The sequence below is a fragment of the Molothrus ater genome, chromosome 5, assembly GCF_012460135.2.
Source record: "Molothrus ater isolate BHLD 08-10-18 breed brown headed cowbird chromosome 5, BPBGC_Mater_1.1, whole genome shotgun sequence".
Lineage (NCBI taxonomy): Eukaryota > Metazoa > Chordata > Aves > Passeriformes > Icteridae > Molothrus > Molothrus ater.
The window spans coordinates 55,761,706-56,047,028 of record NC_050482.2 but is presented as its reverse complement, the minus strand read 5'-3'; the positions used below and the strand labels follow the sequence as shown (position 1 = coordinate 56,047,028).

General features: G+C 43.7%; 14 protein-coding genes across 17 annotated transcripts; 13 read left to right on the top strand and 1 right to left on the bottom strand.

Annotated features, from left to right (window-relative positions):
- Positions 1 to 55,798: 55,798 nt before the first annotated feature.
- Positions 55,799 to 81,873, bottom strand: SULT4A1 (sulfotransferase family 4A member 1). The gene is made up of 7 exons (XM_036404927.2): positions 81,594 to 81,873; positions 65,654 to 65,784; positions 64,178 to 64,258; positions 63,947 to 64,073; positions 62,304 to 62,398; positions 60,759 to 60,897; positions 55,799 to 57,459 (listed from the first exon to the last, which is right to left on the bottom strand). The coding sequence occupies exons 1-7, from the start codon at positions 81,760 to 81,762 to the stop codon at positions 57,347 to 57,349; spliced, it is 855 nt and encodes a 284-aa protein (XP_036260820.1). The 5' UTR covers positions 81,763 to 81,873; the 3' UTR covers positions 55,799 to 57,346.
- Positions 81,874 to 102,758: 20,885 nt separating this feature from the next.
- LOC118700469 (patatin-like phospholipase domain-containing protein 2) lies at positions 102,759 to 119,768 on the top strand. Its single transcript, XM_036404957.2, has 9 exons — positions 102,759 to 103,035; positions 107,722 to 107,954; positions 108,304 to 108,369; positions 111,050 to 111,259; positions 112,336 to 112,396; positions 114,524 to 114,742; positions 115,059 to 115,191; positions 116,367 to 116,483; positions 117,546 to 119,768. Exons 1-9 carry the CDS (start codon positions 102,849 to 102,851, stop codon positions 117,835 to 117,837), a joined length of 1,518 nt encoding a protein of 505 aa, XP_036260850.1. The 5' UTR covers positions 102,759 to 102,848; the 3' UTR covers positions 117,838 to 119,768.
- Positions 119,769 to 121,377: 1,609 nt separating this feature from the next.
- On the top strand, positions 121,378 to 140,401 carry SAMM50 (SAMM50 sorting and assembly machinery component). Of its 2 annotated transcripts, none has more exons than XM_036404986.2 (15): positions 121,378 to 121,482; positions 123,192 to 123,302; positions 124,329 to 124,430; positions 124,902 to 124,989; positions 125,542 to 125,648; positions 127,603 to 127,733; positions 127,941 to 128,028; positions 128,619 to 128,747; positions 129,408 to 129,479; positions 130,563 to 130,649; positions 131,967 to 132,037; positions 132,446 to 132,513; positions 133,317 to 133,463; positions 134,551 to 134,692; positions 136,064 to 140,401. In XM_036404986.2, exons 1-15 carry the CDS (start codon positions 121,462 to 121,464, stop codon positions 136,107 to 136,109), a joined length of 1,410 nt encoding a protein of 469 aa, XP_036260879.1. In that variant the 5' UTR covers positions 121,378 to 121,461; the 3' UTR covers positions 136,110 to 140,401. The 2 variants fall into 2 exon arrangements, with proteins under 2 accessions (XP_036260879.1, XP_036260881.1); XM_036404988.2 differs by lacking the exon at positions 121,378 to 121,482 and adding an exon at positions 122,069 to 122,386.
- A 2,418-nt stretch (positions 140,402 to 142,819) lies between these two features.
- PARVB (parvin beta) lies at positions 142,820 to 197,636 on the top strand. 3 transcript variants are annotated; one of them, XM_036404983.2, is made up of 13 exons: positions 142,820 to 143,059; positions 162,278 to 162,367; positions 164,221 to 164,291; positions 174,274 to 174,376; positions 177,701 to 177,841; positions 178,171 to 178,286; positions 183,494 to 183,552; positions 185,134 to 185,153; positions 186,336 to 186,397; positions 187,610 to 187,678; positions 188,574 to 188,675; positions 190,298 to 190,370; positions 194,592 to 197,636. In XM_036404983.2, the coding sequence occupies exons 1-13, from the start codon at positions 142,945 to 142,947 to the stop codon at positions 194,666 to 194,668; spliced, it is 1,098 nt and encodes a 365-aa protein (XP_036260876.1). In that variant the 5' UTR covers positions 142,820 to 142,944; the 3' UTR covers positions 194,669 to 197,636. The 3 variants fall into 3 exon arrangements, with proteins under 3 accessions (XP_036260876.1, XP_036260878.1, XP_036260877.1); XM_036404985.2 differs by lacking the exon at positions 142,820 to 143,059 and adding an exon at positions 143,182 to 143,322; XM_036404984.1 differs by lacking the exon at positions 142,820 to 143,059 and adding an exon at positions 159,826 to 159,931.
- Positions 197,637 to 198,890: 1,254 nt separating this feature from the next.
- PARVG (parvin gamma) lies at positions 198,891 to 219,578 on the top strand. The gene is made up of 13 exons (XM_036404886.2): positions 198,891 to 199,004; positions 203,820 to 203,921; positions 204,421 to 204,485; positions 207,283 to 207,385; positions 208,333 to 208,473; positions 208,868 to 208,983; positions 209,858 to 209,913; positions 210,808 to 210,830; positions 212,771 to 212,832; positions 212,944 to 213,012; positions 213,862 to 213,963; positions 217,450 to 217,522; positions 219,485 to 219,578. Exons 2-13 carry the CDS (start codon positions 203,843 to 203,845, stop codon positions 219,562 to 219,564), a joined length of 969 nt encoding a protein of 322 aa, XP_036260779.1. The 5' UTR covers positions 198,891 to 199,004; positions 203,820 to 203,842; the 3' UTR covers positions 219,565 to 219,578.
- A 15,002-nt stretch (positions 219,579 to 234,580) lies between these two features.
- On the top strand, positions 234,581 to 236,245 carry LOC118700440 (inositol 1,4,5-trisphosphate receptor-interacting protein-like 1). The gene has a single exon (XM_036404907.2). It carries the CDS (start codon positions 234,647 to 234,649, stop codon positions 236,243 to 236,245), a length of 1,599 nt encoding a protein of 532 aa, XP_036260800.2. The 5' UTR covers positions 234,581 to 234,646.
- A 3,597-nt stretch (positions 236,246 to 239,842) lies between these two features.
- Positions 239,843 to 241,507, top strand: LOC118700439 (inositol 1,4,5-trisphosphate receptor-interacting protein-like 1). The gene has a single exon (XM_036404906.2). The coding sequence runs from the start codon at positions 239,909 to 239,911 to the stop codon at positions 241,505 to 241,507; it is 1,599 nt and encodes a 532-aa protein (XP_036260799.2). The 5' UTR covers positions 239,843 to 239,908.
- A 3,597-nt stretch (positions 241,508 to 245,104) lies between these two features.
- On the top strand, positions 245,105 to 246,769 carry LOC118700438 (inositol 1,4,5-trisphosphate receptor-interacting protein-like 1). Its single transcript, XM_036404905.2, has one exon. The coding sequence runs from the start codon at positions 245,171 to 245,173 to the stop codon at positions 246,767 to 246,769; it is 1,599 nt and encodes a 532-aa protein (XP_036260798.2). The 5' UTR covers positions 245,105 to 245,170.
- A 3,600-nt stretch (positions 246,770 to 250,369) lies between these two features.
- On the top strand, positions 250,370 to 252,034 carry LOC118700436 (inositol 1,4,5-trisphosphate receptor-interacting protein-like 1). The gene has a single exon (XM_036404904.2). The coding sequence runs from the start codon at positions 250,436 to 250,438 to the stop codon at positions 252,032 to 252,034; it is 1,599 nt and encodes a 532-aa protein (XP_036260797.2). The 5' UTR covers positions 250,370 to 250,435.
- A 3,600-nt stretch (positions 252,035 to 255,634) lies between these two features.
- Positions 255,635 to 257,299, top strand: LOC118700435 (inositol 1,4,5-trisphosphate receptor-interacting protein-like 1). Its single transcript, XM_036404903.2, has one exon. It carries the CDS (start codon positions 255,701 to 255,703, stop codon positions 257,297 to 257,299), a length of 1,599 nt encoding a protein of 532 aa, XP_036260796.2. The 5' UTR covers positions 255,635 to 255,700.
- A 3,603-nt stretch (positions 257,300 to 260,902) lies between these two features.
- On the top strand, positions 260,903 to 262,564 carry LOC118700434 (inositol 1,4,5-trisphosphate receptor-interacting protein-like 1). Its single transcript, XM_054514919.1, has one exon. It carries the CDS (start codon positions 260,966 to 260,968, stop codon positions 262,562 to 262,564), a length of 1,599 nt encoding a protein of 532 aa, XP_054370894.1. The 5' UTR covers positions 260,903 to 260,965.
- A 2,149-nt stretch (positions 262,565 to 264,713) lies between these two features.
- LOC118700433 (inositol 1,4,5-trisphosphate receptor-interacting protein-like 1) lies at positions 264,714 to 266,378 on the top strand. The gene has a single exon (XM_036404901.2). It carries the CDS (start codon positions 264,780 to 264,782, stop codon positions 266,376 to 266,378), a length of 1,599 nt encoding a protein of 532 aa, XP_036260794.2. The 5' UTR covers positions 264,714 to 264,779.
- A 3,597-nt stretch (positions 266,379 to 269,975) lies between these two features.
- Positions 269,976 to 271,640, top strand: LOC118700432 (inositol 1,4,5-trisphosphate receptor-interacting protein-like 1). Its single transcript, XM_036404900.2, has one exon. It carries the CDS (start codon positions 270,042 to 270,044, stop codon positions 271,638 to 271,640), a length of 1,599 nt encoding a protein of 532 aa, XP_036260793.2. The 5' UTR covers positions 269,976 to 270,041.
- A 3,600-nt stretch (positions 271,641 to 275,240) lies between these two features.
- Positions 275,241 to 276,902, top strand: LOC118700431 (inositol 1,4,5-trisphosphate receptor-interacting protein-like 1). Its single transcript, XM_054514917.1, has one exon. The coding sequence runs from the start codon at positions 275,304 to 275,306 to the stop codon at positions 276,900 to 276,902; it is 1,599 nt and encodes a 532-aa protein (XP_054370892.1). The 5' UTR covers positions 275,241 to 275,303.
- The last annotated feature ends 8,421 nt before the right edge of the window (positions 276,903 to 285,323 follow it).

The following is a 285,323-nucleotide window of genomic DNA, read 5'->3' as shown; positions in this document are numbered from 1 at the left end:
GTATGGCAAGCAGCTGAGATTTAAAATAATGTGATCCCAAACTATGAATACACTCTTATTCACTCTTTAGCAACTGTAAATCAGTGAAGACCAGATCCTCATTATACAGGTGGACAACATATCTGTACCTACACCAACAGCAAACCTTGCCCTCTTACTGGGATTCTTGATACCCATATAAAATCATCAATTGCATTATAGGCAACAGCATTTCAGCATTCTCTAGTAGCAACATTCCTTAACAGCTTAAAAATCCAAAAGCAGTATTTTAAATTAAACCCAGGCCACACCACAGATTTCTCACTGTATGTACTGCCCATAGAACTGGGCATAAATGTCTTTCTTTCCTTAAAGGACTGGTTACTGTCCTCTGGCTTTTTACACAGAGTAGAAAAAGCTTCCGAACAACATTACCATGAACCATTGACTATAATTTAGGATATAATATCATTTCGCAACTGTGAGTAAGAGTTTCAAAATGCTGAGAATGAGGATCTGCTCAAGACAGAGCAATCAGTCATTTACTTTTTGCAATCTGTTAGTGGTGACAACTCCATAGCAACTACCTGTGGATCTTCATTCACATCCCACAGGTTTCAGCCTCCCTCTTGGCCTGATCAGCAGCTTAGCTGGATCAGGAGCCAAAGAATACAGGCAGTGTGCTAAAAATCGTACCACTGATCTCTTCCTAATTTCACCAATAGCCTTCACCTGAAATACAAAGCTTCTAGATCTCTCAGGAAAGGTTTGTTTCATGCTTTAGTACTGTTAACTTTTTTTTAAAACTTCCAGTATTGCCACAAAATCCAGATAACTCAACCTTCCATCTGGTAACCCTAAATTCAATTAACTAACAGTAGATTAAATTGACTGTGATCCATTGGCATGCCATGATCTTCCAACACATGTTAGATGAGAAATAAAGTAATTCCTATAATGACTCTTTTTTCTTCCAAATATGCTGTTTTGAGTAATAAATATCTGTGTGTTTTATCCTCTGGCTCAATTTTAAATTACACTGAAAATGATCTCTCTTCCTTGCATTGACAGTAGGCTATTTAAATAGAGTACTATTGTGTACAACTTCAAATCTGTCCAGGAAGAGTCAGAGAGCAAATTTAACTATATTTCTGAGACTGGTACTTCATCAAAAGCACTGAGTGCAAGCTAAGATAAAACTGGAAAGCAACAAGTGCCAGAAGAAATCACATTAATTCATTTAGTAAACTTGAAGAGAAGTGACATTTGTAGAATTTGCTGCTGCCCCTGTTCCTCGTGAGCCATAATTAACTCCTAGACAAGAAATGCTGCTGAATGGATTCAGATCCCAGAACCACACAGATCTGCAGGGAGGTGGCTAGCATGATTCCTTCAAAGCATATTTAGGAATCCATTTGAGGCAATCTGTTATGGCAAGGGACTTTTGCATCTTCCTCCCATGCGTCCTTCTCTTTCTTTTTTCTGCGTTTCTGCAACTAAGAGGAGCAGCAGTCTTGAGTGGCAGCAGTCTCCCATTGTGCCCCTCTTAGTGTTACCTATCCCTGTTTTCCTTGCACTCCTCCCACCTCCTGTTTCCCTGAAAAGCTGTAGTTGCAGCCCCTCCTGATGCTGAGGGTTTTCTCCAAATTTTTATGTTTCTTTCAGCTGCTTGGGAACTCCTGATTTGGATGTATATTTTGTAACTATCCTGCACAGCTCTGTCCTAACTTCCCAACTGTTCCTACAGTGATTATTCTTGCCATTATATTTTACTTAATTATACAGATTAAAAGAAAAAAAATCATTAAATAGCTGAACAGCATAAGGAGTGCTAAAAATTTGAGAATAATTAGCAAATTATCATTCCTTTCTATGAATGTAAAGCTTCTGGATAAGCAAGCACATTTTATGTTCAGTTGAACAAGTATTTACCATCAGATCAAATGCTTAATAGCAGTGATAAAGAAATCTGGCTGCACAAATCCAATCAAAGCTGGGGAGAATCAGCCACAACAGTAATGTTGGTGACGACAGTCTCAACTATGAGCACTTTCATCTGGAGAAAAAACAAAATTGATAAAACTCTGCTGAAATTGCATGCAAGATTAATTCATATTCAATTGTGGGACTGGGTCATTGTTCTGTGCTCACAAAAGGCAAAGTGTCTGCTTATTTAAAAGAAAGGGATTGATGATGACCTTACAGGGAAGAGGTATTGAAAACCTTTACCAGAGTGAAGTCACACATATAAATGGTGCTTAACACAGCTGCAGCTACCATCTTTCTGATTTTGAACCACATTAAATGTTAGACAAGTCAAGGGTGCAAAGGAGGGTCTGCACCTGCTTGCCCAGTTCCTAGAAAAGCCAGGTCAGCCATGCCAGAGATACTAAGGTGGTCTTTGGAAAAGGAGCTGAATTTGGCATCCTCCTTCCCTAACATGCCTCACACAGAAGCCCAGAATGGCCCAGGCTGGGAGGGACCACAGTTCCTCCTCTGCTCCAGCCCTCTTGTTCCAGCAGGATGGGGCTGTCTGTTCCAGGCAGCAGGACTGCCCTCTCAGGGCAGTCTGTTCCAGTGCTCAGGAAAGAATTTCTTCCTCATGTTCAGGTGGAACTTCCTGGGCATCAGTTCCTGTCTGTTCCTCTTGTGCCATTGCTGGACCCCCATGGAGCAGAACCTGGGCCCTTCTTGGACAACCTCCCTAAAAAAAAAAAAAAAACCAAACAAAAAACAGGAAGAACCAATAGTATAACCCTGCAAAGGATAACTGGTGATGTTATGTCTGCATTTCTGGGTTGTTCAGGTATGCCAAGATAATTACCCCTCAGAGGGTGCATTCTGCTCACTCCTGCAATGCCACTGTAGCATAGTGTTATTCAGATTAACAAAGCTTACCCAGTTCCATGCTGGGGACAGTTTTTGCCCACTTTTGTGGCTTGGTCTGGAATAACAAATCAGAAAACAGGTATGGTTTTGTGTTTAGCATTGTCACACCAGGCTATCACTGTTGGAGTGACCTCTGTCACCTCTGAGGAAAAGCAGCCCTGCCCAGCCATGCAGCAGCTGCCTGGCTGCTCCAGAGAAAGCTGTGGATGAGAGCAGCAGTGGCAAACATGCCACCAAGGTGGGCAATGGCCTTGGCTCACCTGCTCAGCTATGGAGCCAGCATGAGAAGCAGCTGTGCTGCCAGGGCAGAGATTGATGAACCTCTTGTTGGAAGTGTCAGGGAAATCAAAGCAGGAAGAATGTGAAAACTCCCAGCTGGAATACTCCCTAGACTATGAAGTGGAAACCCCCCTTCTTTTACAAAAGTTGCAGCGATCCTTAAAGACCACACTGATGGAGAATCAGCTTCAGACTGCATTTCCCTGAAAACATATGTGCCCAGGCAGTTACCAGGGACATAAGGTAGTCTGCCACTTCAGTTCTGACAATGAAACCCATTTAACCAGTTTATTCACACAGAGCTCTCATCCCTATTCATTCCAGGCTTGTTTCACTCAGCACAAGCAGGGCAGAACAGGACTTTTGCAGGGAAGCATGTCCCATTTGAATGATCATAAACAGCAGCAGGAAGACAGAGTTTCTGGGCAGTCTTAGAATCATAGAATGAATTGGGTTGGAAGGAGCTTTAAAGATCAGTGCACTCCAACCCATTTGGCACAGACAGGGACACCTTCCACTAGACCACAGTATTCAGAGCCCCATCCAACCTGGTCTGGAACACTTCCAGCTGCTCTGGGCTACCTGTGCCAGGGCCTCATCACCCTCACAGTGAACAATTTGTTCCACATATCCAATCTGAACCTGCTCTCTGTCAGTGTGAAGCCATTACCCCCTGTCCTGTCACTCCTGACCCTTGTAGATTGTTTCTCTCCATCCCTTCAGGCACTGCAAGGCCACAGTGAGGTCACCCCAAGGCCTTCTCTTCTCCAGGCTGAACAATCCCAATTCCCTCAGCCTTTCCTCCCAGCAGAGCTGCTCCATCCCTCTGATCCCCTTGGTGTCCCTGCTCTGGCCTGGCTCCAGCAGCTCCCTGTGCTTCCTGGGCTGGGCCCAGGGCTGGATGCAGCCCTGCAGGGGGGGCTCAGCAGAGAGGGACAGAGGGGCAGAATCCCCCCTGCCCTGCTGCCCTGGGGCTCTGGGTGCAGCCCAGCACAGGGGGGCTCTGGGTTGGGGCAGGGTCAGCTCTCACCCACAGCAGCCCCAAGTCCTTCTGCCAGGGCTGCTCCCTCTGCTCATCCCCTGCCTGGATTGATCCCAGGGGTTGCCCTGACACAGATCTTACCAAACCTTATGAGTTTTCCATGGAACTGGAATATGTTGATCTTGCACAAGCCAAGAACATCACAAAATAGTGATGCATATCCCTGACTGCATGTACATGGTGATGTTTTATCCTTTGTGCATTGCCAAAACTTGAGAAATGCATCATCCCCCGTGTAATAAAAGAACAATGAAATCACAAATCCTCACTGTTCAGTAGCTTCTGGTGCTACTGTCTTTAAAAGTTGCTGCCTGTTGTATCTCTCTGTCCTTCAGCCTTTTAATTACTTCATCAACAGTTGTGTTCTGGGCATATTTGTTGGTTTGGTCTTCAAGCTGTTTGACTACAAAATTGAAAGATCATGCATGAAGACAAGTCACTTATTTTGTAGTTTCAAAAATTTGATTCTGTAATAATGAGCAGGAACTGCTGTACTGACAAACAAGACATAGCCATGGAAGAAACAAAATGATAGGTTCATCAAATTAGAATGCACATTGATTCCAAGGCCTGTGTTGTGCAAACATTTCCTTTACAGAAAAAAATTAAAGAATGACTGATACTGTTCTGAATTAATTCCTTTGCTAATGGAGATGCTCAACCCCCATATCACAGACTTAGTTTCTAATGAGCCCAAGTTTCTCCATCAGCTAAGGAGCCACCTTGATCCCTTAATACCTCCTCAGTTAGCATGAGATGGCTAAGCTAACATGAAAGAAGTTAATGAAAGCATTTCCATTGAATTTAAAAGGAAAAAAAATATCCTTTGACATTTTATGTCCTTTAGGATCCCAAGTAAATCACTTCCATGCTTTTTCCCTTTGGAGGAATGTTCATAATACTTTTCCTTCTTGGACCCTATAAGAAAGTGCATAGATATTAACTATATACCCTTCTTGCTGAAATACCACAAGCTTCATCCCTGAGCCATTAAAATATATAACAATTAAATATTTAATAATTTTTAAAGACAGAATGAAATTAAATTAAAGTGTATGCAATGTGTCCCACTTGCATCTATTTTACATCCATTATGGATTTACTATAACCCATGAAAAGGAAAGTTAGAACAATTATTTTTGTTAAATTTTAGAGCATGTATTTCCATATAAGCAAAATGCAGAAATATTCAGCAGTCTCATTTTATAGATTTATTAAGTGTGTTTTATAGTATTCCCTAAACTTGAAGATAATCTTAACATTTTAACACTTGTTCTAAAAATATGCTAATGAAAAGAATTTTGCTTTGATCTGAGCAGCACATAGCAGATTAACTCTAAGCCTCCAAAACAGGGATCAAAAGATGACAGTGACTGGTGACTCCCTCATGAGGATCTCAGATGGACTCATGTGCTGGAGGCCCCTGGACTTCTGAAATATCTGCTACCCTGACTGAATGGGAGACGTGGCCAAAACATCACCAGCTGTTCTGTGATGCTCCTGCCTGTCAACATGGGCCTAGCCACTGATATCCCTGAGAAAAATGAACAGGTAATTAAAGCACAGGTGATGAAGACAAACTCAGATCTCCTTTATACCCTTTCTCCCTGCTGAAGTTCAAACCTGAGCCTTGTGTTCTGGAAGTGAGTGAGTGACCCTTGCAGGGTGTCATTTAAAATGCATCTTCCCTGTCAGGATCTTGTTCACAGAGGAGCCCTCTTTGTCCATCAGCTTTATAACCTAGGAGGCAAGCCTTAGACCAGACTGAAGAAAGGAACTTCCAGAAAAGCTCACAAAAAGGGATTAATCACAGCCACTTAGCAGAGGACCTAAAATTACTTGGACTTGGGTTATGCATCACAGGGTCATATAGGAGACAAAACCAGACACCACAGATCAAGCATGCTGGTTGTCAGCACATGAATATATGAAATGTGGTATAAAGAGCAGGACCTGGAAATCTTTATGGACAATAGTGTTTAGATTTGAAGCTCTTGGAGATTTGGAGATTTTTTTATCCCCTAAGAGTAAAAGAGCTGTTTTTAATTGGTTGAATAATGATTACAGCAGAACAGGGATTGTCCAAAAGATCATTAGAATGTGTCAGTGACATCCTGTTGATGCCACAAAATCCAGTGAAGGGAAAGTCTTTCTATATTTTATCCTGGTTAATGCAGAGAAACTACTTGAAATGGTTAAATACACCTTAGGCAGGAATGATGATGGAATGAAAAAGTTATGACATTTACAAAAGGAAGGCAGGAGAAGAGGGGGAAAAAATGTAGATTTCTACTTTCTTGAGGAACTGTAGTCTCATGGGAAATGAGTCTAAAAGGAAAATAACTTGAGGATAGCTGGAGGTGCAGCAGTGAAGCATACCAGCACAGTATATAGGGCCAGAATATGAAAGCCCAGAACACAATGTGAGATTCAGTATTAAAAAAAAAATCAAGAATAATAAGAATTCGTATTAGTGAAGCATTTGTAGAATGAGAGGGATCAGGAAAAAATCTGGCTTTATATTCAACAAAGAAAGAGCATTACCAACAGATTGCATTAAGGGTATGAAACACTTAGAGCCTCTTTTGTATCCAGCTTTGATAAAAGTCAAATATCAGCAGGTTTCTTGAACAACGAATATCAATAACAAATAGGGAAAGAACAAATTACAGAATATTGCTATGTATTCATATTAGCTCTTAAAGAACTAACTAAAATTGTCTCCTAAATCTATGCAGAAATGCAAAGACACTACCTAGCTTTAAAGAAAGGGAAGAAGAAAAACTGGAGACTTACTGACATATTTCTAAGAAATCTATTCCTGCTTTCAGGCAGTAATTACAAAGTCACAAAGAGTTCAAAGCCTGTTAAGAGACACAAGAGTCACTGGGGATCCTTGAGATCTATCCTGAGTTCGGGCAAGCTTATATTTTAAATTATATTCCCCTCCTACATGCAACATTTTCACCCTGCTTTCCTAGGAAAACAAGAACAACACAATCAGCTTTTTCTTCCACATCTGTCAGCTTTTCCCCTGAATTTGGTGTCCATTTAGCAATTTCAGTCAAACTGAAGAGTGCTCTGTGCTTCAGACAGTTATTACAAGTCTTGTGAAATTGACAGTCACAAAAGGGAGAGAGACTCTTCATGCTTCTAGCTGGGAAGGCAGATCCATTATTTTTTCCATGCATTAGCATCTAGCCAAGCAGCCAGCATATGTGCTCCTCTGGGCTACCACAGACTGTGTCTTGCCCAGCTGCTTGAAGTGTGCAGTGAGAGGAATGTTGTTTTTCCACCTTGAAGGAATAAGCCACAAGCTCATTTCCCAGCTGTGTGAGGCACCAAACTCACTCCCTGCACATTCCCATCTCACTGGGGCTGGCTCACAGCGTTCTTCTCTCAGGCCTAACCAACCCAGCCCAACCCTCTGCTCTCACACACCAGTTTTGGGTGCCAGGAAACTTGTTGAAGGTGTGGATAAAGCTCCAGATGGTGGCTGAGCAGAAGATGGGGATGGAGATATTTATTAGTGAGGTGGCTGGTTTATGTTGAATTTAGTGTACTGTGTCCTAGTGACAGAGCTGTATTCCATGTTGGTGAGTCATCTGCATTTTTTGTATCTTGCCAGCTCTCTGCTTTGACAGTCTTCAGTAAGAATGCTGTTGGACCTCTGTAAAAATAACTTTGAAGAATTTCTGAAAGCTCTTTTGACCTCAAGAACAGGAAGGACAAACTCAGCTTGCAGAAAAAAACACCAGGTTTGATTTCTTGACTGATGTACAACTCATATTGGAGCCAATCTTGGAAGGCATCTGTGGGAACACTCGGTACTCAAAAAATATTACATAGAAGGAGCCAACCATAAGGTCTTAGATATATCCTAGTGTCTTGCAAAAACAAATTTAGAAATTTCAGAGCCAGAAGCAGCCTGCTAGAAGTTTTGAGGAATAATGAAGGTCATGTGGAACAGGCTCTTTCACCTTAACCACTCCAATCTGTTAAAGAACTTACAGATGGAAAGTTGTGGAAATATCTTGATTCCACCCATTACAGACCATTGGTCCAACATCACCACTGTAGTAGAAGAGGCCAGATTTGGTTTCCTAGAGACTTCAAGTAATATTAATTTCCATTACTGGTCACAAGTTCTCACTAAAGAGAAGAGCTAGGGGACTTAAGAAACACAAAAAGGTCACATCATTTAGGAGGAAAGGAGGAAGGCTGAGGAGAATTGAATCTTGCCCCCTGTCTGAGCCAAGACAGGACATACTCCTGTCTTGAGACCTATTGACAGAAAAGTGAGCATTGCATAGGGTTCTGTTTTATGGAATTCTGTTTATGGAATGCCAAAACTCAAGGAAATATAGGGAGTGCCTCCAAGGACATATCAGAGTAAAGAATTATCTGGGTCAAGGGAAAGGAAATGCTTGTGTCCTAGCTCTAACCCCACATGGAGGTTAGCATGCAACTGCAAAAGAAATACTTTTAGGAGAAGCTCACCCCATAAAAAGGGACAATGTGTTGGTGTCTGCTGTGTTCCCCGTTCCCCTATGATCAGGCAGGCATTTGCATATATTCAAATTAAAAAGAGAGGCAAGTCAATAGGTGGTACCTGTGTGTAGCCTGGGCACCACTATTGGTGCCCCAGGTGCCGTGGGGGTGTGGCTGTGCACATGGGGTGTGACAGCAGTCACAGCCATCAGATGTGTAACAGCTCCTGATCTTCTGAGAACATTCAAATCCAGGTCCTGAACCATGAGCTGTGCTGATTCTGCTGAAGATCACAAGCTTTCTCTTCAGCTGTCATCGCTGGCAAAACCACAATTTTTGAGTGAGGCACTGAGAGATAATCCTTGTGGGCCCTGTAAAGTGAGCTCAACATTTGTATCTGAATCCCAGAGTCTTTGGTGAATGATCTATGTGTGTTTGCTCTCCTGTTGCAATGCTTTGAGAGTTGTAAAATTTTGAATACATCTGTGAAATGAGAGATCAGCCCAGGACAGTACTTACCATTAGAAAAACAACATATATCCTCAGTCTATCTGAAAGTCTAATTTCTACACATAATTTTTCCTTATATTAAACAGAAAATTGTCTATAATAACAGTAACTTTTGAAAGCTCTGTTTGCCTTTTTTCTTCTCTTCAGTTCATTTCTTTTGATATATGTGAACTGCTACCACTTAAATTCTCCGGGAAGAACAGCAATTTTTAAGTTATCCAAAATCATCTTATAAAATATTCTATCAGAAGAGTTATCCTTCTATTTATTGTATAACCTGGAAAAAATAAGAATATAAACTAATTGGGGAGGTTAAGAACAGTATATAATACAAATGTCTTAAGGCAAAGATGATCAAGGCAGTAAATTTCCTTTCAATACACAGCTAAGGGCATTACTAAGAAAGCCATCCTTGGGAGCTCGCCTTTCCAGGCTCCTTCTGTTAACTACAGAGAAAACAGGAACCTAATTTAAGCACTGTATCATTACCTGGAAGAGCTCTATTACCTCTAGAAGGAGCCTAAGGATACAAACCTTTGTGAATACCCTACATAATTAAAGCTTAAATTGGATGGTGGAAACTGGAAAGAAGCTCAGCTCACCTGACACTGACCTGTCAAATCAGCTGCATTGGTGGCAGAGGGAGCTAAGATCACAGGCACTGCACTAATAAATCAGTTGGAAATCATGAATGAAAGCCCTTGTTTGCCTTCATTCAATGCCGGGTGTATGAATATAACCTGAAATCCCTGGCAGGCAAAGTCAGTGCTCCTGGGTTTAACCAGGCATGCTGTTTGCTCAGCCCCTCATGTTATTCTGAGGGAACTTCCAATGGAGAGGTGGAGCTAGTATTCCCTGTTAAGTGATCCTCTGAAATCACTTCTGTATAATTTAGCAGCACTCAAGGATCAGAGCCCTTGTTATCACTGTGTCGCTGCTTTCCTGAGCTGTTTCACCTTCCAGGATTTCATTCATGTTCATGAAGCTTTGGAGCAGTCTTGGAAGAAAGCAGAAGGCTCCTGTGGACACATGGCACTCTCTACACTTCACTTACTCTATTTCTATCTAGAAGACACTAAAAAAAAATACCTGTGGTAAAAAACCCCACTTGTAGCTGAACATATCAAGTACCTCCTTCCTATGCATTCCTTCAGGGGAAAAATAAGAAGAGAAAAGAAATTAAATCTTTCATTTCTCTTCAGAAATCCAATCCACACCATATATACTGCAGGAGAGGAAGTGTCGGGGGGTGACAAGGAGAGGAAAGAGTCACCATTTTCCAGCAGTTGTGAAGCTCTGTTTAGCTAAAACAAGTGTAGCCTTTACACAGAAAATGGCTGTGAACACTACACAGCAACACCTGCTTTGTGATTCTAATCCATAAAAGGCTTCCAAACGCCCTTAAAAATTGTTCCCTCTTTTCCCCTGTCTGAGTGCCATCTCCCAGGAAGCCATCTGGGACAAGCATGCCAGTTATTCTGCTTAGCGATGGCAATATTGTCCTCAAGTGCCTCCGGATGAGTCACATCAATGCAAAAGTCCAATTATAGCAGGAGCCCCCCAAAGCAGAAGTATCATTTCAAATAAATAAGACTGATGTAGCTGAACCACTGGAACTCAGAATGTAATTCAGTCACTTCATCACCTTTTGCTCAAAACCCCTGCATCCCTTAAAGCACCCGTGCTAAATCCCCAATCTGGTTACAACATTCCCAGCACAGATGTGATAGTCTTAAGCCAGTGTGTATGCATTTAGAGGAGTCAATTACTTTCCTATTTTTTCTTTCCTCCTTATTATTTTAAAATACAGCCTTTTTAAAACTGGTATTTCTTACCATATTAGAGTAGCGAATGAACAGTGCCATCCACTGTTTCTCTACATAATCCACAACATTTTCCTAGGATGTCTTAAATAAGATTTAACATAAAAGTTAATGCCACATTTGGAACTAAGAAATATAGATTGATAAAAAGGTATGAGACAAAATGCATGTTTAAGGGGTCAGGCTAAATATAGAGTGAGAACTCTACAAGGAGATTACAACAAAGGGGATTTTATGAAATATTTCCTCACCCATGGGTGAGCCATTCTAATCTAATTAGCTATACCAAATACTACTCCAATCAAGTAGGTAATTTTTATCTTGCTGAGGGTAAATTCTCTTTTCGTCTTATTCTAAGAACTACATCTCTTCTCCAGAGCAGTAATCAGCTGCCTAGACCATGACCCTGATGAACAATATGGCTAAGAATGGGTGCCTTAAGACATGTTTACTACAGAATAATTAATGATATGGTGTGAAGGAGACCCTGTTTTCTAAACATGGCCAGTGCAAGACTGGATGTGTCCCTGAATGCCCCTGGCAACAAGGCACAAGCCTTGTCTTTCAGATGTGTAGTTCAGAGGCTTTTCCTATAGGAGGATTCCAAACTCATCCCATCCATGGCGTTGCACATCTCACTTAGCAGAATACCTGCACTTTTCAGCAATGCCACAGCTTAATAATGCAAATATGCAAATGTGCTCCATGTTCACCCCCACAGAATCAGCAAGTGTCATTCCCACATCTCCCTGCACTTTACTGGAGCACAGTCTCCATGCCCAGCATTTTCTTAGACTGATCTCACAAGGCTTCTCGTTCATCCTGTTAAAACACAAGCAGAACAGCCATTGACCACAGTGATGAATGAATTAAGCCATAACAGTTTGCCTTTCAGTACCTTACTCTATATTATTTTCTTAGAGGTAATGTTTTGAATTTCAAGGAAGGGCTGCTTTCCAATTCAAAGTCGCTACAATTCCTGACTTTTCTTACGGTACAGATCTCTCATTGACACAAATAATGGTAGAAACATTATTTAGAAAATTGTATAACTGTCGAGTCTCAGGTAATTCAAAGGATAATTACTTGTTCATGATCAATGACTAATTATATACTACACAACACAGAGCCATAAAACTGACAAATGGTGAAAGCACATAGTTATTGCACACTGTGCTGGGAACATGACTTTCATGAACCCAGTGCATTACACCCAAAGTTTTCTCTTAAGATATTTATAGAAAGGAAAATGTGTGTGGCAGAATTGGTTGCACTGAGCACACTCAGGCTCATTCATATTTCAGGATAAAAGATTGTTTTCCAAAAATCATTTCCTATTGATGTTGTTGTGTTTGGTCCTCACTCCAAATGATCAGCAGGACACTAGGCTGTGAGGGTCAGACTGGAAATGATTTCTTTGATTTTTCTATTATGTTTTCAAAGGTAAGAGAGAGTTCTACATCCTTCTGAAAGTCACTGGCTGTAAGCAGGGAAAACCCAAGCTCCTGAGAGTGTAGATTAGACCTGATTATAAACTGACCTGATTATGCAACTGAAATGTAATTGCAATAAAATGCTTAATATAATTTTCTGGTTTGGGGGCATGGATATTTTGACCCCATGCTACTCATGCTTGTAGCTCTTTGGACTCCTCAGGGTCTCCTTTGGGGACCCTGTTTAGAATGAAAATTACATTTTATGTTGAGAATAGTAAATTTCCATTTCTTGTTCTTAACAACAACAGTCTACTGACGAAAGGCAATAATTTTGATTTCTTTGTGTTTGTTAATGCTAAATAATATTAGATAATGTCATGGATCTGCAGCATGGATTTGCTTTGTTGAGAAAAGGCTTTTCTCACCTCTGAAATGCTGACATCATGTCAAACTCACTAGTGTTTCCAACATTCAGAGCCTAAATAATTTACAAGCTTATCACGTGAGGAATGGGGAATCTCTTCCACCAATCTTCTCTTTCTGATATGCTTAAGGCAAACCAAAAGACTCAAAATCTCCAGCTATAGCTGCCTTATCAAAGGACAGAAAGAAAGTTATGGTGAAAAAAGAACTTACCTTAAACCTGTTACAACTCACACACCATCAACTTGCCTCCCAAATTATTGATCTGGCAAAGAGGGACAGCACAGCTGTAGGACTTCTATTAATCGTGCCTGTACACTCAGGATCACAGGACTGCAAAACCTTCTGAAAACCTTTCCAGTCTTCCACAAATTTATCTGAAAGGATCTCCTCCACCTAAAAGATGAATGAATTTGTAATGCTGGTAAGAAAAAAAAGTGTTCCTGTAGTTTTGATAGCATTATCACGTGGAAAAATGAACTAAAATGACAAATTTTACACTTAAAATAACCTGGGTTATCACTTACAGTATTACAAGCTGGAACAAGAAAGGCAGGTTTCTTATTTCATATCTTCCATTGAGATATTTGTAAACCATCTAAGCTAAACCAAAATTATGTTCCCCTTAAAAAAATTAGCTTACTAATTTCAAGGCATTGTGCAACATCAGGCCCAGAACTCACCCATGAAAATACTTCTTCTGAAAACAGACTGGAAAGGCTGCAGGAAATCATCCCCTCATCTCCCTTCATAGATGTGCTTCTGTAAGTGACTGAAGAAGCAGGTCTGTGTCTGCTGAGGACACTGAGCTTTTGCTGTCTGCTCCTCCTCTCAGTCCTGTAAAACAAAACCCCCTAGGACTGAGTGCATTGCAAATGGCACTCAAGCCACTCAGGGCATAATTTGAAGACAATGGCTTTTATCAAGGGAAAATGATGATGAAATTTGGCCTACTGAACCTGCTTTAGAATCTGTCTGTAGCTATAGCACTTAGATTAAAAATGTTTTTCATGCAAAAATTTGGTGTGTTAAAAACAGAAGATTCTAAGAAGAAACAAAACCGGGATCCTGTTTGGATAAAAAATGTCTCCGCATAACTGCAGATCTGACCAAACATTGTAGTATGCAAAATTTCAGGTGACCTTGAAGGAGGTCAAGAAACCCCTTCGGTTGTCTTAGCTGGCTGGGGACCTAGATTGGTTCCAGGTTCTGGTTCTACCAAAAACCAGCTGGAATGGACTTGAGCAGCTGCATCAAATGGTGCTGTTATTGGAGCCACCAGAGTAGAAAATCAGCCTGTTTCAGCTCCTTATATACAAATATTTCAAAGCAATGCACACCATTCAGGGCTGTTCAATGGAACAGCATTTAGTATCTCTCTTGTGCATTTAGTATCTCTCTTGATACCTGTGTACTCCTTTGGTGTCTGTTATCTCTCTGGACACTGCTTTCTCTCAACAGCACTCTCCAGAGTACCTAAGACAAAGCTAAATATGGAGTCTGTTACACACTAATGCAAACCTAAAAGGGAGTTGATATTGAAAATTATGAACAGCTTCTTTACACTAGGTAGTAGATTTGCAACCTGCAGCTTAGGTTATTTCTTGGAATAATTCAGTGAGCAAAAGAGTGTTTATTTCTGTCAAGGAAAGCAGGCTAAGTGTTGCCTGTGGGTTTCAGCAAATAACCTGTCTGTACCTTGGGTGAAGGGTTCCAAAGGAAAACACTGTAAGGCAGCTGCAAATTCAGAAGTGTCAAAGCTGTGCCCAGGGAAATATGCAATGTCTGTGTAGTACACAGAATATATTTTCATGGAATCATAGAATATCCTGAGCTGGAAGGGACTCACAAGGACCATCAACCCCTGGTGCTGCCCAGGCACCCAACAATCCCACCCTGTGCATCCCTGAGAGCATTGTCCAAATGCTACTGGGGCTCTGGCAGCCTTGGGGCTGTGACCATTCCCTGGGGAGCCTGTTCAGTGCCCCAGCATCCTCTGGGGGAAGAACCTTTTCTGATATGCACCCTAACTCTCCCCTGACACAGCTCCATGATGTTCTCTTGGATCCATTTGAATCTATGTACATTATAAAGAATTATAGATATAATAAGAAATAGCAAAATATCAGAAAAACAAATCTGACAACACAAAGCTAAGAAATACTACTATGGTTTCTCTGCTTCATTCACATAAGTCAGCCAGAGATTCTGCTAGGGTTTCCAAAAACTTCTACCAACCACGAGATTGCTTTGCAACTGATGCTTCAGAAACAGAGTCTAGAAGGGATGATTAGTATTTTTGATTGCTAGAATTAATGTGAACTACTAACTTAGCTAAAAACTGTACACAGAGCATAACATTTTACAAAACCACAGTCCAGCATTTTGCCACAGTCATTATAAAAGAGACTAAGATTACAGAATTAAAAAGAAACACTTACTTCTGGTTCTTTTTCTTCAAACAAGTCTTTAAATTTATGATAGCCAAACTATCCAGTCTGCTTTGGATCAATTAATTAACTCCTGGAAGGCTCTATTTTTAATTTGAAATACCAGGTTCTCTAAAAGCTGATGAAGGTAACTACTTGTGGCCTTTTCCCCACAAGCATAAAAAAGAATAAACATTGAACAAAGCAATGCTGATTCCAGCATGTCACTCTACACTGCCAGATCATCCTGACCTACAATAACTGAGAGGTTGCACATGTTTCAGTAGCCTGCATATTTTTTCAGATTGTTTTTTTATTTTCTCTAAAGAAACCTGAGGAGACATAATGGGCAGAAAGAAGAAAAAGATGAATAAAGGATTTGGAACAATAACAGAAAAATTAGGAGTAAATAGTTCCTTCAGTGATTCGGTTTTCTTGGCTAAGCACTAGACAAATAGCTTTCTGTTTATAAAATTCACCCTAAGAAAATTCTGTTTCCCTTTAGTCCTCCACAGAGATCCAGGGTGGCAGTAATAATATAGAGGATGAGCAATTATTTACTTCATCAGTTGGTCTGGGAAATACTTTAAAGTTTGGCAATCAAAAGATAATGGTCTTGTGAAACTACTATCGGGTATTTGAATTTTCTTTAGAGACCCTTGTCACTGCATTAAATCATATGGAAGCAAAACCTGATAATGCACCTACCTCCCCCAGTAAATAACTTGGGGAATCTGGTACTGAAGATACAAAGACAGCTTGTACTTCACAAGAAACAATTGTACAGACTGGCTAGATCTTACCCATGAAAGTGAAATATGATAAAAGGAAATTGCATTTTGTTCAAAAATTACATAATATGGGAATCTTAAGACATACTACTTCAGGATTTATTAAATATTTTCTTAGTTGGCCACTTTGAAAGCTCAACTTTATTTAGTCAAAAGGACTTAATTCTGTTGCCCAGATCATTTTCTAAGTCAGTCCAACATCAGTGATGTGACTGGAGATAGATGGACTGATCTATTCCAACAAAAAAAAAAAAATCATAACATTATGTATAAATATAAACTATTTTACTTGTCTTTCTTTCACGGTGGGAGCCTCCAGATGCTGGGGATTAAATAGTTCTTTCTTCTGCCTGTCTTTCCACCATCTCCAAAACCTCTGCCTTTGTTAACAACCGCATTCAGAAATGTTCCTGTTCAGTAAATGAATAAAAATCATAGTAGTAAAGTGCTTTACTGAATCATTGCCTGAATGTTGTAAGCATTATTATTATTATCTACTGCAATGTATGAAACTGATTTTCTTTTCCTATAAATTGCTAAATGAATTCTTTCCCTCTGAGGTCACACATGTATATGTATATGGATGAAATACTGCAGAGCTAAAGTGAACAGTTTTTATGTAATTATATTAGAAAGGCACTGTGATCTATCATCTATATAAAACCATCTAATAAAAAATGCCAAGAGTGCTTCTGAAGATATGCCCAGTGCTTCCTTTGCTTGTGTCAACCAGACTGAGAGCTTTAATTTTTTCAGACTATTATTTGCTCACTCAATTTAGAAATACAGAGCCTACAAGTTAAGGAGTGCAATATGTAGCAAATCAAAGTAATAAAAAAATACAGCTTGTCCACCAAAGGGATGATCACCCAAGCCAGTGTGGGACACATATCATGGCACTCCATCATCACAGACAGAAAGGCATCCCAGCACAGCTCTGTGCAGCATGAGGGCTGTGGAACTGGCAAAGACAGGCAGCTCTTACCAGAGCTCATCTTCCAAACTAAATACAAAAAAGAATCCAGACTCTAGGAGATGCTAGATGAAGGTACTGCTGAAAATGGAGGGAGCTGTGGGACAGCAGGTTCAGCACTGCCAGTGTCACACATGGTGTTACAGTCCAGCTGTCAGATGGGAAACTGCAAACACAAACCTTTAACAAACATGAGAGCACTCTGTTTGTGTTCCATAATATTATCTTACAATAATTGCTACATGGTTCTGACTCTCATTAGCTTTGTCTGTCATGCTGATTTTTTCTCTTCATATGAAGAGATTTGCCTGTCTGTGATTCCTCCCCTGTTCTCAGGGACCAAAGGGGTGTACATCCATTCCTAAGTGCTATATCTGGGTGTACACACCCATGACACCTGGCATCCTTCTCCAAAATGCTCTATCTCAGGCCAAGGTGCAGCTTTATCCTGCACATTTTAATGCCTGCCCTTAACTGAAATGTCACTCACAACCCATTGGTCTCCTTCAGCATGTGATGCTTAATAGGTGTTCATGCACTGTAGTTCTAAGAGATAATATTAAACCCACTGTGAAACTTTTTAGAACTCTCTGAACACTAAAGTTTACCTCATGCCATGTTTCAGAACTGGAGACAAACCACATTTTTTTCTCTGGTGAACCTGATGCATTTAAGAGCAAGAGTAAGGAAACTTTCCAATACCACCTGAATTCCTTGCCCTGAAATGAACAATCTCCTCTTAGAAGAGACTGAGAGAAAAAAAAAAAGAATAATAATGCAGGTGAAAGGTTATCACTTGATACTGCAATTCTAAATTTCCAAATTTTCAGGAGATGCAACAATATGACTCTAAAAGTAATTTAAAAAATAATGTCTCATCTTCAAATGACACAAGTGGCAATGTTTTAGGTGACTGAGTGACCACATATTATCAACACAAGAACTAAAAAATCATTCATTTCATATAATGAAATGTATAAAAATAATAGATACAGCAAAAATATTTTTAGTTAAAAAAGCACAACTAATTTATATCAAATATTGCCCACTCAATTTATTTTCATACCTTTTGGTTTCTGTGTCTCCATAAACATAAGAAACTCTCTGAAAAGATTATAGGAGGCTAGAGAAGTTGTTTATTGCTATTTCTTTGGTGTTGAAATACTTGCCTCACAATTTTTTCTAGGATCTGAGGTTTTAAGTAAATCACAAAATATTACAAGACTCACAATAGAATATCAAAGGGTGCTTCACTCATCCTTTTATAAAACATCAATTGCATTCAACATTATAAATTCAAATTTGTAGTACAGCTAGAGGGAATATTATATTTCTAGCTTGCACATTAGAAAGCCCCTGTACTAGGCTGGGGTTTTGCTTTCAGGATATGGATTAAAAAGGTAGGGACCAGTAGCATTTTAGACTCCAACGCACAGAGAACATTTTGGAAAGAGCATCAGCTGGAAGAAAAGGGATCAGGCCATTACCTGTGAATTGGGCAGTGATGTGATGGAAAATTAGAAGGTTGCTGCATGGGCCTTTTGAAATTTTTTAGATAAGAACATGAATAGATGTAAGTCCTGGAGCAGAAGACATTCAAGATCATACCTACTTCTATCTCCTGAAAAAAAAAAGGAGCAGGAAACTTCCTTTTGTTGTCTCTAAAACAGGAAGAAATATCTTTATTTGGTTTATATGATTTTTTCACAATACCTGAAAATCTACTCAAATTTACATAAATTTTAAGAATAATACAGCAGCTGAGCAGGAGAACAGTATTTGTTAAATGTTACTGTGCAGATCTTAGTGTGAACAGAAAATATAATGTCCAAGAGGACTTTTCTTGTGTTGATCATGTGTGTCAGAATATTTTTCATAGAACTCCTTCTCCATTAAATGCCAAAGCCAGTCAGTATTTTATTTCCTTTCACCCACAAGGGAGTCAGCTTTTCTGGGAGCTATCACACTTTATGGTACAACACAGATAATAATGGTGGATGCAACAAAGGGACCCCAACAGCTGCAAATTTACACATCCCTCTATTGGAAGTAGCAGATACCACAGCGTGGTGAGTAACAGAACCAGGTAACAGAAACCTTCAAATAGATTTGTGGACAATAACCCATTCTCAGCTAGGTCTGTTTCTAATGAGGTTTTGCAGGGGCTGATTTTTAGCCCTGTTCTATCCATACATTTTAGGCACACACATCCATGTATATGTGTCTCTGTGTGTGTGAGGATGTATAAACTGAGCAAACATATCCCTCTCCATAGATATCTATCTAAATATATACATACACACATCCACAAATAATCTGAAAAAAAAACCCCTCTCCAAAACCCTCTCCAAAAGACTGGGTGACCATAGATAACTGAAAAATAAGTGGAATGGTAAGATTATAAAAAGAAAATTTCATTAACACAGCATGAGTGGGAAGAAGAAGGAAAGAACAAGGTTTCTAATGCAGTCCTGCAATGAGAAACAGAGAAAATAGGCCAGAATAAAAGGGGAGGCTTGATTATGAGATTTACAGTTCATAACATATAATCAAAGCATAAATTAATTGCCAGTATGATGCTAGGCACAAGGGACTCAGGCAGTCCTTGGCTGTAGAAACAGAGGAACACATAACAGCACCTGAGAAGTTATATTACTTATTTTTCTCATACCAATGTAACTTCTGTGAAAGCACCAACTCATTTCTGCCATATTTCATGAAATGTACAGAAAAACTAGCAGGAATACAAAGGCAGCCACAGGGAGGATTAAACTACTGGCCAACATGACTTAAAGTGAAATTGTAGGAGGTCAAAAATTTTTGGTCTTCAAGGAAGTTGTTACAGATTATTTGGTCCCCAACTGCACATATCTATATTAAAGAAACTTGAAAAACAGACTCTGGGTGTTGCTCTAACAGGAAACAAACGCTGGCAACCACCAGATGACTTTGAAGAAGATAGGAGAAAAATACTTAGCTGTAATAGTAATTAACAGAGGCGGCACATAAAAATAATTGATCCTACCTCATCAAGCGTAAAGAAAACCTGCTTTAAAGAGGGATAAACATCTTGGATGTATCTGCACAGCTTCTGAAGAACAGTGTCACTAGAGAAATGTTCATCTCCTTTAGCTGGGTCTATTTTGCTAGAGGAAAAAAGAGTTTGCAATGCTTTCATGTCTCACCCTCTTTCACTCACTATATTCTTCTCAGAGCAGGAAAAATAAATGACCTCATTAAGACTTTAGGTTTGATAGGATTCGAAATAAGAATGCACTTGGAGGAAGCATTGCCAAGAGATTTTTTAACTGAATTTAATCAAGGGTGATCTCTGTGTGGATACACGTCTCTTTTTCAATAAATATGTAGCCACAGGTGACTCACATAACAAATAGGAGTTTACAACTTACTTATGTTTGCTTTTTCTCAAAGAAATTGTCTGCTTTTCAAAGGTGGTCCCAGGATCCTGGAGTTTTTCCTCAAAATTGTTGCCACGCAATTTTACCTGTGGCTTTCAGGCTTTGTGTCCAAATCTGTTTTTTTTTTAAAAAAGAAAAATGCTTTTTAGAGATTTCCTTATAAAAATACCCTACGTTCCAATAAAAATTTTGAACTAGAAAATCACATCATCACTATGATGCCAATGTGTGCAACTCTCATCATTAGAGTAAGCTTGCATAGCTTTTCTTTCTTGCTAAATATGTAAACGGAGCCAACTTATTTTCTCCATTCCAAGTGCCTGACTGTGGAATTCATCTAACCAAATGTACATGCCTGCACCTGAGCGAGCCACTCTCAGGTCCCTTTATAGTCATTGGGGAGGAACAAGCCCTTTCTGGACAGGATTCATCTCATCCTAAAGCAGACATCTCTAACTGATTAGATGAATCCTGCCCATTGTTCCTCTCCAGTGACTATAAAACAGAGTCTAGGAGGGGCAGTTCAGGCATAGACATTCACATTAGAGATGTCTACAATGAGATAGTAGTTAATGTATCTCTTCTCATTATTTACACATAACAGTAGAGAAACTAACTAGGGGGAATAGGATATTGAGCTGTTTTAATGTTATGATGTACATTGTACCCAAATTTGAAAGCATCCAAAGTACTGGAAATGTTAAACTGCATTAAAAATTCTGGGAACTTAATTAGTATCATATTTCATAGGTAATTACTTTAAAATCAATAAGGACCTGTCCACACAACACTCCAAACCCTATCTCCTATTCAGTTTCAATGGTACTGCAGAAAGTTTCAAAGGCTAAATGCACTCCTGCTTCAGATGATTTTGTAGGCAGCTACATCCCCCAGGTATTTTTAGAAATGTGCTGAGTTCATACTATTGGCACCTCAGAAAAGCTTTTAAAACTCCTAATGCTCCTCAAAATGGTGGCAGGTGGTATTAAGAACATTTGCTAATCCAGGATGCAAAGGCCAAAACTAAAAAACTACCAGAGGTATGCCAAGTTTCCAGGATCTTTTACTAAAAATCTCCTGGTTTTGGACTGTCCAGTAGTTTGCTAAGCTCAGCCTAAACAGCCAGCAAAACTTCAACACAAGTTAGAAGAATCACACAGTTTATTGGTCAACTGCAACCTGACAGCATGGAGTGTGGAGGGAACCTGACTTTTTCCAGTGGTGCTGCCTGTGAGCAGTAGACGCCCCATGGCTCAGGGGCTGAGCATCTTCCACTGCCCAGAGCCCAAAACAGGGGCTGGGAAGGGCCAAGCACGAAAGACTCAAGATAAATGAAGACAGAGGCAGTGCTGGCATTCAAATTTCACCAGGGAGTAATTTCATTCCCTGCAGGGAAGGGCTTTGCCAACAATGCTGTTGAGGAATGAGTTATTAAAAAAAAAGCTGTGGGAAGGATAGATATTTCATGTCTGATTATTGTCTTGGATAAATGAATATGAAACAAACAGTATGAAATAACAGATTATTTTTAAAATTAAGGCCAAGATAATAACAGTTATTTTGAGCCCCCAGCTGAGATCTCTTCACACTCAAAAGTCTATGGGCTGCTAAATCCCTCAAATCACACTGTAGAGAGCAATTCTCCACTGAAAATGAGCAACCAGGCAAAGCTGTGTCAGTCAGAGCAGCAGACCTCTCCATTTCCACCTCCTTGTTCAGTAATCCCACAGCTGCTTTTCAGATTCAGCAGTGACAGCTGCCAAAATCCTGGGAGAGCTGGAGGGAGCTCAGGAAGAAACACCAGTGAGGACGTGTGAAGCTCTGGCATTCCTCACTCCAGTTTGTGATGCCGTTGATCAGTCCACCAGATGCAGTGGTTTTGCCTCATATTGCAGATTGAGGAGTGGATTGTGGAGCTCTTTCAGTACTGCCTGTGTCTGGCCAACACAGCACATTTCTCTTGCTGCTTTTATCGCAGAAAGGGATGAATTTGGTCCTTCCAGGAGCTGGGGTGGGGAGCTTAGGGAGGAACTCACCAGCATAAAGCTTTGGTTTTAGATAAAGCGAATCAATTGGAATAAAAAGTGAGAAGGAATTTCAGAGCATTTGTTTTTTTAATTTCAAAACATTTCCTCTTTATACTTATAAAACTGGCCTTCAGATTTCAGGCTGTGCTAGAAAGGCAATAAATAGAGTATTTAGATGCCATAGGTAGAAATACAGAGAAACAGAAATATTGCTCCACTGTAGGGTCAGATAAAAATGTGCATCTTTTTGAGGGATAATCCAGCATTTTATCTACTGTAGGAGGCCAGCTAAATTACAAAAGTAATAAGAATAATTCTGCATGGTATGGCTTTTTTGGAAGTATGCTTATGGATGTGTCCAAGTTCAGAAGAATATATTTCCAAGAGAATTGACTGATTAGAGCCATAACAGCATGGATAGCTGGCAAAACCATGTGATATATCATCCCATACTGGTCGTTGACAAAGTACTAGGAATTTAGGCATTTTTAATCATTGGTGCCTTAGCATCTGATACTTTTATACAAATCATAAATCAAAGAAATGAAGCATGAGGGTAACACAAAAACTACTTCTGCTGCTGAAACATGTCTTTGTGTTTTTAACTGATACTATGTTCATCCGAGTCCTGACTCACTGAGAATAATGATTTACCTAATATCACAAATAAAAGTCACCAATTAAAAATCCTGGCAGCCATGAGAAAAGAGTCTTAGAAGTGAGGTCCTCTGCTGGCAAAGCCTTCACATTGGTCATGTATGATTTGCTCCCAGCCACTGACAAGAGCACTCTTTACTCACACCTCTCACTCATCAAGGGGCAAAATCCACAGCAAAGCTCAAAGACACAATCTCAACGTTTCCCACATGGGAATGCTGAAAGATTTTGTGAATTTTATTCCTTCAGTTTATGCGGCTCTTTACACAGCCTCAGGTGATGATGTTTTGTTTCTAAATGAAGGAAATTTGGAGAGTAGAAGGGATGGAATTCAGGACTCAGATGAGTGATGCTCTCTGAGTGAAGAACACCTCAATGGTACCTTGGATGTGCTTGATTATGCTGCAGAGGGGACATAGACAGAGAAAAATGTGTGGGTGATCTGATGCTAAACCAGGGAAGGATAAAATTGTAGCTGAAGTCTCCAGGCAAAATTGAATCCACTTCTACAGGCCCTGAATTTTGTATCAGGAGCCCATAAGATGTAAATACCTCAAACAACTATCAAATGCTGTCATGCATTATTTCTTACAAGCAGGTCCCTGGTACAACAAATGTCATATTATATAAATAAAATTTTAAAACCATGAAATCATGTCCTTAGCCCATTAATTCCTTTTACAATTATTATCAAGTACTATTAAGTTACTTCATTATTAAATTTAGATGATGAGGAAAAGCTTTTGCTGTTGTTCCGTTCACCTGGTGGAGCTTTTGAATTGTATTATCTCAGAAATATCACCTAAGAGATACAGCATGCATAGGCTTGAACGTTTCTGTTTACAGCATCATTAAAATGTCACTATATTTTTCAGTGCTAGAATAAAGCTCCAGTGGAAGAATACATGCAGAAATCTTTCTATTATACAACTGCCCTTAGGATTAAGATTTACTTAAAGATTTAAACTAACAAGTGACATTAATTGAAAAAACCCCAAACCTCCATATTAGCAATTTTTTGACAAAGTAATATTCAATCATTGTTATATCCCACTGTGAATGATTAGAAGCAAATCAGATTTATGTGCTGAATGCACAAAGCAATATGGTTACTGCAGATGACACTCTCATACAGCACCTGCTGTTGCAAAATGTATATCTGCACTGAGCTCTGTGCAGCTAACCAGTGCATAGACAGAAAAAATTTCTCAACTTGTTACGTACATGGGCAATTCCATTCTTTCAACAGGTTAAATGGATAAAATGTGAGTTGTGGAATCATTAGCCAGTAATTCCTGATCTGGTTACTGACCTTCTTACACTGCTTGATTTGGGTGCCTGGGTAAGCTTAAAGAAATATTTTGGAGTAAAAATGCTGGGTAAGAGTTAAGTTGTTCTCCCTTTCTCCTTGACTGGCCATATGCCCTCGGCACTGTTGCCAACAAGTATAAAGTCTTTTCTGTCAGTTTTCTTCTCACAGCTTTTGGTTTCTGAGTACAAGAGATTAATCATGAGAGATACTGGACTAGATTTAACCAAAAGCCACAAAAAATTTCATTCCTATGGTATTTTGGCTTTGAAAAGGAAAATATGAATTTAGGAAGCTAGTCAGTGTATGACAGTGATCCCATTCAGGAAATCACATTTTGGGAAATGTCTTGTGGCCTAAAATCTGTCTGCTGTGATCCTTGAAGCTGGGCTGTAAAGTGTTTTCTCTCCATTTATATTCTGTACACTATTCTGCTCATAAAGAGATTTGGGTTTTGGTCACAGTACTATGCCTGGCTGAAGTAAAATAGTACATTGACTTGGATTCGGTAGTTGGCATGATTTCCCAGTCCTCAAAGAAACCTCAATAAAAATATTTACAATTTCAGAACCTAAGTTCAAAAGATTTTTGCCTCTTTTTGGTTTAAATTTGAATTCCCAGGTATGAAGTTGCTTTGTTATGCAGCACAGAAGTGCCCCTTCAGTTGTCTTTTCCAGTGGCTGACAGTGAGCATTACAGAATGAAAGCTTTCACCATAAGTTCATTTATTCACTTTAGTGTAGTTTTTTTCTTTCTTTCCCTTGCCGCACCCCCTTATTTAAAATGGAGAGACTTGTAGAAACACACTGTCACCATGCAAGTATGGTGCAAACAGTTGTGAAGCTGCTATTCCAGGAAATTTACATCATCCCACACCACCAGTCACTTGAATGCAAGAAAGTAATGCTTCCTTTAGGAAATTAAATACAAATTAATGAGCAAATGGAATTAGAAAGCAGTAATTTAAAGCTTCTACTCCATTAAACCTATGTATCTCACTGTAAGGGGAAAAAAAGGTTGTTTTTTTTTACCCTGCTGTATCAGCTTTTGCATACTGTGCCATATATACTGCAACACAGGCACAAGTAAGATGAATTAATGATGGTAGTCACAGGAAGCAATAATAAAGTTATAAGACAGCAGTGCTAAAAAATGTCCCCTAAGAAAATAATATGATTCTTACCTATTCATTAGCTCTTGAAAAATTTCATTTGGCAAAGGAAATATAAAGCCATTTATGACTGACTTCAAGTAATCCAAAGACACAAATCCACTCTGACTGACATCAATTTCTTTGAAGGCTTTTTCAATGTCCTGATAGGCTGAACACAGCTGTAATGAATACAATTTATAGTGTTTTGTTTAGAAAAACCAAGTTCATGAAGCTTTTAAAACAGTGGTGCATTTTTTACAAGACCTTTTCAAATATTCTTCGTTGTGAACTGATCAAATAGGTTACCCTGGCATGCTCTGACGGTCAGATGTTTAATTAATAAGCTCACTACACAACTGTATTCCCAATCACATGCTCTCAAATGACAAGTCAGACAAGTTTCTCAAATAATAACTCTGCTTCAAAATTCAGAGTTAAAAATACTTTCTGGATCAGCCTGCTTGATAGCACCTATCTTAATTTAACCATAAAGCCAGCCATGGCATAACCTAGTATCAAAGTTCTCATTATTAAAATGGGTCATTAGCACAATTAATACTCGACAATGTTAAAAGATGTGGAATAGTTAAAAGAGATGTTGTTCAAACATATCACACATTTCTTTGGTTGGTTTTTATTTTAATTCATGTGTTGTTGCAGAGGAGATATGTGGATGTGGGGTTTTTTTTGCTTATGGGACTTGTAAAATGCCTGAAAGTTGACTTACTGCAGATTTTAAAAAGGTTAATGAAACAATAGGAAGACTGGCCTGTTTTTCTGAAATGTTAGTTCACATTGGGCTGTTGAATAGTGAGAGCATCCTTTAGGCTTTTTTCCCCCCACTATTTTTTGACGAGTTCTCACCTGCTTGTAAGATTATTGTTCATTCCAGACTGCTGAAATTGCAGGGTGAAGATACAGGATAGAGAGAAAGCCCAAAATAAACATCCAGCACTGGGAGGGCTTGTAAGGTGAAGTGCACTGTGCTTCCAGTCCAGGCCTTCACCTCCCTATCAAAGATCTCACAGAATATTCTGAGCTGGAAGGGCCCCACAAGGAACATTGAGCTCAACTCTTACATGAACACAGGCCCATACAGGGATCAAACCCTCACCTTGGCATCATTACCACCCTGCTCCAACAGAGATGTACAAGAAGAAAGAGGGTCAAGATGTTGAAAGTCCCTGTAGCCTTGTTTTCCCTACTCTCCTGAATTTTCAAGGTTGAGAAAACCCATTTACAGTGCTGTATAACTGAGCCTGTAGCAGAATATTCCTGATTCCGCTTCTCTTCTCTTAGAGAGTCAGGATTTTTATGACATAAAGGCAAAGTGTTGTATATTGGAAAACTTTGTTTCTATGCACCTTCCCATGAAGGAGGTAGAACACAGTTATGTTCCACCATCACACTTCACAATCACCTACTGTTAAATTCAGACCTAAGGGCATGTGGAGACGTCATTTGCCATATCTATTCCAGCTCCACTCTCTCTATTCTAAGCTTGACACCAAATTTTAAAAACGTGTTTCTGCAACAGCACCTATCTGCTAATAATTTATTTCAGAAAATAATTGTCAGACTGGCACTGGTTGTTACTCAAAGTCATCAATCTGACAGAGTGATCTAGCAATTCACATCTTGAAACACAGTTTTGATGCCCTCCCATTTGGTGTTAGCCCAAGGAATCTGGAATTCCAATACACGTTTCAGTGCTGTGAATTGGAGCAAGACTGAAACACACAAAATGAAACAGAACTGCTGCTTTTGCTAATCAGCTGTAAACTCAAACAAGGAACCCTCTGCACGGAATTGCTTAATAAAAGAAGTGGGTATAATCAGCAGGCCTCAAAACTTGGCAAATTTCTTTTCTTGTGATGCCTGGCTCAGCTTTGCTGTCTGTCAAAATATTGCAAAGTATTAATGGTACTCCCATGCTCTGTGGGTGCCCTCTGAGTGTAACCAGAGTACACTCTGGCATGCAACACTCAGCTGGTGGGGACTGGAGGAAAGGTTTTGCTGGTGAAGACAAGGAAATCCTTTTCTGCTTCTGGTCCTACCCTTTTATTTTTCTGGAAGATTAGTGCTGTCAAGGAAACTGTCTTAGCAAATTCCAGAGCTCTGTCAGCTTCAAAGAAATAAAGCCATCTAAAACTTTTCAAGACAGCATTCATTAACTGGATATATCTTTGTTTAAAAACAGGCTAAACTAAATCTGAAACATAACTTTCTTATATTTCAAACTTGATCAGTAGTTCAAAATTCTTCTAATTAATCTGAGCACTTGTTGTGTTTTAAAACTTAATACAGTTAGCTTACAATCTTAACAGGCAACTTTATTAATTTTAATATCAGAAGGTACCACTAGAAAATAACTCCCTTTCCTTGTCTGTATGTTTCCAGAATGATCCATCTCTAAATGTATAATTTGAGAAAATGGAAGACAGAATCCTGAATGGCCTTTGATAATAAATGTGTCTGTTGACTTTCCCTTGGTCGGTTTAGGGAACATCCAGGCAAATTTGACAGCTACAAGTCCGTGGGCCCTGATAGGATGCATCCACAAATGCTGAGGGAGCTGCTGGACACCACAGCAAAGCCACTCACAATCCTGGCAGTCAGGAGAGGTGTCTGAGGACTGGAAGAGAGCAGATGACACCCCAGTCTTCAAAAGGGCAAGAAAAAGGACCCAGGGAACTGCTGGCAAGTCAGCCTCCCTCAAATCCCTGCCAGGAGAGGGAATGCCTTATTCTAGAGGCCATCTGTGTGCACAGGGAGGACAAGGTGATCAGGAGTATTCAGCAAGGATTCACTGAAGAGAAGTCATGTTTGACCAACCTGATCGTCTTCCGTGATGAAACTACCTGGCCAGATGAGGGGAGGAACAGTAGATGGTGTCTGCCTTGACTTCAGCAGGGCTTTTGAGACTATCTCATAATATCCTCCTAGGCAAACTCAGGAACTGGGGACTGGATGAGTGGACAGTGAGGTGGACTGAGAATTGGCTGAACATTAAATCCCAGAGGAGCATAAACACTGGCACAGGGTCTGTTTGGAGGCCTTCACCAGTGGTGTCCCCCAGGATTAATTATTTAATATATTCATCGGTGCCTTGGATGAAGGGCTTGGTGGTGGCCCAGAGCTGGGAGGAGCAGCCAGTCCCCCTGGGGCTGCACAGCCCTTCCCAAGGACCTCAGCAGGGTGGAGAGATGGGCAGAGGAGCTGTCTGAAATCCAGAAAAGGAAATGCAGGGTCCTGCAGCTGGGGAAGGACAGTGGAAAATGAGCTGTCTCCAAGCCAGCACTGTGTCCTGAGGGCAAGGAGGCCAATGCGGTCCTGAGAACATTCAAATCCTACATAAGGTGCCACTTTCTTGGCCATTAACATGAAGATGAATTTTAATAGATCTGCACATTTCCCTTCCAATAATGTTAGAATATGATGATATCTAAATTCCAGTGTAACTTATGGCAGGTCATACCTATACTCTGTAGCAGTTGTCTGGATCTCATAGCAGGCTGGAAAATTTGCAGCAGCTTCATCTGGATTAAATGGAAACCTCACTTTGCAGCTAGAACTCATTTCCACATGATGTTAACTTTACAGCTTGATTGCAGCATTTACTTTTTAGATATTTCCCTTGACTGACAGTGAAGTTGCTGCACACAGCTTTTAGAATGGAAAGTTATTCAGAAAACACTGCTGTGACTCAAGCTCATTATTTATGTTACTAAGCAAGGAACTTACAAAGATGTAGTTTTAAAAATGAAAATCAGAATTCTGTCACATAAAGAGGATCCATAAATTCTACAGTTAAAATGGCACCATTAGCACATCTTGTGTATCACAGGCAACTAACTTTCTCTTGATTTTTTGCATTTAGCCCCATAATTAGTCTATAAATACAATAAATCTTGTGTTTGATTAAACATGTCTTACAAAAACGTGTCTAGTTAGTCCTGATGAATTTGTTCTGAGAAGAACTGTGCCTTACTTTTTAATTTGAATTTATCTACTGAAGATGCTACACCATATGATGCAGACAACTCTTAAATTCCCTTCTCAAAGGTTAAACAGATTGTCTGCTAACTTCAAGCTCTAAAGGATTCACACCACCCCTTGAATCACAATTATGGTGCTTTGGGGTTTTTTTTGCACAGTTTTCCAACGTCCTGGGAATGAGAGCAGCTGATGTGAAGCTGTGTTCTGGTTTTGACTTTCAACAATAGATGAAAGCAAAAGTTCTATTCCTTTCAGACTTTTTCTGGACATCGTTGGGACATTAACCCTTTAGAAGTCCCTCAGAGCAGAGGCCAAGATCTCAGGGAAAAAAAACAAACCAATACCACCCATATATAACCCTCTAATTGCATCAACATGGGGGACAGAAGAGTCAGGGGAATTCTACTTGTAGTTTTTGGGACTATTTAAGTGATTATGAGAAGAGAACCTGGTTAACCAATTGTCAAATTCCATTTGGGACAGGAAAAGGGAGCTGCGCTGACATACCCTGTTTTCCTCTCTATTCTTTGGATTGTTTGCTAAAGCACAAAAGTATATTTAGCTGCTAAGATCATCATAATTCCATTGCTTTTGTGGGGTACTGAAAGACAGGAATACACCTTTACAACCTTAAATTTACTTAATAAACTAGTAACTTAAGTTAATTTACTTTAAGTTATTTACTCGCCTCTTGCTTCAGTTTCCCATTTGTAACAATCAACTGTAAACAATTAAAATTTCTAATGATTAATTGAAATGAATTAATTTAATAAAAATATAATCCTGGCCAACCCACAGGGCTCTTCTGTTTGTGACAGTAAACCACACACCTGTTTCTGATGCAGATAAAATATGGGTCTTTGCATAATTCATAGAGGAATTTAATGCTTTTCCCCTGAAATTCCCCCCACATCCTATTTCCCCTCAAGACTTTTCTTCATGTCTTGCTAGAGAGTGAGAACTATCTGAGAATTAATTTTCAAGGAAATTTTAAAGGGATTCAAATTGTATTAGCTGGGAGTTGTACCTATGGAAATACAGAATGAACGTAAGGGCAGTACTCTGACATATGTGAAACATGGTGGAAACATAAAATAAAATGGAGAGATTCAGTTCCACTTCGAACAAAGTTTTCATGCCTACAGTCAAAATTAAAGGCACTTCAAAACTTTACTTCAAAAACATTTGTGATTGGATTATTTGGGGATGGACACTTCGGTTTTACCATGAGAATGCCATGAGAAAGATCAGGTAAACAGTAAATCTCAGCATCAGGAATGATACTCTTGCATTTTTTTGGGGTGTCTGAAACTCTCTCCTAATCACAGTTTACTTTTTTGATCTACCAAAATAACCCCAAACTACAACACAAAGTAATACATCCACAAATTATCATGGCCTTACTACAAAATAGGAACGCTCTTCAGTCAAGATCCTCCATTTGTGACCCTTCCCATAGGGATTGCCCCATGAAAACAGTACCATTCCTTCCCCCAGGAACTTTCCACTGGATCATTTCTTCAATTCCTGCTGCTTTGAACCAAATGGCTTATTATGCACCCATAAATATCTTGGCTGGAAAGAGAATCCCATTTGATTTACGAATAGAAATGCAGAAGGAACGACTGGTTTAAAATTGTACTTTTGCCCTCTGTTCTTCATGCTCCTGTTTCTTACACAGGATCCCATGGCTAGGCCAGGATCACCACCATACTTTGCACACCATGAAACAAATCCCTGCAGAAGGGTATGGTACAATTTGGACGTTTAATGAATGAAGATTAAGGTGGCTTTGGCAGCAGCCATTAAAACTGGGCCAGAGCCTGTTTTCATTATAAAAATCAACAGAATTTTTATTGCCTTCACCTGGGAGTATGAAGAGAGGATAATTAAATCCCCAAATTCTTACTTCTAATCATGACAATGATTGGCTTGCTTTCATAGATTTACTGACCAAGAAAAGTATTACCAAAGGTTGGCTTTGGACACAGCAATCTCTTCCATCCTTCTCCACAGTGAGAAGGAAGAAAACAAGAAACTCTAAATTATTGTTCTCATCTACTTGCTCTCTGGATATGCTATTAACTTTTCACTTACTAGGAAGGGCAACAAACCCTGGGTACTTCAAATTAGCTTTTGGATGGCCTTGCTCTTCCTTTCATGAGATTATTTCCCTGTTTATTTCTATGACTTCTCTACTTATATAACCTAAACCATTTCACAGGTTATAATCTGAAAAAAACCACAACATTCCAGTACCTGTTTTTGTTCTATACCTGCTTGAATTTGGACACTGTCTCTGCATCTTTGCACAAGTTTTCCCTAAAAGCAACTTCAGTGCTGGTAAGACTTAAACAGGTATTGTTCCACATATTTTAAAGTCTGGGTTTACTTTTAACTTCAGTGTATATTCCATAAGCAACGCTTCATCTGAAATTATTTTTTTAGGTAGTAATTTTCAAAAACATTGAAGCTGACAATGCACATTTCATAAGCATAGAAATGGCTTCTGGTTTCCTAAGTATCAAAATATGCTGATTATAAGTACTACTATTCATTATTTTCTACTTCCTATTTTTACACCCATACGGATACTCCTAATTGATAAAATTGAAAAACAAACAAATATACCCATTATTTTTTTTATGAATCCAACCCATTGTTCAAGGAAAAGAAATCATTCTTTGCACAAAGATTTGCTCTGAAATTGCTGCCAAAGAAAATAACCTTGAGTTATTTGCCGCATAACTGCCACATGAGAACATTAAAGATGCCTAGGGACAGCTTCATCTTGAGCATGTGACTTTTAAGAAAAAGCTTTTAAGTTCAATATTTAAAAATTGCTGCTGTATCCTTTTTCTTCCTCTGATTGTTAAATTGAACCCAGTAATCACATATAGGAAGAATTTGGGTGTTTTTTGTTTCTGTAGTTCTGGCCATTTATCTAATAATGAATGATACATAATGATACACATCTAATATGTATCATCTCACCATAAATTCAAGATATCACTGGAATGTTAAGGAAATAGGCAAGTGTATATATATATAGATAGATAGATATAGATAGATATATAGATATGGATATTTCATGGTGGCTTTTCCCCAAAAAACTGGAGAATGAGGCGAGGCCCTGATGTGAAACCTGAATAACTTTCCTGACCATTAAGAGTAATTGACCAAGCCTAACTCTGACCCCTCAAAGTTGATTTGGTCTTAGGGAGAGTTATATTTTCCATAGAAGCAAATAAATCTTTAGATGGGAAGTCCATTCAAAAAGGGTTCACTGCTTCTTAGACAAATCAGGGTTTCAGAACTGTCAGACTTCTGGGGTTTTCCAGAAATTTTTTCATAACCTTCTGGTAAGGTACAACAATTCCTCCATCTCTCTGGCATTGGTCTAACTGATCTAAAAGAAATGCTATGCATGCAAACATGGATATATGGCTGAGTTTGTGGATCCAAAACACATCTCTAAAAAGAATATTTCCCCTATACTACGTAGTATATTTCCTCAGCCCAAAAGATACGTATGAGCCGTGCCTCAGGTCAGGATCCTGACAGAAAAACCCTCTTAATAATTACAGGACTGGTCCAAAGTCCATTATAGTTAATTGAGAGACTCGGCACCACAGCCCAGAGCAACCATAACAGGATTATGGGAAAAAAACATTTGTTAATTGATCCAAGGCAAATATTTGGCAGGCTCTGGCTTGAATCAGAAACAGCTGCAGAGTCCAAAAAGCAGAAATCAGTTCAGAAGACCACACTGTGAAGGGACAGCGGGAAGAAAGTTGGTGGCAGAATTTGGGCCAAAGAACAGGACTGGGTTTGGTTTTGTCTTTTTGGGTTTTTTATAACAAATCAACGCAGAAGTAAGAAAATTAAGAAAAGGTTACATTTTATCTCTGTATTGTGTCTGGCATCCTGTTGTTTCATATAAAAGTGACTCAGGACCATTATTATCATCTGTTAAGCTTCAGAAGTTTTTCTGATAAAACTTCATTTTAGAGCTTGAAGTCCCCAACATGAAAATTTGTGTTGCAACATTTTTATAAATTTATTACCTTTCAGATTGCAATGGCAAACATAAGGTTTATTGCCAAATAAAGCATCATTTTTGTTTTTTGATTGCCTGCTTTAGAAGAGTATTGCTTCTGCTCTATAATTGCCTCCACCAAATTATTTAACTGGTTTTGTTGATAACTAATTATGGAAAGTATCCCAACCAGAAAAAAATACACAAAGTGAAATAGTGTAGCCAGGAAATATGAAATCAGAAAAAAATATTTTGGCAGTCTCTCACAATGAAATTAATATACAAATTAAAAAAAAAACCTGAACAAACCCTCAAACAATAAAACACCATCCTAGTTTGCTTCATTTTATTTTAGGTCCCTATCCACCAAAGAATATCTCAGGTAGTATTTCCTGATGGATATCACAGACTCCAAAACCCACAGAAAGACTTTTGAAATCATAAGACACTAAACATTATTTGGAAAGAAAGCATGTGGAATCATGCAGTCATAGAATAGTTTGGGTTGGACAGGACTTTCAAAGCTCATCTAGTCCAACACCCCTGAAATGAACAGGGACATCTTTGACTAAAGTAAGTTGCCCAGAGCCCCAGCCAACCTGACATTGAATGTTTCCAAGGATGGGCATCCACCACTGCTCTGGGCAACCTGTGCCAGTGTTTCACCACCCTCACCACAAAAAATTTCTTCCTTAAATCAATTCTGATTCTCCTCTCTTTTAGTTTAAAACCACTACCTTTTGTGCTATCGCAACTGATCCTGCAAAAGAGTCTATTCCCATCTTTCCTATAGGACCTTCTAAGTACTGAAATACTACAAGAAGGACCTAGAATCTTCTCTTCTCCAGGCTGACCAACTCCAATTCTCTCAGCCTGTCTCCGTGGCAGAAGTGCCCCAACTCCACTTGGTGCCTCCTCTGGACTCACTCCAAGAGATCAAAGAATCATGGAAAGGCTTGGGTTGGAAGGGGACCTTGAAGCCCATCCAGTCCCATCTCCTGCCATTGGCAGGGACACCTTCCACTATCCCAGGTTGCTCAGAGACCCACCAGCCTGACCTGGAACCCTTCCAGGGATGGGGCAGCCACAGCTGCTCTGGCCAACGTGTGCCAGGGCCTCACCACCCTCACAGTGAACAATTTTTCCTCATATCCAATCTAAACCTGCTCTCTGTCAGTGTGAAGCCATTACCCCGTCTTGTCACTCCTGACCCTTGTAGGTTGTTTCTCTCCATCCCTCCAGGCACTGCAAGGCCACAGTGAGGTCACTCCAAAGCCTTCTCTTCTCCAGGCTGAACAATCCCAATTCCCTCAGCCTTTCCTCCCAGCAGAGCTGCTCCATCCCTCTGATCCCCTTGGTGTCCCTGCTCTGGCCTGGCTCCAGCAGCTCCCTGGGCTGGGCCCAGGGCTGGATGCAGCCCTGCAGGGAGGGCTCAGCAGAGAGGGACAGAGGGGCAGAATCCCCCCTGCCCTGCTGCCCTGGGGCTCTGGGTGCAGCCCAGCACAGGGGGGCTCTGGGTTGGGGCAGGGTCAGCTCTCACCCACAGCAGCCCCAAGTCCTTCTGCCAGGGCTGCTCCCTCTGCTCATCCCCTGCCTGGATCCATCACACACAGGGATGTGCCCAAGACAGGGTCAGCACCAGCACTTGGTCTGGTTAAACCTCATGAGTTTCAATGATTCAAAACTCTGTGAGTTTTCTTTTCACCAGACTGCTTCACAGGAGAACTGCGCTAAAGTGAGAGGAAGAACAACATCCCAGTGTCTGTGATATGACATTTTCCTGTTCACTGCCTAAGCTGCACAGGATGTGAAGATGTGCAATGGTACCACAATGTTTAAATAACAGCATTCCTCCACCCTAAGGGGAAAACCCAGTCATATTCAAGCTTCTTGCAGGAATTCAGCAAAGGCATGAAACACAGCTGATAAGAGATGTTTCCTTTCCCAAAGGCAGGGTTTCACTTGTCACCTGGTTATCAGGATCTTTTTCCCTGTGAGGGGCAGTAGCTCTTGGCTCTCTCCACTCACTGATATCAGCAGGAGGGGGAGCCAATTTCTCATTCAGAGATCACCAGCTTCAAATCAGCTGCAAAAGGGATGGCATCTTGGCTCCTGTAGGTATGTCCTGCACGCACACTCTTTCCTCTGGATGTATTGATTCTGCTGAAAATTATAAAAAAAAAAATAAATTCATATATCCTGTGTCAGACCAAGAAACTGAAGGGATGCAGCAGAAGGCTGTCCTAACCCCTCTTATAAGCAGAGTAAGGAAAATTCTTCTTTTCACTACTTCTTCCTCTGGAAGAGCCTCTGGGGTTCTCACTATCTCTTCTATGTAGCTTTCAGAGTGGAGTAGGCACACACATTGCCATGCAGACTCCCCAACCTCGTCCTGAATTTGAGGCCAGGAACATCCCCCACCAAAGCCACTCAGTGGGACTGCAGGCAAGGGCAGTCACACATCATCTCTCCAGTATCTTAACCTCCATCCTGAAACTCAAGGTGATTGGGATGAATTCAGATGCCGGGACTCATGCCTTTGGAATGAATTACCAACACATTTATCCTTGCATACCATTGCATCCATTAGTCAGAGGAAGGCTGAAGGCTGCAACTTGCATGCAGAAGATAAACTGTCAAATTACCCTGCTGCTGCAGCCTGCAGCCACTGTCACTCAGAAGATCACAAAGGCTCATCAGTTATTGTTATTTTTACTCTCACAGAAAAATCACGGCTGTTTCTTTACTTACTTTCAAATTCCTGGCCCTTCATCTTAAACCAGGTCATGCTGAGCTATGTTCCTCTCTGTCCATCCTGCCTGACTGCAGCCAAAAGGTCTGCAGCACCTGATAATGTTTTCCACATTCTCTGCAGTCTACAAATTACAGGTGATTCCAATGAACAGGAATAGAGTACAACCTTCCCTGGCACAGCAGGAAATGTTGCAATAACACTCCATGAGAAATGAGTGTTTTTCATTTACTCAGTGTTCTAAGGCAAATTTCTCTTCAAATGGCACTAGTAAACTTCAAGACTATTTTAGGCAAAGAAATGAATTTCTTAAATGGTAGGCAGAGGATGTTTTTCCTTCAATACTAAAACCTGGAGGTTTGCTAGAAACAAAAGATCAAGGCAGGTATACATTTCCAAATTATCAATGAACTCCAGAACATCAGTGAATTATTTTCCAAATATACCAAAACTTTTTTTTTTTCAATTCTGCAAAAATTCCCCAAATCAAGAAGAGGTTGAAAGAAAATGGATACATGGGATAAAACAACAAATATGTTAACATTCTAGCAACTGTAAGTGCCTATTCCAGGTCTGTTAAACACCTCAGCAGCCCGGACCTTAGAGTAAACTTAAAAACTGAGAACTGACAATAAGAGTAGTATTGGAAGTCTTCCACACTTACTCCGTTCTGTGTTGAATTGTTCAGCTTGCAAGAACAAAGCCTTGTATAAAAACATCACTTGTTTTTTTTTTTCTGCAGAAGCAACTGGGGAATTGAGCCAGGCTGTGTTCTCTCTGGCTCACATAACAGCAGCAATAGTAAAGATCCTGCCACTGCTCCTTACTCACTCATTTGAGGGTGACTGCCTGACACAATTAAACTCAGCTGTATCTGCTCTGCAGTGCTACTATTAGGAGTAAGGAGGAGAGTCTTTGTAGGGAGTCCTGATCATAGAAAAGTGATTTCAGTGCACCCAAGATTCTGTATTTTTGGGTTTTTCTCACCAAAAGAGTTAACAATCTGAGTCCAGTCAACATTTCAAGCCCAGTCCTCCCACTCTACACATTTTAGGCCTCTTTGTGGCTATAACTAGCCCCTGAGATAAGCAAAGGTTGCCCAAAGTAAGAAGCAGTGAGTCAGGCAGATTTGACTCCTTGGCAACTCTGCCTGTCAAAGTAGGGTGGAAGAAGACAAAGCTTATCTGGCTAAAGACATGAAGACAGAAAAATAGATTTTATTCATTAAAAAAAGTATTTTCTTTTAATTCTATAGGAATTTATATCTAAAGTTCCTATAGATAAAAACAAGAAAGGAATTTGAAATTCAAAGATAGGATTAGACTTCACCAGAGTATGGATTTCTCTTCTATGCCATGATTGGCAAAATATTTCCACCACAAATCCTAGCTGCTCATGGGGAAAGAAACACAGAAATCACGACTCCTTTCTCCCTGCAATCAGATTTAAGTAAAATGTATTATTTAATGAGTGAAGCACAGGTTTGGATGCTGTGGTGCCTGGCACCAGGGGCATGTTTTTCTGCCAGCTTGATGTGACCATTTGTCCTTACAGGTTAGAAAGGCCATGAACCCACCAGCTAATGGTATCAGAACGTTCCAGCAGAGCCACTGGAAGCACTGCTCCTGTTTGTTCTCTGGAGTGTTGCTGATATCACACAATTTCACCAACCACAAGGCCTTGCCACAGTGTCTTTGGCATAGCATGCTCTGTTGTCACTGACACGTGCCAGCTGGCTGCTGCTCCCCACCCCAGCAGTGACTGCATCTCAGCAGCATTTATCATGTAAAACACTCAGGCTTCCCTTGGGAAGAGGGAAGACAATTAATATTTTAAATATTGTCCTATTCTTCAGGAGCATGTAGGATATCCAGTGAAAACAGGTCCCCTGCAGGCATCACAAGGGGGGAGCTTGCAGGCACTCTCTTCTGCACACTGTGGCTGACTGTGAGATGATTTCCTGCCACAAATTCATTTTGTCACCCACACAGGTATTGCCAACCACTGTATCACCTGGCATTTTCCTCAGCAACTGAGTCTGCCCCACGGATCTCACCTTGGAAGGTGCACAGAGGAGGCTGGGAGAGACCCAGTGGTTCTTCTGAAGGAAACACAGTTCACCTCGCCCTTGACACAAGGATCAGAAGCAAAATCTGTGTTCAAACTTGTGGCTGCTGCCCCTCATTAGAACCATACAGCCGCCCTAATAAACAACATATGGGAAATCTGGGGTTCTTATCTGCCAAGAAAGCAAAAATAGCAAAAATTTTAATGGCAGCATCAAGAAATATGCTGCAAAGAATAAGCTGGGGATAGAGTGGTAAAACATGCTGTGTTCTTCCATTTTTGTGAGAATGTGTCAAAAATGCATAAATGAGTAAAGAAAAACTCATACTGTAACACCTGGTACTCTCTCTAGCAAAAGAACTGGAGCTCAGATGTGCCTTCAAGGCAAACCCTGTGACACAGCACAGCTTGGGATCTCACTGGCCCACAAAATGTCCCTGGAGGGTCTCCAAAACACCCTTCCTGAGAGTGTAGGAGGAGGAGGACCCTCAGTCACCCTGATTTCAGTCTGTCTCAGGACAGTCCAGAGCATTTTGCAGCAGCCTCTGTGTCTGACTGTCCCTCTCACTTCAGCCAGCACATCCACACAGGGATGAACACTCAGATTTCCTGCCCTCAATGGCAGCCTGCTCTACCACATAATGCAGGAGGAAAGGGGATGATGGGGAAGATTTTAGAGGTCCTTATCACCAAATGGGAGATTTCAATCTGCAAAGATCTATCAATCCAGCATATTACATGCAGGGAGATACAGCCATCAGATTTTGTTTGTTTTGTTAAAAAGAAAGAAAGGAAATAAATGCCTGAAAAATATTCTTCTCTGTGCTATAAACACATCAGTGCTCATTTTCTCTATATTCTACTTTGGGCCATTCTGTGTAAAATCTTTAATTAAAGTTTTTCTTTGAAATTGTCATCATCAAACCAGAAGAAAGAAAGTAAAAAATGGAAGGACACAGCTGTGCATATATGAAGTGCTATTCAGTACCAAATGAATTGGAACAAAATAAGTATCGTGACTGTTATGCTCTTAGTTTTGGCTCTGTATTCTCAGTAGCACAGTCTAACTTGTCACTTTATATTGATTCCATCTGTTTACACTCTGCAGAGTATTGGCTTCCTACAGTGAACATTTCCTATTTACCAGCTGGTAAAGATAGGCCCAAACCAGATAGAAAAGAATTAGACTATTTTCAGAGCCTCATAAACATAAAATCAAAAATTAATGGGGGAGGGGAGATAAAAGTAGAGGGAGGGAGTAGAATATATGGGTATGATGCTTGTTTCATATTGATAGTCCTCTACAATCCATTAACAATTTTTAGAGACCTTGAAATTTGTGCAATGAGCACGCCAAATAAATCAATTTTCACTCCTCTTTACTTTTTTCTTTACATGAACAGCCTGATTGTAAATGTGAATCAATCACAGTACTTCAGTAATCTTTAAATAGAAACAGTTGGGGTCTGAATTGGCTAATATAATATTTTCAGTCCCACTAGACAGCTCTGAGTGAAGGACTTCCACAGAAAATGGATGTGCACATGCAATACAGAGTCATCTTTGCATTCTGACAAACTTTCACAGTGGTTGGATTCTTTTCTTAGGAGACTATAGTTTATAGGGACTGACTCACTTCCAGAGTCTTATTGCTGCCATTAAAAAAACCAAAAAACTGTTGCAAGTTGCAAGCTCTTGAACAAAGTTGGGAGATTTTTAATATTCAGGAACACTGTGTCATGAAAATAGAGGCTCCCTCCAATGCCAGCACATCCTTTTGCAAGTGGGAAACAAATCCTGTCCCTGCTTTTGGAGTCTTGACCGCTGGGGCAGTGAATCATAGAATCATTAAGGTTGAAAAATACTTTCAAGATCCTCAACTCCAGCCTTCAACTGACCACAAACCGTGCTGCAAAGCACCACATCCACTCGTTTTCTGAACCCTCCCAGGGATGGTGACTCCACCACTTCCCTGGGCAGCCTGTTCCAATGCTTAACCACATCTTCAGGGCAGAAATTGTTCCTAATATCTAACCTGAGCCTTCCGGTGCAGCTTTGAGGCATTTTCCCCTTGTCCTGTCACTGGTTGTCTGGGAGAAAAGGCTGATCCCCACCTGGCTACACCCTCGTGTCGGGGAGTTGGAGAGAGTGAGGAGGTGACCCCTGAGCCTCTTTTGCTCCAGGCTGAGCAACTCCAGCTCCCTCAGCTTCTCATTGGACTCCTCATGTTCCAAAGCCTCCACCAGCTCTGTTTCCCTTCTCTGGACACACTCCAACACGGGAGCAGGAGAATGTCCAAAGAATGCTCCAACCCCATGGGAAGCCCAGGCTGGGGCAGATTTCCTGGCAGGAAAGGGTTGTGTTATGGGGAGTATGTTCATTTGCTTGTTTGTTTGCTTATCACACACGTGCCAATTAAAAACTCAGAGTTATGAATATAAATGTATCCTTGATAGATTATGTTCATCCAAACAGAAGCAGAATAAGGTTTGGCTTTAGACTAACCACTGTGATAGGTCACAAATAAATATTTCAGAGTAAATGAACTCTTTAGTGTATTTGAATGACTGTCTATGTACATCATGCATCTATACATCTTGCATTTATATTTACTTTAACTGAATTGTTCTTGGGACACATGGGTAGCAGTAACCTTGCCTTAAGATAATAATTATTTCTGTTAATATACTAAAATACATGTAACAGCTCTACTTCACAATGCTGTTGAAAAAAATACCACAGAACCTTGTAAAATAAATATAGCTCTAATTAGAACTTTGGAGGATATTTTCAATTCATAAATTCTGTAACAAAAAAGCATTTCAGCAGTTTCTTTTGTGATAGGAAACACTTAACATGAAAACGTAAACTTTGCTCTTCAGTTAGGTGCATATAGCCAAAATGAGTAAAAGCTATGGCATTAATAACAACTATACCAAGTTATGATTGATAGGCTTTTCTAGAGCGAGAAAAGATTGTCTTGGATACAATCTGTCCTAACAGCCTTGCGATATGTTAATATTTTATTCAGGCTAGAGTGAGGATATATTCAGATGTCCTACTTGGTGGAAGAGACGCAAATGGGTTGCAAATACAACTGCAACCCTGAGGTGCAATAACAGCTGTGAAATCAGAAAGATTTTATTTCCTTCTCCCAAATTACAGGCCAAGTCCATGCCAAGCACAGCAGGAGGTTGGATTTTCCTAGGAATTTACATCAGGTTATGTTTAATGTATTTCTTCTTCTATGAGCAGTTTTAGGGTAGAGCCAACAGACTGTCACACAGTGCTGTGAAAGGCATGGAATACTCTTCTGTGTTCTGGTAAATAATAACTATTATTTAGTTGCTAATGATAGTGATATGTGACATTAGGTAAAGTTGCAAATGCCCAAACCTACTAAAATACCATGGTGTTTATAAACAAATTTTCATGGCTCCATTTGTGCAAAAATAAAATAATAAAAATACAGATTTACCACAGTCACATGACCACTTTCTCCTTGGTTTGTAAGAGAGGGTTTGTGCTGTTCAAATTTGTGTTGAGATTTAAGTATCTGGATACATCCATGTAAAAAGAGAGCAAAATGCCTAAAATACCATTCTTGTGATGTGACAGTATATTTTACACAAGCTTTGCAAAGGGCTGGGCAATTACAGAAGTTGTGCTGCCATGGAGAATCTAGTCTCTTGAAAAAGTCAAATGTCTTTGCTCAAGACACAAGCACATAATGAAATAAAATTGTGGGACTATGTCACTCCTACACCAGAGATTTGTATCAAGACTGCTTGAAAGAGGAGTTCTTAGGGTTTTGATGCTAAAAAGGGATTCACAGTGGGGATATAAGAGGCTTTTTAAATATTCATTGAGCTGAATAAAAAATGCCCAAACAACAACAAACCCCTTAATCATACAAGTATGAATAGATCTTCATGAGACAACAACAGGGCAACAACCTTCAAAACTTGTTACTAAATTGATATCAGTACATCAAGAATATAATCTGCTTATCTGAAATGAATTACTACCCCTGCATGGGGTTTCTGTTATTACCCTGGTCAACATACTTTCTCCTTGAGTAGCGATTCCAGCTGACTTACTGTCATTGTTAGGCAGCTGTGGCTGCTCAACCTGAAAATAAATACAATGAAAAAGGACTAGGTGAACATAAACCACAAGTTATCGGCAGACAAAAACCACAAGTGCTCCACAGTACCCTTGACCAGTGTAAGAACATGAGTGGCCAAGTTTTGTTTTATCGTGTAGACAACTACAAATGGAAGAAAGTGGCTTGATCCTGCCTTTTTTTGTGGCTGCTCTTTGCAGCTCTGCTCTGCTCTTGGAGAAAATCACCACAAATCTGAATCCCTGAGAAATGTGGCTCCTCGACCACAGGTGTGGTACTGTTAGTGTAAAATACCTTCTCTTGAAGGATTTTTTTTGGCTGCCATACAGAGCACAAAGAACCATCTGAAGCTTGATCTGACCTTTGGAATGACAGCGTACTCATGAGTCCCAAGATCAAGAAATTATAGCACAAGTTCTCCCTTCTGCCCTGCTCAAGTGTTTTTCAGACTGCAATCATGTTTTCTCCTCCTCTTCTCCCCAGCATACACCTCCAATCCATTTGTCACCAGTTACTTTTAAAAGGTGAAAATACATCACCTTACTTTTGCTTTTGCTTTGTGCTTCCTCACCCTATTGATTTGCATCAAGCACCCTCACAGGTCATTTTCAGAGTCAACTACCAGCCAGGTTTACTTTTGCAAGTAGGTTCTACTGGTGCCAAACTGCACCCTCTGCACATCCTCTGCTCTCAGTCTCAACTAACTGTTTCTGAAATCCTTGTGCAATTTGAGTTGGATCTCTTTTTTGGGGGATGAAGCCCTAGAAGCCAAGCACTGCTGTCTACTCAGCCTCTGAATTCTGAGCTTTAGACAGAGAGCATCTCTGAAAATTCCTGCTGTCCCCACTCCTGGAAAACAGCACCTGCACTGCCCTCCCGTGGAAAACTCACCAATCTGTGCCTGGTAGCCCAAGCAAACCCCTGTGCTGGCATTTCAGCCTCTGTACAGAGCAGACAGCACCAGAGAAGTTCCCTAACAAACCAGAGGGCCAAAGGACAAGATTGCCTAAGCATGATCCTTACTCTCCACGGTTTAATGAGTTTAAGAGGAAGTCAAGAGAAACATATATTCTCCTTGAACACTGGAAGAAAATCCAACCCCAAGCATACAAAAAGCTTTACATTTTATTATATTGCATGTAATAAAGAAAAGATTAACCTTTTATTCCAGGAAAGTTCTGTCATTTGTTATTTAATTAGTTTTCACTAATTAATTAGAATTTTTAAGCTCCTCTGTCTCTCTGGGAGAAAGTGGCTTAGGTGCCTCCCTTTTTCTTCTTTTCTTTTGCTGCTCCTCTTCTTCCTCCTGCTTCCTTTCAGAGTCCTAATCCCATTTTTGTATCCTCAGTATTACACTCCCTCATTCTCTCTTTGTCCGAGAGTTTTCTTACTTTGCACTTGCTGGGAACAAAGTTGGACCAGAATTTACAGAATATTTTTTGAGGTGACCCCTTACTGAAGGCCAGATCATATAAACCCAGAAGATAAAATATAGGAAAAGGAATTTCCCTGCAGATCCTCTTGCAGAATTTCACCCTTTATATTTCACTGGAGGAGTAAGAACTATTTAGTGCTCCATTGAGAAAGCTACTGTGACAGCACAGATTTGCTCAGGGTTTTTACTTTCATGCAGAGTACAACTTTACTTTCCATTTTACTTCAGTGAAGGAAGAATCCATATTTAATGCCAGTTCGCACACAGCTGGTGTCTTCACAACTTTGTTAATGAAAAATTACTTTAAACAAAATGAAGATGAATGAGAATTATTTATTACAAAAATATTGAATCCTGAAACATTATAACTTTTCCATCAGTGGGTCCCTTGGCTTAACTTCCCTTTTTCACTTAAAGATATGCCAAGCTGAGTGGCATGTTTTCAAATCACAATTAAAATAAATCAGTTACAATTTCTTCCACATGCCACAACTTTCCACTGTTACTTTAGAGAACAGACTGATTACTCTCAAAGGCTCATATTTTTCCAGGACCAGATCAGTGGCTTAGCAGACCATTCCTTTCATCAACCTGGTAACATTCCTATAGGAACTACGCCACTTGCACATACAGAAAAAGCAATTTTTGGAAAAAGTGTAGCATATGTCTGTATCACTAGAAGCTCATGTTGCAGCTACATTATGGACTGAGAGCTCCACAACCCACAAGTGATTCACAATTACAGCTTAGGAGAAATTTGCAAACTACAGAACTCTTGCCTACCTTTTGAACATGCTGGTACTTCTGGCAATTTGAGGGAAGTTTGACAGGAAATCAATATATGGCATGGTAACTTGGAAAATATTTGGGATCTGTATTTTAGTATACATGGATAAGACCTAAAGACCTAAATTGATGCCAGATTTTTTAAATGCTTCATTTGGACTACTAGTTCCTCAAACTGAGCAAAAATAAATTTCTTTTATAGTTTTGGTTTTATTTTGCACATTATACATTGTTACTTCTCAATGATTTGTCCAGAATTAGGCAGGACATTAATTTAATATTGGTAAATCCCTCTCAAAAAACTAACAACTTACAAGACTTTCCATCATATAAGATAAATTTTTTTCAAAGCTTTAACTCTATGAACTTTCATACGTTTATATGAAAACATGTTCATTCTCATCAATTTCAATGATACATCCCTCTCTTCTACCAAAACACTCTTGAAGTGTTTCAGGAGGATAGGTGTCCTCCTAATGATAATTTAGTATTAGCAAAGAAATCAACACCATTAACCCATTACAGACTGATTCGTTTAAAATGCAAATGTAACAGAGCAGTTCACCTAAACAAACAAACAAAGGACAGTCAAGTACTTCAGGAAAAAAACAAACAAACAAACAACTTTTTCACCTCCACATTCAGGACAGAAATTGAAGCATACAGTGATGCTGGTGCAGACTGTGCATCAGAATCCTCCTCTGTTTTTGATAGGCCTCAGTTCTGATATCATATAAACACCCAGTGCTCCTTCAAGTCCAATCTGATGGTGGTTTATAAGGTGACAAATTCCGAAAGTGAGCAGGGAAGCTCTCTGTGCAGACAAAAACCAGCTGGTCTCTGACTCAGAGTTCACAGCCTAATCTATGCATATTCATAACACCGCATGTATATGAATTTAAGCTGTGAGATCTTCTCTTAAATCAAAAAAATCTGCTGGCAAACTGCAGCTCTTTCACATAAAGAGACACATTGCACAAACAAAATCTCATGCAAACATTCCAGTTGTCCAATTTAGGTCACATTACTTTTGCAAGTTTTCCAAAACTTTCACTTGAATAGGTTTTGACCATGTCTTGCACTTTTTGATGTTATTGGTCTGGAAACCTGCTCCCACTTGCAGTTTTGCTCTTGACATAAACAGGGACAGCCTGTAAACAATTACCAACAGCAATGACACGATGTGGCCCTTCGAGCACAGCATCACATTTCACATCTGCTACATAGAAGAGAAAGGTTTCAACAACTCCTGAACTCACCCTCTGAGACTGTCAAAGTCTGACCAACATCAAGCATCTGAAATGCTTTCTTTTTCCACTTCATCTCCTTTGTCAACTATATTTTGAAGGTCTGTCCAATGTCCCAGGAGAAAAATTTGGGATCTGGGACAGAGGTCACAGATGTAGCTGTAAAATGTATTAGGCAGTCATCCAGATACTCCTAAGTTTGGCAAAATCGCTTTTTTTTTTTCTGAGAACTCAATATTAATCAGTGAATTTCTATAAATTTATTAATGTATAATGTAATTTCCTAAAAATGTGTATGCAAATCAGTTATTGATAGGTCCACATCTTTGAAACCAATAAATAGCCAAACACAACTGTAAGTTAATTAAAGGTTCTAGGGTTTCTCTTCTGATACTTCTGACTAAACAGTAAGTTGGAATACACACTTAAGTTTTAAAAGTTAAAATAATTTTGAGTGCCCAACTGTGCTCCATGAAAGCAGCACTCACACTTCAAACAACAGAGAGAAAATCATTGCCCTGTACAATTTAGAGACTTTATTCAGTTATTGAGCTTTGGGTAGGGATGCCATGTAGCAGGGGGGTAAAAATTCATTGTCTGCATCAGGGGTCTGTGCCTGGTACGTATCTCAGCTACTTTCCCACTAAAAGCACAACCAGCCATGGAGAGTGAGTACCTGGAAGTGCAATAGAGTGTACAGGGATGATTTATTTTACTTAAGACATCTCTGGCTCTCATGGATTTGGCCTGATGTTTCTGTCGGATTCATGATGAGCCAAATTCAGCCATAGCAATGAGCATTTGTTTACCTTCTACTTGGATCAAAGGAGGTTTTGAACACAAATTTGAACTCCAGGGCTAGTTCATAGATATTTATGTTTTTTTCAAGCTTAGGATCTGCTCTTAAACAAAACATAACTACCTTCAGGAGAAGTTTTGTTTACAAAAAGCAAGATGGCAAAATGCAGCTTTTTGTTATTTACAGCTGCAGCTTTGCTGCAGTTTTAGAAGAGCCAATTTTTTTGTTATGCTCACCCCTTCCTTACAATGAAGGTACACAATCACAGATGCCTTGCACATTTCATTTCAACTTCAAGGCATTCTGACAAAAGAAAGCATTCAAATTCACAGCTGGATACAGATCCAGTGAAATCAATAGAGCTGTCACAGCTTACTCCTACAATGAATCTGACCCTGCATGGCAAGGAGAGGAGGAAAAGTGACACAAACTGTGATGGAGGAAGCCTCACATGATAATAATTAAAATTACTTGCAAGAGAAATGTCCAGATTGGGATTACCAGCAAATTCATACTTGATTGGAATAAACTGTAACTCTTGTTCAGAAGATGAGCTTTCTTTGGTAAGTATATTGTCATTCCAAAGGAGTTGTCAAAGGATAAGATGTGTATAAAATCCATTATAATCGCAATCAGTGGTCCTGTAGTGACTTCAGAACAGAAATTAATCCAAAGGACACACCTCTCAAGTTTCAGTGGACTCAAGAGCAGGGAAGGAAATAAAGACCCTGTTTCCTCACATACAAGCAGGAGGAACAAGAGCTATGTGAGCAGGGCCATGGCTCCCTCTTCCACACTCTTCCCATCTGCAGAATTAGATGGGTTTAGTTCATTCCACAGGATCCAGCAAACACGATGTGCCTCACAGATCACTTACCCCCAGGCAGTGGAGAACGTGTGTCCCACACTCTAAACAGGAATTTTGACCTAAAGTTCTAAGACTGTGGACACAACCTGCAGATGACTTAATTGAATGTCACCTGCTGCCACACAACTATTTTGTGTTGTGAGTAAAATGAGGTCGAAGTGTGATGTCTTGGCAGGCACTGAGTTCTATGGTCTGCAACCTGGCCATGGGTTCCCCTGGGTTATGAGACTACAACAAAGTACAGGACACCAAAAGAAGCACAGCAACAAGAGAGACACAACTGAATTCTTGACATGGAATCTAATTTGCTAAAAAAAGAATAGACTGAGATACATCTTGCTGACAGTAGTGACCAAATACCAAATGAGAGGAGCTCACAATTTCTGTGGTTGTGCTGGGTGCTATCTCCTATGTCAGCACTTTTGGATATGCAGTTTAGAATAGGAGGCTGGAGTTTTACACTAACTCCTTTGCCACAGAATTTTACCTGGAAATGTTTTCTGCATTATCTTGAAGCCTGTGTACATTAAAGTACTCTAAATATAATTAAACCCACCACCTTTTAGTTGAGAAAGCCTGCTGTTTTATTAAGCAGCACAGCTGCTTTAAATGTTGATATTGAGTTCCAGGGTTTTGGGGAGAAAAATGCATATACTAGACACAAGCTCATTACAATAATTACTCTGTTTCATTAAGAGATAGTATTAATTTTCCAGGAAATCTGCAGCAAACTGCACTGCAAGTACAAACAGAAGAGTGAAGTGGGAAACAGCAATCAGACATGGCATTTCGAGAGTAGTGTCAGAGTGGCTCCACGAGGGCAAAGCTGAGGGATCTGCATCTGCTCTGTGCAGCCACCCAAATCCAATGGCTCCTGCAAGCAATGCTCCCAGCTCCAGGGAAGAATCCAAGAGAGATGGGAAATCTAGGGACCAAAACCTTGGCAGAGGCCTGGTGCCTAGAATTTCTCTTCTGATTTTAGACAACAGGCTGCTCCAAAGCTTATTCAGGTATGATGAGGCATCTGTTTTTCCCCCTGTGTAAAGGGTTTTAAGTGCTGACAAAACCAGGGTGACCCAGGTGATGGTGCTATTATCCAATCTTTTCCATACTGTTTTATAGTCATTAGTCACGTAACATTTTTGAATATGGACATTCTTATGCACTCAATCACAGTGTAGTTCTAGTGATACTTACAAGGTTAACCCAATCAGACTTCAAAGGAAATATTTAAAGACCTTGTTTTCTCTATTACAAATGTAATTCAAAATCAGAAATTTAGTTTCTCTCCAAGCTGAGTGACAGTCAGAGACTACAACACATTTCCTCCTCTCTCTGATTTGTGCCAATCAACTGCACTGTGCTCCTGCCATTCAATTATCACAGTACAGAAAGCAAATGTTAACACAGGGAATTCTGTGAGCTCTGAAGCCTTTTGAGTTGTTTTCTATCCTTTGTCTCCCCTGTCCAGCTGAGAAGGGGGAGTGATAGAAAGGGTTGGTGGCATCCAGTCAAGGTCAACTCACCACTCTGTCAACTACAACTCAGTAAAGGGAGATATGAAAAAAAAAAACCAGATACTGCACAGCCAGGTGAAAAACAGCAGGACAAGAGCAAGACTTCCTGGTCAGCCAGTGAAAGTGCAGCACTGTGCGGCATTTTGCATAGGTAGAAAAGCTCTTCTGCCTCCCACCCTGAAAAAATTCACCCAAAATGAATGAACAAACCACAGTGGCTGATACACGGCACTGCGACCTGTGCAGGTTTGGCTCCTTAGAAACCATGAACAGGGAGGGTCCATTTCTAAGAGACCAAAACCACCAACGCCTGCAAGACCTACCCCATCATAAATATGGTCAGTAACCCATGTTTCAGACAACAAAAATGTTTCAGATTAACACACACATGATGGTTCTGCTATTGCCTCCTCAGATACTTGTACCAACCCAGGGAAATTCAGAGACCTTTCAATACTACTCATTTCCTTTTACTGCATCATTTTTTAATCTATTTGTTAGCAAAAAGACAGTCCATAAAGCAGATGCAGCAGCAGCTCTGTGGCTCTGTGACTACAACAGGAATATGGTAAGTAGTATCTGTAAGTAAGTAACATCCTAATGCTGCTGAAGTCATTAGCAAAGATTTCTTTGACTCCAGAAAATCAGGATGAAGCTCTTAAACACTCCTGTGAAGTCAGCTGGCATTTTTCTGGACTCTAAAACATTTTCTGGTTGGAGTATATGTGCAGCAGGTCTAAGCTTGTCTTTCTCAAAGACCCTTCAGAAACAGCACGTGATCCATAAGAAGTCAAAGTTACTGATACAAAGCAAACAGATTTCAAGTTTCATCAAATACTTAGCCTGGTTCTCTCTCACTTACATTGCCTTTATACTTGCAAAATATCAGTGCATGAATCAAGAATAACTTACCTGCACTGAATAACTCCTGATTTATGTGTTACTTGGAATTCACAGCAGTGCATAAAAAGTCATAAATCAGACCCCACTGCTTATATTTTTAAGTACATTCCTACTCGTGTGAGAGCAAGATCCTCAGTTATCATAAATCAGAACAGCTCTGCTTGCTTTCCTATCTTAAGAAGAATTACAGCATTTATAGCCACTAAGAGATTTGGCTCTCATTTCAATAATTTAAATGATAGGAGCTTCCCAAGTGTCTGTATGCATAGTTCTGCAGCCGTGCCATGTTTCACCATAGCTACAAGATGGATGAATCTTGCAAATGTTGTATTTCTGGTCAGCTTAGACATAAATGTAGACGGTCTCTCTGCTACTCCTTCCCCCTCACACTTTTCCCCTGCTCCAGTGTGTGTCCTTCCCACTGGCTAGAGTCCTTTACAGAGAGCTCCTTCATGGGCTCCTCTCCAAGGGCCACAGCTCCTGTCAGGAATCTTCTCCAGCACAGTGCAGCTTCCTTCAGGCCTCTGCACATGCTGCAGCTTCCTTCAGGCCGTGGCTACCTGGAGGTTAGCAAAATGTGGGTCCAGAGTGGTGTCAGCCCCAGCACGGTCCTCTCCATGGCTGCAGTGAAATCCCTGCTTCCCCATGGGTCTGCAGGGGAATCACTGCTTCAACGCCCAGGGCACCACCACCACCACCACCACCACCTTCTCCTCCTCCTCTGTGACTTTGGGATCTGCAGGGTGGTTTTCACATTGTTTCTTTCCCGTCACTCCTTTCTCTCTCTCAGCACAGCTTTGCACACCTACTTGTACTATAGACACACAGGGCAAGTCACCCTGAAATCCAAATACTGGGTGAAGCAGGAGTTTCCTGCAAAATTATTCCCTCCTCCCAACTCTTCCTGGAGCTGTGTATTGGAAGCAGGCAGCATCTTTGCCAGCCAGAGGAAAAATCCTGTTCACCAGCCAGAGGAAAAATCCTGACATATAAATCAGACTATCCACAGTATAGATGGTGTCTCCTCGCTGCCTTCCTTTCAGCACCTTGCTAACTCCAGTTATAAAATCCTTAATCAAAGTGTTCTCAGTCTGCAGTTGCTTCTTTTCCCTGTTTCCATGGCTTGAGAGGAAAAGGATAATTCTAGAAGTATCAACTTCTTACAGCCAGCCTTTGCCCTACTCAGAGGAGGACCAAACAACTTTCCTCCTTTCTTCATACAATGCAGGGAAAACAGCAGCAGCACTTGCTTTATGGAACATACAAAATGGAAGAAAATAAACATGACAGCACTCTCTATAAAGAATGAGCAATCCTACAGATACCATGTTCTCTCTCACATGTCATCTGTCCCTGTGTGACAGTTTTCTGGATTCCAGCACATGCCATTTGTTTGGACAAACCACCTCCAAGAGACCTGCCCAGTAATGCAGCAGACTGAAATCACCTAGAGGAGGAGCTATTCGTGTTAAAGAAAAAGAGAATTTTGTATGTAGTGACTAAGTAATTTTGTGTCCCAAAGGCAGAAATACTCACAAAGTGAAAGCCAACCTGCAACACATCACATAATGAGGTTCAGTAGCACACAGGCAGCCTCCTGGTCTGCCCTGCTACCTCTGGCACCTCTTCCATGTTGTGTGGCAGCTCATTCTGATTATCAGGACATGCTGGGCTGCAGAGACAGACTACTGGCCTATAAAGGTCCTAGCTATAAAACATCTCTGTTTCAGGTACTTCGGTGGAAAGCTGAAAGAACTCCTGTCAAGCAGAACTGTGGATCAAACTACAGATAAAGCAGATTCCTCTTCACTGGGGGCAGTTAGGGATGATCTCCTGGACATTCTAAAGGACTACTTAAATCACTGCAGTCCAACATGAAAAAAGACTAAAAGGCCTTATTCTATGTCTGTCCCTCAGGTTTGGTATATTTTTTTTAATAGGTTGAGAGAGATTACTTGAAAATGTGGCTGTAATATACTATACTGTATAAATACTATACTATAGACACATTCTGGAAAAAAATGCAGTGCCTTGCAGGATCCAGACACACTGGCCCTGCATCAGCAACCAAATAATAATGCTGTTTTCCAACATCCATTAACAGATTCAGTATTTCAGTAGTTCTTGATACAGATTAATGCCCTACATGGCACATTAAAACTTTGTTTCCCCCAAATATTGGTGTATGTAGCCTACCTTCAATGTAGTCCCTTTGAATTCAGTGATAGTTCTCATTTAGAGACAATAACTTGAGCAGAAGGGTGTAGGATCACAGAAATGTAATAGCTGTACATAGCAACATAGTTACTGCTAGATAAAAGAATAGTTTTGAAATTACTTCTTTATTTCAAAGACTTCATGTAAATTGCTGCAGATTACTCAGTAAAAGAGTGATCAAATGATCCATGCTTGTATGGTTAAAACCTAAATGTTTACAACTTGAATTGAGCCATGCCATATTTTTGTTTATATTCCTTTTTCATCCTGTTTAGAGTACACAGGCTTATACAGATCTTTAACACTAAAAACAAATCAGAACTATTTTAGCATCTATTCTCTCTGATATTTACTGAGGAGGGAATAAGGAATGTGTCTGAAAGGGTCTGGCTGCTAAGAGACCAACCCCTCAGCATGTATGGCTGAAGCAGTGTGGTTAAAAACCTGAAACTGGAGAGCCACTGGGGGTCTTTCTTTGTGAGTTTAAATCCTACCATCTATGGAATGGTAGCAATCCCAGCTACTGAAAGTCTCCTGCAGCATTTCCAGGACTATCTGTTTCTGTAGGGTTAGAACTGCCTTTGGGGGGAGGGGGGTGCAGAATAAGATGCAGAGGAAAACAAGAGTGGTACCTGGGAAAAATAATATTTGTTTTTTTCCTTTTGAAACAAAAGAGCAGTTTTCCCAGTGGAGCTTGAAATCTAAACATTTTCCTTAGTTCTTGTTTTTTTCCATTTGGTTCTCTTTTTCTGAGTCCTTAGAACTCTCCCATATTTAATGGGTGACTCTCCTCCAAAGCCAAAAGGAAGCAGATGTAAAGCCTGCAAGGGCTGCAGTCTTAACACACTGTAACACCAGCTGCGAGGATTAAATTGTCATCTTATGTTCAGTGCTGGCAAAAGCTGAGTATGTGACAGAGATGGTGACAGTGGATTGAATGTCTGCATGGCAGTTACTTTGAATATCACTCGTACCACACACATCAAGCCAGTCGGCACATTAGTGCCTGTGACTGGGATCAGACTGAGCAGTCATTACATTGCCTTTCTTCCTTCATCTTGTGTGCTGTCACACATTGCAGCACTCCCTCCTACAAAACAGCATGCCTCCCAAAAGCAGGTTTTAGTTCCACACGCCATGTGGCAGAGGGGATCTGTCTCTCCTTCTTGCTCAAGGACACAGTGCTAGCTTCACAGACAATATTTCGCAGGTGAGACTCAGCCTGGGTGTGAAGCAGGCTGCTCCCAGGCAGAGACCTCTGGCCAATGGCAGGGCTGGTGCAGAGGAGCTCAGACAAGGACCTGGGAGGACACCTCCAAGCCAGGGCAGCACCTGGGGACGTGCTTTGGCTCTTGGCACAGCCCATTATCTGCCAGCACCATCCACGTCAGTTCCAGTTACCGTCAGCCTGTAAATCCCAGCAGCTGAGGAACCAGCACACATTTACTTCTGCTGTCTCTCCTCCGTGGTGGCCATTCCTGGCAGAGAGGCAGCATGGACAGCTGGAGGTGGCAGCTTCTCAAACTACTCTAGCTTGCACTGCCAGGGCTTATCATCTGTGCACAGAGAGAACTCCAGCAAAAGTTGTTGCGTGGCTTTACAATTTTGCCTGTGGATGAAGTAGCAAAATCCAGAAAAATTGTGCTGGCATGGTACAGCTCACCAAAAGAACCTAATGTTCCTGCATTAGCTCTTCACCCTTTTTAAAACCAAATTATGCTAAGGAGTCCTTAGCTGCTAATAGTTATTCTGACAAGTCAGGGCTCTAAAGCACACAGACTTTCCCTGCATTTTTGCAAACTTTTCTCACATTCATTTTTAAAGACCACACAGCTCAGATGCTGTCAGAAGGACATTGGATGTTACATGCACCCAAGTGTGATTCAAGCTTGACAGCTGTAAGGGGTAGTTGTTCCAGTCTGCCTCTAGAATTTGCCATCACTCTCCCATCTTTAAGAGGGGTGGTTTTTAACTGATAGACCAGAGATCAGTGGCATCAGTTTTCTTGATTTCCTTTCCACTTTCTGAAGCTAAACCAGCAGTTGGTACTGGAGTCTTGGCACTCGAGGTCTGAACTTCATTAAGCTGAAATTCGGGTTATTTTTTTTTTAAATGCTCATTTTTGCTGATTCTCTCTCCATTGCCAGAATGAAGCTGATTATTAGTTGCATTTCCATTCTGCATGACACACACTATGACAGGTAGCAGAAAATACTCATCTGCACATGTTTTATGATTCAAAAACTAGAGGACACCAGTCTGCAGATCCTGCAGCAAAGAAATCAAATGGATTATGTTGTGAGATTATACATCATCATTTCTGTACTGTGCCCTTCTCACAGGTGTGCTCACTGGGTTTGGGATTTTTTAATATTATTTGATTCAGTTGATTTTCTGTTTAACCTTTTTATTTTTTGACTGAAGCAGCAGAAGCGGTTCCTTAATCCTCTCTTTAAACCTTTGCTGGTAGCTACTAAGTGGTGTTATTTATAGCCCAGGCAAGACTGGATGGTTTATTATAATGATGACTCAAGCCTATGCATCTTTATAATTATTTCCAGAACTACTGGTGCCATGTTGTGAGGCTTATACAAAAGTGCTGAGAACCTTTACTGGTTGTTCCTCAGCTTTCTTGTCTTTCCTCTGTCCTGCCCAACTTCAAAGCAATAAACACTTGAACCTTCAGGACTCTGACAAATCTGGACGGGGCACAAACTTTGCAGCAGTTCCCTCAGCAGAAGCAGTTCACCAAACTGGAATGTTGAGGGGACAAAAAAAGAAACTCTCTTGGTTTTCTGGTATTTTTGTTCTTCTTTTGCAATGCTTTGGTAGCAATGAGGCATTCTCTCCACAGACAATTTGGGCCAAGGGGTGTCTGTGTTTGTGCAGAGTCTTGGTAACATTGGCCTGAGTCCTGAAAGTTCAAGGAAGCAGTTTAATGTCCCTGGATTTTGATAGAAAAACTCAAATGCTTTTAAGTACCAAAGATCCAACAGCAGAATTTCAGCACAGGTAACGTGGCCTGGCAGCTGGTGGCCCTCTGCACAGGCAATGTGGATGGTCCATGTGGATGGACCTGGCTGTCAGAAATGTGGTTGTGGGACATTCCTGGCTTTTGGGCATCAGCTGCAGCAAAGGAAAGCAGCTCTGAGAACCAGAGCAGGATTCCCTGGTGCCTTCAGAAATGTTAGGTTGTATTGTTCATACATCCTCGGGATTAAGTGATTTAAGTAGATTTTTTGTGCTAATGAAATTTTCTTCTGACTCTAATCTGCAGAAACTGTGGGGGAATTTTTTCTTTCTCTGTAGCAAGAGGAAATTCTCCTTCTCCTATGTTCCTGCAGTTTGTTGTAGTTTGTCTGCAAAGACCACCTGGCCTGAGTGGGAGGTCTAGAAAATGAGCAGCCACAATGCACAGAACACATCTTTTATTCAGTAAGCAAGCAAGCACAGAAGTATAATGTGTAGTGCTTAATATTCATACAGTACTAAAAATATAAAAATAGAAATAAAATTTCACTGAAAGCATTTTCACTCACAAATATACAAGGAAAAGTGCTGTCAAGCCACATCATGCTACACCACTTGCCAGTGCTGAACTGACAGTTTCCCAACAGAACTGAAACACTAAAAACTAGTCCTTCCTCATAGTTTTTGGTGAGCCTGAACATTTGACTAGCAAAAAATGGGCCTCCTGCAGCTGAGAACCTAAAAAGCATAGATGTCATTACATAATAGAACAATAAAATAATTTGGGAGAGTACTGTAATGATAGTAGCCTCCTTCAGGCTGTTTGTGTAGAGACCAAAAAAAGATAAGAGAAATAAACTTGAATCCTGATTATAATCCAGATCAGTCATGGCTAACAATTCCTGGAACCTATTGTGCATGGATATTTGCGCAATACTCCCACCTGCTGGCATATCCATCAACTCTCTTCCTCGGATGCTGCAGTTCCCTTTGCCTGCTTTACACTGGCACAGATCTTCCCCTTAGGTCTGGTGGAGTCCAGGAGAACAACCCATAAGCAGTGCTAAGTGCCCTCAACATTTAGTGAAACTCGAGCTTTTTCAGCACCTTAACTTTTGGGGCTGCCCTTAAAGGGAGAAATTCACACAGCAAAGTGACATGGGTTGGAGACTGATTTTTCGGCAAAGTCCCTGCACCAGATTCCTGGCTTTTAAGCCCCATTTTGAGGGAGTGACCTAGAGCTGAGGGCTTAAGAATCTTCTATCTGCTGTCCCTGGGCATGGATCTGAACTGCCTCCATCAGCTGCCTCCACAGCTCTGAGCTGTGTCCATAAAGGCATGGATGGGATTTGGGATCAGGCTGACAATCACAGCTGTAAACCAGAACAAGCCCTGTCTCCCAGAGTGTGCCAGTGCACAGAACCTGCTCAAATCACACAGATAAGGGTGTGCAGAACCTAATGTGAACCCCACTTGGATTAGCTCCTATTTTGGAATGGGATTTATTTATACTTGGCTATACCTGCTATAAAAATAAATGTGACAATTAACCCCTGAGATCATTCTAGCATACTGTTTTGGCCTGTTACTTGTTTCCCTCAGAAATAAATTTTTATTTGGTTTACGGATGTTCATTTCGGTTCTAGTGACAAGCTTTTATAAAACACATTAAATAATCAATGTGGGGCTGAAAAGGTGTACATTCTAGTTGCATATATGATACATACCTTATACGTATATAATACATTCCATAACAGCTGAATGTTCTAGTATTGTCTGAGAAGTTCTTCCATGTGGACAGAGGACTTAAATACTAGAAGATAAACAGCTGTTCAGGATCAAAGATAATTGCATCTGATGTGGTTTACTTAGATTGTTTTTCTTTCTTTAAATCTTATTACACATAATAGCTACAGTAGTTTGTCCAGCAGGTAATAAATGAATGCATAAAGCACTTCTAGCTATATCTGGATATCATATGCATGCATTTTTTATAAATAAAAATCGAAAGTGAGGTCACATTTTCCCATCTTCTGTTTATAAACTAAATCAAATTTCTCATTCATTGAAACAGTGAAGATGTCTTTCCATAGCCCAACTCGTCCTGAAACACAGAGAAAGAATACAGGTCAGAGAGTGGAAGTAACAGGACACCAAATACCTACAATTTAGTTGTGCTGGGCACCAAGTATCAGCTGTGAGATTCTGATCAGTCTGGGCTTTCTCTGAAAGCTTAATGAGACCTAAAGCTGTTCATTGTCTCACCCAGTTACTCTGGCACTACACTTGCAAAGCCTTCAAATAAAACACATCTTCAGCTGTACCAGCCCAGTGTCACACAGGAAGAATTCATATTTCTCTGAGACATTACTCTGGCCTTAATCAGAAATGAACAGAGATTTTGGGTTGGGTGCTCACTTAAATGTGGATTTCTTCTTTCAGTGCAAGCTATGGCTGTTTAATAATTCCAACAGCTAAGAACACATTTCAAAATCACCATGCCTCTGGCACCTACTGCTTAGAGAACTATCCAAAAGGTAGAGAGAATGTGGGGTATAAAACTGACAACTGGAGTATAATATTTTCATTGCTAATTTCTATTATTTTGTGTCTAGAGATAAGTCCAACAGATGAATTTCCATTTCTCAACATGGAGATATTTGTTTGCTAAATACAAATTTCCATCTATGAAAGAGAACAAGTGCCATGTACTCAAGTTGAGCCACTGACACTTTAATTTTTTAACAGGAGCAATAGGAAGCTTTTGGGAGATGCAATATGGACACTGAGCACCTTCCTCATATGAATTAACCTATGGAACCCAACCAATGACATAACATAACCTGGTGACCCTGCTGAACCTACCAGCCAAAGGCAGGAGCCCCCTTAACAACTGTTTCAATGCAGCCCAAGATATATTTAACTCAAAGTCAGCCAGGGTTACTTGTGGTTGAATAAGCCTCATGGAATAACCAGACTGAGAGCCCCAATTCTCTTCTCATTTATGTTGGAGATAAAGACAAAATCCAGACTTGTTCAACTGGAATAAATGAAAGGAAAATTGGGACTGTGCTACCAGAGTTTCATCATAACAGCAAGAACAAAGCTACATGCAGGGAACTTAATTATGCATTTGATGCATAAGAAGAATACCCATTTAATTCAATTACCATTGCTTTTATGCAGAAACTATATAATTGAGACCAAAGACAAAACTGTCTGAAACATCTACATATTACTTATTAATCTGATGGTATAGCATGTGTGGCAAGGGCCATTTTATGAAAGCAGGGCTTTTGTAAAAATCCTGAAGGTATGAAAGGGTCCTGATTTCTTTTCGGGATCCAAAGACCAGAATAATCTGACACTGAAAATGCCATTTATTGTTTTCAACAATTTTCTCACATACTTTTAAAAGAATAAATTAAGAAAACACAATCATAAATATCTGATACTAACTTAAATCTTGCTCTGGCAACTATAACAGCACAAAGTACAGCATGAAACACAAAACCCTGTATTTCCCATTCAATAATGATAATAAAGTATTTTATTCCTTTGCTTGGTAAAAAAAAATCCTTTAATTTCTGAGTCTCCCTAAAAACATGTACGGACAAATGACAAGTTCTACAAATGACATACATACACAGTGGATTGTTTTTAATAATTCTTTTCTTTTTTTACCATATCAATTGATAGCTTGTCAAAAAGTCACCCACCTGGTTTATGATTTGAATCATGCAACTGCGTAAATTATGATGTGATAAGAGTCAAATACAAGTAACATATCTAATCATTGTTCTGCTTTCACAGCAGTTCAGGGTTATCTTCAGAGTAAAGATCAATGTGCTAAAAGAAAAAAAATATGAAGAACTAAAATAAAGCAAAATAATAAAGTAAATGTAACTAATGACAAATTAAAATATTTGAAACAAATTACAATCAGCTGTCATGTCATTGCCACCATTCTTTGTCACAGAAACGAACAGAGAAGGAACAAAGCACTGCTAATGAAGCTACATTCTGAGTAACAAAATATTGTAAAAGCCAAAGACAGCAAAGAAAAGAAATTCAAAATAAGGATATTTATACTAAAAAGCACACAGCAAACAAATGACGAAGTATCACATTAAGTGCTGCAGCTCCCTTCCTTCTCTATTACAACATGAGGGCCTTTTTCTGAAACATACGTAGACAGTAGAATTAAGAGGGTACATGTGGGCCAACAAGTAGAACACAACCCTGCTGTTTGTAAAGCCTTGCATCCACATGAGCACCTTAACCAAGGACTTGGGGATGTCCCAACCAAATGTGTGATAACTGAATAAATAACCAGCTAACACAGAATCAGTAGTCAAGAGGAACGGTAGTATTCGGCATTTTCATCAGAGATTTGAAAATAATTATAAAAATTGCAGCTGGTATAATTTGCCGATCACATGAAGGATGGCTGAAAGTGGTAGTATGGAAAGGGCTCCTATACACAGAAGAAGACCAAAGTATTCCTGTCATAACCGCTGAGTAAGGGACAATAACCTGCAAATTGCTTCCTCTGAGAAACTTTGTGGTGACGATAAACATGTGCTTCATGTGTGATGCTGTATCATAAAGTGCTGCTATGGGTGGAAAACAAGGGAAAGGTCCAAATAGAACTGGATTAAATTAGTGTATGAAGTGATTTTAGGTTAGGGTAAGGCATATGTAGGGGTAACATAGGAACTGACCATCTTGACTTGGTTGCCTCGTTTTTAAAAGTGATGTAGAGCAGCCCACAGAAAATAATCTGAGGGAGCCTAAATTCACTCTTATGTTTTTCAAAGGCAACTGAAAGGACTTGATTTCTTATCAAAGGACAGATGTATCAACAGATCACATGGCACCTGCAGGTTCTTAGAGAAAGAGTCTCATCAGAATAAACATCTGGAAGACAAACACATTTTAAACAGCTGAGTTAAGAAATTAAAATAAAAAGCTTATAAGGGACGCTGTGGTTCCTTGTAATTTTATGCCTTCCAAATAAGAAATATCTGCTATTCTTGAAAATCCTGATCTAATTAAACCCTAGGGCTCAGGTCAGGATGAACTGTGTAAGATGGTGTGGGCTTTGGCATGCCAGAGGTCAGAAGGAGCAGAGCAGAGTTCTCAGCACAAGGAGCTGAATCCATCAAAGTGAGACAAACTCTCTGATGGAGTGGTGTGACATTACCCTGTTCATCTTGGATTCTTCCATCCTTTCCAGTCACTTCTACCTAACCTGATTTCAAAACAACCCAGCCCCCCAATTGCACCAACAATCAGCTCCCTCCCATCCTTTACATGGCAATATTTTGCCAGCATCTAACACACCCTGGGGATTGCTTACAACTTCTCCAAGAAGAGTTTTGCTGTGGGTTTTAAACATACCCCTGCCAACAGGAAGAGCCTCTGCATTACAGCACTGATCAATGAGTTGATGGCAGTGTTCCACCATGGATTCCAACTGTGCTTTGTCATAAGAAACTCCTAAGAACCTCACCAGCTGCTCAACCATTGTCGCTAGGTCCTGCAAGAGACCATTTAAAACCTGGGTTACTTCACAATAATTAAAATCACATTTTTCATGAGTTTAAATATTGCAAAGTAAGTTATATCCTGGTGAGTGTGAAAAATAGAAGTGCAGAAGTTGCAGAAACACCACTGCATTGAAGTTTTGCCACCTTCCAATTTGCTGAAAAGAAACACATTCTGAACAATTAGAGTAAGACAGGCTGGCCGAAAGCATGGCCATGTAACCTTCAGATGCTGGAACAGGGAACAATTGAAAAGTAATTGTGATGCTTCCCACTTCAGGGAACACCCCACCCTGATCCCTTTGGAATACCAGTGCATTTCAGAGGATTTAAAAGTTACTTTGATTTTCACCTTAGTCAAATAACTGACTAAAAATGTTAGGAGAGCCCTTCTTCCTTTGTCAGCTTCTGGGACTGCATTCATGTAGATGGGAAGGATCTGGGGAGGTGGCCTCTGAGAATAACCATTAATTTACATCTCCAGAATTCCAGGGTTCTTCAGTATGAGTTGCAAGGACAAAATAGTAATACTTATCAGGAAGCAGAAGGATGCTGTGATGCCACCATCTGGTGAGCACAGTTAGGAATCCATTAATTATTCAAAACCATGGAATTGAAATGATTTTGACTAAACTTTATTTACTCTGATTGTATTACACCTTCTTTTAGAATCCCACTCCATCAGAAGGCTCAGTAAAGCTGGAATTATAATTTACCCAGCTTTATTGAGTCTTGTCCTGATTTCTTCTTCTTACAGGTTTAGAAACAGGAGCTGGGTTTTTCCTATGTTTGCATTAGTTGTCCAGTCAAATAAACATTCTGAAGTATTTTCATTAGCTGTCAAAAAGTTATTACTGCAACAAGAAATACATAGTATTTCCACTAGATTTCTGATTTGAGTGGATTTATTAGCCAGCATACTGTAAGGACTCAATAATTCTATCTACCTTATGCTACATGATCATACCCTCATTGTTTTCAGATTTGTTTTACAGAAATCAGTAAGAACAACCAAATAATTCCAATAAATGCCAAATACAGAGGACAAAATAGTGATTATATATTTTTCCCTCATTGATATGGCACATAGAGCAAGACATTTATTTTAAAAGAATGCCCAGGGCTGAGTGTAGCAAGTACTGAACAGTTTCACATCACTGCCTGCCCTGAAAGTAGTTCAGTGCCTATACATACAGGCAGACTCCCCAGTAAATTAATATGGATATGAAAATGTCTAAAGTCCATAGAAGCTACTGAAATTTTAAAGCCAGTGCTTTAAAAATGGTATCAGGCATTAGGGAGCCTAAATATGGACATAAGAATGTAATTTTGTGCTTTATGTATTAAAAACTAGGATACTAAATGTGATAAAAACACCATTTTGCTACATCTAACCTACCTTATGCATATCTTCATACTTGAGAAAAAGTACATTGGCATCCATGTGGTGTTCCCAAAACTCTTGCACATGCTCAAACCAGGAACCATACCCTACTGCAAAAACATTATGATTGGCATGAGGAAAATGAACACTTTGGTTATTAAGCTGTTTTCAGAAAGGAAAAAAAAAAAAAAAAAAAAAGAAATAACTGGAGTGGTTCATAGCCCCAGGAGAGCATCATCTCATTTTGACCCATGTAATGGGGGACCTAACCCTCCCCCCAAAGCTTTACTCATTTGTTTTCCAGTTCTCTGATTAAGTCCACATTTGCACTGATTTCAGTCAATTTATGTGTCTCTACCAGAGGTTCAGCCACTGGTACTTGGCATTTACAACCTCAAGAATCTCTTTTGTTGCCAGTATTACAAGACAACCCCTCAAGAAATGCATTCTACATTTTTCTCTGCTACCAGTGACTAAATTTCCTGTGCATTACAAACCTCCCATTTGTACAGTTATGGCCATGGAACATGCTGCGATGTTTTATTGGCTCTGGGAGGTCGTGATAAAGTCAGATGGCTGCTACAAGATAAAGAGACAAATAACTCTTGGGATACTTACAGAGAAAAGAGTACCCAACCTTTCTATCTTAGAAGACCTTCTAACGTGTCTTTTTTATGTCTCTGGTCTTGAAGTTCCTGATCAGGGGCTACAGGCAAACATTGCATTCCCAGGGAATGCAAATGGAAAACTGAAGGTGGGCTGGAGTGGGAGGAGAGCATTAATCCTGCTCAAGCTTGCAGGATAAGGAGCAGCAAAGGGGTTTTTAGGCCTGTTAAATAACCTCCCATTGGTAGGCTTTCCTTTTTTCTTCCCTTTGGTATTACACAGCTCCTTCAGCATCAACTCTCCTAAATTCCAGGTTTGCTGCTCTGGATCTACAGGAGATCCTGCTCTCAGAGTTCAAGGTACCTGGTGAATTCTCAGTGTCACATTAAGGTATCAGAGGAGATATTGCAGAAAAATAAAAGGCAGCAGGATTTTTTTTCTCTTCCTTTGCTAGAGTGTGGCAGTCTCTTGGTTATTATTCTCCTCACAGAGCTGCATTTTTCAGGCAGCAGCAGCCTGCAGCTGCCTTCTCATGGGGTCTCACTTGAGCTCACTGGTGCAGGCCGAGATAAGGCCCATGCAAACTAGAGAATTTTGTGTTAACTTCCAATGTATGAACCTTGAATTTTTGGCTGAAATTTAAATATTAAAGGAATTACCAGGAAAATAACCCCAAACCTGAGGACCAGAAACACTTGTGAGAAGTAGCTGATAGTGAGGCATAACTGAAATCAAATGATGCTGGGAGTATTCACCCCTTTTTACGAGGTACCTGGCAGCCTGAATACTGAATTTCAGAAGAGTACACCAGAGTTTTGCTCCGGTTTGGGGGGCAAAGTGCTGAATCCAGGGGGCCAAATACTGTAAGGCAAATATTTACAAAAAGCACGGCTCATAGTTTGCATGGACAAATCTCAATCCCCGCAGCGCTATCTGTAGCAACCTCCTTGCTGTATATGCAAAACAAATGCACCTTTATCCAGTTCACTTCTGTACTTGCAGAAGGAATGCAGAGATGAAAATAAATGTGTGCAGAGAGAACAGCTCCTTACACTTGTCATTCATAAACCTTCTGCAGAACTCCTGAAACGTTCCTCTGTAGCTCATGGTCCTTAGGGAGCGGTGGAACTGGTAATAAGACACCACCAGGTCTTTGGGATTTCGAGCCATGTATATTACCTGTGATGGGGGGAAAATCATCTTGTTGAAAGCTTTTTCCTCATCCCAAAGCACTGACACAACTGCTGCTAGCAGAGTCAAAACAAACATGAGCTCATTTTCACCTTTGAGTTGCCGTTGTGGAGGTCCGAAGGCAAAAACCGATAGGGCAGGTGGCTTTTGATGAGGCGAGGGGATGTCAGCTCCTAAAATAAAGCAGAGAGAATTGTTTCCCATTGACCACTGCTTCAGGGAACATCCTGAGCTGGCCTGAGCTGGCACACTTGAGGCCCTCTACTACACTGACTTCCATTCACAAATTCACTTCCTAAAATTAACAGGAGTTAGGGACTCAAAATCAGGTCAGGGAATTACATCTGGTTTTTAAATATCAAAAGGTTAGATAATGTGTTAGGGGTTTTGTCATATTGGGGTTTTATCCCTTTTGTTTCAAAGCATGTCCATTTGCAGGACCTTCTCAGAAAGAGAATATAACTGCTGAAGATTCTCAATATCAAAGTCACTTTATTTCCAGTGATGCCTCCACTAAAATCCTTGAAAAAATACTAGAAGTTCTGAAAACATGACCCCTGACTTCTTCCAAATTTTACCCTTGCATTTTATTTTATCCTCAGAATTAGACCCAAATCTGAATGTGTGAACATCTTTCAAACAATATTTTTTTTTGTAATTTGATACAAAATTGTCTCATGACAGAAATCATGCTCTGCTATAAAAAATGGAATAAATCCATATTGAATCAAGCTGCTAGCACATGGCATAGATAAGAATGTGTAATCTCAAACTAAACCTCTTACTATTGCCACCACTGTTTTGCAGCAGGGTAGCACTGAAGTCTTGCTGGATTAGGCATCACAGATGAATAGGAAGAGCAATCTCTGACCTCTAAATACTCTCAGCCTAAAGTAGGTGGAAGCATGCCGTTGTCATTGACCACAAGCAGCTTAATTCTATCCCTGCCAGCCTCAGCTTGCTCAGTCCAAGCAGCACTGCAGCTGTTACCAGGATGGCCCTGTAGAGTTATCCTAATAATTCCAAGACATGCCTCTGTCAGAAGTGGCTGCAGCAAGGACAAGATCACACTTATGTGCCATACATCAAGGGATTCTTAATACTGCATGGAATTTCATGCAGGATATTCCAGACCCCTCAAGCTACACCCTACAGTGTCTGTAGAGAGCCAGGATCTGTGGATTTAAAGACTGAGATGTGTAAAGTCAGAGCAATGGGAATACAGATGCATGGATAGCTGCATTTTTAGTTACTCTTTTACAAATTCAGGGAAGGAATCAAAGCAAATTTGCCTCATTTGGCCAGCTCCCGTTTACATAAGCAGGAGAGGCCTGGAACTTTGATTCCCACTGGCAAGATATTTAGGACATGGAGACACATTTAAAGTATTAAACAGAACACAATGAAGCTTAATAAAAGCAATTTAAAATGACCTATTAGCACTTTGAATCATTGCAACATTCTAAACAAGTCCAGTGACGAGGACACAGGATGAAATGAAGTGAAAAACATGGAACTGAGGAAAAAGACACCCAAATGCTGAAGACTTTCTTTGCAATAAATTGTACCTTGATGATGTCCAGACCGGGCTGAGGATACTCTAGGACTGGAAGCTGCTCATCTATATTCATTAGTCCAATCTCATCTGGATCAGCTCCCTGACTCACTAGATACACCACTTCCTGCAGCAAGCCTGTGCCTGCACAAACCAAACAATGAGAGAGAACAGATTGTATTACAGTTCTTATCTAAACACAGCCATATGAAGGGAGACTAAACAGAGAAATAATGGCAACTTTTGTCCTCAACAGTCTGCTGTGAGCTAAGTCTATTACTACAGTTTTATTGTAGTATGTCAGCTCTCTTGGTTTTTTAAATACATGTAGATCTTCCATGCAAAAGACCTGAGATTTTTTTTTCTTCAGTAACAATTTAAATACACTTCTGTTTCCAAATCACTTAAGCTGTGAATTGCAAAGCATTTAACAAAAGGTTTTACCTCTGTAAATGTTACTTTGGCAAAACACTACTATTTCCATTTTAGGAACTAAAAATGAGGTGAACAGAGGTCATCCAAGTTCACAAAATGCATTAGTGGCTGTGCTGAGAGACCTTTATTCTAAATTGAAGGCAAGGCCCCTGTTATGCAATGATTTGAGAGTCTATTTATGCCTCCAGGTTATGGAGTGGATAAAGCCCCAAATACACCCATACATCAGTCACAAGCTTGAGAAACCTCAATTATGCATCTCTCCCCACTCTGAGGACATTTACAAAGCACCCATTAGATATCATGGCCAGTGATTGCACTTTGGAAAATTAATAGGTGCTTCAATTAGGGCTTTGGACAGGGAAACTATTCAAAATGACTTTACCTTCAGGCAGGTAGGGAACCCTCAAAACAGAGATATTTGACAGAGGGTTATGAAGAGAAAGGCTCTTGGTGAGATGGAGGAACAGAATGGGGAGAGACCACAATGAGCCAAGGGAGAGACCCCACAGTTAAGATGAAAAGATCCCAAGAGTGTGGGACACCCTGGAAACTGCAAAAGACAGACCCATTATTTAACCCATTATTAATTATTTACTGTGAGCAGTAAGGGAAATGAGACCAGGATTTATCCACTCTCTCGTGTTGCCTAAAGGAACAAGTAATGGTTCCAGAACTGGTTACAAAGCCCAAGCCTGCTCCTCCATCCCAGCCTGTGGAATGGTGAGCTGTAAACTCTGAGATCAATGACCATTTGAAAATAATTTGTGAGTTGCAAGTCACTTTCAACAGTCACTAGTTAATTCATGTTAACTAACAAGACTGTACACACAAACAGGCACCTTTGTGTATGTATGTTATACCAATCCTGTATGTTGTTCCAATAAAAAAAACAAAAATCAAAAAACCACCACCAAAATATAAGATCTAAAACACTACTGCATCATTATTCTGTTTATTTTTTAATCTGAGACAGAAACAATTAAGTGAGGCCAATGGTTGGAGTGAACACAGCCTGGATACAATGTGAAAGAACACACACCTCCAAGAATTGTCTTGGATAGCAAGCACTTCAAGATTCCACTGTTCCCTTACTGATTGATGGGTAAATTCAAAAGGACTGGGACATGAAAAAAAAAAAAAAAGACACTTTTATATTACCATCACCCACAGAGACAGTTGTCACACACTTAATACATGGCCCCCAAGGCCGTTCACTCCGCATTTTTAAGTTCAAGCATATATTTTATGCATTCAAATCAACATTCATACAGTACTTTAGTATCAGTCCTTGTGACTCTGAATGACCACAACCCTTGTTCTCATTAAATATTTATTCTGACCAGAAACACCCTGGTTCTCCATAATTTATTTCAGTATTTCCTATTCCACCTGCAAAGAGAAATGCTATCACAGCAGCCCTATTTTCATGAAATGAAAAGAATTAACTCTGTGGGGATACACAATAAACTATTTTTTCATTGCTCAGCTGCTCTCTAGGCAGAAAGCTGCCATGTCTATTGTGCCTCAATACAGAAAGGCTGCAGGGTTGAGGCAGAACCACACTGAACCTTCGGGAGGGCAGCACCAGCTCTCCACAAAGTCGACCAGAAAAGTTAAAAGTCAGGACAGGGAGCACAGCCCCCATGGGGAGCACCCCTTTACCTGGTTATGCCCAGAGACCTGTGACTGTGCACCAGACTTGGCTTGATTGCTGTCAAATCCATGGAGAACTGCAGAGGTGGGAAATTACCTATTTCCCATCCAAAGTGGGGGTTTTGGAAGCTCAAAAGTCTCCATCTAAAAGTGTTCCCACCAAAACCAGGGACACGCTGAAAGAGACATGCTGGGACTATCCAGTAGGCTGGAATTTCTCCTCCCTACACCTGCAGCAGGATTACTCATCTCGGTTTCCCTCAGCCATGATCTCTGTGCTAGTTTTCTCTTTTGTTAGTCACTGTATTTTTTCCCTGATTTTTTTAGCCTGATTTTTTCCCACATTAGCACTCAAGTTACTATGCTTCAGAATTTCAGGGTCTCAATGCAAATGAAAACTAGGGAATTAACTTTTGAGGGAACAGTGATTTTTTTTAACTTGTCACCCTTAATCAATTATTATTTACCACACACACAAATTCCAAAACCTCCAGGTAAAAAATTTATCATTGACCTGGTTTCCTGTTTAAAAGAACAAATTAAAATATCACATGCCTAATTTTTTAAAAAGAAAAAAAATCTAAAAACTTTTATATGTATAATTAGATAGATATGACCTCTTCACATCTCTGCTAGGACTAAAACCCACTCAAATTAAATGTATCAGAGCTAAATGTTCTTTTGGTTTAGGAAGGATGACTTAACCTAGCAACAGGCAGTCCAAATTCCAGACCTGGCTGCTAGGGCAACATCTTCAACCCTGGGAACATCAGCTGGCTGAAAAGCCAAATAAGGTGGGATACTGTACCTATACAAAAAATGAAGAGCCCAAGCCTAGACCTGGGGTAGCAGAATTTATTAAAATGCCATAGTGTGATGGGATCTGAGTCTTCTGCTGCATCCCCACCTGTATGTAACACATACAGAAATTTGCCATTTGACTCAGCTGACTTAGTGATCTCTATGGAATTTTGCAAGAACCATCATTTTTAGGGATGGAAAGTAGGGTAAATTTCTGAAACTGAGATTATCAAAGGAGATTATGTGAATAATGCCAGCAATCCCAGTCTATCACAAAACATGGCCATATTTGAATGTCACAGAGCCTTTCTAACAAAAAGGAAAATTATGATACCTGTTGGACAGAAGAAAAAGGTGAGGCAAGCGAGAAGAGAAGAGAAGAGAAGAGAAGAGAAGAGAAGAGAAGAAAAGAAAAGAAAAGAAAAGAAAAGAAAAGAAAAGAAAAGAAAAGAAAAGAAAAGAAAAGAAAAGAAAAGAAAAGAAAAGAAAAGAAAAGAAAAGAAAAGAAAAGCGTGCCTTTACATTTCTGGCCCTGCCAAGGCAATGGATGTTGTGCATCTCCAGTATCTTCACTGCTTCCTCCCTGTGCTGTTGAACACCTGCACATGTACATGCACATCTCACTTGGGATGGTACAGAAGGATAAACACAGTAGGATAATCATTGAAAAACAGGATTAACTGCCAGCCTTTGGATAGGAGAAACCGAATGCCACATTAATAAGTTCCCAGCAATTCTACCCTTTCTTTTTCTATCTGCAACATTTCATTCAGGAGGAAGACTGCTTACCCTGCTACCTCTAAGGTCATATTGCCAAAACAGACATGGAATTCATGAACACTTATCCAATTACAGCTAAAATGGAGGCAGTCTGCATCTGAGGAACTTCAGTGCAAAGTACCTGAGAAATGCTCTTCCTGACAAGCTCCTCTGCTATGTCAATAAAACGCCTCAGGAGAACAGAGTGTTCCAGTTTATCACACAATATCTGGAAAGAGAGGGGGTGGGAAACCGCTGTGAGAAGCTACTACCTGCCAGAATCTGCAGGTGTCTTTAGGAGACCTTTTAAAATTATCTGTGAGCCAGTATTTCTATACCCTGCATAACAGGAGTCTGCTGGTGAGGATGCACTGTTCTTTCCTGGGCTACTTAATGATGCACAGGAACCAGGACTCATTACAAATCCCACCACACCCCAGCAGTCCTTGTGACTGGGAACTCTTCCTTTGTGCCCTTTCCATGGCCAGTGCCTCAGCAGCAAGAGCTAAGTCAGACCAGGGCCACTCTGCCTCTGCTCCTCAGGAGCTGCTGCAGCAGCAGCCAGGCAGCACAGGGAAACAGACACGACTCGAAAACACCACAGCTACTCCTCCTACCTTCTGTGTGTTAGATGTTTTCAATGTCAAATTTAGTCACTGTGGAAGGGAGAAATGTTCTCTAGTGCAGATGTTCTCAGGCTTCTCTCAACTCTTTCTGGCCACTGGCACTCCTATGAAGTCACCAGATATCATAGATGTGTTCAAAGTGAAGTGGCAGATATAAAACCGTAAGATTTCCAGTGAAATTTCACTTCTCTAGGTGGTTTTTAAGGTAGTTTCTTTCAGTTTCTCCTTCTTATCAGCTAAGACAGGACAAAGCTGCAGCCTAAGGATGCAAAGGCCCTGGTATATTCCCTTTATTTGTTCCTTGTATGGAACCACATGGAAAATTAAAATAAAGAAATACTAATGCTAGTAATCTTACAACCCCAATTATCTGTACTTTGTTTGATCTGCCAGAGCTTGACCAAATTTTGGCTAATCCAGTGCAGCAGATCCATTATGACTCATAAGTTTTTTATAGCATTGGTAGATGCAAGTGCTCATTAAAAGTGAGGGCTGCCAAAGCTGCCAGACTGGTCTGCAAGTGCTATACAGCAGAGGCTCACACTGTTGTTCTAATTGCCTGCAAGCTCATTCCTCCTTGGCCAGTTGCAGTGTAAATCTTCAGGTCAGTATGACAGATTCATCCTCACCCTACAATACTGGAAGGAAAATTAGATTTTCCATTAGAAGAAAAAAAAAACATTTCCAAAACATTAAAGTATCTCCTCTTGAGGTCTATATGCTGAAGTTCTCCTACAAATTCGAATTCCACCTGGCTTACGAATAGAGGTTTTCATTAATGACTAGCGTTTTAAAAATAAAAATAATGTATATACCTTGATACCATATTTTCCAATTCTTCTGTTTTCCTAAATGAGACTGGGGATTCAGAATAAAGACTGAAATGGTGATGTTATATTGCCACACTATTTCTTTTGACTGACCAATTAAATATTTATCAGAGGGCCCAATTTTGAGAAAGGACTGATTACTCATCCTTTAAAACTAATGTCCCTCTTATATGGCCTAAATGCTGCACAGTCAATAGGTAACTGTCAAGGGAGTCTGTGGGACACAACAAGCCTGAATTCAGACCTTCTGAAAGGGGACAATTTAGGTAAGACTGGATTTAAAAGAAGTGCTAAATACACAACTTCCAGCAACATTCAGTAAGCACAGTATTAGATTTTTAGACTTCATAATCCATTTATTTTTCTTCTTGCAGCTACCAGCTTTTGAACCAAAATCAACAGGCTAAATTCTGCAGACATGGGTCCATTAATTCTGAGTTGTGTTTTGAGTATGTTTTGCCAGAGGCTATAAACAGCACACTATGAAACCCCATTCTATTTAGGAGGAAAACCTACTTTCTGTTTGCTAAAAATGCTGTCACCAAACTGTTTACACACACATATTATCCACAGAATTATTGCTATTATGTCCAATACAGTATCCTAAAGCACTGCTTTAATGAACTGGTTACAAAGCAGAGCTATTTTTGGCTAATGCATTAGTACTATTTTTTTTAAAGTGGCCTGAGTCGTGATTCTCCCTTACATTAGCACACTAACTACTCAACAGAGGACGGGATGAGAAGTGCACATCAACCACAGAGTGTCTGGGACTTGGCACTGACAGCTGGGGCAGCCTCACTCACACAGCCAGGCAGGCGGCCACTATTGCCCACACCAAACACCAGCCTGGAGCAAAACACCTCCTTTGGAGCATGCTGGGTCCTAAAACTGGAGCAACACTAGTAAATAAAACACACCAGGACCTGTTCTCTGGGAGATCTGTGGAACAGCCAAACCCACACCCACAGAGATCGATTCCCTGAAGAAGAGAGGCTCATCTGGCTCTTGCTGGCAGAGGTCTTTTGCTGAGGAGAGCTGGGGCAAAAAGCATTTATTTTCTATCCTTGTTAATAATCCACAACATCCTGACATGCTCTGCAGCAAGGGCTGAGTAAGTAGCATCCTAACAGCTCTAAGAACTGTGAGTCAGGTCTACAGATCTACTGTTAAAAACATCAACAGGCCAAAAATTTGCCTTCATTTTGCCTTCTGATTGAAGAGTCCTGATTTGTGTCTTCAAGTTTGTCCCTACATCCATGACTTCATCATATCCAGCTGTCCTGGATTTTGTCACAGGTCCTTCACAGACAGCTGCTACTGGCTGGTTACAGAAATCTCTTGGTATCAGATATTCAAAGGGAAAATGGTTTTACTCTTCTATGGAAGCTTTAGCTGGGCTGTCCATATCTGTGGATGTTCACCCTGTCTTGTACCAGGTGTCAACACTAATGGAGTAACTTCACACAAACTGCTCCAATCCACTTAAAATTAGATCTGCCAAATTAGCTGAAGGAGTTTCTACTTTTGGCATCAACTCATGTAGCAAATTTTGTGTGGGACAAATCGGAATGCGTCCACCCAAAATACTCTGCACATTGTTGTTCTACCAGGAATGATGGACAGCAGGCTAAGGGTACTAACAACCCTGCACTAGCACAGGCACCTTTAAAAGCAGATATCCTTGGGTTAATTTTTCTTCCAGTTTCTACTCACCAATCAAACATACTTCCATGGTAAAAGAGAGCACAACATCCGATAGACCAAAAAAACATAACATACAACATGCAGTAACGTAGAAATAACCAATAAGCCTGCTTGCTCTGACAGAATGACATTTCTCTTCCCCCTTTCCACATCCATTTAAGGCTGACCAGGTCTAAAGCCAACCCAGCACAGTAAGTTGTTAGCTCAGTTGTAGCCTGCCCTCTTGTATCCTCTGGCAGTTCCATTCTCCCATCTTTTTAGAACCCATATCAAGAAACATGCCTAAATTGCATAATACATTACCCCAGCAGGAGCTCATAATCTCCAGCTGAAATTCTTCCCACTGTGCCTTTGTTTTCACACACTGTACCAAGGACAACAATGCAGGAAAGAACTTTGCTGTGATGACAAGTCATTGGGTTTTAAAATCACACTCAAGGACTTCATTGCATCGAAAAGAACTGCAGAGTTACCCCTAGCTCCACTGATTTCTGGGACACTGTGTTCTCTTCTACAGTCATATTATGGTCTGTGAGTAAATACAGAGCTTCACAGCAAGCTCTGCTGACTGAGATAGGATCAGAAATCAGGGAACAACAGGGCACTTCTATTAGGCACTTGTGTTGAGGTAGATCTCATACCCTTGGCTGTGAACATACTCCTCTCCCCACATAATAATGTCAGATGTCTGTCATTACTCAAAAGGCAATTCTCTGCCTCAGCTTCAACCCCTTCCAGGAAAATTGTTAGGCAAAACCTGCCTACACATAATGTGCATTTGCACATATTAGGTGGTCAAGTTTCAAGAGAGCAGCACAGCAATAATATAATGTGAAACAGCTGCAGGTACAGGTTATACATTAAAAAAAACACAACCTGTCCAGTCAGCTATTGCTTCTCTAAGGTCAAGGAGTAATGCATTTTGTCCCACACAGAACCCCACTCAAGTTATAGCTGCACTAAGCAAAACCATTCTTCTCAAGGTACCTATGTCCCCCCCACTAGCTGGACTGCAGCTTTAAGCCAGCAACAACCCTTTCCATTGCTGCTCTTCAGAATCAGAAATGGAAAGAGATCTGTTTGGGAGTATAAAAGGGGATCAGCCAACCGATATATCATGGGGTGGATGCCTAAAGATTTTAGCTTTTTTATACATTTTTCATATATTCATAGCTTTGCGGACTGATAATACATGGTTATATAGCTCCTGGTATTTTTCCTACCCTTTATCTTAGATTTTAGAGTAATAAGGTGATCTTCTAAAACATTCCTGAAAGACTGATTTTCAATAAGGGAACCTTCAAGGACATTTTGTTTTCCAAATGTCAGCCCTAAACCAATTCTAATGGGACAGAACCTGGGGGAAAACTACCTAACCAACTGCTCTTCTAATTGGATAGTATTTGTTAGATATCATCATTTGTGAAACTTATAAAAATTATGGAAATCTGATGCAGGGTGTGCCCATAACCATGGGGAAACCTGTAAGCTTCCAATAAAGACCTGCTTTTTTATTTTATCATTTTAATACTTTTACAAGGTTTTTCCCTTTCAGGCAACAGATTTACAGTGCTGCAGCAAAATGGTTGAAGAGAAGATACTTTTTCTGACAGAAAGCACTGGTGATCCCATATAAGCAGTGACATTGATCATTATTAATGTGCATTTCAGCTCTGCATGCAGAGAGCAATCCAGCTTCAGCAATGCCTGTAGCTGTTCTGTGTTACTTTGGCAATCCTGACCAGCAGTAAACAGGCTTTGGACTGCATGATTAAGCTGTGTTTCTCATGGCCTTGTGTCAACAGGTGGCCAAGGGGCCAATGGCACCTGGGCTGTGCCAGCCATGGTGTGGCAGCAGAGCCAGGGCAGTGACTGTCCCCTGGGCTGGCACTGCTGGGGCCACACCTCAAATCCTGGGGCACTTCTGGGAACCTCAGGACAGGAAATGGACATTGAGGGGCTGGAGTGTGTCCAGAGAAGGGAACGGAGCTGGGGAAGGGGCTGGAGCAGCAGGAGGGGCTGAGGGAGCTGGGGGGGCTCAGCCTGGAGAAAAGGAGGCTCAGGGGGGTCCTTCTGGCTCTGCACAACTCCCTGACAGGAAAAAAATATATATGGTAGGTGACATCTGTTTGCCAATGAGAACTGTTTACCATTATATATGAAAAATTATAAGAAACACACCCAGTGGAAAACACAGACAAAAAGATAATATGATTTATCCCTGGTCACAGAATCTGCAGCCACGAAGTCACATTGCATGCCCAGTGTCCCAATGCTTGTATCACTTCTAAAGCAGCATTTTTGAGACAAAACAGGGTCGTTCCTTTCCCTCAGCATGGGGTATTTGAGAGGTTCCGTGTGTACAGTTCATGCCTCCACTGCACCCAACAAAAGAAAAACCTTCATTTAATTAGACTGCCTAATAAGAATTAAAAAATTAAGCACTTTGCTTCCTTTCATTAATATCTTTACTGTGACAAATGAACATTAACATGAAATGAGAATGACTGGCAGGTGGGTCTGGCTGATCTACATAATTTTCTAATTCTTTAGTTTTTGAGGTCATTATCATTTAATACAATCAAAAATGATTTCACATGTTCAGAATACACTTTTTACCCACTTTACACTTTTCTTTTTTTTTTCCTATGCTTGTTTACAAAAAAAAAGGTTGAGTTTTGCACTACTTAAGAGCAGGGAAGCAATTATGCAGCATTTGCAAAAGACCCAGCAAAACCTATTAAATAACTGGAGAATTCTTCGTCTTCTGAACCATTTGTTCTGCCTCTAGTAACATCTCTTCACTGGTTTGATAAAAGGGTCATGAGAGAAACACTGCTATCTGGATAATAAAAGGAGTTTCCCTTAACCACAGATATTTTTTTTCTGCTTTTATTTCAAGTTTGAGACATAAAAGGACCTATCCAATTCTACTCACATTGAAATCAAGTCAAATGCATCAGTGGCAAACTAGACATTGTCTTCAATTACTTATTTTTTGATAGTTTTATTTATAATTTGTTAACCTAGCAGCATTTAAGAGTGAGTCAATACCTGAAGGTATTTTGAGCTATATATAAATAAAAAGATAGACCCATTTCAGAAGGACTTTCAAAGCACAGGAACCCAGAGGCTCTAACCCCCAAAAATATTAATCTACCAGAGTCACTTTCTGCACCTGAATGGAGTGAGTTTAGGCAGTGGAATATTTACTCTTAGTGGTGGAGGGAACACAATTTCAGTCATCAAGAACATGAAATCAGATTCAAATGTAGATCCTGTCCATCAGTTCCTAAAGAGACAGCTCACAAAGCATATCTCTACACACAATGCAGTTTGCTCTTTCCTTCCTGTTTGAAAAAGAATTCCATTCATTCTAGCCAGCTAGTATGGGAATTGATGCACATTCATCTGTCATTAAAACAGAACAACATCTGAGCTTTATATATTGCTTAAAGAAACCAAATAACTGCGATGTTACTGTCAGAGAGAAAAAGTTACATGCTCTATTCTGGTTTTAAAGGTATCAACTCGCTCATCCAGATTCATGAAACGAACAGAGGTTTCTCATCATTCCATGTCACAGAGCATAATATTGCTTCAAAAACCAGAGGTGAAAGAAAAAAATCCCAAATGTATTTTGTGTAAAAAATTGATTTTAAGCCACCCTCATGATTTCTCAAGGCATGCCTCTGGGCCAGCAACATTTGCATTAATTCTCTAAATGAAAATGGTTTAAGCCCAAAGCAACAAAATTCTGCAGAGGCTATAGCACTATAAATCCAGCACTGCAGAATCTGGCTCTTTTGCAACTGCAAAGCTGTTGTTTAAAATAATGCCAACAAAACTGCTGGGAGAAGTTCCATATGAGAACACTTGAAATTAAGGCAAGTCAATTAATTTAACACATGCGGATGGATGCTTGCGTCCCCTGAGGAGCCTTTGCTACAAAGGCCACTCAGACCTGCCATTAGGAGGGAAACCTCTGCAATCCACCGCAGCTGCCACACGTCCCTCTGACAGCTCCCAGCCGAGCCTCCCACAGCTCAGGAACATCCTTGGGCAACCCTTCAGCCTGATTCTCCTCTCAGTTATGACTGTGCAAATCAGGACTGACTGTCAGCAGTGTTTGACCTGTGCCCATCTGGGTATCTGCAGCCACAGGAACTTAGTCAAGCAATAATACTCTGTATATTGAATAATAAGACTGTTACTGTGAAATACAGTAATACCAATCTCACCTGGAAATATAGCCTCATTTCCAGGAGATTTTTACAGTCTGTGGAAAATATGAAAAGTAAGATTGAACAAGATAAACAAAGAAAGATTTTGGCATACTTACTTGGTACATTTTCTTTGTAATGTATTTCTTTATTCAAGATTTTGCCAATCTGTTTTATAACATGGTCCCACAGACAGCTAAGGCTCATTGGAAGGGGAAGAAACAAGAGGCCAAAGATAAGGAATTCTTAAACCAACTTCATATCCAAAGAAAAAGCATGTATGTCTACATCTCAAATGGTTCAAGCCTCTCTGCCTTAAGTGCAGCAACTTTTGAGTGCTGAGTCTAATCAAACAATATTTTAGATGTTGATAAGCTGAAGTCTATCACTTTTACTGGGGAATCAGACAAAGAGGAAAACTGCTGATTATATTGTGCCCACTGTATCCCACAGTTTAACAGTTGTCCCTGCCATAGCTGTAATGGTCAATGCATCAAACGACTCTTTCCCTGTAACAGAAGAAAACCTCAGGGCACACAGAGTCCCCGCATGGGAAGAACATAACAAGGACTATGAGCTGAGGGAAATGGGCCATGGAAGAATGCAGAGAGACTGTAAGGGAGGGGAAGGACAGAGCTCCTCCATGAGCCAAGGAAGGGACTGGCACATCCTGGTGACCCAGCAAGAGGGAGTGTTGGATTCAGGAGTGCTAGAAATAGGAGAATAAAAGAGATGTGCACACAGTGGGAGAGGCACACAGAACAGGAGGAGAACTGAGAACCTCTCCATGCACACAATGCACTGCCAGAGGCATGACCTGTACACACAGAACCTCTCAAACACATTACAAAATGGACAACTCAAACTGACTTTCCCCGATTCATTTCACGTAACACCAGAGTGAGTGTGAAAGAATTCCAAAGAGGAGAACTCAGTAAATACACACACATAAAAGCTGTCCTTGGAATGACCCACAAAATCACTGCTGGCAATTCATTAAGGCAAAGGTCTAGAGCCATCATATTCCCTAGCAGCCAAAGGGTAGTTACAAAAATCCAGTGCTACAAGGGAAATTGAGAATCTATAGAAAGACACCCCCAGATAGGTAAGGCCATAGGCAACATTTGCTCTTTTCACCTGTTGTCTGGCACCAAATGCAAGTTCTCATGAACTGGCTGGACTTGAAGCTGATATTTGCTCAATAATTGACATTTTTCCACACAGAACTCCAAAAACTTATTTGGCAAAATAATCACCATGGGAGAGAGTGCTTCATTATTAATGTAAACAGCTCACTTTCTCAAATTACCAGTTTTGCAAAAGGCATGAACTTGTGGGTTTTGACCTGAGAAGACCGAGTACACATCCATTTAGAACACACACAAGATGGTATGAAGGGAGCTGCTGTGCACCACTTCTGAGCAAGGACATGGACAGATCATGTCCAGCCAGGGGGACACTCTAAGATACAATAAAACACTGAGTGAACCTGAACCAAACACTACACTTTAGGGACTGATTTAATTCCACTGAAATCACTGATGTTAGCAAACAGCTAACCTGGCTCTCAGCATGGTGACAAAGGGAATACCATGGAAAAGTTTGCTTCTCCATAAATTCTGTAGCTTAAGCTCACAGATGAGAATTTTAATTTTCAAGTAGGGCACAGGAAATCCACAGGATGAGAGGGTTCAGCTCAAGTTGTGGCAGAGGCACAGCGCTCCCTATAAACAGTGCCTCTGTATCTTATCTGTGGTGTGAGCTCCAGTTATTTCACACTATAGAGAACAGCATTCTGGTTTACATTTCTCCTGCAAATCTGTGTGTCCCACTCAGCCTGCCCACTCTAGACAACAAAGTTATGTGGAAGATGAAACTTTTGACTTCATTTCTTCAGTAGCACACCCGATTTTAAATTATGCATCATGATAAAAAAGGTTTTCTATAATTACAGTACTCCCATATACACAAACATAGACACACATTCATATATCTGAGTCTCTGGGTTTTAGGCATAAAGTTTCTCATAGTCCAGAAGCTCCCAAAAGCTGTTACCATTGATTGGGCACAGGTGTTAAGAATAATTAAAGATATAAGAGATATCATTATTCAGCCATCCCTCAGTGGAAATCACATTAAAGCAGAGTCACTTTCCATTAGGCTTATTACATTACTGCCAGTAAGGCCACTGGTACATTTGATTTTCAACCATTATTGGAACAGCTTCTTCCTGGGTCACTCCCAATTTACCAATAACTGTAACTATTTCCAAGCACCGCCTCCATTTCACATGTTTGGAGCTGCACTATTCCTGCAGTGTACAGTGTCTTCCAAATGGCTTCCAGACCACTCCACCAGTCCCTGGGACAGCTGAAGCAGTCCTGGCCACTTGTGGATTTTCATTGCCAAATAAGCCACCATATGGTCAATAGCTACTGCTGAAGCCTTCTGCTTGCAGCCACAGGCTCTGGCCTCTCACACATCCAGCAAACAGACTTTTTTGGGTATTTTCCACAGTTTGAGCAGATGGAGAGCTGCTGCTACACTGAACAAAGCTGATTTCCTTAGGAACAAGAAAAAAGTTTTCTGTTGGACCTATTTGACATTGGTGCATTTTTCTTTCTTGAACTATTATTCAAACACAATTTATTCACAGAAACTAGTAAAGTGGTCCCAGCCATGTTCTACCTCTGAATGTTACCAGAACAAGCGGAAGAGAGGCAGCAAGATGAAGTTGGAGTTTAGATAATGGGCTTCTGGATTTATTTCCTGGCTTTGCTGTAGACTTTCTGCATGACCTTGGCTTAATCAGTGGGAACCATCCTAGGGAAGCCCAGTTTCTGCTGCTATGCCTGTCCCTAGCCAGCAGCCCCTCTGAAGCCCTAAATAAGCTGTAAGCCACACAGGAGCAGCTGACAAAACAAACTTCCAAGGGTCTTGGTAGACTTTGGGCTACAAGAAGGTGGAGCTTGAAGATGCTATTATTGTCCAGAGCCTATTCCCTCAACAATGACATCAGATTACTCGCCACCCAAGCATTCTCTTTCCTGGCAAATAAAATCCTATTTTGATCTCAAGGCTGCTCCTCCAGCTCATCCACACAATACTGCACCTTCTCCATATCTCACCCATCTCCTCCTTCTCCCAGTGACTGCCAGTAAATCCTCTTGCAGCATGTCCATTTTCTAAGTGGGCAGCTCCCTGTTACTGGGGCCCCAAAAGATCAAATATTATGTTGCTATATGCACAAACCAGCAAATTAAATATGATTATGCAAGCTGGCTTTCCACAGCCAACTGTCTAGCCATCAAAACTAAGTTACTGCCAGCTATTAATGATATTGTGGCTGGCTGAGATTGGTTGAAGATATTTAACAAGATGCCACTATGAAATTGGGGTGCAAATCTAACACAGGAACACTGTAGCCTCAGATTCTCAAAACTGAAATCCTAAACCACAAAGAATTTAACAGAGTTGGTGCTGCATGCAACATATAAATCTTGAAGAAGACAATTTAAAAGAACAGTTTGAAAGTTGCTGTCTATTCCTAATCCTAGTATTTTGAGGGCCATCCATCTTCACATTTTCCCTTATCTAATGGATTATCTATAAAGGTCTTGCCAGTTTTTAAGAGCATAGTTAGCAACAAGATATAAAAAAATGTAAAGACAAATGTTTGAAACTGCTTGAGAAATTATAAAAGCATAATAGATGCTACTTTGTAGAAATGTGCATGCTTGAAGCAGCACACCAGGAAATTGAAAAGCATTAGCCATTCACACAACAAACAATGAAGTAAGTGAGAAACCTACAATACTGAAACATCGTATTACAAGGACATTTACAGAGCTGACATCTGTTTTCTCCAGTGGACTTCGGATTTCCTAGAAAGAGATCATCTCATTGTCAGGAAAAAAGTCACTCGAGAATGCACTCACAAAACAGTTTATCTGATTTTATCAGGTGGGGTACAAAGCTCCCATATTGTCTGTCTCTTTGGAGACAGCACTACATCCATGATAAATATCTTTAAATATTTTTGCTTGGAAACGGAGAGAATAAAAAAATCAAGAAATACAGCGTTACAAGCAGACACCCAAACGGTGTGCAACAGCCAAAGGAAGCATTTACTGGACAAAACATTCACTTGTACTGTGACCAGGGGGCCTTTCTGGTGATTCAGACAGTGCAGGAAGAACGTACTTGGAGCACATGTTCTCCCAGAAGGATCAGGGCAGCCGACTCGGGAGCGCAGCACGGAGGGAAGGCTGTGGAGCAGACAGCGAACCTGTGCACCACGCAGATATTTGCAGTGATGCCATAGCCCTTCCCCGTTCGACATCTTTGCTGAGCGAGATTTCCCTCGCCCGGAGCGGCACCGCGGCACTCCAGCGGTTCGGGACCAGCCCGGCGGGGTCCCGGGGCAGCGCTGGGCCCGCGTGTACCCACCCCCCGTGAGTCCCCACAGGGCCCCGACCCCTCTCCGTGCCCGGGACAGGCTCTCAACTCTGCAGAGCTGCGGGGGCTGCCGGGCGCAGAGCACCACACCTGGCCACAGGGCACCATCCCCGGACACCGGACACCATCCCCGGATCCAGGACAGAGTCTCTGGATCCAGGACACCATCCCAAGGGTACCATCCTTGGACACAGGGCACTGCATCATCCCCGGCCCCAGGGCTCCATCCCCGGATACAGGGTACCATCCTTGGATACAGGGCACCGTCCCCGGGCACACCCGCGGTGGAGAACAGGCTCAGGCCTCGCTCCCACATCCCGCGGGGGCGGCCGGGGCACCTCCAGCCCCCGCTCCCGGCCCCGGCGGCCCGGCCAGCGGGGAGAGGAGGAGGAGCTGCCCCCACCAGCCGCGGCAGCCCCGGCCCGCCCGCCTGCCCGCCCGCCTGCCCGCCCGCCTACCTGATTTGGGATAGGTGACGATCCAGACGTCGCTGTCCCTCACCGGGAAATTGGCGATCTCCTCCATCTTCCCGCGGCAGAACGGCGGCAGCCGCACCCCATTGTACTCGAAGTACTTGCTCTCGAACTCGCAGGGCGTGCTGGGGGTCTCGGCCTCGCTCTCCGCCATCCTCTTCCCTGCGGGCCGCGGGGGAGGCCGAGGGGCGCGGGCCGCGGGCGCTCCGGCGGCAGGGAGGGAGGGAGGGACGGATGGAGGGACGGAGGTGGGGAGGGAGGAAGGGAAGAGGAGGGAGAGGAGGGGAGGGAAGGGGCGGGCGAGCGGCGGGCGCGGCAGCCCCGGCCCCCGGCACAGCCCCGCGCACGGCGGGCGGGGGCTCCGCGCACGGTGATGTCATTGCGGGGCAGCCGCAGCCGCGGTCGGACCGGCAGGGGAGGGGATGGATGGATGGATGGATGGATGGATGGATGGATGGATGGATGGATGGATGGATGGATGGATGGATGGATGGATGGATGGATGGATGGATGGATGGATGCCGACCCCGTTTCCACCCAGCCCGCGGCGGTGCGGGCGCTGTGGCAGTGCCAAGGCCTCGGAGGGCAGGTGGGATGCTGGGGAGTGCAGGGGAGAGGGATGAGCCACAGCCGCCAAGTGAACCGGGGGCTCATACCCGCCCTTGCACCGAGATTAGACATGATCCATGGTGGGGGTAGGTAAGACGGTGACAAAGGGGAGCCCACCTGCTTTTTCAACAACACATTATTTGCTCCTCACACTACTCCCGTTTAAACCGGCACCTGCTTTCCACACAGGATACTCTTCATCCTGGCTCCCTCATCCCAATCTCTTGGATGCCACCTCTGTGTATTCACGGGGGAAACAGCTTTCATTACAGCCTGGGGCATCTTTCAGGTGGGGCTCAGGCCTCAGCACTCAGCAGTACCCAACACACCTAACCTCCCTTAAAATATATTTGTGCTACCAAAAGAAAAGCCACTGTGGCTACCTGGTCTGGCATGAATGAAAAGCCAGCAGTATTTCAACAGAATTAAGACTTCCCTTTGTTTTGGAAGCATCAATGAAGAACTTTGGTTTAGTTTACTCTTGCTTGTCTTATAACAGCTGCTTTATTTTTAAATTATGTATCTTTCTGTGATGGCACTAAAACACAACAGAAATTCTTTAAAAGCTTCAAACCATCTGTAGCAGATTCATACATTTGAAAGAAATAGAATAAGCATATAAAGAAGAAGCAAAGTAAGGGAAGAAGGTACAGCTGCTTGGAAAATACATGTCTAAGTACTAGGGAGTAAATTACAACAGCTAGTTTCAATTGAGTTTTCTAAATTGTGGAGTTTGTGTGTCCTGTCAAATTCTCTCTTCTACAGAAGCAACCTCAGGAAAAGTAGCAGCTCAAATGGCTGAGCAGTAACTGCTTTCAGGCTTTGTAGACCTACGCACCAGCATGCATAAATCCATGCTTTTACTGTACTTATGTCTGTTCATACTAAAAATAAACTGCAGATATTAAAGCTATGGTTAGGGCAGGTAGGAAAAGTATGTCAAAATCTAACCTCAAAAATATTATTTCATTGACTGGAAATGCTTTACAGGGATGCACTAGGGAAAAAATTAACAACAGCAGTAGCAACAACAACAACAACACAAAAAAACCCACCCTCAAAACCCAACAATATAATGTTTTAAATGAAAGAGCAGTTGGAATGTGGCTGGGAAACAAGTCCCCTGGACTAACTACACTTGGGATGACTGTCTCTGTGTTGCAGGTGCAGTAAGTGAGGATGTGGGATCTGTAGTGCACAAACTGCAGAGCTGATGCATGTTATGTGGATATTAAACATCAGGGTTTAATGCCTGTGTGCAGATCACTGGCCCAGTGCTTACTCAGATCTGACATACCTGAGTCACATCAGATCTGCTGGGTATTTCAAGACAACTGAACCACAAAATGCATGGAAACTGTTTAGGAATTCCCTGTTAAAACAGACTGCAGTCAGTAGATTCATCATTCACAAAGAGGGTGAGGCTGTCAGACTCTCATTCAGGTACCCAAGAGTTTATGCAAATGACCGGAGGATGATCCAGTGTTAAAGCTAAATAAAAATCAAATGTGCTGTAGCAGATGAACCATCCTGGAGTGTTTCACTTACCCTCAAACTAGACAGGACTCATGGAGTGAATCAGAATATGTAGCTTGCAAAGTGATGGAGGTGAAAAAACTTCAGATTCTCTCACAGGGATGTAAACTGGGACAAACCTCATTAGACTCATCTCTGTATAAAACTTGGCTAAGAGGAAACTAAGGAGTAGATCTTAGAAGAAGAAGCAGGACTTAAATCTGGCAAAAAGTCTGTCTGTTCCTCTGCAGCTTTGTTATGTCTGTATTTCTGTGGTCTGTCACTGCACAGAGTGCTCCTACACCTTCGTACTCCTGAAGAGTCAGGAGGTGTCTCCTTGCTGCTGCTGCTGCCAGATGTGCCTAAAGCTGAAGATACTGTAAAGAATGTCCCTGTCTTGAGGTGTGTGCACACTGATGCTCATACCAAAATGGAGTTTCAGCTTTTGAAATGCATCTGATGAACAAAGCTAAACCTGGCAATATTTTGCTTTACCTTTGTATTAAAACACAGTAATAGAAACTTGCATCAGGGCTGGAGGGGCATGTTCACAGAAAGATGGACTGCACAGGAAGATAAAGGCTAACTGAAAATAGTCTTTAGACATGACATTTCATGAAGGCTCCTGTAGGTATTACACTACACTGGTGTGGTGTTACCCTAATAACAGCATGTGATGTTGTATTAATGCACCAGCTTGGTGTTTACAAAACACTGCTGCCTGCTGGCCACTGGCATTTGTTCAGTGAGGACACATGAACTTGCAGGAATGTTTCTCACTGACTCACACCAAATGTGAGCTACAACCATGGGAGGTTTGAGCACAGGATTCTAACACAGCATTTGATTCTCCTGCTGCCTATGAGGCTGAGGATCAAGCTGTTAGTCAGCACTCGCCCATCTTTTTTCTGTTTCTTGTACCTGTAACCAGGAATGAGTGCTCTGGCCTTATAGCCAGGATGTTAAGGAATATGATTTCTTTTCTGCTCTCTTTCTGATTTCTGTGTAACCTTAAATAACTCAGTCTCCCTTTGCTTTAATTTCCAACTGTCAAAACAGTTGCAAGGATTGTGTTCCACCTCAGGAGGCAGTCTGAAGATAAATCTCTTGCCTCCCATTACCTAATCAAAAGATACGTGGTCTTTCTAGGAGAGAGGATTGATGCCAATCATGATTTCTTTGATGTGATCCTGATCAATGTGATGGGGATGCAAGGGTTTGTATTTCTCTCTGAAATTTTCTTAGCTGGTACTTGACAAAACCAGCTGCTGAGTGCCCCAGGCTGTAGGAGACACTCAGTGTTACATTCAGGAGCAATGCAAATCACTCGCTGTGCCAGCTCTGAGACAGGTCCTTACCAGAGAATATCTTTCACAAATTTACAGCATTCCTAAAATTATATCCTAGATCATTTCACATTCAGCAGACTTGGATCATGACTACATGTAGACATCACATATCATCTTTACTCTTAACACCACCCTTCCGAACAGGTCAGATAGAGACATCCAGACAAGATGAGCTTGCTGTATCACTAGCTTCAACGGAATTAAAAAATCATGTGATCCCTTTGCATCATGTACATTGTACAAGAAATGAGGGCAGGAACACAAAGAGATGAGTAATGAAAATACACAGCAAGCTGATTTCTTCAAGGGAAAAACACTGGGGATGCATCGATATTTTCAGTGCCTCAAAGCAAAGATCATGTGAGGGGAAGAGGAGCAGTGAATAAGTCAGTTCTGCTTTGCTTTCCTGAAAGTTCAAATCTGCTGGTTTTGTAGACCCCCAGCACAAATTGTACAATGGTAATTCCACTAGACAAGATGGTATTGGATACCTTGCATAGTTTAATATGGCATAGCTGTAAATATTTTCCCCAGTGGGCTTTAGCTACCTGCACATTTCTGTCTCCATTCCGTACTCATGTGGTGCTGAATTTGTGGCTATTTTTAAGAGCAATTTTATTCAGAAAATAGGCAAATTTTTATTTTTAATTTTTAGTTTCCTTCCCAGGGGCTAGAATGGGGCTGTGGTTTGGATCTGTGCTGCACACAGGGCTGATAACACAGAGGTGTTGTTGTTATTGCTGAGCAGGGATTGCACAGGGCCAAGGCCTTTCCTGCCCCTCAAAGGCCATGCTGGGGTGGGGCTGGGGTGCCTGGGAGTTTGGGAGGAGACACAGCCAGGACGGGTGACCCTGACTGACCCAAGGGATGCTCCAGACCCCACGACATCATGCTCAGTATGTAAAGGGGGAAGAAGGAGGAAGAAAGAGGAAGGGCAGGGATATTTGGGTAATGGTGTTTGTCTTCCCAAGTCACTATTCCATGGGACAGGGCCCTGCTTTCCTGGAGGTACTGAACACCTGCCTGCCCATGGGAAGCAGAGAATTAACAACTTGTTTTGCTTTGCTTGTGTGTGCAGCCTTTGCTTCTCCTATTAAGATGTCTTTATCTCAACCCATGGATTTTCCAGCTTTTACCCTTCTGATTCTCTCCACAATCCCACTGGTGGGGGAGCGAGTGAGCAGCTGCCAGGGGCTTGGGTCTGGCTGGGGTCAAACCATGACATCATCACAAAAAGTCTGTTCAGTAGGGGCAGGAAGAGATGTGAGCAATGCCTACAGCATCACCTGCTTAAGGATTGCATAAGACATGGAGGGAACAGTCACCCAGGAGTGGCCGCTAAAAGAACCTCACTGAACCTTCTCTGTGTGTAAGGCACAACCGGTTCTGTGAGAGCAGCAGTGTTACTTCACTGTGTCCTCACTGTGCCCAGGAGTCTGTAAGAGGTTAAGAAACCACATTCTACTACACATTTCTGCATGCCAGGCTTCAACCCCACTCTGCTCTGCAAGTTCTGAAGTGATGCACAAGTGGAAGAGAAGTCTTTTTAACTTGCACTTGCTATGTTTGGAATTCAGGCAGTTCATCCTTCAGCTGCCAAATCCAGAAGCTGACAATTGCAAAGTTAAGAGATTCTTGGTTCCAGACCACCTCCAACTCCACCCTGATCCTAATAGTTATAGGTAAGAATATAGTTCTTCAGACAATCAGTCACAAGGACTGTGGCACAGTATCTGCTGGCATGTGGTAGTATCATGATTATTCTGGATACATCATCAGCTGAAAGCACCCAAAAATAGTTCAGATGTAACGTGTCTTCTGCTAAAGACTGCAGTCATCTCCTGTGGGTGGACCCATAATAAGGAGAGAGGTCACAGGCTTTCAAGAGGATGTCATATGTTCAGGTGTAATATGACTTATCTCTACCCAGACTCATTAATTAGGCTGACAAATTATGTGTGTTTTTCTTACACCATGCATTATAACTTCAGTTTGCCAAATATAATTTGGAGCCTTTGGAATATAGGTACCTGTGATTATTTCTAATTACTTTTATAATCACAGTTTAAGTACTGAGTGATAAGAGAGCACAGGTGCTGGGTTAACAAAAAAAAGGGCTACAAAATATTAAGACTGCAACTTAAATGCTCAGTCCTGAGCCTTTTCTCATTCATTTCCATGGACTGATCATGGGAATTAGGGATGGAAGGTTAATCTCTAAAAAGAGGGCCAACACGAAGCAGAGGTACTCCAGGAGAGAGAGTATTGTTCTGAAGTTTAAGTTTGGCAATGGGAAACAGAAGTCTTAGTTTCCAATCCCAGTTTTGCTCTAACTTACTCGATGTTTCCACTCAAGTTCTTAAACCTTCTCTTTCTGTACTTATGAAATGTAGTGAATAGTAGTCTTAGTGTCTTGGAATCTTTTGAAAAACCATGTAGATCTGCTTATGAAAGTGGCTTAGTGGTGGGCTTGGATGAGAATGAAGGCCCCCCATGCTTCCTGTGGAACCTGTGTGCTAGAAAATTTTGGGGCCTGGAGTAGGGAAATTCAGAAGTGCACCTCAAGAGTCTTTGTCTTCTTCTCCCTGGTGCTGCACAGAGTGCTGGGGTCATTGGCTGGCTTAGTGGTATGGTTGTGATCATCCTGGGATTTAGTGTCCAGCTCTAGGACCCTGCAGGTAATGCTTTTTTAATTAAATTTGTGGTTTTCACTCTCCTATTTGTTCTTTAGAAAAACCATGGTAGAGAGTTACTCAAACTGTCTTGAATTGCACTGACTACTCATAACAAATACAGCTCAGGCTGTAACTGAAGGTCTGCTACACATAATTGAAGGTGTTTTATTAAGCAAAATATCAAATAGATAGAAATCATGAAAGATTCAGCTCTCACTGAATCTTTGCCAGTACTTTGAGATGGGTAGTAACAGAGATTTCTTTGAATGCCTTTGAGAAATCAACACGAAGTAAACCAGAAGCCAGTCTTCTAGGTGCTGCATGATCCCACTTTTGTAACTCTTGCTTAAACCATCCTTTAGTTAGACTGTTGCATTTACAAAAGCCAGGCACATGCCAAATGGGGTTGTGGGGAACAACCCCAGAAATTCAGCCTGCCAGATTTTGAAAATTTGACCTGAAAGGGAGTGTTCCTTCTTGCCCAACAAACTAAGTCCATTCCTAGTTCTCTTACACCTGGCGGTGATTTCACTTAATTTATACCAGCATTACATTCCATGCTATTACATGTAAATGAAGCTGGAAAAAGATTTATAAGCTAGGGCAATTTGGTTTCATAGGTCTGGCTTTGGAATTGAGAAACCAGCACCCACATTACCTGTGTACATGCCTTCCAGCTACTGAGAATATAAATTTTCTGTTGGGAATAGAACTGCATTAACCTGTGCTAAACCTCCTTTCCAGATTGCTCCTGCTGTTGGCATTGCAAAGGAAAAGACAGTAGGGAAAAGCAAAACAATATTTACTGGACTACTTGTCACATTTTAATTGTAAATACTGCAACACCATCCACTTTTTGCTCTATAATAATTTATGTCAGCTAAATACTTGAGCAGCATGCTTTTCCTCCTGTAAATGCCTAGTGACATATTGCCCATTAGGTCATGACAAAACTTAGTTTTAAGTGCAAAGCCTCAAGCAAAAAAGATCTATTTGTGTAATTTCTTGTGGTTTGCACAAACTGGGGGAGCAGTTATGTCTTAGTCTACTTTTTGCTCCTCCTCTGTAAAGGAAGGCAAAAGAGAATAAGAAAAATATAAGCTATATTTTGATGTTGCACTAATAATAATGAATACAAAGACAGCATTCTGTGGTCCTTTGAATCTGCTGTTACATAGAAAAATCAAAATATTGAAATGCAGAAAATGGACTATGAGTCAAACAATGTTCTGAGATTTTATCTGGATCTTATGAGCTGCAGCAGGGATTTTTTAATTAGTATGTAGATTGTACTTGCAGATTCAAATATCCTTGAGATACATACCTCAAAGAACTCCTGAAAATTACATTTAATGCAATGTTCTGCTCTATAGACTGTTTTTTGGTATTTTTAAGAGTTGTTTCAAGATTTAAAGGTCATTTTATACAGTCTTTCTCTATATTGTACCTTTTTCTAATTGTGAAATGTACATTGGGCAGGCTTGGTTGCACTGGTTGCTGCTTTGCAGCATTCCTTTGTCATTCCAGGAAACTACAAATTAATCAAACTTACTTGACATCAGGAATGCTTTTTGAAAAAAAAATACAACAGAATTAGGAGTGTCTCAATCTCAATTAAAACAGATATTTTGTGTACAATAAGTTATAACTAAGTTTTAGCTTCTGTTCTGAAGCAGCGGTGACAGCACATATCCCAGATCCCACAAAAAGCTGAAGAACAGTTGCAGATGGCTGTTCCACCATACTTGCTCTTCGTCAGTTGTCTCCCCATGTCCTTCTTTGTCCCAGCCTCAATTGTTCATTCTTGCTAAGTTGTTTCCATGCCAGCTTCTCAGTTGTGTTGTTTTGGCTGCTTCTGTGGCTCCGCATCCATGTCACAAAACAGACCACGAGGATAGAGGATAAGCTGTAGTCTCCTGTCAGCTCAGGGCTTATATTGTGAGGAGGAAACAGTGTTGAAAGGAAGGGCTCAGATGAGAATGATTTTTGGTTAGGGAGTCAGGCTTCTGATAGGCAGAATATCAGTGGATGTAATATAGAATTCATAGAGACCGAGGCTTAAGAAAAGCAGAAAAATATTTGTATTAGGAACATTCTCTCATAGAACTGGTCCCTGTTGGAACTGCAGGGCACTGTTTCTTTGACCTAGACTCTGCGCACTACTGATGGCCACAGCACAGAGAAACCCACAGAAATCTAGTTTTCTTGGAGACAATTTCATGTCCATTCTATTCAGGGAAAGTAAAAGGATTTTATAATGTAATACTTAATCAGTAGTATTAAGTATTACATGATGACCAGGATGAGAATACTGCACAAAATCCCTAGGTTCATTAGGGAGCAGCATGTTGTGGATTCCGTCAAGAGATCAGGTAAATTTTAAGGACAGCTTTGATCTGGTTTGATTTCTCAGGAAGGGAAAACGAATTATGTTGTGGATTTAAGCAGAAGACTGAGACTGAAGCTCTGGATTCACTAAAGCCATCAATACAATACATAGCAATGAAGGGAATGGATTCATCCCCTCAGCAGGGGACATCACAGCCAATTCATAGGACTGGGAGTTGAAAGAATTTTTTATAAGTTTTAGTTGCATTTTGAAAGGGTTTTTGAGGTCTTGGGCTGTGACAGGGAATTGAGGTCTCTAAAACTCAGGATGAATAAAGCGTTTGTGAGCTGTCTGGGATGTGTGGTAGGAAGGGTTTGTACAATAGGCCAACATCTGACATCAGACCTCTTATACTTCTAGGATTCATCAGTGAGTATTAATGCTGGACCTTTCCATAAAACTATGGGGAAAAATTCCCACATGCTCTTTCTGTGGGACATTGGATTTGAATGTAGATTATATTAAATCATATTTTACAAAGTAAAATATAATTATAATTTACTGGTAACTTGAGACTTGTCTAAAGACTCCTTCAAACTAATTACATCCCTACCCCACCAATTTAGAAACTGATCCAGGAGGAGTGATTTGCCTTTACATATTCCTTAAAAGAATTTTTCTGGATTTTTAATTTTCCACGGATCAGACAGCCCTTGGGGTATTGTTACTTTCACAATTTACCCATTGTTAAGAGATATTTTCTGTGAAGATAACAGATTGCTTGCGCCTGACAACAGGAGAAAGTCCCATGATTATAAGTGTTTCTACTTTGAAAGCCTTTTGGCCAGATTAATGGGGTCAGGGCTGCAACATGTGCTGGAGGAAGGCTGGAGGGCTGCCTGGTGTTGAAGCAACAGGGCAAGGAGTCTGCTGCCTACAGAGGCTAAGAGCAAAGAAAAAGGGCAGGACTTGCATGGAAAGGCGAGGAAAAGGGGGGCATTCAAAGACTTCACAGCACACAGCTGTCAAGGACCTCCTCAAGAAATAGCCCCTCCTCATGTCTGGTTAGCAAATAGAAACTAAAATAATTAGTTCATTTGTTCCCTATTGTAATTTCCATTATGTTACTAAACATACTTCAACCTCTGTAACCATGAGAAGTGAAATGCAACCATGAGCATATATATATATATAAAAACTAACAATATAAGCACCAAAATACAGTTTTAGGTCTGTCACTGGATCATAAGTGTTTATAAACTGAGGTTCTATTTTATCACAAACTTAGCATCAATGATTTCACTGAAAACACAACAAAGCAGTTGTGTTTCTTCTGAACTGGTATAAATTATCTCCTTTCTTCCACAGAGCATCCAGAGATGACAGAACATTTCAGCTGTGCTAGGAAAATGCCTATTTCTTGGGTTTGAAGAATAGAAGCTAAGAACTTGCTACAGGAGAGTGAATCCTCTGCCTGCACGTACTGCAGTCTTCATGAGCTTCCTGTGATGTTGCTGTGAATCCTGGGAGTAATCAGTATTAGCCTGGTCTCTTGTGCAGCAGGATGCAAATTATCCTTTCTGAGGTGGCAAAGAAGGGGTTGATCCACTGGCAGTCAGAACATTATCTTTTGCTGAAAGCAGAAGCACAGTTCAGTTAATTAACAGGGACTGCCCTTTCTCTGGGTGTGTGCACATTTTGGAGGGTTCAGTGGAAATCAGTGGGCAGCAGTGATGGTGTTCTCTGGAAAAGGAGTGAATCAAATTATGGAGTTTTCTTTTTCAGAACTTGTTCAGCGAGATCAAACTTCATGCTTTGCTTTTGAAATGGACTGAAGGAAATAATCCTTGTTTCTTTGGTTGACCAAAGTCAGACCAAATACTTTGACCAAAGTATTTATTTAGGGAAAGGACATTGTATTTACTCCTATTTTTGGAGTATTATTCATTCCACAGGACAAGTCAGGACAGATCACTGAGGGTAAAGTTGAAGTTATGAGTTTCTCTGCCTTTACCAGCCAGGAATTAAGATCAGAGTCTGGCTGTTTCACAATATAACTTACATCATGCCACAGCCAAATTCCCTACAGCAAGCCAACATTCAGCAGCTGGGAAAGAAGTGGGGGGAATGGGGAGTAAAGGGAAATGGTGTGACATGGTGGCCTAGATTCCTAAATTAGAATGGGCTGGGAAGGAGACAAAATTATTTTGTGCCTTTTCAGTGCACAGACAAGAACTTGAGGCCTGAGAAGATGACAATTACTGTTTTCTGCACAATTTAAGATGGTTAAAAATGTAACCAGAATGGTCCTCAGCAGCATTTCTTAGAAGGCACATGAACAGACATCAGGAGCACATCAGGGACATCTGCTGGGATATACACAGGGCAGACTGGGTCGATGAGAATGGACAGGCCAAAAAGGCCCCACCCCTTGGTCACTCTTGTTACAGCACAGACAGAAACTGCAAAAGGCTCTGGACTTCTGAAAGAACAGGCACAGCAGCAGCCTGGTTCCCATGATGTGTTTTTTGGTGAATGGCAGAGGGCAGAGGTGAAGATCAGTCCCTCCCCATGCCAGAGCCAGCTCCCTGACCCACTAACCAGCTTTAGCTGGCACACCACTGTGCCCTCTCCCTTGCACACCCAGCAGAGGGGAGCAGGGGCTGCCCACAAGTCACAAAATGTTTGGAAATGTGCCTCAGCCTGCACTGACCCTGCTGTAAGGCCACAGACAGAGCCAAGCCACCAGCTGGCTATGCCAAGGAGGCAGAGCCTCCCTCTGGTACCTGCTTACCCTCTCCAATTCAGCATTCTAACCTAGCTAACTGTTCACTTTTGTCTTTCTGAACTTAGCTAATAGTGTTGGCTAAGCCTAAAATCAGAGAAGTGGCAGGAGAAGGAAGACAAGGAGTATACAAACATGGAAGCAGAGGAGGAAGGAGCAGAGCAATTGAGAGCAGAACAAACAAAGGACAAAAGGGATGAAATACAAAGTAAGAGGAAGTGAAAAGTCCTTCATCTTCCAGCAGAGCAGAGCTGGGAAAGATGTCAGGACTCCTGTACAATTTCTGGTGTGAATTTTATACTGTTTTTCTCACTAGAAAACATCACTGAAGTAAAAGGGAACTGCTCCATATAAAAGTATTATTCAAGCAGAACAGTTTACTGGTTTCAAAAACCAATTCACCAGCGCATTTGAAAAGAGAATACAATGATTTGCAGCAGTTGAAGATCTGGACCTGGCAGTTCTTTTTAAATGCTAATACCAGTAGACAGGGACTGTGACCAATTCCCACCTTGTCACCCAGACCAGAGCACTGAGTGGCACGTCCAGTCTTTCCTTGGATGAGGACTCAACCACCTCCCTGGGCAGCCCCTTCCAGTGCCTGAGAACCCTTTCCATGACAAAATTCCTCCTGATGTCCAACCTGAACCTCCCCTGGCACAGCTTGAGACAATTTCCTCTCATCCTGTTCCTTGTTCCCTGGGAGCAGAGCCCAATCCCCCCCAGCTGTCCCCTCCTCTCAGGGAGTTGTGCAGAGCCAGAAGAGCCCCCCTGAGCCTCCTTTTCTCCAGGCTGAGCCCCCCCAGCTCCCTCAGCCCCTCCTGCTGCTCCAGCCCCTTCCCCAGCTCTGTTCCCTTCTCTGGACACACTCCAGCCCCTCAATGTCCATTTCCTGTCCTGAGGTTCCCAGAAGTGCCCCAGGATCTGAGGAGTGGCCCCAGCAGTGCCAGCCCAGGGGACAGTCACCGCCCTGGCCCTGCTGCCACACCATGGCTGGCACAGCCCAGGTGCCATTGGCCTCCTGCCCCCCTGGGCACACCTGGCTCCTGTCCAGCCGCTGTCCCCAGCACCCCCAGGGCCTTTCCCAGCTTTCCAGCCCCTCTGCCCCAGCCTGGAGCTGCAGGGGGTTGGTGTGACCCAAGGCAGGACCGGGCCCTTGGCCTTGTGGAATCTCAGAGCACTGGCCTGGGCCCATGGATCCAGCCTGTCCAGATCCCTCTGCAGAGCCCTCATATCCTCCTTAAACTTGTCAGGATTCCTGGTTAAGTGGGGAGTCGGGCAGGTTCTTGGTTTCTGCTGTACTGATCATTTGCCTACTAAAAAAATTGGATAATTTCTACTTAAAAATGAAACCAATCAATCTAGGTGAAAGACCAGCCAAAGGAGTTGGGTATTGTTGCCTTTACCATTTCATCAGCTCTCTTGAAACACTTCATCCTTTGGCATAAAGTTTACATAGTGTTAAAGGTGTGTCTAAATTTCCTGTGCAACATTTGGGAAGAATGGTGAATTCTTCAAAATGGGATTTACAGCAGCCAGGGCCTTGCACAGGTGGCTGCCTAACATAATTCACAGGAGCATGAGGAGAACAGATGTTTACTTTGACCCAATGAGAGATGCACAGCTTACATATCTTCCTCTCTGGACTTAAATAACATCCTTCCTCTACAAAGAAAGAGAAAAAGCTCTCTATTCCTCTTAAAGCAGAGCTACAGGACAAGAACCTTCTCCAAATCCTCCTTATTGTGCTATCATTTAATGATTAAAACAGGTCCAGGCTGAGAGAGGTCACTCAGGAAAACTCCTGGTACACAGTGGTGAAACTGTAGCCAGCTCTAATGACTTCAGCCACTCTCCTCAAGCTGTATTCTAGAATAGCTGCTCCAAACTTCCAGCTCCACAAACAGGAACTTTGGAGACTTTTAGGGAAAAGGCAGGCTTCCTAAAATCTCTCTTCTTTCTTTTCTCATAATTTTTTGGAAGCTGGGTGGCTACAGAATGAATCTGGTGTAATGGGCCACAATGGGCAGTGGTGGGTTGTCCAACACCTTCATAACACAAGGATACCTTTCAGGAAGTCCCTCAAACCTTCAGTACAGCTGAGTGAGCAGAAAGGTCCCCAAATGCTGTGCAGCATGCAGGGACATCCTTCCTGCTGAGGCTGCCTCCCCTCTTACCTCAGGTCCCCTTTGCTACGTGCCAGGGAATGACTTTCCCCAGGTCACCTGGCTTACGTAAACCTTAAGGAAGCTTTTCCATGCTGAGGCCGTGGGTGGTTTGCTGTTCAGCAGCTTTAAGTAGGCAAACACAGAGGGAAACAGAAGGGAAATAATTATTTCCTGGCACTGTAACTCCCCCACTCAGTCCACTGTGCACTCATCTAGAATATGAGCACAGCCAAAGGTGCAGAGGGCTGGCACTGACTGCCTAGGTTGGTATTGTTGCCCAAAAGCTCACTAGAATTTTTTGCTTTTCAAGGCAAACTGCATGAGGTCCTTTGGGCAGATTTCTGTGGCACTTGTTAAGTCCCTGTACCCTTTGTGCTGGCATTGTGTGGTTCTGTCAACCAGCTTGTGGTTTGGTTTAGCCATCTGCAAGGTGCAATGTGCTCCATATAACATCCTTCGCTTCTCCAACTGGAAGGAAAAAAACCTAGGAACCTCAAATCCCTGGTATTTAAAGAATCAAGAGAACCAAGACTGCTCTACCAAAGGCCTATATTTATGCACAGCATGTATGTTTACATCCCACCCACACACTCTGTTGACAACATCTTCACCTATGTTCAGCTCCATAATCTCCTCTCTAGAATTTCTTAACGCATTTTCAAATGTTAAGAAGGTGTTAATGCATGCTAAGCAGCTTACTGGTCTCTGTGTACACAAACAATCACTTCCTTTTATTACAAATGTTAGTTTCATACTTTTCTCACGAGCTTCCACCTCTCAGGGGTGGTGAATGAAGGACCAGCTGTTTCTCTGCAGAATGAGAACCCCCGTAAAGAGGTGAATATAAAATAATCATGTACATTTCCTGGCTAATGGATCACTGTGTGCAAGACAAGATTCAAATGCATCACAACTCTTGGGAAAAATTCTGCCAGAGAAAGTGTACATATGTACATATCTATATCTAGAATAATTCCCTAAATAGTATTGGTCTTAGATTTGGGAAGACAAACACCTAGTCTTTATGGCAATTATAGGTTTGAAGTCTTTTCTTAGGTCAAGGCCAAAAGTAATTGATAAAAAACAAGGTTGCAAGTCAGCACTGGGCATGGTCATTGCTGTATCTCATTAGTATGATGTATAGAACTGCATGGGATCTTTTGCAAGAAACTGTTGCAACATGCATACCAGGCCACAAAGTTATGAAACAAAAATAAAGTAATAAATATATTTTTTTTAAATGGGCCTTGTTCCTGTGAAACAGTATTTGGACCACGTTCATGTGAAATAGTTCTAGGCTATTTGCTCCATGCAAGAGTTTTGAAATTATGAAGAGTAAAGGCAACGGTTTTTGATATCAGATCTGAGAAGCAATTTTAACTCTCAGGATTTTTCTGTTTGGCTTTCAGAAGGAAAAACACAGCTCACACCAAGGAATTCAAGATATGAAAATTCTTTGCTTCTCCTACCTGAACCAGTTACACTGGTTTCCAGCCACCCTCGGATATAAAAATGTGCTGAGTGCACATTTGTTTTTCCAATAAATTGACAAAGCAAGCCTCTGGCACCAGCACTCAGTCACTGTTGTCATTCCTTTAGCACGAGGTGGAAAGCTCTTGATGATGAGTGAGGGTGTTACATGCACTGTAATTAAGCAGACCCTGGCCAGTGGTTCTTCTCTGCCTGCTGTCACAGCCTGTTCTTGAGAGACACCTATTTGCAAACAAGCTGGCCAAAGGCAAACATGCTCTGTGTGGTTTTTTTTAGTTAACACATTCTTTGGATTATCTTTTCTAAATTTGTTTTATCATATTTCTCCCTCCCACATCACCCAGAGGAAGAAAGGGCTGGCAGCAGAATTTGCATTTCAACAGCCAGAATTTTTAGGCAGGCACCTAGGTCTGAGAACCTCCCCTATATTTTAAGGTTCAGCCACAGTCACAAAATTGTTTGCACAAGTAAACTACAAGCCAAGTAGTAGCACACCAAGTACTAAAGACAAAGCAACCAGAGAAAGTAGTTCCAATGCAGCTTCCAAAATGAAAATCCCTGTTTTGTAAGAGCATACACCTTGAAACAGGACCTATAAAGAGATTTTTAAAAAAGCTAGACCTACAACCCTCATGCTTCAGCCACCGAGAGCACAGGGCTCTGTCTCTACAGAACGACTTAGTGTTGGATTGTAGCAAAAGGTATGTGAAATGGATGCTTGATTTTTGATTTTCTTTTCCTTTGGAAAAGATCATGGCAGAAATCTCTGAAAAACACCAGAGGTTGCTTTGTCTGTCTGGTTTTAGGTTTTGTATTGCCCTTTTGATACAGATCTTCACAGCTGATTTCCCTTTGCCCAGACTGGAGTCTGTTAGTCCACAGTCACAACTGCAAGTCAGAGAGAAGACCTCTCAGTTTAGTTCAAAGGGTTATGCTGTGAAGTTTGGAATCTGCACTAAAACTGCTCAAACTGTCATCATCTACTGTATCGGACATGGACAAGCCAATTTTTGAGCTCACAGTCTCAAGTTTCTTCAGTTTTACTGTACACAAAAATAATGACTTAGAAACAGTCACCAGAACCTTAACCTGAACTCCTAAATCCATACTCAAACGTTAGAAGATCAGGCCCAAGGGAAAAAGCAGTTTTCACTAAAACAACCTCTAGCCAAAGTACCCTGAGAGTAGTGAACCTGAGACCTTTGCAAGCTCACTGGGTCATAAGACGTGCAAAGAGAAAAAAACCCCACCAAGTGCCTGAGTCTTTGCTGGTCCATATAGTTTGAACAGAGCTGGAAGCCAATAATGGAACAGAAGGATGCTTGTGCCAAGTGTAGTTTCTCTGTGAGGTTTACAATAGAGTGTAGTGAGGGGATTTCAGTTGATGTTGCTAACGGACTAAAAACCATTGAAACATATCTTGGCAGGATGATTTCAATGTCCTTTCTTTGTCCCTGCTCCCCAGTGGTGAGCGTGCACATGGGGCCTTGGCACCAGGGATGTAATGAATTCCTTGTCCGGGTTATGGTCTGTATTTGTCCTCAGCTTACCTCCCTCTGTAACTCAACACTTATCCATTCCCGCCCTGTGGTTCCTCATGCATTTTAAAGAGGAAAAGCTGTTTAACAGTCTCCTGGCTACTTATCCAGTAGAATTTCTCTTATTTTATGAGGATGGTAGGATGATCCCATAAAAGGAGTAGAATTAATATTTGTTATTGATTATAATTTCTGTGACAAATTAGCATCTTCAGAGGAACATAAGCAGCAGTTACCTGAATAACAAAGACAGCAGAGCTCACATTCTTTCTCCCCTCCATGCACCGAAACAAGAGGAGTAAACTTGCAGCATCCCACATAAGAGATCTCAAAGGGAGTGTAAAGCAATCCCTTGGTTTTCCTTTTTGGGTTCTCTTAGGCAGAGGAGAGCAAGGCCTTCTATCATGAACCAAGGCTGCATTACCCACTAAGGGCACCTAAACTTTGCCAACAAATGTTTTGTGATTCTGCAGAAAATTTTCACAGCAGAGCATTTCCAGAAAGGTATTAGGCAGAGATGAGGCTTTGATATTTTTAGATTAGGTAGATGATCACTTGACAAGGATACACACACATGACAGACTGCACTGGCAAGTGTCCTGGGCTCCAGAAATTCTAGCAGGTGCTGTCTCCCCTTCCACCTTCCCCATGAAAAAGGCCATTGTGCTACATCAATCTCTTTTAAAATGCTTTAATAATGAATCTCTGAAATTAAAAAAAAAAAAAATCATAGAAAACATTTGTTGTTTCCAAGCAGGGCTTAGCAGTAACTTCTTGAACCTCTTGGTCTGATGACAGAAATTGTTGTCAGATTTACACAGCTGGCCAAAATCTGAGACCTGATATTTTGTTACCTGCCCAGTACTGCTTGTCACTTCCTGCTAGTGCTCCATTCCATGTGGTTCCTTTTCCCATAAATTATGTGCCTTCAGCTACCTGCAGGTATTTAAATGGTACTTTTCTCCTAAGGAATTAAAGACACCTTACAAGTACACTACCAGTTTCTCTCTTTTTGCACGAAAGGTTTTATTTAGTCCACATCTTATGGCATGCCTGTATCATGATTAACATAGCTGCTAAATGGAAAGGATGAAGGGTGGTTAAATGACAAACCAATGACACACAGGTGTGTCTGTGGAGTTCATATGCCAGACATTGGGCTGGGTCAGTGTCTGCTTACAGGTTTGCAAGCTGCATGCAGGTTTCCTGGTAGATTATAACCCCACTGAAATACATTTGATTTTCATCACGAGGCCTTTCAGGCCTTGCTTCATATTCCTGGAATTATGGGAAAATTATTATTGTCTTGATTCAGTAAAAGATTTAAGATGTGTATGCAACACATATTGCAGCATATAGTACATGGAGTGATTCTTGGTAAAAAACACGATACTTGTCAACAATATTTGATATAAACTATGAACTTGATTAAAACCTTGATATAAACTTAATATATATCTCAAAACTGCATCTTGTACAATTGCAGTAGGGTTGGTAGTACTTGTGACAAGGTTGTATCACCTTTCTTGGATGGGATCCATCCTGTTGTTATGCACCTTAGCTTAAATTTTTTTGTTTGTTGCCCTTTTTTTTTTCTTGCAAGAGATGTTATTTGCTGAACTAGAGATGATGTAGTAGAGAAATTGCACTTTCTGTTAAAAGCAGCCCAAGAAGACACAGATAGTGAAAAAGGCTGGGCATATGTGGGACACTAGTTTTAGAAACAAATTTGGTATTGTGTACTGAGGGAAGTGCAATACATTTAAAAACATTGATGTAAATTGAGATAGGGAAGGACCTGGATTTACCAGTTTATCACAGTAGAAGTAATCAGAATCTGTGATTCAGCTTCCCTAGCAAGGACTGTGTAGAGCTCTAGAGAAGCCCCATCTGAAGGACCAGTTGCTTTACTGGTTGGGGAGCATTTGTAGCACCTGTGTCATGAGAGGAAGCCAGAGGAGCTCAGCTCACGGAGTGTCACAGAATGGGTAATAAAGGGAATAAAACTCCTGCATAACACTCTTTCCACTGTCAGTGTTATGCAGGAGATACTAATGTCAAAGGACCCAAATCAGAGGAGCAGATGGTTATGAACTGGCCATTTTACAGGAGAAATAGGACTCCTCCTGACTATTTGGGAAATGTGGTTCAGGAACAGCCTTCTAGTGAGAGTTTAGGGATTAAAAAAACATTTTCAAACAGAGTTGATGTCTACCAGCAAAACTGAGCTTAGCCCTGAAAAACCTATTGATGTGATAATGTTCTGAAAACCCCCTACTTGCCTGCCATTTAATTGGCTCTGACAGACTTCTGTAAATGTCCAGAAATGTCCCTCTCTGAACACCTTGGTGTCCATTTTCCAAAACATGGATTAAGAAATGGTATTCTCCCACACTTATGGTCTGAGTAAATAGCATGAGAGCACACATGAAGTGAATACAAAATACAGCACAGCTAGGCCCTTCCTTTAGAAGAGAATGGAAAAGTTACAGGAGTCACAATCACATTTTTAATGAAAGAAGGCTCCTCTAGGAAGTGTGAGATCTGGTTTCATCTTTTCAGCTCCTTCCTTCCCTGTGAACTGAAAGGGGTTCAATTCTTCTTCCTAAATAATGGGAAGCACCTTAAAGACAGGCAGGATTTGGATTAAGACACTCCCTGCTCTGCTCACTGAAATGGTGAATAGATGAAGCTGAATGGCCTAACAAGACAGAAGTGTCTAGAGAGTTACTTAGAAGTGAGAAAACTGGAAATATGGCCCAGTGCTTGTGGTGCTCACTTAGAGCCAGAATTATGGCTTCAAATCCACTTAAAAAGAGCTTGAATTCTGCTCTCATCATGGCAGTGCTTTCTATTAATAAAACGTCTCACAACATAACCTCTCCACCAAATACACCTCTCCTAGGTGTATTTGGAAAGCATGAACTCCTCTTGGGTCTTGGATGTTACAACATCCCATTGTTATGATGCAATGCTGCATGCAGGTAGCTAAAGGGGATTTCTGCAGTCCTGAGTGAGGCAATTAAATCCTCAAGTATTTCAGAGGTGCTATTCTCTGTTTTATTTTCATAGTTGAGCCCTGGGGAGCTCCCTGCTGGGCAAGGTAATTGTAGTGAATTCCCTTCTGAGCTACTCAATCTCTACCAGCATTGCAGGGTGAGCCTAATGGGAACTCAGGGATTTGTGGTGACAGAATCACATACAAATGCCAGTTCTTACAGATTTTAGAGGAAACCTGCCCCTTTTACAGGGAGCTAAACTCCACCTGGACATGTTCAGATGCATTTAAGAGGACTTGAGGAGAAAATTAATTAGAGCATATCTCTGGCCTGAAATGCAGCACTACACAGAAATATCTGAACTGTTGTTTAGGAAAATAAGCCTGCAGAGCTCAAAGCGTGAGATATTCAGAGTCTTAAAGATTACAAGACCTCCAGAAGTCCACCACTACCTGACAGTTTTGATGCATCAGTCAGTTGGTACTACTGAAATTCTGCTAGATGATGCTGTTCTAGACTTCAGATGGCATTTAGCTGCTTTGCTTGAACTTCTTTCTGTAAAATGCAGGTAGAACACGAACATAGAATTGTTTGCAGATTGAAATTGCAACCTGAAAGCAGATTATTCTATAATTTTCCCGCTATAAGCCTAGTGTTACTATCATCATGAATTTTCTTTAAGTTCAGGAGTATTAAACAGAGAAGATCATGCGATTTGAATGCCTGCACACGCTGGCCCAGTGGATTCATTTGAGCCATGGATAATTGGAGTGATTGCTAAGCCCGCACTTCCCACGGCCCGCAGGGGCTGGGGAAGCGGTGCCGCCTCCCGCTGCCCGCCGTGCCTGGCAGATCCCAGATCCCTTCCTTTCCTACCTGCGCATCACGGCGCGATCGGCCCGGCCGGCTGCCGGCACCCCAGCTCACCGACCCGGACCCTCTGTGTCCCACTGATCCCAGACCCACTGTGCCCCACTGATCGCAGACCCATTGTGTCCCACCGACCCGGACCCCACTGTGTCCCACCGACCCGGACCCCACTGATCCCAGACCCACTGTGCCCCACTGATGGCAGACCCATTGTGTCCCACCGACCCGGACCCCACTGCGTCCCACCGACCCGGACCCCACTGTGTCCCACTGATCCCAGACCCACTGTGTCCCACCGACCCGGACCCACTGTGCCCCACTGATCCCGGACCCACTGTGCCCCACTGATCCCGGACCCACTGTGTTCCACCGACCCGGACACACTCTGCTTCACTGACCCCGCACCCCACTGCACGTCACGAACCCCGGAGCCCACCGGGCGCCGTGCGGCTTTGGAAGGGCTGTGGGCGGGCCGCGCCCCTCTGGACCGCTTCGCTCGGGGCGGGACTGGCAGACAGGCAGGGCTGGGGTACCGGCGGAAGCTGCCCGAGGCAAGGGGTCCGAAGGGTCTGGGGGGACCGACGGGTCTGGGAGGACCGACGGGTCTGCGGAGCTGCGGAGAACGGCGTCAGCGACCGACGCGGGGCCCAGGGCGCGGATCGCACTGCGCCTACCCAGGACGGGGGAGCGAGAAGGCGGGGCCTAATTTGCATTTGCCCTCTAGTTGGCTGGGGGCGCCTTGTGCCACCGAGCGGCGGCTCGGGATTGGCTGCGGCGCGGCCGGCGGCGGGGGCGCGGCCGTCGCGTAACGCGAGGAGCGGCCGCGCCGGACGCGCTCAGTTGCCGGGCTGCGGCTACCGTCACCGGAGCGCTCCGTCCCCGCCCGCCACAGCGCGCGTCCCACCGGCGACCATGCTGGACCGCGAGGGCGGCTGGAGCGTGTCCTTCGCCGGCTGCGGCTTCCTGGGCGTCTACCACATTGGCGCCGCCACCTGCCTGCAGGAGCGCGCCCCGCACATCATCCGCGACGCGCGGCACATCTACGGCGCCTCCGCCGGGGCGCTCGCCGGCGCCGTCCTCGTCGGGGGCGGCTCTCTGGGTCAGCGGCGGGGCCGGGGGGAGCGGGACGAGGCGGGCGGCAGGGAAGGGCCAGGTGCGGCGAGCAGGGCCCGGTGCGGCGCGGGAGGGCGGGCGCGGCCCCGGGGTCGGGCCGCGGGGTTCGCTGGGCCGGGCTGGCTCCGATTCTCTGCTTCTCTTCATCCCTAAAACGTGTGCCCGTGGGTGGCATTAAATCCGAGCGGGTCCGTGGCGCAGGGAATGATGCTGGCGATGCCCGGTCCGATTCGCACACTTGCGCAGCCGAAAGGTCGGAGTTCCTCCCGTGCGTGTCCCCCTGAGGGGCTGCTCTCGCCGCCGCTGTCCAAAGTCCAGGAGTTACCTGGGAGAGCGGGAGGCAGTCGAGCCCTCACACCCTCCAGAGCAAGTGGGCCAGCCCCGCCATCAGCTGTAAACAAAGTGTTTGCGCTTCGCTGGGAAATGGAGCATCTATCTCCCTGCACGTGAAGTGCCGGGCAGCTTTATCTTGCTTCCTCCAAAGCTGCTCCTTTCTGGGGTAAGGCTAAGAGAGTTAAGGTCAGGGCTTAGGTTAGCTTTAACGTGCTTTTCCTCTCTAATCTGGGCACGGTATATGTTGCAAAGGTCGTTTAGGTGTATGGCTAGAAACAGTAGATTGATTAAAATCACTGATTTTAATTGTTATTTAAACAATAGAGGTAATCTTGTGTTGTATTTATGCCGGATTAAAGATGTTAGTTTGAAAAAGAATGTAGTGTGCTTTGTGAAATACACACCTATTTTCTAGCAGTATTAAAAATACACCTTACTTTTACGTACTTAGGGCTCATGAATATACATTTTTCTAATGAATTAAACTTGATAAAAGCTATCAATATATCGAGGTGTTTAGGACAAGCAACAGGATTGCAGTTTAAAAAACTATATGAAATATCTGAAAATGGTTTTCTTTCTAAACTAAAGGAATCCACTTGTCTATTTCATTATTCCATACTGATTGCTCTTGCTAGCAGCAACCTTGACTGCTTTAGAACTAGAGAATTTTGTAAATTCAGATTTCGTCTTAGAAGAGGAGGAGAACAATGAGTACCTCTTTTGAATTTGGAGAGGTTTGTGGGTTTTGCTTTTAAATTTCTGAGGAAAAACTCCACTGACAGAAACAAGCAGAAGTTCTCTGTAAGTAAAGCAGCAGGAGAGCAATGCTTGTCCCTGCTGCTTTAGCTCCCGAGCTTTAGCATATAAGCTTAATTTCTTCAAAGCTTTAGCAGTAAACTTGTGCTGCTTAACCTTTTTTGCTGTAATATCCAAACATGACACATTTGAGTTATTGTGAGCCTGCTATTAGCTTTTGAAACAAATCATATTTTTCCCCAATAGTTGGTATTTTCAGAACATACCAAGTTTTAAGTCTTAAGTCATTGTAAATGATTTGAGAAGGAAACTGTCTTAAATATTTGAAGCACTCCTGAGCCCAGAAAATGTATATTGTTTGGCAGTATGAGTTAATAACAGCTTTTAAATGGTTTAGCACTTTAATAATTAAGAGTTGTAGATTTCAAACAATTTATTACCTTTCCCAATTATTACCAATCTCATATGTCAACTGAGATTTCTGATTTTCTCTAACTAATAGAATTTGTGTGTGGTCACTGTCCAAGGTAGCAGATTCCATGGGCAAGTGTGTTTCTACTGGGGGAAAAAAAACCCAAACAAAGGCATCACTTGCAAAATAATTCAAAACAATCTACATTCTAAAATTTGTGAATTACTGTAAATTGACAAAACTAATAAGGTACTCCCATGCTAATTCTCTGAGTTTCTAGCTGCTGTGTTTTGTTAACTTGTGTGAAAGCAGAGGATGGTAAATAAGGTATAAAGAAACTCTGTTTAACAGTGATAATAAGATATATTTTGTGAGTTTGTATCGTATGCCTCTCTTACTCTGATGTATATTAATGTGCAGTATTTGTGGTTCCTGTAGTTGGAGGTGTTAGCAAGTCCTGTGGTTTTTTATCACAGTTGCATTTTCCTGTGGGTAGACAGAGCCCAGCTGTTCCTAGAGGTGAGAGGAAGGATGAGAGGCAGCAGGCACAAGCTGAAACCTGGTAAATTCAGATGAGGTGTAAGGAAAAGACAGTTGCTATGAGAGTGGTAAAATAATTGAACAGCTTCCCAGAGAGCTTGTGGGATCTCTACACATGGAGATGTTTGGGGGTTGCCAGGACCCAGCCCTGAGCTGGTCTGTGTGCTAGTGCACACAAAACAGGGGGTGAAAATCTGTGAGCAGGGGTTGTGGCTGAAATCTAAGTGCTTATTTAATTTCTTACAGCCTTGCAGCCAGATGTTTTAAGTGAAAGGTTTTCTCTTTGACTCAGATTACCTGCTGGATAGGTGGTGAGTCTGTGGAACTTCAAAAGTGGATAAATACAAACATTCTTCTCATGAATGGAGAAAAAAAGTGTACTTTTATAGACTGACAAAGAGGTTTCTCTCATTAAATTTGGGAAGCTTAGCCATGATTGTTTTGAGGATGAAGTGCATTCCAGGCTATTCCAAACTGGAATGTTAAAGTTGCACTCTGTGGATGTCCTGTAGATCTCGTATTTTGATGGTGCTGTGATCATCCATTCCAGTGAGGCACTTAGAGAGAGCAGGTTTAGTGCAGGCTGCAAATACAATGTCAGCTTTTACTCAGTGAAATGAATGAATAGTTAACAAACAATTAAAAATAAGAATGCAGAACTATAACAGGAAACAGTTCAATTTATTAGGAATATGAATTTCTTTAGCTCTCCTGTGTTTCAAAAATAAAACAGATGTACCAAGACCTGTCTAAAATCCCAGTTTGACTTGAGCTCTAGCCCTTAGTCCCTTTTGGAGAAGTTCCTGTTTTGGAATACACCAGCCTAAGAGGTAACTGTATTTTAGTCCTGTTGGAAAGGAAGGGAGAAGGAAAATAAGTTGGACTACTTTGAAAAGAAGTTGGACTACTACATTTTGTTGAACTATTAACAAAAAGCTTTGTAAATTTTCAGTGTTTAATATCACATACTCTTAGATAGAACTCCTTTTTTGTTTTTTTTTTTTTTTCCCCTTGATTTGGAGCCCTTCCAGGGTTTAAAGTAAGTTACAATAAACAAAATATGTCAGCTTTTTTTTGTCTTTTTTTTCCCTATGAACTACTTTGAGCATAGAAATTCTTGTATGTGGAGACAATGGGTAACTGCTAAATCAAATTGTATGTGTTGGTTTGTATTTTAGAAAAAGCAAGTGACTTGCTTGGTGCATAAGCTTTCCAAAGTATTTATATTGGAAATGGTAATTATTGCGTATGCTCCAAGACTGCTCTTCCTGGCCAGAGCTCTGATAGTTCAGTATCTCAGGCTCCTGCAGTGTGGCTATTTTTAGAAAGTTTAGAAGACTGAGCATTGCTAAATAAAAAAAAGGAGTTGATAATGAGTATCTGGATGCAGGGAAAATTAGAACTGCTAGAACTGCCTGATTCTGCTTTTGGAAGTAAGTTTGTCACTGGTCAGAATGTGACTTGTGCAAATTTTTTATTTATGTGTAAAATGTGTTTTACTAAGATAAACATATATTTAACCATGAACAGTTAGCTTTGTCTAAATTGTTTTCTGCCTTCTGGAGTGGGGTTGGTGTCAGGCTACCTGTGTCAGTGGATTTGTGGCCCAGGATTTCCCTCTGTGAGGATGGAATGAAACAATTGAAGTGGTAAAAACAAAATGTGTCTGATACCTCAGATTTTGTAGAGATGCTCTTTTGGACATAGACTCTTGGTTGAGAATGATAAATGTTTAGTTATTGCTGTTTGAGAGGGGAATAACATTGTAGAAATGTAATATTTCTGGACATTAATCTGTGCTCAAAGGCTTAAGCAGATTTGTTGCCAGTGCAGTGCTCACATTTAAACTGATACATTTAATTTATCTGTTCTAGCAAGCTCAAGTATGCAAGTTCTGAAAATATTTTTAGAAGCCTATCACTCAGGTTGATAAGGTGTTACTTTAAGCTTTCCACCCTCTCCTTTACCAAATTACAAGCAATTTTCTCAAAGTGTGTCCTGGAGAAATGTGACATTCTAAGTTCAAACAAACCATTGCAGGTGGATGAGCTGATCTTCCTCCTGTGACTAAAATGTTGAGAAGATATTAGTGTTCTTCAGGGACAGTCCTGTCTTCTGTAGTGGTTTGAAGTTCCCAAACATAGATTTAATTGGAGAGAAGATTATAATGTGTCTGTTACTGTAAAAGTGCACCTACCTGGCATTCCTACTAGATCACACTTCATGCTCCCTTTAGTGTTTTTATGTATCAATGAGGAAAAATTGTACCCTGAAACCTTAAGTTTGGTTCATCTTTTTTTTTTTTTCCCCTCAAAAAATGTGTTTCTGGAATGATTAATTCTATAACAAGTGTGACATATGGGTATTTTACACTTAGAATCTACATCTTAATGACATATAAGTAGCTTAATCTTCACCAAGAGATCTTTTTGAAAGTTTAAATTTTTTTTTTTGTCTCTCAGAAAACTCCTAAACTCCTTAACCATGTTGGGCAGTTACTTAATCTGTTAAAAAGCTCTTGCATTTTCATTCTAGTACTAAGAGAGATAAGTTGGAGCTCTAGATATGCTTTATTAGTCCAAATGTGGGTTGTGTTTCTGCTGTTAAATGCATGCATTTTCTTTCCAGCTCAGGCTTGTGCAGATGTTCTGGCATTAGCCAAAGAAGCTAGAAAGCGAAATCTGGGTCCTCTTCATCCTTCCTTTAATGTGATAAAGATAATAAGAGATGGGCTGATGAGAAATCTTCCAGAAAACACGCACCAATTGTCATCAGGCAGACTGTGTATTTCACTAACCAGAGTATCAGATGGCAAGAACGCCTTGATATCTAATTTTAACTCTAAAGAAGAAGTTATACAGGTATGTTTCTTTTTGGCAACTTTTAGAAACTTCTATACCTACTTTACATCTATACTTACTTTAGAAACTTCTTTCTGCTTTAAGCATTTCAGATATTCTTATTCTGACAGTGTTTTAAAGAGGAATTCAAGCATTTTTAAACCAGATTCATGTACTGCTTTTCCCAGTCATTGTGTCTGTGAACTGTTTTAGGGAGGAGGTGCAAGGGATCAGTCATAAAAAAGGAAAAATGCCTTAAAAGTGCAGTGGATCTAGCCTTAGTGAATAAGAATTTATTTTATAAAGATAAATGTTTATGTCAGCAATGGAACTGTTAACATTTAATTTTTATGGTCTCATTTTCTTACAGGCTTTAATCTGTAGTTCATTTGTCCCTATTTATTGTGGTCTCATTCCACCATCATTTAGAGGTGTGGTAAGTCTCTATTTTTAAGATCTAAAAATAGTTCTGGCTCTTCTAAAATATTAAGAATGCATGTGGGGTTTTTTGTTATCCTACTGTAAAGTAAATAACGTCATCATTGCTTCCAGTTCTGTAGCTGTAACAACTTTCCAAAAAAAGACAGGAACACTGAATGTGTGGAAGATATTATGTGTATTTTAACACATGTATTTAACACACTTATTGTCTCTGTCCCTCCTCTGCCTCATAAAATTCATTAATAAAAGAAAAAGATATAATATAACGAGTATGTAACCTATGGATAAATATTTATTGAAGGAAGTGATGCTCTTTCACCTGCACAAATTTACAGGAAGAGTCACCTATAATTTTTGAAAAAAATGTCTTGTAATATAGCTTATTGTGTATCTTCCTGTTCTGCCTGTAGGGATATCTACCTTACAACTGGAATAAAAGTTCTGTGTTCAGTTAGGTGCAGACAAAGCTTTCCATTGCCTTCTGGCATTTGTATTCAGTGTAAGAAAGCTTACTTTTTAGAGGCAAAATATCAGTATATTAGTAAGTTCTGTTGCTTCCCAGGAACAGCTGGTTACAAAGCCTCTTAATACTTCATGGCTGTACTGGGCTCTCTAAAATCCCCTGTTTTAGAGACAAAAACTGCAGGAAAGTTGGCATGGTTTGTTGTAGATGTTATAATTACAGGTCTGGAAGCAGATCTGCATTTCAAATCAAGGCAGTGACATCGGTGGCTTTTTGTTACCCTGTTCTATTCACTTACATGTCCTTTCTCTCCACCTCTGGTCCTCTTTGCACAAGGAGAAGGGAAGGAAGAAAGAAAACTTTAAATGTCTTTGATTACACACTGTTCTCAAGGCAATTTGCAAGTGTTAAAAGGTCAATAATGGATGTGAAATGGTTTTGTGGTTTTTATTTTTTTTCTTCATGCTGAAATTTAAGCAAAAGTGATTAGAACTGTCTAGGGATTTTCTTCATCTGTACTTCTAAACCTTGTATGTCTCCTTAAACTCTTCCAGATTAAAGGTGTTATGAAAACAGGACATTGGACTACATCCAAGGTTTAGGTGGATCCAGGCTAATCTGGCTGTTCAGTTCTTGTCACCAGACAACAATGTTATTTTAAAAGGCTTAGTTCAGAGTACAAAAACATACAAGGGATGCTTTATTTGGCCATATTTTGGGGAAAGGAAGGCATAATTCTAATATTTCACTCTTTGTAATTATTTCTAGATGATTTTAATGCTTAGGAGGCATTTTTTGATGTAACTTGGTAAGAATACCACAGTTACATATGATTGGCATGACTCCTATAGGCTTAAGCACAACAGAATGTCAAAAATGTAAACTTTGGGGCACTTTGCTGTTTACTGCTTGGGATTCCTGCCTATATACTGTAAAACAAAGGCTTAAGGATAACATTTAAAAGGTGTATCTAACTGCCAATTCAAAAGCTTCTGGGTGTGGTGGCTTTCATTTGTTTTTTTTTACTTCTTTCAAACACAGCAGTGGTTTTAGATTTAAAAAATTACTTGGAGGAACAGCTGAGTAGGTACTCCAAATCATGAAAATCATTTAGATCAGTAGAACAGTGACTCAGATAGGTACTTCCTACTTCCACCTTTTAATAATTTCATGAGAAGGGTCCTCCTTTGCCAGACCTGTTGTATTTTATTTATGTCATGAAGGACTTGGAGATTTCACTTGTACTTTAGTGATTGCATTACACACCTAAAGTTTGGCAGGAGCTGCATGCTGCTGGGTCCAGAGGGTATCCTGGGAAGCTGACAGGTCATGAACTGCCCTCTTCCTAATTCCTAATGTGTTTCTCAGAATTTCCTAATGTGATACTCAGAATGGTCAGGGCCTGAGTATCAGGGCAGCTGAAACTGATAATCCAGGTTGCTCCTGCTCGAATCAGTGCTCTGTTACATTTGTGTTTGACAATTTTTGGTTTGCTGCCCTTCTAGGAAGGAGGAGAATGCAGCCTCTGACCCAGCAAAGCTGGTGGTGTGGGAGCAAACCAGTTCCCTGTGGCCCACTGGAAAGCTGGCTGCTGCGAGTGAGTGGAGGGGGCTGTCTGTAGCCACTGCAGCTGCTGCACTAGACAGTAGTTACCCCAAAACAGAGCATTTTGGGGCTTGGATCTTAAAATGTCTGAGGTGGTGATGTATTAAAACTACAGAAATGGGTGATTCAGTGTGAAGGAGACAAAAGCATAACCTGAAACTTGCACACGAAGCACAACAGGTGTCTGTGACTTGGCAATTTTTCTGAAGCACTGTCCGTTTTTACTCACATTTTCCTTATGTCCAAATCTTTTTTGATGCTTTTTTATCAAATTCTAATTATGAAGAGTACTTTCAAGTTAGAATGGTTTAGTATCTTGGAACTTGAACTTTGAAGCATGGAGCTGCTTCTCTCTGTGAGTTGTGTAGGATTATCATCTTTAGAAAACATACTGAAAAATCCCAACGGGAATATGCTTTCACTGCCTATGGAACTATAGGTAGGAATGTTTATTGGCTTTAGAGAACAGATCATGCCACTCAAAATGTTTAGCTTGGGAGCAGCAGGCTTAAGCTACAGCCTTAAGTGCTGTTTCATGGTTGCATGGGGGACTGATGCTCTGACGTTGTCAGCCCTTGAGATGTGTTCTTTCTGCTCCTTTTTGTAGCGCTACGTGGACGGAGGAATCAGTGACAACTTGCCTCACTATGAGTGTAAGAACACCATCACAGTGTCCCCTTTTGCTGGGGAGTGTGACATCTGTCCCAAGGGCAAGTCAGCCAACTTCCATGAGATGAACGTGACCAACACCAGCATTCAGTTCAGCCTGGGCAACCTTTATCGCTTAACACAGGCACTCTTTCCACCTGAACCCAAGGTCAGCCCCTGCCTTCCTTTGCTTCATCTCTCCACATGAAAGCTTTTGCAGAAAGTTGCAGTGTCCTAGCTTTTCATCCAGTCACATAAACTTCTCTGTGGATGTATCTTGTTTCTATTTTTTCATGTTTTGTCTATGTCCTCCTTGGTTTTAGTCTCTCTCAGACTAAAAATGCATATCCAGCTACTGGCTTTCAGTATTTTTTTGGGAATTGTCACAGGATTCTACCATAAAATCAACACTGGGAAATTAACTACTGTCAGTTTGTAGTCCTTAAATGTTTGCCTGCTAAAAAATTAGAAGTTCTAAAGTTTCATGGTTTTGTCAAGATCTTAATTAATACTTGTCACAGGCAAGTTGCCTTTAAACTTTGCTTATTGCTGTTAGCTGCAGAGCTGAAGAGGGAAATGCTCTTGAATTGCTGTTGTGAAAATTGGAAAAATAAAACCAGACCTTTTCAACTGGCTTGGGATATAGTACAGCAAAGAAGCAATTTTTCTGACTGCTGCAGATATATTTTTCTGACTGCTGCAGGCTTTTTGACCACTTCAAGACAAATTCTAAATTCCACTTATGCAGGCTTTATTTTTTTTTTCTTTTACTAGTACCCTTGTGTAGGTGAGGTAGTATTGCATCTGGTAAAAGATATTTTCATAGCAAAGATAAGTCTGAGCCTGAGCATTAGAATTGCACAGCTGATTTTTCAAAGCTTTAGGAAGTAAGAAACACTGGGAGGGAATGAGGGGAATTGACACACTCCAAATACCCTGTTTCATTGCTGCTAGCAGCTTCTGAAGAGCTAATCAAGGAAACAAGAGGGAAGTCTTCCAAACTGTGGGAATGCCATAATTCGGTGCATCTTTAACAGCTGAAAGTCAAGTTAATGTACATGATCACTTATTCATCATCACAGTAGCCATATTAATCTGAATCTGCTGTATTCCAGCAATTGTTAAGGTAGCTTTTTTTCTTACAATAGTGGAAGGTGGAGGAAAGTGGCTCTTTATTCTGCAAACTGTTGATCTGAAGTTGAAATTTCTTTTTATTTGTCTGACTCATTTACTCTATATTTGCAGGTGCTCGGAGAGATCTGTGAGCAGGGATATTTGGATGCTCTTAAATTCTTGAAGGAGAATGGTATGTTAAACTTTCAGATAATTACTGATTATATGGTCTTAACCTAAGTTTAAAAAACAAACAAAAAGACCCCAGATCAAAACAAACAAAAAGAGTGAGAGGGTTGTGTGTAGCTAAGAAGGGGGTTGGTCTTTGAGAATTTTAGAAGGATCTTGATAGTTTCATTCTTGTAGAAATGCAACAGTTATAGTTCACCTGAGGTGAACTGTGCCACACAAAAATTGAACTTTCAGAGTTTTGTCAAATCTGTGTGAAGTAAATGTTAAGTGAAATTTCCAAAGAATTCCAGTTCTACGCAAATCATATTATTACTTGGCTTTATCTTAATTGTGCAAGATGGGTATAGGTTACTGCTTCCCACTCCTCTGAAAACTGTATCTTCTATTACCTCCACTCTGCTGTCATCCAAGTGATTTTCTGGTAGTCCAGAAGTGGGAGCTGGCTAACAACAATAAAAACTCAGTTACAGACAAACCGCCTGTGTGAGACAAGACTTTAGAAGATGACAACTTATGATGGAGCAGTTGTTGACACCCAGATAAGTTTAGGAAGAAGAATTACGAGTTCTGCTACTCTACTCCTAGAATTCTAATAACATGTTTTATATTGATAAATATTGTTGCTCTGCAAGCTTTGAGACAAACAAGTTGAAAACAGTAACTTGATATTAGGAGGAAGTTAACCATGTGTTAAATGTGCCTGGGCACTGTAGTCTTTGGATGCAGAAGCAAATTGGTACTGGGTCAGATCACAGGAATGGGAATAGAAATAGGACTTTTGCACTCTTACAGAAAGTACCAGCTGCAGGATGTGAGCAGTCATTGATGTACTCTGCTGATACCTGGTTACTGAATATTCAAGTTGTCTTGAAACAATTCTCTTCACTGAAGAACCTCACAATTCTGCTTATGAGCTTGATTTTCTATAAAGTTGTTATTATGTGTTATTATTATTATTTAATGAGAAAGTCTTGCTTTATAGCTTTTACAACATGATTAAAAGCACAAACTCTACAAAGAGCCTCTGGTTTGTGGTTGTCTGTGCTGAGCTGGGTTCTGTTGCTGTCCTGCACCCACAGGTTTCCTGTATGCAAGTTTCCATCTGACACTAATATCTGACATTCCTTGCAGTTCTTCCTTGGTCTCTCTGCCCCATGTTCTCTCTGTATTGCACTATTGTCCTCCTTTTCACACTGCTAATCCTGTGATCAACTTTGTTTTTATTCTGTCACAGGGTTGTTTTGCGTCAAGCTTAATCAATGATAATTATAACCCTTCCAAGGTCATTCATTATGTATCACCTTTCCTATTATTTCAGCTGTAGGAATTAATTTCCCCCCTCCCCCCATCTGTGACACTTCAAATATTTTCCTTTGCTAAATTCACTGTATATTCTTTTGACACTTGTCTTTTACTAGTACTTGCAGTTAGGTTCTGTTGTATGCAGGTATAGATTCTATTCAAATTTGGTAGTCTTGTTTCATATGTAATTTTAAAATTGTTTTCTGGAAATCAAGTGTAAATAAAATTTTTGTGTTTTTCTCTTTGTATTTGTGATCCAGTGCTTGTTTCTAAGGTAGTTATCAGTGCTGTTTCTTAATTGGCACCAGTTTTGCAATGCAACCCATGTTGATTTAGATCTGTACTTTGGATACAACTGAAAAAAATATTGTAACTAGTTGCTTTCCTTTTCAACCCTTTTGTAGTAATGCCTCAAAGTGCTCATGTGATACTTGGCATGTCAAATTTCCCAAATATATGATGTGTTTTAGGTGTTTTCTTTCAAATACATATTAAATCAGCTTTCCTCCTCTCCTTTAAATCCTTTGCTTTTTTGCAGGAACACAATTTTGGTAAATGACTGTGTGTTTCCGGGGCAGTTTCACTTAATTGTTCACTTTTTTCCTTCTCTTTAGAACCTGTTTTAAAGTAAGACCTAAACCTTCAGAACGGCCATCACTGTGATTAAACATTTGTGGGATCCTAAGAGCCAGATGCATTTGACATGGGGTGGATGATGCTGTTCCCTCAGGATAGATCTTTGCTCAGACACACAGACTTCAGGTTCTGTACAGGTACTCAGGAGACCTGTGGATCAAACCTAAGTGAAAGCTCTTGACTCTTTCAGGTATTCTGAATGACTCAATTTATATCCACTTGTCCTTCACAAAAAAAAAAAACCATGAGGCTGCACAACAACACCTTGACCATGTGAAGAGAAGAAAATTGACAGAAAATAACGGAGTAGAAACTTTGAAAATGACCAGCTTAAACGACCAGCTAAAGCAAAACCCATGGCCTTTGGAGAAGAGCATATTTGAGAGTCTACCTCCCAGACTTCGTAAAGGTACATGCTTCAGGCTGTTTCCTCTAACTCTGAGTGGCAAACTTTGACTTTTTTTTTTCCTTTTTTTACATTAATTCTTAGATTTATTGCTTAGGAGTTCTGGATAGTGTGTTTTGTCCCTGTGTCATGAGTCTGTGTTCCCATATTTTAAAATATCATAGAGAAAGTTTATGGTAAGAGATTAATTCTTTCATTTCCAACTGAGCTTTATTCAGTAACACTTGATAATCTTGACTGGATATTACAAAATTCTGTGAAAATTATTGAAACTGCTTTCAGATAGTGTAACATCTTTTCCCAAATTATTATTCTTAAGCACTGCAGGAAGCGTGTAAAGAACAGAATGGGTTCTATGCTCAGTTCTCTAAACTGTTCCCCATGCGGGTGATATCCTACCTGATGCTGCCGTACACGCTCCCAGTGGAGTCTGCTTACTCGGTCGCTTTACGGTAAGGAACTTGTAAAGAACTCTTCTAGAATTATCATCATTTTGGAAATGTGCTCATTGAGAGCTTGTTCAGTGTTGGGGGCATTCTGGGATGCAATAATTCAAATGGTAACTGTCAAAAGACCCATTATTTCTACCTATGTGATGCATCCTAAAGCCTATATAATCCAAGACTAGATAAATAAACATATTAAGAAGCTTCTTAAATTATATACTCATATTACTAATAGCTACCTTGTAATTGCTCAAAAGAAGCAGCCTTAGTTGTGCTTTCCAGGAATACATTCTTTACTATATTCTGCAGGGGTATCTGAGCTCTCTCCACATCCTTCTTGTGCTTCTTTCTGAAGTCTGGAGTGAAATCCACTGTTTACTCACCATGTAAATTCTCTTACCAGTTTTGTTTAGGTTGACTGAAAGTTGTGCTCTTGAAGTAGGGCTTAATTTGATAAGTTTCAATTCTTGTCAAGGAGAAGTTATGCTCAATTCACCGTGAATTCTAATCTTTGTGCTTGCTTAAGGAAATTCCAGTCCTTGAGCAGCAGATGTCATGACTATCTTTAGAAAATCTTCAAAAAATAGTTCTGGTAATCAAGTCATATAGAACTCCAGTGAAGTATTTTGTTTCTGTGCCACTGAATGTGGCACTTCCATGCCATTTTTGGTGGATGGGGAGGCAGCAAGTTTCTCCAGATGTCTCTGTGGGGCTTTCCTCCTTGTCCCACGCTGATGTTCCTGACTCCTGTTAAGGGGTATCATAAAGAAAAAATGTACAATTGGTACATTATTCTTGTTTTGCCTTCTCTTTGTTCTCCCATTGTGCTTTTCTTTTGTTCTTTCTCTTTTACCTTGCTTTAAAGTAAGCAGAAAGTTCCTACCACAAAGGTCTTGGAGACAGGAATATTATGCAGGATTCCTGTGCTGGTCACAGGGTGTGGAATGCACACACTGGTCAGCCACTGAGAGATGCAGTGATTTGTGGTGCCCCTTTTCTTAGCTTGTAGAAGAGAGGTGAAAGGGTTAAAAGGGAATTCAAGAGAGAAGAAATAGACACCTTGGTTAGGGGAGTTGGTTTGGGGAGAAAAAAGCTGTTTTGGATGTGGGACAGGGTGTGTAAAAACATAACTGAGATTAAATCTCCTGCTTACAAAAGCTGCATTTTGGTTTTGCCTGCAGGTTGGTGAATTGGTTTCCTGACATGCCTGCTGATGTTCGATGGATGCAGGAGCAGCTTTTTCGGATTGCTGCCACAGTTTATGCCCAGGCTAAAAGCAAGCTGTTCTGTACAGCCAGGTAAAGTACAGTGCTGCTGCATTCAAATGATGCAGTTTTAGAAATTCTCTATTTTTGAAATCAGTTAAAGTCTTTTCTTGAATAAGAAAAGCCAACACTAGTTGGCCTTTGAGGCATCTCTCTGAGCAAAAATGTAGCTCTGGATATATTTGCTATTGATCCTACTGTCCTCTCCTCAGTTACTTGATAGCACATGTAATCCAGTGTTTTTTCTTCCTTCTTAGTGATATTTCTGATTCCTTTCCGCAATATCTATAGGTTGGATATTAGGAAAAAAATTTTCATGGAAAGAGTCATAAAGTTCTGGAATGGTCTGCCCAGGGAGGTGGTGGAGTCACCATCCCTGGATATGTTTAATAAAAGACTGGTGCCATGGTTTAGTTGAGGTGTTAGGGCATGGATTGGACTCAATGATCTTGAAGGTCTCTTCCAACCTAGTCGTTCTGTGAATTCTGTGAATAAATTTGGGGATTGCCACCTTCCTGCTTTTACCCTTATTTAGCAGTCTCTCATATTCCAGATTTACCAATCCTGAGTCTCTTAATCTGAGTCAGGCTTTGGGAAGACACAGAATCACAAGTTTATCTCAGAAATAACTTCTAAGAGGGGTTCTTTGCTCACTGCATCACAATTAAACAGAAACACGGGTTTCCTTGTGGAAAAGCAGCTCAAGCAGTGTTGAAGTGTCTGTGTATGGCAAGTTGAGGTATTTTTGTTTGTGAGAGGGGTTGTAGCATGTTGTTTTGTTGGGTTTTTGTTGTTTGGAGTTGTTTTTTTTTTTTTCCCCAAAAGCACTGCAAGAGAGAAGAGAAAACTTTTTAAAAAAATAGGGTGTTCTTGGCTAAAACTTCAGTTTCCTGTTTCTCAAATTGGAAAAGGCTAACCTGGTGATTCAAGTGCTGGTTTAGTGTAGACAAGTTCTGTTCCAGTTGTTCAGGTTAGTGATAACAAGCTGATTGTAAAGTCGAATGCAGAGATGGCCTTTGGGAATATTTGCTATTTGTAAACATGACAAAAATGCCATTGAAACACTAATAATCTCCTTCCTTATTTTTTAAACAGGAAAGACAATTATGCATCACTAAGAAAATGTCAGACTGTCCCATCTACTGTGGAATTTCGTTCTTCATACTGCCACCTTAAAATGCCTCACTCTGCTGCACACATTGAGAGCTGGCTCTGGGAATCTTCATGCTTCATGCAGTCAGCTATGAAAAATGCTCCTGCTGATATCCAGGAGCAGTCTGACTTGAAGTCCTATCCTAATTTCCTCCCAAATCCTGATGAATCTGCATTGGAAATAGATATTGACTCTTCCTCAGAGACAAGTTTCCAAACTGCTCCAGAGTATTAATAGGGAAGTAGATCCCACAGTTTCCAAAATTGAAATTGGGGAGAGAAAATTAAAACCTAGACTAGGGATCACTTTGTTTGTTGCCAATAAGTCTTGGGAAATTACTTGTTTACAGCTTCCTGACAAATCTGCCTTGGGACTCTTACTGTTTTAAGGATTATAAAAACAGTGGCTGCTATACTAAGTAACAGATTATAGCTCTGTCGAAGCACCAGCTCAATCAGCTCTACTGAGACTTGTAGTTAAACAGTGTCTCTCTGGAAATAAATCTTTTTAAAAATTCCTTCCAGCATAAAAATATAAATTCTGTAAAGAGATTGTTAGACAAACAGGCATAGATAACAAAACATTTTTTTAAATGGAATTCTTAACAATATTATGTGTTAGGATTACTTTTATAGCACTTAAATGAAATTAGATTTTTACTCCCTTAAGAGGAATACACAAGTGAGTTTCTTAGTGGCCTCCAGTGTCCATTTGCCTTATATTTAAATATACTGTTGTGTTTATGGAAAGTTGTCTGCAGAAGATACTGTAGGAACAATATTATTCTAGGTTGTTGTATGTACTCTGCAGTTCCTATTACCTTTTCTCTGTGTCTCTTTCTCTCCTGAAGTACTTCAGGAAAAAATGGCATGAGAAATGGGACACCTTCCCCTGAAGTATAAACAAGTACACTTTCAGTGACTTCAGAGGACTTTCTTTTTTTTTTGGAACTTAACATAAAGGCTTAATACTTGATCAGGTATTGAAAAGTAGGTAAAATAGTGACTGTGGTTAGTAGCAAGCAGTATGTGGAGAAGGTGTTAAACTTCACAGAAGATGTTAAAAAAATCAATTTATAGCAAGTGGTGAATGATGTTTAGGTTGTCTCTCTAATTGTTGCCCCATTGTTTTTGGGGTATTTTTCCCCTCTAGTTTCAGAGATTTTTCTTTCCTTCTTTCACTTACCTGTTGCTAAAGGAAGAAAAAGAAAGATGTCCCTCCTGTCTCAGTGAGGTAGGATGACCCAAAGGAAGTTTCCCAAGACTGTCAGGCACAGCAAAAGTGTAAAGCTTGGTGGAAGTATCAATATTCAGGGAGCTCTGCAGAGGTCTCAAATAATAGGTAGAAAATTTAGCCAAATCATACCTCTATTGAGAAATGGCAGATTAAATCATTTCCACTACAAAGGTTCTGCATGATTTTAACAAAGACAATGCATTAGTGGATGAGGGCATCTGGGAAGGAAAGTAATGTTAGGATTAATTGCTGTTCTCATGGCTTATCAGGTCTTGTACAATTTTTCAGTAGAAGAAAACAATAATGGCTTTAAAGTTGATTTGCACATGTGTTTGGGGGGAGCATGTGACCTTGGGAAGCTTTTCATTTGAGAGGGAATTCTGTACAACCCAGGGAAAAGCTGCTTGAGGACCTCTTGTTCAGAGAAAGGGGTTGGATTGTGATGCTCTGGAGCTGGAATATGGGAGTGTGAGCTTCGGGCAAAATGTAGCACTTGAATTGGGCCTACCTTTCAAACAGTCTATCAGTTGTGATTTCCCTAAGCTTGGAGTGCTGCATTTTACAATATTCAAATGGATTTTAGGTTGGGGATGAAGTGCTGAGCTCTTTATTTCCGTACTCTACAAGGCTGGTGCTACTTTACTTCAACTCTTCTGTTCATTTTTTGGGTGTATATATCATCAGACTTGCAAGAAAAAATGTTGGAATTGTTACTCTTAACTACAATTAAAATATATAAGATCTGTTTTAAATTGTCTTCATTCATTACAAGTTTGTTTTAGAATTAAATCGGGAATGCCAAGTTTTGCTTCTGGTCTTTGTTGGAATACTTCTATTAACTACATTTAAATCAACCTTAACCACTTTTTCTGTTGGGCACAGCTCCCATTTTGTCTACTTTTTCTAAAATAAAAACACAATCTCTGTTACCATGGTCTCTGAGCTTTCTTGAGTGTAATTCACCCTGATGTTTTGAGAGATGCTTGTGCATACTCTGGCTGGACCTGAATGTCACCTCAGTTTAAAATTTTGTGGGTTTTTTTGTCTTTTCTTGGTTTTTGATGGGATTTTTTTGCTTTCTGCAACCAGTTATTTTACAAATACCTTGTTGCATTTAGACAGAAATAATTAAAAACCAGAGAAAGTTGGGTGTGAAGGGAGAAGAAAAGGGTGCATTTGTTTCTGAGCTAAAACTAACTTAACAGATAACTAAATATAAATAAGATAATGAAAACCCATTAAATAATTTGTTCCATTAATAATGCGCTAAAATATTTATTTATATTTAATATATATATTTTAAAACATACATAAATTATATCAGTAATGTAAAGTATAACTAATATATAATAACTATATTATCTATAAATATACAAATATAAAAATGACATACAGAAATAGATATAACAATTTCATGGAATGTGAAATAATAGTAGTAGTAATAATAATAATTATAATTACAATACCAACAATTTTAAGTAATTTACAACATGAGCTTTCAGTTTCAAGTGCCCAATCTGCTTTCCCAGATTTGGGACAAATCCCATGTGTTTGGGATGTAACACGTGCGTTTGGGGTGAATTCCCCGGGTTTGGGGTGAATCCCGTTGGTTTCGGCTGACACAGGTGGGCTTGGGGTGAAACAAACACGTGAGTTCAGGGTGAATTCATGGGTTCAGGGTGAAACTGTAGTATACGATAGAGATCATTCATGCTATTTATGTATAAAATGTTGTAAAATCCAAGCTATGTCTTTGACCACCCGGCTGGGAGCAGAGTCTTATCTTTATTCAATTAGCTCCCGGACAACGCTAAGATAATATCAAGTCTGTTAACATATGAATGGAACCTTCCTGGGCCATGATTGCTGACTTCCCTGGAATGTCAGAACCACTCAGGAGGGACCTGCACCTGGGAGATCGCATCTACCACACTCAAGCACCGGTGCCACTCTGCTACATGCGAATACAGGCTCTTCAACCATCGAGACACCTGGATTCACTTTTGTCTATTCCTGCACATGTATGGCCCCAGTTCTGCATGTGAAGGGACACAAAGGAACATTCAGTCATTTCTGCCTCAGGCAGAATAAACTGTATATAAACTCGCTGCATGAAGCGGACGGGGTGAACCACTGGGGAGACGCGGACACTTTGTCGGTCGGATCCAGGTTCACCCAGCGCCGACACGCAGGGTTGACGCTGCCTTGGCTGTGGTGGCTTTTTTCCGAAATTCTATTTTGTTAACGATCTAATAAATCATTGCTAAATTTTCTTATAAATTTGGTTTCTGATTTGATAATTTATAACAAAACGAACACGTGGGTTTGGGTGAATCCCCTGCATTTGGGATGAATTCCCCGGTTTTGGCTGAATCCCGCGGGTTTGGGGTGAATTCGCCGGGTGTAGGATTAATCCCCCGGGTTTAGGGTGAATTTCCCAGTTTCGGTGACCCCCGGCCGCAGGAAGCGCTCCCTGGCCGCACCCCTTCCGCCGTCCTGACCAATGGGCGCCGGGCGGGGCCGCCTGTCATGGCCGCCCCCGCGCTGCGGCCCTGAGCGCCCCTAGTCCGCCGGAGCCGCTGCGGCCGCGCCCGCGCCGCCGCCGCCGCCGCCGCCGCCGCCATGGGCACCGTGCACGCCCGGGTGAGCGCCGGGGCCCTGGGGGTCGGCCGGGGCGGGACCCGCCGGGGGTGGGACCCGGGCAGCCGCCCCGGGGCCGCCCGAAGGTCGCAGGGCCCCGCGCTCCCCGCCGCGACCTTCGGGCCGGGCACGGCGCGGCCGCGGCCGGGAGCGGGGCTGCGGCCGCGGATGCGATCGGGGGCCGTGTCCCGCCTCAGCCGCTCCGCGCCTCCGGGCCCGCCGGTTGTGGCACAGTCGGGCCGGGGCAGAAAGAAGGGGTCGGAGCCTGTGCCAGTGCCCGGAGGCGCCTTCCCTTCCCAGCTCATTCCTGGGACTTTTATAGAATCAGTGATACTGACGGCTTGGAAGCGACCTTTATGGTCGTGTGGTGACACGTCCCCGCTGCCATGGGCAGGGACATCTTCCACTATCTCAGGCTGCTCCAAGCCCCAACCAATCTGGCCTTCCCTGTAAGGAGTAGGCACAGCTTCTCTGGCCAGCCTGTGCCAGGGCCTCACCACCCTCCCAAAGGAGATAAATTTCTTACTATTTTTCTCCCTATAGAATACTTGGGTCTTTTTCAGAGAGGCTGAGGTTTCCCAGAGCTGACCTACCCAGCGGTTGGGCTGGTAAGAACGAGGCTGGGGAAACGAAAACAGAATAAAAACGACCAAAACCAAACAAAACCCAAAACCAACCAGCTGACAAAACACAGTGCAAAGAGAAGTGCCCTTGGTGAGACCTGGAGGCTGGAGCCTTGCATTGCTAGGAGAGGGCTGAGGGGCCTCATGCCTGAAATCATCGTGAATATGTGCACAAATCTCCAAATCCGTCTACCAGTGCTTAAAGAAGAAACATAGAGGTCTAAGTGGTCAGTTTTAAGGCTGAAGAACAGCTGCAGGGAGCTGCCTCCAATTAAGGCTCTAGAGTATGTAAATACTGTGACTAATGTAATTTCTGTTTCAAGATTTTTTGCTTGCATTCTTTGTTTTGTGTCCATCTGTGGTGTGAACTGCTAGACAATATTACGTGGATACAAAGTGTTTCACGCTTGTCTGAAATTTGTGGCAGTAGTAGAAGCTTCCTTTGACTGGATTTTGATATGCAACAGCAGTTTACTATTCAGGAAAGCAGCTATTCTGATAAGTCTTCTTTTAGGGCTCTTTCAGGTATAATAAATAAAGCCATGTTGTGTTTCATTAAAGTGTTTGGCTCTGATGGTCAGAACCTGAGGTTCTCGAGCTGTATTTGAAAAGAATAAGGCTAAAAATAAAAGAAATACTGAAATATAAAGGCAAATAAATACATGCAAAGCAAAGTAACATTCTGAGGAAACTCTTTTTATTTTATTGTTTGACATTCATAGTCTTCTGCCTTCTAAAACCCAAACTAGAGAAGTGACAGCATGAGCTTTTAGGGTTTTTTAAGAATTTGGAATTCATCTTTCTACACAAGAAGCCTGTCTTAAAACTTAAGACTATTTTTTGGAAGAATGCAGATTATTTTTCAGAAATCATTCAATGTGGAAGCTATTTAGCTTTCATTAAAAATTTCAGCAAGCTGGTAGGTGTCATATATTCTGGTAAATTCCTTTCATTTTAGTTCTCTTTTGCTTTTTTCCCTTAGGATTGGATGAGCTCACTGTTGAGAACCACGGGTTTTTCTCATTTACAATAGGCACCAATCACAAATCTGTGTACCCTATTAAATGCTGTTTTCTCTTATGCTTTCAGAGTTTGGAGCCTCTTCCAATGGCTGGGCCAGACTTTGGTGCCTTGGGAGAGGAAGCTGAACTGGTTGAAGTTGAACCTGAGAGCAAGCAGGAAATTCTTGAAAACAAAGATGTAAGTGCCTGAGCAACATCCTGAATTTTTTGGAGAGCAATTTTTTTCAGCAATTGGCAGTAATAGAAGGTTGCTGTTATTTTGCTGTTGTATTATACATAAAACACGGAGTCATACAAATATTTCTGATCAAGTTATTATCATCTGCATAGTCTCTTTTACAAACTCTGGTATAGAATCATAGAATTGTTTAGGTTGGAAAAGACCTCTAAGATCACAGAGTCTTAAATGTTAACCCAGCACTAAACCATGCCCCAAGTGCCACATCCACATGGTTTTTAATCTCCCAGGGGTGGTGACTGCCCTGAGCAGCCTGTTCCAATCCTTGACAACTATTTGAAGCAGATTTTTTTTGAAATTTACCCCTAAAATTATAATTCACTGAAAAGATTGGAAAAATAAGGGAAATGCAATCACTGGACTCCATTTGTACTGGCTAGTGTGGAAAGTGCTGTGATTTTTACAGTAAAATTGTCTCAGGTGATATTGTATCAAAATGAAAGTATAAAACCTCATAATGGGAGTGATTTTTAGCTGCATTTCACAGTGCACTGCTTCTGTGGTAGTGATGATTTTAACAGAGTTTAAATATTTGTGGCTTGTACACTTGCTTGATTTTCTTCTTTTAATTCTTTGCTTATATATAGCTGATAAAAGAAGTAGCAAATAACTACAACTAACTACATAATTCTGTCTTATGTACTTATTACTTGTGTGATTTCTGGAGTTGCTTCTTTGTCCAAACAACATTTATAACCAAAACCCCATCAGCTGCAGTCTATCAGTGTTTCTTCTGCTACATCCAGTGTTAACTTTGGTGTTAGAAATCTCTTTTCTTTCATTTTTCTGTTATGGGAACAATGTCCCAGAATCTCAGAAAGCAGTCATTTCTGATGATGTAGGTTAGCAGGAATTAGCCCTAGGAATCATCATGGTTTCTCACAATAATTTTTGTGCATTGGTGACCTTGATCCTCGTTATTACATGCAAATCCAGTACTTGTGTGTAAAGATTTGTTGTGTTTAGGTGGTGGTTCAGCATGTGCACTTCGATGGACTTGGAAGGACCAAAGATGACATCATCATGTATGAAATCTGTGATGTTTTCAAGGCAAAAAATCTCATTGATGTAAGTGTTGCAGCAAATAACAGACTTGCTGTTTAGAAATTAATTAAAATTTTTTCTCTCTTTTTCCTGCTTTGGGCAACTCCCTTCAGACATGGGGCAACTCTGTCAAGAACAAGGGCCCCCTAAATAAGTTGTAACTACTGGAATCTATTTGAATAACTGTTCTAACTATTAAAGTAATTAGGAAGCAAACTAACAAAAGGTATGAAGGTATTGAGCCAGATGCTCTGGGTTTAAATTATTTCTGCAGATGCAAGTGTTAAAGTGGTTGTGTTCTGTTTTGAAGCTGCACATGTGTGTCTTTATATACAAAATCTGTGAATATTTTACAACTTAGCTGCATTTTAACTAATTTATCCTCATTAGTTTTTATTAACCTGAAAGACTTGAAGGGACTAGATTATCTTGAAAGCCCCTTCCATCCCAAGTATCCTCTGATTCTGTGAATGAGCAACTTTTCTCGTGCTGTAGGTGATGAGGAAATCACATGAAGCTCGTGAGAAGTTGCTTCGTCTTGGAATCTTTAGACAGGTGGATGTTCTGATTGATACCTGCCAAGGTGTGTATTCCCTCATTTATCCTCACCTTTATTCTCTTATATTCATACCTGTAATATATATTTCCCTGTGTAATAGGTTGGATATTTTTTGTGTGTATAACTTAGTCTTGTATACCTTTTTATATATTTTAGAAGACTAGGTGGGTATGCTGTGGATACAAATGTATCTACATCAGTTATCCCTATGGAGGAAATCTGTTTGCATGTGTTTGCATATATGTGTATGTCAACGAATGAATTTTCAGCACTTACAATGATTACAGTAAGCTTTCCTTAATCCACAGTTTCAAGGAACATGTGAGGGAAAGCTTGAAAATGTGTCCTGTACTTGTATTGTGCATCACATTGACATGAAATTACTAAAGCCAGTAATCCTATGATTGAGTTAAATTCTGCATTCACATCCAATCATCCTTTTCTCAAGCCATTTCCCTTTGTAGTGTGGACTTTTATTATGCCTTAACTCAGTTTTCAAATAATTCGAGTAACCTTCTGTCTGTAATTTTTAAAATATCTCTTTAGAGATAACATGCACTTCATTTATTTCTTTAGGAGATGATGCCCTTCCAAATGGTTTAGATGTGACCTTTGAGGTAACTGAATTGAGAAGGTTAACTGGGAGCTATAACACCATGGTTGGAAACAATGAAGGCAGCATGGTATGGATTATTTCAAATTACTAGTAATGCCTTTTAATATTCCTCTTACCTTCAGTTTCAAGCCTAGCTAGGAATATGGTGATCCAGTCTTGATCCAGCCTTACTAAGACTTTGTCAGGCCTTTGTGCCAGGCTTTTATTCAGCAAAAGCCTATTTTGAGCTGGGGGACAATGCTGTAGCTTCCAGCTCAGCATGTTAGTTTTTTAATTCTTGAAACTTCTTGAATTATTTCTTGCTACTATTTAAGATGTTTCATCTCCTGGAGAGATTAGCTAGGAATTTGGCATTTTGTTTCTATGAAGTATTGTATATATATAAAAAGTATATATATATATATATATAGTATATATACTTGAAGTATTTTTTTTTCTCAGTCAAAATGCTTTATATTTGACTTAGAAATTTTTCTTGTTTTTCTCTTTTAGCCTGGTATCAATTATTCTGGGCTGTAGGTTTTTATGAATTCTACAAACTTTGGAACTTGTTTTCATATGACTCAATTAAGGATGCATCAGATTAAAATCTTGTATGAACAATATTTGCCAGTTGCCCCAGGAAGCACCAGCTGTACTGCTGGTCTGTGAGTGTGCTTTTACCAGAAGTGCTGCTGTGAGCAAGTTGTGCTTTCGGGTGCTCATCCTGCACCCTTTTTGCCTTCTCATTTGCACAGGGCAGCTGTGCCTGGGGCTGGTGGGTAAGCCAGAACAAGGGGCTCATCCTTTTCCTCTTAGGGGTATTTTTAACCTGGATATGATCCCACATGACTCAGGTGATGGTGTTTTGCATGTCCAAGGAAAGTTGGAACTGGGTGAGTTGAGAGCTGCTTATGCAGCTCCACTGCCAGGAGCCAAGTCCATGGTGTTGTGGCCTAAAGGAAGCCAGCAGGGAATCCTACCTGTTGCTTCCAGTGCTGCTCAGAACTGACTGAAAGCTGCTTGGGTTTCTCTTTTTGTGCTCAGCTTCCTCTTCTGTTTGATTTTAATTTATCACAGAGAAGTAAAACTTGTGAATGCTCTAAAAGCATGACTTGTGTACACTGATGTTGGCAACCCAGATTACATTTCCTTAAGAGTTGAATAGATTTATTTATTCTAGTCCCATAAATTCAGCTGAAGCTTATACATCTAGTACTTCATACTGAAAGCCTTTTCTTTTTATGGCATAATAACCATGATTACAAAGCTCAGGTTACTGGTTTGCTTCCAACAGCTGTCAGACAAAGGCAGTCAGGATTTGGGAGTTTTTTAGTATTCTTTTCCAATAGAACACAACAATAGTACAGTGGTAGTGTATATGTTGGGAGGAAACCTGCTCCATCTTTTCTGTCAGAGGGCCAAGAGCTGGCTGAAGGATGCAAGGAATTTGTGTCAGAATTGGCAAAACTGTTTCAGCAGTTTCTGGAGAATTGCAGAATTGAGTTGTGCCACCAGGTCTAGTTGCAAAAGGATCTTAGTGCTCAAAACAAAACTACAGGGAAGTGGCTCCATAGTGATAATTTTCCCTTGCTTTGGTTCTGATGAACCCTCCCTGACATGGGTTTCTCCTGAGGATCAGTGGGAGAGTCTGCAGTTGCAGAGCAGCTGCTTGTTGTGCCAAAGATTTGTTCTCCAGGACTTTGAGACAGGCTTGGAGATTTTGCTGGAAGTAATACCAGTACTGATATCTCAGTGAGAGTGCAGATTAAGTCAGCAGCTACTAAACAACAATAAAAGTTGGATGGTTGATTGTAATTTGCACTGTTGGCTTTGCATTGCCAGCGCAGAGAGAAAACTAACAGAAAAAAAACACATTCACTTACGTGTATTTTTAAATATCTTAATTCTAATTCTCATGATGTCCCTGTCTTCAGCATATGATTTAGATGCAAGGCAGCAGACAATATAAAATATTATGGTGTGGGGAAGTATTTGTTTGTTTGTCTAGTGTTTTGGGGTTTTTTATTTATTTTCTGTAGGTACTTGGGCTGAAGTTCCCAAATCTCCTTGGACGTGCAGAAAAGGTGACCTTCCAGTTCTCCTATGGAACAAAAGAGACTTCATATGGCCTGTCCTTCTTCAAACCACGGCCTGGAAACTTTGAAAAAAAGTAGGGGATGTGGTTTTCGCTACTTCTTTTTTTAGTGAAGGAATATAAAACAATTAAAAGATCTTTCCTTGAGTAAGAATTACATTTATTCTTTCCTGAGGGTCTGGTAATGATGTAGCAGAGCTGGTTTCTTAAATTTTTGTAGTTATTCAGAGCTGTACCTTAAATAGTTTCCCTTTAAAACATGCCAGTAATGTTGTGTTTCAGTTTTACAGTTAATGTATACAAAGTAACTGGACAGTTCCCTTGGAGCTCTCTTCGAGAAACAGACAGAGGAATATCAACAGAATATAATGTGAGTGTAGCACAAGTGTAACACACGCTTCATTTACATTTCAATTGGGCTCTTGGAAATATTTGTTTTACTTTTTGAATAATTGAATCACTCATGCACAGGGCTGACTTGTCTTTATTTGAATGAGGTCAATGATTTGAAAAGGACAGTGGTTGTGCATCTTGGATTTTTTTGTTACAATTCAGTCTCATTTTGGCCATATAAAAATGCCAGTATGTTTTTCTTCAATTTTTTTTAATTATCATTTCAGAGAGGCAGCTGACTGCCTAGTTTACTGTATCAGCCCAATTCAAGATATTTTTCATTTGGAATGGATTCATTGGTGTGCATCTAACTCACTTGGCTGGAGCAGAATTAGCATAGCTCTGAAATGGAAAAGGGCTTCTCTCTGTTTCAAGATGTTTGGGAAGAAAGCCACAGACTCAAATATAAAAAAATATTTATTTTAATTTTGTAACAATTGTTTTAATGAAAAGGGCTTTTCTCTGTTTCAAGATGTTTGGGAAGAAAGCCACAGACTCAAATATAAAAAATATTTATTTTAATTTTGTAACAATTGTTTTAATGACTTTCTCAATCCTTTATTGTAGTTTCCCATCTGGAAGACCAATCACACAGTGAAGTGGGAAGTTGTGTGGAGAGAGCTTGGCTGCCTTGCTAGAACAGCATCCTTTTCTGTTCGAGAGGAAAGTGGACACTCTCTAAAATCTTCTCTCTCTGTAAGGCTTTTTCATGATAATATTTTAAAAACACATAACTTTGAGTCATCTCATACTTAGGAGTGATACCAAAGGAGCTTTTTGTCTTTGGAGGGAATGTATTTTCCTTCAGACATCTTTTGCTGTGTCTAGTCATTGCCATGGAGTAATCCAGGAGGCCCAAAGGGAGAAGAGGGAATTAAGAGAATTATAGTTGGCTGTTAGGCTTTGGCTTGTTCTCCCTCTGTCTCACCTGCCGTCTCTTTTTGCAGAATTGCTTTGTTTTGTAGCAGACAGGAAGAGTAAATTTCCTCATCCTAAGCCTTTTGTAAACATTCTCCCTGATGCCAGCTTCTGGTCACTTGCCATCTTTCACTTACAGCTTACAAACTGTAGGAGATAAGCTCTTTGCAGATTGGTGGGTTGCAGCTGGGCTGCTGCTCTGTTTTGGGTGTGTGCCATGGCAGAAAATACAAATGTATGCATTTCATGTGGCCTGTAAATGTCAAACAAAGCCAGTCTATACGGATATTGTTCCCAAATCCATGTAGCTATACTAATCTTAGCTGGAGCTGTGCTTGTCTTCCACTGTTTGCACAGTTTTGGAAGGAAAACAATGATGTCACTCTGAGGCATTCAACAGATATGAGAACCTAACTGCAATTTTTTTCTTCTTTCCAGCATGCCATGGTAATTGATTCCCGGAACTCCTCAATCTTACCAAAACGAGGTGCTCTGCTGAAAATTAATCAGGTAGCTTTAAATCACTTGTGCTATTATTGGGGTTTATCTGTATGTTCAAATAAGTCTTAATTTATCTAATTGATGTTCATGTTCAAAAGTCTAAAGTTAAAAATTAATCTAAAATTGACTAGGGGACTATGCAGACTGGTAATTTCCTTTTCTGTTTACCCAGTGTGCCTTTTAAAATCATGAAACTTTTTTTATGGTGGAAAATTTTCATTTGTATGCCATTAGTCAAAGAGCACAGCCTCTCCATCAGAATTAAATTATTTATTAGCTGAGAGACAATATCCGTGACAGTATTTGCACTACGCTTTCAGTGGGTATTAATTAGCCCTTCTTTTTTTTTAACACTGTCATGCACAGATTGCCAGGCTGCAGTCCTGTTGCTACTTACATAATTTCTAAGTCTGAGAGTTAAAAATGAAAGACTGGGTAAAAATAACTCTCCAAGGCATATGCATGTAACATTTTGGCTGAGAAAATGCTTTTCCCTCTTGTTACAGTCAGAGCCTTTCTAAAAGTTGGCTTTTCTGCTGTGTGGGTAATACTTCAGCAGCATTAATTTCTCCAGTGCTTTAGAGGCAGATTTGAAATGCCATTGGAACTAAAAGTAAGCAGCAGTGGACTGTTGTGAGTGAGAAAAGTGGTTGTAATTTGGGGTTTAGGTACTGTGTAATTTGTTAGATTCTGCCTCTAACACTGAGTTAGTTCAGTCACTTCATGAGAGCTGAACATAACAAATTGTGTCATGCCCTTCTTCACCAGATGAAATCTTCTCAGATCTAGGAAAATACAGTCTTGATTTTGGATGCTGCATTTTCCAGCTCCATTCTATCTTGCCTTCATTTACAAAATGGCTTGGAAAGCAATAGTTTGGTTTAATATTTGCAACAGAAAAAAATGCAGCTCATTATTCTGAGGCTCAGAAGTTCATGCATGGCTCAGTCCAAAAATCAGCTGCCTCACCATGCCCACGTTTCTGTATTTCTTGTAAAGAAAAATACTGCCTGTGCTGATGCAGACATGCTGAACTTTTAGAGGAAAGAAACATATATCTGTTGCAACTTCCATAAATTTATGTCTTTGCAGGAGTTGGCTGGCTATACAGGTGGAGATGTGAGCTTTCTGAAAGAGGATTTTGAATTTCAGTTGAATAAGCAACTTCTCTGGGATTCGGTAAACTTTTTAAAGATATTTTAGTAATTGACCTGAGGTTTTTCTGGAGCTATTAAACCTATGTCTTATGATTATTTTCCACTATGGATTAGGGAAAAGATTGTGAAAAATGGCTGGAGTAGCTAACTTGATTCTGTTTTCTGGAAAATGGACTATCTGTATTTTTAACTTTATGTTCCTGCTGTGCACAATCACTTGAAAAGTGGGAATTTTGGAGAGAACTTGTTTCACAGTTAACCATAAGAATGTTTTTCCTTCCAGAAGTGATGTTGATCATGTCTGTTCTTTGTGGTCTTCCTTAGAAGAGATTTTTCAAAAACCTTGGAAGTTTTTGAAAAACTTAAAAGCTTTAAACCTTCATGAATATTCTGTATAATCTTGGTTTAATTTCCTTTTTAGTTGAAATATTGAATATGTAACTGTTCATCTTGGTATCATAGCATGTAATTGTTTCTTGTGTATAAGATTATTGGGAAAAAAATTGGAATTGATTTCAACAGCATTGATTTAGTATTAGGTGGAAATAGGATTTTGAATTGAAATACTGAAAAACTGTAATAAGAATTTCAACATATCCCAGGAATATTTCTAACTGAATTTAGAAAGAATTTTTTTATCACATGGAGAGAGTGCAGTAAATTCTTCTCAGAGCTGAGTGGGGAATTAAACAGCAACTTCCATCATGAAGATTTAAAAGTCAGGGGTTACAATAATTTCTATCCCAGAGGTATTGACAATAGATGTCACTGTCTGTCAGTGACACCTAGCACACAGGCAGCAAGCAAATGATTATATCTATTTATTTCAATGATTTGAATTGCAAGAATTACTTTTTATAGATAAAGAATAACTCTGTAGTTTATTTGATATCAGTATAGTGAGTCACAGAAGGTGTTTCATGTAATTATAAAGGTAATTTACAGACAAGTTATAATTGTACATTTTGGCAGCTGCTTGTTGGACTCAGTCTCCTGTGGGTTTCAAATTGCCAGGAATAATTGATGGCAGCAGTGTTGTCTTAATTCAGGACATGAAAATTCTCAAGACAAGAGGTTGACAATGAGATTCTCAAGACAATGAGGTTGAGTGCTCCCTTAAGCTGTTGTGGTTCAATTGTGCTATATTGCCATTTTCAAGGCACAGCACTGCATAAAAGAAAGAGGGCAGCAGCCATCAATAATTTCCTGAAAATCCTGTTCAAATCTGACATACAGAGTGCGATATCCACAGGATGTGAGCACTGTTACCCTGGGAGACTGGATGGGAGCTCTGCCTGAGGAATAAGTACTAATAAACAACTTGTTTTTCTCTCCAAAGGTTGTTTCAGCATCACTCTGGGGTGGAATGCTGGTACCTATTGGAGACAAGCCATCCAGTATAGCTGACAGGCAAGTTTTTTAAATGTTTGGGGTTTTTTCCCAGTCAACAGAGGTATTGTATATAGAAAACTCTGCACAAGAGAATAACAGTAGTAGTTCTGAGGAGAATAAAATGTTTGCAGTTAGATGTAATTACATGTTCCTACTCAAGCCATTTTCATATTGGGCTGGTGAATATTTATAAATTGCTGTGTAGTAGCTCTGCCTGCCCATATTTCTGGTTGCAAAATGGTATTTACCACCTGCAAAATTCTGTAACAGGCATAGGTTTATTCAGACATGAAGCCGTATTTTGACTCTGGTTACTCTGTAGCAAATTTTGCCTTCTAATGCTGGTGTTTAAAGATCACATTACTAAAGCTGTTACAAAGTCACCTTTAAGTGAAGCATTAAAATAAATTTATCTGTATTCACTAGGTTTTACCTTGGTGGACCAACAAGTGTGCGTGGATTCAGTATGTACAGCATTGGACCCCAGAGTGAAGGTCTGACACTTTTAAGTCCCCCTCCTCTGACAATACTGTAAATATTAGTGTGTCACAGAGAGTCCTTAAACTTTGTATAACCTGAAAATAATTACACTCATTCTCTACTTTTGAGAAGTGTTATGGCTTTGATATGTTGTTTACAGATCAGTTCACAATGGGATAAAGCCAGGTAGTTATTAGTTAAGCTGTGATTAATTACTAATTTTATAAACCATGTGTGTGTTCAAACTTGCACACTTCCAGTGTGTCATTTTAATTAGTAAGCAACCTTCAAGCTGGAAAAGTTCCCCAAGCATGGTTATAGCAACAGTTTGTTTGATACAGCCTATGTTTAGGTAGCTTAGGGGGAAAGATAATCTGCTCAGCAGAGGTGTTTGGAGTGCCAGGAGCTTCCTCAGTTCTATTCCTTACTCTGCTGTTATCAGTGGATTCAATATCCAGTCTATTTTGAAATTAATAGTTCAATTGTATCAATTGGCCATTTTTATTACCAAGGGAAGTATTGCCAAGGTGGCCAGGAGGTAATTCTGATGAACTGTCATGCCTCAGGCTGTTCTGGTGAGGGAAGGAAGAAAAATGTACTTCCCTTGGAAGGTTTAAAGAAATGTGGAAGTTCTAATTTTTCAAACTAATAGTGGTGAGTTTGGAGAGAGTCAGAAGCAAATGGGAAGAGTTGTAAAGGGTAGAACTTATGGAATGTAAAACAACTTATGCATGTGTTTTTGTGCCTTTAACAAGTGATTCTTTTAATATGTTTCACAGTAAATTAAAATGTTTATTCCAACATTTTGCCCAAGCAGGTGATTATTTGGGAGGAGAAGCCTACTGGGCTGGAGGGTTGCATCTCTACACCCCTCTCCCTTTCCGGCCTGGCCGTGGAGGGTTTGGAGACCTTTTCCGAACACATTTCTTCCTTAATGCTGGAAATCTCTGCAATCTCAACTATGGTAAGACTCAACAGAATAAAAACCCCTCTTCTCTTTATATAAGAGCAAAAAGGAGAGTTCTGTGTGTGTTCGCTCAGAGGCACTTTGTTTACTGCATATATTTTGGTGTTTGTCAAAAACCTGCTGCTTTTTACTTCTATATTTGACAGATTGCCAGTAGTTTATTTAGCTCTCTCCATAATTTCCAGCACAACTTGTAGGAAAGAGAGCCAGGAGGGTAATGGTAGTGTCTATGAACAGGTGATGTTTGCAGACCAGAGTGTAAGTTAACACTTGCTATCTTACACCATTCTGAATGAAAGATGATGGTTTAGCGGGGTTCTGGTGTTTACTGGGATGAACTAAAGAAAAAGTAGTGGCATTAGATGAGGGTGCGGTAGCTGATGGGACTCTTTTTCCTTCCATCCCTAACTCTATTCAGGATATATTTCAGTGTATTAATGTATGACTTTTCAATATGATTTCAGTCAGTTTTAGAATATAGTGATATTTGATGTCTGCCTCACTTGATGTAAGAAAGGTGACATCCATATGGGAGGGAGATAATTCAATCAACGTAAAAATAGTAGAGACCCACTAAATCATAGAATAGGGTCCCAGAATGGTTTGGGTTGAAAGGCACCTTAAAGCTCATCTTGTTCTCCTGCCTGCCATGGGCAGGGACACCTTCCACTATCCCAGGTTCCTGCAAGCCACATCCAGCTGGGTCTTGCACAGTTCTAGGGCTGGAGCAGCCACAGCTTCTCTGGGCAACCTGTGCAGGGCTTCAGCACCTTCACAGGGAACAATTTCTGTCTCATATCCAATCTAGCCCTCCTCTCTGTCAGTGTGAAGCCGTTCCCCCTTGTTCTGTCACTCCAGGCTCTTGTCACTTGTTCTGTCACTTCATTTTTCCTGTGGGCTCCCTTCAGGTACTGGAACAGAGCAGTAAAGACATTGAAGTCTTTAATACTCATTTCCCTCCTTCTTGCTAGTAGGTGCCCTATAATAGGACATAGAGAGCAGCCAACAATCCAACTGAAATCAGTATTTTTATTCTAGTTCTGCTCTCTTGCTGTGCTGCTCACCTGTTGGTGTTTGACTGCAGGTGACGGTCCTAGGGCGCACCTGCAGAGGCTGGCAGAGTGCATCCGCTGGTCCTACGGCGTGGGAATAGTGCTGCGCCTGGGAAACATCGCCAGGCTCGAGCTCAACTACTGCTTCCCCATGGGAGTACAGCCTGGAGACAGGTTGGTTTGGTACAACAGCTTCTGCAAAGGTTCCTGCACTCCTGTCTGCTTTCTCAGAGAGAGCTGTGACACATAGGTTTGTTTAGTCCACACCAACGGAGACATCTTGGTGCTGCTTTCCCAGCCTGCTTTATTCACCTTGGTTGCACAGTTGGGTTCAGACTTTGCTTCCTAAGTGCCACAGTTCATTTATCTTGAGAGCAGCTGTTAATATGTGCAAATAGCTGTGCAGCAGCTTCATTTCTTGTGGGGAAGTGATCACACAAACAGCTTGTGGAGTGTTCTTAAGCCTTCTAAACCCAAATGATTGGATAAATACCTCCTTTGCTGTCTTTAATAAATACCTACTCTAACATCTTTGCTTGAAAAATGAACACAAGTTTATCGATAAAGAGGAAAGAAGAACAAATTCATTTATTAGCAACCAGTTATCCTGTATCAAGTAAATATTATAATGTTGTTATCTTACTGTAAAAGTTCCACACTGTTGTCTCCTATTGCAAAAGTTTCATACCTTCTTGGTGTTTTCTTGTGGGCTTCTCCTCTAAGCACTCACTCTTTCTTCTTCACAAAGCAGCCAACTGATTCCAGTTCCCTTCTCTAGCCACCCCACTCTTTTATAGCACTCTTCTTCTCACTGGTTACAGCTGTGGCCTGGTTAAGTCAGGCCTGTTCCTAATCTTTGATAATTAGCCCAGCTGCAACTCCTTAGGAGTAAGATTACTTTCTACTCTGTCGGGGATGGAATATAAGTAAGTAATCTTACCTCTTTAAGAGTTGCAGCTGGGTTAATTATCAAAGATTAGGAGCAGGCCTGATTTTAACAGGCCACACTTGTAGCTAATAAGAAGAGTGTTATAAAAGAGTGGATTGGTTGGCTGAGGGGAACTGGAGTTAGTTGGCTACTGCAAGGATAAGGAAGAGTTAGTGCCTAGAGGAGCTGCCTATGAGAAACATCAAGGAGGTATGAAACTCTAGCAATATGGAACCCTTGCAATATAATGATAATAGAACTCTTGCAATATATGATAATACTGCTCTATTTTCTTTTATTCTATCCCCTTACATTATAATATGCAATAAAAAGTTTCAGGAGTTCTGTTCTTGTTTGTGAATATTGTGTGAGGTAACCAGTCTTTCATACAGGAGGATTGTTTCTGTGGGCAATGTGAATGTATAATAGCAATTTTAAAATTATGGGCTTTATTTGGAAATGTAAATGCTCCATGTGGATGACAGATTGTCAAAACATTTATTTAAAAAAACTATTATCAGCTAAAACCTTTAGAATTTGGGGATAGGGAGAATTGATTTTCATTTCATTAGTAATTTATGTATCACTTACATTGTTTATTGTTTGTTTCTTTTTAGGATATGTGATGGTGTTCAGTTTGGAGCAGGAATAAGATTTCTATAATACAGAAATATTTTACATCACGGAATTAAATTGTGCTTTGGAGATGAAATCAAGACTATAACATAATTCAAAATGGTCCTTTTTCCTTGAAATGCAGATACACAGCTGAGTGATTTACCTCTTGGACTCCACAAGAAACTACATTAAATAATTATGCTCTAAAGGTTCATTGTACCTCTGATTCTTATCAAAGATGGGAGAGTGTTTGTAGGAGTCTATCTTACAGCTTTTAGTTCTTGGTTTTTACTTGAAGTATTAGAGTTGTGTCAGATATTGGTTCTTGGATATGGTTCATATCATTAGAGTTTTATTGGTCTACTCAGTCTTCCTTCCTCCAACTACAAGTCCTTGAAAAAGCTGCTGCAAGTCAAAAATTATACCATTTTAATGGTTCTAAGTGACTCAAAATGTTCTGATTTGAATATATTTCAGTTGTAAATCACCTGTTTAAATTTCGAAAATCTGAAATGCATACTGTAAAAATTCAAGTTATCTGTCTAGCATAGTAAATACTAAAATTATAATTTAGAAAGGTTCAGGGCTCTGAACTTTGAGTGTTGTAATGCTCTCAGCAAAGCTGTTGATTTATGTCTTGTAAAAGCAGCTTTTTGTAGCAGCTGCAAAAAGTGACTCCAGACATACAAACGTGTGGAACTGCCTGGTTTCTCTGTGTCTTTCTCCTGACTTGTTGAGATGCTAATTTTATCTCCCAAGTCACTTCTGACTTTATCACTTGGGGTATAATCCAGTTTATAAGGACGGACTTACTCACTACTTTGGTCCTAACATCTTTGGAGGTAGTTGCATACTGATTATTTTTATGTGCATCAACCCTGTGTGGTCATGCTGAGAGAATATGAACTTGGAGTGCCCTTTCCCTGTATCACTTTTTTTTGTTGTTAAGTGTTGTCAGGTTTAAAATCACAATACAAAGAAGATTCAGGGGGAGCAGAACAGAAATACATGAGCTGTTAAACTCCTGATTTTTTTCTGCTCAGATAAAGACAGCTTTGTATATGCTGGTGCTCTGCTTGACTTTGCTGAATATGTCAGGACTGCCATGAAAGCTCATTCCCAATCAAGTCAGCACTCAAACTCTACCATTTAAAAGAGAACACAGTTTTATACATTGGTTTAGCATTGGTAAGTATTGCTGTTGGTGTAATGCACTAATTAAATCTGGTTTAGTTGATAATTCTCTAAAATATGAAGGCTACAAACTGGACTGTCTGGATTTGCAGAGCTCTGCTTGATTAAACATCCTTCCCCTCTTATAAAGTAGCAGCATTAGGCTTACAGATGTTCAAAATGGTGTGAATGACAGAAGTCAGCTGTTTCAAATAGCAAAATTTGATATAAAAAAACTTTTTCAGTGTGTTTATCTAACAGATACTGTAGCAAGTATGTATTTAACCTAGCATTTTTGATGACTCTTTTGTTGTTATAAGATAAAATATGAAACTATGTTGGGAATGTCAACAAATGTTAATAGTTTTTTCCAGCACTATTGACATTTTGACATATAAAAATATTTTTAATGTGTATGTTTAGATACTAAAATGCTGTTAGGGTTTTCTCCTAGTAGTTCAAAGTTAGCTGCATTCTACTGCCTTAAGAGTTCTATTTTGTGCACAGTGTTTACTCAAGGCTGCTCAAGTGCCATCCTTTATTATGACACAAGACCCTAAGCTCAGCTGGCTGTTTGAGAGGGCTCAGTAGTGTCCTGAGTTGAGCAGGCCTAGGGGGAGCCCTGAACTCAGTGTGCTCACTACACACCAGCCAGACCACAATGAAGCTTTGAGAGACTCTATGAGCATCAGGGGAGGAATGGAAGAAACTGCTGAAGGCTGAAGTGATCTTTTGAGCACATCTTCTCGCTATGCCATTCAGCAGAGAATTGTCCAGCGGGATAACAAGAGCAAAATCATGTTCCATGAGGCTCCACCTGCATCACTGTTTTCCTACTGGCATTGCACTAGGTTGAAAAGTAACATTTTCTTATGGCATACCACAAGTGCACAAAAGCTATCCAGTACAGAAAGTATGTCTGAATTCCTCTGGAAGAAGCATCTGGATTATGTGGTGGCTTCTCTGGAGTAGTGTATTAATATATTAATTAATATATTTCCATTTAAATTTTGCTGCGGAGGCTCAGGTACTTTAGGTGGATAAGGTAGAAATCAGAATTTCGGTAAAAGCTGCCATAGTGTTCAGTGGGAGAGCTTTGGCCAGATCTGAATCCTTGTTCTTCGTGGTTGTGTTTCTGGCCAGAGCTGAAAGGATAAACAGAGTAAGGCCTGCAGTCAGAACTGTGATTCAGAAGCTTGGTGTTTGTTTAAATGGACATTTTTGGATATCAGTTTACCTGTGGAGTAGTGAAGATGCTCTTGCTTTTCAGGCATGCCACTGTTAGGGACAGCAAGGTGGCAAGGAATGTCCCCAAACAGCACACCTGGAATGTGCTTGTGGTCTCCTGATTTCATGTGAGTAGTGCTGAGGCTGTAGGTCCCACCAGGCTGGCAGAATCCCTTCAGCTGTGGTCTTAATTCACTGCTTGCAGCCCTTTCTGGGGGCTGAGGGAGGCCTGGGGAGGAGAAGATTGTTTTGGGACAAGGTTTGAAGGGTCTCAGTGATGTGTCAGGGCACCCATGAGCCTTGGAAAAGGTGGCAGTAGCATGTCAGAAGTATGGCAAATACTTCCATCACCACTTCTAAGACAGTGGGTGGTTTCCAGCTGTTCTGCTTACATAAAAAAGTTGAAATTGCTCTTTATATTTGGAAGATCTGGTGTTCTCAGGTGCTGTTAATGAGTAAGTTTCTAGGGGGCTTAGGTGAAGGTTGAAGAGGAAACTGGGAGGCTGTGAGAATGTAAGGGGCAGGTTTGCTGCTATATTAAGGCCATAACTGTATTTGATTTGAAAATATAAGCTTTAAAAATAAATTCTAATGCTGACCTCAATAATGCAGAAGTGTGCTTCAACAGAAGTACCTTTGCTGTCACTCAGTGCCTTTTTTCACACAGATCTGGCTGCCAGTCTTTGTGGAGATGTAGCAAGTAAGGTTTAGGACTTCCTACCTTTGCAAAATACCTGCTGGTTTTGTCAGGCATTTGTGTAGAAACAACTGTCCCTGTTGTGCCCTTTGAGGGAAGTGTCCCAAGACTTTCCCATGTGTGATCAAACACGGAAAAGTGAGGGGAGGTCATGTTGGATCTCCCTTCTCTGGGCTGGGTGAGCACTCACATGAAAATGTGTGTGCATTTTTACTGTGGTGTTACAGGGAAAGAAAACACTATGAGTCCTTTGTGGGACTATTAAGGAGTTGGTGAGGTATCTTGAAGATTATCCAAAACTTTGTATGGGAGAGCATAAGAATCCCAAAATTATGGAATTTGAGTGTACACTACAGTTTGTTCTGCTACTCTTGTCTTGTTTTCAAGAGGGCTGGCACTTGCAGCCACTGCATCAATAGGAATCTTTTCCAGGAGAATTTTTGTACAGCTTTTCAACTGTGGCAAACTTGTTGAGATAGTGGATGTGTGTTTTGTGAGAGCAGTGTTAAATTGCTGTTAGCAACTGCAATGCTGTTGGATGGTTTTACTGTAATTGGGATGAGACACTGTGCTGAGCGTATCCTGTGCTTTCTTCTCTTGTTAAGCAAAAAACACAACCCAGAGCCAACATCTGCATGGAATAAATGGTCTTTGTACAAGCTTTTCAGTTAAATAGAATTCATAATAGAAGGCACTCTGAAGCAAATCAGTGGCATCAGTTAGATGGCACATTCCTGCCTCAGTATTTAATAAATAACATTATTAACCCTACCTCCCCCACCCCAGAAAAACCCCAAACAACAACCCAAACCTGAACACCAGCAGTCACACCCCCAACACAATTCATTTATCTGGCAGACCAGGAGGAAAAATTAACTGTGTCTTGTGTCTTTAAAGTTTATATCCAAAGTCAGTACAAGTGGTGTTATAATAGAACAAGACCAATGATTTGCTGGTTTAAGAAGTGGCTGGGTTTGCCTTGCTTCAATATCTGATGAAGAGAGACCATATATTCAATGTCACTGTTATTTTGTGATATATCTAATAACAGTAACCTCAGATGGTCTAGAAGTTTGAAAGCAGTATAAAGTGCTATGAGGTCAAAATAAAGGAAGCAACACCTCTATCAAAAAGGTGAGCAATATTAAAATGAGCAGATGTGGATTTAGACTTTTAAATATTCAGCTAAATATTAAAGTAGCAGTTCAGTGCTGAAAATAAAAACAGATTTTAAACAAGGCTTAGTTTTTTAGTGTAATTCTCTCAAATTACATGTTTATGCTCTGGCAATCTTTAAAATGAGAATACACTCATTATTGGAATGTTGAATATATTCTTATAGAAATACATAGGAATCTCATTCTTAATGAGAGGAAGGTACCAGAGGGAATTTTCTGGCTGCAGAAGGCTGATAGTTCATTCATTATGGGGAGTTTAAACCATGTAGCTGGGCTTGCTCTGAGCTGCAGGCCACTGACCTGATGCAGCAGCAGCTGTGTGTCCCTGTTAGTGGCCATTAGCCAGTTAAATCACTGCACACTAACGCTGATCAAAGCAGTCGTGGAAGCTCTTCATTTCCTGTTTTGAAGAGCCCTATTTGTTTGATGAATCTTTAAAAGGCCCCAGGTTTTGTTTTGGTGTTTCTGAAGTGTGATTTGACTTTTTGTTGCCATGGGCTCTCCTGTCTCAAACAACTCCACCTCCTTTTTTTCTTTGCAATAGGCTGAATGCTTTTTCTACTTAGCTGTAGATTGAAGCATTTTATAAATAGATAGGACATCAAAGTCAGAGGTGAATGGATCTATCTGTGGCTTTATTTCAATTATTAAGAGACACTTTCTTTTAAGTGGTTACATCTTGAGTCCTGCATTGGAGTCAGTGAAGTTTTATTTACCATTTTTTCCATGTGTGTAAATTAACCAGTTTGCTTTCTTGCTCAAAGTTTGTACTCGTACATTTTCTGATTGTAATTCCATTTAAAAAAATCTGGTATGAGAACTGATTGATTTTTATGGGGCTTTTTCCCCAGAGATTGGATAAAATGCTTTTTCCACACTGCCTTGATGCTAAGTGTAATCTAAGATTTCAGTATGCATTTTATGAAATGAAAATATCCACTCTACCAGTCCTGTTGAAGATTAACATTAATGTGTGGGTTTTATATGAATTCAGGTTATTGGTGAACTGAAAATGGAGCTTGAATTTGTAAAAGGTCTCATGTGGCTTATGCCAGGAGGCTGCAGTTGACGTCCTTGCTAATTATTTAGTTTTGCAAAGTGGTTTTGTAACTGGTATTGGTCCCACCCCGGTAAATTCTCATTTGCAGTCTAAAAGCCTCTGCTACAGGCAACACATTGTTGTCACAGGAAATGAAATTTATTTACTGTTCCAAAGGAGAGTTTCAATAAAGTTCACGGAAGTGTGCACTGCCATTCAAAAGAGCCTTTCCAGCCTGGTCATGTGTGCCCTCTGCTTCCCTTCTGCTGGTACTTGCCCTTGGGTGACTTCATGCTCAGTCACACTGGAAAGCTTGGGGGGTGATTTTGGTTTTTGTTTGTTGGGTTTTTCTTTTAGTTGCCAAAGTGACTGTAGAAAAGCAGCTGGAGGTGAGGGACAAGAGTGGGTCTGGGTGACAGAGGGGATTTGCTGGGGTTAAATCTCGAATGAAACTCAGAAAATTGTCTCTGCTACATTCTGCTCTGAATGTGTCCTGCCTCTGTGTCAGGTCAAGCCTGCAAATCTGTCCCATATAAGCTGGATGTGCAGCTCCTGAGCCAAGCTGTGTTGGTTTGAATGCGCTCCTTTGTTGGGGCAGGGGCACAGACAAAGGTTGTGTGTGACTTTGGGGACCCAGCAGTCCCGTTAAAATCAGTGTGATCACTTCAGGGGCTTAAACAGGACCAGACCCTAGCACTAGAAACTCCTTAGGACCTGTTTTTAACGTGTATTCCACAACCCCCTTATCACGCTGCTGTGAAATGATAAGGAATAAGAAACTCTCCCTGTGGGATCCCAACCGAGTGTCTGGTTTGGGGCGTTTCTCTGCAGACACACCGTGCTGATGGCAGCAGCAGTGCGGGGACACCTGAGAGGTGGTGGCTTAGCAAACACAGAGCCTACGGCCCCTTCTCCTCGATCCTCCCACAAAGGGGATGTCAGACCCGACCGGCCACATGACAGGAGGAGAAAGCAGGCTGGTCTGCCAGAAGGGGCGCATGGCTGCAAAATTAGGCGGCACACCTGAATAGAGCCAGCAAGGAATTACGGTGCCCTGACAAATGGCACATGCTGAGCGTTCGCCTGCAGTTGTGTCCAATTGTTGCAGAATGTGTACTATATAAAACTGTTCCTAAGACAGGATCTTTGTGTGCTTTCAAGCCTAACACCACTCTGGCCCGGCTGTGGTGGGACCGGGGGTGTTGTTTTGCCGCTAATGCTTTTTACCCATTTTTCCTGGCACCCGCGTGGGTCCGGCGTGCCAGATGCTCCGGGAGAGGGGCCCGGCCGCAGGTGATGCTCGGGTGGGCTCGGTGCCCGCCCCCGGCACCCGGGGGTGTCCGAGGCTCGTCCCGCCCCCGCCTCCCTCGGACTTCCCGGCCGTGGCAGGGCGCTGTGGCCGCGGCAGCTCCCAGCCCGCCCCCAGTGCTGCGAGCGCACACCGCGGGCTCGTCCCGTTCGCTCGGGCGACTGATTCCCCGCTGCCGGACTTGGTTCGGCTCCGCGGGCCCCGCAGCCGCCGGGCGGGATCGGGGCGGGCTCCCCCGGCGAGCCCCGGCAGAGCCGATGTCCGCCGCGCCCGTCCGCTCCCCGACGCTGCGGCCGCACAGGATGAAGAAAGAGGAGTCGTTCCTGGGCAAGCTCGGCGGGACCCTGGCCAGGAAGAAGAAAGCCAAGGAGGGTGAGTTCGCCGGCGCGGGGGAAGGAAGGAACGTGCTCGGGCCGGCGTGACTCGCGGCTGCTCCGCCGTCCCGGCCCGTCCCGCTCCTCCGCGGGAACAGCGGCGGAGCCCCCGAGCCGCGCTTTGTTCGGCGGCCCCGCGGAGGGGCCGTGCCCGCCCCCGAGAGCCACAACGCGCCTGGGCACGGGCGTGGGGGGCGGCTGGCAGGGATGGGGGAGACTGAAGGAGGGCGGGACATCAGCTCATGCCGCGTGTGCGGGAAGGTAAGCCCAGAACCCATTTTGTGCTATAAAATAAAATCCTGGTCACCAACGAGACTATGACTGTCGTTTTCTTGTGGTCTGAAAGCTGTGGACCCCGGAGGGAATGGTTAAGTCCACCCGTGTTTCATTCCAGGTCTGCTTCATCCATAGGCTTTATGTTGGTGTAGGCACTGTGCCCAGAGACACACCCATCCCACCTACCTCACTATGAAGGATTCCGCATGGGCATACATAGCCCAGGCCGTACGAGTGTGTCCGTGTGGGATGTCACTGCTCCGTGCTACCTAGGCAGGGAGGCAAGAGCCTTCCCTTCGCTGCAGAGAGCCCGGAAGCTCCCCAGCCCGAGCCCAATGGACCAGCCCCTACGCTGGGGGCTCAGCCCCTGTTGCACACCCTGACCTGGGGCATGGGCACATCTGTGAGGCCCTTGTCAGGGCTGTGCAGATAGCAGCCTTGTTGCTGTTGAAAAAGGGAGGTGTCTCATTGCTGAACTTGATAAAGCTGGCCCAGTCCTGAATGCTCAAAGTGTGCCTGTCCTCTGGGGATGGTGTCTGCTGCTTTCCCCAGCTTCCCTGACTCACCAGTGCTGGCTTTTGTGGAGGAGCTGCACAGACTGTGTTATCCCCAGACTCCCGGCATCTGCCAGCAGGAAATAAGTGTGTCCTTACCCTATGGCTTAACACAACTGTGATTTGATGGCTGGTTAAAACTGGCCTTGGTTTTGTCCTCATGTCTGCTGTGTGTAGGGTAGGGATGTAATTCAAGTTTCAGCCTCCTTTCAGCTGACTGTGGAGCATGTTTTGCCTGTACTGAGTCTATGAATTGCCAGCAGCATTCAGAAGACAGCTTTTTAATCTTGAAAAACACAATATTCGGCCTTGAAACCTGGTTCAAGGAAATTGCTTCCCTTTCCTTCTGCTGCCTGTTTTGGTGTGGCTTACTGGTGTTTCCTTTGTTATCCATTTTTAATCAAGTTTCCCTGATGTGGTTCTACTGAGGAGCAGCAGCACAAGCAGTTGTGTCTTCCTGAGATGATCTCATTTGCTTCCAAAGGAAGATGGTGGAAAAAACTCGTCTCTGGCAAGGAGGCCAAGCATGTGCTTCAAAAAAGTGCATGTCAAAGGTGGCTTCAAAGCTGAAACAGGTTGGCAGTTTCCCTTCTTAGGCACTTCAGCTTCACTAGGCCATGTTCTTGAGGTGGCCACTTACAGCAGGGGCCACCCACTGGTTTTGCTGAGTTTGCCTGTGGTTTTACCTACTTGTGTGGCCACAGCTCCTCGTGGCAATGGAAGGGCCTCTTTTGGTCATTGTGCCTGGTACTTAGTGGGGAACCACACCAAAGCCTCCCAGCCCTGCTTCTGTTGGTGTGATGGGGAGGAAGCTGCAACACAAGGGGCAGCTTTTCATGAGAGCATTCCTTCCAGTCTGAAATGCCACTGTCTGCAAGCCAGAGGAGCCACTGGTGTGACATTCCCTGGTGCTGCAGGGGCCCAGTCCCTTTGTTGTGAAGGGAAATGGCTTTTTTCCCTTTGTGGAGCAGCTCTCCAGTGGAGAGCTGCTGTCTCCATTGCACAGGCATGGCTGTCCCAGCCATGCCTGTGCAATGGGAGTGGGCCAAGGGGTAAAGAGTGATGAGCTGGGGGTCTGCAGCAGGGAGAGAGAGGCTGCAACATGCCTTGTGGAAGGACCTGGGCAGCCTCAAGAGCAAATTTCAGGGCTAGAAACTAATTTTCTTTTTTTTTAATGTGAGTGTGGAGCAAAGTAAACTGGAAGATCATCTGAGTGGTGTTCCTTGAAAGAGTTGGTAGAAGCAGATGTGTTCAGCATTTCCCCATGTGTTCAGCCCTTGGGAACTCCTGGCCTGTCTCCAGGTTTCTGCTGGGTTTGCCTGAGAGGACCAGCAGAGGTCAGAACGATCTTCCCAGAGTAAATCCTGTCCACGGCAAATGAGAATGCTGAGGCTGCCACAGCCTGAAATGATCCTTTCCTCCTCTGCCTCCATCAGCTCCAAAGGCTCCAGCCTGAGGGCTCTTTATACCTTCTGCTTGCTTTCACTGCCTATGTATTGCAGCTGTTACTGTCCCAGCTGTGCTCATACAGTGACCTTTAATGGGGTCTTTGTGAGAGCTAAAATGCACTTATATCAATCCTTTTCATTTTTGTGCACAACTTCTGAGCCATGCAGCTCAAAGCTCCTTGTAATGATATTGAAAAAGTTCTCATTTGTGGTTTTCGTTTCTTTAATCACAGGTCGTAAATAACCATTATATGCAGCTGCTAACAATGAGCATCTAAATTTAAATTTTTTTTTTTTTTTGGCTAATTACTTCATAACTTATTGCAATGCATTTTTGGGGAGAGTTTTTAGGCAGCCTTGACTTGAGAGAAAGAGCAGCTCGTGGGGAAGCCGTTTTTACCCTGGTTTCCTATGGAAGGCTGGTGAGTGATCTCAGTGTCTGTTTGGCTCCTCCCTTCCTCTTCCTTCCCAGGAATATTTTTAACCCCTAGTTTGGGTAAAAATGTCCCAGGGAGAAAAGTCTTGCTGATTATTAATGCCTGCAGGCTACGTCAAAATGGGTCACCGGTGAGTATAGGAACACGTCGGAGGAGCTCTGCAGTAGGAAAACCAGCTGATGAACTCAACCATACCATGATAGTACTGGAGAGCCCACTGGGGAGGGACTTGGCCAGAGAAACGACAGAAGAGGCCATGGGATAGCATGGAGGGAGATGTGTGTTCCTAATCTTACAATCAGTCATGATGCACATCCTTAGAAAAGTGGGATGTGTCAGTTCCAGTGCTCTGCGACCTCTTCCTCTTTGGTTTTTACTTCTCTCCCTGTTCCCCGTTTAGGCCACATGGAAATCTGAAAATATCTATGTTTGCCTGATGTTTATTGTTCCATGTCTCTGTCTTGGTGTATCTGAGATTTACATTAGGTATTAGGAAGAAATTTTTCACCTTGAGGGTGGTGAGGCCCTGGCACAGGGTGCCCAGAGAAGCTGTGGCTGCCCCATCCCTGGCAGTGTCCAACACCAGGTTGGATGGATGGCCTGGGCTAGTGGAAGGTGTCCCTGCCCGTGGCAGGTATGAGATGGGCTTTAAGGTCCCTTGCAACCCAGACCATTCTATGATTCTGTGATTTTAGTCCTTCAAAATGTGCCACCTGTTCAAGAGCTCCAAAATCTGCTTTAAGTACCTTAGAAAAATGTTGGGGTGCTGGCAAGGCCCACAGAGGATATAGTTTTTAAGCCAGATGATTCCTTAGCTTCTTTTCAGATTTTGTAGGTTTCAGGTAGTACTACATTTCAACTTCATCTGCAAAAGGAAGTTGAAAAATCTGCCCTTACATGTTTGTCAGAGTGATGCTGCTGTACTGAAATAAAGGAGGGGGTTTTGCTGCAAGCTTCACTCCCAGCCTTGTTGTTGCAAAGCTTGATTTTCTTTTCCTCATGACACGCTGTATGGAAGATCTGGGCAGCAGGTGTTTGGCTGAATAAGCTTTCTGTTATTGTATCTGTGTGTGTGTATAGCCAATATGGGGGACTCAGTGAGAGAAATAAAGCAGAATCAATTGCTTAGTGCTGTGTCCCAGTGACATGATGGAGGGTGGGCACAGGGCTGAGGAATCTCTTCTGGAAAAGTGCCATTCATTTGTGCCTGATGAAATCAGTAGGAGAGGGGAATGAAAGAGAGGATAGCACTGCAGAGGGCAGGATTATTGCAACAGGAACTGAATCTAGAGAAAGTTTTGTGCATTTCAAGGGGGGCTGAAGTGCTGTTCTTGGGATCCCTGTCTTGGTGTTACGGTGAGATGCCCTGATGGTGTCTCACCCCCTTCTTAATTTACTTTCTGAACTCACAGGATGTGGCAGTGAATTTTTAGGCAGATGGAGAGACAAATACAAAAGGAGTGGGGTCTAATTCTGTTGTCTTGCTTCACACGAGTACATTTGCTGCAGACTGAGAGGATGCTTGGCTGGAGAACTGTGTCTGTGCATTGTGATGTGCTACTGCTGCTGAAATACCCCCACAGAAGATGAGATGAGTGCTGGTTAAGTAGAAGGACTTGCTCTTTAAGAAAGGAATTTGCAGTTCCTCTCTGCAGTAGTAGTAGTTATGTTGAAGCTACACACTGTTCCAGATATGTGTGTATATATAGAAAGTCTGTGCAAACACACGTAGATAGATTCATATTTCAACCTTGATTTATTATCCTTTCTACCACTGATTTAGAAAGACCTAAATTTCCAGTTGGAATCTGTGTAGCCTAGTTGCTGTTTCTCCTGTAGAGCTCAGGCCTGATCAGGTCTGGCTGCAGTCTTGGTAGAGTGGTGCTGGTTTGGTTCTCTGTTCTAATCTGGCAAAAGCTGTACTGGGAATATATGTCGTGTTAATATCTCAACTGAAATGAACTTTACATGCACAAGAATTGTGCTTTTAACAGTATCATAACCCCCACATTTTCCTCCTGTAGCTGCACTTAGGCTAGGATGGTTCACCCAGTTCACCTTAGGCACAGTCTCCTGGTGAGACAAGTGAGTTTGGAATTACAGCTCCAAGTTTTCTTCAAGACAGGATGCAGTAAGACACCCAAAATAGCTCTGTAGCTCTTCAGTAGTGTTAAAGCCTTGCCTTCCTTTGAGGAAAACAGGCATTCAAAAGTAATTTTATTTCCAGAATTGCAATCTTTAAAATAAGATTCATTGTAAGAATACTGTTAAACTTCATTGTAAAACCTTAGCAGGGTGGTTATCAACACTTCCAGGTTTCCAAATCAGAATTCCAATCCTTTTCTCCCTAAAGTCTACCCTTATTTCAGAACATTTGTTCAATGATACCTGTTTTAATTTCTTCTAAAGAATTTATTAATTATGACACTGGAGAGAGAGACTTTTAGAAGGAGGCAGCTGGCTGTGTCCAAGGAAGTTTATGGGTGAGACTGATGTACTGCAGAGCTGCACATGGACTTGATGGGAATGGGGGGAGCTGCAAAGTCGCAACTCACGAAAAGTCTGTGTGAAGAGGGGACTCCTGATCTCACTGGTGAATCTGTGCAGGGACATCAGGCTGTCTTCTGCAGTGCATGATCATAAATACATTAAACTACTGATTGTGTGCTGTGTTGGTAAGAGTTGGGATACTTAGATCACTTCATTAATATACATGTATCCTACTGATATGCTAATTGGCAACAGGGCAGTGCAGAAGAGAGAGTATAGTCATGCATGACAGTGCTGAATGCCTTTTTATGTACTTCAAGGGCTGTTACAAGCCAGTGGATCTGAGAACAGATGGAGCTGGTGGAGTTTTCCAATGCACTGCTCTGAGCTTTGGATTGTCCTTTGATGTTAGGAGATTTGGGAGATTAGCTGAGAAGCTTTTTTCATTGCAAAAGCATGTCAGAACAACTTGCTGCTAAGGGATCCAAGCTTATGTGGTCTGAGGCAAACCAAGGGCAACACAGAGTCTGCTGGTTGCAGGAATTGGTGTTTCAGCAGCCACAGCTTTGCTGTTTAGCTGGAAGGAGCTTTGGTGTATGTGCCTTGTGCACACAAGTTTCACAGTCACAGTTGAGGAGATTCAGGTTTGTAGCTGTGGAAGTCCAGCAGAGCTGCTACTTTAGGGCTGCCCACGTGGGATTTGGATGCCAAATTGCTGTCAGCTTTCAAATGCAGCCAGTCAAGTGTACAGATCTCTCGGGCACTAGAAATCACTAGAAATCAGCCTGGAAGATTCCTGAACTTGTCTCTGTCAGGGTTCCTGGGATATGTCGTCTCAAAGGGGAATGTGACCATACAGAGACACTGGTGTGTATCACAAGGAGGAGTTTTCTGCCTCACCTGCACCATCATTGATTTGTGATCCTTGTCACTCCTGCAGTGCTGGAGGGGCTGTATGTGCCTTCTCAGTCCCGGAGTCTTGTTTTTTTTTTCAGCCCTCCTGCTCCTCTCAGCCCTTTCAGGAGATCTGGAGGTCAGCAAGGAAGAAGGAAAGGAAATTGACCATGTTTCTCAGAGGCTGACCTTGTGCTGACCTCTGATCATTAGAGCAATTGTAACTTCAGCACACTTCCAGATTCTTTGAACTAACAGGATCCAAGTATTTTGTTAGAGAAGCCCAACTACCTGAAGGTCATGGAGGTGGCTCCAGAGAATGATCTGACCTGTGCCAGTGTCAGGATGAGGCTGATGGCATGGGCTCTGTTCTGCTCAGCTCTCACAATATCCACATGCCTTACTCTGCCCAGCCTTGAGGTCTTCTTCATGGCAACCTTGGTAGTTGCTTATCCCCACCCTTGTACAGCCACTGCCTGCTCTGTGAGATGTGCTGTGGGTGTGCGCTGTCACTGATGAAGCTCAGCTTTTCTGCTCAGGGCACAGCCCAACCAACTGAGTTGTTCACTCTCACTCACAAGGGATAGTGTGGACTGGACCTTGCTTTGCCTGGCAGAGGCCTTGTGTCCAGAGGAGGGCTACAAGCATCCAGAGGAGGCTAATATGGTGCAGGGCCTTGAGGGGAAGCCACATGAGGAGCAGCTGAGGGCACTGGGTCTTTTCAAATGGAGGAGACTGAGGGCAGACCTCACCAGGGGCTGCAGTTCCTCTTTGGGGGCAGCAGAGGGGCAGGCCCTGATCTCTGCTCTGTGTGACCAGGGACAGGACCCAGGGGACAGCTGGAGCTGTGTCAGGGAAGGATGAGGTTGGAGTTTAGGAAATTTTCTTCCTCCAGAAGGTGGTGGGGCACTGAACAGGCTCCCCAGGAATGGTCACGGCTCCAAGGCTGCCAGAGCTCCAGAAGCGTTTGTACAATGCTCTGAAACACAGAGGGGGATTGTTGGGGGGTCTGTGCAGAGCCAGAGTTAGACTTTGATGCTTTATGGGTCCCTTCCATCTCAGGGTATTCTGTGATTCTGTGGTGGCTGTAGCATACCTGTCTCTGGTTGGTGTCATAGGCTGCATCAGCAGTTGTGCCCTGCTGAGGGAGGTGTGAATTGTTGTGAGGAGGATGGAAGTGGAAGGGAATGAAGGAGAGTGTGACCAGTAGGACAGCACTGCTTATCCAGGGCTTCAGCCTGGCTGCCTTCGGGAGGGGTTCCTGAACCTGGATGCTGGATCTCTGCTCAGGACAGGCTGCTTGGTGGCTGTGGGCAGGGGGTCTAAACCAGCAGCTGTGTGTAAGCAAACCCTGTTTACTTTTGGGACTGGGCACAGCACTGATGGAAAGGGGGAACAGAAACCTCAGTGTTGTACAGCTAATAGGCCAGTGGCCAAGTGATCTCTCCAGGGTGAAGCATATTGTGCTCAGGTGCAGATTCCCTAATTGGTACTCTTCTGATGACCGAGTAGAAAGCTGCAACCTGAAATTCGTGACTTCTGTTGTGTATGTCTAGTTTGGCTGGAACAGGATGATAGACAACATGTGGTGTCAGCCTTCTGTAATTTGAACCCAGTGAAGCCTTGCTCTGAAAACCAGATGTGGAGAGAACAGGCACACCTGGCAGCACGTACTGGGAGCAGCAGGTCTGCAGGCTCCAGGCCCTTAAATCACTGTCACTTCCTCCTGGAGGAACAATGGGGCTCCTAATTATAAATCCTGTACACTGATTTGTTTCCTTGCACTCTCTGCAGACCCGTCTCTCTCCAGAGGCCTTAGGCTGAGAGGGAAGGCCATGGGATGAGAATCTCATTTTGGCTTTTCTGGTGGTGAGGAAAGGAAATTCAGTTCTGCCTCTCAATGATTGTTTCTCCAGGTCAAAAAAGGTTTCTTTATAATCCCCTGTCTGGCAATCAGATACAGACTTTTATAAAAACTCTTTTCAATGTATGCTGCATGTTGGTTATAAAACAAGCAAACTGTTCTGGCTCCTGGAATCCCAGTTCCTTCTTTAGCACTTCTTTCATTGTGTGGTTGAATAATAATGAAATCCACTGGAAAAAAAATAGTGTATTTTCCATTATAGCTGCCATATGGCTTTACTGCTAATTTTTAATTAGCTGTGGGAAGGTTGCATACACAGTTTATTTGGAGTAAGGAAGGAGACAGAGCTGGATGAGGAGATGTCTGTATAGAGGCATGGTATCGTGTCTCTTTTAGTGTCTTTAAATAGAAGAATGTGTAATCCTCAGAAAGTGTTGTTCCACTAGGTCTGTTTGGCAGATGCATGGATTGGTGCCATTAAACAGATGTAGACGCTTCTGCCATTTTAAAATAGAATAGTGTTGTTTGCTCTCTGGCTTGCCTAGTCCAGCAGATGGATCTGGAGGCTTTGCAAAACTGACAGGATTTTCTTCAAAAATGATTGGAAAAAGTAACCACTAGCCCTTCCCACTTAACATTCTCCCACAGGAGCAGGGTTATGAAATTGTACCTCAGGATTCCTGTTTGCCTTCTTCCCCATGTATTGCTCCCAGTATTGTTACAGTGAATTGGTTCCACTGGAAAAGTAGGCATGGTAACTCTGCAGAATTTGGTCTGAAAGGAATCTTGATGCTCTACTTCGAATTCTGGAGTTAAGTTGCATAAGATCATCAAGTCCAATTGTTCCCACAGCACTGCCAAGTCCATCCCTAAATCATGTCCCCAGGCGCCTACAAATCTTGTAGGTACCTCTAGCAATGATGACCCCAACACTTCCTAGGGAGCCTGTTTCAGTACTTGACAGCCCTTTCAGTGAAGACATTTTTCCTCATATGCAACCTGAACCTCCTCTGGCACAACCTAAGGCCATTTCCTCTTTGCTTCATCATTTGTTCCCTGGGAGCAGAGCCTGATCCCCCCCAGCTGCACCCTCCTGTCAGGAAATTGTGTAGAGCCAGAAGGTCCCCCCTGAGCCTCCTTTTCTTCAGGCTGGGCCCCCCACTCAACTGCTCCTGGTGCTTGAGACCCTTCCCCAGCTCCTTTCCCTTCTCTGGACACGTTCAGTGTCTTTTCTACCATGAGGGGCCCAAAACTGATTCCAGGATTTGATCTGCTCCCTGGCCCTGTCTTCCAGCTCAGGGGCTGGGTACAAGGAGAAGAACCAGTCCGATTGTTAAAGAGTGAGGCAGAGAAGGCATTTGTACCTCTGCCTTTTCCTCAGCCTTTTTCATTATGTGTCCCCATGCATGCAGTAAAAGGTGGGATTTTCCTTAGCACTCCTTTTGCTGCAGATGCATTTGTAGAAACATTTTTTATTGTCCTTTACCAGATTAAGTTCTAGTTGGGCCTTAACCCCCTTAATTTTCTCCCTGCATAACCTCACGCCATCCTTGTAGTCGTCCTGAGTTGCCTGCCCTCCTTCCAAGGTGATAAACCATTTTCCTGAAGAATGTCCAGCCTTCCTGGACCCATTTTCTCTTCAGAGCTGCCTCCCAAGAGACTCTTTGAGACAGATGTATCCTATGTGTCACCACCAGGCTTTGTGTCACGCAAACTGATCCATGATAAAAAAAATCCAAAATTCAAGACCCTAACCAGACTTAAAGCCAGATATTGATCTGCTGGCTCTCATAGTTCTCTGAAACTGGAAGCATAGGTAATGAAATTAGGTAATTAAATAAGCTTATGTAATAAAGCCATATCATTGGGAAACTGGATTTTAATTGCATCCAAGATGTTATGCTGCTAAATGGCCCTGCCATGCCAGGAGCAAACCAGATGTACTGCCTGTGAAGCAGATCTGATGCTGTCTACCACACAAACTGTGGCTGGGTTTTATTTTTGCATGTGGAAGGGAAGAAGCTGTTGTGCCTGACCTAACCTAATGCAGCAACAGTCCAGCTTCAACCTGAACTTTTTAGGTCCTTCCAAGGAAGGTTTCTCTGATTATGTTCTCCTATTTTCTGAGCTTCTCTCTGTTTCTGAGTTTTTTGAGGGTCCCATTTTAGGAAAGAGACAGATGGTAATGGAAGATGAGAGGGACTGGCCTTAGTATCCACTCTCTGCTGTTATGGTTGAGGGAAAAAGTTATATATTTGTTTCCATCTGATAAAAGAGATTTTAGTGAGGGGCTTTTCTTCCTGTGAATGGCATTAGGTATAGGTGCCATACTACCCAGAAACTTGATGGAAGGCATCCTCAGTGGAGTGCTTCATTTGCTGTTGATCCAGTGGTTGGTAAGAAGTTTCTCCAAGACTGCAGACACAATTTGAAACTGTCTGAGCTGGGGAATTTCACTCTTGTGCTGAATGCACAGGAGATGGGCACTGTTGTTTCAGGGGGTTGGGTGCTTTAGCCTGCTGCAGCATAGCTGTCCAGGTGATTCTCTGTGGGGAATGTGTAAGATTCCATATCCATTGCAGTCATGGACAGAGTAAGAAGAGATGCAGAAGACGAGGGAGAAGATCCTCTGGGCTACACCTGCGTTGTGTGAGCTCTTTGTCTCATGTTTTGGGATGTGTCCTGTTCCCTGGTTTGGGACTGACCTGTAACTGAGCTTCAAAGTCTTTAAGATGTCCAGCACCACGGAAGCACCACCTTTTCTAGCTCACAGGGCCTGGTGTTACCAGTGCAAAGGCTTTGAAAGGGACCACAGAAAGCTCTAACTGCAAATCCCATGAAACTTTGGTGTGCTGACTAAGTAAATGAATAAAAATAACGGCAGGTTTTTTTGATACTTTGTGAAAGTTTTCTTGTGCTTTGGACTTGTTTTGATTTGATTCTTTGGCTGGCTTTTGTTTCATGATTGCATTTTGATATCCCTTGAGGGCTGTGCTTGGGAGACTGGACTGCAAAGTCAGTTGAAGGGCTCCACTCTTTCTATGAAGTCTTCAGCAGCTCCATTAGGAAATTCTGGGGCTATTTCTGACTTAAACCCAGCAGAGTAAAACATCTAAATGCTTTTATGTCAGCCACCATCTCCACTGTACCTTCCCTTCATGGACTGGCTTTTATCTGGTTGTGGGCTCTGAGTTCCAGGCTTTTACTGTGAGGTCTGAAGTGCTTTTCACTGAAGTGCTTGTCTTGACAGGCTCCTCTGCTGCTCAAAGCAAGAAGTAAAATAATTTCCCTCATATAACATATCTGGAAAACAGTGAGAAAAACTCCCTTATATTTTGTAGCTTTTACTTACACAGATCTTTCATCTCAGTTCTAATACACTGCTTACCGCCCTGAGTTCAGGGAGGATGCAGGAAAGGTAGAGCTGGACATGAGCAACCTCGGGATATGGTACACTGAAAACTCTGTGTTGAGTGTTTAGTGTAAAGCTTCTAGTTTGGAGTATGGCCTGTCCCTCCACTGGTCCTTGGGTATTTGCTAGCAAGCTCTCAATGTGTGTTGCAAGTAGAGTTGCTGCATGGAAGTGTTTTTCAGGGTTTTCCTTGTCTTTCTGGGTGACATTTGGGCAACTGCAGTAATGAGGCATGTGCACTTTTTGTGGTCTGCAGAACCATTTATCTTGGCTTGTTCTTCCTGTAGAATCATGTTCCACGAGCAAAATAGTTGCTTTTTTTGAAGTGCAAGTCATATCTGTAGCCTCCTTTCCATTCCCCTGGAGTTTGGCTGTTGAGCTCTGTCCTGTCAGCTGTGGAAGACGGAGCCTTGCTGCTGCTCACCTGCCATCAGTGCCTTTAGAAGTGAGTCTGTTACTCTGTACTTCTCTTGACATGTCCAGAAGAACAAACAGCATAAAATGTTCTCCTATTTGCATAGTAGTGGTGGTGGTGGTGGTGACCTTTTCATTCCTCTGTGCAAAGGATATGGGGAGAGCAGGAAGATAAGGCAGGTGAAACTGGCTTGGCAGATAACTAAGGGGGGGGTTCACTCACTTACCTACCTACAAACGAAGTGCCAAACCATGTGGAGGAGGTGGAAGAAAGTTGGTGGAGGAATGGAAAGCTGGTCACTTGTAAAACATGCTAGCCTGAGCTGCAGTAATGACTTTTTTTGAAGCTGAGTGTTCTGCTTGATAAAGTTTGCAGGATTAGATGTGGGTGTGGGATCCAGAGGTAGAGCTTGTAGGAGGCTGTAAACTGAAGTGCTGTTTTCTCCCCAATTTCTTCAGATTTCTTCTTGCAGAAGACAAGGGTTGAATGAATGGGTTGGGTGTCTCTATTCCAGAGTAGTCCTGTTAGCTCTGCTTCTGACAGCTTCTGCTGTCTCTTCCGTGGTGGTTTGCTTTCACTGGACCCATTAAATGTGGATACCTTAAGCAGTGAGTTGATTCTGGTTTCTGAAGTTGCTTTTGGCTAAAAGAGGCTTGTTGTTGCTTGGCATCTTGTGGAAATCAACCTGCTTCATTTGGGATCTTGGGCTGAGTTCCTAGATGTGAGGGTGCTGTTCCTTCAGCTGCTTGTGGCCTTCAGCTGTGGTTGTAGGAGTACACCAAAGCCTGAGAGAGTGCTAAGGACTTCCTAGGAGAGCACAGTTTTTCATGGAAAATGGATGGCAGTGAATTGAAAATGCCTTGATGGTTTTCTACTGGGAGTGGACACAAGACCAAAATCTCTTTCAGTCCTTTTCTTTTCTTATCAGACTTTGTCTTTCCCTCTGCTCTCATATGTCAGATTTGGCTCCATATCTCCCCTTCTGCTGGAAGTTGTTCTGGTGCTCATGCAGTGTCCTTGGGAGAACATAACCATTCACCATTATTGTGTGGGGAGAAATGACCCTTTCTGTGGAGGGAGGGAATTATACCTGGGAGAGGCTGAAAGAGTATATTTTCCCCATTTCCAAGGAGAACTTGGGTGCAGGGGAAGGAGTGTAGCTTTCCCTGGCTGTTTTTAAGGTTTTCTTCAGCTTTAATTTTTGCCTGGCTTTTCCCAGTCAAAAAACTTTGGGATTGAAGCAATCTATTCAGGACAAAGCAAGTGCATGTCCTGGAGTGTAGAAGGTATCTGCTGTGCATCCTCGAGGGTATCCATCTATTATTATCTTTTTAAGTATAACTTTACAAATATTTAAAACACCATTCTTGTCCACACTGGTATTTCTGCTGTCTGGGGGTGGAGTGGGCTTTTTTGTTTGTTTGTTTGTTTTTTGGTTGGTTTTGGTCATTTTTTTGTTTGGTTGGTTTTTTGGTTGGCTCTTTTAATTAATTTTGCCCAGCATTAATGTTTGTGTGTCCACACAGTGAAAATTAACTTTATATTTTTTCCTCTTTCTTATCTGGCTAGTTTTCAGACACACAGTTTCCCCACTGTGTGACATTCTGTGGCTTCTGGAACCAGTAATGTCTGCAAAAGGAAGGGGTGAGTGGCAGGTAGGGCTCAAGATGAAGTCTGAGTGCCTCTTTGCCATAAGGGATCCCTGCCTGATGAAGACAGCAACATAACGCCACCAAAAAATGGAAATCCTCTTTCCACAGACAACTCCCTAGAAGAAAGAAACCTTCTTATTTGTGAAAATACAAAAGCAGTATTTCACCCTTGCAAACAAAAGAAAGCCCAAATTTCTTATAAATGTTCCCAGCTGGCTGAAGTGTTGAATATGCTGTTACCATGGCAGATACGTTTTACCTTTGGCAGAAATAAGGGGAGATCTTTCTTTGGCAGTTGCAGAAAGACTTACACTTACCTGTGTAAATTTTAGCACATCTGCTTAAGCAAGTGTGGCCTGATCTTTGCAACTAAACCAAAAGCATTATTACAGCCCTTTCCTAAAAGTTGCCTTTGGCTTTTGCTTTTCCCTTTTCTTTTATGCCTTTCCCTTTCTTTATGTACCAGAGTCTGGCCATTGCAAGTGCCTTGCCTGCTGAGGCATTTAAATGATCTGCTTTTTTACCACAGTTCTGCTTTGAATGCAGTCCCTTGATACAGTGCCTTTATGTGGATTTGGTCAAGTCTTTGCCTTTGATCTGCCTGGGATTATTAATTCTCTGTTATAGTTAATGGCTGCTTTGTCTTTCTCCTGCAGCCTGTATGAAAAGATCTCAGGGCCTTTTGTAAATGTGCAGTGATCAGTAGTGTGAGCTGTGTGTCGTTTGTCTCTAGAAAAGAGTGCAGTGTAGCAGCATGTTTGAGCCTGGTTCTGAAACCTTTCAGTTTATCAATTTTTCATAGAAAATGTGAAATTTAGCAAAACTGCTGTTTGTTAAATGGGCCTAGAAAGCTTGCAGGTTTCCAGACAACTTTTTGTAAGAGTTTTAGCTGTCAGGTGGAAATGTAGTTGTGGGCATGGCTGCCTGTGTTAGTCTGTGATAGACAGGGGAGCAAGTTAAGAGGTTGGCACTGCAGTGTGTTCAGGGACTTGTTGCCTTCTGGTCTGACCTCCTCCATGGAAAGCAGGAGGTCCAGCTGATACCTGATCTTTTATGCAAGGGTTTGCTGCTTAACCAGGGGAGTTTGCCCTGTATCCACGTTCTCCTCTGAGATGTAAGTGAAAGGGCCAAGCATGGTCCTGAATATGGGCTTTCTATTTTGCACGTGCTGATCTGGACTATAAGGATATGAATGCAGGCAGGTGAGTTGCTGTCTGAAAAAGTGCAGCAGCTGGTCAGTTTTGTCTCTGGTGAGAAGGAGGAAACTTGGGAAGCGTTAAGAACTTGGGGCAGGAAGGGAGCTTCCTGTGCAGTTTGAATTACCTGGGCATTGCAAGTTTGCTGTCTGTGTGCTTCTCCCACCAGAGAGAAGGACAAACTTACCTGGACAGATCATTTGCAAGGACCATCATCATCCAAGGACCTCAAAGTAGCCTGATAGCTTCCAAAGTTAGGATTGAATCACAAGAAGGAAGTGCATCATGTAAAATTTGTGGTCAGGCAGCACTGCTGAGCCAGCTGGGCACTGGCTGAATGCAAAGAGAAGCACAGGAACTCTGGGATCAGTGTCACAACAGCTGCTGCTTTCTGCAGGGTGGGATTCAGCCTTGCAGTCAGAAATAACCAGAGCTAAAATTAAGTAGTATTTTCCATCTGTTTTTGTAAGATGCAGAGGCTTGTGGTCAGATTTTTAATAACAAGGCTGTGAATGGCAAAGACTGAAGTGACCTGTGCTGTTGCTGATACCTATTGAAATTACACTCAAATTAAGAGTGAAGGTAGAAAGCTGTTGATATCAGTTGACTCTTTCTTTTAAAAAGGAGAAAGCTGGGACATCTTTTTATAGTGTTCCTGCTAACTTTAAAGGCCATCTCCTGGCTTTTGAGAAATCCTTGACAGCTCTGGTGGCACTTCCAGCTTTCTGTAGCTAATTGTTTTTGCTGTGTGCAGCTTGTCTGTAATCCCATGTCTGAAACAGCCTGCCTGGCTTACAGATCTAGTGCTCTGTTCTGTGTGTCTGTGTGTGTGATCTGATCATTCTATTTATTTGTTTGAAAGGCCTGCACAGCTTCCAGTGTGACTTAATCATGTTGACTGCTGACACTGCCAGGAGATTGTCAAAATATTGCAGGGCTGCAAGGAACCCCTGCTGCTTTCCTGGGGACCAGTAGAGCAGTGACCTTTTCATGTGAATTTAAATTTCTAGTTTAGGGGAAAACACAGGGTTTTTGCTGAAAGCCAGTCTGGTTTAAGCTGTGCTCCTTCAGCCTCTTCTCAATGTCCTACCCCTTCATGCTGCATGTTTGCTGTGACTGGTCTCTGAAATGGAATGATACGGCTTTAGAGAAAGGTGTTTTACACCAGCATTGGGTAGAGAGCAAAACACCTGTGCCATCACCACAGGGGAAGCTGTTCCCTGTGGGGAAGGGAAGGGGAAAAGAAGGAGCCCTGTGACTGGGCAGGCAAGGAGCAGTAATACCTCATGTGGGACCTGTCATGACTGTAACTTGTTGTGCAAGTACAGCTCTGCTCTTCAGTCACTGCCTCTTGCATGGACAGCTCTGGTATAAGCCTCACAGCAAAGTCACTGCTGCTGGTACTTGCCAATCTTTTAATATCCATGATCTTCTACAGTACCTTTGGGTTTGTGAAGGCATGGGCTGAAAGCCATTCTTTGTTGTACATTTGCATTAAAATACCTGTTGGGTTCTCAGAAATGTACCTGTTGCTCCATCCTGATTATAACTGCCTCGGCTTGCTCATTTGTGGGGTCTCTTTTCTTTCCAGCATTGTTGCTCTGTTTCCTTTCCTGCTTCTGTTTCTTTGCTCAGCAGTGATAAGTGAATACTGGGGGGGGGGTGGGCAGTGAGCAGGGAAAAAGTCCTCAGCATTGTTCCAGTGCAGCGTGAAAGGCTTCTGGAGTGCTGCAGGTGTGGGGAGTGCCCTGGAAAATTTGTGTTCCTGAGTGCAGGTGCCTGTCTGCACGCTGTCTCTGGGAACCTGCGTGTCCCTTGGGGCCAGCCATGGCAACCCAGCTGTGCCCTCACCAGAAGGTGCGGGTGACTTGCTTGGGAAGCTCCATGCACAGCAAACAGCATCCCTAGGTGCCTGCCCTTAGGCAGCCAGGCTGGGCCAAGGCAGGTGCTGGGCTCTCTTGGGACAGGGAGGGATTCCTGTCTGGGACCACAGCCAAGTGCTGTGTCCGCCCTCCTGGCCCCCGGCCCCAGCAGATGGGAGCTGATCTTAGTGCCTGCTCCCGTGTCACCGTGCCCAAATTAGCGGGGTTTGGCAGTCTGGAGGTGGCAGTGCCGTATCCAGTTGCTGCCGTTCCGTCAGCATTCAGACACCCCATGGGCTCTGTCTGTGACCTGTCCTTGCTGCTGGGGCCGGGATGGCTGGACTGCTGTGCAGGAGGCGCAAAAAGGGAGGTAGGAAACACTTCCTCTGTGGCAGGAATCTCTTAATGAGGACCTGGTGTGCTGGGCTCTTCCTGGGAGGCAGCTTTGGGAAGCTTTCTGCTGGCAGAGGTGACAGAGGTGTTTTGGTCCCATGGGATCTGGCACAGCTGCACAAGGTCTGAAGACAAGTATGAAGGTTTTGTGTGGTTCTTCATGTCTTGAGGGATGGGGGCTTAATACACAAATTTGCATTAATGTTTTCTTCCATTTTAGTAAATTGTTCAGAAACCAGGTATTTTTGTTAGGAAGAGTAGAGATAACTTTTAAAATAGAGTAAGTGCATCACCTTACTTGAACTTCTGGGAATAAATCTAGTTTAGCTGCATTTAGAAGTATTCTGGCTTGAAATGTATGCATCATTTTTTTTTTCATATACATACGCTGTGCCATGCATTTACTGCCCAGAGGAACTTAGCAGCTCTCTGCATTGGCAAAGCACTGGGAACAGTGATGCCCTGAACTCACTGAACACTTGGCATTCCCAGAATGACAGCACTGCTGTGATAATGAAGAGTGCTACATCTAGAAATAAGGCTGGTAGTTCCTAAATAAGTCTGACTTAATTGAAATTTGGACATTTAGAGTCCTAGCAGGGTTTTAAAAATCAAACCTCAGTTTTCACGTGAATAGTCTTATGCCTCCTGGTGGCGTCATAATGTAGGAGTTGTTGGGTTGAGAAAGTTCCAGTTGGGAATAATGCAAGCAGGGCTGGGTAAGGCAAGTTGTTAGAGCTGGTTTGATCTGTTGTATGAAGCCTTCTTGCTCCCTGACTTTTTTGTTTGTGGACTTTTTCAAGAAAATGAGAAGGAATGCTGAAAAGGGGAACTTAAGAATTTCTGTACCAGCATCTTTATTCAGGAGGAAAAATCTCGGCCTGAGGATGTTGTGTTCTGTTTGCAGTGGGGAACCATGGGACATAAACCATCTGGTCTCAAAATACAAGACTGGGGTTTATTGCTTGCACTCCATAACGAGGATTTTAGTGGTGATCAGTACCATGTTGTGAACCAGAATTAAGTACCTCTTGAGACTGCACTTAAGAAATGTGAGAACTTGTTTTAAGTACCTGTTTCAATTTTCTGTGAGGGAAGGAGTGGGGATTGCAGTGTATTCTTCTTCCCTGTCCTCATCTGTGGCAGTAGGATCTCTGTCTTTTCCACTTCTATGGGGTAGAAAAACAGCAAGTCCTGAAACAGGGTTTTGTAACCTTCACAGACTGCATGCTAATGTCAAGCCTGTGGAATGTTTTTCCAGTGGGAAAGGGAAATAACGGCTGCTCTTGAAGGGGAGAGCTTGCAGGGACACTGTGACCATTATTTAACTGTTCCTCCTTTTCTTTCCTGAGAAAAGTTTGCCTAGCAAACCTTATTTATCTCAAAGTCCTTGCTTTTTCCTGAAAAGAGTGTGGGACCCCTCCCAAAGGAGACTGCACTACCACAAATCCAGCCACAAGTCATTTTAGTTCATGCTTACACAGAACTGTCACTGAAAGTACAGGGCTGTTGTGGTTTCATGCCAATGAATGTCATCTGAGTTCAAGGGGAGATGTGCCTTGGAGGATGTGAAAGTGTTACAGCAATGCTGGTACTTTTCTTACTGACAAGCTCTGGGAAAATACTGAAGAACTATTCAGTGTTTGCCCTCAAGTTTAGTTCCTTCCTAATGGCAGGATGCAGGGAAGTATTTCAACATCCATTTTATTTATGAAGCATGCTTTACTGAGCTTGCCAATGAGAGTTGTAAGTTTAGGACAGCTTGAAGTAGAAAAATTCCAATTTGTGTTCACCAGATCATGGCACATCTATTTTATCAAGTGGCAACACTGGAATTAAATGCATTTTCATCCTTATTTGGTGGGTCTGCCTGGGATTCTCTGAGGATTTAAGAAGGCCAGTAGCAAGTTGCATGTTCTGCAGCTGGAAAGGGTGGTGATGAGTGGTTGTGCTGTAAGAAAGGGGTTTGTTTTTACAGTTTGATGTCTGCTCTAGGCTGGGCCTGTCCTGCAGGCAAAGCTCACACCTCTTCCTTCTGGAGAAACAAGCACTCCGAGCTTGTTCTTACACAGAATTGGTTTTCTTTTTAAAAGTTTCCAGCCACTTCTGTAGTAGCTCTGTTTAATAGGAAGCTGTAAAAGGATGTTACTTGGATTTTATTTTCCACTGTGGCTGCAGTTCTTCATGCCATAAACTGTGGTCCTGTTCTAAAATGGATCTACCAGATGTTGTCTGTTATTATGAACGCTGTCCCCAACCCCTACATATACACCAACTCTGCATTTATTACATTCTTTCTGTTGTTTTTTTTTCTTCTATCCAGTGAGTGACCTCCAAGAAGAAGGTAAAAATGCCATCAATGCACCAATGAACCCAAGCACTGTGGACATCCATCCAGAAGACACACTATTAGGTAAAGTTTCGTGCTGCAGGGATGGTTTGTGAAGGGGGCCATTGTGGCCCCCACATCATTGCTTCAGTGCTGAATGTAGATTGTCCAGTTGGAGCTGAGAGGATTGGAAATGACAACTGAAAAAGGTTGAATATTACTTGTAGACTGGAAATTAAAAAGGCTAAATGGAGTTTGAAGAGCAGTGCCAAGCAAGGTAGTTTATGGACTCTCTCCCATGTCCATCCCCATTCCCTCACTCTGAGTCCCTACAAGAGAAACAGCATAATTTAAAAGCAAAAAGTGTTAAAACTTGTTGAAATAAACCACTTTTGTCTCTCCTGGCCACATATCTCTTAATCTAGCAATTGGTTGAAGCAAGCTAATTATGAAAGAGTAAATCAGACATCAGGATAAATAATAAAATAGGAAATTAAACTGAGAAGGTGTTATTCATTGGATTTTCTGATTAGGAGAGTAGTAGGAAATGCAAAGTGCTTTTTCTAAGATGTGGGTGAAGTGTTGGTTGTTCTGTGTTGATATGTCTGGACCGGGAATGTCTCCAGTGATTTCTTCTGGATACCACTAAAGCTGGGTATGTCTTTAGAAGATGCAGAACTTCTGCTGAAGGCCTGTCCTGCAAAGACATGATCACCACGAGTTTTGTGGTAAATCATGTTCTGTTATGGGTCAAGTCCCGTTCAGGGTTAGTGTTTTGGTTGTGTAGTGGGTGTCACTTCCTTATGATGGACTGCCTGAACTCACCCTAGGCAGTAATGAGGAAGTAAAGGAACAGGGTGGGAAAAAAGGCAGCAAAAGAATTCATGTTTTATTCATTGGTTTGTGAAAATTTTTCAAGTGTGTTTAGGTAGCACAGTCTTATTTTTTCGATAAAAATGAAGAGTCCTGGAAAATACTGACGCCAAAATGTGTGGGTGAGGTCTAAGGTAACCAGTCAGATACTGGTTACTAAGTACTCTAGTCAGTCTCATGAGCAGGATGTGTCATGTTTCCCATCTGACAGCAGTGAGGTCTGGCTCTGCAGTGGGAAGTCACTGTAGGCTGGTCACTGCCGGGTTTTGGGAGTTCACTGAGCAGCGTGACAATAGCCTGACCAAGGGTGATACCAAAACTTTGTTGTCCTGATAGGAAGAAAGAATTGAAAAATCAATAGGAAAATTGGATTGTATATGGCCTGCCTTCTGGCCATTAGCACTCCTCACACAACTCATCAGCAGAAGAAACGGAAGACTTTATACCTGTGAAATCTATTTTATGTTCTTCCCCCATGCACCAGTACAGCTGATATAAAGTGGGGTAATTCTATTTCATAAGCTTAATCAAAGGTTGAGGAGTTCCTGCACTCAGGAGCACATGTGTGACCAAGTTTTGGGGAACCAGAGAGTGGAGGCACAAACTCTCAGCCCAAATCTCAGCAACTGCACTGAATGTAGTGCATTAAGCTCACTCTTTTCTTCCAGGTGCTGCAATTTGGGACAGGTGTTTTCAGTTAGAACTTAAATTCAAACTGAGGAGAGGGAGAAAAGTAGTTCACTGTGTTTTTTGGTGTGTTACTATGAATGTGCCCCACATCAGGACAGGGATTTTCCTGAAGCATTCTGCATAGGGCAGGGCTAGAGCAGGGGAAGGTCAGGGGAGACAATCCTGGTTTAGGGAAGTGGGGCTGTGCTGTCATTCTGTGTGTCTCTAAAACTGCCTGACACTGGGGTCATTGGACATCCCCTGGCTGAGAGGATGAGTAGGCACTGCCATTTCTCAGTCAGCTGATGAGCCCCTTAATGGTGTGGAGTTGTTGCAGTTTCAGCAGTGTACATTTGAAGTGGATCTCACTAAGGTTTCCCCTCTTACTTGAACAGAGGAGAATGAGGAACGCACTATGATCGATCCTAACTCAAAAGAAGACCCCAAGTTCAAGGAGCTGATCAAGGTAGGAAATCAATCTTTGGTCCTTCTTCAAACCTTTAACTAGTGAGCTGGAGTAATTTGCAAGCTGGTCAGCCAAGAACATAGTTGAGGAATGGCAACTTGTTACTGGAATGTAGCTGTAGAAACTGAGAGCAAGGTTAACAACAAGGTAAGGCTAAAAGCAACAGTGAGAGGGACAAGGAAAGGCTGAATGTCAGGGTGCCCATGGAGTTATGGAGTTAAGCTCCATTGTCCATTTCTATCCTTATGATGATGACAGCAAGGATCAGTGCTTGGTTTGAGTCTGTCTGCAGTCCCTGCACATAAGATGTAGGTACCTTCTTTTTCTGAAAGCTGGGAAGGAGCTCTGCAAAGCATTAATGAGGTTTCAGGAGAAGAAAGAGTAGGACTGAAATGTTGGGGAACGAGGAAGGAACCTCTTGTGTTCTGGGAAAATTGGAACTGAGTTTCTTCTTGCCTTACATTCTGTACCCAGTTTACCTGTGTGCTGGGTCAGGGACAGCTGGTTCTGAGTCTGTCTTGTTGCTGGACACAACTGCCCTAGGTGTTGATACGGTGTGCCCAGATGTGCCGATGTTACATGAGACTTCCTGACTCAGCAGTGCCCATAGTTCCTGCCTGGCATGACAGAGGGCATGCTCTTGAAGGACTTGTGTTTAGGAGAGCCTTTTCTATGCAGAAAGTTGTTGGGGTTTACATAGGGCAAGCTTGAGCATGAAGAGAAGGGATGGCAAGCCTGAACAAGTGGGATCTCTTTCAAAAAAGTATTGTGCTGGTGTTACACCTCCCACTGCACTTTTGCTTCATTTCTTTAAAGTAATTCTAAAAATAATTTTGTAGGAAACGACAATCCAGCTATATCTGTGGGGCTATGAAAACTTTGGATAGTGTATATCATTTCCTGAGAGGGGGCTGAGCATATTCCCTGCAGAAAACCTGATGCACTCTGGCTGCAGACACACTGGCTGCTTCCCCAAAGCCAACTGCTTCAGCAAATGCCTCAGCAAACTACTTGCCTGGTACATCTTTAAAACAAGCCCAGTGATCTGTTATTACCACTGCAATAATGTGTTTAGCATCACAAAACCACATCAGACTGAGCTTAGCAAGGAACTGTGCTCAAATTTCTGTTACTCTAATTCACCAGGAGTACATTGTGGTTTTAAATTAAGTGACTGCACATTCTTTCTTTGTTAGTACCTAAATCCATTAATTCTCTCAAAGGTGCAGTGGTCTTGCATCACCCTCTCAGAATGTAATGTGGTTTCTCTGCTAGTGGAGCAGTGATATTATCATCTGAACAAGAGTCATTGCAGTGGAGGAACCAGATGTACTCTGTGATTCAGGAAACTTGATATGGAGACTGCAATTGCTTTTAAATTGTGTATTTTCCTCCTGAGTTTAATACAAGTTTGAGTCTTCCCTAGATGCTGGAGTCCAGCAAGGTTTGGGGTTTTTTTTCAGATTAAAAACCTGAAATCCTCCAGGAGGAATGAAAACCAGGGCCAGAACGATGCTTGAGGATAATGTTTGAGTGTATTGCAGAATCAGGTTCAGCGTCACTAGGCCAGTTCACACTTGCACAAGGAGAGAGGTTCCAATGGAATGGGATCAGCTGGTGCAGGGAGCAGCATGGAACTAGAGATTGTTTCCTTGGGATCATCTCCGAAGGAGAAATGTGTTCTGTAGAATGCCTATGTAATTTGGGTAATTGCTAATAAGTTGCATACTTCTCCGCAGTTAGAGTTTTTATAGAGATTCAGCGGTGTTGGTGTGAATTCACACTGTGTTGGTGTCAGTCTGTAAGCCAAGGGGAGGTTTGAATTATGCTGGCAAAACTTGCTTTATACTACAGAGTTTGGATAATGAAAAAAAAAGAGTAATTTATTCTTTGTTTTCTGTTCCTTGGTGGTAATGGCATTTTCCAGAGCTCCAGTGCTGGATGAGAATTGCTGTGCTTTAGAAACTCAGCCAGCAGAAAAGTGTCTGCCCTGCAGAGCCTGAAAGGAAAGGTCTCCATGGACTAGTGAGGAGTGAGAACTTGAATAGATGGAGGTTTTTATAGTTCCAAGTGGTTCCTTCTCTCTCTTTCCCCTCAGACAGGAATGTGCCAATAGCAGCAGCAGATCCTGGTGTCTTTTCAAAGCTGGCAGTGGAACTCAATTTCATTGGGGGCCAGCCCAGGTCTCTTTCAGCACCAGAGTTAGACGTGCCAACAGCTTGCCATTACTGATGCTGAGTGTTTCTGTCCTGCCAGTTGAATGCAGTGGGGTAAATGGATCTCAGTGCAAAGAAGCAGCAGAGATATCTGCTGCTGGCACTGCTTTAGTACCTCTTTGTCTCCACCAAATGTTGGTTTAATTTCTGCTAACTCCATGCCATAGGAATTATATGTACTGTGGATTGGGCATTTGGAAGTGATTTTGACAGAGCCTTTGTAACTCTAGAGGGACAGACTGTACAGCATTGTGGTCATACAGACACCAGCAGATGAAAAACACAAGAAAAAACCTCATTCCTCTCTCGTAGTAAAGCAAATATACAGAGAATCTCCTTGTTGAAGGCTGCTTAGTTGGGGATGTGAAAATACCTGCTTTAAGTCTTCTTGCACATATGAAAACCATTATGCCTGTAAGTGTTGTATACTATCACCATGGACAGTTTACTAAAAATAGTCACAGTTTGTCAGTATGAAGTGTTCAGCAAAGTTCCCTCTCTGACCAGCAGCTTTTTTAAACTCACTTCAGTTGCCCAGTGTGTAATGAAAATTTGGTAGATGGTTGAACAGACCTAAAACTGAAAATTCAGGTCAGGGAAAGAGATGAGTTACTGCTATTTTTTATATGTGTGTATAAATATTGCATTCACAAAATGCTCTATTTGTAGCGTCTGAAATATGTCAGCTTCTTTTACTTGTTGTCCAATATTTGCTCATTTTCTGTATTTCATTAAGAAAAATATGAGAAAGAGCTTCGGCTAATTGAATGCAAAATTTTAGACCATCGGCTTGCAAGAGTTGGTTCCTGTCTGAAAGTGCCTTGGCCACAGAAAGCAAGCCACAGTTGTAAGGTGGTTTTCCTCCCTGCAAAGATTTCTGTAAGATTGATTTAGAACTGCAACAACTTCTAGCCTTTAAAAGACTCATCTAAACTTTATACAGATCCAAACACTGCTGCTCTGGACACTGCCTTAAAAGAGTAATCATTCTCATTTGTAGTAAAACGCTCGCTGTCCTGGAAGATACCAACTTTTCCCATCTCTGGTTTTATGGCTTTTTTTAGATTTACTGAGGTAAAGAGAAAACCAAAATGAGGCCACTGTCCTTTGACGTGTGGTTTGTCACATGTGACCAGATGAAACTGAGCTCCCTAAATGCTCTGTGATCTGCTTTTGGCAACAGGAGGCCTTCCCCTTGTTTAGAGGATGCCAGTGCTTTGTGCTTAGCCACGAGGCCTGAATGTGAATTTTTGCTATTAATTTTCATGCTCAGCCCTGAAGCCAGTTTCATAGCTTTGATCTCTGCTTCCTGATTTCCCCAGAAGCTGAGGGGAAGTGGGTCATTGAAGCCAGGGTTTTCTTTCTGGGCTGTTTTTGGTGGCTGGGCTTCCTGTTTTCCCACTGTGCCAGATGTGTTCATGTATTTTGAGTTGTTTTGCATTTTTTCTACTACTGTACAGTGGTGACTGTGGGGTCGTTATGCCCTTGAACTCTGAATTTTTGCAGCTATGAGTGCATGTGTCTGAGCATTTGGCCCAGTTCAAAAGTGCCTTAGATGAGTGCAGATGTGCAGGAAATGTCAGGCACAGTTGTGAGGACATCAGAATATCGTATTAAATTTTTAAAACCACGCTACTAGCCCTAAATATTATAGAAGGCTATAGAAAAGCAGCTTTTTATGAGTCCAAATGTAATATTGAGCTGTATGAAGTGCAAGCACAGGAAGGAAGAAATGGGTAGCGTATGAGACTAGACACATCGAGGTTAAGCATCTTTTCATGCATAGGAGATGCTCTTGTCTGCTTCCCACCAAGCACCAATGTGCCTGTGTCAGGCTGTTAAAATTTTGAGACATTCAGGTTATTGAATATTTCCTGCTTCTGCATTTTTATGAAGGAGAAATCACGAAGAACTGGAGAGAGCTGATGTTCCGTGAGCAGAGTCAGAAACTATTTCTGCACCTGCATCGTTTCAATAAGCAATGTGGTGTTTCCTCTGTAAAAGTTAAAAAGAAAAAAAATCTGTGCTGAAAGCTTTTCCAGGTTTCTAATTAAGACATAATCAAGGAATCAAGAAAGCCTTGGGATTTTTTTCATTGCAGTACTTTACAGTCTTCAACAGCTGTTGGAAAAAAACACCTAGATTTTTTTTTCCTTTGCAAACTCATTATTTTTAGTGGAGCTAAAGTTGTAGTCTGAATAGTAGAGAAGTTAGAATGTTTTTTGGGATATTTTTCTTTGATTTGGGTACTAAACTGTGAAAATAATAAAATAATTATGGCTAGACCTGTTTAATTTGTCTTTTTTGTAGTTTTTTTACTTAAAGTTTTTCAGTTCTAAATTTTGTGAAACATTTAATTAGCACATAGTCTATATATTTTCCTTTTTTAAGACCCTCTGCTGTGTATCTGCACTCTTGGAAATGGGATATTGGGTCTTACATTCTAGTCTTTTATTTATAATTCCTTGGCATTTTCTAGATTCTGACTTCAATACCATTCAGCACAGGACAAACAAAATAAAATATTTATTAATGGTTTCAAATAGTTTAGATCCTGAGTCTTCCTTTAACAAAGCTTTTGAGGACTTCTTGAAATCCAACCTCAGGTCTGTAATGGGATCTGATTATATTAAATATCTTCTGCTGAGCTTCAGATAATTTTTGAAAGCCTGTTCTGTAAATCTCACAGAAGACTTAAACCTTTTCTGATTTTGATTTCTTCAGTTGATTTTTTTATGGATGTCAGTGTTTCAAGCTTGTATAATTATGGAATTGGGCAGTCACCTTTAAAAAAATCTCTTTCTAGATGATGTCTTGTTATCTAGGACTGATTTTTCTGTATAACTGGTGAAGTTTTTGAGGTGAAAGATAGTATTGTGCTTCTCATTGGCTTCCAGCTGTGGTGATCTTTTGCTGACTTGTCCCTGGGGGAGCAATGGGGTGATGATGTTGCTGCTGCAGAGCTCATCCTTGTGTATCCATATGTCCTCACTCACCTCCTCTCTTGTACCTGTGTGAAAGAAGACCACTTCTGACAAAAGATAATGATATTGAATAGTGAATAACTTAACAGAAAACCTTTATTTTCAAAGGCAGATCTTTGGAAGAGTAATTTTTATTATTGAGGTTTTAATCATTCTGGACAGTTTAGAGGGCAAAGGTGATTTACCTAGGTGAGCATTGATGCTGATCCTTGTTTTCTATGGAATAAGCACTTGCCAAATCACTCAGCCAAAGCTTGCTTGCCAATTACACATCGCCCCTATTTTTAGAGCTGACTTTCAGCTCTGTATTTTCAGCATGCTTTGGAAGTACTAGAGACATGGTGTGACTGTGGTCACAAGGGTTTTCAGGATGAAGAAGAGACGAGAATGTTGACTCCATGATCAGAAGGCTTGATTTATTGTTTTATGATATAGGTTACATTAAGACTATACTAAAAAGCAATAGAAAGGAAAAGTTTCTTCAGCAGCTAGCTAAGCTAAGAATAGAAAAGAATGAATAACAAAGATCTGTGTCTCAGACAGAGCAAGAGCCAGCTCTGCCATGAGTGGTCAAGAAATCCAAACACCCACAGGAGACCAATCACCTGTTACATTCCACAGCAGCAGATAACCATTGTTTACTTTGGTTGCTGAACTGCAGCTTGTCACAAGGAAAAATCCTAAGAAAGGATTTTTCATGAAAGATGTCTGCGACATGTCACCTTTTTTTATTTAGTTAAATTAAAAGGAAAAAGTGTTTGTAATTTTCTCTGCTGTACTCATGCCGAAGAAAAAGACAAACACTTGACAGGTTATCTGTTGCCAATCAAACTCCACTCAAGTGCTCCTGTGGAATGCACTGGGAATTTCTTCACCTGTAGAACATAAAATTCTATCATATTACTAAAACAATTCTATAATATAAGAAAATGCAAAAACAATGCAAAGAAAATTCAAGTCCAAGCAGCTGAGTTTCAGGAAAAGTCCATGGCTTGAAGATGTTCCTCTTTGCCATATCTGAAAGTTTCTTTTGGTCCTGAAACAGGCTTGCTACAGAAAGGTCCATCAATATTTATCAAAAGTCCATTGACAGTCTTCAAACAATTTTGAGAAAATTAGAAAATTTCTGAAATGTCTTGCCACAGCCCTTCATTGAACAACTTGGGCTGAAGCCAATCCCTGGCTCCTCAATGCCTCTGAGCTGCTGCCAGCTCTTTCACCCTTTTTTATTCAATTTAAATTTTTTTTTTTTTTTTTTTTTTTTTTTTTTGTTTGTCTTGTCGGAAAGAGCAGCAGCAGCAGCAGGGGAGCCAGAGAGAGGCCCTTGGGGGCCCTGGCCCATGTGGAAGGATCAGGAACCCCAGACCTGGCCCACTGAAAGGTGGCCCAGGACCAGAAGGGGGAAGCAAAGCCCCCAAACTCAACAGGAGGCTGGGAGGTGGCCCTGGCCCAAGCAACCAAGGCAGACAGCCCAGGCCCAGCCCCCGAGGCAGGCTCTGCATTGGCACAGACCCGCACCCTGCTGCCAGTACAATGGCAGAAGGGGTGACCAAACGCTTCCTTTCCCCAAAATCACCGAGGCATGCCGGCAATGTGAAGACAGAAGCTGTCCCGAGAAACTTCGTCTCGGGTCTGGGGATGTCCTTTCCCCACAGCAGACAAGCGATGCTCGCTTCCTGCTGTGCCCTCTGCCTCTGCAATGCAAATGCACCAGGTGTTCCTCCCATCTGCCTCACGGCACCACCGCCACCCGCTCTGGGCTGGGGACCAGGGGCAGAACTTTCGGGACCCACCTTCCCCTCGCCGCTGGGGCGCGCGAGGGGCGGCAGAGAGATTCGCATCCCCCAGGGGGAAAACCCAGACCAAACACCCCCCAACCCGCCAAGAATGCTGATCTTGAAAACAGGCAGTCGCGCTGCGCCCACAGCCAGCTGTCGGGCCATGCCTCCTCCACGGAAGGACAGGCTGACGCCCTCTTCCCCTGTCCCAGCTCGCCCCGTAGGGGCAGCCCCGGGACAACCCGAAAAACTCAGGGAGGAAGTCACGCTGGATGCAGGAGGCGCCTCTGCTGCTGCCGCCGACTCCAAGGCAGCCTCTGACGCGGACATGGAGAACGGAGTCCCCGCAGGGGCGGGCAGCGGGGCCGCCTGGGGAGGCGGCGGGGGCGGCACGGGGTCAGCAGCTTCTTCTGCGCCGGACTCTGACATCGGCCGCGGAACCGCAGTCGCAGAAGGCGGCGGGACGGCCGGGGGGAGCGGTGGATCGCTGTTGCCCAGCAACATCGGCGCAGCCGCGGGAAGCGGTGTCTCTGAGATAGATGCAGGCAGGGAAGCCGGTGGAACCGCGGCTGGAACGCCCACAGGCTCCCCCGGAGGGGCGGCCGCGGGACGGGCCGCGGGGGGAACCGCCCGCACCCGCGGGGCGGGCTGGGGCAGCGCCCGCGGCGCTGGCCGGGGCGGTGCCCGTGGCGCTGGCCGGGGCGGTGCTCGCGGCGCTGGCCGGGGCGGCGCCGCCCACTCCCATCCCCCCTGAGAGCAACGGGAGGGGGGAACAAACGGCTCCGTCTGAGCATGCTCCGAAGACGCAGTAAAAAAAACTTCGGCTGCGGGCGAAACTTCGCCCCCCCACTGTGGTTCAGGGGGGCTGGAAAGCAGCAGATCGTCCCCCTCCAAAGGGTCTTCCCCCGGAATTGGGGGGAACGGGGCTTTGCCCTTGCAGTTAGCAATCCAGGGAAAAACAGCTGCTCTCCGTTTCAAGACTAGAAAGAGCTTCAAAAAGGTTGGATAAATCGAGGGGCATCCGAACCCCCGGTATAAAAAGAATTGGAAAATGGAGCCCATACACTCCCAGACAAACACATCGAGGGCATATAGCACATTCGTAAAAAACCCAAAGAGCTTTGCCCATCGAAAAAACTCATAGAGATCTGTCTCCGACAGGAGAATTCTGTCCTCTTCACCCCATTTTTGCCAGAGGGCAATAAGTTTCTCCTCTGAAGGGGAGAATGGAACCTCATCCTCTAGGGGAGGAGTCCTCCAGATGAGCAGCCACAAACTGCGACTGACCTCATCTTTAGGAGGGGAAAAACCAACAGTACCTTGTGACAGTGTCCAGGACTCTCTGGCTATCTGCACGGTGCTGCTGAGCTTTCCGAACATCTTCCTGGAGGCTTTTCAGAAGGTTCCCTTTGTGGTCAGCCTTGCTGTGAACTCTGTCCAAATTCGGATCTTCAGTTCTTCAGCTCCTGGCTAGAATCCACTTCTGTGGTCACTTGTGAAGCAACCATCAATGCCACACATTCAGGGTTTACCCAGTGCAGCAATGCTCCTCTGGTGGTCTCACCAAGTGATGATTGTCCTCCTCAGTCGGGGGTCACCAATTGTGACTGTGGTCACAAGGGTTTTCAGGATGAAGAAGAGACGAGAATGTTGACTCCATGATCAGAAGGCTTGATTTATTGTTTTATGATATAGGTTACATTAAGACTATACTAAAAAGCAATAGAAAGGAAAAGTTTCTTCAGCAGCTAGCTAAGCTAAGAATAGAAAAGAATGAATAACAAAGATCTGTGTCTCAGACAGAGCAAGAGCCAGCTCTGCCATGAGTGGTCAAGAAATCCAAACACCCACAGGAGACCAATCACCTGTTACATTCCACAGCAGCAGATAACCATTGTTTACTTTGGTTGCTGAACTGCAGCTTGTCACAAGGAAAAATCCTAAGAAAGGATTTTTCATGAAAGATGTCTGCGACAACATGGATTAGAGGTACATGAAGCATTAGTGTTTCATGTTTGGTTTGTAAACCTTTTCATGGTCACTTAGCCTAGCCAGATTTATTTGAGGTTTTTAGGTTGAATGAACATCAGCAGCCAGGCTGAATGTCCTCGTGCCCAACATATTCAAATGCTCTTTTTCCCTAGGAGTCCCAGGGTGGCTGTTTTCCCCTGCAAGCCTGCATATATTTTGTTTATTTGCTTTAGTTTCACAATCTCTTGTATAATAAAACCTTCTTAGCCATCACAATTGCCAAGAAGAGGCAGAAATATGGGGTCTAATCAGAAGTGAATTAAAAGAATCTGCAACTTTGTATGAATGCAAACTAAAGATTACAGAATCTTTAAATTAAGCTTATTGTTTCAGGTGGTTCTAGTCAATGGATTTTTCACATCTGTGATTGGCAATACTCCTATCTTACAGAACCTAGGAAGTAGCAGGAGCTAACATTGTGTCTCTTCCCACAGAACTGTGCTATTTTTGTGAAAATAATTTAAATTTCCGAGTAGTAAATTGGAGGAGAATGTTGCTACCAGCTTCAAACAGTCAAGGCTTGTTTTCCTGTAACTGTTCAGAAATAAGTGTCTTTGGCACCTGGGAGATTTAGCTCAGTTCCTTTTCTTTTTAAAGATTCTTTATGCTCATTCCAGTTTTACAGATGACTGAATTATTTTCATAGTTATGGTAGTCAGCATATGGGAACTGTTAAGATGGTAAAATTATTATCAGACCCATTTGACCAAGATTTTAATTGGACTTTTGTATTCCACAATAGCTGAGGATAAAATGCCTTGTCCTGTTGTCAAGACCTGAATTAAAAACAATAAGGGACAATCAGATGCTTTTATTCTATTTTATTTTTTTCATTCAGGTCTCATCCCTGCAAATTGGAAATACATAAATATGCTTGCAGTTCATCTATTTTATAGTCCTAATTACTGCCTTGAATGAAAGGAATGTATTTTGGTTGATTTTAAACATTTGCCTCCTTTTTCTGTGCTTGCAGGTTCTAATTGACTGGATTAATGATGTGCTGGTGGAGGAGAGAATCATTGTCAAACAGCTTGAAGAGGACCTGTATGATGGGCAGGTGCTGCAAAAGCTGCTGGGTGAGTCCCTATCAGAGAAGGTGACACCAAAGACTGGGAGGGCCCAAAATTAACCTCTCCCAAAGCTGCAGACTTTGCAGTAACTCAACATCTCAGGGAGATGGTTGATGTCACTGAAAGCTGCCTCAGCTTCTCCATCTGTTCTCCTCAGGCTGTCTGCTGAGAGGGGAGGAAATCCAGGTAATTCCTAGGTATCTGTTTCATGGACTGACTGTAGTCCAGGCAGCTGAAGTGTGGGGTAGAAAAGGAGTGAAGAGGTTTGTGTTTGTGGGGCCAAGCAGAAGCCATGTGGTCAAAAATTTTGTCAGTGTATTTTGCTTTTGAAAGCGTCTGGGCTGAGAGCTGTTTTGAGGTCCTGATTAAAAGTATTACTTTTGGGGGTGAAAAAAGAAAAAGAGAATGAATGACAACAGACATGTGCTCAAAATGTGCACCTCTGTGTGAATGAAACATGAGGGGATACACTCTTTTAAGAATTTGGGATTTTGCAGCCCACTTCCATCTTTGCAATGTGTATGTTGATGCAGCAAGCACAGTGGAGAAGACTCAGGATAATCCAGTGGTTTATGCGGATGCTTTTAGAAAACAAAAAAGCTTGAGGCTTCCAGTTCTGTATAAATACACACTTTTTCTTAGCCAGACTGCTCTCAGCTCACTTCTGATGTGTTTTCAGGAGTGGGCTGGGCTGTGGGATGTGTGTGTGTCACAGTGGGGCAGGAGGACCTAGTGCTGCTGGTTCCACTGGCTGCTGAATATTTTGCACAGGCCCCTTAAATGAGAGGTGTTCTGATGTACATCCACAAGCTTTTAAAATTAGTTAATGACAATTAGCTTTGCGTGCAGTTGAAACTCCTCAAAAACAATAACTTGAGGAATGAAGCAAGAGTACTTTGAACACTTCTAACACAGGGTTAGCCTGCAGCCAGGAGCCTCCAAATGTTGTACGGATCAGCACTGTACAGGCAATTTTAACTGGGGAATATTTGCTTGAATCCAGTTGTTCTTCGTAACTCTGCGGAGCTGGGGAAGGGTCTGGAGCACCAGGAGGGGCTGAGGGACCTGGGGGGCTGAGGGACCTGGGGGGCTCAGCCTGGAGAAAAGGAGGCTCAGGAGGGACCTTCTGGCTCTGCACAACTCCCTGACAGGAGGGGGCAGCCAGGGAGGGTTGGGTTCTGCTCCCAGGTAACAGGATAAAACAGTCTCAAGCTGTGCCAGGGGAGGTTCAAGTTGGATATTGGGAAAATTTTTGCACTGAAAGGGTGGTTAAGTCTTGCCACAGGCTACCCAGGATGGTGTTGGAGTCACCATCCCTGGAGGCGTTCAGAAATCATGCAGGTCTTGCACTTGGGGATGTGGTTTAGTGGTGGACTTGGCAGTGCTGGGTTAGTGCTGGGACTCAGTGATCTGAAGGTTTTTTCCAGCCTTCCAAATGGTTCTATGGTTCTCTGTGCAGATCAGTCAGACTTAGCATATCTGACAGGAGGAAGGATGGACTTGGACATCTTGTAGCCTGAGATCTTTTACTGCACCAGCTTTTACTCATTTCCTGCATTTTGGGCCCCTGACTGGAGAGCAGATGCATCTCCTCTGACTGGAGCTACCGCAGCTCTGCCTCAGTCTTGTTCTGTTCTTCAGCAGTGTCTTTTTTCCTTCACCTTCCCTCACCTTCCTGGAAAAACTAACAAGGTGTGGTCATTAAACTTCAAGTAGTAGTTAACCATTCCTTTTAAGTGAGAGGCGTTTTGTCTTGATAGCCAGGCCCCCAAAAAAGGATGAAAGACAACAGCTTGTCACTGGGCTTATGCTGAAGGGATTTGAAGTTAGATATTAGTAAATGACTGATGGAGGTGGAGCTCCTTGTTTAGTTAATTTTATCAAGATGCAAGCAGTGCCACTCAGAGAAGCTGGAATGTCTTGGTACACATGATATTGGTGTGAAAGGAAATAAATTTGTTTGCTGACTGATAGGTAACCTGGGCTGAGAATAGGCAGAAGCCCTAACATATGAATGAAAAATTATTTTGCTTTTTTTCATAATCTTGATAAAAAAATATTGATTAAAAAATCCCTACGTTAGATTGCTAGAAACATTTAAGAAGTTCAAAGTATTTGTTAGTTGATAACCTCCAAGTCTTTTCTCTTTGAGTTACTAGAGTACTTTTTGTATTGCTGCCACTTTAAAAAAAAAAGAAAAAAGATATCTTCAGCTAGATAAAACATCCAGAAGAAGCATGCTCTTAAACTTGAGAGCAGAAATATCTCCATTATTGGAAAAAGAGGAATTTTGATGACTCTGAAACATTTCTGAAAGAGTCATCAGAGTCTTTAGAATCTCATTTTGTGAAAACAGTTTTGATGAAGTATGTTTTTTGTTTTAGAGAGTGGAATAGTATATAATTAGAATATGGCCAACGACTCCTGACATCCTGGACAGATCAGCACAGTGAGTTTGGCCACATTTTTTTGTGGGTGTGGAGCAAGAACAGGGATGAGCTGTTCCTATTGCTCTGGTGGCTGGAGGACTCTACCCCACCTTCATCAGCTCCCTGGTTTTTCTTTTTTTTTAGAATTTTAGCTTCTGTCTCTTTTGCAAGGGCCACAACACAGAGAAAGAGAAGAACAAGTTGTCTGTGACTTTGGCCACAAATAGTTATATTACTTAAGCAGAACTGAAATTTTAGTAATGGAATTTTATACATTTTCCTGTTATATTTCATTTTGGAAGTAATCTACTGTGATGTGACAATGTCAACAACATGACAAGATTATACCAACTTACTTTTTAAATTAGTTCCACTGATCTAATCCTGGTATGAGTCTTGAGGGTTTGAGGATGCAAAATGTGCTTTAGCTTAAATTCATACCTTCAGCCGACTTGAAATTAAGCTTGTCAAGCTGAAGTAAATGTTCATACAAAATATTTCCCATTTATTGTCCTAAACTAGCTTTAAAAAAGTCCTTTATACCTGTGCAGATTCCTCGTGCAGTGAAGGCTGTGTTGTGCCAAATGCTTTTCTGCAGTGAAAGAAAATGGGAGGTATAATTAATATTGCTGTTAGCTTGATGTCTAGCTGAAAGTTGTTACGTATTTTGATATCTGATTGATGAGCATGTTCAGCCAGACTTTACCAGTTTTGTCACATTTTTATTGGAACTGACATATTTTGGTGAAAGTTTTACTTTCAGCTATTTTTCCATCCAAGGAAAATAATTATCTTAGAAAAGTTCTAGTGGACTCCGGTGGTCTGTGCTTATCTCCACACAGTTTAATCTGGTTTTGTCTGCCCTTTTTATTTATTTATTTTGTTTGTTTTTCAAATGCAGAAAAATTGGCTGACCGTAAACTGAATGTGGCGGAGGTGACACAATCTGAAATTGGTCAGAAGCAGAAGTTGCAGACGGTCTTGGAAGCTGTCCATGATTTACTCCGACCCCATGGCTGGACAATCAAGTGGAATGTCGACTGTAAGGACTTTTATTATATTTTCTGTCTCAGTAAGTGTGTTATCACTTAGGAAGTCTGCTAAGATCATTTTTCCCCAGTATCCTCCAGTGCAATGGAAAGCAAGCAGTTGGGTCTGCCTGTCTGTGATCAGAGAAGGTCGGGACTTGTAAGTTATGCTTAAAGGAAGGGCTGAATGTAGGCTTTGCTACCTAATTCAGGAAAAAGGAGGAAGGATAAAAAGACTGTGTTGACCAAAAGCATTTTTCACAGCCTTTTTCCCCCAGAGCTGTTTGTTTAAAATAACACCTCAGTGTCCTTTCACTTGCTTCATTTCCCTTGTTCCCTGCAGCCATCCATGGCAAGAATTTGATTTCCATCTTGCACCTTCTGGTGGCTTTGGCCATGCATTTCCGAGCTCCCATCCGGCTGCCTGAGCACGTGTCTGTGCAGGTGGTGGTTGTACGGGTGAGTATCAGCTCCTGGGAGGAGCAGAGGGGATTCTGCAGGGCTGGGCTGCTCCCACCCATTGCCTTCCATCTCTTGTCATTTAGAAAATGTGTGGTCCCACTTGTTTGGTGAGTCCCGTGCTTGGGAATGCATTTTTGGGTTCCATGTGCTTAAATGAGACCCCAAGGACAGCACATCTTTAGTAGGTTTGGGGCCACCCTTTGCTATTTCAATAGCATGCTCAAACATGCAATGGGATTTTGTATAAGGGAGCATTGAGCTTGTAATTTCCATCACTCTGGTACAGTTTTTTTGCCATGCATTTTTTGCAGAGAAGCCATCGAAACCTAAACAGCACAGGAAGGAGCTTCAGCATATAAAATCTCCCCAGTCTGGAATGCCTGTTAGCAGTGTGGTTTTTCCCCAATGACTTCATGTGCAGACTTAGACACATTGTTTTCCTTGGCAGGCCTGATAGACTTTCATCATTTCTTTCACAATCCTGTGATTTTGTTAGCTTTCCTTAGGTATGGGGGAGAGATCTGAACTAAGGAACCCTGACTGCTTCCCTCCTGCCCTAGATACTGCTCTGGTTATTCCTTTCTCTGCTTTGTGTCAACCTTTTCCTCTACAAAGGCTCTACTTTCAAGCATCTGTACTGCTTCTTTTTCCTTGCCTTCTATCCCAGTGAAAGTTTCCCATGGGAACCCAATTTTTCTCCCAGCTGCTGAACCCCAGGCAGATGTGTTCCGGCTGGCACTCTGCTCTACAAGTGCCTGTTTGCTGTGGCACTCACTCTGCAATTTACTGTTCCAGCTGTGAGTTTCTTTTCAAGAATGAAGAAGATAAAGTGATCCCACACCCTGTTTTGCAAACTTGGATCCCCTTACAAGATGCAGGGTGGTAGATTAGATGAGCTTCATTTTGCTTTATATTTAAGTGTTTCCAGGTTGCCTGCCTGGATGCACTAGACATGTAGGATGTGATGTAAATGAGAAATTGATGGATGTTCCCTGGTTCATAATAAATGTGTGTATTATCTATAGGAGGTGATTTCGAATTTAAGAACAGTGAGATAGTTATAAAGTAACATGAATGTAAATAGGAGACTGATTTATTTTAAGATTTCTTTTGTCTGTCTTGGAAAGATAAGGAGGAACATATAAGCTGGTCAGCAGCTCTCTCACATCCTGATGTGAAAAACCTCCTTCTGCCCAGTACAGTGAAGTGTCTTCTATAACTACTAAGGCAGAAAAAAATATGAGGTAGAGAGATAAAGCCTCCCTTTCCTTGTCCTTAGTTCAAGCTACAGAACCATCCACCTCTACAGCAGAAAGAAGGCTGTGGAGAAGGTTTTCACTTCTTTTCCTGTTGGAGGGATATAGAGGAGACTCCATCTGGTTCACCAGAGTCCCTGGATCTTGAGACTAGATGACATAAAGGCTGACAAGAAACTAGGCAGGAGAGAGAGCAACACCTGTGTCCCCAAGGAGTCAGGTATAGTGGGGGTTAAGTCAAATCCTAGAGGCCCTTGCTCTTGGATCTAGAGCCTGGAGTCCTGGCAATGGGCATGGGCACAGCTGGCCCTGTGCAAGAGGAGGCTTCTCTCAGCCCCTAACCCAGTGCTAGGAAAAGCTTGCAACTCTTCATCTTTGTTTATTTAAATGGAAAGCAAGGGGTGGTATGAAACAGAGCATGTTCATTCTGGAAAAAAATCCTTCTGCCTTCTGGTTTGGTAAACTGAATTTTTGTAGTTCAGCATCCACAATCTAGGATGCTGAATAATAATCTAAAAATACATGCTGGTTCAGTAACACAGATCTCTTTAAATGAACTTTGTTTGGCCTCTATTATTCTAATGACAAACAGAATGGTGATGAGGTGAATATTGTTCCTAATCCAAACTACTAAGAAAACTACTATTAAGAAGATTATTGCCCCTATTACCAATCTGTTTTGAAGTGATCTCTTGTTACATATCCCAACAATGAACAGGGTTCTGTCAAACTAGATCACAGTTAACATAAGGTGTTAACTGAGAGGTTTTCATTTAAATGGCTCTTTTTGCTTGGATATACATTTGAGGGTTAAATAAACAGTTTAAGTGACTTCTGTGCAAGTCTTTCAGAACTGACCCTGCAGCAAAAAAGCCATGCAAGATGCTATGGGAGTATGGTGCAGGAACACACCCACACTGAAATTTTCAAAACTAGCTAAGTCTCATTTTCATGGGTGACTTTGATTAGCTTTATCCACTTGTTGAGCTGTCCTCACACTGTGCACATCCCTGAGGTGCTTCTTCCCCAAAAGGACTGTGCTTACACCATGAAAATAAAGTGGTTTAGCAAGTGACTGCTCAGCCAAGATGTGTGCATTTCCACAGCCCATCCCAGAGCAATGCAGAACACCTTATGAGCTTGTGTAAGTGCTATGGGCTCTTTTTTACTCTTACCTTCAGTGTCCTAATGCGCAAAGAGAGATAATATTATGACAGCACTGTGCTACACGGAAGATGTTTATCCAGATCTCCACAGTTCCATGGTAATTCTGCCCTTTCATTAAATCCTTCTCTTCCTTTACCATCTTGAGGTGACAGACTGAGACTTTCTTAAGGTGTTGCATATGTTTTTTAATTAAAATAATTGATTTAGAGTCTGAGAAATATCTGTAGCTCAATCTGGGTCTGTCAAACAATGCACTATCCTTTTTTGGTCCTGCACTGTTAGTTTGCTCAGAAACCCACGAGCATTTCGGAGATGGCTTTCTGTTTTACCTTCCTTGGCAGGAAGAACTTTTAGCTAGCTATCTGTCTTTCCATATTAAGTGGAACAACTACAAGACCAACCCAGCAGAAAACCACTTAGCTTTTTATTATTTCATAATGGCCTCCGTGACATAGCCCCTCTGACGAGCAGAGTTCCTGAAACAGTTACTTGGAAGTAACTTGAAAACCTTTTTGAAATCAACCTCCAGAATTAGTTTTCTTGCTGGTTTCTTTGTGTGAAGTAGGAAACTGGGGAATCATGGCAATGTATGCCCAAGTTATTCAAGAAGGGTCCTGGCAGAGCAAGGGTTCACGTGGGCCTTCTAGTTAAATTCTGTGAGCAGCTACTCTAAGTGCTGAGTTAAGAGTCTAGGGTGATACATGCTTTAATGCTGGTGTCACTCAACACATGCCTGTCATTCCAGCTCTCCTCAGTGAGGGCAGGGAGGAGAGAAACTGTTGGTTTTGGTGATGCTTCCAGTGAGGACTGAAAACACTGAGATTTTCCAGCTGACTCGACTGCCTGCTATTCTAAATGTAAGCTTGCATGGTGAAGAAATACCCTAATTCAGGAAAACCAAAAAAGTTCTCAGAATTAAGTGGAAAAATTGTCCTTAAGGCTCACTGTATTGGTTATTTTTGCAAGGTTCAGGAATTGTCGTCTTTTATGCTTAGCTCGTGTCAGCTTCATTCTTAAAATTGCAGCATGTCCCGCCTTGGTGCTGCTGGGAGATCTGGGGTATTTTTACAGTAATTCCCTTTTAGTGTGAGTTTCAGACTGAAAGGTCAGAGCCAGGGCAGGATGAAGAATAAATGTGTCTGGTGCCAATGGTGGAAGGAATCAACATTTTATCAAGGAATGACATTTGCTTTTGGATTGCAAGGTCAGGAGACCTAGGCTTGCTGTGAGAGAAGCATGCTGGGCTGCCTGGGAGGAGGAGCAGTGCTTCCTTTTCTACCAGCTGGGGAGCCAGTGCTGGAAACCATTCCTCTTTCTTATCAGGTATTTGGAGGCATTACTCACGAGTCATCACTTACTGAGGTTTTGTTCACAGGTTACACCATCTTCTCCCTGGGATTCAGGGTGCCTGGAAGGTCCTGAACCCTGTGTTAATAAAGCAGAGACGTGGTGGGATGGAATAAAGGCAACATTGTTTTGTATGCAGGAAAACACTGCCCTGTCAGATGCCTCCTCATTTTTCCATCCATGCTGTCATGCTGGCTTTTCCCCCAAAGCTCCTGGCGCTGTTCCCATGGCTCCCTTCGGGGAGCAGGATGAGATAGGAGTGTGATAGGGAAGTGAGGGCTGTGAAGACATGGCCAGCTGGCAGCACAAAGCCCAGGGCCCCGGCAGGCATGGAGCTGTTACAGCTCCCCCCCTGCCTCCAGCCAGGCTCCCTCCCTTCCAGCAGCTCTGCCTGCCTTCATTACTTCAGTAGGGAGTGGAGGGGCAGGAGCTCTTCTTGCAGGTTTTTAGATTTCAATTCTCATTTCTCATACTGCTTCTGGGGAAGGATGTGTTTCTCCTCAAAGCTGTTCTCCCTAATAAGTTCTTGCTTGAGGTTTGGCTGAGATGGTAAAGATGTACAGAGCTTGTGCCTGGGGGGGGGGCTGTTTCCCTTAACCCTCCCCTAAGTCATGCTGACAGACCTGCTTCCTAGATGGCTGCTGAGATTTGAGCTCTTTCTGTCAGCTTTTTGAGCATGCAGAAGGGAGGAACGAAATTCCTCTATTCATGCATAGTTTTGAAAGGAACCCATGGAGATGCTAAGCGAGTTTTTTCACTCAGGTGAAAGCGCTTCCACCCTCTGAGGTATTTTGAAACTGTCTCAACACGTGCTATTTCTCTTGGGTAGAGACTCCTTATTCGTGCAGAAAATTGTGCCAAGGAGAGACAACCTGGTATCAGGGAAGTGCTGTTCATTGTGAAATCATTAGCTGAGCTTTTTGTGCTCCCTGTGTTTCCTTGGAGGATGTGTGTGTCCCTGTCAGGTGTGTGGCAGAGGCCCTAGTGGCATGCCTGCTCTAGGAGAGCTGTGCAGCACGCTGGAGCCCTGGCCTGGGAACAGCCATCCGTGTCATTTCTGTCCCAGAAGAGTCAGGCTGCCAGATGTGCCTAGCTGCTGGCAGGCACTGTGACATGACCAGCTGCCCTGTGGGAATCTAAGGTGGGGCTGACAATCTCCAAACTGTATTCCAGGCATGATGTTGACTGTGGTCTGAGGAGGAGGAGGATTGCCAGTGAGGCAGTTAGCTGCAAATACACATTTCCCAAACATCCCTGTGGCTGTCAGCCTGATCAATGCCACTGTTCTGGGCGTGAATCCTCCTGTGTCAGCTGTTTCACCTCTGCCTCTGTGAAACTTAGTGAATTCATCCAGTTCTGTTCTCTGGTGCTCTGAAAGATGCTGAATGAGCCCCTGATGAGCTTCTCCTTTGCTAATTCCATCTTCCTTTCCAGAAACGTGAAGGCCTCCTTCAAACCACTCATGTTTCAGAGGAGCTGACGACCACAACAGAGTAAGCACAAAACACTTCTGTGCAGGATGTGAGACCATTTCTAAGCATGAGGGAGAAGTTTAACCATCCCCCATCCTTGCTAAATTAATGAAATCCTTTCATGTGGTGTTTTTTTAACTACACGGAGATGACTTGGTCTCTGAAAATATGCTACAATGGAGAAGTGTCCTCTGGAAATTCTTGTGTCTTAGAAGCTTTTAACTGAAAGTGAGCCTTTTTCCCCCCCTGCCTACTGAATGTAGCTATATATATGCTTAGTGCTATTTTCTCTATTAAGTGAAGGGCTAATGTAGATATTTTGGGGGATAATTAGTTTGAAAAAAGGCAATTCTTTGACATAGCTCTCTAAACTGAAGTGATACAGTTAAAACTGTAAGGAGAGAAGAGCTCAGCAAAAATAAATAAATAACCCTCTTCTCTCTCCAGTTTTTGTACCAGCTTACTTTGCTGTATGTTTTTACAGTACTTTTTGCAAAGAGAAGGCTAGACATACATTTTGGCTTCAACTGAAAGCTGAGGTTTTCCTTCACATGGCCTGAAGGCAGCTTTTCTAAGAGGGGCTTACATGAGCCCTCCCTCAGTTTATCAGTGTATTGGCTCTCTGTAGAATTGGCTCAGCTTCCCATGGCTTTGAAGATAAAATGAAGCACCATGTGGTGCTAAGTGGGGAAGATCTTTCAGATGGAAGTGCACAGAAATGAGATCATAATATCTCTGTGTGGACATTAAAGATCTCATAGTGGTTTTTGTAGGATCAGAGCTCTGGCTCAGGTTTGCGGGCCAAAATTCCTCCCCTCTCTCCTGTGCCCTCGAACAATGCAGTGAGCTTGTGCTCTCCTCCAGATGTGGTTTGCAAGATGTGATCTGCAGGCTGGGGCTTGGACATTTTTAGCAAGAAAGATGTTTGCAGATTTGCCTGTGTGTTTATATGTATGTTTTATGAAGCTAATTAATATTACACAGTATTAGGAGGTTACTGCTTAATGTGTTGCATATCCAGACACAAGTACACCTATGGAAAATGCAGTGATCAGCAGAATCCAACATTCACTGAATGCTTTGCAATTCCTCTGTGCAGATCAGGGCCTGATTCTCAGCTGATAAACATCTGCATGTCTGATGTCACTGGCTATGTATGTATTTCATACACGGCAATTTTATTTACATACTATTCACATAGAATGTGTTTTCTTCAGAGAAAACAAGTTAAAGTGAGATAGACGGCTTTGCTTCTTGTAAGCTGTGTGGTTTAGATTATATTTGTGGAAATACACATACAAGCACTTTTAGTCATTCACCCTTCATCATCAAAAGTACGGATAAGAAGTCATATTTATGTGCAAAATGTAATTAAACATTTCCATTAATTTCAAATGGATTTCCCTGACTTCCCTGGTGCTCTGCTGGGGACATTCCTGCAGCACATTGGGTCTGCTTTGTGATGTTCTCAGACCCCTGAGTTTGTACAAGTTGTTGGCCCTCTGCATATTGAAGGACAACTCCTTTTAGGGCCATTGTCTTGTCTTCCCAAACTGATTATTCATGAACTAACTTCATGTTTTTGAATTCTCTGACTTGCAGGATGATGATGGGAAGATTTGGTAAGTAACAACTCCGAATTTTTTTTTTCTGTTTGATTTGTGTCAGGCACAGAAATCTGGTCATTTTTTTCTTTCAGCAGACCAAGACAATGGGTTGAGCAATTCTATGAGGTTGGAATGTGTTGTGGGGGCAAGTTTTGTTACTCCATGCAGATATGGAGCATAACGGGTAGGACCAGATCTAATTCCTTTGCATGGAGAATCTTATCTCCTTTGTATTTTCTAGACTTTGAGGTTTAGGCCTTACCAACTGTACGTCTGGTCTTCTAAACAAAACCCATTTCTTTTGCTGTTGCTGCCAAGAGATTTCCGTTTTTGCATTTATTTTTTTTAGTAACATTAAGTCATTTCTCATTTTAAGATGTATGCTCCTGTAAAGGATGAAAAGAAGTAATTTATTTTCTTTATTTGCACATTATAATAAGTCAAAACTATCATTTCTTTTCTTGCAGCATAGCTACATTAAATATTAATAAGGCACTGGAAAATAAGTAATGTCAGGGAGCTAAAGGTGCTAAATAATGTATCTTCAGATACCAAAGGAATTTAGATAATAAATGTTTGATTATTTGACAGTAGAAAACTATTAAAATGTGTTCTGTAAATAAAAAGTATTTGATCATGGAAAAGCTGTTAAAAATTATGTTGAGAACAGATTTGATTAGATATCAATAGGCAGTGCTTTGAAGGTAGAAACAATTTGAATCTTTATGCTGTCTGTAGGATTTGCTCTTCTTAATGCTGCTGAAACAGAATTCACTTGAGTTCAGTTCTAGGCTTTACTGATGTCAGGGGTACGTACTACCAATAATTTTAAATTAACCTAATTAATGTCTGAATTTGACACTGAATGTGGATGCAACCATAGCTGTTTAAGTTAGGATTGGGATATAGTCAGGATTTGTGTTTCATTTTAATTTTTCTTTAACCCACGTATTTTGTGTACCAATTTTGAAAGGCAGAAAAGTGAAATCAGTGAATATCTTTATTTTCAGTTACCTCTGAAATTCCCTGGGCAGTTTGCTCTTGCATATAGCCAGACACCAAAATAGGGTGCTTTTAGCTTGGGTCTCTGTTATGTGATTTTCTGAGGAAAAACCTTTAGGTTTTGGACAGGAAACCTGCTTTCCACACTTGTGCTGTTGGAGGTGTTCTGATTTTAATTTCTTCCCCCCAAACCAGAGCGTGATGCCTTTGACACTCTTTTTGATCACGCACCAGACAAGCTCAGCGTAGTCAAAAAGGTAAAAAGTAAAATCCTAGCTTTATTTTCCACAATTTATTTATTGCAATTTTTTTGTGCTTTTGGAAAGATATTCAGAAACATCCAGCTAATAACAGAAGGGGACTTTGAAGTAGTGAAAGGGGTGTTTATCCCCAAGGATCACTGCTTCAAAGCCAGGTGATGTTTTCCAAATATTAAAATGCAATTCACCCATAAAGAAGTTTGCTGAATATAAAGCTTTTACAAAAGAGCTGCTTTTGCCCAGGTGCTAAGCACTTATTCCTATGGTCCCTTGGTTTGTCCTTTAAGGCTGAGCATCATTGCACAGCATGTCCATCCAGATATATTTTTGGCATGACTTTGTGTTAGACAGAGCAGAGGGGTAATGTAGCTGTTTATCTCTCTCTGCCAGCTCTTGCTGCTTTGGGGCAATATATAAGAGACTCCATGTTGATATGAACTATCCATCAGATAGTTCCAGCCTGGCTGTTAAGCTGCTTATTAGGAGAGCAATATGTGAAGATCAGAGTTGTAAAATGTCCCTTCCCCTTGTGTGAAATAAAAGATGTGTGCTTTTAAAATAATGCTTTGAAGTCTCAGGAAGATTTTTATCTTTCCAGCCTGAAATGTCTTTTAGAAAAGTCCTTTTAAGTGGATAAAGAACTAACTTAACTCTTTCCACACAATAAAAGTGGTAACGCTCTACTATGTGTTCCTTCTGTAAGTGGTGTAAGTGGGCTGACAGATCTCTGTGCTTCAATCCATTAGCACAGGTCTGGTTCGTAATGGCAGGATTTGCATCTGGAATAGAAATCCCAGACCTAGGCTACATCCTGGCTGTAATCCATGTGCTGACTGCACACATCCCTCCAGGAACAGAGTTGTGTGCACACCACTGTGCTGTTGTCACCTTCAAGAACCTCAATAAATTAATGGGGACAGTAAATGCACCTACTGCCCACTTCATCTTCAGACTCCGATGTCATCACAACATTTTCCCAGGCCACTAAAGTTTGCCTGATGTGCTGCGAAAGCTGCATGTAACAGCACCATCTGCTGAGTTCTGGCATCTTGTGCAAACAAATAAGTCCTGCATACTTATTTGTGCAAAAGCAGGCAGCAAACATGCCTATTGTGTTTTTAAAAATGTCTTTAAAGGTTATGTTAACTTTTTCACATCAGCACTGAGTGTAATGTCTGACATCACTGTTTCTGCTGGTTTTTTTAATAGTCTCTGATCACCTTTGTGAACAAACACTTGAATAAACTCAATTTGGAAGTTACGGAGTTGGAAACCCAGGTAGGAGGCTTTGTCTTCTTGCATGTAATCTGTGTAAATTGCAGATTTTCAGACATGGCTTGGCTAAGCAGAAGCAGATCTTCTTTCCAGAGTTTACTGAGCCATGAGAGATGGTTATCTTACTGGTGCAGCAAAATGATAAGCACAGTATCCAGAGAATTATACCAGGAGTATGGGTAATTCATTCGAGCCTGGCTTGGTGTAATACCAGTCATTCATTCACTGCTGTTTTACAGCTTTGCTGAAATAAATGGGCAACTGGATTTGATCTGTCACAAGAAATTGTTGCCTCAGCCATACCCAAGAATTTATTTTTTAGAGGATGTCACACGTGCCATATCATGATCACAAGTGGGAAGTCTTAGAACTGCATAACATTATCCCCCTTAGCCAGTCAGTAGCCATCTGGTCTGGTAGGAACACTGAATAGGGTGGCTGAAAATATGTAGGATTTTATTCAGGGTTTTCTGAAACCATAAACAATCTATTTTGACTTGGGGGAAAAATTATTTTATTAAATTCAACTTCCTACCTGTGACAGGGGAGACTTATTTTCAAGATTTGATTAAGGGCAAAGATTTGAATGTCTAACACACACAATTTAAGAGGGATTGTGGTTGAAATTACCTGATACTCTAGCAGTAGGACTGGGGGTATATAATGTACCCCAGGAAGTTTGGGGTTTTTTTAACTACTGCTGTGAAGTTGGCAGGATTCCTTAAGCAAATTAAATGAACATGAGAAAAGCAAGAAAAGACTTCTGAACCATCTCACACTTCTGTGCTAGCAAAAAAAAAAAAAAAATCAAAATACATAATTTGGGCCAAGCTTTCTTTCTTCTTGTTTATGAATGGTGATTTACAAACAGATGCTTTCTCCTCATATTTCTCTTTAGTTTGCAGATGGTGTTTACTTGATTTTGCTCATGGGTCTCCTTGAGGACTATTTTGTACCTCTTCACAACTTCTACTTAACACCTGAAAGTTTTGATCAAAAGGTGGGTAGAAACTCCAGGTTATGCTCTTTCTGCATTATTATCACATGTTTTTTTCCAATTGTTTTATCTTTTCTCCTTGTGCCAGGTGAAACAGAAGCTGGTATATTTTCTTCCAAAGATCTAGCAAAGAGGCTGTGGCACTTGATGGCTAAAACTACTAAAAATTATGAAATGAATGGGTACATTCCTCATAGTTAAGGAAGAAAGGTACTCTGTTCCTGGCATCAGACAACACATAAAGCTTACAAATATCCAGGGTGAATAAATACAATAATGAGTGCTCTGTACTGTATAGTACTTTGCATAACCAAAGTAATTTTTTAGATTGTAGTACTGCCTGAAGTGTTCTTGTGAGTAGGTCTTTTGCTCTCAGCCCCACACTTGCTCCATTGTCCTGTGTCCCTTTTTGTGCTCACAATGAGAAAAGTATTTAGGCTGTGTTTTCATGTCACAACCAAAAGTTTGCCTCTGTCTACAGTTGTTCCCAGACCTGCACATGCATCTGTGTATATTTGGTGATGGTATATCAGAATACCCTGAGCCTGCTCCTGCTGCAGTCCTGCAGGTGCCCCCTGCTTTTATCATTCTGCCAGGTTCTGCAGGGCAGAGGACAGGTTTTGTGTCGGCTGAGCTGCAGCAGGAGGGGGCTAGGTCAAAAAGGGAAACATTGGCTAAAGTGTAAAGATGGAATGCTTTGTGAGTGCTGTTTAAAATGGGGTTTTCATAGTGGCTCCTGCACACGTTGTTGCTGTCAGCCCCTCAGCAAAGGTGCATCTCTGGGAAGGATGATTCTCTACTACATCTCACACATCCCTTATAGCTTTCTCTTGCTTCTTTGTCCCATTATCTTCAATTTTTGCTCTTGTAGAAATGCAGGGTGCTGAGTTGCAGCCAGCATCTGTTTGGTTACAATTTTATTATTAATGGTTGGAATTCATAAAGATTACCCAGTATTACAGAAGTCACAGGTTTTGTTTAGAGACGTAGCCTTGAAGAATGGGGATTTGTAAATTTAAGAAGGAGAGGTAGGCTCTGTGTTTTGGGGGGGGAAAAATATCATGTTGAAAGTGATTGGTTTTGTCACAATGAATGAGGAGGAACTGCAGCAGGTAAAAGAGATTATTAATAAAGCCCTGAGTAGTAAACTGTGTCTCTCCAGAACTGTCATGTGCAGTGACAAAACTGCACAGAATTCATAATGTTAATTACCTTGCCTAAATTTCAGTAAGTGTGGACAAGAAATCTGCTATGCAGATCTCTTGAAATTGTAATTTTTGTTCCTCAAAGGAGAGATTAAATGAAGACACCTACCTTCTTTCACTTTCTCTTTTTGTCCATTTTCTTTTCTCAGAATTTGTGCTCCTGTGTGATCTCCAGGGGCTTGTTCAGAAACTCTTTATGTACAGTGGTGCTTAGCTTATTTTGAAGATTCTCTGCACAGCCTGCCCAGGAGCTGCTGTCACCAAGCACTTTATGGTTCTGCTATGCTTAATCATGTAAATGTTTAATATTGATTTAAATAGAATTATCAAGTACAGAGAGAATAAAGCTTCTAAAAAAATTGATTAAAGGCTTTTGATGCCTATATAACTCTGAGATTCTAAACCCTTTATGTCTTTCAGGTGCACAATGTTTCTTTTGCTTTTGAGCTGATGCAAGATGGAGGCCTGAAGAAGCCAAAAGCTCGCCCTGAAGGTATGGACGTGCCACGTGGCTTTAAACCGTGTATAAAGTCATCAGAGCAGGTGTATTTCAAGTGCAATTCCATTCAAAGTAGCAATAGTACCACAAAGTGGAGCTGTGATTGGGCCCCTTGAGGGTTTTCCAAAGGATTCACTGTCTGTGCCTGGAGTATATCCTGCCCATGCTTCTTGTCTGGAGCAGATTCACTGAGGCGTCCAAGTGGAGCTTTAGTGAGTCATTCAAGAGCTGTTCTGCGCTACATGATAAATTCAGCTGGTGTTTTCAATAACAATCCAAGCAGAAAGCTTTTCATGGTCTAATTCTTGTAATTCTTGCAACTGGTGCTAGTCTGGATTGGATTGGATTGAAGTCTTGTGATTGGATTTCAGTGACATATAACTGGAAGGATTTAAGAGTTTTTTTAGGAGAACCAGTAGCAAAAAATCTTCTTGATTTATGTGGATGTAGGAGTTGGAACTAAAAAGTGTAAAACCCAGGTTTTCCCTTTAAGTCTCTGAACTTTAAAATTATTTAATAAATTTAAAAATTGATGAGGTCTGCATTGTTCCTTACACTAGGGATAAAAAGAGGAATTAAAACTTTATGACTGCTGAATGAGCAATTTTTATTCCTGATGTAACAGACTTTGTATGTGTTACAAGCTTCTGCATAACAAAAGAAAATGAGGACTCCCCAAGAAACATTTGTTCTGACTTAAAATGAGAAAAAGTGGTGATAGTAAATAGATTACCAAACAGTGGAGATGGTTGTAGAGGGGGGAAAAGGCACAAGATAATATTAAATGGCTTATACATGCTCTCAGTACGTTGTTGTAAACTGGGGAATGAAAAGCGCTCCTGAAGAATGCTGAAAAGAATGATGAAAACCAGAAGAGGTTACCTTTTCATGAGGCTTTCTTACATTATCATGAATGGTAAAACACTATACCAGATCTTGCTTGTGGAGATTCAATAAGGAGCAAAATATGCTTTTAAGTGTTTTACTGATTGAAAATGTAATTAATACAAGCTGGAGAGCCAAATTAGCTCATACAACAATCCTTTTTTGCTTTTTGCTGCTGCAAGATATACCATCTCTTGTGTGTTTTCCTTCCTCTTCTCTGTGTGTGGCCATTCCTGGCAGCAGTTACCAGCTGTTGGAGTGAGTGTGCTCGTGTGGTATCTGTGAAACTGACTGTGGCTCCTGAAAAACTGCTCTCTTGGAGAGGACAGTCACATCTTGGGAATGGCTTGTCACTGTAGTATCATTTGTAAGATCTCGTCATGTATTGCAATATGTGTTTCACAGAACAGTAATTAATTTTGACAGAGAATCTGAAGTTCTGCCAAAGAATTTTGTGTATAGTTATGCTCTGTTAATGCCACACTCTGATCCATTGTTTGGTCATCAATAGGCTGGGAAGCCTGTCAGGTGAATCCATGCTCTTTAGCATGAATTGGGTAGTAAATGCCTCTTGGATTAGAATCATAGAATTGGAAAAGACCTCTAAGACCATTGAGTTCAAGCATTAACCCAGAGCCATCATGTTCACCACTAAGCCCCATCCCCAAGTGCGGCATCTACACAGCTTCTAAATTCCTCCAGGGATGGCGGATGCACCACTTCCCTGGGCAGCCTGTTTTGATGCTTGGCAACCCTTTTGCTGAAGAAATTTTCCCAATACTCAGTTGGGGAAACCTGCCCTGATACAACTTGAGGCGATTCCCTCTCATCCTGTCCCTTGTTCCCTGGGAGCAGGGCCTGACCCCTCCCTCGCTGTCCCCTCCTGTCAGGGAGTTGTGCAGAGCCAGAAGGGCCCCCCTGAGCCTCCTTTTCTCCAGGCTGAGTTCCCCCAGCTCACTCAGCCCCTCCTGGTGCTCCAGCCCCTTCCCCAGCTCCGTTCTCTTCTCTGGACACGCTCCAGCCCCTCAATGTCATTTCTGATGTGAGATTCCCAAAACTGCCCCCAGGATTTGAGGTGGTGGGCTGTGGCAATGTTCGCAGGGGTCCCAGGATGAGGGAAGAGATGAGAATCTTGACTCCATGTTTCAGAAGGCTGATTTATTATTTTATGATATATATTATATTAAAAGAAAAGGATATACTGAAACTATACTAAAAGAAAAGAGAAAGGAGACATCAGAAGGCTTGAAAGGAATAGAAAGGAATGATAATAAAATCTTGTGACTGCTCACAGCCTCAACACAAGTGGCTGTCATTGGTCATCAAGTGAAAAGAATTTCACATGCTGGGTAAACAATTCTCCAAATCACATTGCAAAGCAGCAAAACATGGAGAAGCTGAAGCTTCTCATTTTCTCAGGAGAAAAGACTGGCAAAAGGATTTTTCATAAAATATGTCTGACAGTGGGCCTGGCTGTCCAACCAGTTTAATTACTTGTAGGATTTAAGGAAAAACATTGTCTAGAGCAGAACATTATTTTTATCCCTATAGATCATGCTTTCTGCAGTGCTTGGAAGAAATAGGTCTTGTTAAATCTTGTATGTGTCGGTGTACAGGTGTAAACAGAAAGAGGACCATACAGGTCATCTCCTCTTCTCTGTTCTTCCAGCCAAATTCAGTGGATTGGGCCAGCAGCAGAACTTGGTGCCGAGTTATTGCAGCAGAACTATGTTGTGGTGGATTAATTTAGTATCCTCTAATGAGGTTGTTATGGACTGTGAGAGTTTTAAATTAATGGAATATTTTAAAGTAATTTTAGAGTGTATGGTCACTTTCAGTTAACATTTTATTAGTTGTTGCTGTTGGTAATGTTATATCTGTGCACATTTTATCTTATTAGAAGAAGCAGGAGGCTGAGAATGTTTATGCTTGGAAATACCTGTTAGACACTGCTCAATAAGGAGCACTGCAGTTGCCTACCAGGGAGGATGCACTGCACACTCTGTAGTCTAATGCAGCAGTCTAAGATGACAAGGTCTGAAAGTTAGGAAAATGGTAAACTGGAATTACAGTATAACTTTTGCAGCAGACATTATTAACTGTTGATCTGTATTGTCAAGGAATGGAGATGGAATTTTCACTACTGGAAGATAGAAAAAAAGAAAAATAAGAAAACATTCAGCATTAAGCTTGTGTTTTAATTTGGGTTGGCTTGTTTTAATTTGGGTATCAACTTTCTGTGATACCTGGAAAAATTAGAAGTTTTGTATTTCAGTTTTCTGGATAGGACATTTCTTTTTTTCAGGATGAATGACTTCGCAGCAATTAGGATCTTTCTTTGGGGCAGGAGAAGATTCTTCTGCAAATGTGAACTGAAAATCATAAATGAAATATGTAAAATAATACCAGCAAAAAGGGTAGAAAGAATATTTAAGAGATGATTGAAAATACCAGATGAAATGTGGGGGTAGAGAGTGGTATCTAGTGTGAGATGGGAGGGAAGGGTGGAGAGGTCCTGGCAATGAGTCTTCAAAGCAGACAGTGGGGGGTTTTCCCTTGCACCTCACATTAATTGTGCTTGGTCTCTTAACAGTTTGCTGTTTTCCTAGGACTTCTGATGATTTTTTAATTATCTGTTCTTCCTCACTTCTGCTTCCATATATATTGGTCACTGTGTATTTTTTGCTGCTTCCTATTCATTTCTGTCATGTTATATCCAAACTTTCTTTCTACCTCTTCAGCCTTCACTGTGCTGTGCCTCCCCTCAGAATCCCTGCATTCTTGGCATTTTATTGTAGTATAGGTGGAGAGGTGCTAACAGGAAAGGTTTTTCTTGAGAGCTGTTCCTGACCTGTTCCCTGGCTGACCGTGGTAAGAAGTGTTATTAAATAATAAAAAGCTTGGAGTCTGCTAAGGATTCAGGCTTTGTTAATTCACTGACCATATCAGAGCTGTGGATGTGGTTCAGTACCTCAGGATGTGCGTGACTGCTTGTTCACTGCTTCTGTGGCCCGGGAAGTCATTAGGAGTATTTCCCAAAGCCTTTATCCCAGGTCTCTGACAGAAGCAGACTTTCTCTGTAGCCAATTTTAGCTGGGGAAGGGAATTACCTTCCTGTTTCCTTGAGAGAAGTCAGCTGTGACTGTGTGATTGTAAAGCTGTTTTGAAGCAAATTGTGCAGGACATTTAAAAGGCTTGGGGAGATCAGAACTCTGTGGATTTTTTTTATTCACAATTCCATCAGCTCAGAGAAGTGGGGACTTCTGTTCCTGTCAGGACAAATGAGGGAAAACACAATGCAAATTAAGGATTTCTCCTTTTCTTCCACAGATGTTGTCAACTTGGACCTGAAGTCTACCCTCAGGGTTCTGTACAACCTTTTCACCAAGTACAAGAACGTTGAGTGATCCTGGAAGCTTCTGAGATCTCTTCATCCTTCAACCTCCCCAAGCAGAAGTTACAATAAACACGCCCTCTGCATGCTGCCATTGTGCCTTATGCTATGTACTTCTTGCATTCTTCCTACAGCTGATGTGTTCTTTCTGTAGCTGTTTGCAAGACAATCCCACTAAAAATGATGCATGTATATTCTCCAGGTCACTTGAAAATGTGTAGGTATTTCACACTTTTGCCAAATGGATCTGTTGTTTGCTATAACCCACAAATTTTCTTTTGAGAAAGGAAATATATACCACTAACTACTTTAATAAGCAGGGAGAACATGAGACTTTTCTCATGGCTCAAGATTCTTTACTTCTGCAGAAGACTTTCTTTTGCATACTCCTTGGTTGCAACTGGCATTTGATGATTTTCCAGGCTTAGAATGTTAACAGTAGAAAATCACCTTTGGAATTTATTTAGAAGCTGAGCCTTTTCTATTAAATAAGGGTTTGTGTGTTCTGTTGGGTGGGTTGGCTGAGGGGAATTACAGGCACTGTCTGAAGCTAATGGCAAAAGCTTCAGTTTTTGTGTTCACCTCTTTCTACTCAGTGTTTACACAGAATAAGTCTTGCAATGGGATGACCAACTAATCCTTTGGTGTCTATTTTTTATTTAATCTCTTTTCTAGGAGAAAATTTGGTTGCTAGGGCCACTGTCACCTGTTAGGCAGGTTCAGTCAGGTTGGTCCAGAGCTGGTCACACAGGCACAGGCTGGATTAGTGCATTTTCCCCTGTCCTTCCTGAAACTAACAGAGGGTATGTGCTGGAGCAGGAGCTATCTGAGTGGATTTTTGAAGAGAGCTTTGTGGAGGAAATGGGATTGGCATTTCCAGAGTAACTGATATGTGGAATATGCATTCAATATCACCCTTTTCCTTTGAGCACACAGAGGAGAGATTTGATTGTTGCTTTTATGTATCACAGCAGCACCTTTTGTTTTATGGGCATCCATTGCTTTGGCTGAAACACTAGGCAGAGTGCCCTGAAGGAGAGCAAGTGCAATTGCTCTGCTCCGTAGGCTCACTTGAGTCCTGTTGTAAGTCAGCGTCTTCTTTCCCTAAATATCATTTTTTTTACACCAAATATTATTTGCCTTTGAGCTCAGATTGAAGAGGAAACATGCTATTTGAACGGTATAATTTTACAATTGGGATTTTCTCCTTCCCTTCTCAAACAGTTTTTCATCTCAGAGGGAGAGAAATGAGCTTCTGCTTCTTTGCTTTGTATTTCTGAGTTCTAGTATTTGGATTACTTGGATCACCTTCCCTCACACCTCTAAAAAATAAGAAAGATGGAAGGAAGTTGCCCTTTTTTTGCATGAAAAATTCAGATCTCCTCTGCTCTGCAAGGCTCTCTGGGGAATCTTTGCATGCCTGTGCTTTAGGAAGGAGCTGACCTCTCACTATTTATACTGAGCCTGGAACAAGGATGTGCAGTTCAGATGGGGCCACTAAACGCCACCACAACACCAACAGAGGAGACTCGCACCAGGAGAGATGCTAAGGCCTGGTGGACAGCTCTCCTGGCAGTTGAAGGATATTGGTCTAACTTTTGTGCTGAGAAATAAAGGTGTATCATGAGGCTGGAAGGTCAGTGAGCTGAAAAGTCTCTCAAACTTTTAGTTTAATGCAGGGTTATTTGCAGGAAGCAAGTCTGTTAAATAGTTGTTATTCCATCCTCCTTCCTTCAGGCCAGTTCTGTTTATATTCTCTGAGTTGCTGGGAAAGACCTACAGAGACTGTAGTTTTTGAAATTGCAAGCAGTATTAATATCAAAAGCAAACAGAAGAAAAAAAGAAGAGATGGGTGAGGGCGATTTGGCTTTAGAAAGGGGAATGGTTGTTTCTGAGCTGGGATCATAGAGCTAGCATCTTCAGGGCACATAAGCAGAGGTGAGCAGGTAATGACAGGTTATAAAAGAGTGTCTGTTTTGTTGAATTCTGTGTTTCTGGTCCCCTTGCTACAACCATGGGTCTCCTTTAGCATTCCTTCTGTTAATATCCCTGTCAGCCAGGACTGCTCCTGGATCAGGAGTCACAACCTGTTCTGTTGTGGTCTTGTTTGTTGGTAGATGTTGCATAGGGAAAATACTTTTTTCATTCCTTGGCTCCTGGCTGTCTGGCCAGCTCACTGTTCTGTAGACACTGTATTTATTGTTAACCAGATTTTTGAGCAGGGCAGATTGAACTGAAGTGTGGCTTCATCCAAGTGAGCCCAGTTTCCAGGAGGAGCCATGTAGGTAAAGCTTCTCTGAACACCTGCTTTTGTCATGCCTTTCTGTGACACATGCACCATAATTCTTTGCCTCTCAGAAAGTTGAGTCAGTGTTAAAGATGTTATTCATGATATTTTTGTGTTACTGGGGGTTTTACATATGGGTACCAGTCTGAATCCTGTTGAGTTCATCTGGAATGCTGAATGCTCTGCAGCATTAAAGCTCCCACATTTGTAAGTACTTAATGAATGTCTGTCTTTTCCTGTCCATACAACTTGACTTTTAGGTGCATTTACTTGACACACTCAGTTAGAGTGAGCTGTATTACCACTCAAAAAGCTCAGATAGTCCTCAGCTTCATTCTGTTTTTCAAGATGAAAAATGGACAGTGGCAGATTTTTTAAAATCAATTTAAACTGTCTAGGATTTCTTACCCCTCTTTGCCACACCCCAGTACTTTCAGTATTAATGTGTTTTTTAAGAGTCTTTTCTACTGTTTTTAACAGTGTTTACTCTGGATTTCTAACTACTAAAAACCAGCCTTGCAGATAAAATTCTGGACTTGTCATATGTTGGAGATATCCATCTTAGTGATAAGAGTTGTGTACTGTAAGCAAGTTACAATGCAATGCTATGTTTGCTAAAATTCACAGCAGGAGTGTTTATGCATGGTTTTTGACAGTTGTACTATTTATTCAAATAAACAAATAATGATCACTATGTTTTCTACTTTTTTATTCTCAGTGGAAATATCTGTGGGAAGAACTTATGGATCATGAGTCTCCCTTTGCTCTGGTGTGCAGAGAGTGTAGAGTGGCTCTCCAATACAGCAGGGCTGTGTAAAGGAGCAGGAAAATGCATTATCAGAACTTGTTATTGCTGTTGAATCTTTGAATTGTTCTTCAGTGGCTATTTTCATGTGGGGGCCAGGTGTTTGTGGTGGGGGTGTGTGCATGAGATGTGCTTTAAGAACTTACAGAAACACCTACCCTGGGTCAGCCCCTTGGAGCTTGTCCAGGGACTTCTTTGCCCTATTTTCTTGTGATGTCTCCTCAGATTCTGGTTGCAAAACAAAATGTCCTTGTTAGAGGCTCCCTTCTTGAGATTAAGACTCAACAGAATTTCAGGAATGTTAAAAGGGATTGCTTATTACTGTAAAATCTAAGAGAAGGGGTAGGAAAATTCTAGGAACTATATAACCATGTATTAACAGTCATCTGCAAAGCTACAAAAACATGAAAAATGTATAAAAAGCAAAAAATCTTTAGGCATCATAGGCATGAAATCAAATGCAACTCATACAGGATTGACTACTGCTGTTCTACGTAAGTCTAGATATTGCATGCACTGGTCACTACATCAGGTTTTGGAGGAAAATAGGTGTGTTAATAAATGCAACTCACAGTTGGAGGATGTGTCCAGGGAAAGTGGTTTCTGTGGGGAGCTCTTGCTCTTTAATCACGGATGTGAAAGGGGAGGAAGAGCAGCAGCACTGCCTGCTGGAGATAACTCATATCTCACATCAGGGTTTTTGGCCCTGGTGTGGCTAACTTCCTCTCTAAGGATAAATAAATTAATTTTGTAGGTTTCTCCTTCTGCCAGGTAGGTAGAGTGGTGCTGTTCTGCTTTATGAAATACTTGAAGGAGCACGAAGAAAAGGTGTATTGGAACATGATCTTGTCTGCTTTTGTCTCATTTTTTATTATTTACAAAGCACAAGTGCTCTGTGAGTCACCCCAGAGGCAAATCAGCCCAGTCATGCTGGGCAGTGCCATCCAAGAACAATCATATCTTTTTAATACTTTCTGGTGCTTCAGGAGTTGCAGGGCTGTATGTTTCTGCACTTGTGTTCCTATTTATTTCAGTCTCTGCAGCAGGGACCAGCACACACAATTAAGTTCCGGATGGGACCATGGTTTCGTTTTTAAGAGCCGAGCACTGCGGCACAACTTCTCCTTTGTGTGCTTTGTGCTACCCTGCATGGGAGACCTCCAAGCCTGGGCTCAGCCCTCACCCCCAGAAATTGCATCCTTACTGCTGGGACAAGGTCTTGGAAGAGCTTCTGGAGAGTTACTGAAGGAGAGAATAGTAAGTCTGGAAAATGAGGCTCCTTTGGTGCTTTCTTTTCATAATTAATGTTCTTAACTGGGAGATTTTCTGTGTCTGTGTGTATTGTTCTTACTAAGATAACATCTCTTCTGATACTTATACGCAAAGATGGCTCCTGAGAAGTCTGATACTACACAGGGAAGTGAAAATAAATTTTAAACTGGGCGCACAATGTGCATTTTTTCCCCCTCATTTATTTTTTAATTCTGGTTTCCCAAAGGTCGAAATATTACTGTTAACATTCCCATTTGTTTTTTTTTCTCCTCCTTTGTGTGATCTACTTGTTTGAGCTAGGCAGAGTGGGACTTTTGTCTTTTGAAACAGGAAATGAAACAGGTGAAAGAGTTTGGTAGCATTGGAAAGTGCCTTGTGAATATTCTACAGCTGATTTGTAAGCCAGAGACCCCCATTTAGTGCTTTGTGTGGTGCTTTGGGGATGTCTGGGAGCCAGACCCTGTGAAGGCTCATGGAGGAAAAGTGAGCTCTGACCCAACTTGAATTAGTTTTTTATCAGTAGATGTGACATGGCAAGTTTGTGCAATAGCCTAACTCCTGACCTAAGAACAATTCTCTTCTTGGCAGCCACTGCAGGTGGCACATGAGAAATCAAACACCCCTTGGGTTTAAAGGAAAGCCTGTACATCCAGGGCATTCTCAGAGAATGAGCATTTCATTCAGAGAATGCAATTTCCTTTGAATAGTCCATAATTTACCATCTATTTTATTTAAAGATGCTGTAATGAAATGCCTGTACAGTCAGTGTTTGAGCAGTTGTCTCTTACAATGTATTCCAACTACTGATAAAAAAATTTGTGCATGAGGATGGGGGCTGGAAAACCAGGATGTCAGCCACAGCTCTGAGCAGAAAATTTAACTGATGAGAGGCAGGAGCTGGTTGCAGCAAATATGGAAATTTGTGTGTGAGAAACAACTCTTCTGACCTTTCCTGTTTTTCATTAAACAGTTCACCCAAGGAGGTGTCCCAACCCCAGCATGTTCCATTTTGTGTTGTTCCTGCAGTATGTTATTCTCCAAAAGGCTGTTGCCTGGGACTAGGCTTCACCAATATGCTGCATAGCCACATGAAGGGCTGCTTGTGAATGCTAATTATGAGTAATAAGCAGTGGGTCTATTAAATGCTGAAGAACTGCAGTTCTCAGGCTACGAAATGCCTGTGGGAAATCAATACTGATAAATGTGAGCTGAAATAAAATAAATGATGGGCTCTCATTGGTGTGTTGCTATGTAGGAATAAGATCTTGGAGATCCAATAGATAATTCCCAATGAAGGGTCAGCAGTGATGAAAAAAGCAAGCAGGACTTAGGAGGAGAGGAGCAGAGACCACTGTGCATGCTGCAGTGTACCCTTCTAAATCTGGGCAGGTCTGGTTCCTAGCACTTCCAAAAGGTTGTGATCATGCTGGAGGAAGCTCAGAAAAGAGCACTGAGGATGAGCAGCTGGTTTTCCAGGGAAGGGTAACTGTAGGCTGTCTTTGCTCAGTTTTAGAAAGAGATGGACGTGGAGGCTTTGGGCTTCTAGGGCAGGAGTGACACGGAGCATTAACACAGTGGTGTGGAAAATGTGGATCAGTTGGTCTTTGCCTGGTGCCTTCAGGAACAGCTGGTGGGTCAGAGCAAGCAACAGGAGATGGGGCTTCAGGTGATGTAGGGCCACACTGCACCTCCTCACTGCTGAGGGCTGAGAGAGACAGACACATGTTCAAGGGGTGAGCAGGGAGTTCATGGGGAGCAAATGTGTTGACAGCTCCTAGTGACCAGGCCCCCCAGCTTTGCTTTGGGAAGTCTGAACTGCAGACTGGTAAAGTGTTTTGGAGAAGTATCTCTATACCCTTGCACTGCTTATATATTTTGGGGTTCTGTTTTTTTTTTTTTTTTCCTAAGGTACTGAAAGGGGGGGACTGGATACCAGGCAAGTTAATCTTACCCAGGGTAGCAATTTTAACTCTGATTGACACATAGGACTGAGGCCCTAGAGGGTATTATGCTACCTTATTGCAAATTCTGAATTTCAGGCCTTTCCTTACAGGTTTCCAAATTTTAGAGTGGCTTCTGATGTTCAGGTTTCTTGGCCAAAAAGATAGTTGAAGGAAGTAAAAGATACACAAATAGAATATTGCAAATATTGAATATTGAGTGAGAATAAGTTGTGGTTTACACAGGCCATTTCTGTTATAAGCTGGACTTCCCCAAGGCATCACAGCTGTCAGAAACCTAATTTAAAAATAAGTTGTCCTTTGGGTTGCTCTCTGTTAATTAACTTCTCTCAGTTAATTTCATCTGGGCAGTCTTATCTCACACAGCTCAGTTGTTCCTCAGGCACTACATCACTCAATTTCTCCTATCTTTTTCAATCAAGCACCTTTTTACAGATGGCATTCAGTTTTGCCGTCACCATAATGAAATGAATTCTCTTGTGACCCTTTCTCCTAGTGCCTTGCTGGCAATTTTGTACCAATTTGTTTTACCAGATTGATGTGCAAAAGCATCCAATTACTATTTTCTACTCATATTCTGTCAGCTTTGGCAAATCTTTGTTAAAACACATGTTCATAACATACTGACTGGCCTTTGTAAGAAAAATGTGAAAGCCTTCAGAGCAGCACTGTGCTCTTTTGTGTATAAAGCTATTGAGCAGAGGAAGGTCACTTTGGAGATGTTCTGTGCCACAGCATTTTCAGCAGGTGCCTTGCTCTGAGTGGTGGAAGCACCTCACTTCAGGCACCTGCAGCACCAGCCAGGTGCCTGAAGTGCACTTTAGAAAGTTTCTTTTCCTAAAACTAGGATTAACTACTCATTTAAATGCTCTGGGTTGTTTTTTAAAAGTCCCATTTCCACTCATTTCACAGGAGGAGTTAGGAAACAGGGCTCTCAATGTGGGCACCATGGGTAGGGAGTGGAAGAACTCTCCTGCAGGAACCTCTGGAGCATCTTATTTTCTGTTAAAAAAAACCACAAAACCAGTCAGCATCCCCTCTCCCTCTCCTACAGTGGCCCAGCAGTAAAAGTCTGGTCATGACAACTGCTCTGCTCTGACTTCCAAAGATTTTTGGACTGTTGGGAAGGATGAGTTCTCTTACTCATGCTAGAACTATAGTCTGCTCTAAGTGTCCAGAGCCCTCATCCTCCTGTAATTTCTTTCACCTCTGCAGGCCACAGTACAGTTGCAGTTTGTAATTCTGATTTCTGGCACTTAAATCAGTGTGCATTTAGTTTATGAAGAACCATTTTGCTTCTTGCATGTCTGGAAGGCTGGGCCCAGAGAGCAGTGGGAAATGGAGTAAAATCCAGATGGTGACCAGTCCCAAGGAGTCCCCAGGGCTCAGCTCTGGGGCCAGTTTAATGTCTTTATTGATGATCTGGACAAGGCAATCAAGGCCTCACTCGGTCAGTTCATGGACAGCACCCAGCTGGGTGGGAGTGTGGATCTGCTGGAGGGCAGGAAGGCTCTGCAGAGGCATCTGGACAGGCTGGATCCATGGGCCCAGGCCAGTGCTCTGAGATTCCACAAGGCCAAGGGCCCGGTCCTGCCTTGGGTCACACCAACCCCCTGTAGCTCCAGGCTGGGGCAGAGGGGCTGGAAAGCTGGGAAAGGCCCTGGGGGTGCTGGGGACAGCGGCTGGACAGGAGCCAGGTGTGCCCAGGGGGGCAGGAGGCCAATGGCACCTGGGCTGTGCCAGCCATGGTGTGGCAGCAGGGCCAGGGCGGTGACTGTCCCCTGGGCTGGCACTGCTGGGGCCACTCCTCAGATCCTGGGGCACTTCTGGGAACCTCAGGACAGGAAATGGACATTGAGGGGCTGGAGCGTGTCCACAGAAGGGAACGGAGCTGGGGAAGGGGCTGGAGCACCAGGAGGGGCTGAGAGAGCTGGGGGGGCTCAGCCTGGAGAAAAGGAGGCTCAGGGGGGCTCTTCTGGCTCTGCACAACTCCCTGACAGGAGGGGGCAGCCGGGGGGGGATTGGGCTCTGCTCCCAGGGAACAAATGATGGGATGAGAAGAAATGGCCTCAAGCTGTGCCAGGGCAGGGTCAGGTTGGACATGAGGGAAAATTTTTGCACTGAAAGGGTTCTCAGGCATTGGAAGGGGCTGCCCAGGGAAGTGTTGGAGTCACCATCCCTGGAAAGATACAAAAGCAATGCAGATGTGGCACTTGGGAACACGGTTTAGTGGTGGATGAACAGTTGGGACTCAATGTTCTCAGAAGTTTTTTTCCAATTTAACTGAGTCTATGACTCTATACTAGAATTTGTAAAAGAGACTATTCAGATGTCAATAGCTGTCCTCGTCTCCCCACATCTGTACCAGCTGTTCCAATAAAGGAAGCTGCTTATATTTAGTAACTTGTCTCAGTAATATAACTACTGGGTTCTTGATTTAATACTCCTTAAGTACTGATAATTTTTATATTTTCTAGCATTCATGGTATTTCATATCCATGAATACCTAGGGAAGCTTTTTTTTCACTTCAGCTGAAATAGGATTTTACTTATCTAATACAGGGAAAATACAATTAGATGTGATTAAAACAAGTTTTAGTTCAGGTCTTCAGGTCTTTTTTTCCTATGTTTTGATGATTAACACAAAATAATGAAAATTGTTTTTAACTTCTTTTTCTTTGCACACATTTAAATATATTTTCAGATTTTTTTAAAAGCAGCTAGTGATGAAATAGTAACTGATAAAAAAACCCCCTTCAGTTTGTTTGTTTTCTTAGCACTAATTTGGATCTTTATGTCCCTTTACTGATGTTCCCTTCCCCCCAATGTTTTTTACCAGTTTACCAGGAGTGATTAAAGATAATGGATCCAGACTTTTTAAATGCATTTACACAGCCTTCTACACCTGATCAAATCCTAACTGCAGATGTCATTGCTAAAGGTATGTGCTTTATGAACCAGGACAGAAAAAATGCCAAAGAATCACCTGAAGGTCCAAACAGAAAATGTGCTGCGCAAATGAATTCTATATTTTTCAGCAGTGATCCCATGGCTGTATCAAAAATGAGTAAGCCCTGTGTGTGTCATTTGGCTGCTGACTCTTTGGGGGCAGATCATGAAGAATCAAAACAAAGTCCAGCTGGTCCTTTAACGGAAATTTAAGTTTCACACATATCTGACCAAGTGTGTTTTCCTCTTTCTAGAATTGTCCATCTAGATCTTACTCATTTGAAGTACACTGAAGCATAATTTCCAACAGCAAGTTTAGTAGTCTGCTATACCAGTTTTTTGCTCATAAGGAATTAGCTAAAATGAAAAATAAATGCTTCTACATCAGGCAATCAGCAATATTGGGAATATCAAACTGATAGCAGATTTAGCTGCACTTGCTTTAGTCATATCTGATAACTGTGATGAATCTTGTTTGCTTCCTTCCACAGGCGAGAAGAGAAAACTCATAAAACCAACCTCAAGCAACAACCCCAAACTGGAAGAATTGAAACTGGTACCACTTCTTTTACTGCATTGTTTAACCCTCACCGCGAGTTGTGTTAAAGCAAACAAAGAACCTGGTTCTTTAACCTTTTTCAGCCCTGTAAATTGCCCAGCCCTCTGACCATAGTCCCCAGTCTCTACAGATGGGAATGAACTCTGCTTTTGGCATTTGGGCTTCACACAAAGGAAGCCAAACTTTTGTTCCAGGACAGCATCAGGGTGGCTGAGGCCATACAGAATCAAGCTTCCAATGCAGTGAGCACTGCTGGGTGTGGAGTGCAGATACAAACCTGAGTGGCTTCTGATGTGACACCTCTCCTAACCTGGGCTGTGTTCGTGAGCCACACCAGAAGCACCCAGTTGCTCTTTCATTGTGATGGTAATGTAGCAGCTACAAGAATCCAGGGATTCTTGGAAATCTTGGCATCTCAAGCAGAAATGTCAGCATTTGCTGTGACTAAAAAGAGATATGGTGCAGGTTTGCTGCACTGATCCCATGGTAACTTTTAGGAGTGCTCTACTGATTTGCAGCAGCCTTCACTAGCAGCTGGCTCAGCTGGCAAGGTTAGCAAAGAGCAGAGGGGGATGGGATGAAGAGTATGCAAATTACCAGGAATTCAGGATGAAAGCTTTCAGGTCCTTCTATGGTGCATTACCTTCTTGAGGTAACTGTGAAGGATGAGTCCTATTCCACAGGCAAGTACTTTATTTCCATCTAATTTTGAAAGTCTCCCCAGTGAGTTCAATCACTGTTTCAATTTCTCTAATGACACAGTCCACATAATAAAACTTCCTGGAAGAAAAATGGCATGTGTCTTATGCACTCCTTGCATTATAGAGGTGCTGAAATTGTTATAAATATTATGAAAAGCAGCTTAAGATATGTGCTGTTGTTTGCATTTTGTAGCATTTATAAACATGTAGGTAGGTGTGTTTCTATATTAGGTATTCATGCACATTTGATCAAAAATTTTTGATTTTGTGTCAGGTTTTCATGATGTTGTTATACCAAAGGGAAAGCCTGAAAAGTGGTGCTGCAAAATCAATTATGTTGTCTACAGAAAGACTGGATTTTTTATTTTGAGATTACCGAAAATTAAGAGTTTTCCTCAGTTATGAAAATTTCTGTGAACTTCAGTGCTTAATCCATTTCCTGTCAGAGATTCCTGAAATGATGTTCATCACTGTCTAATGTCTTTTATTTGGGTGATGAGGAGATGGAAATTGTGTCCTGAGGGAGACAAAGTCCTCTAGGTTTCCATCAGTGCCCCTTGATTGCCTTCCTAATCTAAAGATTTGATGGCTTCTCTAGAGAAACATTTGGGATGGAGACAGGGACAGGGAGGAATCTTCTAGGGAAGAACAAGGGAAGCAAAGAAACTCACTGGGGAGAGACACTTTCACTGCATTTTCATTTTGAAGTGGCTTTGGAGAAGTGAGAAATATGAAATGGCTTCCTGTAGTTGCTATAAATATCCAGCTGCATGTAAAATAGAAGATGGTTAAATTTGGAAGCCAGCAGCAAACTTCACAAAGTATTCCTTTTCTCCTTTCCCTGTTTGCTCATTTGTAGACAGGAGGATCTGCTCTGCAGCTGAGTGGGGCCCCCACAACTGGGCAGAAAGCAGAACTGTGTGAGCTGCAGGATGGGAGAGCAAAGGAGGGATGCCATAGGGCTGCTCAGCAGTGCTTGCTGCTTTTCTGACTTCCCTCTGGCTGGACTCTTGTGTTCAGGGTTCTGCTCTACCCCTCACACCTCCGAAGAGTCACAAAGCATCAGCTGAAGAGCACAGCTTTCTGCTCTTGTTATTTTTTAGCTGAGGATGCCTTTTACTGTTTGACAGCTTCCCAGTTCAGGCTTTTTTATTTCTTGTGCAGTTTCAAGCTTCTCAGAGACTTTTCAAACTGTTCTTACATTTTTGTTAATGTTGGCAAGCTTACAGGAATCTGGTACGAATTTTCTCCTCTGTTTACAGCAAGTGAGAAGGATATAATCCACTCCAGACACTCACTCATAACAATCACAGCAATAAAAGCAATACCCTTCCCTCTTACAAGAGGGATGCTCATGTTGGCAGCCAGCTGGGGCTACTGCTTTTCTGTTCTGCTTCACCAGGTCATATTCCTTTTCCCTCAACACATGTGAATAAAACACATGCTTGGAGAAGCACCGAGGAACTGCTTTGTTCTTCCATCTAGAAGCACATGTGGTTCCTCTCCTTTTGTAGCCAGACCTTGGCTTCCTGAGCAGCTTCCCCTTTGCAAAGGCAGGAAGGATATTGAAAGGCCAGTGGGAGGACTACCTCGTAAGAAAGTTCCAAGGAGGTATTTGGGGATTGAGTGGTACAACATTGCAGAAAGAAAAAGAAAACAAAATCAGGGGATGAGAGGAAGGAGTGCTAATAGTGTGGATGAGTACAAGAAACTACCCACAGAATGAGCCAAGATTTTTTTCTTACAAACTTCTGCCTGGCAATTGAATTTGTGTGAATTCTGTGATGTGGGATGCAGTCAGGGGATGGGAAGTATACTGTGCAGCCTTTTCCCTGGTGGAAGCGGGTAGAGTGTCTCTTTCTCGAGCTGTATAACATAATTCCTCAGACTGTAAGTAGCAAGATGTCTGTCTCACTTGATTATTAGGAAAAACTAACCCTTTAGAAAACAACCAAAAAGCACAAAGGAAGTGGAGATTGAAAGCAAACCAAGATCTGAGATAAGGGACTGAAGAGAGAGGTGAAACAGAATATAGCACTGAGTGCTGTGCTGTCTGAACAACAGGATTATAATTGCTTTGTTTTCCCCTGCAGTTCTTGACTGAGTGGATCAACAGAACTCTGAAAGAGGAACACATAGTAGTTAAAAGTCTGGAAGAAGACCTGTATGATGGGCTGGTACTTCATCATCTCCTGGGTGAGCTGGTCCTTTGAGTTTAGCTCTTGCAGACATCTCATGGAGGAGCTTTCCAATCAGAGAATAAACCTCAGGAATCACAGGGGGACCTGTCATCACTTCTCACTGCACTGAGGGCCAGCTGTGATAATCACAATTCTGAACAAATTCCCACTATTGTTTCACATGGTTATTTTACTTCTAAGAAATTCTTAATACTTGCTAGTTGACATAATGAAAAGGTTAACTATGAAGTGTGAAATTCAGCACTTCTGAAATGAAGGAGGAACACAAACCAGGAGCATAAACCAGGGACACAAAGGTGGCTTGTGGTGCTACCAAAAACATTGGATGGAATCAGCACTGCAATATATGTTTTCCTGCATAAAAAAAAAAAAAAAAAAAAAAAAAAAAAGGCAAAAAAAAAGCTGGGTCCAAAGAACTGTTCTGGTTCTGGAACTGGTAAAATCTAAGAGTTTTTTGGCACTATGTGGTGCTTGTATAAAGATGTGGCCTCCTAGAGCAGTCTGTTACCTATTTCTCCATCTCTCCTGTCCCTACTACATTTTTCTTTCCCTTTTTACTCTCCTTGGGGTAGTCTTTTAAATCTATTTCCTTTCCACCAGGGCTGAGAGCAGCAGCATGAGCAGGACTGGCTGATTTTTCATAGTTTACTTGCCTGAGCAATGAACTTCTATATATGAATTGATATCGATTTTGTACATTATCTACAGAAAAGATTCACTCCTTGGATTTCTGTAGAAGAAATGAAAAAAGCTAGGGCTGGGGGATGATGCTACAAGGAGTGACTTGAGTCCTCTCCCTTTTGCAGAGCTCTTAAATGATACTGAACATTAAAAACAAGAGTTTGTGTGCTCCACTGTCATTTTATGTTTCTAATTATTTTCTTTTTCCCTACAATGATGTTAAAATACATTCTTCTTCTTCCTATGGATCCTCTGTAAAAGAAAACTTAGGATCTCTCAAGCTGGATGTTGAGAAGATTGCATTAACAGAAAAAAAACAGCGAAAGAAACTCTCAGTGATTCTGGAAATCGTGGCCAAGTGTTTGCAACTGGAAGAAAGTCAGCTGAAATGGAGTGTGGAATGTAGGTGCAGAAGTGAAATCGAAGAAAAATTATTCATCACAGGCTTCTTGTGCTATAAGGCTGCTGTGAGGCAATGTGCTGCCAGAACAGTAATTAAACAACCTGTTTTCAATTACTAGTTGAATCAAAAGTGAGACAGAAATATCTGACCTGCCTGGGTCTGCCTCCTCTAAGTGTGCGGCTTGTGAATCACTTGAGAACCCTCAGCATCCCTGTATATCTCACTTTTAAGCTGTGCTATTGCTAAATTTTGATATTATACAAACTGCAATCTGGTGTCCCACTGGTGTTATGGCTCTCCATGACTTTGGGGTTCTCTGCACAGGGAGAATTCATGATGTTGGAGGGAAGTTCACATGTTTTGCACACTGAGCATTGTTTTCTTCCTTTATAGCTATCTTAGCAAAGGACTTACTGAGCACACTGCATCTTCTTGTTGCAATAGCAAAGCACTTTGAACCCACCCTGGCTCTGCCTCCAAATGTTCAAGTGGAGACAATCACCATCGAGGTATTTGTAGTTTCAGTATTTGTTACAGTAGATCCTAGAGTCCCTTCACAAGGCTAACCTGCTTAGAATTAGAAGAAATGTGTGTGCAGCTGTGAAAGAGATACTCGTATTTTCTGTGAACCACACCTTTCAATTTCTGAGTTTGTTGGATTAGATTGAGTATTCAGTTTGGATACTCTGTCTTTAAAAGGGGAAAAGCACTATGCTGTTTTTCTTCCTCAGCCAAACAAGGGAATGGTCGAAACTGAAAGCAGATGTTGACCTCTGTAAAGAAGAAACTGAAGAAATTCTAGTGTTACTGTCTCTAAATATTTTAAAACAGAAGATTGTATTCATAAATCATTAAGTATTTTTGATGCTGAATATTTCTTTCTTTAGGTGATGGGAATTTTACTCCCTTTCTGTTAGGGTAACATTTTGGTATTTTTCTCTACAAGCAGATATCTACATGTCTTCTCCTCTATTTTGTTTCTTAAAGTCTGTTCCGAGACTGTAGGAGATGATTTATTTATTTTATTATTATATTTTATAATATGTATTTATTTTATATTTATTTACAATAAATATATTTAAATATTTATAATTGCAAAAATTACACCACCAGTGTATGTAAACACAATGTTTTTCACTGCATGAAAGGGAGGAGCAGCAAACACCAAGGACTTCCTCTGATGAGGAAGTAAGAGATTTCCTGTTTGAGACTGAAGAGAGCAGAAGGAAGCAGAAATCTCTCAAAGTATCTGTACTAATTGTACTGGAGTTATTGACTGAGTACCCTCTGATAATCATTTAAGGCAGCAAACAGGTCATGAAAGCTTGTTTACGGAATATTTTTGTGTGACAAACCCAACACTGTTTACTGTCCTTTCAACAGGTCACCTCTGTAGGATTAAAGACATCAAATGCGGTGGAATATATCACAGAAAACAAGTAAGTGGGGACATATCTGTTTTTTACACTGTCAGTCAGAAAAGAAACATTGTGGGTGTGTTCCCCCTTGCAAAAAGTAGCTGGGATGATGATGAAAAAGGTGTAAGCCCAGGCAGGTAAATGCATGGGAGCTGTTTCTCTGATTTCTTCTCTTTTTTTTATTCCCCTCTTCCCATTTGGCATTATGGTGCAATACCTTTATTTATTCTATATATATAAAACAATATGTATGATTATTCCTTAAACTTAGCATTTGTTATTGCCAGGGAATTTCATAGCAAATATAGTAATAACATTTCAGTACTGTAAATTTACCTGTGCCAGACTAAACTGGAAATTTTCTAAAGCCACAAAGGTTTAAACCTACTTTAAATTTGTTGCTGTTTTTTTTTCATAAATAAGGAGAAAGGAGGCTGTTATTTTCTTATTTTACTGTGAAAGAAATGTTTTAGCTTGTGTGAGGTATTTAGTGTGTGAGGTATTGCCATTATTAAAGGAGTTTAGTAGGATACCATTTATATACCAAAAAAACATGCACATCATTCTAAGAACTGTAAACAGATTTTCCTACTGTCATTTTTTATATGCCAAAACATCTTCAAGCTCTAATATCATGAGCAGCTTTTTGGAAGAGGATATTGAGTATTGTGCTTGTAAAATAAATGTTCATTGATGTGTGGGCCAGTTAAAATCTCATATGTTTCCAAGACCCTACACAGATATAGTAGATACAATCTACTTAAAAATGTCTGTTGGAAAGTCACTCTGAAATAAAGTTAATGCCACTTTGAACTCTATCTCCTGCTTTACAGGATAGCAGATAAGCAAAGCTTATGAACAAGATCAGCTCTGCTGAATCAATTTTCTAATTCTTGCTTTTTATTGCACTTCCAGAGAGAATATAGAAGCGCAGTCAAGTAAGTGCTGGCATTGCCAAGTTCAGTGTTTTGTTATGTGCTTTTATACACCATGTCCTGATCCATTTTTACCCCATGATAAAATCAGTATGCTCCCACTAAAGTTAATGGAGATTCATGGATTTTTTCCTCGTGTTTTTCTCCAAATGTCTTCTGTTACTGCCTGCTCATACCAACAGAATACAGCTTGGAAAATGGGTGGTCACTTTGCCTGTGGGCTACAGGCAACAGATGGGAGGGGAGACAGGGCATGAAAGTGGGTTGATGACCCAAAAAAGAAACCTGGCTGGAGGCAAAATGCCAGCTTGGATTTGTGCATGGCCCATGTTCACTGTTGGAACTATTTATAAAGGTTTCAGAACTGTGTTTCTCATTGCTACCAGGTTTTGTACTTTCCTTCCCACAGTTTGCAAATGAGATTTTGAAATCCACTGGTACTGCGTCATGGATGGCAGCTCAGTCAAACATCCCCAGAGCTTTTACCCTTAGGGATTTTGAGGTCTGGGAAACACTTGAGGTGAAAAATGTCCCCGTGGGCAAAGTCTCCAGAAGGTCTGGGCACATGCTCCAAATTCAGTGTGAGCTGCTCTTCCCTGATGCAAAGCAGCACACTGCACCCCTAGAGAACCAAGGGAACGGTTTGAATTCTCTTCTGTGTCCTTTATTTTGGCATTTTCATCCTTTGCAGAGGTGCAAATGATATAATTTAATATCTGTTTATCACTTATTCCACTGAGTGTTCTATAGTGTGGGCTGAAATTGTGAAAAAAACTCCAACTCTCACCCCTTGCCCCAAGCAAAAAAAAAAAGGAAAATAAAACTAGAAAAAAAAAAAAAAAGGAAGAAAAAACCCCAACCATAATTAGGTGTTTCTTGTCGTGGGCTGATTCTGCTGGGAAGAGAAATCTGCAATTCACTCTTCAAGATGCTCTCTATTTTTGACAGAGATTTCTTAGCAAAGAGAGAAATCCCAAAGTGTGGCTCCAGAAGAGGGCTCTCTCTGATTTGTTTGATGGATTCACCTATTCCCTGGCATTGCTCCTGCAGCAACCCGCAGAACAGAGAAACCAGAGGAATCCCTTTCACCAAGGAGGCTGCTCTGTCACTATCTTTTGGGAGGAATTTCCCTTAAGCAAAGCTACCTCTGCTTTCCTGTGCTGTAGAAGCTGGTTCTCCATTTAACTGAGCTGCCAGAGTGCCTCTCCTTGCTTGGGGAGTGTCAAGTATTTTGCTCATGCTTGAACCAGAGCCAGGTTGTGGCTGGGTGAGGAGATGGATCCTGCTTTTGCTGCACCAGGGCAGAAAGGGGAGGTGAAGGTGGGACTTGGATGGATTTCATTTCCTTGGAAGTTTTAGACTACTGCTAGTTCTCTGGCACAGCTCTGCTGGCACCAGCTCTTCACCCACTTTAAACTGGGTGGCAGAACTGGCCATTTTTGAGGTCTCTTTTCAGAGGAAGGGCAGAGTCTCCGTATATTGTTTGTGGTTTTTTGAAGGAAGGAGGATTGGTATTTTTCTCCAAATTTGGTGTAACTGACATTTCTGTTTGAGGAGAGCAGTAAAACACATAGCTCTTCTGCTCCCTGCATTTTATCCCAGAAGTTCAGGGTAAAAAAAACACTTAAGTGAAAAGAAATAAACCATAGTATTGTGAAACTTAGCCAGTGTTCAGACTGGTGGCAGCACAAACTGAGAACCTCTGCAGGAGAAAATTACAGAACTGAATGAAGTAAATTGTTTTCTCTGATGTGGTCAGGCTGAAGGGAAGCCTGTCATCCTGTCCTCTGATAAATATAAAAGCAGCATCTTTGTCTGCCTCCCTGCTACTCTTTTCCTCCTTGGATTGTAAGTTGCAAATACCTTTCTCCTTCTGTAGCCACATCAAAGCTCTGATCTCTCAGTTATTAAAAATGAAACCAATTAATGTTGTTTTGATACAGAAGATGATGCCTTTGATGAATTATTTAGCTGTGATCCAGATAAACTGGATGCTGTAAAAAAGGTAATTTACTTTTTTAATAGACATCAAAATCTGTTAGGCTGAGCTTAAATACTAGAAAAGTCTAGAAAAGTTATTTTTTCCTTTCCCCCTTTCTTCCCTTTATTTCTTTAGGCACTTTTGGAATTTGTTGACCAGCATGTTGGAAAATTAGGAATAAATGTGAAAGACATCGAATCTCAGGTAGCGTGCTCCTAGCTGCATGGTACCCATGTTTTGTCAGCCGCTTGGGTGTTCCCTCTCACCATTAGGAATTCTCCTTTTTATTACAGTAAATTTGAAATTTGGCAACATTATGATTTCCAGGTTTAAGTAAAGATACCCAGCTTTGGTCTCTGAAGTTTCTGAAGCTAATAATTAATGCAAAAATACAGCCTTTGTATTGAATGCTGTCTTTTGTAATGCTACAGGGAGTAATTTTCAGAGTCTGCCCAGCTCCTAAGGGTGCTCTCTTTGTCAGGATGGAAATAAAAGTCTCCAGAACATTGAAATGGAAATCAAGTTGATTCTTGTATTTAGTGATTGTTGATGTTGCATTTGCTTCATGGTATGAAGGCCTTATTTTCATCACATTTCAAAGTCTCATCCTTGACTGTAGAGCTTCTTTAGAGTATGAAATTGCAAGAGAATTTGGGCTGAGCACCCTGGGCTCTGGTGAAAAGAGCACTCAGGTGCTCTTCTGAATTTTTCCAGTGGGCAACTGTAAGAAAAGAAGTTTTTCAAGTGTTTTGTCATACCTAACTAGGCACAATTTTCTATTATTTATAGATATGCATTTGTGCTCATCTGAAGTGTTTTCCTATTTGGAGTTGTTTGTTTTAATAGCTGTCCTTTTACAAGGTTGTATTTTCACAAATATGAATTTGGGAGCCTTACGTAATTAAATATGAAATTCACTGTGGAAGAGGTTGAGGGAGCTGGGTCATTAGACTGTCTGCTTGCCTGAGTAACATTTAAATTCCTTTATTGCTAGAATGGCATTTACTGGAATAGCTTACTAAAGGCAATAATTTTCAGGTAATTCTTATCTAGTTTTCAGATGGGGTTATCTTACTTCTCCTAATTGGACAACTAGAGGGTTACTTTCTGAATTTAAGGAATTTCTTCCTGACTCCGGCCAGCACCATGGAAATGGTAGGTTGTTCTGTAATTATGTAGAGCTTGAGCCATAAAACTGTGTGTTTTGCCTCTTGCTTGCACTGCTGCTGCTGTGTGTGAACTTCCATGCCCACAGTGTTTGCAGGAGGGGGGTTTGGGGCAGTGCCAACACAGGCACTCAGTGCTGTCAAAATATCTCAGAACAGGTCGGTGTCCTCTTCAAAATTAGCTTCTCATGGGAGGCAAACACATGTTACTTGCACTTGTTTGGCATTGGCCATGCTTCTGCAGCCTTCTGGTGAAATCCAGGGCTCTGTGTGCTGGAAAATGGGTGTGTTGTCTTCTACCAGTCTATGCTGCAAACAGGATTTGAAGAGGATGACACATCTTGCAGAGCAGAAATGGATCCCTGTAAGTTCCTTTATGTTGCCCTAAAAATATACCTTAATCAAGACATGGCCAGAACATTTTGAAGGTCCCTTCTCTGTTTGGGTAACTCTTGAGAGTTTACATCCTTTCCTCCCCCAAGGCTGGGGGCTGTAACATACTCAGCCAGACCTGCTTGGCATCTCTTTCCACCTCTACCAGGCAGATTTCATCTGTGCTTTAAAAGTAAAAGCTGTCACCAGCCAGAAGGAAGTGTGTGCTGGGCTGCCTCCTCCACAGGTCTGGAATGTTGATATATTTTGAGATATTTGAGGTATTTTCAGATTGTCTCTGGTGTGGGTAGGCTTTTATTCACTTGGGTCTCTGAGTAGCTCTGAAAATCTTGAAACTGTAGCTATTTTTTCTGTTTTGTGCTCAAATCTCTGGAAGTGAAATGTGTCAGATCTTTTTTGCTTGAGAGCTGCCAGAGAAGAAAATCTCTCCTCTGGCATGGTTTGCATTACGGCTTCCCTGCACAGATGAAGCTTTCATCTTTTCCCCAACCCTGGCACAGTTAATGCCCCTGGGCAATATTTATTTGTAACAAAAATTCTCAGAGGTCCTATATTAACGAATAAATATTCCCATGGAGCTTTTCATCAGAAAGTTTAAAAGCACAATTGTTTGACACCTAGGTTCAAATGTTGTCAAAATTTTATTGCTGTCAGTTGGCAACTGTTCAAAGTATTAGGAAAAAAAGTGGGTTTTTTGTTTTTTGTTTTATGGTTTTTTTTAAATCCAAGAACAGGGAAAATATATTTTGAAGCATCTAATCATACATAATCAAAACATTTCCTTAGAGTTGTTTTTCTTCCCTTTCTCTTCCATTTAGTTTTCAAAATTGTTTGGTCTGTTCCCATTGAGTTGGACAGAAATTTTTAACATTTCCATTAGCTTTATTCAGAGGAAGTCACGGAATATTTTCTTATTTAAAAATTCATAAATAACCATTTTCCTTTTGGTTCAGCCCTATTCTAGCCTCACAGATGTCTTTCTGGAAATGAGATAGCCCTGGTACAATTCTGGTACAAATCAAAGCTCAGACTTTCTAGTTCCTACCCTGCCCATCATTGGCATCAGAGAAGAATAGAATGGGGTTGGGTACTGCTTCAGTACAATAATTTCATTTTAGCAAAGTTACTCCTAAGGACTGGACTTGCTGTTGAACAGTTTGCCGAAGTGGTATTTCCAATTTGTTTCTCCTCTGATGCTCATTACAAAATGAAAAGTGGGATGACAACTAAAAATATTGATCAGCCATAGTCCAGCTGTCATTTGTACACAAAACGTGTCGTCAATTCTCCTGTGCTTTCTAACTCCCTGTTATTTTAGACATTAATGGGTGCAGTAAAGTATAAAGACATAGCCTCTGCTGAGATTTAAAAGATCTCATTTGTTGTTGGAATGGTGACAACCACATGCACTGTTGGGATCAGTGTGGTGCATCCACCTTACATTTCCTTGTAACCAAAACAATTTCATGACAGAAATTTAGGAGATGATCAATTTTGAGGTGCAAGAAGCTAACACTGCACATGGGCAGGTTTGCAGCAAGTTTTTTTTGGGTCTTTATTGCTAAAAAAGGCATTTACAAGTAACTTTAAAGCAGCTCTGGGTGCTCGTGAATGTAGAAAGGTGTGTGTTTTCTGAGACAAAGAATACAATCACAAAATAGTTCAGGCTGAAACTAGGGGTGATATCTGCACAGTCATGAGATGAAGATTATGATGATGATGGAGGGCTCGTGTGCTTGTCAAAACTGTGTGAATTTGGTTCTTTTGCCAAAACAGGCCCAGAGCTGAAACACCCCAGATGTCCTGGCTGCTGTCCAGTTGTAAATTCTAGAAAACTGTCCAGCTCTTTTGAGTCAGAAAGCACAGCTGGAAAAAGCACCTTATTTTCATGGCTTCCCTTTCTTGGGGAATTACTGTTATTTCTGTCTGAAGATGCTTTTTGAAATGCACATGTTGCCATTCCTTGAAAATCCCTGATGTATTACAGAAAGAGAAATGTGCCCTTTTTGCCTGTGCTGGTTCACTAAGGAAACATTTGATTTATTCATTCCAATTAGCAAATTGTGTAGAACTGCATGGTCTTAAGCTCTCCTGTCTGCTGACTATCAGAGGAAGGAAACAAACCTGAATCCAAATAGGCAGCCTCAGTTACTTGTAAACCAGAGAACCAGGTGAAACATAAATCTGTTGCTTCACTTCAGAGCACAGGGGTTTTGCCTGGCTTGTGCAGGGGGGACTCCTGTGCTTATTGTCACAACATAACAAGGAACAACAGCTTCCCAAAGGATAAATTGCCCAGACTGCCCAGTAGCTCAGGGAAGGCAGGAAGAGACAATCTGAAGTTCATCCAGGTCTTGTTACTCCTTTAGAGGAAGGGAATTTGCTAATTACCAGCCAAGTACACAACTACTCTTAAGCTGTTAGAAGGTGATATTACTTTAAAAAAATTGATTACAACTACTGCTTATGTGTATGATGCTGCTTTTATGTGGGGAAGGGAAAGAAAAAAGCAGTAAGGAAAAATGAGAAAAAACTCCTCACCTTCATTCATAGATGTGGGCTTAATTTCTCATGAGTGTTATTAAGGATATAATCACTACTATAAATGTGAATAGACATTTTAGAAGTACAGCAGAAACTTGTAGCTAACAATCATACCTGATCTTTGCAATTCTGAAGGAAATATAGAGAACTTTTCCCTTTTCATTTTTTCCAAGTGTGGTAAGCATATGAGCATTGCTTAAAAATACCCAGAAATATACTGCATGCATCCATTAGATCCAGTTAGGAATCTAGCCTGTTTTCCCCACTAACACAAGTCTTTTACATGCAAGGTCTATTTTTAAATAAATGGATTCTTCTGCCCACCTCATGGGATATGTTTTGCTGGAGATGGATTTTACATCTAATTTTATATGATAATTGATAAAAATTCTGAAGAGCACTTCATCAAAACTAAGGAGAGGAATACAAATACATATTTATGAATCAGTTCTTCAGCTACTAGAGAAATACTTTTAAAACCTTTTTTTGGTTAGAAAATATTGTCAGCTATATTAATATATCTCTCTCTCTCCAACAGCTCCACAATGTTAACCTGGCACTGGAGTTGCTAGCAGAGGGAAGCCTTCTGAATTTTCCTGTGAACTCTGAAGGTGAGTCATGACATGCAAACTTACCAGGAATAGAACTGCTGACATCCCAGCTTAGCAAAAGTTCAGGTAATTGCAGGAAGCAGGTTCTGGAAATGACACTGGCACATTCCTTACATGGCTGCCCTACAGCTCCAAAAGACCTTTTTTAAAAAATCATTATTTCTATACTAAAAAAGTTGGGTTGTTATAAGTTTAGTAACTTTACACTAAACTTAAACGGTTTAGTAATTCAGTATTTGTTAAATTTTAAACCAGTGACAGCTCCTAGGGAAATTACAGCAGCTGAGCTGGAGGCAAAGCTGTTTTCCTGCCTCATAAAAACTTTCAGTGCATTAAAAGCAAGCTTGTTTCTGTGGGAAGATACCTTGAAGAATTTCTCTGGAAAATCAGAAACACTGATCACTCTATTCAAACTCAGAAAAGTGGTGGGTCAGTCTCCTGAATATGAAAGTCACAGTTTTTTAGTGGCTGTTATGCTTGATTAAGACTTGGGAGCTGGATCTTGATCTCCTTCATTCAAGTGAATGCTTCCATCACTGAATCAATGTACATGCATGCTCCTCTTTCTTTCTCCACCACAAAAACAAGCAGACAAGCTACATTTGGATGAGTCCAGTTTTCCAATTAAAATACTCCACAGAAAAATTTGGTGACAGCTCTTGATGGGAGGAGGGATGTGGTTAATTAATGGGTGGTGCTGTGGTTGCGAAGTCTGACCTCTTGCAGGGCACATAATCTCTGCATTCCTCTACAAGCTTGTTGCTGAAAAAGAAAGTAAAATCTTTATTAAAAATAGCAAATAGTATTCCAGTTCTAGCTCCCTGTTAGTTATTTGTGAGTGGGTGCATGTGTTGGGTACATAACACATGGTATCATGGAGGGGGAAAGAGGATTTAGGGCTTCCTTTGTTTTTCCTTTTGTTTTCTCTTCCCACTACTGCTTTGGTGATGTCAGCAGTTTGCATGCTGGGCATTCACAAACTGTGGGCTTTTTGCTGTGCTGCACAGAGCTAGGAGCCTGGAAAGCTACAGAGCTTTTATTTATGTTAACATTAACAGAGTAATGGGTGTGCGCTCAAGTCTCCATGCTGAGATCCACCTTTTGTGTGAAAATAAATAAATCTTTTTCTTCCTCCCCTTTGGCTTTCCTTCCTCCCCTATGGCTGTTCTACACTGCCTCAAACACAGAGCTGATCAGTATAAGAAATACTGGTGCCAGCATCCTCAAGTCCTTTACCTTCACTGTGGAAATCCTCAGCTAGTGAGTGAATTTAATACTATTTAGGAGTCATTGCTAGAGCTACACTATTTAGACTCTAAAAGGATCTAATTTTACTAGTGTTTCTTTGTTGGTCTTTCTCCCAGTGATTTACAGTACCATAAGAAGAACAGAAACCCCTCTGAATCCATTATCCTCTTCCACTGAGATTTTAAAATAAAAGAGCAGTTTATATAGCCAAGAAGAAAGAAGCTGAAAACTAAACGAAAAAAAAACTTCCAAACAATAGAAACAAAACAAAACCAAAAATCCAATAAAAAACAAAGCATCAAATGGCAGCAAAACATGATGGAATTACTACAACAAAAAATAAAGTGTCAACAAAAAAAGTGTACAACAAAAAAAGAATGATTCCTGACACAGAATAATCATAAAACCCTCAAGATATAAAGCCCTATTAAATTATCTACTCTGCTCTTTGCTAGTGAATTTCTTGCTCTGCATTATTTGCTCTTATTTGTCTTCCAGCAGCAGAAATCCCTTTTCATCATGTTAATTTAATAAATTATTAGTTTCTACCTCTGTAGTTCCTATTTTGCTTCCTGTTGCAATTCAGTTTTCCAAGTTCACATTATAAATGGGGAAATGTGGGAGACTGTCTTTGGCAGGTGCAGTCTCATCCTGTTCCAGGGATTGCTAATACTTCCCATCTGGTTTTGTTGTCTCTGGTTTGTGTATCCACAGATATTGTGAACGGAGATCTGAAGGCTATAATGCGAATTCTGTATTGCTTGTATTCCAAATACAGAACCAAAGAAGCATGAAGAACAAGGCCAAGAGCTTGAGCTGCCCTTTCTTTGGTGTTTTTTTTTTGGTTTTTTTTTTTTGGTTTTTTTTTTTTTTTTTTTTGTTGTTGTTGTTGTTTTGTCCCTTGCAGACCATGGTATGGTTTTTGGATTCCCAGCTCTGTTTACAACTGCTTCTGGGCATGCACTGGTATTTGACACTTGCTGTGTTAACACTGTATAGCAAATATGTTGTTCATGCAAGATTTCACATACACAGCCTGAGCAACTGTAAATGTATTTCCACAGCTGGTGTTATTCTAGGGCTGTAGCTCTTATTCCAGATCCTGCCTTCTGTATTCTCTGAGCCCCCCCTGTGCTGCAAAGAAATTAAATGTGTGTTTTTTCTGGGCCCTGTATTCTTTGCTCCTGAAGGTGACTTTGAAAGTTGTTGCATCCTCCCCATTTTCCTGCTTCGGGGAGTCATTTGGAAAACTAGAGATGAGAAAGACCCACCAGAGTGGGAGGGCTGAGACACACCTCAAGTTCAAAACCTGCTTTAGAGAGGTGGCCAGTGCTGTCAGACAAGAAGATATGAATGGGATGCCAAATGAATAGATAGCAAAAATGAAATGTGAGCTTAGCAAGTGTTTTATAAACGTTTCAGTGCTCATTTGCTTCAATATGGAAAAGGCACTCAGCACAATATGCTGGTGTGAAACTGTGCAGGAACAGGGGGTTCTCCTGCACAGCTGTAGAAGGATGCCCTTATTTCCTTTCTCAGCCAGTGCCAAACCATGTCCAGCTCCAACTGCAGCCCTGACACCAACTCTGGCTAGTAGGGATGCCAAGCCATGTCTAGCATGTTGTGAGAGGGAGTCACATCTGCACTTTGTCTGCAGTAAAAGATGGGCAGATGCTGGCTGAGCTCTGCAGCTGGTGGAGGTAGAGGCCACTACGGGTAGGAGCAGTGAATTCAGCTTCCCAGTGCCTCTCACAGCTGAGTCATCTCAAACTTGTCAGGCTCTCCTAGGTGAATTTGTCCAGCCTCCATTCCCCACCTCCCAGCAGTTTCCTCTGGGTGCATCAAGGTAGCCACAATTTATTAATGATCACCCTGGGTCTTTCTTGGGGGATTTAAATCAGAACTCCTTTCAAAACCTCCATCTATTCTCTTGACCTTAAATATATGACATGTTGCATAAAACCAGAGATATAATTAGAAAAAAAAAGTTTCAGTATTTTTTTTCACTTCCATCTAAACTGAATAAATTTCCTGCCATGGGTAGCTCTGACATTTGATCTCTGGTCTGATCCTCCGTCTGTGTGTTAATGGGAAACCAGAGCTCACCAGGTGCGAGTGCTGACATTTACAGAGGAGAATTTGTTGTGTCTACCTCTGGATCATGCAGCCCAGGGAAGATCCTTAGATAGCAATACTGATAAGTCTTTTGAAAATGGTAACACTGCACAGCTGCTGGGGGACGGAGCTGTGCAAACTGCCCTGAGACCAATCCCTTCTCCACTAAGAATTAGCTTGTGACGTTTTTACAGAGAAAAATACAATCTTTGGTGCCAATGAGCTACCAAGATCACTTGACTCTCCAGCAAATATTAGTCGTGGTGCTGATCTGAGCAATTTAAGTAAAGAATAATTGTTTTTTTCATTTGCAAGTCCCCATAGGCACCTTGCTTGATTCCTTAATGGGCTTCCAAGAATCAACTGGGAGACCTGAGAAGTTCATTCTTGCTTCGCAGAATTTTGTAACACTGCACATAGAACATACATTCATTGTAGAATGAAATGCTATTGAGCAGATAAACCCAGGATGTGGCTTGTGGAGAGCAGGGGTGAGGGGGCAGGAGGGCCTGGGCAGTGATTTGGTAGCAGTCTGGCCTTTTCCTCCTGGGACACTGTCCTGAACCTCTTGCCCTGTGCTGGTGATCAGAATTCAGTTCCAGTGTGTAACTCCAGGCATATGACCTGGGGTAGGAAAAAGCCACCAGTGCTAGGAGGATTAGCTAGTGCTGCCCTGGTTAGATGGTTATTACTGCTTAAGGAAACTGCTGGATTTTAATCCGTGTGCTCTGAGTTTTGTGTTCCATGCCTCTGACATAAATAAATTCAGTGCTTGTACTTCCAACAAGGGGAAGTCTAGATCTTGATATTTAATGAAACAAAGGGTCATATTCACTTTCCAACACCAGCTTGGCTAAACCTGTTATAAACAAGTCATTCTTTTGAAAACATACAGGGGAGAAAAGACAGTTAATGTGGTTGAATCAAAAACATGCTGAGACCAAAAATTAATGTTTTAATCTGCTTTTTATGCTGAGAACAAATTTCTAATACACTTGATGTGTCTGACCTTGTTGATAAAGGGTCTGTGTTTGATTCCTAAAACATACTGTGGAATTTTACTGATCCATCATACAGACACCCACTCCATAAATTTGTGTAGTACACAAATGCACTATTTACACTTGAGATGTAGCCACAGATGTAGCCTTGGCACCATTTTAATAATAAATATAAAGTGACAGAGCCAAAAAGAATATGCCAACACCTGGTTTAGTGGAAGGTGTCCCTGCCCACAGAAGGAGTGTGGGAACTGGACAATCTTTAATGTCCCTTCCAAAGCCCTACAGGAGCTTCTGTTGCTTTCCCTGTCCCACAGGCCAGTGGTGCAGTGGCTTTGGGTCACAGCAGTAGCTGGGAAGTGGGACAGATCTGAAGGGTTCCCAACTCCTGCTTGCTGTCATCTTTCCATCATCTACTCATCCAAAATACCCAGACTCATCCATAAAAATACATATTTCTGGAGGTGGAGTGGCAGGGCTGTGAGGAGAGAACTGCAGGTGGAAGGGGCAGAGTTACCAAGGTGACTTTAAGGGAATGTGGATGCACAGAAGTTTTCATTAACAGGATCAAGCCACTGACTGAGATTGGTATTGCCTGTAAAGCCTGAGGCAGGGAATTGGAGAGCTGTCCCTGCTGTCAAACCTTCTCCTTGGGAACTGGTCCTGTCAGGATGACACTGACATTTTTGTCACCCCCATCACGCAGCTGCAGCCCTGGAGCCAGTCCCATGCTGCCTTGCAATGGGCAGGGGAACTTCAGATAAAAAATTCTGGCAGCTGCTTGATGGGTGGGAGTGCCAGTAACAGTCTTCCTTCCTTCCTTCCTTCCTTCCTTCCTTCCTTCCTTCCTTCCTTCCTTCCTTCCTTCCTTCCTTCCTTCCTTCCTTCCTTCCTTCCTTCCTTCCTTCCTTCCTTCCTTCCTTCCTTCCTTCCTTCCTTCCTTCCTTCCTTCCTTCCTTCCTTCCTTCCTTCCTTCCTTCCTTCCTTCCTTCCTTCCTTCCTTCCTTCCTTCCTTCCTTCCTTCCTTCCTTCCTTCCTTCCTTCCTTCCTTCCTTCCTTCCTTCCTTCCTTCCTTCCTTCCTTCCTTCCTTCCTTCCTTCCTTCCTTCCTTCCTTCCTTCCTTCCTTCCTTCCTTCCTTCCTTCCTTCCTTCCTTCCTTCCTTCCTTCCTTCCTTCCTTCCTTCCTTCCTTCCTTCCTTCCTTCCTCCCTTCCTCCCTCCCTCCCTCCCTCCCTCCCTCCCTCCCTCCCTCCCTCCCTCCCTCCCTCCCTCCCTCCCTCCCTATGGTTTCTATTATGTTGTTTCTTGCAGGGAGCGATCCTCACAGTGGCTGCTGTAAGTCTCTTTGGCAATTAGGTTTTCAAACCATGAAAGCAGCTCATTCAAATCCTTCTTTTCCATGAGCTGTGTTTGTGTCTGTATGAAGGACCTCTTACAGGCTGCTAAAATTTCCCCAAAGAGTAAAAGCCATTGTCAGCTTTTCACAAATGATTTTTTTTTTCTAGTCAATTAATATTTTAATAATGACTGGATGAAAGTGTTACTTTGAAGGAAACAAATGAGTATATATGAGCCTTTCTGCTCACTGTGGAGATGGATGGATTTCCTCTGCCATTCAAAATTTTCTAGGATGGTGAGACTGTGAACAGGATGTAAAGACTGAAGTATGGAGAGATGAGTTTTGAGACAAGTGATAATGAAATCAGGACAGCAGTACTGCGGACTGGCACATCTCTGCTGTCCCATCTTCTCCATCAACCAACTCTACTTTCTAGAACTTAAAAATGAGGGGGAAAAAACCCCAAACACAATGAACCACCACTGGATTTTTTGCATTTTGTTTTCAACAAAGTGCATCAGGGTACCTTTGCCATTCACTTCCCCCCTTAGTTTTCTAAGCCTTTTCCCCTATGTCATTCCTTTATTATTGGAGTCCCCCAAATCATTCTGCTCTAGCCACTGGCTAAAATTAAAGTTACTAAGGATTTTTTCCATTGGTGCCCTCTCTCAGCCTGCACATAACTCATTTCACACCCCTCAGCAAGGAGCCAATAAAATAATACAGAATAGCAGCTAAATATTAGAGGAGAATGGAGTAGCTTAGTCATAAACTAATTAGTTTTATCTGTAGAACCGTAACTGGATGCTTAGATGGGAGCTCCCTAAATCTGCTGCCATGAAATGCTGGGGAATTGCAGTTGGGGTGCTTCATGCTGTTCCCTGCACTCTTTTACAGGTGGCATTGGGATTTACCTGCTCCAGAGAGCTGCAGCCTGCACTGAGCTTATCCTTGGGCTGCAGGGAGCACACACCTCAGGGCAGTGGGGTGCTTCAGCTTCCTTTGGGGAATAGAGCCCAGCTACAGGGTTGTGCCCATGCTGGTAAATGGAAAGTTGAAATATATAATCTGAAATGGCAGTGGTGTAATGAAAATGTGCTCTGACCCTAAACACAGCTGAAGAACACAATTCTGTTATAAAATAGGAAAAAGTCTGGATAATTTGGGCCACATTAAATTATACCAGTGTCATAATAAGATAAAGACTCCTAGTGGAGTCAGATATTTGTATTTTGTCAGCTATTCTGCAAGACACACTGACTAAAATTATAGAAGAAATGAATAAACCTAAATTTACAGCCTCATTCTAGCATCCAATTTTTCTATGTGTGCTTCCCCCTACATGTTTCAGTATTTTGGCATTCTGACTACTTGTCTACCCCAATTTTCCTTCCTTTTGTGTCCCCCTTGTGGTGCTGACATAGGTGGTCCAACAACTCCTTCCCGTCTTCATACTCTGAGCTGCCAGGATGTCATTGGGAAGGTATCTGGTAGAGAAGCTGTATTTGAAATGCAAAAAAGCTGTGTAAAAACTCTGGAAACACCAGCTGGCTGCTGTGTATAAGAATTTAAAATATTTCTCAGTGGTGTAAGAAGAATTTCTTTATCCTTCCTCCAACATTAAAATAATATCAAAGATAGCAGATAACATTTTGACTGAGCCAGCGTGTTAGGGATGCAGAAGTACAGCCAGATCCAGTAATGAGCTAATTTTCCTTCCCCTTTTTACCTTTTGATACAGGGAAGCTGAGATATGTGTGTCTGTCTGTGTGTAGTTTTCCTGGCTGTATTCTCTTTTTTGGCAGGAAAATGTTGAATATGAAGGGTTTGAAATTTTTGGAGTGTTTGAAAACTCCAACAGGTCAGCCTCCTCTGGTGCAGTTGGTGTATCCTGGGGTTTTTTTGTTGTTGTATAGGGGATTTCTGGATGCCCATGGGTAGGAATTGTGTGTGCAGCACTGTAGCTTCTCCTGGGTGTGTCAGGTTGGCAGTGAACAGGTGGAGCTGGGGAAAGGGATTTTCCTGGATCACGGACACCAAGCCAAGAGGGCAAGAGCTGTTGATAGAATTTCTTGTAGGGGATCCCCACTGTGGAAATATTGACTCTGGCTCACTGCTAAGTTTAGGACCACGTGAAACATGTACCCTGGACTTTATGCAGAGTAGATGGTCCAACAGGCTTTACTGGGTAGAGTGTGTCAAATAACAGATTGTCTAGAAAAGTTTGCTTGCTTTTGGCAGACAATTTAATTCAGCTCATAGTGTGTTACTGAAGTTCACTGTGCATCTCTGCAGAAGTGGGCAGCTAACACATTTTGTGTCATCTGCTATACCAAAAGTTTTTTTAAATAAATAAAAAAAACAAAGTAGAAGTTGTGTCCCTACTTGTTCTCTTGAGTGGAGGTGGAAAAAGGCAGCTCCAGTGTGTGAGTAGAAAATGAAATCCATGTTGATTCATGTTCCAAAGCCACAATCTCCTTCCAGCTGGTACAACATTTTTTTCATTCTCTTTTAATTTGCCCTTTGAAATAATTCCTCCCTTTATTTTAGAATCAAGAAAACATAAGTCTCAGGCTTTATTGCAAAAAACCCACAAAAATAGATTCTGCAAACTTTTAACATCTACACAGAGTAGGCTATTAAGTGTAGTACCAGCTATCACCAGATCCAAGTAGTGTTCAATGAGAAGTGAGTATACACAAACATGAATGTTAAAGCACTGATAAAGCTACCAGCTTGATCATATTAAGGATGATCATCTTGTGAAAGGTTCCTTGGAAGAACTGGATTCTTCAGGTCCCTTTAGGTAAAAGTCATATTTTTCTCTTCTTTGAAGCAGTTTATTGAAAACATTGTAGTGTAATACAGGCAAAACTACCCCATTGATCTGTCTCACCTAGACTGGTCTGTAATGCTCAGCAGGCAGGGCAAGGCTTAACACCCAAATGATTTTCTATGGTAATGCTCTTTTAGCTTTATCTGATGTGTGACAGTGTGAAACTACTGTCCAGTTACCTCCTTGCTATTTAGCTGAGCTGATACATTGAGCACCCTGAAGACCTGGCCTGAGACAGTGTTTACAGGTGATACCTGAGGAGCATAAAGACCGTCAGACTGTGCTTGTATGTGATCCCAAGGGGTGGCCATGTCTTTAAAATCGCCTTTAATAAATATTGTATCTGTAGCTGTGAATCACTGTCCATGTTTTACGTGTCAGTGCCACATTGCACATCTTGCAGGTGAAATCCCTTTGCTAAGGTGTGTCTTCTGTGAACCTATCTGTGGCCAGCTCAGGCTGGGAGTCAGTAAGATCAGTGAGTTCTTCAGTGTGAGCCCTAAAACCCATTTTCCCTTCTGCAGACCACTACTCCAGTGAGTGCCTTGTCCAAATGGGTGGCCAGCATGGCCAGCAATGTGTCACATGCTGTGACTGGTCTGTAGGTGTGGGGTGGGACTTCTATTGACAAGGATGAGGGTGGGGGGACGCCCTCACTCTCCACAATTCCTGCGCATTTTTCCAGACCCAGACGACAGCAGGCTCCCTCCACACTAATCCAGCCCTGCTGACAGACCACACTGTTGCCAGCTGGCACAGTTTCATTATGACTTTATTATTAATCAGGGTTTGTCAGTTTTCTATTGCTCAGCTTGTCTCCTCAGCAGTGGAGCTGCCAGAGCCCCCAGTGGGGTGAGGGGACTATCATTTTCTGTACCTCTTTTCCACAGTCATTTGCTATCTCCTGGGGAGAGCAAATCTTGCCCAGAGCCTCCAGCTCCATGGGTGAGGGGATGTGGCAATATCTCAGAGGAAGTGACCTGTGAGGAGGGGCAGCAAATCCACAGAATTCACAGAACTCACAGAATTCACAGAATTCAAAAAGTCACTAGGTTGGAAGAGACCTTCAAGATCATCAAGTCCAACCCATGCCCTAACATCTCAAGTAAACCATGGCACCGAGTGCCACATCCAGTCTTTTTTAAACTCATGCAGGGATGGTGACTCCACCACCCTGGACAGACAATTCCAGTACTTTATCACTCTTTCTGTAAAAAACTTTTTCCTAATATCCAACCTATATTTCCCTTGGCACAGCCTGTGTCCTCTGGTTATGTCAGTTGCTGCCTGGAGAAAGAGCCCAACCCCCACCCGACTAAACCCACCTTTCAGGTAGAGAGTGCACCTCTCAGCTGTAGAGAGTGATAAGGTCCCCCCTGAGTCTCCTTTTCTCCAGGCTAAACACTCCCAGCTCCCTCGGTCGTTCCTCACAGGGCTTGTGTTCCAAGCCCCTCAGCAGCCTCGTTGCCTTCTCTGGATGCGCTCAAGCCTCTCAAAGTGCTTCGTAAACTGAGGGGCCAGAACTGGACACAGGACTCAAGGTGTGGCCTCACCAGTACAGGGGAAGAATGACCTCCCTGCTCCTGCTGGCCACGCCATTCCTGACACAGGCCAAGATACCGTTGGCCTTCTTGGCCACCAGGGCACACTGCTGGCTCATGTTCAGCTGGCTGCCGACCCCATTACAGTTGTGAGTCATGGCAGGGCAAGGAAGGAAGTGGATTTCAGTTTTACCTGGAGAAGGAGAGAAATCAGGCACAGGTAGCCTGGAAGTGGAAGAAACTTGGCTGGTACTGGGGGGATAGCTGGAGAGTACACAGGGAAGGTTTATATTTTCTCAACAGCCTCACAGTTCTTGTCATACCTTCCAAGAAGATGCTAACAGCAGAAGGACAGAGTAAAACAGGCGAGAAAACACAATCCTGATGGATGGTTGGGAACCTTCAGGTCTGTGTCCCTTAGAGGAAAGGGTTCAGTGACCAGCAGTCTGAGCGTGGTGTGCTTTAATGCCAGCTCTGAAGTCCCAGCTTGGGCTGCTTCTGATGGTGCAGAGCCTGAGACAGGTGGCCTGAGTCTTTGCTGGAGCCCAGCTGCATGTAAGCTGTTACATAAATGCTCAGGAGAATACCCATTGGGGAAATGCTGGCGGGCAGACAGTACTTCCAAAGAGATTTTCTAATGGCTCAGTAATCAAGTGTATCAAAATCCATCAGCAAACAACCTCACTGAGCATGCTGGAAAATGTTCGCTGACTTCTCACTGCCTTGTTCTTTTGAGGTTATTCCTACAAAGCCGGGTATGAAATGCTGCCAGCACTGGTGGTAATAAATGGGTGGAAGTGACCACACAGCCCTGAGGGCAGAAGAATAAAGGTCTCTCAGAGATGACTGTGTGTGAGGAGATGTGGAATGTGTGCCAGGCAGGTAGTGCCTTCCCTTCTACCTCCTCTACCCACAGGAGGTATTGATACTGTCCAAAAATGGTGCTTTCTCTGGCCCGTGGGTGTTCTTTTTTGAAGACTCCCACCACTGACTTAGCTGTGAATTCAGTGGGAGTTAAACCAAATTAGAGCATGTTGGAAAATCCTTTTCAAAATACATAGTCTGCCGTCGTGGGGATGCTGCATGTATGCCTTCCAGGGCCGCTCCTAGACCAAGCAGGATTGTCACAGAAAGCTTGTGAGAGTGACAGACTCCACCCATGTGACACAAATGGAAGACAGGGTGGGAGGAGTGTGGGCACCTGGGTGCTGACCCGTTATGGGGAGAACCATGGACAAACGTCTGGGACGTGATCCCACCTCCTCCTCATCACAACTTTCCTCTGGAACAAAATCTATCACAAACTTGGTGGCTCCAAAAAATCCATTTGTTGCTGGCTTAGAGCCAGTGCAATCAAGAAGGCCTCCTTTGCAATCCTTGTAGCGGCATGAACTGCTCACTCTGGTTTTGCTCATAAGCTATTTTGGATTAGCTGCAGATAATTGTGCTGACTGTTCAGTGGCAGCCTCTCTGCATACTTAGCTATATTTGCATGTAGGAAAGAGTATTGGACCTTATTACTTTCCAATATCTCTGATTTCCTCTCATCCAAGCACTGAAGCAAATCCAGCATGAGGGGTTTAAGAATTAATTGTCTATCAGGGAGTTAAAGCAAGTTTCTGGAAATCCTGCTTGCATTATCTTTGGAGAAATGCTGTGGATAACCAGTAGTTTCCAAGCAAGGGGTTTGGTTTTTAACTGATTGATAATCAGGCATGGCAAAACCATCAGCAAATTGCCTGGATTAGTGTACTGGAAAAATTAACTAATAGCTGGAGGTATGTTCTTCTCTGGAATTATTCTTTCTGTGATTTGACAGCTCTAGTAATCCAATTGCTGTGAGTTTAATTTCATATTTATCTTTCTGTGAGGAGATGTTTTAATGCTTGTTTTAGCTTGCTGACTCCTAATGAAGATTATTTATTTAAAAAATAAAAGGAGGGTGCTTTGCAAACAAGGAAAGCCAGGGTGAGGTGTTCCTCATGCCATACGCTGGAAGTAGGGCAGGGGTGGCCAAGGGTGGTCTCCACAGGAAAACATCCTACTACCTATCCATGGCGGGGGCAGGCACTGCTCCTGCAGAGGGAAAGGAACTCTGGGGAGATGCTGCTGCATAACCTTTTTTCCAGTTTTTTTTAGGCCCTGTTACTTTTCATTTTACAATGCTGTTTCTCACCTCTCCGTAGTTTCTGACTGTATATGGAGGGTGTGTGTGTACTCATCAGCCTTCCTGCATGAGAAAATTTGTATAAAATTCCTTTTTGAGGTGCCCAAATGAACATAATGACTAAATGGTGAATAATCCAGTAAATGAGAAATTTCAGGAATCATTTTATGATGTGAGAAGTTGAAAATCTGAACAAACACATGCTGAATTAAAGGAATTAAAGAACTTTCCATGAAGGTGGGGGTTTGCCAGAAAGACTATTGTTAGATGCAAATCTGCATTTCTCTGTGATTACAAATCAAGGCAGAGATATCCTTTAATTTGCAAAGGGAAAGAAAAAAGCACTGATGTAAACCAGCACCTCTAACTGAGCTGCTCTGTGCTAGAACCTTGGAGGATAGCTCTGCTTGGGTAGACTCTCCTGCCTGGCTGTGATGGAGTGGCTGTGCACTGGGACATGAGACCATCTTATGTGTGGCGGTAGCTCTCTTCACAGAGAGCAGCAGGCACAACTTTCCCAGGAAAAATCCTGAGGAAGTCTGTGAGAAAGCTCAGAGAAAGAAGAAAAACAATTGTTATCTCTATTTGCTGCTCCTGTTGCTTGGCACATGTGGAATGTGTTATGGAGAGTGTTTACCAAAAGGTAGTTTCTTAATAGGACTCTGGTGATGGTGTTTTGATTTCATTTGACCAATCGGAGCCACGTGTGTATCGGACTGTCCAGCAAGGGTGCTGGGTTTTTCCTTTTAGTATAGTAGTAGTATAGTATTGGTGTCGTATGTAGTGTAATATAGTATACGTTAATAAAGCTTTTGTTCAGCCTTCTGCAATCATAGAGTCAAGGCTCATCATTGCCTGCTCAGGGGGCCCCTGCAACAATACTTATGAAGGTTATTTTTTTTTTAAGGCACAATGGTCACACTTACAGCCTTTTTTCCCAGATTCCAGTGTCTGAAGTATATTCCTGATAATTACCATGGGAAGAGCCATTGTGATAGTGATACCTTTGTATTCCCTTGGGGAAAAACCAGCCAAAACCCAGCCTTTGAAGCAGTGACTGAGTTGTATTTTTAAATTCTTCAATGATTGCCTTAAGTAGATGTCCTGGATTGCCAAGCAAATTGTATTCCATTTGCTATCTGTATGGCAGTTGTCTTCTGTTAAGTGGGCAGTTTTCCTTATCTCTTCCACAAACACTCCTCCCTCTGGGGAGACATCTGCTGATAACAGGCTATTGAATGTCACTGCATGACTGATAAGAACTACAGCATCCCATTGTGACATGCTCCACCCAGAGGGAAGAGCCAAGCATTCTACCCAGATATAATCTTGAGGTTCTGAAACACCAGCAGTGCTTCTCCACTGGATTTTCCCAGAGGAACAGCTGCCCCTTCCACTGGATCTTCAGAGGAAGACTACACCTTTCTACAGGATCCCTGCTCCAATGGAACCATACCTGACACTCCAGGAGGACTGCAGCCACAATTCCAATTGGACTGCTACCAACACCCTGACCAACAGGGTGTCAGGTTGTGTTCTGATTCTGTCAGTGTTGTTTTGGATTATTGCATTGTTTATTTTATCTTTTTATTTTCTTCCCTAGTAAAGAACTGTTACTCCTGCTCCCATATTTTTTGCCCAAGAGCCCCCTTCATTTAAAATTTACAGCAATTCGGAGGGAGGGGGTTTACATTTTCCATTTTGAGGGAGTCTCCTGCCTTCCTTAGCAGATACCTGTCTTTCCAAACCAAGACAGTTGATGAGAGCAAGTCTCAGATAATGGGTCTAGAAAAATAATACTATTAAGGGCATGCTCTCTATAACTCCTAACAGAAATATCCAGGCTTATCTGCTTTCAAAAGGGCACTCCACTGTCTTGGTATTTAAACAAAGAAACAAAAAAAAAGAGGTGTGGAGCTGCCAACCTTTCTTTCCTACTCAGATTCTAATGCCATTATCAGTTATTTGTATGCAATTTTCCTCATTTTGAAATAGAGATTTTTGGAGTTCACTTGAATTAGTAATATGAATTAAGCATTTAAAGTTTAGCCTGTAGAACTATGTATTGAATTTTAACCTTTTTACTTAAGAAACCTCTGCCATGGTACAAAAAGCATAAGAAAATGCCAATTTCTGAAGTTTCTTGCATAAAGAACAATACCAGAGAAGACCAAGAGATGCAAAGAGCCCAGATAAAAAGACTCCTCTGTCTCCAAGCTAATCAAGGCCGACAGACGTACTCAGATAAGCACCAAGAGACCAAAAGTGCATGTGCAAAGGAGAAAAGTTCAAAAGTTCAGTCATGAAGACGACCACAATCTTCAGCCTCAGAGACCACCAGAGACCCCCGTGCGACCACCACAGCAAACAACGCATGTCCAGAAGGGCGTAGATCTGATTGCCATAGGGGGTGAGAACAGGCAGGGCCAGGTGTTAAATATGCATAGAAGTTGTGCAATGTATTGCATATGGCATACCTTTGTGAATAAAGATGTGAGTCAGACTGAAGCTCGGGGCACAAGTTTTCACGAGAGCTATCTCGCTTGTGCTGAGAGCTGACATACATACCCACTTCATAACTATATGTAGTTGTAGAGTTTATTTATTCCATGTATCGCTTCAATTTCTTCTGGGCTTTGCTTCCTCCCCCCTCCCCATTAAACTTTGCACTTAATCCTACACCATGTCAATAAATACACTAAGATGGAGAATCTGGCTGCAGATCTTTATATTTTGCCTGGCTCTGCCTTGTCCTTCCCTCTCTGGTGCTCTGGGGAGGCTAGGGCAGGAAAAGAGAGAAATGTGTAAGAGGCACCTCTGACATTGCTGCTCTTGTGAACTTCACCTGGAGCTTATGTGGGTCTGAAGAGAGACAGGTGCCTTCTTCATGCCTCTGTCAGTATTTTTAAGGAGGAATCATCCCTCCCTCCAAGTGTACTAACCCTAGGTGCTGTGGTGTGACTAGAATGAGGAGTTCTGTCCCTCTGCTCTCATCCTGGCTGATAATAACATGCCAATATAGGTGCTAGAACATGATGAAGACATGAAAGGACTACTTGAAAATTTCTGCCTGTATTTTAAGTGACAATCCTTGTGTAATGCTATATAAAATAATTTGATGGAAGAACTGAGTTGTGTTGCTCTCCTTATTGGTCATAGGGTGAACCTCAGGTGCTGGAATTAAACTCTGCAGATGTGCATGGAAGGGTCTTGGTGAGACCACAGAAAACCAAACTGTCCCTGTCTGATGTTCATCCTCCAGGTGCGAGAACCCTGGCCTGTGGCACTGCTGGCATGGAATGAGGGAGGGAACAGCCCACAGCTTCAGATGAGTGTGTCACCACAGTGCAGGAGAGGGCTACACCACACTGGCTGGTTGCATGTTCATTCCAAATCTGTAAAACTCCTAAAATGCTGATACCTGACCTAAGATTTTGCCATCAATTTGTGCTTTGGGTCAGCAAAAGGTGGTTTCGCAAGAATTGGCTTTTTTTAAGCCCTATCTCTAGTCATAGGGCTAGCATGTATGAAATTGGCAAGAAGCCAATGGCATCCCAGGTTCTGCCAGAAGCAGTGTGGCCGGCAGGAGCAGAGCAGTGATTGTTCTCCCCCATGGGGCAATAGTGAGGCTGTATGACAAATCCTGCATCCACTTTTGGTCCCCTCATGACAAGAAAGACATGGATGTGCTTGAGTGTATGCACAGAAGATAAATGGAGTTGAGGAACAGTCTGGAGCACAAGTGTGATGAAGAAGGCCTGAGGGAAGTGGAAGCATCCAGCAGAGAAAAAGTGCCTCGGGGAGACCTTATAGTTGTCTACAGCTCCCTTCAAGGGAGGTTGTCACCAGGGTGGGGTCATTATATCAGTGCAGGGAACAAACATGACCAGAGAAAAATACCTAAAGTTGTGCCACAGGAGTTTAAGATTGGAGTCTTTCAAAAAAAGGATATCAAGGTTGAGAACAGGTTACCCAGGGAAATGACTGGGTCACCACCCTCGGAGAGAATTAAAAGTCATGTGGATGTGGCATTTTGGGCCCAGGCTGATTAGTGGAATGGGTAGTGTTAAACTTCCAGAAAGACTGACTCAGAGATTTAACTGAAGCTCAGCATGGAGTCAAGGCTTAGACTCCATGATCCTCAAGGGTGCCTTCCAACATGGGTATCTATGAGATTGCCAGTGGAGGGCAGCTGATCAGAAAGACAAGAGAAGGGCCAAGAGAGGTCCTTTGAAGAAGATTCACTCAAAGGCTGCCTTAACTGGTACGCCAGGGCCCCTCCAACATTGTGAGCTGGGGTGGGGACAAAGCGTGGGGCTGGGCTGGCTGTGCTGTACTGTGACATCCATGACATCATGGGGCCATGTCACAAATGGGGGCAGCTATGCAAGGCCCCAGCAGGTAACGCTGGCCCTGTATTGCTTGGGCAAGCGGTGAGTGCACACGTGGTGGGGAGGCTGGGCTGGGGACAAGGGCCGGGGCAGAAACGCTGCACCCGGGGCTGGCTTTTCCCCCTGCAGCCAGGAACAGCCCCTCATGGCACAGCCTTGGGCAGGGCACCGTGATGCTGCTGCTGCTGCTGCTGCTGCTGCTGCTGCTCGGGCTGCTGCTGCTGCTGCTCGGGCAGCGGAACGGGCCTGGCTGCTTGCCAGCTCTCTGGGGTCCTGTCCTTCCTGCTCCCCGATCCCTGGGATTCCCGTCCCAGCTGCCTCCCCCGGCCCTGCTGCCAGCTGCCTCCCTCTCAGCCCCTTTCAAGGCCTTCTCGCCATCCTCCTGCAGACCATGGATACCTGGGTATTGTGGCTCTTGCTCTTGCAAAGTGTAGTCCAGTACCCAGAGCCCGTGGGTGATGGCTTGGACGAGGTGACACGTCTGCGAATGGAGGTGCGTGCCAAGCTCCAGGAAGAGGAGAAGATTCGTCTGGAGCGGGAGGTGGAGCAGCTGGTCCTGGTGAAGCAGGGTCTCTTGGCCTGGGGAGACCTGCTCTGCTCTGCCTGGCAGCACTGGCAGCTCTGGGCTCCTGCTGCGCTCCTGCTCCTTCTCTTGGCACTGTGGTATATGTGGAGGAAAGGCAGCCTGAGGAGAGAGGAGCAAGGAGAAGGACACGATGGTGTAGATGAAGAGGAAGTCGAAAATGTGGATGCATATGAAGAAGACGCTGGAAATGAAGATGAGGGAGACAGTGACATGGAGGCGGAGGAAGATGACAGTGATGATGGCCACGCAGAGGATGTCGACAATGCTGCTGCGAATGAAGAACGTGATGCTGCAAATGAAGTTGGCAATGAGGCTGCCAACGCAGCAAACGTCAATGATGTTGGAAATCAAGTGGAAGAATACCGTGATGGTGCCGATAACTTTGGGAGAATCATAATGGAGCGCATACAGTGGCCTGTGTGGGACCTGCAGGAAGGACGCATGTGGACAAGAAGCCTGATGGAGCATTTTGCAATTTATTTTCGACGGGTCTTGTCCAACAGTTTCTATCCGGTGCTGCAAGGAGCCATTGGGGTGGGCAGTGCCTTCGAAGGTTGGAGTCCTCGTGAGCAGGATGTCGTGTACCAGGTGCTCATACCCATGACACCTCCCCGAGGGCACAGCTTCCACCTAGAGCTGGGCACTGCAGGGCAGAGGCGCTTGAGGAACTTCCGCATCCGCGTGCAGCAGGAGTGCACCTGCACGAGCGAGCGGCAGGGTGAGAACATGCTGTGCTTCCTGCACCACCCTGAGGAGGAGCTGAGGAGGCATCAGGATCCCAGCCTCCTTCATAGCCTGTGCACGGGCTCCTACCTGGACGTGGAGAAAACTGCCCGCTGGTTCTACCAGCTGGTGAGGGCAATCTGGCCGGCTTTGCGTGAGTCACACCATTGGCATTTAGTGCTGCTGCCCCCCAGACGCTCCTGCCAGTTCAAGGTGACCAATGGCAGAGAAAGCTACCGGATCGAGATGCTGTTTGGGGTGCGGCAAGGCAACTCAGACGTCTTTGTAAGCAGCCAGCCTAGGCAAGCCCACACCTCCAGCACAATCTGGCCGGAGAGCTACGCCGTGGCCGAGATGAAGTTCTTCAGGTACATCGCCAGGCGGGCTCCCCCTGACAGCTTGCACCTGAAATGCCTGCAGTTCTTCACTCGTCTTCAGCTGGGCTTAGGCTTCTCCACCTATACCATCAAGACCATTGTCATGCACCTCCTGAGCATCTTGCCCGTGTCACAGTGGCGCAGGAGACATTTTGTGAGGCGGCTGATGGATATCAGCGAGAGCCTGCGCACGTGTGTGGAAATGAGACGCCTCAATCACTTCATTGTGGGCAACCAGAGGCTTCCTGAGGGGATCCGCTTGCCCCCAGAGGTCCTAATGGCCAGGTCATGCAATCTCTTCCATGACCTGGTGATGGATCCGTTTGCCCACTCCCAGGCAATGAGCCAGTACGTGGATCTGCACCATTGGTTCAAACGGATCCTTAAAAATGAACAGTGAAAGAGGTTCTCCTGCAGAGAGCTGTGCTTGTGAGGCTCACACCTGGTGGCAGAGAACCAGCGCTCACTAGACGGGAAAAGAAGGGAGAATGTGGGCTACAGAGAGGGAAGGGAAAACGCTGCGTAGCAGCACTATGCCAGCAGCAGCCGCAGTGTGGCCTCGAGAGCCTCCCCAGCACTGCATCCAGTTTGGCTACAAAGATCAAGGAACACGCATGAGGAAATGCTATTATTCGCCCACCTCTTTCTTTGAGTCCATTTTCCCTCTGAGAGCTTCGCCTTGTGCAGGGAGGCCGATCTCAGAATCCCAGCGGAGGGAATGTTTGAAAGGACCGCTGGTGCTATCATTTGGTTCAGGGGTGCTCCAGGCAGGTCTTCCCGCTCTACACTACAAAGGATTGCGTTCCGGTCAAGGTTCTTGACTCTCTCTGGGGAGATAGACTCCACAATCCCTGGGCAAGGTTTGGGATCAGTCAATGGACGGTGTTTTTCCTTGCTTCTGCATGGGAATCCTTCAGGTCAGCATTGTAGCAACTGTGTTGGAGCTGACCTGATCTTTTTTATATGTAAAGATCTAGGTTGTTAATTTGTGTGTATATATATGTATATCTCTCCCCTGTGTACATATTATATGCGAGAAAGCTTTTCAATTATCATCTAGAATAGTAAAATATAATAAAAGCCAATAGAATAATATAAATATTGTCAACTCCATGAATTATGTAACCATTATATCATGATGAGAAATTATTCTAAAGAGTCAAACATGTAATTTTGTTTAAAGAAGGCAATATAGCCAATATTTAGTGTCTCTCTAAGTTGTGATACATATTAATGCTCTTAGGGCATTTATATCTGGAAAGATTGTCATAAGTAGATACATTTATGCATAACGCTTTTACCTTCTATATTGCATATAAGAATTTTTTTTTATGTCGTAGTAAAGCCATAGATCGTGTCTCTGCCTTTTGGGGACACACAATTATGTTCTATAGTTAGTGCCTTTGTGCGTAGCAACCTGGAAATTTTGTTGCTCTTGATTCAATAAGCTACAATATTCCAGAACCTGGGTTGTGCAAGACTTTATTGGCCTCAACTAGACCTACAGTATAGGTAAAAGCGACAAGGTGTGTATCTGGGCTTGTGAAGAGTCTCCTTGAAATTAGCCAAACTTGCAGTGCCGAATTGGTCCTAATCCGAAATTAAGTCCAGCTGCCCCCGGCCCCTGTGATGACAGAATGCCAGAAGGGCCTGCCTTGGAAGGGCCCTTAAAAACGGTCTTGTTGCAACCCTGCTGCCAAGGGCAGGGACAGCTTCCCCTAGGCCCGGTTGTTTCAAGCCCCGTCCAGCCTGGCCTGGAACACTGCCAGGGATGGGGCAGCCACAGCTGCAGCGTGGGCAGCGTGGGCCGGGGCCTGAGCAGCCTGAGAGGCAAGAATTTCTTGTGCATCTCCAGCCCAAGCCTGCCCGCTGTCAGTGGGAAGCCACTGGGCCTGGTGCTGTCCCTGCAGGCCCTTGTCCACAGCCCCTCTCAGCTCTCTGCTGGGCCTCGTTCAGGGAGTGAAAGGCCGCAGGAAGGTGCCCCCAGAGAAGGCCTTGGAGAGCACTGGGGCCAGGAGTGTCACCATGAGGGCAGCAAGCAGGGCCTGGTCTGGCCGTCGGGGCGGGAGGGCACAGGGCGGGCGCTGAGGCCCTGCCAGCCGGAGCTGGGAGCTCTGGCGTGCGGCTGGCAGAGAGCCGTGCGAGATCCGTGCAGCAGCAAGGACACGGGCTTCTAGATGTGTTAGAAAGCAGAGAAGAGCTGGAGAATGGGCGCTGAAGGAGTAGGGTGTCTCCCTGTGGGGGAAAAACTTCACGACGCCAGAGGTTAGTCCAGGGAGGACACAGAGGAGACTTGTCATGTTATTGGAATAAAGGGAGAGGCCAAGGGACATTTCCCCTTGGGGTGTCTCGATTTGTTGAGACCCAGGACAAGGGCGCAGCCTCCTTTTTTGTCCTTATTCCCAGGTGCATCACCCTCTTCCTTCCCCCACTGCCTGAGGTACTCGGAAGGTACAAGACTTCCCGAGTTGCCTACTGCATGGAGCCCCTCGGTCACTTTGATTGCAGAGGCAGGAATGGCACCATACACGCACACCACGGTTCATGCACAGCAACCAACTTTTATTGAGTGCTCTCTTCCTTTGCAGATCTGAATGCCTGCCTGGTCAGTCCATATTGGTTGAACCAGTTGCCACGCAGCCAAACAGGCAATAGCTGCTGGGGTCCCCAACGGTCCGGGCCTGCTCCCCAACGGTCCACACTGGTTAAGTTTTCTAATTAAAGTACTTATAGAATTACTTATGCTTCAGTTACAAAATTAGGATGAAATGAAACTGTGAGGCCTTCAGTTGAGCTGTTGGCCACCACAACACCCCTCTGTTTTACGCTCCCTCTGGTTTATATATCTGTAAGCCTGTAGAAGGCACAGGCATGAAAGGAGAGGTGCTGGGGTCACCCTCTATGTAAGGTGGGCTTCCACCTGCCTAGAGCTTAATGATGGTGCTGATGGGGTTGAGCATTTTTGGGTAGGAATCAGGGGGAAGACCTACAATAGCAGCCTGTGACTCTTAGATGGCGGTTCATCACTGCAGTCTGTGTAGCTGTGCCTGTTTATGCACAGAAAGACAGACCAATCCATCTGGAAGTGGTCACCCAAAAGACATCTTTCTCATGCAGAACAATTGTACTGGCAAACCCTTTCGGGAGCAGCAAAAGGAGCGCTCTCCCAGAGGCCTGGTACACGAGTGGTTGTGGGGGGAAGCAGGAGGATGCCGTCATGCTCATCCTTAAGAAAAGCAGCAAGGCTGAAACCAAAGCGCAGCTTTTATAGTATCAGAGATTTAACTGAAGCTCAGCATGGAGTCAAGGCTTAGACTCCATGATCCTCAAGGGTGCCTTCCAACATGGGTATCTATGAGATTGCCAGTGGAGGGCAGCTGATCAGAAAGACAAGAGAAGGGCCAAGAGAGGTCCTTTGAAGAAGATTCACTCAAAGGCTGCCTTAACCGGTACGCCAGGGCCCCTCCAACATTGTGAGCTGGGGTGGGGACAAAGCGTGGGGCTGGGCTGGCTGTGCTGTACTGTGACATCCATGACATCATGGGGCCATGTCACAAATGGGGGCAGCTATGCAAGGCCCCAGCAGGTAACGCTGGCCCTGTATTGCTTGGGCAAGCGGTGAGTGCACACGTGGTGGGGAGGCTGGGCTGGGGACAAGGGCCGGGGCAGAAACGCTGCACCCGGGGCTGGCTTTTCCCCCTGCAGCCAGGAACAGCCCCTCATGGCACAGCCTTGGGCAGGGCACCGTGATGCTGCTGCTGCTGCTGCTGCTGCTGCTGCTGCTCGGGCTGCTGCTGCTGCTGCTCGGGCAGCGGAACGGGCCTGGCTGCTTGCCAGCTCTCTGGGGTCCTGTCCTTCCTGCTCCCCGATCCCTGGGATTCCCGTCCCAGCTGCCTCCCCCGGCCCTGCTGCCAGCTGCCTCCCTCTCAGCCCCTTTCAAGGCCTTCTCGCCATCCTCCTGCAGACCATGGATACCTGGGTATTGTGGCTCTTGCTCTTGCAAAGTGTAGTCCAGTACCCAGAGCCCGTGGGTGATGGCTTGGACGAGGTGACACGTCTGCGAATGGAGGTGCGTGCCAAGCTCCAGGAAGAGGAGAAGATTCGTCTGGAGCGGGAGGTGGAGCAGCTGGTCCTGGTGAAGCAGGGTCTCTTGGCCTGGGGAGACCTGCTCTGCTCTGCCTGGCAGCACTGGCAGCTCTGGGCTCCTGCTGGGCTCCTGCTCCTTCTCTTGGCACTGTGGTATATGTGGAGGAAAGGCAGCCTGAGGAGAGAGGAGCAAGGAGAAGGACACGATGGTGTAGATGAAGAGGAAGTCGAAAATGTGGATGCATATGAAGAAGACGCTGGAAATGAAGATGAGGGAGACAGTGACATGGAGGCGGAGGAAGATGACAGTGATGATGGCCACGCAGAGGATGTCGACAATGCTGCTGCGAATGAAGAACGTGATGCTGCAAATGAAGTTGGCAATGAGGCTGCCAACGCAGCAAACGTCAATGATGTTGGAAATCAAGTGGAAGAATACCGTGATGGTGCCGATAACTTTGGGAGAATCATAATGGAGCGCATACAGTGGCCTGTGTGGGACCTGCAGGAAGGACGCATGTGGACAAGAAGCCTGATGGAGCATTTTGCAATTTATTTTCGACGGGTCTTGTCCAACAGTTTCTATCCGGTGCTGCAAGGAGCCATTGGGGTGGGCAGTGCCTTCGAAGGTTGGAGTCCTCGTGAGCAGGATGTCGTGTACCAGGTGCTCATACCCATGACACCTCCCCGAGGGCACAGCTTCCACCTAGAGCTGGGCACTGCAGGGCAGAGGCGCTTGAGGAACTTCCGCATCCGCGTGCAGCAGGAGTGCACCTGCACGAGCGAGCGGCAGGGTGAGAACATGCTGTGCTTCCTGCACCACCCTGAGGAGGAGCTGAGGAGGCATCAGGATCCCAGCCTCCTTCATAGCCTGTGCACGGGCTCCTACCTGGACGTGGAGAAAACTGCCCGCTGGTTCTACCAGCTGGTGAGGGCAATCTGGCCGGCTTTGCGTGAGTCACACCATTGGCATTTAGTGCTGCTGCCCCCCAGACGCTCCTGCCAGTTCAAGGTGACCAATGGCAGAGAAAGCTACCGGATCGAGATGCTGTTTGGGGTGCGGCAAGGCAACTCAGACGTCTTTGTAAGCAGCCAGCCTAGGCAAGCCCACACCTCCAGCACAATCTGGCCGGAGAGCTACGCCGTGGCCGAGATGAAGTTCTTCAGGTACATCGCCAGGCGGGCTCCCCCTGACAGCTTGCACCTGAAATGCCTGCAGTTCTTCACTCGTCTTCAGCTGGGCTTAGGCTTCTCCACCTATACCATCAAGACCATTGTCATGCACCTCCTGAGCATCTTGCCCGTGTCACAGTGGCGCAGGAGACATTTTGTGAGGCGGCTGATGGATATCAGCGAGAGCCTGCGCACGTGTGTGGAAATGAGACGCCTCAATCACTTCATTGTGGGCAACCAGAGGCTTCCTGAGGGGATCCGCTTGCCCCCAGAGGTCCTAATGGCCAGGTCATGCAATCTCTTCCATGACCTGGTGATGGATCCGTTTGCCCACTCCCAGGCAATGAGCCAGTACGTGGATCTGCACCATTGGTTCAAACGGATCCTTAAAAATGAACAGTGAAAGAGGTTCTCCTGCAGAGAGCTGTGCTTGTGAGGCTCACACCTGGTGGCAGAGAACCAGCGCTCACTAGACGGGAAAAGAAGGGAGAATGTGGGCTACAGAGAGGGAAGGGAAAACGCTGCGTAGCAGCACTATGCCAGCAGCAGCCGCAGTGTGGCCTCGAGAGCCTCCCCAGCACTGCATCCAGTTTGGCTACAAAGATCAAGGAACACGCATGAGGAAATGCTATTATTCGCCCACCTCTTTCTTTGAGTCCATTTTCCCTCTGAGAGCTTCGCCTTGTGCAGGGAGGCCGATCTCAGAATCCCAGCGGAGGGAATGTTTGAAAGGACCGCTGGTGCTATCATTTGGTTCAGGGGTGCTCCAGGCAGGTCTTCCCGCTCTACACTACAAAGGATTGCGTTCCGGTCAAGGTTCTTGACTCTCTCTGGGGAGATAGACTCCACAATCCCTGGGCAAGGTTTGGGATCAGTCAATGGACGGTGTTTTTCCTTGCTTCTGCATGGGAATCCTTCAGGTCAGCATTGTAGCAACTGTGTTGGAGCTGACCTGATCTTTTTTATATGTAAAGATCTAGGTTGTTAATTTGTGTGTATATATATGTATATCTCTCCCCTGTGTACATATTATATGCGAGAAAGCTTTTCAATTATCATCTAGAATAGTAAAATATAATAAAAGCCAATAGAATAATATAAATATTGTCAACTCCATGAATTATGTAACCATTATATCATGATGAGAAATTATTCTAAAGAGTCAAACATGTAATTTTGTTTAAAGAAGGCAATATAGCCAATATTTAGTGTCTCTCTAAGTTGTGATACATATTAATGCTCTTAGGGCATTTATATCTGGAAAGATTGTCATAAGTAGATACATTTATGCATAACGCTTTTACCTTCTATATTGCATATAAGAATTTTTTTTTATGTCGTAGTAAAGCCATAGATCGTGTCTCTGCCTTTTGGGGACACACAATTATGTTCTATAGTTAGTGCCTTTGTGCGTAGCAACCTGGAAATTTTGTTGCTCTTGATTCAATAAGCTACAATATTCCAGAACCTGGGTTGTGCAAGACTTTATTGGCCTCAACTAGACCTACAGTATAGGTAAAAGCGACAAGGTGTGTATCTGGGCTTGTGAAGAGTCTCCTTGAAATTAGCCAAACTTGCAGTGCCGAATTGGTCCTAATCCGAAATTAAGTCCAGCTGCCCCCGGCCCCTGTGATGACAGAATGCCAGAAGGGCCTGCCTTGGAAGGGCCCTTAAAAACGGTCTTGTTGCAACCCTGCTGCCAAGGGCAGGGACAGCTTCCCCTAGGCCCGGTTGTTTCAAGCCCCGTCCAGCCTGGCCTGGAACACTGCCAGGGATGGGGCAGCCACAGCTGCAGCGTGGGCAGCGTGGGCCGGGGCCTGAGCAGCCTGAGAGGCAAGAATTTCTTGTGCATCTCCAGCCCAAGCCTGCCCGCTGTCAGTGGGAAGCCACTGGGCCTGGTGCTGTCCCTGCAGGCCCTTGTCCACAGCCCCTCTCAGCTCTCTGCTGGGCCTCGTTCAGGGAGTGAAAGGCCGCAGGAAGGTGCCCCCAGAGAAGGCCTTGGAGAGCACTGGGGCCAGGAGTGTCACCATGAGGGCAGCAAGCAGGGCCTGGTCTGGCCGTCGGGGCGGGAGGGCACAGGGCGGGCGCTGAGGCCCTGCCAGCCGGAGCTGGGAGCTCTGGCGTGCGGCTGGCAGAGAGCCGTGCGAGATCCGTGCAGCAGCAAGGACACGGGCTTCTAGATGTGTTAGAAAGCAGAGAAGAGCTGGAGAATGGGCGCTGAAGGAGTAGGGTGTCTCCCTGTGGGGGAAAAACTTCACGACGCCAGAGGTTAGTCCAGGGAGGACACAGAGGAGACTTGTCATGTTATTGGAATAAAGGGAGAGGCCAAGGGACATTTCCCCTTGGGGTGTCTCGATTTGTTGAGACCCAGGACAAGGGCGCAGCCTCCTTTTTTGTCCTTATTCCCAGGTGCATCACCCTCTTCCTTCCCCCACTGCCTGAGGTACTCGGAAGGTACAAGACTTCCCGAGTTGCCTACTGCATGGAGCCCCTCGGTCACTTTGATTGCAGAGGCAGGAATGGCACCATACACGCACACCACGGTTCATGCACAGCAACCAACTTTTATTGAGTGCTCTCTTCCTTTGCAGATCTGAATGCCTGCCTGGTCAGTCCATATTGGTTGAACCAGTTGCCACGCAGCCAAACAGGCAATAGCTGCTGGGGTCCCCAACGGTCCGGGCCTGCTCCCCAACGGTCCACACTGGTTAAGTTTTCTAATTAAAGTACTTATAGAATTACTTATGCTTCAGTTACAAAATTAGGATGAAATGAAACTGTGAGGCCTTCAGTTGAGCTGTTGGCCACCACAACACCCCTCTGTTTTACGCTCCCTCTGGTTTATATATCTGTAAGCCTGTAGAAGGCACAGGCATGAAAGGAGAGGTGCTGGGGTCACCCTCTATGTAAGGTGGGCTTCCACCTGCCTAGAGCTTAATGATGGTGCTGATGGGGTTGAGCATTTTTGGGTAGGAATCAGGGGGAAGACCTACAATAGCAGCCTGTGACTCTTAGATGGCGGTTCATCACTGCAGTCTGTGTAGCTGTGCCTGTTTATGCACAGAAAGACAGACCAATCCATCTGGAAGTGGTCACCCAAAAGACATCTTTCTCATGCAGAACAATTGTACTGGCAAACCCTTTCGGGAGCAGCAAAAGGAGCGCTCTCCCAGAGGCCTGGTACACGAGTGGTTGTGGGGGGAAGCAGGAGGATGCCGTCATGCTCATCCTTAAGAAAAGCAGCAAGGCTGAAACCAAAGCGCAGCTTTTATAGTATCAGAGATTTAACTGAAGCTCAGCATGGAGTCAAGGCTTAGACTCCATGATCCTCAAGGGTGCCTTCCAACATGGGTATCTATGAGATTGCCAGTGGAGGGCAGCTGATCAGAAAGACAAGAGAAGGGCCAAGAGAGGTCCTTTGAAGAAGATTCACTCAAAGGCTGCCTTAACCGGTACGCCAGGGCCCCTCCAACATTGTGAGCTGGGGTGGGGACAAAGCGTGGGGCTGGGCTGGCTGTGCTGTACTGTGACATCCATGACATCATGGGGCCATGTCACAAATGGGGGCAGCTATGCAAGGCCCCAGCAGGTAACGCTGGCCCTGTATTGCTTGGGCAAGCGGTGAGTGCACACGTGGTGGGGAGGCTGGGCTGGGGACAAGGGCCGGGGCAGAAACGCTGCACCCGGGGCTGGCTTTTCCCCCTGCAGCCAGGAACAGCCCCTCATGGCACAGCCTTGGGCAGGGCACCGTGATGCTGCTGCTGCTGCTGCTGCTGCTGCTGCTGCTCGGGCTGCTGCTGCTGCTGCTCGGGCAGCGGAACGGGCCTGGCTGCTTGCCAGCTCTCTGGGGTCCTGTCCTTCCTGCTCCCCGATCCCTGGGATTCCCGTCCCAGCTGCCTCCCCCGGCCCTGCTGCCAGCTGCCTCCCTCTCAGCCCCTTTCAAGGCCTTCTCGCCATCCTCCTGCAGACCATGGATACCTGGGTATTGTGGCTCTTGCTCTTGCAAAGTGTAGTCCAGTACCCAGAGCCCGTGGGTGATGGCTTGGACGAGGTGACACGTCTGCGAATGGAGGTGCGTGCCAAGCTCCAGGAAGAGGAGAAGATTCGTCTGGAGCGGGAGGTGGAGCAGCTGGTCCTGGTGAAGCAGGGTCTCTTGGCCTGGGGAGACCTGCTCTGCTCTGCCTGGCAGCACTGGCAGCTCTGGGCTCCTGCTGGGCTCCTGCTCCTTCTCTTGGCACTGTGGTATATGTGGAGGAAAGGCAGCCTGAGGAGAGAGGAGCAAGGAGAAGGACACGATGGTGTAGATGAAGAGGAAGTCGAAAATGTGGATGCATATGAAGAAGACGCTGGAAATGAAGATGAGGGAGACAGTGACATGGAGGCGGAGGAAGATGACAGTGATGATGGCCACGCAGAGGATGTCGACAATGCTGCTGCGAATGAAGAACGTGATGCTGCAAATGAAGTTGGCAATGAGGCTGCCAACGCAGCAAACGTCAATGATGTTGGAAATCAAGTGGAAGAATACCGTGATGGTGCCGATAACTTTGGGAGAATCATAATGGAGCGCATACAGTGGCCTGTGTGGGACCTGCAGGAAGGACGCATGTGGACAAGAAGCCTGATGGAGCATTTTGCAATTTATTTTCGACGGGTCTTGTCCAACAGTTTCTATCCGGTGCTGCAAGGAGCCATTGGGGTGGGCAGTGCCTTCGAAGGTTGGAGTCCTCGTGAGCAGGATGTCGTGTACCAGGTGCTCATACCCATGACACCTCCCCGAGGGCACAGCTTCCACCTAGAGCTGGGCACTGCAGGGCAGAGGCGCTTGAGGAACTTCCGCATCCGCGTGCAGCAGGAGTGCACCTGCACGAGCGAGCGGCAGGGTGAGAACATGCTGTGCTTCCTGCACCACCCTGAGGAGGAGCTGAGGAGGCATCAGGATCCCAGCCTCCTTCATAGCCTGTGCACGGGCTCCTACCTGGACGTGGAGAAAACTGCCCGCTGGTTCTACCAGCTGGTGAGGGCAATCTGGCCGGCTTTGCGTGAGTCACACCATTGGCATTTAGTGCTGCTGCCCCCCAGACGCTCCTGCCAGTTCAAGGTGACCAATGGCAGAGAAAGCTACCGGATCGAGATGCTGTTTGGGGTGCGGCAAGGCAACTCAGACGTCTTTGTAAGCAGCCAGCCTAGGCAAGCCCACACCTCCAGCACAATCTGGCCGGAGAGCTACGCCGTGGCCGAGATGAAGTTCTTCAGGTACATCGCCAGGCGGGCTCCCCCTGACAGCTTGCACCTGAAATGCCTGCAGTTCTTCACTCGTCTTCAGCTGGGCTTAGGCTTCTCCACCTATACCATCAAGACCATTGTCATGCACCTCCTGAGCATCTTGCCCGTGTCACAGTGGCGCAGGAGACATTTTGTGAGGCGGCTGATGGATATCAGCGAGAGCCTGCGCACGTGTGTGGAAATGAGACGCCTCAATCACTTCATTGTGGGCAACCAGAGGCTTCCTGAGGGGATCCGCTTGCCCCCAGAGGTCCTAATGGCCAGGTCATGCAATCTCTTCCATGACCTGGTGATGGATCCGTTTGCCCACTCCCAGGCAATGAGCCAGTACGTGGATCTGCACCATTGGTTCAAACGGATCCTTAAAAATGAACAGTGAAAGAGGTTCTCCTGCAGAGAGCTGTGCTTGTGAGGCTCACACCTGGTGGCAGAGAACCAGCGCTCACTAGACGGGAAAAGAAGGGAGAATGTGGGCTACAGAGAGGGAAGGGAAAACGCTGCGTAGCAGCACTATGCCAGCAGCAGCCGCAGTGTGGCCTCGAGAGCCTCCCCAGCACTGCATCCAGTTTGGCTACAAAGATCAAGGAACACGCATGAGGAAATGCTATTATTCGCCCACCTCTTTCTTTGAGTCCATTTTCCCTCTGAGAGCTTCGCCTTGTGCAGGGAGGCCGATCTCAGAATCCCAGCGGAGGGAATGTTTGAAAGGACCGCTGGTGCTATCATTTGGTTCAGGGGTGCTCCAGGCAGGTCTTCCCGCTCTACACTACAAAGGATTGCGTTCCGGTCAAGGTTCTTGACTCTCTCTGGGGAGATAGACTCCACAATCCCTGGGCAAGGTTTGGGATCAGTCAATGGACGGTGTTTTTCCTTGCTTCTGCATGGGAATCCTTCAGGTCAGCATTGTAGCAACTGTGTTGGAGCTGACCTGATCTTTTTTATATGTAAAGATCTAGGTTGTTAATTTGTGTGTATATATATGTATATCTCTCCCCTGTGTACATATTATATGCGAGAAAGCTTTTCAATTATCATCTAGAATAGTAAAATATAATAAAAGCCAATAGAATAATATAAATATTGTCAACTCCATGAATTATGTAACCATTATATCATGATGAGAAATTATTCTAAAGAGTCAAACATGTAATTTTGTTTAAAGAAGGCAATATAGCCAATATTTAGTGTCTCTCTAAGTTGTGATACATATTAATGCTCTTAGGGCATTTATATCTGGAAAGATTGTCATAAGTAGATACATTTATGCATAACGCTTTTACCTTCTATATTGCATATAAGAATTTTTTTTTATGTCGTAGTAAAGCCATAGATCGTGTCTCTGCCTTTTGGGGACACACAATTATGTTCTATAGTTAGTGCCTTTGTGCGTAGCAACCTGGAAATTTTGTTGCTCTTGATTCAATAAGCTACAATATTCCAGAACCTGGGTTGTGCAAGACTTTATTGGCCTCAACTAGACCTACAGTATAGGTAAAAGCGACAAGGTGTGTATCTGGGCTTGTGAAGAGTCTCCTTGAAATTAGCCAAACTTGCAGTGCCGAATTGGTCCTAATCCGAAATTAAGTCCAGCTGCCCCCGGCCCCTGTGATGACAGAATGCCAGAAGGGCCTGCCTTGGAAGGGCCCTTAAAAACGGTCTTGTTGCAACCCTGCTGCCAAGGGCAGGGACAGCTTCCCCTAGGCCCGGTTGTTTCAAGCCCCGTCCAGCCTGGCCTGGAACACTGCCAGGGATGGGGCAGCCACAGCTGCAGCGTGGGCAGCGTGGGCCGGGGCCTGAGCAGCCTGAGAGGCAAGAATTTCTTGTGCATCTCCAGCCCAAGCCTGCCCGCTGTCAGTGGGAAGCCACTGGGCCTGGTGCTGTCCCTGCAGGCCCTTGTCCACAGCCCCTCTCAGCTCTCTGCTGGGCCTCGTTCAGGGAGTGAAAGGCCGCAGGAAGGTGCCCCCAGAGAAGGCCTTGGAGAGCACTGGGGCCAGGAGTGTCACCATGAGGGCAGCAAGCAGGGCCTGGTCTGGCCGTCGGGGCGGGAGGGCACAGGGCGGGCGCTGAGGCCCTGCCAGCCGGAGCTGGGAGCTCTGGCGTGCGGCTGGCAGAGAGCCGTGCGAGATCCGTGCAGCAGCAAGGACACGGGCTTCTAGATGTGTTAGAAAGCAGAGAAGAGCTGGAGAATGGGCGCTGAAGGAGTAGGGTGTCTCCCTGTGGGGGAAAAACTTCACGACGCCAGAGGTTAGTCCAGGGAGGACACAGAGGAGACTTGTCATGTTATTGGAATAAAGGGAGAGGCCAAGGGACATTTCCCCTTGGGGTGTCTCGATTTGTTGAGACCCAGGACAAGGGCGCAGCCTCCTTTTTTGTCCTTATTCCCAGGTGCATCACCCTCTTCCTTCCCCCACTGCCTGAGGTACTCGGAAGGTACAAGACTTCCCGAGTTGCCTACTGCATGGAGCCCCTCGGTCACTTTGATTGCAGAGGCAGGAATGGCACCATACACGCACACCACGGTTCATGCACAGCAACCAACTTTTATTGAGTGCTCTCTTCCTTTGCAGATCTGAATGCCTGCCTGGTCAGTCCATATTGGTTGAACCAGTTGCCACGCAGCCAAACAGGCAATAGCTGCTGGGGTCCCCAACGGTCCGGGCCTGCTCCCCAACGGTCCACACTGGTTAAGTTTTCTAATTAAAGTACTTATAGAATTACTTATGCTTCAGTTACAAAATTAGGATGAAATGAAACTGTGAGGCCTTCAGTTGAGCTGTTGGCCACCACAACACCCCTCTGTTTTACGCTCCCTCTGGTTTATATATCTGTAAGCCTGTAGAAGGCACAGGCATGAAAGGAGAGGTGCTGGGGTCACCCTCTATGTAAGGTGGGCTTCCACCTGCCTAGAGCTTAATGATGGTGCTGATGGGGTTGAGCATTTTTGGGTAGGAATCAGGGGGAAGACCTACAATAGCAGCCTGTGACTCTTAGATGGCGGTTCATCACTGCAGTCTGTGTAGCTGTGCCTGTTTATGCACAGAAAGACAGACCAATCCATCTGGAAGTGGTCACCCAAAAGACATCTTTCTCATGCAGAACAATTGTACTGGCAAACCCTTTCGGGAGCAGCAAAAGGAGCGCTCTCCCAGAGGCCTGGTACACGAGTGGTTGTGGGGGGAAGCAGGAGGATGCCGTCATGCTCATCCTTAAGAAAAGCAGCAAGGCTGAAACCAAAGCGCAGCTTTTATAGTATCAGAGATTTAACTGAAGCTCAGCATGGAGTCAAGGCTTAGACTCCATGATCCTCAAGGGTGCCTTCCAACATGGGTATCTATGAGATTGCCAGTGGAGGGCAGCTGATCAGAAAGACAAGAGAAGGGCCAAGAGAGGTCCTTTGAAGAAGATTCACTCAAAGGCTGCCTTAACCGGTACGCCAGGGCCCCTCCAACATTGTGAGCTGGGGTGGGGACAAAGCGTGGGGCTGGGCTGGCTGTGCTGTACTGTGACATCCATGACATCATGGGGCCATGTCACAAATGGGGGCAGCTATGCAAGGCCCCAGCAGGTAACGCTGGCCCTGTATTGCTTGGGCAAGCGGTGAGTGCACACGTGGTGGGGAGGCTGGGCTGGGGACAAGGGCCGGGGCAGAAACGCTGCACCCGGGGCTGGCTTTTCCCCCTGCAGCCAGGAACAGCCCCTCATGGCACAGCCTTGGGCAGGGCACCGTGATGCTGCTGCTGCTGCTGCTGCTGCTGCTGCTGCTGCTCGGGCTGCTGCTGCTGCTGCTCGGGCAGCGGAACGGGCCTGGCTGCTTGCCAGCTCTCTGGGGTCCTGTCCTTCCTGCTCCCCGATCCCTGGGATTCCCGTCCCAGCTGCCTCCCCCGGCCCTGCTGCCAGCTGCCTCCCTCTCAGCCCCTTTCAAGGCCTTCTCGCCATCCTCCTGCAGACCATGGATACCTGGGTATTGTGGCTCTTGCTCTTGCAAAGTGTAGTCCAGTACCCAGAGCCCGTGGGTGATGGCTTGGACGAGGTGACACGTCTGCGAATGGAGGTGCGTGCCAAGCTCCAGGAAGAGGAGAAGATTCGTCTGGAGCGGGAGGTGGAGCAGCTGGTCCTGGTGAAGCAGGGTCTCTTGGCCTGGGGAGACCTGCTCTGCTCTGCCTGGCAGCACTGGCAGCTCTGGGCTCCTGCTGGGCTCCTGCTCCTTCTCTTGGCACTGTGGTATATGTGGAGGAAAGGCAGCCTGAGGAGAGAGGAGCAAGGAGAAGGACACGATGGTGTAGATGAAGAGGAAGTCGAAAATGTGGATGCATATGAAGAAGACGCTGGAAATGAAGATGAGGGAGACAGTGACATGGAGGCGGAGGAAGATGACAGTGATGATGGCCACGCAGAGGATGTCGACAATGCTGCTGCGAATGAAGAACGTGATGCTGCAAATGAAGTTGGCAATGAGGCTGCCAACGCAGCAAACGTCAATGATGTTGGAAATCAAGTGGAAGAATACCGTGATGGTGCCGATAACTTTGGGAGAATCATAATGGAGCGCATACAGTGGCCTGTGTGGGACCTGCAGGAAGGACGCATGTGGACAAGAAGCCTGATGGAGCATTTTGCAATTTATTTTCGACGGGTCTTGTCCAACAGTTTCTATCCGGTGCTGCAAGGAGCCATTGGGGTGGGCAGTGCCTTCGAAGGTTGGAGTCCTCGTGAGCAGGATGTCGTGTACCAGGTGCTCATACCCATGACACCTCCCCGAGGGCACAGCTTCCACCTAGAGCTGGGCACTGCAGGGCAGAGGCGCTTGAGGAACTTCCGCATCCGCGTGCAGCAGGAGTGCACCTGCACGAGCGAGCGGCAGGGTGAGAACATGCTGTGCTTCCTGCACCACCCTGAGGAGGAGCTGAGGAGGCATCAGGATCCCAGCCTCCTTCATAGCCTGTGCACGGGCTCCTACCTGGACGTGGAGAAAACTGCCCGCTGGTTCTACCAGCTGGTGAGGGCAATCTGGCCGGCTTTGCGTGAGTCACACCATTGGCATTTAGTGCTGCTGCCCCCCAGACGCTCCTGCCAGTTCAAGGTGACCAATGGCAGAGAAAGCTACCGGATCGAGATGCTGTTTGGGGTGCGGCAAGGCAACTCAGACGTCTTTGTAAGCAGCCAGCCTAGGCAAGCCCACACCTCCAGCACAATCTGGCCGGAGAGCTACGCCGTGGCCGAGATGAAGTTCTTCAGGTACATCGCCAGGCGGGCTCCCCCTGACAGCTTGCACCTGAAATGCCTGCAGTTCTTCACTCGTCTTCAGCTGGGCTTAGGCTTCTCCACCTATACCATCAAGACCATTGTCATGCACCTCCTGAGCATCTTGCCCGTGTCACAGTGGCGCAGGAGACATTTTGTGAGGCGGCTGATGGATATCAGCGAGAGCCTGCGCACGTGTGTGGAAATGAGACGCCTCAATCACTTCATTGTGGGCAACCAGAGGCTTCCTGAGGGGATCCGCTTGCCCCCAGAGGTCCTAATGGCCAGGTCATGCAATCTCTTCCATGACCTGGTGATGGATCCGTTTGCCCACTCCCAGGCAATGAGCCAGTACGTGGATCTGCACCATTGGTTCAAACGGATCCTTAAAAATGAACAGTGAAAGAGGTTCTCCTGCAGAGAGCTGTGCTTGTGAGGCTCACACCTGGTGGCAGAGAACCAGCGCTCACTAGACGGGAAAAGAAGGGAGAATGTGGGCTACAGAGAGGGAAGGGAAAACGCTGCGTAGCAGCACTATGCCAGCAGCAGCCGCAGTGTGGCCTCGAGAGCCTCCCCAGCACTGCATCCAGTTTGGCTACAAAGATCAAGGAACACGCATGAGGAAATGCTATTATTCGCCCACCTCTTTCTTTGAGTCCATTTTCCCTCTGAGAGCTTCGCCTTGTGCAGGGAGGCCGATCTCAGAATCCCAGCGGAGGGAATGTTTGAAAGGACCGCTGGTGCTATCATTTGGTTCAGGGGTGCTCCAGGCAGGTCTTCCCGCTCTACACTACAAAGGATTGCGTTCCGGTCAAGGTTCTTGACTCTCTCTGGGGAGATAGACTCCACAATCCCTGGGCAAGGTTTGGGATCAGTCAATGGACGGTGTTTTTCCTTGCTTCTGCATGGGAATCCTTCAGGTCAGCATTGTAGCAACTGTGTTGGAGCTGACCTGATCTTTTTTATATGTAAAGATCTAGGTTGTTAATTTGTGTGTATATATATGTATATCTCTCCCCTGTGTACATATTATATGCGAGAAAGCTTTTCAATTATCATCTAGAATAGTAAAATATAATAAAAGCCAATAGAATAATATAAATATTGTCAACTCCATGAATTATGTAACCATTATATCATGATGAGAAATTATTCTAAAGAGTCAAACATGTAATTTTGTTTAAAGAAGGCAATATAGCCAATATTTAGTGTCTCTCTAAGTTGTGATACATATTAATGCTCTTAGGGCATTTATATCTGGAAAGATTGTCATAAGTAGATACATTTATGCATAACGCTTTTACCTTCTATATTGCATATAAGAATTTTTTTTTATGTCGTAGTAAAGCCATAGATCGTGTCTCTGCCTTTTGGGGACACACAATTATGTTCTATAGTTAGTGCCTTTGTGCGTAGCAACCTGGAAATTTTGTTGCTCTTGATTCAATAAGCTACAATATTCCAGAACCTGGGTTGTGCAAGACTTTATTGGCCTCAACTAGACCTACAGTATAGGTAAAAGCGACAAGGTGTGTATCTGGGCTTGTGAAGAGTCTCCTTGAAATTAGCCAAACTTGCAGTGCCGAATTGGTCCTAATCCGAAATTAAGTCCAGCTGCCCCCGGCCCCTGTGATGACAGAATGCCAGAAGGGCCTGCCTTGGAAGGGCCCTTAAAAACGGTCTTGTTGCAACCCTGCTGCCAAGGGCAGGGACAGCTTCCCCTAGGCCCGGTTGTTTCAAGCCCCGTCCAGCCTGGCCTGGAACACTGCCAGGGATGGGGCAGCCACAGCTGCAGCGTGGGCAGCGTGGGCCGGGGCCTGAGCAGCCTGAGAGGCAAGAATTTCTTGTGCATCTCCAGCCCAAGCCTGCCCGCTGTCAGTGGGAAGCCACTGGGCCTGGTGCTGTCCCTGCAGGCCCTTGTCCACAGCCCCTCTCAGCTCTCTGCTGGGCCTCGTTCAGGGAGTGAAAGGCCGCAGGAAGGTGCCCCCAGAGAAGGCCTTGGAGAGCACTGGGGCCAGGAGTGTCACCATGAGGGCAGCAAGCAGGGCCTGGTCTGGCCGTCGGGGCGGGAGGGCACAGGGCGGGCGCTGAGGCCCTGCCAGCCGGAGCTGGGAGCTCTGGCGTGCGGCTGGCAGAGAGCCGTGCGAGATCCGTGCAGCAGCAAGGACACGGGCTTCTAGATGTGTTAGAAAGCAGAGAAGAGCTGGAGAATGGGCGCTGAAGGAGTAGGGTGTCTCCCTGTGGGGGAAAAACTTCACGACGCCAGAGGTTAGTCCAGGGAGGACACAGAGGAGACTTGTCATGTTATTGGAATAAAGGGAGAGGCCAAGGGACATTTCCCCTTGGGGTGTCTCGATTTGTTGAGACCCAGGACAAGGGCGCAGCCTCCTTTTTTGTCCTTATTCCCAGGTGCATCACCCTCTTCCTTCCCCCACTGCCTGAGGTACTCGGAAGGTACAAGACTTCCCGAGTTGCCTACTGCATGGAGCCCCTCGGTCACTTTGATTGCAGAGGCAGGAATGGCACCATACACGCACACCACGGTTCATGCACAGCAACCAACTTTTATTGAGTGCTCTCTTCCTTTGCAGATCTGAATGCCTGCCTGGTCAGTCCATATTGGTTGAACCAGTTGCCACGCAGCCAAACAGGCAATAGCTGCTGGGGTCCCCAACGGTCCGGGCCTGCTCCCCAACGGTCCACACTGGTTAAGTTTTCTAATTAAAGTACTTATAGAATTACTTATGCTTCAGTTACAAAATTAGGATGAAATGAAACTGTGAGGCCTTCAGTTGAGCTGTTGGCCACCACAACACCCCTCTGTTTTACGCTCCCTCTGGTTTATATATCTGTAAGCCTGTAGAAGGCACAGGCATGAAAGGAGAGGTGCTGGGGTCACCCTCTATGTAAGGTGGGCTTCCACCTGCCTAGAGCTTAATGATGGTGCTGATGGGGTTGAGCATTTTTGGGTAGGAATCAGGGGGAAGACCTACAATAGCAGCCTGTGACTCTTAGATGGCGGTTCATCACTGCAGTCTGTGTAGCTGTGCCTGTTTATGCACAGAAAGACAGACCAATCCATCTGGAAGTGGTCACCCAAAAGACATCTTTCTCATGCAGAACAATTGTACTGGCAAACCCTTTCGGGAGCAGCAAAAGGAGCGCTCTCCCAGAGGCCTGGTACACGAGTGGTTGTGGGGGGAAGCAGGAGGATGCCGTCATGCTCATCCTTAAGAAAAGCAGCAAGGCTGAAACCAAAGCGCAGCTTTTATAGTATCAGAGATTTAACTGAAGCTCAGCATGGAGTCAAGGCTTAGACTCCATGATCCTCAAGGGTGCCTTCCAACATGGGTATCTATGAGATTGCCAGTGGAGGGCAGCTGATCAGAAAGACAAGAGAAGGGCCAAGAGAGGTCCTTTGAAGAAGATTCACTCAAAGGCTGCCTTAACCGGTACGCCAGGGCCCCTCCAACATTGTGAGCTGGGGTGGGGACAAAGCGTGGGGCTGGGCTGGCTGTGCTGTACTGTGACATCCATGACATCATGGGGCCATGTCACAAATGGGGGCAGCTATGCAAGGCCCCAGCAGGTAACGCTGGCCCTGTATTGCTTGGGCAAGCGGTGAGTGCACACGTGGTGGGGAGGCTGGGCTGGGGACAAGGGCCGGGGCAGAAACGCTGCACCCGGGGCTGGCTTTTCCCCCTGCAGCCAGGAACAGCCCCTCATGGCACAGCCTTGGGCAGGGCACCGTGATGCTGCTGCTGCTGCTGCTGCTGCTGCTGCTGCTGCTCGGGCTGCTGCTGCTGCTGCTCGGGCAGCGGAACGGGCCTGGCTGCTTGCCAGCTCTCTGGGGTCCTGTCCTTCCTGCTCCCCGATCCCTGGGATTCCCGTCCCAGCTGCCTCCCCCGGCCCTGCTGCCAGCTGCCTCCCTCTCAGCCCCTTTCAAGGCCTTCTCGCCATCCTCCTGCAGACCATGGATACCTGGGTATTGTGGCTCTTGCTCTTGCAAAGTGTAGTCCAGTACCCAGAGCCCGTGGGTGATGGCTTGGACGAGGTGACACGTCTGCGAATGGAGGTGCGTGCCAAGCTCCAGGAAGAGGAGAAGATTCGTCTGGAGCGGGAGGTGGAGCAGCTGGTCCTGGTGAAGCAGGGTCTCTTGGCCTGGGGAGACCTGCTCTGCTCTGCCTGGCAGCACTGGCAGCTCTGGGCTCCTGCTGGGCTCCTGCTCCTTCTCTTGGCACTGTGGTATATGTGGAGGAAAGGCAGCCTGAGGAGAGAGGAGCAAGGAGAAGGACACGATGGTGTAGATGAAGAGGAAGTCGAAAATGTGGATGCATATGAAGAAGACGCTGGAAATGAAGATGAGGGAGACAGTGACATGGAGGCGGAGGAAGATGACAGTGATGATGGCCACGCAGAGGATGTCGACAATGCTGCTGCGAATGAAGAACGTGATGCTGCAAATGAAGTTGGCAATGAGGCTGCCAACGCAGCAAACGTCAATGATGTTGGAAATCAAGTGGAAGAATACCGTGATGGTGCCGATAACTTTGGGAGAATCATAATGGAGCGCATACAGTGGCCTGTGTGGGACCTGCAGGAAGGACGCATGTGGACAAGAAGCCTGATGGAGCATTTTGCAATTTATTTTCGACGGGTCTTGTCCAACAGTTTCTATCCGGTGCTGCAAGGAGCCATTGGGGTGGGCAGTGCCTTCGAAGGTTGGAGTCCTCGTGAGCAGGATGTCGTGTACCAGGTGCTCATACCCATGACACCTCCCCGAGGGCACAGCTTCCACCTAGAGCTGGGCACTGCAGGGCAGAGGCGCTTGAGGAACTTCCGCATCCGCGTGCAGCAGGAGTGCACCTGCACGAGCGAGCGGCAGGGTGAGAACATGCTGTGCTTCCTGCACCACCCTGAGGAGGAGCTGAGGAGGCATCAGGATCCCAGCCTCCTTCATAGCCTGTGCACGGGCTCCTACCTGGACGTGGAGAAAACTGCCCGCTGGTTCTACCAGCTGGTGAGGGCAATCTGGCCGGCTTTGCGTGAGTCACACCATTGGCATTTAGTGCTGCTGCCCCCCAGACGCTCCTGCCAGTTCAAGGTGACCAATGGCAGAGAAAGCTACCGGATCGAGATGCTGTTTGGGGTGCGGCAAGGCAACTCAGACGTCTTTGTAAGCAGCCAGCCTAGGCAAGCCCACACCTCCAGCACAATCTGGCCGGAGAGCTACGCCGTGGCCGAGATGAAGTTCTTCAGGTACATCGCCAGGCGGGCTCCCCCTGACAGCTTGCACCTGAAATGCCTGCAGTTCTTCACTCGTCTTCAGCTGGGCTTAGGCTTCTCCACCTATACCATCAAGACCATTGTCATGCACCTCCTGAGCATCTTGCCCGTGTCACAGTGGCGCAGGAGACATTTTGTGAGGCGGCTGATGGATATCAGCGAGAGCCTGCGCACGTGTGTGGAAATGAGACGCCTCAATCACTTCATTGTGGGCAACCAGAGGCTTCCTGAGGGGATCCGCTTGCCCCCAGAGGTCCTAATGGCCAGGTCATGCAATCTCTTCCATGACCTGGTGATGGATCCGTTTGCCCACTCCCAGGCAATGAGCCAGTACGTGGATCTGCACCATTGGTTCAAACGGATCCTTAAAAATGAACAGTGAAAGAGGTTCTCCTGCAGAGAGCTGTGCTTGTGAGGCTCACACCTGGTGGCAGAGAACCAGCGCTCACTAGACGGGAAAAGAAGGGAGAATGTGGGCTACAGAGAGGGAAGGGAAAACGCTGCGTAGCAGCACTATGCCAGCAGCAGCCGCAGTGTGGCCTCGAGAGCCTCCCCAGCACTGCATCCAGTTTGGCTACAAAGATCAAGGAACACGCATGAGGAAATGCTATTATTCGCCCACCTCTTTCTTTGAGTCCATTTTCCCTCTGAGAGCTTCGCCTTGTGCAGGGAGGCCGATCTCAGAATCCCAGCGGAGGGAATGTTTGAAAGGACCGCTGGTGCTATCATTTGGTTCAGGGGTGCTCCAGGCAGGTCTTCCCGCTCTACACTACAAAGGATTGCGTTCCGGTCAAGGTTCTTGACTCTCTCTGGGGAGATAGACTCCACAATCCCTGGGCAAGGTTTGGGATCAGTCAATGGACGGTGTTTTTCCTTGCTTCTGCATGGGAATCCTTCAGGTCAGCATTGTAGCAACTGTGTTGGAGCTGACCTGATCTTTTTTATATGTAAAGATCTAGGTTGTTAATTTGTGTGTATATATATGTATATCTCTCCCCTGTGTACATATTATATGCGAGAAAGCTTTTCAATTATCATCTAGAATAGTAAAATATAATAAAAGCCAATAGAATAATATAAATATTGTCAACTCCATGAATTATGTAACCATTATATCATGATGAGAAATTATTCTAAAGAGTCAAACATGTAATTTTGTTTAAAGAAGGCAATATAGCCAATATTTAGTGTCTCTCTAAGTTGTGATACATATTAATGCTCTTAGGGCATTTATATCTGGAAAGATTGTCATAAGTAGATACATTTATGCATAACGCTTTTACCTTCTATATTGCATATAAGAATTTTTTTTTATGTCGTAGTAAAGCCATAGATCGTGTCTCTGCCTTTTGGGGACACACAATTATGTTCTATAGTTAGTGCCTTTGTGCGTAGCAACCTGGAAATTTTGTTGCTCTTGATTCAATAAGCTACAATATTCCAGAACCTGGGTTGTGCAAGACTTTATTGGCCTCAACTAGACCTACAGTATAGGTAAAAGCGACAAGGTGTGTATCTGGGCTTGTGAAGAGTCTCCTTGAAATTAGCCAAACTTGCAGTGCCGAATTGGTCCTAATCCGAAATTAAGTCCAGCTGCCCCCGGCCCCTGTGATGACAGAATGCCAGAAGGGCCTGCCTTGGAAGGGCCCTTAAAAACGGTCTTGTTGCAACCCTGCTGCCAAGGGCAGGGACAGCTTCCCCTAGGCCCGGTTGTTTCAAGCCCCGTCCAGCCTGGCCTGGAACACTGCCAGGGATGGGGCAGCCACAGCTGCAGCGTGGGCAGCGTGGGCCGGGGCCTGAGCAGCCTGAGAGGCAAGAATTTCTTGTGCATCTCCAGCCCAAGCCTGCCCGCTGTCAGTGGGAAGCCACTGGGCCTGGTGCTGTCCCTGCAGGCCCTTGTCCACAGCCCCTCTCAGCTCTCTGCTGGGCCTCGTTCAGGGAGTGAAAGGCCGCAGGAAGGTGCCCCCAGAGAAGGCCTTGGAGAGCACTGGGGCCAGGAGTGTCACCATGAGGGCAGCAAGCAGGGCCTGGTCTGGCCGTCGGGGCGGGAGGGCACAGGGCGGGCGCTGAGGCCCTGCCAGCCGGAGCTGGGAGCTCTGGCGTGCGGCTGGCAGAGAGCCGTGAGAGATCCGTGCAGCAGCAAGGACACGGGCTTCTAGATGTGTTAGAAAGCAGAGAAGAGCTGGAGAATGGGCGCTGAAGGAGTAGGGTGTCTCCCTGTGGGGGAAAAACTTCACGACGCCAGAGGTTAGTCCAGGGAGGACACAGAGGAGACTTGTCATGTTATTGGAATAAAGGGAGAGGCCAAGGGACATTTCCCCTTGGGGTGTCTCGATTTGTTGAGACCCAGGACAAGGGCGCAGCCTCCTTTTTTGTCCTTATTCCCAGGTGCATCACCCTCTTCCTTCCCCCACTGCCTGAGGTACTCGGAAGGTACAAGACTTCCCGAGTTGCCTACTGCATGGAGCCCCTCGGTCACTTTGATTGCAGAGGCAGGAATGGCACCATACACGCACACCACGGTTCATGCACAGCAACCAACTTTTATTGAGTGCTCTCTTCCTTTGCAGATCTGAATGCCTGCCTGGTCAGTCCATATTGGTTGAACCAGTTGCCACGCAGCCAAACAGGCAATAGCTGCTGGGGTCCCCAACGGTCCGGGCCTGCTCCCCAACGGTCCACACTGGTTAAGTTTTCTAATTAAAGTACTTATAGAATTACTTATGCTTCAGTTACAAAATTAGGATGAAATGAAACTGTGAGGCCTTCAGTTGAGCTGTTGGCCACCACAACACCCCTCTGTTTTACGCTCCCTCTGGTTTATATATCTGTAAGCCTGTAGAAGGCACAGGCATGAAAGGAGAGGTGCTGGGGTCACCCTCTATGTAAGGTGGGCTTCCACCTGCCTAGAGCTTAATGATGGTGCTGATGGGGTTGAGCATTTTTGGGTAGGAATCAGGGGGAAGACCTACAATAGCAGCCTGTGACTCTTAGATGGCGGTTCATCACTGCAGTCTGTGTAGCTGTGCCTGTTTATGCACAGAAAGACAGACCAATCCATCTGGAAGTGGTCACCCAAAAGACATCTTTCTCATGCAGAACAATTGTACTGGCAAACCCTTTCGGGAGCAGCAAAAGGAGCGCTCTCCCAGAGGCCTGGTACACGAGTGGTTGTGGGGGGAAGCAGGAGGATGCCGTCATGCTCATCCTTAAGAAAAGCAGCAAGGCTGAAACCAAAGCGCAGCTTTTATAGTATCAGAGATTTAACTGAAGCTCAGCATGGAGTCAAGGCTTAGACTCCATGATCCTCAAGGGTGCCTTCCAACATGGGTATCTATGAGATTGCCAGTGGAGGGCAGCTGATCAGAAAGACAAGAGAAGGGCCAAGAGAGGTCCTTTGAAGAAGATTCACTCAAAGGCTGCCTTAACCGGTACGCCAGGGCCCCTCCAACATTGTGAGCTGGGGTGGGGACAAAGCGTGGGGCTGGGCTGGCTGTGCTGTACTGTGACATCCATGACATCATGGGGCCATGTCACAAATGGGGGCAGCTATGCAAGGCCCCAGCAGGTAACGCTGGCCCTGTATTGCTTGGGCAAGCGGTGAGTGCACACGTGGTGGGGAGGCTGGGCTGGGGACAAGGGCCGGGGCAGAAACGCTGCACCCGGGGCTGGCTTTTCCCCCTGCAGCCAGGAACAGCCCCTCATGGCACAGCCTTGGGCAGGGCACCGTGATGCTGCTGCTGCTGCTGCTGCTGCTGCTGCTGCTGCTCGGGCTGCTGCTGCTGCTGCTCGGGCAGCGGAACGGGCCTGGCTGCTTGCCAGCTCTCTGGGGTCCTGTCCTTCCTGCTCCCCGATCCCTGGGATTCCCGTCCCAGCTGCCTCCCCCGGCCCTGCTGCCAGCTGCCTCCCTCTCAGCCCCTTTCAAGGCCTTCTCGCCATCCTCCTGCAGACCATGGATACCTGGGTATTGTGGCTCTCGCTCTTGCAAAGTGTAGTCCAGTACCCAGAGCCCGTGGGTGATGGCTTGGACGAGGTGACACGTCTGCGAATGGAGGTGCGTGCCAAGCTCCAGGAAGAGGAGAAGATTCGTCTGGAGCGGGAGGTGGAGCAGCTGGTCCTGGTGAAGCAGGGTCTCTTGGCCTGGGGAGACCTGCTCTGCTCTGCCTGGCAGCACTGGCAGCTCTGGGCTCCTGCTGGGCTCCTGCTCCTTCTCTTGGCACTGTGGTATATGTGGAGGAAAGGCAGCCTGAGGAGAGAGGAGCAAGGAGAAGGACACGATGGTGTAGATGAAGAGGAAGTCGAAAATGTGGATGCATATGAAGAAGACGCTGGAAATGAAGATGAGGGAGACAGTGACATGGAGGCGGAGGAAGATGACAGTGATGATGGCCACGCAGAGGATGTCGACAATGCTGCTGCGAATGAAGAACGTGATGCTGCAAATGAAGTTGGCAATGAGGCTGCCAACGCAGCAAACGTCAATGATGTTGGAAATCAAGTGGAAGAATACCGTGATGGTGCCGATAACTTTGGGAGAATCATAATGGAGCGCATACAGTGGCCTGTGTGGGACCTGCAGGAAGGACGCATGTGGACAAGAAGCCTGATGGAGCATTTTGCAATTTATTTTCGACGGGTCTTGTCCAACAGTTTCTATCCGGTGCTGCAAGGAGCCATTGGGGTGGGCAGTGCCTTCGAAGGTTGGAGTCCTCGTGAGCAGGATGTCGTGTACCAGGTGCTCATACCCATGACACCTCCCCGAGGGCACAGCTTCCACCTAGAGCTGGGCACTGCAGGGCAGAGGCGCTTGAGGAACTTCCGCATCCGCGTGCAGCAGGAGTGCACCTGCACGAGCGAGCGGCAGGGTGAGAACATGCTGTGCTTCCTGCACCACCCTGAGGAGGAGCTGAGGAGGCATCAGGATCCCAGCCTCCTTCATAGCCTGTGCACGGGCTCCTACCTGGACGTGGAGAAAACTGCCCGCTGGTTCTACCAGCTGGTGAGGGCAATCTGGCCGGCTTTGCGTGAGTCACACCATTGGCATTTAGTGCTGCTGCCCCCCAGACGCTCCTGCCAGTTCAAGGTGACCAATGGCAGAGAAAGCTACCGGATCGAGATGCTGTTTGGGGTGCGGCAAGGCAACTCAGACGTCTTTGTAAGCAGCCAGCCTAGGCAAGCCCACACCTCCAGCACAATCTGGCCGGAGAGCTACGCCGTGGCCGAGATGAAGTTCTTCAGGTACATCGCCAGGCGGGCTCCCCCTGACAGCTTGCACCTGAAATGCCTGCAGTTCTTCACTCGTCTTCAGCTGGGCTTAGGCTTCTCCACCTATACCATCAAGACCATTGTCATGCACCTCCTGAGCATCTTGCCCGTGTCACAGTGGCGCAGGAGACATTTTGTGAGGCGGCTGATGGATATCAGCGAGAGCCTGCGCACGTGTGTGGAAATGAGACGCCTCAATCACTTCATTGTGGGCAACCAGAGGCTTCCTGAGGGGATCCGCTTGCCCCCAGAGGTCCTAATGGCCAGGTCATGCAATCTCTTCCATGACCTGGTGATGGATCCGTTTGCCCACTCCCAGGCAATGAGCCAGTACGTGGATCTGCACCATTGGTTCAAACGGATCCTTAAAAATGAACAGTGAAAGAGGTTCTCCTGCAGAGAGCTGTGCTTGTGAGGCTCACACCTGGTGGCAGAGAACCAGCGCTCACTAGACGGGAAAAGAAGGGAGAATGTGGGCTACAGAGAGGGAAGGGAAAACGCTGCGTAGCAGCACTATGCCAGCAGCAGCCGCAGTGTGGCCTCGAGAGCCTCCCCAGCACTGCATCCAGTTTGGCTACAAAGATCAAGGAACACGCATGAGGAAATGCTATTATTCGCCCACCTCTTTCTTTGAGTCCATTTTCCCTCTGAGAGCTTCGCCTTGTGCAGGGAGGCCGATCTCAGAATCCCAGCGGAGGGAATGTTTGAAAGGACCGCTGGTGCTATCATTTGGTTCAGGGGTGCTCCAGGCAGGTCTTCCCGCTCTACACTACAAAGGATTGCGTTCCGGTCAAGGTTCTTGACTCTCTCTGGGGAGATAGACTCCACAATCCCTGGGCAAGGTTTGGGATCAGTCAATGGACGGTGTTTTTCCTTGCTTCTGCATGGGAATCCTTCAGGTCAGCATTGTAGCAACTGTGTTGGAGCTGACCTGATCTTTTTTATATGTAAAGATCTAGGTTGTTAATTTGTGTGTATATATATGTATATCTCTCCCCTGTGTACATATTATATGCGAGAAAGCTTTTCAATTATCATCTAGAATAGTAAAATATAATAAAAGCCAATAGAATAATATAAATATTGTCAACTCCATGAATTATGTAACCATTATATCATGATGAGAAATTATTCTAAAGAGTCAAACATGTAATTTTGTTTAAAGAAGGCAATATAGCCAATATTTAGTGTCTCTCTAAGTTGTGATACATATTAATGCTCTTAGGGCATTTATATCTGGAAAGATTGTCATAAGTAGATACATTTATGCATAACGCTTTTACCTTCTATATTGCATATAAGAATTTTTTTTTATGTCGTAGTAAAGCCATAGATCGTGTCTCTGCCTTTTGGGGACACACAATTATGTTCTATAGTTAGTGCCTTTGTGCGTAGCAACCTGGAAATTTTGTTGCTCTTGATTCAATAAGCTACAATATTCCAGAACCTGGGTTGTGCAAGACTTTATTGGCCTCAACTAGACCTACAGTATAGGTAAAAGCGACAAGGTGTGTATCTGGGCTTGTGAAGAGTCTCCTTGAAATTAGCCAAACTTGCAGTGCCGAATTGGTCCTAATCCGAAATTAAGTCCAGCTGCCCCCGGCCCCTGTGATGACAGAATGCCAGAAGGGCCTGCCTTGGAAGGGCCCTTAAAAACGGTCTTGTTGCAACCCTGCTGCCAAGGGCAGGGACAGCTTCCCCTAGGCCCGGTTGTTTCAAGCCCCGTCCAGCCTGGCCTGGAACACTGCCAGGGATGGGGCAGCCACAGCTGCAGCGTGGGCAGCGTGGGCCGGGGCCTGAGCAGCCTGAGAGGCAAGAATTTCTTGTGCATCTCCAGCCCAAGCCTGCCCGCTGTCAGTGGGAAGCCACTGGGCCACTGTGCAGGCCCTTGTCCACAGCCCCTCTCAGCTCTCTGCTGGGCCTCGTTCAGGGAGTGAAAGGCCGCAGGAAGGTGCCCCCAGAAGGCCTTGGAGAGCACTGGGGCCAGGAGTGTCACCATGAGGGCAGCAAGCAGGGCCTGGTCTGGCCGTCGGGGCGGGAGGGGCACAGGGCGGGCGCTGAGGCCCTGCCAGCCGGAGCTGGGAGCTCTGGCGTGCGGCTGGCAGAGAGCCGTGCGAGATCCGTGCAGCAGCAAGGACACGGGCTTCTAGATGTGTTAGAAAGCAGAGAAGAGCTGGAGAATGGGCGCTGAAGGAGTAGGGTGTCTCCCTGTGGGGAAAAACTTCACGACGCCAGAGGTTAGTCCAGCCCTCATGGCACAGCCTTGGGCAGGGCACCGTGATGCTGCTGCTGCTGCTGCTGCTGCTGCTGCTGCTGCTCGGGCTGCTGCTGCTGCTGCTCGGGCAGCGGAACGGGCCTGGCTGCTTGCCAGCTCTCTGGGGTCCTGTCCTTCCTGCTCCCCGATCCCTGGGATTCCCGTCCCAGCTGCCTCCCCCGGCCCTGCTGCCAGCTGCCTCCCTCTCAGCCCCTTTCAAGGCCTTCTCGCCATCCTCCTGCAGACCATGGATACCTGGGTATTGTGGCTCTTGCTCTTGCAAAGTGTAGTCCAGTACCCAGAGCCCGTGGGTGATGGCTTGGACGAGGTGACACGTCTGCGAATGGAGGTGCGTGCCAAGCTCCAGGAAGAGGAGAAGATTCGTCTGGAGCGGGAGGTGGAGCAGCTGGTCCTGGTGAAGCAGGGTCTCTTGGCCTGGGGAGACCTGCTCTGCTCTGCCTGGCAGCACTGGCAGCTCTGGGCTCCTGCTGGGCTCCTGCTCCTTCTCTTGGCACTGTGGTATATGTGGAGGAAAGGCAGCCTGAGGAGAGAGGAGCAAGGAGAAGGACACGATGGTGTAGATGAAGAGGAAGTCGAAAATGTGGATGCATATGAAGAAGACGCTGGAAATGAAGATGAGGGAGACAGTGACATGGAGGCGGAGGAAGATGACAGTGATGATGGCCACGCAGAGGATGTCGACAATGCTGCTGCGAATGAAGAACGTGATGCTGCAAATGAAGTTGGCAATGAGGCTGCCAACGCAGCAAACGTCAATGATGTTGGAAATCAAGTGGAAGAATACCGTGATGGTGCCGATAACTTTGGGAGAATCATAATGGAGCGCATACAGTGGCCTGTGTGGGACCTGCAGGAAGGACGCATGTGGACAAGAAGCCTGATGGAGCATTTTGCAATTTATTTTCGACGGGTCTTGTCCAACAGTTTCTATCCGGTGCTGCAAGGAGCCATTGGGGTGGGCAGTGCCTTCGAAGGTTGGAGTCCTCGTGAGCAGGATGTCGTGTACCAGGTGCTCATACCCATGACACCTCCCCGAGGGCACAGCTTCCACCTAGAGCTGGGCACTGCAGGGCAGAGGCGCTTGAGGAACTTCCGCATCCGCGTGCAGCAGGAGTGCACCTGCACGAGCGAGCGGCAGGGTGAGAACATGCTGTGCTTCCTGCACCACCCTGAGGAGGAGCTGAGGAGGCATCAGGATCCCAGCCTCCTTCATAGCCTGTGCACGGGCTCCTACCTGGACGTGGAGAAAACTGCCCGCTGGTTCTACCAGCTGGTGAGGGCAATCTGGCCGGCTTTGCGTGAGTCACACCATTGGCATTTAGTGCTGCTGCCCCCCAGACGCTCCTGCCAGTTCAAGGTGACCAATGGCAGAGAAAGCTACCGGATCGAGATGCTGTTTGGGGTGCGGCAAGGCAACTCAGACGTCTTTGTAAGCAGCCAGCCTAGGCAAGCCCACACCTCCAGCACAATCTGGCCGGAGAGCTACGCCGTGGCCGAGATGAAGTTCTTCAGGTACATCGCCAGGCGGGCTCCCCCTGACAGCTTGCACCTGAAATGCCTGCAGTTCTTCACTCGTCTTCAGCTGGGCTTAGGCTTCTCCACCTATACCATCAAGACCATTGTCATGCACCTCCTGAGCATCTTGCCCGTGTCACAGTGGCGCAGGAGACATTTTGTGAGGCGGCTGATGGATATCAGCGAGAGCCTGCGCACGTGTGTGGAAATGAGACGCCTCAATCACTTCATTGTGGGCAACCAGAGGCTTCCTGAGGGGATCCGCTTGCCCCCAGAGGTCCTAATGGCCAGGTCATGCAATCTCTTCCATGACCTGGTGATGGATCCGTTTGCCCACTCCCAGGCAATGAGCCAGTACGTGGATCTGCACCATTGGTTCAAACGGATCCTTAAAAATGAACAGTGAAAGAGGTTCTCCTGCAGAGAGCTGTGCTTGTGAGGCTCACACCTGGTGGCAGAGAACCAGCGCTCACTAGACGGGAAAAGAAGGGAGAATGTGGGCTACAGAGAGGGAAGGGAAAACGCTGCGTAGCAGCACTATGCCAGCAGCAGCCGCAGTGTGGCCTCGAGAGCCTCCCCAGCACTGCATCCAGTTTGGCTACAAAGATCAAGGAACACGCATGAGGAAATGCTATTATTCGCCCACCTCTTTCTTTGAGTCCATTTTCCCTCTGAGAGCTTCGCCTTGTGCAGGGAGGCCGATCTCAGAATCCCAGCGGAGGGAATGTTTGAAAGGACCGCTGGTGCTATCATTTGGTTCAGGGGTGCTCCAGGCAGGTCTTCCCGCTCTACACTACAAAGGATTGCGTTCCGGTCAAGGTTCTTGACTCTCTCTGGGGAGATAGACTCCACAATCCCTGGGCAAGGTTTGGGATCAGTCAATGGACGGTGTTTTTCCTTGCTTCTGCATGGGAATCCTTCAGGTCAGCATTGTAGCAACTGTGTTGGAGCTGACCTGATCTTTTTTATATGTAAAGATCTAGGTTGTTAATTTGTGTGTATATATATGTATATCTCTCCCCTGTGTACATATTATATGCGAGAAAGCTTTTCAATTATCATCTAGAATAGTAAAATATAATAAAAGCCAATAGAATAATATAAATATTGTCAACTCCATGAATTATGTAACCATTATATCATGATGAGAAATTATTCTAAAGAGTCAAACATGTAATTTTGTTTAAAGAAGGCAATATAGCCAATATTTAGTGTCTCTCTAAGTTGTGATACATATTAATGCTCTTAGGGCATTTATATCTGGAAAGATTGTCATAAGTAGATACATTTATGCATAACGCTTTTACCTTCTATATTGCATATAAGAATTTTTTTTTATGTCGTAGTAAAGCCATAGATCGTGTCTCTGCCTTTTGGGGACACACAATTATGTTCTATAGTTAGTGCCTTTGTGCGTAGCAACCTGGAAATTTTGTTGCTCTTGATTCAATAAGCTACAATATTCCAGAACCTGGGTTGTGCAAGACTTTATTGGCCTCAACTAGACCTACAGTATAGGTAAAAGCGACAAGGTGTGTATCTGGGCTTGTGAAGAGTCTCCTTGAAATTAGCCAAACTTGCAGTGCCGAATTGGTCCTAATCCGAAATTAAGTCCAGCTGCCCCCGGCCCCTGTGATGACAGAATGCCAGAAGGGCCTGCCTTGGAAGGGCCCTTAAAAACGGTCTTGTTGCAACCCTGCTGCCAAGGGCAGGGACAGCTTCCCCTAGGCCCGGTTGTTTCAAGCCCCGTCCAGCCTGGCCTGGAACACTGCCAGGGATGGGGCAGCCACAGCTGCAGCGTGGGCAGCGTGGGCCGGGGCCTGAGCAGCCTGAGAGGCAAGAATTTCTTGTGCATCTCCAGCCCAAGCCTGCCCGCTGTCAGTGGGAAGCCACTGGGCCTGGTGCTGTCCCTGCAGGCCCTTGTCCACAGCCCCTCTCAGCTCTCTGCTGGGCCTCGTTCAGGGAGTGAAAGGCCGCAGGAAGGTGCCCCCAGAGAAGGCCTTGGAGAGCACTGGGGCCAGGAGTGTCACCATGAGGGCAGCAAGCAGGGCCTGGTCTGGCCGTCGGGGCGGGAGGGCACAGGGCGGGCGCTGAGGCCCTGCCAGCCGGAGCTGGGAGCTCTGGCGTGCGGCTGGCAGAGAGCCGTGAGAGATCCGTGCAGCAGCAAGGACACGGGCTTCTAGATGTGTTAGAAAGCAGAGAAGAGCTGGAGAATGGGCGCTGAAGGAGTAGGGTGTCTCCCTGTGGGGGAAAAACTTCACGACGCCAGAGGTTAGTCCAGGGAGGACACAGAGGAGACTTGTCATGTTATTGGAATAAAGGGAGAGGCCAAGGGACATTTCCCCTTGGGGTGTCTCGATTTGTTGAGACCCAGGACAAGGGCGCAGCCTCCTTTTTTGTCCTTATTCCCAGGTGCATCACCCTCTTCCTTCCCCCACTGCCTGAGGTACTCGGAAGGTACAAGACTTCCCGAGTTGCCTACTGCATGGAGCCCCTCGGTCACTTTGATTGCAGAGGCAGGAATGGCACCATACACGCACACCACGGTTCATGCACAGCAACCAACTTTTATTGAGTGCTCTCTTCCTTTGCAGATCTGAATGCCTGCCTGGTCAGTCCATATTGGTTGAACCAGTTGCCACGCAGCCAAACAGGCAATAGCTGCTGGGGTCCCCAACGGTCCGGGCCTGCTCCCCAACGGTCCACACTGGTTAAGTTTTCTAATTAAAGTACTTATAGAATTACTTATGCTTCAGTTACAAAATTAGGATGAAATGAAACTGTGAGGCCTTCAGTTGAGCTGTTGGCCACCACAACACCCCTCTGTTTTACGCTCCCTCTGGTTTATATATCTGTAAGCCTGTAGAAGGCACAGGCATGAAAGGAGAGGTGCTGGGGTCACCCTCTATGTAAGGTGGGCTTCCACCTGCCTAGAGCTTAATGATGGTGCTGATGGGGTTGAGCATTTTTGGGTAGGAATCAGGGGGAAGACCTACAATAGCAGCCTGTGACTCTTAGATGGCGGTTCATCACTGCAGTCTGTGTAGCTGTGCCTGTTTATGCACAGAAAGACAGACCAATCCATCTGGAAGTGGTCACCCAAAAGACATCTTTCTCATGCAGAACAATTGTACTGGCAAACCCTTTCGGGAGCAGCAAAAGGAGCGCTCTCCCAGAGGCCTGGTACACGAGTGGTTGTGGGGGGAAGCAGGAGGATGCCGTCATGCTCATCCTTAAGAAAAGCAGCAAGGCTGAAACCAAAGCGCAGCTTTTATAGTATCAGAGATTTAACTGAAGCTCAGCATGGAGTCAAGGCTTAGACTCCATGATCCTCAAGGGTGCCTTCCAACATGGGTATCTATGAGATTGCCAGTGGAGGGCAGCTGATCAGAAAGACAAGAGAAGGGCCAAGAGAGGTCCTTTGAAGAAGATTCACTCAAAGGCTGCCTTAACCGGTACGCCAGGGCCCCTCCAACATTGTGAGCTGGGGTGGGGACAAAGCGTGGGGCTGGGCTGGCTGTGCTGTACTGTGACATCCATGACATCATGGGGCCATGTCACAAATGGGGGCAGCTATGCAAGGCCCCAGCAGGTAACGCTGGCCCTGTATTGCTTGGGCAAGCGGTGAGTGCACACGTGGTGGGGAGGCTGGGCTGGGGACAAGGGCCGGGGCAGAAACGCTGCACCCGGGGCTGGCTTTTCCCCCTGCAGCCAGGAACAGCCCCTCATGGCACAGCCTTGGGCAGGGCACCGTGATGCTGCTGCTGCTGCTGCTGCTGCTGCTGCTGCTCGGGCTGCTGCTGCTGCTGCTCGGGCAGCGGAACGGGCCTGGCTGCTTGCCAGCTCTCTGGGGTCCTGTCCTTCCTGCTCCCCGATCCCTGGGATTCCCGTCCCAGCTGCCTCCCCCGGCCCTGCTGCCAGCTGCCTCCCTCTCAGCCCCTTTCAAGGCCTTCTCGCCATCCTCCTGCAGACCATGGATACCTGGGTATTGTGGCTCTTGCTCTTGCAAAGTGTAGTCCAGTACCCAGAGCCCGTGGGTGATGGCTTGGACGAGGTGACACGTCTGCGAATGGAGGTGCGTGCCAAGCTCCAGGAAGAGGAGAAGATTCGTCTGGAGCGGGAGGTGGAGCAGCTGGTCCTGGTGAAGCAGGGTCTCTTGGCCTGGGGAGACCTGCTCTGCTCTGCCTGGCAGCACTGGCAGCTCTGGGCTCCTGCTGGGCTCCTGCTCCTTCTCTTGGCACTGTGGTATATGTGGAGGAAAGGCAGCCTGAGGAGAGAGGAGCAAGGAGAAGGACACGATGGTGTAGATGAAGAGGAAGTCGAAAATGTGGATGCATATGAAGAAGACGCTGGAAATGAAGATGAGGGAGACAGTGACATGGAGGCGGAGGAAGATGACAGTGATGATGGCCACGCAGAGGATGTCGACAATGCTGCTGCGAATGAAGAACGTGATGCTGCAAATGAAGTTGGCAATGAGGCTGCCAACGCAGCAAACGTCAATGATGTTGGAAATCAAGTGGAAGAATACCGTGATGGTGCCGATAACTTTGGGAGAATCATAATGGAGCGCATACAGTGGCCTGTGTGGGACCTGCAGGAAGGACGCATGTGGACAAGAAGCCTGATGGAGCATTTTGCAATTTATTTTCGACGGGTCTTGTCCAACAGTTTCTATCCGGTGCTGCAAGGAGCCATTGGGGTGGGCAGTGCCTTCGAAGGTTGGAGTCCTCGTGAGCAGGATGTCGTGTACCAGGTGCTCATACCCATGACACCTCCCCGAGGGCACAGCTTCCACCTAGAGCTGGGCACTGCAGGGCAGAGGCGCTTGAGGAACTTCCGCATCCGCGTGCAGCAGGAGTGCACCTGCACGAGCGAGCGGCAGGGTGAGAACATGCTGTGCTTCCTGCACCACCCTGAGGAGGAGCTGAGGAGGCATCAGGATCCCAGCCTCCTTCATAGCCTGTGCACGGGCTCCTACCTGGACGTGGAGAAAACTGCCCGCTGGTTCTACCAGCTGGTGAGGGCAATCTGGCCGGCTTTGCGTGAGTCACACCATTGGCATTTAGTGCTGCTGCCCCCCAGACGCTCCTGCCAGTTCAAGGTGACCAATGGCAGAGAAAGCTACCGGATCGAGATGCTGTTTGGGGTGCGGCAAGGCAACTCAGACGTCTTTGTAAGCAGCCAGCCTAGGCAAGCCCACACCTCCAGCACAATCTGGCCGGAGAGCTACGCCGTGGCCGAGATGAAGTTCTTCAGGTACATCGCCAGGCGGGCTCCCCCTGACAGCTTGCACCTGAAATGCCTGCAGTTCTTCACTCGTCTTCAGCTGGGCTTAGGCTTCTCCACCTATACCATCAAGACCATTGTCATGCACCTCCTGAGCATCTTGCCCATGTCACAGTGGCGCAGGAGACATTTTGTGAGGCGGCTGATGGATATCAGCGAGAGCCTGCGCACGTGTGTGGAAATGAGACGCCTCAATCACTTCATTGTGGGCAACCAGAGGCTTCCTGAGGGGATCCGCTTGCCCCCAGAGGTCCTAATGGCCAGGTCATGCAATCTCTTCCATGACCTGGTGATGGATCCGTTTGCCCACTCCCAGGCAATGAGCCAGTACGTGGATCTGCACCATTGGTTCAAACGGATCCTTAAAAATGAACAGTGAAAGAGGTTCTCCTGCAGAGAGCTGTGCTTGTGAGGCTCACACCTGGTGGCAGAGAACCAGCGCTCACTAGACGGGAAAAGAAGGGAGAATGTGGGCTACAGAGAGGGAAGGGAAAACGCTGCGTAGCAGCACTATGCCAGCAGCAGCCGCAGTGTGGCCTCGAGAGCCTCCCCAGCACTGCATCCAGTTTGGCTACAAAGATCAAGGAACACGCATGAGGAAATGCTATTATTCGCCCACCTCTTTCTTTGAGTCCATTTTCCCTCTGAGAGCTTCGCCTTGTGCAGGGAGGCCGATCTCAGAATCCCAGCGGAGGGAATGTTTGAAAGGACCGCTGGTGCTATCATTTGGTTCAGGGGTGCTCCAGGCAGGTCTTCCCGCTCTACACTACAAAGGATTGCGTTCCGGTCAAGGTTCTTGACTCTCTCTGGGGAGATAGACTCCACAATCCCTGGGCAAGGTTTGGGATCAGTCAATGGACGGTGTTTTTCCTTGCTTCTGCATGGGAATCCTTCAGGTCAGCATTGTAGCAACTGTGTTGGAGCTGACCTGATCTTTTTTATATGTAAAGATCTAGGTTGTTAATTTGTGTGTATATATATGTATATCTCTCCCCTGTGTACATATTATATGCGAGAAAGCTTTTCAATTATCATCTAGAATAGTAAAATATAATAAAAGCCAATAGAATAATATAAATATTGTCAACTCCATGAATTATGTAACCATTATATCATGATGAGAAATTATTCTAAAGAGTCAAACATGTAATTTTGTTTAAAGAAGGCAATATAGCCAATATTTAGTGTCTCTCTAAGTTGTGATACATATTAATGCTCTTAGGGCATTTATATCTGGAAAGATTGTCATAAGTAGATACATTTATGCATAACGCTTTTACCTTCTATATTGCATATAAGAATTTTTTTTTATGTCGTAGTAAAGCCATAGATCGTGTCTCTGCCTTTTGGGGACACACAATTATGTTCTATAGTTAGTGCCTTTGTGCGTAGCAACCTGGAAATTTTGTTGCTCTTGATTCAATAAGCTACAATATTCCAGAACCTGGGTTGTGCAAGACTTTATTGGCCTCAACTAGACCTACAGTATAGGTAAAAGCGACAAGGTGTGTATCTGGGCTTGTGAAGAGTCTCCTTGAAATTAGCCAAACTTGCAGTGCCGAATTGGTCCTAATCCGAAATTAAGTCCAGCTGCCCCCGGCCCCTGTGATGACAGAATGCCAGAAGGGCCTGCCTTGGAAGGGCCCTTAAAAACGGTCTTGTTGCAACCCTGCTGCCAAGGGCAGGGACAGCTTCCCCTAGGCCCGGTTGTTTCAAGCCCCGTCCAGCCTGGCCTGGAACACTGCCAGGGATGGGGCAGCCACAGCTGCAGCGTGGGCAGCGTGGGCCGGGGCCTGAGCAGCCTGAGAGGCAAGAATTTCTTGTGCATCTCCAGCCCAAGCCTGCCCGCTGTCAGTGGGAAGCCACTGGGCCTGGTGCTGTCCCTGCAGGCCCTTGTCCACAGCCCCTCTCAGCTCTCTGCTGGGCCTCGTTCAGGGAGTGAAAGGCCGCAGGAAGGTGCCCCCAGAGAAGGCCTTGGAGAGCACTGGGGCCAGGAGTGTCACCATGAGGGCAGCAAGCAGGGCCTGGTCTGGCCGTCGGGGCGGGAGGGCACAGGGCGGGCGCTGAGGCCCTGCCAGCCGGAGCTGGGAGCTCTGGCGTGCGGCTGGCAGAGAGCCGTGCGAGATCCGTGCAGCAGCAAGGACACGGGCTTCTAGATGTGTTAGAAAGCAGAGAAGAGCTGGAGAATGGGCGCTGAAGGAGTAGGGTGTCTCCCTGTGGGGGAAAAACTTCACGACGCCAGAGGTTAGTCCAGGGAGGACACAGAGGAGACTTGTCATGTTATTGGAATAAAGGGAGAGGCCAAGGGACATTTCCCCTTGGGGTGTCTCGATTTGTTGAGACCCAGGACAAGGGCGCAGCCTCCTTTTTTGTCCTTATTCCCAGGTGCATCACCCTCTTCCTTCCCCCACTGCCTGAGGTACTCGGAAGGTACAAGACTTCCCGAGTTGCCTACTGCATGGAGCCCCTCGGTCACTTTGATTGCAGAGGCAGGAATGGCACCATACACGCACACCACGGTTCATGCACAGCAACCAACTTTTATTGAGTGCTCTCTTCCTTTGCAGATCTGAATGCCTGCCTGGTCAGTCCATATTGGTTGAACCAGTTGCCACGCAGCCAAACAGGCAATAGCTGCTGGGGTCCCCAACGGTCCGGGCCTGCTCCCCAACGGTCCACACTGGTTAAGTTTTCTAATTAAAGTACTTATAGAATTACTTATGCTTCAGTTACAAAATTAGGATGAAATGAAACTGTGAGGCCTTCAGTTGAGCTGTTGGCCACCACAACACCCCTCTGTTTTACGCTCCCTCTGGTTTATATATCTGTAAGCCTGTAGAAGGCACAGGCATGAAAGGAGAGGTGCTGGGGTCACCCTCTATGTAAGGTGGGCTTCCACCTGCCTAGAGCTTAATGATGGTGCTGATGGGGTTGAGCATTTTTGGGTAGGAATCAGGGGGAAGACCTACAATAGCAGCCTGTGACTCTTAGATGGCGGTTCATCACTGCAGTCTGTGTAGCTGTGCCTGTTTATGCACAGAAAGACAGACCAATCCATCTGGAAGTGGTCACCCAAAAGACATCTTTCTCATGCAGAACAATTGTACTGGCAAACCCTTTCGGGAGCAGCAAAAGGAGCGCTCTCCCAGAGGCCTGGTACACGAGTGGTTGTGGGGGGAAGCAGGAGGATGCCGTCATGCTCATCCTTAAGAAAAGCAGCAAGGCTGAAACCAAAGCGCAGCTTTTATAGTATCAGAGATTTAACTGAAGCTCAGCATGGAGTCAAGGCTTAGACTCCATGATCCTCAAGGGTGCCTTCCAACATGGGTATCTATGAGATTGCCAGTGGAGGGCAGCTGATCAGAAAGACAAGAGAAGGGCCAAGAGAGGTCCTTTGAAGAAGATTCACTCAAAGGCTGCCTTAACCGGTACGCCAGGGCCCCTCCAACATTGTGAGCTGGGGTGGGGACAAAGCGTGGGGCTGGGCTGGCTGTGCTGTACTGTGACATCCATGACATCATGGGGCCATGTCACAAATGGGGGCAGCTATGCAAGGCCCCAGCAGGTAACGCTGGCCCTGTATTGCTTGGGCAAGCGGTGAGTGCACACGTGGTGGGGAGGCTGGGCTGGGGACAAGGGCCGGGGCAGAAACGCTGCACCCGGGGCTGGCTTTTCCCCCTGCAGCCAGGAACAGCCCCTCATGGCACAGCCTTGGGCAGGGCACCGTGATGCTGCTGCTGCTGCTGCTGCTGCTGCTGCTGCTCGGGCTGCTGCTGCTGCTGCTCGGGCAGCGGAACGGGCCTGGCTGCTTGCCAGCTCTCTGGGGTCCTGTCCTTCCTGCTCCCCGATCCCTGGGATTCCCGTCCCAGCTGCCTCCCCCGGCCCTGCTGCCAGCTGCCTCCCTCTCAGCCCCTTTCAAGGCCTTCTCGCCATCCTCCTGCAGACCATGGATACCTGGGTATTGTGGCTCTCGCTCTTGCAAAGTGTAGTCCAGTACCCAGAGCCCGTGGGTGATGGCTTGGACGAGGTGACACGTCTGCGAATGGAGGTGCGTGCCAAGCTCCAGGAAGAGGAGAAGATTCGTCTGGAGCGGGAGGTGGAGCAGCTGGTCCTGGTGAAGCAGGGTCTCTTGGCCTGGGGAGACCTGCTCTGCTCTGCCTGGCAGCACTGGCAGCTCTGGGCTCCTGCTGGGCTCCTGCTCCTTCTCTTGGCACTGTGGTATATGTGGAGGAAAGGCAGCCTGAGGAGAGAGGAGCAAGGAGAAGGACACGATGGTGTAGATGAAGAGGAAGTCGAAAATGTGGATGCATATGAAGAAGACGCTGGAAATGAAGATGAGGGAGACAGTGACATGGAGGCGGAGGAAGATGACAGTGATGATGGCCACGCAGAGGATGTCGACAATGCTGCTGCGAATGAAGAACGTGATGCTGCAAATGAAGTTGGCAATGAGGCTGCCAACGCAGCAAACGTCAATGATGTTGGAAATCAAGTGGAAGAATACCGTGATGGTGCCGATAACTTTGGGAGAATCATAATGGAGCGCATACAGTGGCCTGTGTGGGACCTGCAGGAAGGACGCATGTGGACAAGAAGCCTGATGGAGCATTTTGCAATTTATTTTCGACGGGTCTTGTCCAACAGTTTCTATCCGGTGCTGCAAGGAGCCATTGGGGTGGGCAGTGCCTTCGAAGGTTGGAGTCCTCGTGAGCAGGATGTCGTGTACCAGGTGCTCATACCCATGACACCTCCCCGAGGGCACAGCTTCCACCTAGAGCTGGGCACTGCAGGGCAGAGGCGCTTGAGGAACTTCCGCATCCGCGTGCAGCAGGAGTGCACCTGCACGAGCGAGCGGCAGGGTGAGAACATGCTGTGCTTCCTGCACCACCCTGAGGAGGAGCTGAGGAGGCATCAGGATCCCAGCCTCCTTCATAGCCTGTGCACGGGCTCCTACCTGGACGTGGAGAAAACTGCCCGCTGGTTCTACCAGCTGGTGAGGGCAATCTGGCCGGCTTTGCGTGAGTCACACCATTGGCATTTAGTGCTGCTGCCCCCCAGACACTCCTGCCAGTTCAAGGTGACCAATGGCAGAGAAAGCTACCGGATCGAGATGCTGTTTGGGGTGCGGCAAGGCAACTCAGACGTCTTTGTAAGCAGCCAGCCTAGGCAAGCCCACACCTCCAGCACAATCTGGCCGGAGAGCTACGCCGTGGCCGAGATGAAGTTCTTCAGGTACATCGCCAGGCGGGCTCCCCCTGACAGCTTGCACCTGAAATGCCTGCAGTTCTTCACTCGTCTTCAGCTGGGCTTAGGCTTCTCCACCTATACCATCAAGACCATTGTCATGCACCTCCTGAGCATCTTGCCCGTGTCACAGTGGCGCAGGAGACATTTTGTGAGGCGGCTGATGGATATCAGCGAGAGCCTGCGCACGTGTGTGGAAATGAGACGCCTCAATCACTTCATTGTGGGCAACCAGAGGCTTCCTGAGGGGATCCGCTTGCCCCCAGAGGTCCTAATGGCCAGGTCATGCAATCTCTTCCATGACCTGGTGATGGATCCGTTTGCCCACTCCCAGGCAATGAGCCAGTACGTGGATCTGCACCATTGGTTCAAACGGATCCTTAAAAATGAACAGTGAAAGAGGTTCTCCTGCAGAGAGCTGTGCTTGTGAGGCTCACACCTGGTGGCAGAGAACCAGCGCTCACTAGACGGGAAAAGAAGGGAGAATGTGGGCTACAGAGAGGGAAGGGAAAACGCTGCGTAGCAGCACTATGCCAGCAGCAGCCGCAGTGTGGCCTCGAGAGCCTCCCCAGCACTGCATCCAGTTTGGCTACAAAGATCAAGGAACACGCATGAGGAAATGCTATTATTCGCCCACCTCTTTCTTTGAGTCCATTTTCCCTCTGAGAGCTTCGCCTTGTGCAGGGACGCCGATCTCAGAATCCCAGCGGAGGGAATGTTTGAAAGGACCGCTGGTGCTATCATTTGGTTCAGGGGTGCTCCAGGCAGGTCTTCCCGCTCTACACTACAAAGGATTGCGTTCCGGTCAAGGTTCTTGACTCTCTCTGGGGAGATAGACTCCACAATCCCTGGGCAAGGTTTGGGATCAGTCAATGGACGGTGTTTTTCCTTGCTTCTGCATGGGAATCCTTCAGGTCAGCATTGTAGCAACTGTGTTGGAGCTGACCTGATCTTTTTTATATGTAAAGATCTAGGTTGTTAATTTGTGTGTATATATATGTATATCTCTCCCCTGTGTACATATTATATGCGAGAAAGCTTTTCAATTATCATCTAGAATAGTAAAATATAATAAAAGCCAATAGAATAATATAAATATTGTCAACTCCATGAATTATGTAACCATTATATCATGATGAGAAATTATTCTAAAGAGTCAAACATGTAATTTTGTTTAAAGAAGGCAATATAGCCAATATTTAGTGTCTCTCTAAGTTGTGATACATATTAATGCTCTTAGGGCATTTATATCTGGAAAGATTGTCATAAGTAGATACATTTATGCATAACGCTTTTACCTTCTATATTGCATATAAGAATTTTTTTTTATGTCGTAGTAAAGCCATAGATCGTGTCTCTGCCTTTTGGGGACACACAATTATGTTCTATAGTTAGTGCCTTTGTGCGTAGCAACCTGGAAATTTTGTTGCTCTTGATTCAATAAACTACAATATTCCAGAACCTGGGTTGTGCAAGACTTTATTGGCCTCAACTAGACCTACAGTATAGGTAAAAGCGACAAGGTGTGTATCTGGGCTTGTGAAGAGTCTCCTTGAAATTAGCCAAACTTGCAGTGCCGAATTGGTCCTAATCCGAAATTAAGTCCAGCTGCCCCCGGCCCCTGTGATGACAGAATGCCAGAAGGGCCTGCCTTGGAAGGGCCCTTAAAAACGGTCTTGTTGCAACCCTGCTGCCAAGGGCAGGGACAGCTTCCCCTAGGCCCGGTTGTTTCAAGCCCCGTCCAGCCTGGCCTGGAACACTGCCAGGGATGGGGCAGCCACAGCTGCAGCGTGGGCAGCGTGGGCCGGGGCCTGAGCAGCCTGAGAGGCAAGAATTTCTTGTGCATCTCCAGCCCAAGCCTGCCCGCTGTCAGTGGGAAGCCACTGGGCCTGGTGCTGTCCCTGCAGGCCCTTGTCCACAGCCCCTCTCAGCTCTCTGCTGGGCCTCGTTCAGGGAGTGAAAGGCCGCAGGAAGGTGCCCCCAGAGAAGGCCTTGGAGAGCACTGGGGCCAGGAGTGTCACCATGAGGGCAGCAAGCAGGGCCTGGTCTGGCCGTCGGGGCGGGAGGGCACAGGGCGGGCGCTGAGGCCCTGCCAGCCAGAGCTGGGAGCTCTGGCGTGCGGCTGGCAGAGAGCCGTGAGAGATCCGTGCAGCAGCAAGGACATGGGCTTCTAGATGTGTTAGAAAGCAGAGAAGAGCTGGAGAATGGGCGCTGAAGGAGTAGGGTGTCTCCCTGTGGGGGAAAAACTTCACGATGCCAGAGGTTAGTCCAGGGAGGACACAGAGGAGACTTGTCATGTTATTGGAATAAAGGGAGAGGCCAAGGGACATTTCCCCTTGGGGTGTCTCGATTTGTTGAGACCCAGGACAAGGGCGCAGCCTCCTTTTTTGTCCTTATTCCCAGGTGCATCACCCTCTTCCTTCCCCCACTGCCTGAGGTACTCGGAAGGTACAAGACTTCCCGAGTTGCCTACTGCATGGAGCCCCTCGGTCACTTTGATTGCAGAGGCAGGAATGGCACCATACACGCACACCACGGTTCATGCACAGCAACCAACTTTTATTGAGTGCTCTCTTCCTTTGCAGATCTGAATGCCTGCCTGGTCAGTCCATATTGGTTGAACCAGTTGCCACGCAGCCAAACAGGCAATAGCTGCTGGGGTCCCCAACGGTCCGGGCCTGCTCCCCAACGGTCCACACTGGTTAAGTTTTCTAATTAAAGTACTTATAGAATTACTTATGCTTCAGTTACAAAATTAGGATGAAATGAAACTGTGAGGCCTTCAGTTGAGCTGTTGGCCACCACAACACCCCTCTGTTTTACGCTCCCTCTGGTTTATATATCTGTAAGCCTGTAGAAGGCACAGGCATGAAAGGAGAGGTGCTGGGGTCACCCTCTATGTAAGGTGGGCTTCCACCTGCCTAGAGCTTAATGATGGTGCTGATGGGGTTGAGCATTTTTGGGTAGGAATCAGGGGGAAGACCTACGATAGCAGCCTGTGACTCTTAGATGGCGGTTCATCACTGCAGTCTGTGTAGCTGTGCCTGTTTATGCACAGAAAGACAGACCAATCCATCTGGAAGTGGTCACCCAAAAGACATCTTTCTCATGCAGAACAATTGTACTGGCAAACCCTTTCGGGAGCAGCAAAAGGAGCGCTCTCCCAGAGGCCTGGTACACGAGTGGTTGTGGGGGGAAGCAGGAGGATGCTGTCATGCTCATCCTTAAGAAAAGCAGCAAGGCTGAAACCAAAGTGCACATTTTATAACTTGTTGTAGGCAGTACTGCCATTTTAGAGCAAGCGTTGTAGGATATTCTTCTGTTTATGTGTGCTTATGAAATTTTTTATTCATATTCTTTCTAGGTTTTCTTGCTCCTTTGACTCTCATATTGCAATTTGCTTTTTATATCAAGAATGCCATGGCCATAAAGCCGAAAAAATGAATTCATAAGCTAGTTTTATCAAATATTGCAAAGCAAACTTCTATATAACTGATAAATAAACTAACTATAATCCATTGGAAATGAAAATACCCTATTTACATGTTATCTGGTAGAAACAGAAAGGGAACTGTTCTTAATGAAAGGCTTCTGAAGGGAAACTTACTTTGAAATGCTGTTTTTGCCCATTAAAGGAAAATTAATGTAAAATCATGTAAAGTTGTTTTATTTTTTCCTTTGCTCACATCTAGTTTCTCTTCTCTTTCACTTTCTTTCCCTTAAGAAAAAAAACCCCTTCCTTATTGTCTATTTCCTTCATGGGCCAGCTGTTTAATAGAGAGAACTGAAGTATTTTCAATATTTTCATAATCAGCCCCTTTTTTTCCATGAAAGAGGTACTGAGGAAAGTAAAATCTTTATTTTCAGCGACAGTTAAATGCCTGGTCAAAAATCTTTCCTAAGGGGATTTTTTTGACGGCCAGATAGGAATTTTTTGGCCAGTTTCAGTGGTGAAAGGGCAGTTTGGAGGGGATAATTTTATTTCTCAGCATCTCTTGATGGATCTGCAGATGACAGCTATTTAGAGGGAGCAGAAACATTAGTGATGTTTGAGGAAGGGGCTGGAAGGCTGCTGCTCATGGAAGGACTGATGCAGACAGGCAGCAAATGCACAACTGGGTTGATCTCAGTAAAAACACACAGTTGTTGCATGACAAAAGGTGCAGAATGGGGCTCCACACCTTGGATGACACAGGGAAAAATCCCAAAGAACAGTTAGCTTCCACAAGGGATTGCAGAATCTCTTCTGTTGGGCCACTTTACTACCAGAGGGACTAGAAGAGCTTCCCCCACCAGTCCAAATCCTACATGTGGAATGAGAGCCACCTCTTAATTACTGAGCAATATTCTCCGTTTCCTGAGGCATGCAGCAGCTCCTGGCAGAGCATGAGGCCAATTTTCCAGCCATGCTGCGGCAACCACTGTGCCTCTCATCACCGCTCCCCTCTTCTATTACAAGTGTGTTCATTCACTCTCCTATCTACAAGCTTTAATTTCAGGATGGGAACGGCAAGGATCGAGAACTCCCTGGGAGTGTTTAACCACTGCCAAGCTCCCCATTGTCATCTATATTTGTTTGGTAATTCCCAAGAACAAGCACTTTACATCACAAATCTATTTTTTTTTTTTTTCAGAGGCCCCTGAAGTGCTTCAGAAATCCCAGTTAGCTGATCTGTACAGTTTTTTTTCTGTAAGGTAGGTGTACACTGGTTTGGGCTGAGGTAGTTTTCTTCACAGTAGGTCATGCATGTTATGTCCATGTTAGGTTTTGGCAACCAATTGAAGAAGAAGGATTGTTGTATCTTCCTTTTCCTTTTATCCAAGTCACACTGAATTTCTAAGCTACCCCAATGAGAACACCTGCCTTCTACTCACTGAGTTTATTCCAGGGCTTTTCACTTCTGAAAGGGGTCCTGCTTAGAGGATTTCACCACAGAATAAAATGATACAACACACATTCCCCATCCAGATCTTTCTATATATTATGCCCTATGCTGGCAGAATTGAGTTGCTCTATGCTAGAGGTTTGCAGCAGAGGGGGCAGAGACATTCCATGGAACAAACAGCCCCAATGCTGTTTTTATTAGATATTTTATCAACATTTTCTTCTGCTTGGTTCCATTCCATTGCTTCAGTGGTATTTCTGCTTTGCAGTTCTCCAGTTTATCTTTACTTTTACAGGCTTTTTAGTTCTTCTTGGGCCCAGCCCAGCACATTTAGCAAGCCTAACTTTTCTTCATGGACATGCCCCTTTCCCCAAAACTTTGTTTCTGTGATTTCATGGATACTTCAAAGGCAACTTTGTACTTCAGTTGAGACATCTAAGAACTGGGAAGCTATATACAACACCTCTGCTCACAAAAGAGGAAATATTTAATTACACCACAGGGGCAAGAATTACTCTGAGCACATCTCAGAACTTTCATTAATGGCATGTTGCAGCACAGACCCCAGGGAACACCATGCTGAGTATTTGTGCACCCATGGGAGGAGTACATGTGTGGTTGTTTGCCCACAACTTGGAATATGAGCTGGTGGGGAGTCTGGGATCTGCACACAGATGTGGCCATGAAGTTAAAATCCTTAATGTGTTACTGTCTTTTGTGAGCCAGTGGAGACGGACTCACTATGAGTCTTAAAAACAAATGAGAAAAAAAATCTAGGGCATGTTTCTTTTTAATGAAATTCTGTGATTGACTATTTAATTAAAAAATTAAAACTAATTTAGCTGGAAATGAGATTTTGAAGTGAATTGCTATAAGATGACTTAACACTTTATAGCAGATTAATCTTTTACTAATTTCTGTTCTGAATTTCTTTAGTTTTGTTGGCACAACAGAAATCTAAATCTCTCCTGTAGAGAGAAATCACCCTGACACTGAGGCTGAAATGTGCCTGGAATCACAATCCCTTACTATAGCTGAACTAATTGTGGTACTTTGTCAAATTTCCCATGCAAATAAATATTTTCTCCAAAATCTGTTTGAAATAAGCTTCTGTGCTGATTGACCACAGCATTAGCAGAGGCTAAGGTAAAAGGGATAGACATAACCAAACCAATTCTGCCTTTTTGATTTTGTTTTCTCTGATGCTCAGCCTCTGAAAGGAAAAAGCTATAACAAAAGGTCTTTTTCAAAACCTATTCACTCTCAAGGGCTTAGGCACTGAGTTCTGTCCAGTTCCTTTCCTAATTTTTGGTAAAACAGTGAAAAAAAAATCCAAGTACATCTGTTTTCTTAGCTTGCAAACAGATGAACTTAAAGGCCTTCCAAAAAGTGTTAGCAATTGGAGTTGCTAGTTCTGAATTTTTTGAGATTTTCCAGGTAACATCACAAACTGTTTACATTCAGTTCACTTTTTGTTGGTTTGTAGGTTTCTAATTTCCACATAACTTGACTAACACTGAGAGGCATTCTTGGTGTTCAACAAATGATTGCTTCCTCTCACTGCAGGACTATCCATCTCCAAAAGGACTCCCTTCTGAGTAGATTTAGGCAGGAACATGTGCTAAAGCACAGCTTTGGATGCCTCAAACACTTCACTCCCATGCTATGGAACCCTTCCAGCTTGTTGGCATACGCTCAGTTGTAATCCAGGGAAATCTCTTCAACAGCCAAAGGCATATTCCCATGATGATGCCTTATGCCTTAACAAGGACAATCCTTTGGAGTGCTCTGTGAATCTGCTGTCTTATGGAAGTGAGTATTTATAAACATGGCAGGGAAATAATATCTCAATTTGGCTGTCTTTTCTGACTCACTTCTGCTTCGAAATGGCTGGGAAGGAGGAACGAAATGTTTGCATGCTGACAAATACCATTACAATCTAAGAAGCTCCAACCTGGGAGCCCCAGGCTTTTCTCCCACTAAGTTCTCAGGATCTCCTCAGTGCTGTAATGATTGGTAGAAATCTCAGGCACTTGTGGTCAGTGTGGCAGTCATTCTGTGAATCCTGACAGCCATCCAGATGACCCCATTCCTAATCTAGAAATTGGGGTGAACAGGACCCTGAATCCATGGCATACCCTTTATGCAATTTGTGTGTGACTAAACATGGATTGTTTATTTATGTTGTGTTTTGCCATACACATACATATGTGTGTACAAATACTTCAGATTTAGATTTAATATGTAAAATCAAGGTCAATTTTTTTCCCCTGAATAATTTTGGAACAGGTGGAGCATGTTGAGCTATGGAGGTTCAAAGAGAGGCAATGATATTCAACTTGGTAGGAAAGCAAGAGTTTTTTAACTTCAGCTTTTAGCGTTGTATCTAACTGTTCTTTCCCTGCCTGCCGCCTTCACACCGAGTCTGTGGTTGCCTGAGGCACAGAAGAAAGTCTGAGTGTCAGAAACATGTGCTGCAGGATGAGGAGGATGCTTTGATGGAGACATCAAGATATAATGCCTTCTTCTTTTGAAATTTTGTTGAAAATTGATATTTTAATTTTTTTTAACATCCTGAGAATTTCTCATTTAACTTTTCCCCATAAAAATGACCAGTTGCTTCAAAATCAAACTAGCCAGGACCCTTTTTTAGAAATAGCAGAGTTCATCAGGAAGCTGAAACTAATTGGAGAGAACAATGTATACACCAAAGTAGGTTTAAAACCAAAACCTCCTAAATCTTCAAGGTCAGGGAGTGCTATTGTTTAGAAAGCTTGCTCAACTGACACACCAGCTTCTGCATACAAACTACAGAAAGCCATAACTAACACATCAGCATTTTTCCACTTTTTGTAAAACATGTGGATTCTGGCCTTTTCCATGGCAAAACTCTGACAGACCTTGGTTTTAATGAGTTTTGAAATCAAACTTGCTGACTTCTTAGTGTGAAATTATATTTTTATTTAAAAATTGAGTTAGTCTCAAGACATTTCAAAGGTCTCTGAATTAGTTATACTGTTCTAAAATCAAGCAGGTTTTTTTCCTATCTGAAAGAAATGGTGCAGGCTGACTGGGAATTCATTTGTTATTGTTGAAAAATTTTATACAGTTTTTTTTTGTTTTTTTTTTTTTTTTTTTTGTTAAACCTAGAAACCCTCTGTATGGAAAACCTGGCTCTGGCCACTAAGTTGCAATATATAATATATATAATATGTAACAATACATAAATAGCTTTCCTTGCCCATGTATGTTCCCATCTGATCCCTGGTCCTGTTAAACCTTTTCAGTGGTGATCACTAATTACATCCTCACCTGAGGCTTGGGTATCTGGACTTGTATGTGACAGAACTGTCAGAACACTGACACACTGAGCACAACTGGAATCAAGCTAGGCTGTTTGTGTATTCATTTTTGGATTTGTTCTCTGGGCAAAGGCTATTTATTTATAAAAAGGTACAGTACTATGGGCAATAATGTCATAGAGGTGAAAAGCTAATTGCTCTGGTTTCAGAAGAAAAGTGAGCAGCAGGCAGTAAAGAGAGATGAGGGCAGAGGAATCAGAAGGAGGAGGGCTGTCCATGAGGGGTGTCCTGTGTGCAGAGACCTTCTGAGGCACCCTGTGGAAAAACTGCCTGTAATCAGATGTTTAAAAAGTGTGTCTTCATGTATGTGTGTAAGGGAAATTAATTCAGTTTGCCCCACCATGCCTTCAATTTTACACATCCCAGCTGCTGGCTGCCTGCTGCTCTGCCTTTGATATGCTCTGACTTTTAGGATGTTTCTGTGTGTTACCTGAAGTTGAGGGAAAGAAAATCAAACTGTAGAATCACAGAATATCTGAGTTGGAAGGGACCCACAAGGATCCCTGAGTACTCCTGGCCCTGCCCAGGACACCCCAACAATCCCATCCTGCATCTGAGAGCATTGTCTAA

Bases quoted from the DNA above. Each gene is read 5' to 3' on its own strand.
- SULT4A1 (XM_036404927.2), bottom strand. From the start codon at position 81,762: ATGGCGGAGAGCGAGGCCGAGACCCCCAGCACGCCCTGCGAGTTCGAG. The intron at 65,785-81,593 runs GTAGGCGGGCGG...TGGTTTGTGCAG, and splicing joins CGTCACCTATCCCAAATCAG to GCACAGGCTTGCTGCAGGAA. The intron at 60,898-62,303 runs GTAGGTTAGATG...GGTCTCTTGCAG, and splicing joins AGTATGAAGATATGCATAAG to GACCTAGCGACAATGGTTGA.
- LOC118700469 (XM_036404957.2), top strand. From the start codon at position 102,849: ATGCTGGACCGCGAGGGCGGCTGGAGCGTGTCCTTCGCCGGCTGCGGC. The intron at 107,955-108,303 runs GTATGTTTCTTT...ATTTTCTTACAG, and splicing joins CTAAAGAAGAAGTTATACAG to GCTTTAATCTGTAGTTCATT. The intron at 111,260-112,335 runs GTCAGCCCCTGC...CTATATTTGCAG, and splicing joins TCTTTCCACCTGAACCCAAG to GTGCTCGGAGAGATCTGTGA.
- SAMM50 (XM_036404986.2), top strand. From the start codon at position 121,462: ATGGGCACCGTGCACGCCCGG. The intron at 127,734-127,940 runs GTAGGGGATGTG...GTTGTGTTTCAG, and splicing joins CCTGGAAACTTTGAAAAAAA to TTTTACAGTTAATGTATACA. The intron at 129,480-130,562 runs GTAGCTTTAAAT...ATGTCTTTGCAG, and splicing joins CTCTGCTGAAAATTAATCAG to GAGTTGGCTGGCTATACAGG.
- PARVB (XM_036404983.2), top strand. From the start codon at position 142,945: ATGTCCGCCGCGCCCGTCCGCTCCCCGACGCTGCGGCCGCACAGGATG. The intron at 162,368-164,220 runs GTAAAGTTTCGT...TTACTTGAACAG, and splicing joins TCCAGAAGACACACTATTAG to AGGAGAATGAGGAACGCACT. The intron at 174,377-177,700 runs GTGAGTCCCTAT...TTTCAAATGCAG, and splicing joins GGTGCTGCAAAAGCTGCTGG to AAAAATTGGCTGACCGTAAA.
- PARVG (XM_036404886.2), top strand. From the start codon at position 203,843: ATGGATCCAGACTTTTTAAATGCATTTACACAGCCTTCTACACCTGAT. The intron at 208,474-208,867 runs GTAGGTGCAGAA...CTTCCTTTATAG, and splicing joins GCTGAAATGGAGTGTGGAAT to CTATCTTAGCAAAGGACTTA. The intron at 213,964-217,449 runs GTAGGTTGTTCT...TCTCTCCAACAG, and splicing joins CGGCCAGCACCATGGAAATG to CTCCACAATGTTAACCTGGC.
- LOC118700440 (XM_036404907.2), top strand. From the start codon at position 234,647: ATGGAGGTGCGTGCCAAGCTCCAGGAAGAGGAGAAGATTCGTCTGGAG.
- LOC118700439 (XM_036404906.2), top strand. From the start codon at position 239,909: ATGGAGGTGCGTGCCAAGCTCCAGGAAGAGGAGAAGATTCGTCTGGAG.
- LOC118700438 (XM_036404905.2), top strand. From the start codon at position 245,171: ATGGAGGTGCGTGCCAAGCTCCAGGAAGAGGAGAAGATTCGTCTGGAG.
- LOC118700436 (XM_036404904.2), top strand. From the start codon at position 250,436: ATGGAGGTGCGTGCCAAGCTCCAGGAAGAGGAGAAGATTCGTCTGGAG.
- LOC118700435 (XM_036404903.2), top strand. From the start codon at position 255,701: ATGGAGGTGCGTGCCAAGCTCCAGGAAGAGGAGAAGATTCGTCTGGAG.
- LOC118700434 (XM_054514919.1), top strand. From the start codon at position 260,966: ATGGAGGTGCGTGCCAAGCTCCAGGAAGAGGAGAAGATTCGTCTGGAG.
- LOC118700433 (XM_036404901.2), top strand. From the start codon at position 264,780: ATGGAGGTGCGTGCCAAGCTCCAGGAAGAGGAGAAGATTCGTCTGGAG.
- LOC118700432 (XM_036404900.2), top strand. From the start codon at position 270,042: ATGGAGGTGCGTGCCAAGCTCCAGGAAGAGGAGAAGATTCGTCTGGAG.
- LOC118700431 (XM_054514917.1), top strand. From the start codon at position 275,304: ATGGAGGTGCGTGCCAAGCTCCAGGAAGAGGAGAAGATTCGTCTGGAG.